Consider the following 288358-nt stretch of genomic DNA (forward strand, 5'->3'; position numbering starts at 1 on the left):
TGTGTCTTTCTGAGGTTACCTAACAGAGGCTGCTAAATATCCTTTTGCAAAGCCAAGGGAAGGTAGGTGAATCTTACCGGAAGTTTTCTTAAGTAAGGCATCTATTTGAAACCAAATTCAGGGTTGTCTTTGTTTTTCTGCCTCAAGTATCATAATATAGGGAAAATCATAGATTGTCTTGGTTCTTTCCCTCCTTCTTTCTCCTCTTCCTTTACTCCTCCTCTTTCCTTCTTTGTTGAAATCATTCATGGCATTAAATGAGATTCTAAATGTGGTAACACCTAGCATGCAAAATACTCTGAATGAATAATTAATAAAATGTCCTTAAAAAAGTCTCAACTCAAATATTGCTATGTACTCTGATCAATTAGTTCTCACTACAGAGATTGTCCTCAGTTTTACACATACATATTTTTTCCTTCTTTCTTTTCTTTTTTTTGTTAACTGCTTTTCCATATACAAAACAACACACGCTTATAGTGGAATGCCCAGAAAAATTCCATCACTTCCCTGAGGACATCAGCATATACTAAGTGGCTAAGTGGACTGGGCTGCTAATGTTGCTAAAAAAAAAAAAGAAAGTAAAAAAAAAATGAGGGCTCACATATTACTCATTTGCAAAATCACCGTACTCATAACGGAGTCCTTTGCCTTTTATAATCTCTCCTTGACTTTTTTTTTTTTAATTTTTTTGGGCCACACCCCACAGCATGTGGGATCTTAGTTCCCGACCAGAGATCAAACCCTCACCCCCTTGCAGTGGAAGCACAGTCTGAACCACTGGACCACCAAGGAAATCCATCTCCTTGACTTTAATATATCTTTTGCATTTCTGTATGGTTGTATAGTAAGAAAAGCATATACTTTGGGAATGAAACAACCTGGATTTGAATTCCAACCACATCTAGCATTTGCTAGATATGTAACGTTGAAAATATTAAACTCCCTTGCATATTTTTTTCATTTAGAACATGTAGATAATATATTCACCCCACAGGGTTATTGTGATATATTTTTGTGTGTATATATGTTCATATTTATGATGACTTTCATGAATACACACTGCTAGAGTTAGGCTCAGAGCCTCTATTTGCAATTAGATATCTAACTACCTAAAACATTTATGTCCCACAGAACATTCTGCTGCCTCAAAAAGGTACAAATAGAGGTAGAATGACAATGCTATTACTATGTTTTAGATACGCATTTATATATTTGTGTGCTTAATGTTTGCAAGTGTGTGCACATTTCCTCTGTGATAATGTGATATTCCACTTCTGGATCCTTAGAAAAAATACAAAAGATCATGTTGAACTCCATTCATTTATCAAAACTCTTTTGAAAGACTGTATTTTGAAGGAATATCACAATTCCAGTATTTCAGGGAAGAAAAATAAAATATCTAGAATTAATAATTTCCACATTTCTATATAATAATAAGTTTTCCCACTTGATTTATTTGTACAAGAAAGGAACACTGTTTTACTATGTAAGATCAATACCATACACTTCTAGTGGAGCCATACTATATGTTGGCCTGATTTCTTCAATATCAGTGAAGGTGCCAGATGTGGATGTGGAATAGACTGATACTTGGTTTGATCACCAGCTTAAGATAATTAAGCATTTGGTGGAGAATCAGCTTGAAAGAGCTGACTATGATGAGATAGAGAAGGAAGCAGAAATAAGAAGAGATGGAACAACTGGAAGAAACTGGGAGTGTAAAAGGTGCATATTATAAGTAGGTGAGCCGTCATGCAGTGCTTCCACATGTATGTCAGACACAAAACATCGCACTCCATTGCAGCCCAAAAGCAGCTCCCTAATTCTTCTCAACACAGCCTTCCAGGAAGCACAAGCAATCGACCCCCACTATGCCTCTAGATAAATCTTACCTAGCACCATGATTCTCCATCATGTGGCCTTTCTGTAAGTCACTGCATTGGTAAGAGAATGGAAAGAGAATTGTGTTTTGGGTAGGTGATCTGAAGATTTAGTCCCATATGATTTCCCTTGGGAAATTCACCTCAACCTTCTAAAATTACCACATTCCTTCCCACAAAGGGCTGTTGGAGAGATCATGTTAAGATGATGCATGTGAATGTGCTCTCTAAATTCTGAATACCAACAGGTTCTCCTGTAAGTATTAAAATCCGCATTTCGGGCTCTCATTTTCAGGAATTCTGGTTTGTTATGCCTGAGGTAGGGCTGTACAATCTTCATTTTAGGCGTTTCCTAGGTGATTCCGATGAGCAACCTGAGAATGCACTACCTCAACATTTTGCATGCAGATAGGAAAATAAACTATGATGATAGTAAACATCAGAATGACAGGATAGTGATGATGGACATGGCAAAAGTGGAAGACACCTTAATGTGAATTTGGACTAAAGTTTTCTAGGAATAAGTACACTTCTATCAAATTAACTTTTTAGAAAACCGTACCTGGATAAAAATAGCCATCCTTCTTCGAATTTGTTACATTCCCTTGCATAATTCACAGTTGTGTTTCATCTACTGTGAATGCCATTCTAATTATTTTCTTCCCAGTAAACATCTATTTAGTGGTGTCACATGTTCTGTCATTATCCCTGATTTGAAACATTTCAATTCCATTCAGATTCCATTGGTCATTAGATTTTTTGTGTGTTTGCACAGCACTTTGCCCCCATAGTTTTATCAGCATTTTACCTCTTAACACATCTGTGCTCCCCACCGTACTTTACACATATGGAGCTCTGGAGAGGTGTGTTACAACTCTGTATATCCCTTGAGTCTAGCTCTGTGCCTAACGCAGAGCAGATAATCAGCTAATGTTTGCTAAGTGAATGCATAGATGGGTGAAGACACGATCAAGCTAGTCTGAACCACAATGGGGCTTGAGGGAGTCTCTAGAACCCAGTGTGCAAATGGGTCTCTGACCCAGGACCATAAATAGAATTTGTTTTGATTTGCTTTTTTACAGGGAGCCTTTGTATTGCATTTAAGGTCCACTGGCTGCACGGCAGTTTGCACATCACTCTCTAGATGCTGTGGACCTTCTGAAGCCAAAGCCAGCAGCCTGGCTAAAGGACACCTCACAACTTTCTGTCAAGCAAACAGAAGTTACCTCTCTGCAACATTTTCAGGGAGGTCTTGATTATTCCTGCAAAACCAGTTTGTACATTCAAATCAAAAATGATAGTAAAATAATGTGACACAACACAATGAAAACCCGGAAGTTCATGTGGAGGGCTGAATTGCACCATATGGCTTCCAGTTCTGTACCTAGACCCAATGGGGTGCATTATGAAAGTCATTTAGGCAATGGCCTGTTGTGCCTGGTTATAGACGGGCATATGGTATATTATCCCACAATGGAGCAATTATGAATTTCCTTGTGTTGATCTTTGCCTCTCTCAAAGTTTTGTTTTTTGGCACAAAGGAGGCTTCAGCAGGGATTTGTTAGAATTCTGTTCTTTTGCTTTCTTTACTATTCACATCTGAAGAACTAAAGTTGAGGTGTGTGACTCTATTTCTTATGACAACTACAGTTTTAAAAAGGAAAAAAATAGTGGTTTTTGAGGACTTAGGGATTTGCAGTCATGACAGAACTGAGTGTTTCTGACAAGCATTCACCTCATATCTTGCCATTAGGGAAAGGGTATGGCAAATGGAAGGAGACCCTGGGTGTGCTGAGTAGGAAGAAAATAATCTAATCACACAGTGGATAATTCCTGTGTATTTAACCCGATTCTACGTATGCTGTATAATTAATCTAACTATAATTCACTCTCACAATGTGTTGAATTAGTGTGATTTTTTTCCCATGTCATTTATCACCTTCTATCAGACTAAATGATCTGCGTATCTATTGGACTTGTTATTTACTGCCTGTTTCTCCCACTTGTATATAAACTCCACAAGGGAAGGTATTTTTCTCAGTTTTGATCAATAAAGTATCTCATGCACCTAGGACATTGTCATATAACATAATCGATGCTCAATGAATGTTTGTTGAACGAATTATCTCCACTTTGCAAGCTGAAGAAACTGATGATCATCCATGTTACAGAGCAAGGTAGCCATGAAATTTTCACCTTTATGTACAATTGCCAGGAGTTATTCTTTATTCTAGCATGTTGTAGCATATGGAAAATATCTCTGTCTGCTCCCAAGCACATTACTTACTAGTTTTTAATCTAGGGGAACAACTTATTCTTATTCTTTTTCAATCTGTGAAATGGAGATATACAAACAGATAAAAATATAGTTATATAGCTATAGATTATATATAGATATGGGCACAATTACACAAACACACTAATAATTATTGTTTCTTCACTTAATAACAATGTTAAAATGTAGATAGGTTAGGTATTATTATGCCCATTTACATATATATCTATAAATCTATATCTAGTTCAACAACATAAACATGAATTAATGGATGTAAAACTCAATGTAGTGCTCGCTTCGGCAGCACATATACTAAAACTCAATGTACCTGATTACCATAGAGTTACAGAATCTGAATTGTTTACTGAATGAGACTGCCTTTTGGTGTCAGTCTGTCAAATCCCTGGCTCTGACACATTAAATTAAAAGTGTAGCCTTGAACTTACTCTGTAAATATCTCTGAACCTCAGTTCTTCCTATATTAAATAGGGATTATGGAGTCTCCTTCACAGGGTTGATAGGTTAATCAAATAAAAAAAAAAGATAAATTGCTTAGCACAGTACCTGAAACACAGTAAATATGCAATATTTATTCCCTTTCATTCTTACTATGTCAGTCAGCTGTTTTTTTAATAGCATTGCACTCATTTCAAAATTAGTACACCAGACTAAATACATATGGAGAGTCGTCTAATTCTATCTCTAGATTTATATTAACTCATAGTTACACATTTATGCTGCTGGTAGACAAATCTCTTCTGATACCCTGATTTTGACCAGTTGTTAGATTTGCATATTTTTTCCATTTGATTAGAATTCCAGGCAGTAAGGGCCTGTTTGGTAACTTTCCGGTCACCGAAGTAAAATCCAGTTTTGTACTGAAGCAATACTCAGAAAATGACAAATGGTAAGAATAGGTAATTTTCAAATATCAAGTATTCAGCCACAAAGTGAAGTAAAAACTTCAGAGACTGTGGTTTATGAACACGTTTTGCTGATGTATTTTTTTTCTTTTAAATGAAAATCTATATAATTTAGTGTGTGTGCATGTGCATGTATGTGTATAATTTTAAAATATTTTTATATAAACCTTTCACTTTCTTTTTCTTCAATCTAACAGAAGAAATGGTCAGCTTTGAAAAAAATTATCTGCCAAAGGCAAGCAAAAATGCTGAGCATGTTGAAATGCAGACGGTGTGAGCATGTTGAAATGCAGACGGTATTCTGTTGAATGCACTTTTCTCTGTCTTCTTTAACTTGAAAAAAAAGGTAATTTTTAATGAAAGCTGTATAAACCTAAATATGTCCCCAACATTAAGCTCTTGGTAGGTCTTAAATGTTCTAAAAATGGCCTCTAAGTGACATTTTTGCCCCACTTGTCAATTTTTTCTTTATATGGTTTCAGCGGTTTGAGAGTTGGGATACTGCTGCTAGGCACTTTTCAGCAAGTCTGAAGATTTTAACGTCTCTGCCCTGCTGTTTTATTTCATCCTCACGATTTCTAAAAGCATGAGACAGGAAAGATGTGGTTTGACCATTTGAATCTGGCAACACACTGATGGTGTTTGCGCCCAGAAAGAATCCTGTCCACTAATATCAACATATGATGTTTACAAAACAACCACAATGTATTAATATTTATCAAGTGATTAAATAGAAATTTGAATAGAGAAAAGTTAGCATCTTACAAATGGAAGGATAGTTTTTGTGACATTGGGACCCATTAGCCACCAAAACCCTTCATCACTGAAGGCAGAGAACCAAATGTTGGCTTCTCCATGGGTGAAATTTCGGCAATTAGTTGTAGCTGCAAATGCATAATTGCAGGTGCAACCCAGCTGGTTAGTCAACAATTTGTTAATGTTTGATGCATAGCACACTAAGTACTTTAGTAATTAGAGACCTAAAATAACAATTAATTAAGATCCTAAATTAAGTCAGGCAAGAAATGTCATTACATTCAAAGATTCAAAGACTAAATGTTGCTAAGAAAGACCCCAAGAAAAACAACTTCTCAATTGATACATAGAGAACTTTGTAAACAGGTGACCTATTTTGCAAACGTTATCGAGTTAAATATATGTTGTAAAAATTTTCTGAGTTAGCACCAATGTAAATCCTTGAAATAAACAGAAATTCTCAATCACCCAGAGGAATGTCAGGCTAACTCCTTACAATCTAGCTCCTTACAAATTAAGCACTTCTTCAGTTTCTCACACTTACCCCATCCAACAACCCAAAGCTGTAATTCTCTTTGGGTGGCATTAGCAAACACTGTTCTCTACATTTCTAAAGAGGAATAGTTATGAATACACTCTGAGTCCAGAGGAAAGTTTACTTCCCTTCAGGTTACCTTCTACACCATGCCAACTATGCCTTACAAGACTGCAAAACAACATCCCTTCATTGGGTTTCCTAATTCCTCAGTTGTCTGCCTGCTTTCAAACAGCATCTCTGCTTTCTCATTCTACCATCCAGTCAGAGAGGTACGCAGTGGTATTTGAATGAGCCTCCTCCTATATTCTGCACAGTCCAGCACTAGAGCAACACACCTCTCTCTTGCACACACTAACTGCCTCCCATAGCACAACCTCGTTGCCTTGCTGGGCTAAAACATATGCTCACTGCCAGGAGCATGAATGCAGGGGGACAAAGTTAACCGAGAGCAGGAAACACGCATGGAAAATCATGGTACATCTTTAGAAATAGTCTCTCTAACTAAACAGGCAAAAAAAAAATTGTTGTAGCTGGTAATATATTCCATTCCATATGCTGAACCATTATTAGGGAATAAAATGCTAAGATCATAGGGTCTTATTATCAAGGATCTCTTTTAAACACCAAGGATTTAGCAAAGATGTAGAATGAAACTGACTGACAATCAAGAAGAAAATAAAAAGGGAGATGGAGGAGGGACTAATCAGGAAATCACAGAGTAACAGATTGTTCTGGTCACCTCCCCTTCAACCTATTGCTGATGGAGGAATTCCCACCCTGGAGTTACGCATATGGCTGAACATACGGCACTTGACACTGGACACATGAAATCAACAGCAGTTTATTAGTCACATACACTCACAGCCCACAGGAAGAGGACACAGCAACATACAGCGCCATGTGGATGCTGCACTCAGGAACAGAGTGAGAAACCAGGGGCTGTGGGACGTAGCTCTGTAGTTACAAGAGGGTGAGGTGAAACCTGATTCTTGGGAGAGGACGTAATTGGCTTAAGTAATTCCATGGGCTGGCAGGCAACTGAAGCCCACTTGTCAGGGATGAGCAGGCACTGCTCCTGGTCCTCTGATAAGGACAGGTATAAAGACAGTTGTTTGGCTATGTGACATTCACAGGAGCACACTGGATGGGGGAGCTTGTGGTTAGGCCATTTGAGGCTGTCAGATTTTAAGATATCAAAGAAGCATCTTATGTTGAATCTTCATTTTAAGCCTTTCACTACACAGACGAGTGGTGTGTCAGTATGTAAGAATAATCATAAATGTTCTTCATGGCAGGGACTGTGACAATATCAGATGAGTTAGTTGGTCAGAGTGGGAGGTTTTGAACTCCTAGGACCACCTCTTAAGACTTGCAATTGACTACTCAGCCATAAAAATAAAAGAAATTGAGTTATCTATAGAGAGGTAGATGGACCTAGAGTGTGTCATACAGAGTGAAGTCACAAAAAGAAAAAAATACTGTATGCTAACACATATATATGGAATCTAAAAAAAAAAATGGTTCTGATGAACACAGGGGCAGGACAGGAATAAAGATGCAGATGTAGAGAATGGGCTTCAGGACACGGGGAGGGGGAAGGGTAAGCTGGGATGAAGTGAGAGAGTGGCATGGACATATATACACTACCAAATGTAAAATAGCTAGCTAGTGGGAAGCAGCTGCATAGCACAGGGAGATCAGCTTGGGGCTTTGTGACCACCTAGAGGGGTGGGATAGGGAGGGTGGGAGGGAGATGCAAGAGGGAGGAGACATGGGGATGTATGTATACATACAGCTGATTCACTTTGTTATACAGTGGCAACTAACACAACAATGTAAAGCAATTATACTATAATAAAGATGTTTAAAAAAAAAAGAAAAACACTTGCAATTGTTTTAAAGTATCCAAGTTTGGGACTTTGTGACTGAAAACTGCTGTGCTTACCATGTTCTAAGAGGACTGAGTAAACAATGGTTAAATACAAACTAGAGTCACTAGTAAGCCTTACTTAGCACTTTGGAGAGTTTGAGATTCCTTAACAGATAATAACCTGCTTTTGTGTGTGTTTTACCTCCTTTATTTTTATAATGGCAGTAGAACTTGTGTGGGGCCATTCTACTGACATTAAAATAGTGTCTCCATTGACACCATAATGGCTCAGGCAATGACACAGTAATGACTCCTGTGGGGCTGTTACTATGTCTGTGGAAGTATATGAGATACTTCATTGACATTGTAACAGCTCCAGTACTTGCGAAGAGATGGTAATGGCTCCTCTGGGGCTGCTGTTAGGGCACTGAAAGTATAGGTGCTACCTACATGGACACTGCAGCAAACCTTGCACTCATACTTCAAATAAACCCATGCTAAATACACACATACATATAAACATACACAAAATGTGTAAAAAAATGAGCTGTAGCTTTGACCACACTTTTAAATAATATTGATTAAATATGCTTTATCTAGGTATTTAATTGCAATATAAAAATAAGAGATTCTCAGGGCTTCCCTGGTGGTGCAGTAGTTGAGAGTCCGCCTACCGATGCAGGGGACACAGGTTCGTGCCCCAGTCCAGGAAGATCCCACATGCCGCGCAGCAGCTGGGCCCGTGAGTCTGCATGTCTGGAGACTGTGCTCCGCAGTGGGACAGGCCACAAAAATGAGAGGCCCACGTACCACAAAAAAAAAAAAAAAAAAAAAAAAGAAGAGATTCTCACTAGCACATTGTAAATCAACTATACTCCAATAAAAATTAAAAAAATAAGAGATTCTCTCTCTATATATACATATATATATGTAGACATACATGCAAACACACAAACATCAAAAGTTTCATGTTTATGGGCTTAAAAATTAACTTTACTTCTTTTAATGTTGGAAATTTTATAGAATTAATGGTGGAAATGTGGAAAACACCAAAAACTACTGTGGCAGGCAGAACTCTTAGATGGCCCCAAGAGTCCTGTCTCTTATGGTACACACCCTATCTAATTCCCACTCCTTGAGTACAGGCAGAATCTGTTAATATGACAGGGCATCAATCTTATGATTAGGTTAACTTATATGTAAAGGTGAAGGATTTTGCAGATATAATTAGGTCCCCAAATCAGTTGATTCTGAGTTAATCAAAGGGCAGATTATCCTGTATGGGCCTGACTTAATCAAATGAAAGCCCCGAAAAGAGATTCACAGACATTTACTGCAAAGATGCTCTTGCTGACTCTGAAAAGGGGCCATGTTGTGAGGGGGCCTGAGAGAGAGTCATGTAGTAAGGAATTCAGAGTGGCTTCAAGCAGCTCAGACTGGCCCTGGATCACAGTCAACAGGAAATAAGGACCTAAGTAAGACCTACAATAGAACTGAATTCTGCTTGGAAGAGGACTCCGAAAAGGAATGTGCCCCGCCAACCAAGCTCACCTTGATTGCAGCCTTGTGAGAGACCCTGAGCCAGAAAACCAAGGTAAGCTGTTCTGGGACTTTTGACCTGCAGAAACTGCAAGATGATTAATGGGTGTTGCTTTAGAAAGTTTTTAAATTTGTAGTAACTTGTTACACAGCAAGAGAAAACTAATACAGTTTTAAAAGATTAAATATTACCTATAACTCCTTAATACAATCATTTAGCATTTAAGGCATCCTCTCAGTTCTTAATTTCAGTTTGTCTGGGATTTTTGTTTTCAATGATTGAGGTCACCAAATATGTAGTTATTTATTCTTCATAATTAACCAGAGTGTCTGTGAACAGTATTTCAAAATCTTCTGAATTATGATTTTAAAGGCTTAATTTCCTTATGATAAAGTAACATCCATTCATTGCGAGAGACAGAGAAATCAGTAAAGACAAAATCATTCATAATTCTGTGGCCTAGGATAACCTTAATAATTAGGGTCATAATTTAATAATTTATAATTAAATTATGTAATATTTTCCATTATTATTAAATAATAATTGCATGTATTAATAATTTACATATATATTATTCTTTTTTGGATTGAAAAGTCATATATATTAATGATAATTTAGGATGTAAAGTAAAAAATTATAAAAATAAAGTTACCTGCTATCTTATCTATCAGCTCAGCTTTGTTAGTATGTTTACATTAGGTAGGAAAGAAGGCTAACTGGATTGATACAGGATTAGAGATCTGCCTGGCATATGCAACTGTACAGTCAAAAAAGAGTGGGGAAGGTGTGCTTTGGTTCCCAAAGGTGTGTACACAGAAGAATTATCTGGTGAGACTTTTTTTTTTTAAATGCTAGTGTCTAAGTCTTACCTCCAGATATTTTGATTTACTTGTTCTAAGGTTGAGCCAAGTTTGCTGCTGTTGTTTTGTTTAATTGTTTATTTTTGTAATAAAAATAGGCCCTAGACTTGAAGCTGGATGCAAAACAGACAGACAAGGGGCAGGAATGAGAGAAAATAGATATTGAATCATCCATGAAATCAAAGTTTCATGAAGATCTCAGTGAGGTTAAGATGGTGATAATAGAAACACTAAACAGTGCTACTCAAATTTAATATGCATACAAACTACCCAAGTATATTGTTAAAATGCAGATTCTGATTTATGACCTCTGGGTGTGACCTGATATTCTGACACATTTCAAATAGCAAGGCAGCAGAAAATATAAACTTGAAAGAAGAAAGTTGTGACTAGGAAACATAAGGTTTGATTTAGTAGCTTTAGAGGTAAAGTGGTTTCAGGTTATGGCAATTTTCAAATATGACCTTAAGTGAGATAAATGAGCAGGACTTAATACGACACAAAGATGCTTATTTCACTTCCAAAATTCCTAAATGAGAAGTTTTCAATACTGTAAAATAGAAGTATTTCCTCCCATTTGGTGTTTGCTTCTAGTCTCATGGGCAACTGAAGGTGGCTGGGGTGAATTAATGGGTTTAGAAACTTCTAGCCCATAAGTACAGTATTGGAGCCCAGACTGTGGTTTGCATACACGCTTGTCCATTCTTGCATTTGAACATGGACAATCCTAATTCTTGCCTCTTACAGTTCATGTTAAGAACAGACATTATGGAAAGCAACAGGTATATTGCTTAGCCAAAAATACATACTCAACAAACCTTTTCTTCCTCCAATTCCACTTCCCCCCTCTACTAATCTTTTTTATATATCTGGGAAGCAGAGGTCACCCAGACCTGAATTTCCATTCAGAACGGTGACTATATGTGAATGAGCCTAAGGGTCCAGATGTTGATATGAATTGGTATCTGCAGTTGCAGAACATATATTTACCATCTAAATTATAACAACAATTACTGCTGTTGACAGGCAGTTTGGTGAAATCATAATGTAATAATTTCCATTATTTACAGTTGAGTAGTCATTAGAAAATGATAAAGAGAAGAGCTATGTTTGTTAAACAAAGCAGGGCTTTATTTCATTTTCCATGTAAAATAGCAAGCTAAAATAAAATACCCTGCAAGATCTGGTTTTTAAATAAATCCTGATTGCAATGTATGCTGAATTTCTTCAATATATTTCCCAGTAATAAATAAATGATATGCTTGTTTAAAATTATGAAGATCCCTATATGTCGACCTAGTCCCTTCAAGAATTTTCATCTAAAGTTCAACATGCTTTTCCTTGTGAAAATGAACAAAAATGTTCATTTACTGATTAGACATATTGCAGGGTTGTTGATGTCTAGATACCAGGTATATTGTGGTCAGCTCTTCATGGGTCTTCTCTAGATAACACAGGCATATACATTAAAAGACTCAGTAAGAACTCTTTGGGAGTCAAATATGGGGGTTTCGTTAAGGATAACTGAAATGGAGACAAAGGACTTTCTCTAAACCATTTTATTCTAATAATTTTGAAGGACCCACAAGAGCTATATTTTTTTTAATCTTTAAATATGTGTTGTGTTTCCCTTACAGAAAATTCCTTTTAAAGTTATTACTGAATAGTGGGAAGTGAGACAGATGGGAATCTGAATAGTTGTTATGCTTCTTATTAACTATTTGGCCTTGAAAAATAAACTTTCTAAGACTCAGTTTCTTCATTGGTGGAATGGGAGTTACAGTACAAAGATTTGTTGTGATAGTGTTATCATATATACTGTGTTTAAATGACTACACATAGTAGGTGCTTTAACAGTTTTTTTGTTTTTGTTTTTTCCCATTCTCCAGACCCTACCTATGACCTGGGCTCATTTTTCTTTTGGAGTTTGGGTGTCCCAGAGGGATACTGAGAGCCATTGGTTGGCAGAAATGAGGCCCATGGTTCCACCATCTGTTACTGATACAATCACAAAGACAAGGGAGTCTTCCCTAGTAATGACACCCATGAAAACATATATTTGTAACAGATTAAAAGGAAATACCCCTAGGATATAAAAATATTTATGAAAGTAAAACAAAACAACCAGAATTCTTAAATTGTCAGTAGGGAAAAATGGCGGGGGGCAGGGAACACAGAGAATGTATAAAGGTGAAATAAGCCTGGCTAATTCACAATCAGAAAAAAAAAGTTTAATTTTACTTATTTATCCAAAATTATTGAGAAATACCTAGTATATACCATATACCTTTATAGGTATCTGGGGTCCAATGAAGAAATAAACATGTGATTATTGTCACCAAACATGACAACCTATTATGAAATATAAATACATAAGGAATAGTAATTACAAAGATTTTATGCAAGGGATACATTTATGAAGTTATGAATACAATTCAAACCTTGCTTGGCTGAAGCAGTGATTTCATAATAACTATAAGACCCGTAGTGTGCTCTAGAGCAGGTACTCTCCCAGGATGGGTCTTTGTTTCCTAAGCATCGTAAGACTGCTCAAGGTTTCACTCTGCCTTTTAGATGCTTCAGGTTACCTCCCGAGCCCCACCATGCTACTCCAGAACCCAGGAAATGTACCATCGGGGAAACAGTGACCATGTGCTTCAAGCTCTTCATTTTCAGATGTGTAATCCAGTCCTCCACACTTGCCAGAAGAACTGCGGGTTTCCCTGGTTTCTTTTCCCTCACGCTTCTACAGGCTTTTGATCCCTAAAAGTACAGATTTGTGTGTGTGTCTGTGTCTGTGTGTGTGTGTGTGTGTGTGTGTGATTTACCCAGCAGTTTCTAGTTGTGCAAAGGAAGTGCTGCTCTGCTACACACTAATACACCTGGATCTGGAAATAGAAGTCCTCCTCCACTTTTAATAATGGAAATATTCAGGGTGGGAAGCAACAGCAAATATATAAAATACAAGGCTGGAGAGAGAGAGACTATCAATATCCAAAGTAAGTATAGAGGGGTTGAAGTGTTTGTTACTTAAATAAGAATACTGGATATACTATTATTTTTCTTTCCATGATAAGTTCAACAAGCTGGAATTCTTGGAGTGAAGGCAAATGGACACTGAGTAACTGATATGCATGTGGCGTTAAGAAAGTCAGGGCTTCCCTGGTGGCGCAGTGGTTACAAATCCGCCTGCCAATGCAGGGGACACGGGTTCGAGTCCTGGTCCAGGAAGATCCCACATGCCGCAGAGCAACTAAGCCCGTGTGCCACAACTACTGAAGCCTGCGTTCTAGGGCCTGTGAGCCACAACTACTGAAGCCGGCGTGCCTAGAGCTCATGTCCCGCAACACGAGAAGCCACCGCAATGAGAAGCCCGTGCGCTGCAACGAAGAGTAGCCCCTGCTCACGGCAACTAGAGAAAGCCCGCACGCAGCCATGAAGACCCAACACAGCCAAAACTAAATAAATAAAAATAAATAGGAGGCGCCGGCGGCCCATAAAAATAAATAAATAAATAAATAAATAAATAGATTTTTTTAAAAAAGTCAAATATCTTTCCTGATACTCAGATTTCTCATTTGTAAAACAGGATAAATAATCTTATTCACATTTTTCCGTTGCAGAGACTACATGTCAAATCATGACAATGAGGCCCTGGAAGCAAATTAGATGGTGATCACTTCTCAAATTATTATGCCTTAATAAGCACGTACATCCTATGGGAGCATGTTTTAAGTTGCTCTGGGATTTGCACAGTTACAGTAAGTTAGAATAGATGTCTTTGCTGTTGGCACAAGCAGTATACGATAACTGACTAACATCCAAGTTGTACCATTTTCAGAGTTTCAGTTTCTAAGTCTTCACACAACTTTGTATCATGGTACCAAAACTGGCACATTTTTGCAGGAGAAAAATTTAACTCTAAGGGTTTGGGAAAGAAGCCCTTTTTAGTGAAAGAAATGTATTTCACAGGTAAAAATTAACTTCAAATGTAAGCAAAAAAAAATCTTAACACAAATAATCCTTAATAATCTGCTTTGTTTTCAAAATAGTTTCTTAGAATTATACAACCGTTACAAGATAAAAAACACTTTACTTCCCTGATTTCAGTTGACCTGTACCGTTCTTTGTGTTTATCCCCATTTTACAGAAAGAAAAAACCAAGATTATGACATGCCTAGAATGTGGCAGAAACATTCTGATCAAGACTTTAGTCTCTCTCACTCCACTTCTAATAAGTAAAATCTTCATACTTTAAGCAGGCATAAGAAGTGCAGGCCAAATATTTTGTATTTAAAAAAACTTTTTTTTGTATTTTGTATGTTGAAGCAGGTATTATATGCTTCAATAAAATATTAGAAAGTTTAAATAATATTTTTAAATCTTAAATGGTAATATATTAACTCAATTATATAATCAATTCCATTTGTACTTTCCCTCACGTTCCTATGACAAGTTTCCTGTAGTTGCAGCTAAAATGTACATACAATCTTATATCATGTGTTTTCCAACTAATGCAGTGCCTCTTGCATTTTCCCATGTACTTGCATAGTCTTCACTCCTATCATTAGAATTTATACAAGAAATCTTTCAAAAGATGTGCTTTAATTTGCTTAACGCATCCTCTCTTCTTGTACTTTAAAGTTGCTGTTCATGATTTCAAAGTAATTTAAATATACATATAACAAATAAAGCATAGGCTAGAATCTTGGAAAAGACAATAATAGATCAAAGGGAATGAAAATTGACATGGCTCCTGAGAATTTATTTTAAAATTTCATCCCAGATTGAACAAAGTAACTTATAATTTTGCCAGAAACATTTGCAAACCTCTTTTCAGGTTACAATAGTGGTGTAACAACTAACTTAGAGGCTTAACATAACAACAACCATGTTATTTCTCAAGGTTTCTGTCAGTGAGAATTTTGGAAAAAGCCTGACCGGAAAGTTTTGCCTCAACTTTCTTATACAGTTGAAGTCAGATTGCGGTTGGAACTGAGAGAGCAAAGAAGCTGGAGTAGCTGGACCTGACTGAGCATTTTTCTTTTTCTTCTTAGGCATCTTTATGGTTTGGGCTTCCTCATAGCATGGTAGCCTCAAGGCAGTCAGCTGAGTATTCCAGCAAGCAGTGAACAGACTTACAAGTCAAACAGGGTCATATGTGCACATTCTACAGTTAAAAAAGAGTCTCAAGCCTGCCCAAATACAGGGGAAGGAGAAGTAGATTCTACCTCTTGATGAGAGTGTGTCAAAGATCTAGATGAGCGGGCTTCCCTGGTGGCGCAGTGGTTGAGAGTCCGCCTGCCGATGCAGAGGACACGGGTTCGTGCCCCGGTCCGGGAAGATCCCACATGCCGTGGAGCGGCTAAGCCCGTGAGCCATGGCCGCTGAGCCTGCGCATCCGGAGCCTGTGCTCCGCAATGGGAGAGGCCGCAACAGTGAGAGGCCCGCGTACCACAAAAAAAAAAAAAAAAAAAAAAAAAGATCTAGACGAGCATGTGGAGTCCAAGGTATTATTAAAGCTTTGCCCCTAAAGGTCACTAGGATAAATCAGGAGAGAATACATTCTGTTTTAGATATAAAAATACTATTCACACGCTGGCTCTTAAGTGGTTTGGCCTTGAAATGATCAAACTAGCTCTGATTATGGTTTCATCACATGGCCCCTTTCCAGTGCCCTTCTAGGTATGCAGAAAGAGGGAAACTCAAAATATTGCTGAGTACTAGTCTACCACAGGCATGGCGGATTATTTTTCAATCTTGTGAAATAAAAGTATATAATCTTCTATAATAAAAGTATTCATAATCCAGTGTTACAATATTTTCTAATATTACTCTATGCTTTTTAATTTTTATAAAACTATGCTGCTTTGGATTATCACTCAACAAATATTCAATCCCCTTTTCCTTCTATAGTAAGCAGGGTTTACTACCCTGGCCCATTAATTTCAAACATATGAAAATGACTTACTTTGACCAGTGGCCATGACTCAAGTACAGGCCATAAATGCACTTATACAGTTTGGCTTGGCATTGGCTATGCCAGTGACTTGCCATAAGAGGAGAATGTATTGGGCAACCACTGCCCCTTCAACCTGGCCCAAGAATAAATACACGAGGAGCAGACTTCTAAAACCAGCCTGCAGTGTGAAGTAGTGCTACCCCACTGAGTCCATCCTAGAGAAGCCAAAACATCACTGACCTGAAGAATAATGAGTATAATGCAAATGTGTGTTTCGATAGGCCACGGAGTGTGGGGTGGTTTGTGATGGAGCTCTTTTATATCAATAGCCAATTAATATAACATCCAGACCTGTATATCATTTTTGTTACTGTCCACAGATGCCATTTTTTCCCTACTAACACAACTGACTCAGTTGATTACTTAAACAAACATCAGAGATATACAAGGCAGGCTCATATGTAGGGGAAGAAAAAGACCAACATGGATAGTGTTGCAATTTTTATGGCCACTTTTTGTATTTACCAAATTAAGGATGAAGATGGGCAATCTTCCCATTAAAAAGCTATGTCAGTGTGCCAGCTGGCTCAGGGCCATGATTTAAAGGAATAGTAATGAATGAGGCAGAAGTAAATGGTCACCATCTGGGGAAAGCTCAAGTGAGCTTGTTTGGACAAGGCTCCAGGGTCAAGTAAATGAAGCAGACTTTAATTTCAAGATGCAGCTGTGAGTGGATAATTCTCTACTGCTGCAAGACACTGCAGGTGTGGGAAGTCAGCAATATGTTTTCAAATGGGGTGGGATACGGTTGTCTTGAAGGCACTGGCAGTTGTCATGTCTGAAGAACCATATGCAGTGGCCCCTGAGCCAGCATCAAGAAATGGGGAGGTATTATTAGAGCTTGCCTGAGCCAAAAGAAACAGCATGGGGGTTACACTAGAAAAGGTATGTTTCTGCAGGGCTTATTAGAACATGCTGATTCCTTTTTCCTCTGCAACCTGGATTACAAGAATGATACTTTACTGAAACGCCTGAACTGCTAGGGTTTTGTTGCTAAGTGCTTAAATTGGTGGAGAAAACATAGCTAAACATAAGGATCCTGGTGATTAATGTTTCCCTCTTGGCAATTGGGCTCTATGCATTCTGAAACAACTTGGATTGCACTGAATAATTTTAAAAGGAAGACAGACATTGGATTAAAAAGAAAAAATCAAGAGGGCAAAATTGGGTCCAGGACCACCCTGTGCTAGGGTTCATATCTGGAGCGTTTGACTTTGAGATTTCTGATTGTGTCCTACTGTGTGGTTGAGCCAGTCTAATAATCTGCTCAGAATAACAGTTAACGGCTTAAAAGAAAACATCTGTGTCCCCTACACAGCCCGTGTATGTATACTATCGTGGCTGACTAGACTGCACACAGTGGCATAGATGATAAATGATTAATAAATGGCAGCTAATAATATGATTTACCACCCTCCAAATTTCAGGAAATTATTTCTAAAATTTGACACCATAAAAAAAAATAAGCACTCAGTGAGGAATAACGCATTTCTTTTTGTCTGAAGCCTTCTGGTGAGAGTAGGTGGGATGGGGGCTGTTGAGAAAAGGTAGCCACCTTAAAATCCCTGAGTGGGAGGGGTCAGGGAGCTGCTAGCTGAGTTACTAAGTTTGGAAGAAGTGAGAGCAAAGCAGCACAGTTTGCCTATAACCCAGGCACAAAAGTAAATGAGGCAGAAAGGAGGAGGGGTGACAGAGGTGTCCTAAAACATAAATATTTGATACAGGAATACATGAAAGGCCTGGACATACAATTTAAATAGAGATTACATTAAGTAATAAACTTGTCCAATAGCTCCAAGTATGTCTTTGTGGAACCTTTCTCCCTACCCTCCTGTATTGTCTGCCTCCCTCAGGGCATCTTTGAACTGGATTAGGATTTTGTGTGGAGCTATGTCTTTGACCTCTGGAATCAGAGTTCCTACAGGGCAGGAGTAATGTCTCATTCCCCTCTGCCTTCTCAACAATTTAGCACAATGCCTTGCTATACTGTATATACCTAGTGCATGCTTGTGAATCTGAAGGGAACAAAACATATTAGTTAGTACTTAGTGGAATTCAACAGGATTTATGGAGTTGTATTAGAAAAAAATAGTCATGGCAGCCAATGTGAGCGTGGATAAGGAGAAAGAGGTCCATGTTTGTAGTTAGTATCCGTGCAAATTGATTTAATCTCTTTTGGAAAAACTGGCAATGTATATTATGACATATGAAAATATGCAGATCCATTAGACTAGTAATACTGCTTCTTGGAACTTATCCTAAGGAAATCAACCAAAGAATAAAATAGGATTGTGCAAAGAAGTAGCCACTGAATATACTTTCCAAAAATAAAAGTATGAATTAATCATGTTACTTTTATCAGACAGGGTAAGAAGCATTAAAAACAAATAATGAAGTACGTACAAACCATGGGAAATGTTTGAATTATAATATTAAATGAAAAACCATGAGTTAAATAGTATGCATGCAAAATTTCTAATTATGTAAAATTGTAAAGTACAAAATGACTGCAGACAGTATGTTACAGGTAAAATGAGTGTGAGATGAAGCATTTTATTAGTAAAATTTTTATTATGATTTCCAAATTTCATGTAACCTACAGTTTCACTATGATAAAAATAACTGAATATAAACTAATTTAAAATGTATTTAGTATTTTCCACATAGTACAAAGCACTCTGCTAACTCTGGTGTTTCTGTCCTGAAGGAGCTTATTGTATAATAAGGGATAGATATATATCAAAATATTATAGTAGATTACTATGTACTAGAATTTTGCACAGGTGCAGCTTGGGGGGTGGTGGGGATGGATTCTAAAGGTAGGTGGAAGGATGGGGGTGATAAATAGGATGAAATCTCCAAAGAGATAGCAAATGAATTGAGTCTAAAAAGATGAATATTTTTTTGATGCAGACAGAGGTGAGAGGTTGTGTTCAAGGCAGAGGGACTAAAGTTCGGAGGCAGAAATATAATCATGAATTCAAGTAGAGTGTGGAAGATGCTATGACAAAGGTAGGTAGGTATAAATCTTGGGTTGTGGCGTTAATCTTAGGGACAATGTGAAGTCAGTGAAGTGCTCTGAAAGGGGGAATGCTCTGCATTCCTTTATGAGATGGTCATTCAGGTGTGGCCACAAGAGGAGAGGCTCAGGAACAAAGTTTATTATCCTCATAGGTTCTAGAGACAGGAGGCAACACCACACCATGCAGGGCCACATGGGGAAAACAGCTGAGTGTCTTTAGGAAGCAGAAAACAACACCTAGGAAAAAGCTTTAGATGAAAGCCTTTACTGGGGTTTCTGTGGGAAAGGCAAAAGAAGAGAAGGTAAACAGTTTAGGACTAGCTAAGTCTGAATACTCTCAGCAGGCTTTGGGCTACAGAGGTGGTCTCTAGCTGCCGGGTTCCTGGCTCTGGGATGACTAAGGCAGAAGACTATTGCCTCCTGGGGTGTGTGCACCAGATGGGAGGAGCAGGGCTCTGCACCGGTTAGTCTGCGTATCAAAGACATGGGCTAGAATGGGTCCTTTGCTCTAAGAATTGGCTTGCCCAGGGAGGGATAGTCTCTCCTCAGCCAAACAGTTGAGATGTCAAAACATCATAATATACAGAAAATTAAAAATATTTATAATACAGGGAATAGGTTTAAATATTAAAGGAGAAAAAAGACACATTCTTCTAATTTATTAATAAACAATGGATCTGAGTTCTTGTTCTCAGATTTCTTTGTATGACCTCATCATTGACTCTGTACCTAAGACTCATATGACACTGGCACTTGTTTAATGTCACCAAAAGCAAGAGTTTCCACCTTTTCTTTTAAAATATTTTTTTTCATGTTTTAAAACTAATCCTGGATGTTAAGGCAAATTGTTATTTTTAATAGAAAAGAAAGGGGGTAATATGTAGCTCCAATAGACTTTGTGTTTAACATCTGCCTTTGGATGTCAATTACATGGGCCAATTATTTAACAATCCAGTAATAATCAGTCTCAATAGATAAGGATGAAACATCGTGGACTCCAAGAGAAATGGTCTGAGCTTTGCTCCACTGAGTCAGAGCTCAAATAACAGTGACTATATGTTGAGAATTTATCCTCAGGGAATTAAACCAACATTGTTGTGGTCTACTGACACTATTTCATATCTTCTTCAAACAACACCCAGAGAGAGCGTTTTAAGTTCTCATTTTCCATACAAGAAAACTGCATTTCAGAGGGGGTAAACTTTCGGAACTGTACTGTAGTCTCCTTAAACTACAAAAAATACTCTAGTGCATCTGTGCCTTGAATATCAAGAGTGCATTTAATGGCACTGTCACAGGAGATGCCTACACAACTCAGTTCATTGAATAAGAAAAAATTCTGAGGTGTATGACATGCTCCAGAACCTGGGGAAAAGGAGATGGATCAAAACCTGTGCTTGTAGACTTCTTGGTCTAGTGGAGTGACTGATATGTAAATAAATGGTTGACATACCTTGATGAGGATAACTGAAGTAATGCCATGCCAGATTTGATATGATTATTTATAATGGACAGATATTGTCCAGGTAAGAGAGTCATGATTTCCACTTGAGAGATGGAGAGAGATAAGAACACATTTTAAAGATGCAGTGATACCCTACTAGACTCATCCACTAGTCTCTGCAATATCAATTAGCACTGCTGATATACAGCCTTAATGAGTACCATGCACTTAGCCTCTCTCTGTCAACATTAGTCTAGTGAAAAGGGAAAATGTCACCTTTTATGATGGAAATGTGGTACCTTTACTGAGTGAGAGTAGTTCATATGAGCTGACAATGTGTCACTCTGCATCCATTTTAGGAATGACTGGAAATTATTCTGTTGGGAGAAGCTTGGACGAAGAATTGGTTTTGGGATGCTGGTGCCTGCCCCTCACAACCAGGCATCACTTTTCAAATCTGGGTTGCCATAACAACCAGATAGCACTTTTGGTCCCAAACACAACAGACTCCTTTATGGTGATGATTATTATTAGTCAGTTTGCACTCCAGGCAGAAATCTGATTTACTTTCCCTGAGGAAACTCACCATATGACATGCAAAATGTCAGAGAGAGAATAATACAAACTGGAAGTATGGAAGTGCTATGAAATAAAGCATGTGTGGGAAAATATACCTTGTGAGCCATTTATTATTTTTAAATGAAAAGTTGTCAGATTATTCAGCCTGAAGTGTGATGTTAACCGTGTCATGCCTGTGAGCTACATAATAGTTATTGTGAAGGCAGTGCTTGTAGATTATCTATTATGGCGTGGTGGATAAAATGTGACACCTGAAAACTTTGAAGGTGCATGAATTTTTGACATTATTCTGTAGACCTACTGATTGAACCTGAAAATACATAAAAAACGAGGTGTTTTCCCTAGTACACCAGGCAAAATGAAACATATGTCTTCCTTCCTTTGCAAAAATTTAAGAATGCCAGAAAGCAATTTCACTCCTAGAATACAAGTGATCACAGTGACTATGAATAACGTATCCTGCCCCAAATGTGCTGCTTCCGAAAAGTAGAATTTAAGCAGTTTCCTTCCCACTCAAACTGAGCCAATCCGTTATTTTAACCTTTCCTGAGGTTTGACCTTCAGGCCAACCCAGAAGAAGAAAACTTTTGGGAATCTCTTGCATGGAAAAAAATTGCATCTGCTGTACAAGCCAACTATTTCTTTGTGGCATGTTTATCAGCAATGTGCCCCTGCCCAGCAAAATTGTGTCCTTGAACCAGGGATATAAAATGATCCTATTAAGGGAGCCAAGCCAAGTCTGGTCAAATAAAGCCATTTATTTTCACTGACCCAGCTGGTCAAGTGAATTTAGGTTCAGCAGCTTCACTCAGTTGAGAATCAAGCACTGCCATCATGCCTGTAATTACAGCAGGGAAGTGATTTCCAGCAATGAACATTGAAAAGGAAACAGACTTTCCCTGGCAATGTTACACTTCAGGACAGGAAAGTTGGCAAGGTGCATAGGAAACATATATTTTCATGTGATTTATATACTAAAAACACTTTCTATTTGTATACATCAGATTTTTACATAACAAACCACCCCACACATAATGGATTAACATGATGAACATTAATTATTTATCCAAAATTCTGTGAATTGGCTGGGCAGTTTTTCCACTCTGGCCCAGCTCATCTGGTCTGGGATGGCTGTGCTTAAACATATGGGGCTTCAGCTGGGACTGCTGGTGGGGCTAAGATGGATGGGGTCTTTCTCCATGTGGTTTATCATCCAGCAGGAAGCTAAACAGACTTCCTTCATATAGTCTTTGAAGGGTTCCCAGCATCAAGAGTGGGCAAGCTCCAATGAAGAGCAATTTCTAACTTCTCCCTAAATCATATTTACTACTGCTACATTGGCAAATACATGTCATATCACCAACTCAAAATTCAAAGGACAGAGAAACACACAACCCTCTGATGAGAGGTCCAGCAACGAATCTGTGGCATTTTTTTTAACATCTTTATTGGAGTATAATTGCTTTACAAAGGTGTGTTAGTTTCTGCTGTATAACAGAGTGAATCAGCTATAGATATACATATACCCCCATATCTCCTCCCGCTTGCATCTCACTCCCACTCTCCCTATCCCACCTCTCTAGGTGGTCACAAAGCACCAAGCTGATCTCCCTGTGCTATGTGGCTGCTTCCCACTAGCTATCTATTTTACATTTGGAAGTATATGCAGGTCCATTCCACTCCCTCACTTCGTCCCAGCTTACCCTTCCCCGTCCCTGTGTCCTCAAGTCCACTCTCTATGTCTGCGTCTTTATTCCTGTCCTGCCCCTAGGTTCTTCAGCACCACTTTTTTTGTTGTTTTTTAGAGTCCATATATATGTGTTAGCATACGGTGTTTGTTTTTCTTTCTGACTTAATTCATTCTGTAGGACACTCTCTAGGTCCATCCACCTCACTACAAATAACTCAATTTCATTTCTGAGTAAACTCTGGCTGAGTAATATTCCACTGTATGTATGTGCCACATCTTCTTTATCCATTCAACTGTCAATGGACACTTAGGTTGCTTCCATATCCTAGCTATTGGAAACTGAGCTGCAATGAACACTGTGGTACATGACTCTTTTTGAATTATGGTTTTCTCAGGGTATATGCCCAGTAGTGGGATTGCTGAGTCATACGGTAGTTCTAGTTTTATTTTTTTAAGAAACCTCCATACTGTTCTCCACAGTGGCTGTACCAATTTACATTCCCACCAACAGTGCAAGAGGGTACTCTTTTCTCCACACCCTCTCAAGCATTTACTGTTTATAGATTTTTTGATGATGGCTATTCTGACTGGCATGAGGTGATACCTCATTGTAGTTTTGATTTGCATTTCTCTAATGATTATTGATGTTGAGCATCCTTTTCATGTGTTTGTTGGCAATCTGTATATCTTCTTTGGAGAAATGTCTATTTAGGCCTTCTGCTCATTTTTGGATTGGGTTGTTTGTTTTTTTGATATAGAGCTGCAGGAGCTGCTTGTACATTTTGGAGATTAACCCTTTCTCAGTTGCTTCATTTGCAAATATTTTCTCCCATTCTGAAGGTAGTCTTTTCATCATGTTTAAGGTTTCCTTTGCTGTGCAAAAGCTTTTAAGGTTCATTAGGTCCCATTTGTTTATGTTTGTTTTTATTTCCATTTCTCTAGGAGGTGGGTCAAAAAGGATCTTGCTGTGATTTATCTCATAGAGTGTTCTGCCTATGTTTTCCTCTAAGAGTTTTATAGTGTCTGGCCTTACATTTAGGTCTTTAATCCATTTTGAGTTTACTTTTGTGTTTGGTGTTAGGGAGTGTTCTAATTTCATTCTTTTACATGAAGCTGTCCAAGTTTCCGAGCACCACTTATTGAAGAGGCTGTCTTTTCTCCATTGTATATTCTTGCCTCCTTTATCAAAGACAAGGTGACCACATGTGCATGGGTTTATCTCTGGGCTTTTTATTCCGTTTCATTGATCTATATTTCTGTTTTTGTGCCAGTACCATACTGTCTTGATTATTGTAGCTTTGTAGTATAGTCTGAAGTCAGGGAGCCTGATTGCTCCAGCTCTGTTTTTCTTTCTCAACATTGCTTTGGCTATTCAGGGTCTTTTGTGTTTCCATACAAATTGTGCAATTTTTTGTTCTAGTTCTGTTTAAAATGCCTTGGTAGTTTGATAGGGATTGCACTTAATCTGTAATTGCTTTGGGTAGTATAGTCATTTTCACAGTATTGATTCTTCCAATCCAAGAACATGGTATATCTCTCCATCTGTTTGTATCATCTTTAATTTCTTTCATCAGTGACTTACAGCTTTCTGAGTACAGGTCTTTTACCTCCTTAGGTAGGTTTATTCCTAGGTATTTTATTCTTTGTTGCAATGGTAAATGGGAATGTTTCCTTAATTTCTCCTTCAGATTTTTCATCATTAGTGTATAGGAATGAAACAGATTTCTATGCATTAATTTTGTATCCTGCTACTTTACCAAATTCATTGATTAGCTCTAGTAGTTTTCCGGTAGCATCTTTAGGATTCTCTATGCATAGTATCATGTCATCTGGAAACAGTGACAGTTTTACTTCTTTTCCAATTTGGATTCATTTCTTTTTCTTCTGATTGCTCTGGCTAAAACTTCCAAAACTATGTTGAATAACAGTGGTGAGAGTAGGCAACCTTGTCTTGTTCCCGATCTTAGTGGAAATGGTTTCAGTTTTTCACCACTGAGAATGATGTTGGCTGTGGGTTTGTCATATATGGCCTTTATTATGTTGAGGTAAGTTCCCTCTCTGCTTATTTCCTGGAGGGTTTTTATCATAAATGGGTGTTGAATTTTGTCAAAAGCTTTTTCTGCATCTATTGAGATGATCACATGGTTTTTCTCCTTCAATTTGTTAATATGGTTTATCACATTGATTGATTTGCATATACTGAAGAATCTTTGCATTGCTGGGATAAACCCCACTTGATCATGGTGTATGATCCTTTTAATGTGCTGTTGGATTCTGTTTGCTAGTATTTTGTTGAGGATTTTTGCATCTATGTTCATCAGTGATATTGGCCTGTAATTTTCTTTTTTTGTGATCTCTTTATCTGGTTTTCCTATCAGGGTGATGGTGGCCTCACAGAATGAATTTGGGAGTGTTCCTTCCTCTGCTGTATTTTGGAAGAGTTTGAGAAGGACAGGTGTTAGCTCTTCTCTAAATGTTTGATAGAATTCGCCTGTGAAGCAATCTGGTCCCGGGCTTTTGTTTGTTGGAAGATTTTTAAGCACAGTTTCAATTTCAGTGCTTGTGATTGGTCTGTTTATATTTTCTATTTCGTTCTGGTTCAGTCGCCAAAGGTTGTGCTCTTCTAAGATTCTGTCCATTTCTTCCATGTTGTCCATTTTATTGGCATATAGTTGCTTGTAGTAATCTCTCATGATCCGTTGTATTTCTGCAGTGTCAGTTGTTACCTCTCCTTTTTCTTTTCTAATTCTATTGATTTGAGTCTTCTCCCTTTTTTTTCTTGATGAGTCTGGCTAATGGTTTATCAATTTTGTTTATCTTCTCAAAGAACCAGCTTTTACTTTCACTGATCTTTGCTACTGTTTCCTTCATTTCTTTTTCATTTATTTCTGATACGATCTTTATGATTTCTTTCCTTTTGCTACCTTTGGGGATTTTTTTGTTCATCTTTCTCTAACTGCTTTAGGTATAAGGTTAGGTTGTTTATTTGAGATGTTTCTTGCTTCTTGAGGTAGGATTGTACTGCTATAAACTTCCCTCTTACAACTGCTTTCGCTGCATCCCACAGGTTTTGGGTTGTCGTGTTTTCATTGTCACTTGTTTCTAGGTATTTTCTGATTTCCTCTTTGATTTCTTCAGTGATCTCTTGGTTATAAAGTAGTGTATTGTTTAGCCTCCACGTGTTTGTATTTTTTACAGATTTTTTCTTGTAATTGATATCTAGTCCCACAGCATTGTGGTCGGAAAAGATACTTGATGCGATTTCAGTTTTCTTAAATTTACCAAGGCTTGATTTGTGACCCAAGATATGATCTATCCTGGAGAATGTTCCACGAGCACTTGAGAAGAAACTGTTTTCTGTTGTTTTTGGATGGAATGCCCCATAAATATCAATTAAGTCCACCTTGTTTAATGTGTTATTTAAAGATTGTATTTCCTTATTTATTTTCATTTTGGATGATGTGTCCATTGGTGAAAGTGGGGTGTTAAAGTTCCCTACTATGATTGTGTTACTGGCGATTTCCCCTTTTATGGCTGTTAGCATTTGCCTTATGTACTGAGGTGCTCCTATGTAGGGTGCATAAATATTTACAATTGTTATATTTTCTTCTTGGATTGATCCCTTCATCATTATGTAGTGTCCTTATTTGTCTCTTATAGTAGTCTTTATTTTAAAGTCTATTTTGTCTGTTATGAGAATTGCTACTCCAGCTTTCGATACGCATTTGCATGGAATATCTTTTTCCAACCTCTCACTTTCAGTGTGTATGTGTCCCTAGGTCTGAAGTGGGTCTCTTGTAGACAGCATATATACAGATATTGTTTTTGTATCCATTCAGCCAGTCTATGTCTTGGTTGGAGCATTTAATCCATTTACATTTAAGGTAATTATCGATATGTATGTTCCTATCACCATTTTGTTAATTGTTTTGGGTTTGTTATTGTAGGTCTTTTCCTTCTCTTGGTTTTCCTGCCTAGAGAAGTTTCTTTAGCATTTGTTGTAAAGCTGGTTTCATGGTGCTGAATTCTCTTACTTTTGCTTGTCTGTAAAGGTTTTAATTTCTCTGTGGAATCTGAATGAGATCCTTGCTGGGTAGAGTAATCTTGGTTGTAGCTTTTTCCCTTTTACCACTTTAAATATGTCCTGCCACTCCCTTCTGGCTTGCGGAGTTTCTGCTGAAAGATCAGCTGTTAACCATATGGGGATTCCCTTGTATATTATTTGTTGTTCTTCCCTTGCTGCTTTTAATACTTGTTCTTTGTATTTAAATTTTGATAGTTTGATTAATATGTGTCTTGGTATGTTTCTCCTTGGATTTACCCTGTATGGGACTCTCTGTATTTACTGGACTTGATTGTCTATTTCCTTTCTCATATTAGGGAAGTTTTCAACTATAATCTCTTCAAATATTTTCTCAGTCCCTTTTTCTCTTCTCCTTCTGCGACCCCTATAATTCGAATGTTGGTACTTTTAATGTTGTCTCAGAGGTCTCTGAGACTGTCCTCAATTCTTTTCATTCTTTTTTCTTTATTCTTCTCTGTGGTAGTTATTTCCACTATTTTATCTTCCAGGTCACTTATCCATTCTTCTACCTCAGTTATTCAGTTATTGATTCCTTCTAGAGAATTTTTCATTACATTTATTGTGTTGTTTATCATTGTTTGTTTGCTCTTTAGTTCTTCTAGGTCCTTGTTAAACGTTTCTTGTACTTTCTCCATTCTATTTCCAAGATTTTGGATCATCTTTACTGTCATTACTCTGAATTCTCTTTCAGGTAGACTGCCTATTTCCTCTTCATTTGTTTGGTCTGGTGGGTTTTTACCTTGCTCCTTCATCTGCTGCGTATTTCTCTGTCTTCTCATTTTGCTTACCTTACTGTGTTTGAGGTCTCCTTTTTGCAGGCTGCAGGTTCATTGTTGTTTTTAGTGTCTGCCCCCAGTGGGTGAGGCTGGTTCAGTGGCTTGTGTAGGCTTCCTGGTGGAGGGGACTGGTGCCTGTTTTCTGGTGGATGAGGCTGGATCTTGTCTTTCTGGTGGGCAGGACCACATCCGGTGGTGTGTTTTGTGGTGTCTGTGGCCTTATTATGACTTTAGGCAGCCTCTCTGCTAATGGGTGGGGTTGTGTTCCTGTCTTGCTAGTTGTTTGTCATAGGGTGGCCAGCACTGTAGCTTGCTGGTCTCTGAGTGGAGCTGGGTCTTAGCCTTGGGATGTAGATCTCTAGGAGGGCTTTGGCTGTTTGATATTACATGGGGCTGGGATATCTCTGGTGAACCAATGTCCTGAACTCGGCTCTCCCACCTCAGAGGCTCAGGTCTGACACCCAGCCAGTGCACCGAGACCCTGTCAGTCACACAGCTTCTGTCCTGAAGGAATAAGTCAGGGAGGCAGGGGAGCACTTGGCCCACAGAGTTTTCTCTTGCTGTCGCCTGACTCCTTATAAATGCATCTGGTTCTACAAGAATGAAGTCACTAGCCTCTGTAGTCACTGACCTTCAACACACTCTGAAAGAATTTCAGGGCAGAAATCAGGAATGAGACACTCTGTGCTCTGGGAAAACCTCACAGCTCAAAGGCACGACAGCTCTGGGAGTTTCTTCCCAGTGGAGCTTCACCATTAACTGTGTCCCACATTACCAAGGGGGTCCCAGAGGCCATGGGCACTGAGGTGGTGGAGGCAGGGCCTGTGGCAGAGGGCACTGCGGAGTCCGGCCCTGGGAGTTCCCTCCACCTGCACCTGGCTCCGCAGACACCCCTTGGACAATGTGCTTCGAAAACAAAAAAGAAAAGGGTTCTTGGCGCGGGAAGTGCTCTCAGCTGTCAGAAGGTTTTCACGAACTCTCTCATTGCGTAGCTCCCTACAACCTTCAGGACAATGAAAAGATGTGACACCTGGGTCATTCAGAGCTATGCAGGACCAACAACGGGGCGGAGGACGGGCCGCCGCCTGCTGCTGCCACCTCGCAAGCAAACTGGCCTTGAGAGCCAGTGCCACCAGCAGCAGTGTGGCGAACACCCCAGAGTGTGGCTTTTTATTTTTTAATGTACTTCAGCCTTGTTACCGTACTTGAGGATTACAAAATTACTGATGTGCTTTAGCATATTTTAGTTTAGATTTCCATTTGATTTTTTCTCTAATAAAGAATGTGAATGTTTCCAAATGCATCTAAAGGTGGAAACAGTAGCAGCAAGTTAACCAACGTTAAACACATAATTATAGATGCTTCTATAAAATCTCAATTGCGTGATTTGAAAACTGAGCAACTGAGTAAGTAGGATTAGTTAGGCTTATCTTCACTTTATTTTGTTTTACTGTTCTATGTGACATAAAATAATTCTATGGTTTGATATATGTCCACCACGATGGCTGTTTTGGCAGGATGTGAAAATATTTAGAATGAAACATTCTCTTGCCCCAATCTGAGAGTATCAACAAATACTATTATTTTCATCAGCCTATTGTATTCATAAGAGATTTAAGACCATATATTAGGAAGTTGTAGAATTTTAAAAAAGGTCACCTAATGTTCAAGTCATCTATTTTGTATTTAAAAATCAACCCAGGGACTTCCTGGTGGTACAGTGGTTAAGAATCCACCTGCTTATGCTGGGGACACGGGTTTGGGTCCTGGCCCGGGAAGATCCCATATGCTGCGGGGCAACTAAGCTTGTGCACCACAACTACCGAGCCTGCACTCTAGAGCCCACAGGCCACAACTACTGAGACCGTGTGCCACAACTACTGAAGCCCACGCACCTAGAGCCTATGCTCTGCAACAAGAAAAGCCACCACAATGAGAAGCCTGCACACTGCAACAAAGAGTAGCCCCGCTCGCTGCAACTAGAGAAAGCTTGTGCACAGCAACGAAGACCCAACACAGCCAATAAATAAGTAAATAATATTAAAATTACAAAAAAAGAAGAAATGCAGAATCCCAGGTTCCACCCCAGAACTACTGAATCAAAATCTGCATTAAAAAAAAAAAATCACCCCAAATTTACTAGTTCAAAACAGTAATCATTTACTCTGTTTCTGTGATTCAGGATATAGAAGTGACTCAACTGCAAGGTTGCAGCTCAGAGTCTTTAATGAGCTTGTGTTTAGAATATAGCCGAGGCTGGAGTCACTGCAAAAGGTACTCATCTGACAATGTCTGAAACCTGCACCGGGAAACTTCAGCAGCTGGGAGCTGAAACAACTTGGTGTCCTCCAGCATCTCTTTCTCTGTGTGGTTTCTTTATAGACTCTCTCCAGCATGGTAGCATTAGGGTGGCTAGATTTCTTATAGGGAAGTTCAGAGCTCCAAAGGGATGTGTTCCAATACAGAGACAGATGGAAAGTGCATCATCTCTTCTAATCTAACGTCACCATTGTCACAGCATCATTTCCTGTATATTCTATCAAGGCAGTCACAAAAGTCCAACCAGATTCAAGGGGCAAGGACATAGACCCCAACTCTTGATGGGGGAATGATAAGGTTCTGGAAGGGCATGTGAGATTGAAAATAATTTTTAGTCAATTTTGGAAAAGTATAATCTACCACTTCCAGGGAAACTTTAAAACTTGCAACATGGTTCTTTAGTATTATTCATCTTAACTCTTCCTGCACAAAGTTCTGGTAATATTGTTACACAGTATCACTTTTTCTAGAGCATTTCAAGGTTACCATTGACATTAGTTTTGTGAACTTTGGTTTATTTCACTTTCAGTCAAAATAACAACCTTAAAAGGGCCTGAGTACAGTACCTTATCTGGTAAATAATCCTAGAAAGCAGATGGGAGGGAATGAAGAGAAACAGGGAAAGAGATAAAACCAATGCAAAGATGCATGGCCACTTAGGTAGGTGACTAGTGCTTTCAAACTTGCCAGAACATTCTGAGAGGACTTATGAACTCTATGTCAGAGCTATGCAATTAGAGGACTAAAGGATGGAACATGTATTCATTGGGATTGATTAAATGTGGTCCCAGGGTCATTAATCCCTCTGCATTTCCAGCTTTCTCATATATGAGTGTCTAATGCATCCCACAAGCATGCCACAAAGGGCATTCAGAGAAGCACCAGAACGGAAAGTGAGAGGTATGTGAAGCCGGTTTGTGGTGAAATACCTTGAGCTGCACTCAAACCAAACTGGTAGAAGATTGCTCAGAACCGGTCACTGCAGGAAGACGTAACACGGAGATAGTTTATAGTGGTGCATGAGATATATATGATACACATTCATTCAAGCTAAAGAGAATCAAATACTGAGCACTTAGTGTGTGCTGGCTATTGTCCTGAGCACTAAAGTACAGAGGTAAAATGGTACAGAAAGTTGACCCTTTTTACACATTCTAGTTTGATAAATCTACAGGTAAACAGACCATCACCGCACAACAAAATAAGTGCTATGAAAGAAGGATACAATGTGTTACTGGAGCCCAGGAGAAGCAGAAAACAGTGTATCAAAGAAGAGCATGTATGACTAGAAAAGCCTTTATGAAGGGTTGATGATTGAGTAAATCTTCCATAAAGAGATTTTTTCTAAGTGGGAAATGGGGATAAAAGGGAGTAGACATTCCAAGCTAACATTAAAATAGGAAAAAAACAAGTCATGAAGTTTATGCATGAAAAAGCAATTTCTGAAACCTTGATAAACCTCTTGACACAAATTTTATGTATGAGTAAATTGAGACTCAATGGAATTAGTCATCTGGCCAGGGTCACACCCCTTTTCAGTTGACATTTCAGACAAAAGCCCAGAAATGCTATGCCCTCACCCAGCTTTTCTATTCTGTTACCAAATATTAATTTTTAATCATTTATTTAAAAACAAATATGTCAGAGCCCATGTCACTTATTTTTCTTTCTCATTAGTGCTTATTTCATTAACAAGCTGAATCAACCTTACTTGTTTTTGGCTTCCCTCTTACTGGAGGAATTAGAAAATTTAATCAAAAATTTACAGTGAACACTTTTTAAAGTGATCACTTAGAAAATCAATTCTCCCTAGGTAGAAGCATGGAACACAGTTCAATTTTTAATTTAGGCAGTTAGTGTAAACCATGTTTTAGAAACACTGGATAAAGTACCAAACTGAGACATCTCAGAATTGATGCCTCTGACACAGGGCTTGGAAGGTATCAAGATGACAAAACCAAGAGGGCTTGTTAGAAACCCAGAACTGGGTAATAGCAATTGGCATATAAGGAAAAAGGTGTGGGCAGGGTGAAATTGGTTTCTGATTCCTCCAGCAGTCAACACTTTAAGAAGCCACCGAGGATAGTTTACACAAGATTGCTCAAGTGTCTTAAGCAAATATGTCAGAGAAGGAACATGTTAAAGTTTTGGGAATGGATTCTTACCATTGTGTGGTATAGTTCAGCAAATTTCCAGGGAGACAGCTACTGCTGGGTCAGATATGTGCTGTCTCTAACCCTTCTTCCATTCTCCTTTTTTGGGTTAATGGATAGTTCACCTCTACAAGGGGCTCTGGAATGGACCTGGGGCAGATTTTTTTTTTCTGAGCTAAAAGGCTGGAGAGGCACTTCAAATCACTGGGGTCACTGTAACCAGAGTAAAGGCCCAGATGAATCATTGCTTTTCTGGGAGTGAGGCATAAGGGGGAGTCTTGTAGCAGTTTTAATCTTTTTAAAACATTTATGGATCCTTGGAAAACAAAAGGCTATGCCAAGAAGGGAAGGGCTATTACTCAGGTACTGCAGAAGTAGGACTTTGGAGGTTATTGGTGATTTTCTTGTATAACAGGAGGGAAGAAAGGGGGAACAAACTGAGCTATGTTAGTAAGTATAAAAGGGCATGCAATAATCCATGAGGGACTTCCCTGGCGGTCCAGTGGCTAAGACTCCACGCTTCCAATGCAGGAGGCGCAGGTTCAATCCCTGGTTGGGGAAGTAAGATCCCACATGCCACGGGGCGCAGCTAAAAAACAAAATCCATGAAGCACATGAGTGTAACTAGGGAATTACTGCTCTCTGGGGGGACTAGAGGAGAAAAGCCACCCTATACAATAGAAGAGCAACAATGAAGGCAGAATAAACATGAACATGTGCTTATCTGCTCTGGATATCCTTGGTAACCGTTTGTTTTCTGTCATAGTGAAGAAATAGAGGCAACTTAGTATCATATCAGCTGTCTCAATCCACAAAGCCATAAACTAACACCAAATTGGAGAATCAAAGCATGCTCAGATCTATGTAGTTCAGCACACCTGTTCTGAGCTTCTACAATGTCAACACATAAGTATGGAGTGACTAGTATATGCCTTCCAGGCATTTCACCTGAGACTAAGATTAAAAGAAAAAAATGAGGATGATATAGTCCCTACACTTGCATAACTGACCATCTTTTATATGAGGCTTGAATTTTCCATTCAAAACGGTAAGTGTCATGCGAAAGCCAGTCAGGCTTTTCCAGAAGAATTCAGAGAAAGGAGGATGATACTACTTCATATTGAAGGTGAGTTATATGCTTAAAGTGTGTGCTTAGTTTGTCCAGGCAAATAAAGTTAGGAAGGGCATCCAAGGCAGAGGAAAGAGCATGAGCTGATGCATGGGGCCAAGAAGGAGACTGGAATATATGCCATCGGTGAGTGACCTAACACTGAGACTTTAAAATATAAGGCAGGATACAGGAGGGGTGAAGAAGATTAAAGACTTGCTGGCTATGCCACAATGCTTGGATTTCAGGACTCTAGTCTATAAATGTTGTATATCCAAGTTTTGCATTTTGGATGTGCCAATTCAGAGTGTTCATGTTTGAAGGCAGGAAGAGTAATTAGAAATCTCCTATAATGATCCGGTGAACAATTAGGATCTGATATAAGGTAGTAAAAGTGAATGGATTTCAGAAGTATGTAAGATGATAACTTTTAGTTTAAAGGATGAAGGAGAGCTGAATGCCCAGGACTATGCCTGTGACTAGGAGATTAAGTGTATCGTAGAGTCTGCAGGGCTGGCAAGGCACGACAGCCAGACCAGAGGATCAATAATACAGCAGCAATGGTTGCCAGCATGGCAAAATGGCAACAGCTACGAAACAAATTTGATGATGTCAGTGAGTGCCTGCATGGAAAGATGGGAACTAAGGGCTAGACAGGCCATGTGATCCCTCCAGGCCATATTCACTTCCCATCCCAAACCCACAAAATATATCTAGCTACTCAGAGATGTTTGAGAGGATAAAACAATACATACAAATAAAACCCCAAACTGGCATTCTTTACCTAGAAATGACTTTAAGTGTCTGCTTCCTGATAGAAAAGGAGCAAAGATGTTTTCAACTAACTAAAAATTACAGAACAATTTTTTAGTACACCTGAGTGTCTTCTGCAGTGTCTAAAAAAGGAACAGATTATTAAGGTTAAGAAACTAAACAGTGAATCACTGGTATTTCAGAGCTCTGGGCTAGACATTACCAGGAGAGAGAGGGGGCATCAAGGTGCATCCTATGTGTGGTTCAGGTTTGACTGTCTTCAGTATTTGACTTTTTCTGACCCTCAGAATCAATGAGGGGAGTGTTCTAAAGTGCAGTTTTCCAGGCCCCAACCCATAGCTAAGAAATCATAATTTCTGACAATGGATCAGAGTTTCCTGCTTTGAAACTAGCTTCATTGTGAGTCTTAAACTCACCTGAGATTAGAATTACTGAAGCTACTCTTCACACATGCAAAACAGCACCTGCAGGCATCACTTAAAACCCACAGGATACTTGAACTTGAATCAAAGAATTGCTGCAGATTGTCCTTTCTTCATCTGCCTGAATGTCCTCATGAATCATTTCTCCCACCTCCCTAGACAAATCTCCTATTCTCCCTTTCTCCCCTCATCTAACTCAGTTTTAATTTGGTAACTAAACTTTATTTCCCTTGCCTCATTCTCACCTGGCGATCCCTGTACCTCAGTCCTGGAACAGCTCCACGAGTGAAAGGCAACGCATGCTGAGACTATGGCAGAGCACAGCCTCCTCACAGCCCCTCAATATAGCTTTCTTGCCTTTGCAAGTCAAAGGAGAAATTTTCCTTTAATATAAAGTTTTTATAACATGACTGGATACACAAGCATCCATTTAAAATGGATTACTACAGAGTTAGCATATGAATAGATGGCAATATTTGGCTTCCAGTCTGAAGACTGCAAAAGAACACAATGACCAGCTATGTGACCTTCAGCAATTAACTTAGGTTCTCTGGTACTTGGTTTACTCATCTTTAAAGATGGACTAAAGCAGGGTTTCTCAACTTTGACGCTGTTGGAATTTGGAGCCAGAAAAGTCTTTATAAAGTGAGGGGTGGGTAGAAGCTGTTCTGTTTATTGTAAGAAATTCTGATAACCAAAATTATCTCTAGGCACTGCCAAATATCCCCTGGGGAGAGGGGAGTCGTGAGCAAAACTGCCGCCAGTACAGAGCCAGACACTGATTAAAGGTACCCACTAAACAGTGTTCTTGAGATACTGAATGAGATAATGTATATTAAAGTGCTATTAAATTCTAACAGTTTTTACAAGCTAAGGAGTTGTTTTTATGATGTTCAAGAATTTGATCATGTTTAAAACTAGCTGTTAATATGGTTCAAGCTATTTAATCATTACAAGAGATATAGGCAATAATGATATTTCTAAGGATGCAGATCAAAAAGCTACCCAAATGTGAAATTTAAACACTGTGACCTTCATCAATGTTATGAACATAGAGGGCCAACAGATTTTAAATGAGCAGTCCTGTAATAATATTCAGTAAAACAAATGTTGGAAGTCTCTACTTTTAAATTGGTCATTCCCATCTTAAAATACTGCAGCCAAAATAGCTAAAGCCAAAATCCTATAAGGAGTTTATTTCAAGAGAAAATTATATTTTAGTTTCCTTCCATTACTATTCCCTTCTAAAAGCGCACTAAAGCTTCTCCCTCTCTCTTCTTCCTTTCTTCCTTCCATCCTTCCCTCTCTCTCTCTGTAGCCATTAACCCATGCTCATATTGCTCCTCTGCCTTTTTACAGCTGTGTGTCTGTGGAGACGCTACCATACGAAATCTCATATGTAAGTTTCTTTTCCTCTGCAAGTAGTTCTTTTTTTTTTTGAGATGGCCTCATGTCCTCTGCCTGATTCAGACTTTTGTGTGGTTTACTACAGTACTGCAAGCATCACTTCAGCCTAGGCCTGGGGACTCCTGTCCACAACTAGGAACCTTCTTCTGGGTGGTCGTTTATGATACTTTTGCATTGTGATCACTGCACCAGATGCTCACTTCTTGGCCGACCTGCTGCATCCTCACAGTGTGGTATGAACCTGGTCTTTTCTCTTTACCATCTGGCTGGAGGAACAGCTTCCTTGACTGTGCTGGTGACGAGACTGAGACTGTTCAACTACCTAGCCTCACCCTGTGCAGTCTCAATTACTTTTCAGAATTACTATGGTAATGTAAGCCAAAACTCACAGTGAATTTATTTTGAATTGCGCCTTTCATATGCCTTGTCTCATTTATTCTTTACAATTAAAATATGCCAGATGTGTACTATCATTTCCACTATTCTCTTGAGGAGTAAACTGACACAGATAAAATGACTAATCACTGGACACATGGCTGGAAACATGTGGGACTAGGATTTGACATTTGTTGTATTGACTCAAGGGCCGTATTGCCACTTCCATGGTATTTTACTCCTTGGGTGCCTGGTGGAATTATGTTTTAACATAGGACTGGGAACATTTTCCCCGAGTATGGAGCCATATTCTCTTTCTCCCTCTACAGTGTTGAAACAACCCCAAGAAGATTAAAATAATATTCTATCCTCTCCCACAAGTCCATCTCCTCATCTCCCCCAACCCCCATTTTGGTTTTCTCTCTAGTTTTGACCTAAAATTATAACTATTCCTCCTTGGGGATTTTACTTCATAATAATTAATTCCTTTCCATATATAATTTATAGGCTATTTAACTATAATGCTTCTTTGCATATGACCAAATGTGATGTTAGGAAAAATCATTGAAAACTTGGAAATGAAATAAAAGGTTGACTATGTGTTCTTTCAGGGTCATAGTAGGTATGGTTTAATAGGCCCATACAAGGATTGTTTGATTCCCTAGGAAAAATGTACCTTTATTTGACTTTTCTATTTGTTATTTGATTAGAGCTCAGATACTATAAAGTTACATGTTAACTTATAGATATCTGTGTAGTAGAAAAGACAACCCAAATGTAATGTTTTTCCCTAAAGGACAAGAAGTAGCTTTGTATCTAACTTAGCAAATTTATTCTAGCATACTTTTATTTTTCTTAAATGTTTTGGCTGGAGGCCTAGATAAAATTTTTCCTTAAATTCTGTGAGAACCTTCTTTAACATTTTACTAGTCCCTTCATTAATTAATGAGTTGAATAAAATCTTTGAAATGTGTTCATATTTGTATTGATATAATAATCATGTTTTTAACCTTTGGAAAATTCTACCTTAGCACTGGTTACTTTAGCACTCCTTATTCATCCATTTGTTTAGGCATACAATCATTCATTTTTACATCTGGTGCTGGGTACTGTAATACCAGACTTGAGTGCTTAGAATACAGCAGTGAACAAAACAGAGTAAGTTTCAGCTTCCATGGAGCCAAGAGGGCTCATATGACCTGGAAGACGATATAAAAAAAGTGAGGACATTCATTTAGAGCTATGGGTCTCAACAGTGACTAAATATCACCTTGGAAACATAATAAGCTTAATAATCATGTTATTTTTGGGGTGTCAACCATGGGTATTCTAATTCTGTAAGTCTTTTATAGGAGCCAGTTATCTTTAATATGCACCTTAGGCAATTCTGATGCACTTGGTCTTGGGAAATGTATTTTGAGAAAAAATCTGGAATTTTCACATATTTTGAACATTTGAATTCCTCTAGTTTGTTCTAATGCAAATGATCAAATCACAACGTGAAAGGAAAGGAAAGGAAAGAAAAGGTGGGAGGGAGGCAAGTCAGTCATGCCAGGGAACCTGAATTCAATGATTTTGGCTTTGTTTTTTTTCTTCCCCCAAATATTTAGAAATGCAACCTTGGGCAAGTTACATTCTGTCTCATCTCTGGGCTTCAGCTATGTCATTCTTAAATGAGTAGATTGGACAAGAGGACAGCTAATGTTTATGCCAATTCTGAATTCTTGAGACAAGGCAAAAAGTTAAACACAGAAATATCATTTCATGATCCAATATTCGTTATGCATAAGTTAATTTATTAATATTAGAGTTCATTAGTGAATAACAGAATTAATTAATGCATCAGAGATTATGAACTTGTACCAAATTTTGTTTGGTTTTGTTTTATAAGATATGCAATAAATCAGATTTTCTACCAGTTAACATTTTGTTGCTGATCTTTCTTGCAATACTGCCTAATGAAAAACAGCTAATTAATATGCTTCTAATAATTTACTGAACCATATCCTTGGCATTTAAAAACAACACTTACAAATAGCTGAAACCGTGAGGCATGGGCATGCCTGTGACTTCCAATCTTCAGAAAAGATTGTGAATTACATATAGCATCTAATGAATTATTTATAATTTTAAGAAATGAGCTGAAACATGCATACCAGCCATGGGGAAGAGTGATCTGTGATAGCACTTGAAGCAATGGGCAAAATTATTTTACTCTGAAGTTCTTTGTAAGCAATCTGTGGCTTATTCAGGCTTCAATCTTTTATCAAAAAAAATTAAGATCACCCTTCTCAATTTCCTCTGGGTCTGTGATGGTCGATATTTTGTGAAAAAGAATACCATCTTGCCCAATGTTCTCCACTTATTCTATCCATCATATTTCTTTATCTCAATATATTTGACATGATTCAGTCCTGCAATCGACAGATGGGAAACTAAAACATGTTTGTGTTGGAAATTTAGATGGACTTTTAAAAACATAATTATTTTTTACTCTATAAAGTGATATACAAAGCAAATCTAAAATAGAAAATATCATATCTACTGTAAACTCTTCCATTAGATCAAATGTACACTGAGGACAGAAACTAAGATTCACCTTTGTGTCCTCCCATAATACCTTGCACCTGCTCTTTTCCACAGTGCACATATTATCCAGCAAATTTACTGAACACATTGAGAAGACATACCTGGCACTTATCTAAACAATAATGATGCAGAAGCACATAGACAGAAAAGGTTACTCCTTTTATGCAGTTAACATTCTAGGGGCACAGAGTAAATGTTTGTTGAATAACGGGAAGCATTCTAACAATAGAGTTTAGTTGTATCCTGAGAATGAAAGGAAACTCCAAAGGTCCTATTCCTGTCTTCCACAATCCTTTCCCAGTGTCTTCCTTAGGATATGACTAAATATTTTTTTTTTCTTTTTGCTCATAATGAACACTTTTTTTTTAAATTCTTTTTAAAATTAATTAATTTATTTATTTTTGGCTGTGCTGGGTCTTCGTTGCTGCACGTGGGCTTCCTTTTTAGTTGCGGTGCGCGGGCCTCTCATTGCAGTGGCCTCTCTCGTCGCGGAGCACCGGCTCTAGGCGCACGGGCTGTACAGCGCAGGCTCAGTAGCTGTGGCACATGGGCCCAGCTGCTCTGCAGCATGTGGGATCTTCCTGAACCAGAGCTCGATCCCGTGTCCCCTGCATTGGCAGGCGGATTCTCAACCACTGCGCCACCAGGGAAGCCCATGAATGCTTTTTTTCTTAAGTGCATTTACCCATTCTCATACCTATTTAAAAAAATAAATCTAAAACATTCTTCAAATATACATGTGTGCATGTATCTATGTTTAAGTATGTATGTATTCTGCTGCCAGGGACCAGCCCACTATGCCATGAGGTGGGAATATAATTGAAAAATAAGTGAGATATAGCCCCTATCCTCAAAGTAGGGACATACATTTGGAAGATGTGATCCCAGAAGAGGAAATGGCAGTGTAACAGCCTAGGGGCAAAACCATAAGGAGCATATCCAGGAAATTAGATTTCACTTTGTAAGATTTCAATGTATCAGCCTTCAGGGGTCAGGGGAGATCCTAAAGAGCCTTGTGAACCATAAAAAGGCCATGTTAGAGTTCCCTGAGGGTACTGAAGAATTTGTATAAGGGAATGATGAAATTACATTTATGTTTTTGGAGAAACGCTGGTCTGTAAAATTTGACAGTGGGCAATAAGTGGGAAAGACTGGAGACAGAGTGACCAGTTAGAAACCCATTTTAATTGTACAGGTGAGAGATGATGGTGACCTGGACCAAGAAGGGTTCAGTGGAGAGAAATAGGGAGATGGAGCCAGAGATTATTTTTTAATATGGTAAAATATCCGTAATATAAAATCTACCATTTTAACCATGTTTAGGTATACAGTTCAGTGGCACTAAGAACATTCAAATTGTTATACAACCATCACCACCATTTATCTCCAGAAATGTTTCATCTTCCCAAACTGAAACTCTGTATCCATTGAACCATAATTCCCCATTCCTGCCTCCCTCAGCCCCTGGCAACCATCATTCTACTTTCTGTCTGTATGACTATTCTAGGAACCTCTCGTAAGAGGAATCATACAGTATTTCTCTCTTGTGTCTGGTTGATTTCATTTAGCATAATGTCTTCAAGGATGATCCATGTTGTAGCATGTGTCGGAACTTCATAAGCCAGAAAATATTTCCAAGTTAAAGTCAACAGGAATTGACTATTGATCCAATATGGAGATTGAAGAAGAAAAGAAAGAAAATAAAATAACCATTGCATGGCTTCAGAATCTACGAGTGTCATTCAAAGAGCTAGGAAACAAGGGAGAGAGAAAGAGGCTTGTTTCAGAGCTAGAAGAGCTGAATTCAAACATGTTAATTTCATAGACTGATTATTACTCTACCCTCATCACCTTATCTTATAGATGCACATATACTGTGACATTTATAAGAACTTGCTGGAATAAAAATACCTCCTTTGGTTATAGTTTCAGAGGACTTTCTGTATCTACCTCATTGAGAAGTAATGTCTTTGTTTGTCAAGAATTATTACTTACACATTTTTGGTAACTGACACGGACTCCTGATACATAACCTGAATGGGCTAGTCACTGCATTTCATATCTTGGCCCAGGAGGCTTAGGTGAAGACAAGCATGTGACCAGGACAAAGAAGTGAGATTTTTCTCTGGGACTTTTTTTTTTTTTTTTTTTTTTTTTTTACTATTGCTGAGTGAGAGAAGTTCTCTTGACACATGAGTTCTAGATCTGGTTGTATTCAGTCTTGGTCTGTGAGCTGTCATGTTACATGCTACCAGAAGGGCTGACCACAGTGAAACCTCAGAGTATCAGGCACAGAAGAAAAACAGAGGAAAAAGAGGAATACTAAAAATGACAAGACCTTAATGAAAGAAATTGAAAGCAAAAGAAAACACAAATAAATGGAATGATACTCCATGCTCATGAATGAGAAGAACTAATATTGTTAAAATGTCCATACTACCCAAAGCCATCTAGAGATTCAATGCAATCCCTATCAAAATTCCAATGGTATTTTTCACAGAAATAAAACAAACAATTCTAAAATTTGTACAGAACCATAAAAGAACCCAAATATCCAAAGCAGTTTGGGGAAAGAAGAACAAAGCTGGAGGCATCACAGTCCCTGATTTCAAACTATATTACAAAGCTATAGTAATTAAAACAGCGTGGTATTCACATTAAAAACAAATGCATAGATCAATGGAACAGAATAGAGAGACCAGATACAGACGCACACATATATGGCCAAGTAATTTACAACAAAGGAGCTAAGAATATACAATGGGGAGAGGATAGTCTTGTCAATAAATGGCACTGGGAAAATTGGACGTTCATGTGAAAAAGAATAAAACTGAACCACTGTATTATGCCATACACAAAAATTAACTCAAAGTGAATTAAAGACCTGAATATAAGACCTGAGAACATAAAACTCCTAGAAGAAAACATAGGCAGTAAGCTCCTTGACACAGGCCTTTGTGATAATATTTTTTTATCTGACACCAAAAGCAAAAGCCGCAACAAAAAATAAGTAGGTGGAACTGCATCAAACTAAAAAGCTTCTGCACTGCAAGGAAAACCGTCAACAAAATTTAAAAAGTCAACCTACTGAATGGGAGAAAAAAAATCAGATAATATATCTGATAAGAATCTAATATCCTAAGTATATAAGGAATACATACAACTCAAAAGCAAAGCAAAACAAAAGAAAATCCCCTTTTAAAAATGGGCAGAAAATCTGAAGTCATTTTTCCAAAGAAGACATACAGATAACCAACAGGCACATGAAAAGATGCTCCACATCATTAACCATCAGGGAAATGCAAATCAAAACTACAATGAGATAATCACCTCACAACTGTTGTAATAGCTATTAGCAAAAAGACCAGAAATAACAAGTGTTGGAGAGGATGTGGAGAAAAGGGATCCTCTGTGCACTATTGATGGGACTGTAAATTGACACAGTCACAAGGGAAGGTGGTATGAAAATTCCTTGAAGTATTATAAATAGAACTATCATATGTTCTATAAACAGAACAACATATGTTCTATCTTATGTTGATATCATATCAAACTGTTTTCTTTTGTTTTAGTTTAAATAAATGATCCAGCAATTCCACTTCCTGGCATCTATTCAAAGAAAATGAAAACATTAACTAAAAAAGATATATGTACCCTCATGTTCATTGCAGAATTACTTACAATTGCCAAGATATGGAAGCAACCTAAGGGCCCATCAAAGGATGAATGGATAAACAAATTGTACTGTGTTTGTGTGTATATATAGATATATCATATGCAATGGAATATTATTCCATCATAAAAAGAGTAAACTCTTGCCATTTGCAACAAAATGGATGGATATAGGGGGCTTAATGCTAGGTGAAATAAGTCAGACAAAGATAAATACCATATGATCTCTCTTACGTATGAAACAGATAGATAGATTTAAAAAAAAATAAGGTCACAGATACAGAGAACAGATTGGTAGTTGCCAGAGGTTGGGGGCTGAGAATGGGGGAACAGGTGATCTGTTTTCTTTTGTTTCAGTTTAAATAAACTGAATTAAAAAAAAAAAAGCAAAGGGAAGGGCTTCCCTGGTGGCACAGTGGTTAAGAATCTGCCTGCCAATGCAGGGGACACGGGTTCGAACTCTGGTCAGGGAAGATCCAACATGTTGCAAAGCAACGAAGCTCATGTGCCACAACTACTGAGCCTGTGCTCTACAGCCCGTGAGCCACAACCACTGAGCTTGTGTGCCACGACTACTGAACCCTGCGCGCCTAGAGTCTGTGCTCCGCAACAAGAGAAGCCACCACAATGAGAAGCCTGCGCACCACAACAAAGAGTAGCCCCCCTCGCCACAACTAGAGAAAGCCCACACACAGCAATGAAGACCCAACACAGCCAAAAATAAATAAGTAAAATAAATTAAAAAAAAAAAAAAGCAAAGGGAAAAAGAGACAACCGGTATTGCATGACATGTGACTTCCTGACTCTAGGCTTCCCCGAGGTAACTACTTTCCGACACTTATGGTGATTAGTTGTTGTTGTTTAAAGTCAATAACTGACATTTTTTTCACATCAACTGTTGGAAGGTAAATTACTATAGCTTTCATCCAATAGAGATCAAATCAACTTGGCCTCCCACTCTTTGTGGTTTGTGCAAGGTCCATGGCAACCCAGTCACTCTAATCTCTACTATTTTCCCAGATGCTTGCTCACCCTGAATCTCATTAAGAACTACTTGAAATTATCCAAAATCCCAATACTCTATCATGCCTCTGAAGTCTTGCTTTTTGCATTTGCTCTCCAGAAGGCACTTTACTTTTTTGCTTAAACATCTACTAGTTATTAAAGTCATAGCTCAAGTATCACCTTCCCCAGGAACTGCTTTCTTCTTCAAGGTGAGTTAAGTACTAGCCCTTTGACCTCCCATAGATCCCTGACCTCAGCTTGTTATACTCTAATGTAGATTAATAAGTTTTTGTTTTGTTTATCCTATTCCTAATTTGATTCTCTGAGAGCTTCCATTCACCTCTTAAGAGTCAGCTTCATAATGATCACATTTGTGACATATCTTTTGGCTGACTTTTAGAGAAGTTGATCTCACTCAACCTGGTGTAGGCTTAAGCTAGATTATCACATCTTGCTCTATTATATATTCAAAAATGCGCTTTATTTGTTTCTATATCCCCATGACTTAGCACAGGATCTGGTGCACAGTAGATACTTAAGGAATGCTGTCTAGACTGAATTTCACGGTCAACATGCCATATACATATGCAAGTGACTGATTAGGTTTATTCCCACCCCCCACCCCACCACATGTTTTTGAAATCTGCCTGTATTCACCATTCCACTTGGAAAAATGGTTCCTTAAACATGTAATAAAATCCCTGAGTCTCTCCTTCCAAGGTTTGCTTGCTATGACAGTGCAGAACTCAAACTCTCTATGACAACACTTCATGGCCATGATTCCACCTGGAATTTCTGCCTTCCTAAGAATGCAAACCAGGAGGGCCTGGCTTCTCTGTGACCCTGTGAATGGTAGAAGCAATCAGCATCTGGCAGTGTCTTGTGTCTGTGAGGGAAAGTTTTCTTTGTCCCTAGAGACTCAATGGCTGAACAGAGAACTGTAATCACAAAAGTCCTTCTACAAATATTTGAGTATAAAATACCCACTATACCAGGAATTTTTTTTCCCAGATAAACTGGACAGATTACATACAGCGGTGTTGGTGGCTCCAAAAAAAGTGTAAGAGGGTATTCTGCAGCCAAACTGGTACCCTTAAGATGGCTTCTACTATTTTTTTTTAAGTTCTCTCTGGGGTAGATTAGACCAATAAATAAATAACCTAATCAATAAATGTGTATTTATGACAATGTGAAGACAAGTCCTGGGAGGATCCAGGTATGCCATACTACTGAGACAGGAAGTAAGAAGTGCTCATGTGGTGTCACAGATTCTGGGGTCTACATCCTTTCTCAGTCGCAAATCTCAGAGTAATTTCTGTATCCATATAAATTGATCCCTCAGTTGTGTTTTTCAGTAAAGAATTCAAGGTGCAGAAGAGTGTGCCTAGTATACTACCATTTGTTAAAAAAAAAAAAAAAAAAGGAAGTATGTTTGCTAGTAGGTATTTAATTTTCTCTGAAGCGTACTCAAGAAATCAGTAAAGGTAAGAAAAAAAAAATGTCATGAAAAACCTAGGGGTGAAACAGGAATAAAGACACAGACTTACTAGAGAATGGACTTGAGGCTATGGGGAGGGGGAAGGGTAAACGGTGACAAAGCGATAAAGAGGCATGGACATATACACACTACCAAACGTAAGGTAGATAGCTAGTGGGAAGCAGCTGCATAGCACAGGGAGATCAGCTCGGTGCTTTGTGACCGCCTGGAGGGGTGGGATAGGGAGGGTGGGAGGGAGGGAGACGCAAGCGGGAAGAGATATGGGAACATATGTATATATATAACTGATTCATTTTGTTGTGAAGCTGAAACTAACATACCATTGTAAAGCAATTATACTCCAATAAAGATGTTTAAACAAAAAAAAAAAAAAAAAAAAAAAAAAGAAATCAGTAAAGGGGACTGCCTCCAGGTAGGGAAACTGGTTATCTGGAGTAGAGGGGTAGGAGGCAATTTTTTCCCTATATAACATTTGTGCTTTGTGGATTTTGATCCATGACAGTGTGTGTTACCCATTCAAAAATAAAATAACAATGTATCTGGCTAAAAGATTGACGTCTGACTCAAGTCATTTGGGAATGTGCTAGTTTTCAAAGTAGCCAGAACATCTACATCTCCCCTGGGGCCTATCATACGTCCTTTCTCTTCCTTTTAGATGTCATCTGTGAATTCTCTTGTACTGATTAATATTAGATGGGTTCATATGATGCCTGCTGCATTAGGGGTTTGTTTCTGTCATAAAGCTTTCCCCATACTAATATGGGCATAATCAAAACACCAGCACCAGAACTTTCCAGAGGCCAATTAGGCAAAGATTTCCTTCCAAAAATTTGAGCCCCACTGACAAAAAAATGAGAAAACCTACAACAGATCTCATGAGGCATCAAATATACACCGAGTGCCTACTGGGCATGACTGAGTAATTTACATTTACAGTGGGAGTTACATTATACTTACCTTGAAAACAGATCAGTAACAGATAGAAGGAAGAAAATGAGCATTTGTTAAACCACTACTAGATGTGAGACTTTTGAGACAGGTGCTTTCATATATTAATTCATTTAATCCCCTCAAACCCATGTGAGAGATATTTTTATTGTTTTATAATTGAGAAAACAGATAGGAGATATTAAATAACTCATCCATGCATGCAGTCCCTCTGACTCCAAGGCTCTTTCTACCAAACACCTGCAGAACTATAAAAATGGTGTAAAAATAGTAAAAATTGGAAAGGTCATTTCTTTGTTTCTGCCTTGTTGGATTAATCCTATGCAACAAAATGTCACCGCCAAATGCACGATATATTTTATAAAATGCCTTAATCTGTTTACTCATCACTTAAGGGTACATTCGAGAGACTGGTAACTTGATCTTTATTTTCCTACTAATAGATGTTGCTACTCAGAAACATGTAATTGAGCACTTCAGGGCAATTATTTAAAAATATAATGCTCACCTTTCCAATAACTTTCCATGTGGTTCCCTGAAATTAAGACATATTTCATGTTAACTCGTCAAAGGGCCCCATGCCCCTTCCTTTGAGACAATCCTACCTCAAAAAGTACAGTTTTAAATTGCCAACCCAGTACAAAGAGGAAGACGTCAGGCCTCCTACATATTGAGACCCGTCTGTCACCAGATCTGGAGCAGCTTTCTGAGGCTTTTTAAGCATCTCTCCCTTGTTTCCTTTCCTTGCATCCAGGTGATTATTGCATTCATAAAGCATTTTTCTCCTTTTCAGAAATTCCAGAATCCTAAAGTACATCTGTATCAGGCAAGATTTTAAAGGACAATTTAAATAGTCAGTGCAATTACTTTATTTCTGCAAATGTGCTATGCTCTAACACACCTTTCTGCCTGTCTACCTGCAATTTCTTCTACCAAGCATGCTGCTGCCTAGCCCACCCACCCCATCATCTCCTGCTAATCTTCATTTATTCTTCAAGATCCATTTCATCACTGCCTTTTCTCAGCAACATTCCTGATGTCACCCTACTCTCCAGGCACAGTTATGTATCTCCCCACGTGACCATGTTGAACATTATGAAAAACTCTCTTATAACAGCTATTTCCTGCATTTGTTTACCATCTCTCCACCTCTAGACTAATGCTACTCACAAATTGCTGTACATACTCACACAGGGCAAAAGCTATGCTGTTAAAAAAAACAAGCTGTGCCTAGGACAGTGTCTCATTCAGTGGTAGAATACATTTTTGATGAATGAATGAAAATGTATTATTTGTTTTTTATTAGAGCAACAGAAATTAATTGAGCCACTACTGCGTACAGACCACTATGCTGGGTGTAGTATGAGCCCCAGACACACACAGTCTCTGCCCAGAAGAAGGTACAGACCTACCGCACCACTTATACACTCTAAGATGTATGGCAAATTCATTAACTCCATTATACAGCAGTTCCTTATTAGGAAAGTGAGGAAAATAATAGTATTCTAACTTCATAAGGTTGTCCTGTGTGTTTAATGATAAATGTGTATTAGATATTAACTGATGGAGCTGGAACATAGTAAGCATTAAGGAACCTACCATCCATTTGGGAACGCAAGACAAGAACAAAGAGTTCAGAAAACAATTATTCTCCTTTGGATCATCTACATTCTCCAATTTATAGGTCAGAGTTCTCCTGGTGGTGGCAGTGGGAAAGGAATTAAAGGAGGGGACAAGGGTTGGGGGCTGATCCACCAAACCCTTTCTGCTACTATGCTGACCCATCGTCCTGATATACACAACTGCTCCTCACGCTCTTCTTAGATGGATGATCATGTTGTGTCTCTTTGCTCTTGAACGATCCTAGGTCTCTAGGTAAAAGTTACTACTATTTATTATTCATATAGCTTAAGTCCCCAGTGTAGCTCAGAAAGACAATTTAGGAAACTATACCCAAGGTCCTAGCTGAACATCATCTTTTCTTTCAATCTCCCTGGGAAAGAAATGGCACCTGGGTAATTGCAGCCCAAATCCACCCTGATTGGGTAACTCAACAGTTCAACTGGATATTCAGGGAGTCCATCCTAATCTTTTCTTATATACAAATCCATGACTACCTTGTTTCTTTAAAAAAAAAAAACAATTTTAGAAATAGCCAGCATTTTCTACATACACACCTGCCCTAAATCAGTTACACTACCACATATCTCTGCTCCAAAGATATCCATCTTTTAAAAGGGCACATTATATGCAACTTGAAAACCAGATACTTAATATTCCCTACCATGAAAATGTGCTTCAAAAGTAATATGATGGGGCTTCCCTGGTGGCGCAGTGGTTGGGAGTCTGCCTGCCGATGCAGGGGACACGGGTTCGTGCCCCGGTCTGGGAAGATCCCACATGCCGCAGAGCAGCTAGGCCCGTGAGCCATGGCCGCTGAGCCTGCGCGTCCAGAGCCTGTGCTCCGCAGCAGGAGAGGCCACAACAGTGAGAGGTCCGCGTACGGCAAAAAAAAAGTAATATGATGTTTATCCTATACTGGATCTCTTGCCTCACACTGTTGCATTCGAAAGCCCAGCAGCTCAGGGGTAAATGGAGGCTCAAAAGTTCTATGTTCTTACACTAAAGAAACTGAATAGTGAAACACAAAACACACAAAGATTATAAAGCAATGAATGTGACTTTTCACTTCCTCAATTAAAAAAATATTTTACTAAATCTACACAGCATTTGTTAATTTTATCATTTATTATTATTCTTTTAGCAAACTTCACTTTATTTATTGACTGACTGATTGACTGATGTGAATCATTTTTTAAAGTCTTTATTGAATTTGTTACAATACTGCTTCTCTTTTATGTTTTGGTTTTTCTGCCATGAGGCATGTGGGATCTCAGCTCGCCGACCAGGGATTGAACCTGCACCCACTGCATTGGCAGGCAAAGTCTTAACCACTGGACCGCCAGGGAAGTCCCCAGCAAACTTCACTTTAGATGCGGGATCTTATATGAACATATAGACAGCATGACAATCAAAAAGAAAGTATAAATGCAATATTATTTTTTTTAATTTAATATACCATGTTTTTAAGTTGATGCCACTTCCTTAAAAAAAAGACCAATTATCACGAGAACGTGCCCAGTTTGGTGAAAGGAATTCAACGTGGCGTAATTAATTCTAGTTTCCTTTTCCACTGGGGAGATATATTTTACTTATACAGACACTGTAAGTATAACTGCCAAAATGGTGATAAGAGTTTAGATGAATACCACCTCTAGCAAACACTATAACTCAAACTTTCCAGCAGCACAAAACTAACTGTCAGCTCAGGTAGGTGTATTAGCATTAAATTTTGGATCCTTTTTGGACATACATTTTCAGCTTTATAATGTATGAGTAATCAGTTAGAATAAAAAAATGTAGAAAAGTTTCTAAGCTATTTAGAGTCATGGACTATAGCCTGCATTTCATAATCTTTATAACTTCTTTTAGTTCACAGGACAATACGTTATGCTTCAACCACTCAGAGTGAAAATGTCAATACTTTTAATATGGTCTTCATCTTCTTCTAAAATAACTGTGCAATTCCTATGAAAAGCTCACCAAAAGTGAAGATACTACATGCAATAAGTTAGAATGAGGAAGCCTAAAGGAGTTGGATATTCTTAATTTATTAGTTTATTAATTATCCTAGGATAAGATTTTTCAAGCTTGTTCAAACACTAATTTAATTCACATTTAATTTGATTTAGCTTGGCCAGAAAAATATGTATATTTTAGATAATAATCAAGTAAAATTTTTATGTCAAAATTGACCATTAACAAATTTACTTTTGAAGATGTACCTGTTAGATGATTTTTTTAATAAAAAAAGACAATTGTAAAAATAAGCATAAATTTCTGTCAAAGATACACTGGAGGAGCCAACTATTTTGGGTTATACCTGCTATTTAATGCCATATTATAAATATTCAAGTTGAAATATGTTAAAATAAAAAAGTAAAAATAGCAACAATATATATTTTGTAATGTGTTTGACCGAATTCATTAAGTACTCCAAATATATTTTAAACTTTGATATAGTATTTATACTTCTGGGAATCTATTTTAAGAAATGAACATTAAAAACAGATAGCATTTTAAGTAATAAAAATTTCTGTTAAAAATATGTGAAATACAATAAATATCTAAATATATATGAATGTTGAAGTAAACCATTAACTATCAGTGCAAAATTCTATGTAGCTATTGACAATAGCAGCGGTATAATTATCTAACATTATGAAAAAATATTATATTAGATTGACCATATATTTGATTTACTCAAGGGAGTCCCAGTATAGCCTTTTGCAGGTAGGTTAAAAATTGTTAATTACTTTAGGTTCTTCCTTTCATTTTTATGGGTCAATTACATGTTCATTGTACTTGTTTTATATATATATATATATATATTTTAAGGAGGAAAAATACTCAAGAATATGTACAATTATAAAAGGCACAAATAAATAACAAGTTTACGAATAGGTTCAGAAAAAATATAAGTGGCTTTATTTTGTTAAATACAGTGGTTGTTAAAAATATCAACAGTGGTTGTTTACTGTTTTGGGGGCTACAGGTAATTTTACTTGATTCTATATTACACTGTTGGTCAAATGTTTTCCACAGTGAACATGAATTACAATGAAAATGGCATAAAATAAGTAATTTAATTTAAATTATATATATTTATTAACCTGTTTTAGATAACTTGTATTGAAAAGGGTTTATATTAACTTAGGATCTTAAAAAACATAACTGGAGTCATGGTTCAAGATGGCGGAATAGAAGGAGATGCGCTCACTCCCCCTCGTGAGAGCACCGGAATCACAACTAACTGCTGAACGATCATCGACAAGAAGACACTGGAACACACCAAAAAAGATACCACACATCCAAAGACAAAGGAGAAGCCACAATGAGACGGTAGGAGGGGCACAATCAAAATAAAATAAAATCCCGTAACTGCTGGGTGGGTGACTCACAAACTAGAGAACACTTATACCACTGAAGTCCACTCACTGGAGTAAAGGTTCTGAGCCCCATGTCAGGCTTCCCAACCTGGAGGTCCAGCAACAGGAGGAGGAATTCCTAGAGAATCAGACTTTGAAGGCTAGCGGGCTTTGATTTCAGGACTTCAACAGGACTGGGGGAAACAGACACTCCACTCTTGGAGGGCACAAGTAGTGTGCGCATCAGGACCCAGGGGAAGGAGCAGTGACCCCATACAAGACTGAACCAAACCTACTTGCTAGTGTCAGAGGGTCTCCTGCAGAGGCGGTGCGTGGCGGTGGCACACCATGAGGAAAAGGACACTGGCAGCATAAGTTCTGGGAAGTGCTCCTTGGCATGAGCGCTCCCAGAGTCCACCATTAGCCTTACCAAAGAGCCGGGTAGGCTCCAGTGTTGGGTCGCCTCAGGCCAAACAACCAACAGGGAGGGAACCTAGCCGCACCCATCAGCAGACAAGCAGATTAAAGTTTTACTGAGCTCTGCCCACCGGAGCAACACCCAGCTCTACCCACCACCTGTCCCTCCCATCAGGAAACTTGCACAAGCCTCTTAGATAGCCTCATCCACCAGAGGGCAGACAGCAGAAGCATGAAGAACTACAATCCTGCAGCCTCTGGAACAAAAACCACATTCACAGAAAGACAGACAAGAGGAAAAGGCAGAGGGCTATGTACCAGATGAAGAAACAAGACACAACCCCAGAAAAACAACTAAATGAAGTGGAGATAGGCAACCTTCCAGAAAAGGAATTCAGAATAACGATAGTGAAGATGATCCAGGACGTCGGAAAAAGAATGGAGGCACTGGGCTTCCCTGGTGGTGCAGTGGTTGAGAGTCCGCCTGCCAATGCAGGGGATACGGGTTCGTGCCCCAGTCCGGGAAGATCCCACATGCCGCGGAGCGGCTGGGCCTGTGAGCTGTGGCCGCTGAGCCTGCGCATCCGGAGCCTGTGCTCCACAACGGAAGAGGCCACAGCAGTGAGAGGCCCGCGTACCGCCAACAAAAAAAAAAAAAAGAAAAGAATGGAGGCACTGATCGAGAAGATGAAAGAAATGTTTAACAAAGACCTAGAAGAATTAAAGAATAAACAACTAGAAGAATTAAAGAACAAATAGAGATGAACAATACAATAACTGAAATGAAAAATACACTAGAAAGAATCAACAGCAGAATAACTGAGGCAGAAGAACGGATAAGTGACCTGGAAAACAGAATGGTGGAATTCACTGCCTCAGAACAGAATAAAGAAAACAGAATGAAAAGAAATGCAGACAGACTAAGAGACCTCTGGGATAACGTTAAACGCAACAACATTTGCATTACTGGGATCCCAGAAGGAGAAGAGAGAGACAAAGGACCCGAGAAAATATCTGAAGAGATTATAGTCGAAAACTTCCCTAACATGGGAAAGAAAATAGCCACCCAAGTCCTAGAAGTGCAGAGAGTCCCAGGCAGGAAAAACCCAAGGAGAAACACGCCAAGACACATAGTAATCAAATTGACAAAAATTAAAGACAAAGAAAAATTACTGAAAGCAACAAGGGAAAAATGACAACATACAAGGAACTCCCATAAGGTTAACAGCTGATTTCTCAGCAGAAACTCTACAAGCCAGAAGGGAGTGGCATGATATATTTAAAGTGATGAAAGGGAAGAACCTACAACCAACATTATTCTACCCCGCAAGGATCTCATTCATTCGATGGAGAAATCAAAAGCTTTACAGACAAGCAAAAGCTAGGAGAATTCAGCACCACCAAACCAGCTCTACGACAAATGCTAAAGGAACTTCTTTAAGTGGGAAACATAAGAGAAGAAAAGGACCTACAGAAACAAACCCATAACAATTAAGAAAACAGTAATAGGAACATACATATCGATAATTACCTTAAATGTGAATTGATTAAATGCTCGAAACAAAAGACAGAGTACTGCTGAATGGATACAAAAACAAGACCCATCTATATGCTGTCTACAAGAGACCCACTCCAGACCCAGGGACACATACAGACTGAAAGTGAGGGGATGGAAACAGATATTCCATGCAAATGGAAATCAAAAGAAAGCTGGAGTAGCAATACTCATATCAGATAAAATAGACTTTAAAATAAAGAATGTTACGAGAGACAAGGAAGGACACTACATAATGATCAAGGGATCAATCCAAGAAGAAGATATAACAATTATAAATATATATGCACCCAACATAGGAGTACCTCAGTACATAAGGCAACTGCTAACAGCTATAAAAGAGGAAATTGACAGTAACACAATAATAGTGGGGGACGTTAACACCTCACTTACACCAATGGACAGATCATCCAAACAGAAAATTAATAAGGAAACAGAGTTTTAAATGACACAACAGACCAAACAGATTTAAATGATATTTATAGGATATTCCATCCAAAAACCCCAGATTACACTTTCTTCTCAAATGCACACGGAACATTCTCCAGGATAGATCACATCTTGGGTCACAAATCAAGCCTCAATAAATTTAAGAAAATTGAAATCATATAAAGCATCTTTTCAGACCACAACACTATGAGATTAGAAATCAATTACAGGGAAAAAAACGTAAAAAAAAACAAACACATGGAGGGTAAACAATATGTTAGTAAATAACCAAGAGATCACTGAAGAAAATCAAAGAGCAAATCAAAAAATACCTAGAGACAAATGACAATGAAAACACAACAATCCAAAACCTATGGGATGCAGCAAAAGCACTTCTAAGAGGGAAGTTTATAGCAATACAAGCCTACCTCAAGAAAAAAGAAAAATCTCAAATAAACAATCTAACCTTACACCTAAAGGAAACAGAGAAAGAAGAACAAACAAAACCCAAAGTTAGTAGAAGAAATCATAAAGATCAGAGCAGAAATAAATGAAATAGAAACGAAGAAAACAATAGCAAAGATCAATAAAACTAAAAGCTCGTTTGTTGAGATGATAAACAAAATCGATAAACCATTAGCCAGACTCATCAAGAAAAAGAGGGAGAGGACTCAAATCAATAAAATTAGAAAAGAAAAAGGAGAAGTTACAACAGACACTGCAGAAATACAAAGCATCCTAAGAGACTACTGCAAGCAACTCCATGCCAATAAACTGGACAACCTGGAAGAAATGGACAAATTCTTAGAAAGATATAACCTTCCAAGTCTGAACTAGAAAGAAATAGAAAATACGAACACACCAATCACAGGTAGTGAAATCGAAACTGTGATTAAAAATCTTCCAACAAACAAACGTCCAGGACCAGATGGCTTCACAAGTGAATTCTATCAAACATTTAGAGAACAGCTAACAACCATCCTTCTCAAGCTTTTCCAAAAAACTGCAGAGGGAGGAACACTCCCAAACTCATTCTATGAGGCCACCATCACCCTGATAAAACCAGACAAAGATATGACAAAGAAAGAAAATTACAGACTAATATCACTGATAAATATAGATGAAAAAATCCTCAACAAAAGACTAGCAAACAGAATCCAACAGCACATTAAAAGGATCATACACCATGATCAAGTGGGATTTATCCCAGGGATGCAAGGATACTTCAATATAGGCAAAACAATCAATGTGATACAGCATATTAACAAACTGAAGAATAAAAACCATATGATCATCTCAATAGATGCAGAAATAGCTTTCAACAAAATTCAACACCCATTTATGATAAAAACTATCCAGAAAGTGGGCATAGAGGGAACCTACCTCAACATAATAAAGGCCATATACGACAAACCCACAGCAAACAACTTTCTCAATGGTGACAAAATGAAAGCATTTTCTCTAAGATCAGGAACAAGACAAGGATGTCCACTCTCACCATTATTATTCAACAGAGCTTTGGAATTCCTAGCCACAGCAATCAGAGAAGAAAAATAAAGGAATCCAAATTGGAAAAGAAGAAGTAAAACTGTCACTGTTTGCAGATGACATGGTACTACACATAGAGAATCCTAAAGATGCCAACAGAAAACTACTAGAGCTAATCAATGAATCTGGTAAAGTTGCAGGATACAAAATTAATGCACAGAAATCTCTTGCATTCCTATGCACTAATGATGAAAAATCTGAAAGATAAATTAAGGAAACACTCCCATTTACCACTGCAACAAAAAGAATAAAATACATAGGAATAAACCTACCTAGGGAGACAAAAAACCTGTATGCAGAAAACAAGAAGACACTACTGAAAGAAATTAAAGATGATACAAACAGATGGAGAGACATACCATGTCCTTGGATAGGAAGAATCAACACTGTGAAAATGACTATACTAGCCAAAGCAATCTACAGATTCAATGCAATTCCAACCAAATTACCAATGTCATTTTTTACAGAACTAGAACAACAAAATCTTAAAATTTGTATGGAGACACAAAAGACCCTGAATAGCCAAAGCACTCTTGAGGTAAAAAAAGGGGGCTTGAGGAATCAGACTCTCTGACTTCAGACTATACTACAAAGCTACAGTAATCAAGACAATATGGTACTGACACAAAAACAGAAATATAGATCAATGGAACAGGATAGAAAGCCCAGAGATAAACCCACACACCTATGGTCAACTAATCTATGACAAAAGAGGCAAGGATATACAATGGAAAAAAAACAGTCTCTTCAATAAGTGGTGCTGGGAAAACTGGACAGCTACATGTAAAAGAATGAAATTAGAACACTCCCTAACACCATACACAAAAATAAACTCAAAATGGATTAGAGACCTAAATGTAACACCGGACAGTATAAAACTCTTAGAGGAAAACATAGGAAGAATACTCTTTGACATAAAACACAGCAAGATCTTTTTTGATCCACCTCCTAGAGTAATGGAAATAAAAACAAAAATAAACAAATGGGACCTAATGGAACTTAAAAGCTTTTGCACAGCAAAGGAAACCATAAACAAGACGAAAAGACAACCCTCAGAATGGGAGAAAATATTTGCAAACGAATCAACGGACAAAGGATTAATCTCCAAAATATATAAACAGCTCATGCAGCTCAGTATCAAAAAAACAAACAACCCAGGGCTTCCCTGGTGGCGCAGTGGTTGAGAGTCCGCTTGCCGTTGCAAGGGACATGGGTTTGTGCCCCGGTCCGGGAAGACCCCACATGCCGTGGAGCGGCTGGGCCCGTGAGCCATGGCCGCTGAGCCTGCGCGTTCGGAGCCTGTGCTCTGCAACGGGAGAGGCCACAACAGTGCGCGGCTCGCGTACCACAAAAAAAAAAAAAAAAAAAAAAAATCAAAAAATGGGCAGAAGACCTAAATAGACATTTCTCCAAAGAAGACAGACACATGGCCAAGAAGCACATGAAAAGCTGGTCAACATCACTAATTATTACAGAAATGCAAATCAAAACTACAATGAGGTATCACCTCACACCAGTTAGAATGGGCATCATCACAAAATCTACAAACAATAAATGCTCGAGAGGGTGTGGAGAAAAGGGAACCCTCTTGCACTATTGGTGTGAATGTAAATTAATACAGCCACTATGGGGCTTCCCTGGTGGCGCAATGGTTGAGAGTCCGCCTGCCTATGCAGGGGACACAGGTTCATGCCCCAGTCCAGGAAGATCCAACATGCCACGGAGCGGCTGGGCCCATGAGCCATGGCCGCTGAGCCTGTGCGTCCGGAGCCTGTGCTCCGCAACGGGAGAGGCCACAACAGTGAGAGGCCCGCGTACCGTAAAAAAAAAAAAAATACAGCCACTATGGAGAAGAGTATGGAGGTTCCTTAAAAAACTAAAAATACAATTACCATATGACCCAGCAATCCCACTACTGGGCATATACCCAGAGAAAACCATAATGCAAAAAGACACATGCACTCCAATGTTCACTCCAGCACTATTTACAATAGCCAGGTCATGGAAGCAACCTAAATGCCCATCAAGAGACGAATGAATAAAGAAGTTGTGGTACATATATACAGTGGAATATTATTCAGCCTTAAAAAGGAACGAAACTGCGTTATTTGTAGAGACATGGATGGATTTAGAGACTGTCATATAGAGTGAAGTAAAATCAGAAAGAGAAAAACAAATATCGTATACTAACACATATATGTGGAACCTAGAAATATGGTACAGATGAACTGGTTTGCATGGCAGAAATAGAGACACAGATGTAGAGAACAAATGTATGGACACCAAGGGGGGAAAGCGGTGCGGGGGTGGTGGGGGGATGAATTGGGAGATTGGGATTGACATGTATACACTAATATGTATAAAATGTATAACTAATAAGAACCTGCTGTATAAAAAAATAAAATAAAATTCAAAAATTCAAAAGAAAACATAACTAGTATAGTGTATTTTTCTGAGTTTGTTTCATTTTTTTATACTTTTTTAAAAATAAATATTTATTTATTTTTGGCTGCATTTGGTGTTCATTGCTGCACGCGGGCTTTCTCTACTTGTGGCGAGGGGGGGCTACTCTTCGTTGCAGGCTTCTCATTGCGGTGGCTTTTCTTGTTGCAGAGCATGGACTCTAGGCGCATGGGCTTCAGTTGTTGTGCCTCGTGGGCTCTAGAGTACAGACTCAGTAGTTGTGGAGCACGGGCCCAGTTGCTCTGTGGCATGTGGGATCCTCCTCGCCCAGGGCTCAAACCTGTGTCCCCCGCAACGGCAGGCGGATTTTTATCCAGTGCGCCACCAGGGAAGCCCTTCTTTCATTTTTTAATAGATTTTATTTTTAGAGCAGTTTTAGGTTCATAGCAAAACTGAGGGGAAGGTACAGAGATTTCTCACCTACCTGCTGCCACCACACATGCATAACCTCCCCTGTTATCAACGTCTCCCACCAGAGTGGTTCATTTGTTACAAAGATGAACCTACACTGACACATCATTATCACCCAAAGACCATAGTTCACATAGTTCACATATTCTATGGGTTTGGATAAATTTATAATGTATGTACATATCCACCAATACAGAATCATACATGATAGCACCACTGCCCCCCAAATTCTCTGTGCTCTAGAAATTCATCCGTTCTTCTCCCCCAACCCCTGCCAACTATTGATCTTTTTATTAATCTCCACACTTTTGCCTTTTCCAAAATGTCTTATAATTGGAATCACAGTATGTAGCCTTTTCAGACTGGCTTCTTTCTCTGTGTAATATACACTTAACTGTTTTCCATGTCTTTTCATGGCTTGATAGCTCTTTTTAGTGCTGAATAATATTCCATTTTCTGGATGTACTAGTTTATCTATCCACTCACCTACTGAAGGACATCTTCGTTTCTTCCAAGTTTTGGCAATTATGAATAAAGGTGCTGTAAACATCCATGTGCAGGTTTTATATGGACATGAGTTTTCCACTCCTTTAGGTAATGTGATGGTTAATCGCATGTGTCAAGTTGAGTGAGCCACAGGGTGCCGAGAACAAACATTTCTTTTCTGACTATGTCTGTGAGGGTTTCTGGATGAGATTAGTAACTGAATAGTGGATTGCGTGTTCCAATGTGGCTGGGCATCTTCCAATCCACTGAGGGTCTGAATACAACAAAAGATGGAGGAAAGAGGAATCTGCTCCTTATTTTCTTGCCTGAGTTGTGACATCTTATCTTCTCTTACCCTGGGTCTGAGATTCACATCATCAGCTCCCCTGGTTCTGAGCCCTCTGGACTTGGACTGAGTTACAACACTGGCTTTCTTGGGACTCCTTTGTGTGTCTATTTGTGTACCCTATTCATTCTGCTTCTCTGGAAAACAATTACTAATTCGGGTAAATACCACAGCCCATCATTGCTGGATCAAAAGGTAAGAGTATTTTAGTTTTGTAAGAAATTGCCCAGGTGTCTTCCGGAGTGGCTGCACCATTTTGCATTCCCATCAGCAATGAATGAAAATTCCTGCTGCTCCACATCCTCACCAGAATTTGATGTAGTAAGTGTTTTGGATTTTTGCCATTCTAATAGGTGTATAGTAGATTCTTTCCTTTCCCTCATTTTTCTATTTTTAAACATAATTTTCTAAAAGTTACAAGATATGGACTGCCACAAGTAGATTTCATCTGTAACTTCCATTGTATGGAAAACAATAAAAGATCTATCCATTCATTCACTAAATAAACATCGGTGAGCATCATTTATGTTTTATGAGGGCTGGAAGGCATTAGAATACTCGATTAAACATCCCAGACATATCCCTGCAGTCACAGAAAGTTTTATTTAGGGAAGAGATACAGAAAATAAATGTATAAACAAGTGAATCAAGTATTTAGTTTCAGGGAGGTGAAAGTGATACGCAGATAATAAAACAGAGTAGTACAAGTACCTGGAATGGAGGGAGGGTTAAGGTGTCTCTGGAAAGGTCTCTCTGAGGACATATTTAGTCTGAGACTAATTTGAACATTTCTTAGTAAGAGCTTCCTATGCAGAGTGTAGAAGTGCAAGCACAATGGGATTGAAAGGACCAAAGGACCTTTGCTCTCTTCAGACCAGCACAAATGCCAGATAGCAACAAATAGCTTTAGTTTCTAATTAAAATAACGAGATTTGGAGTCATGGAGTCAAAATACATTCCGAAACTTTACTTTTGAAATCTCTAAACACCAAGAAGCAACAGTCTTTCACTATCAATATCAATCCAGCAATATAAGGAGATGCCTATAAATGCTCCCAGGCCAACATACACACAACGAGAGAAACATGTTTTAATGCTGGATGATGTCATAGGTGAAAATATCAAGCCATTTATTCACCTATGTACTGAACACATTTACTGGATGCCTACAATGTGAAAGGCACTTTTCTAGGCAGTGAGGCTGCAGGACTGGAAAGCTAAAAATTTAAATAGATAAAAAGTTTCTTATCCTCATGAAACTCAAAATCTGTTACGGTGGGGCAAACATTAAATAACAGCAACAACAGAGTGAACTAAAATACTTTGTATGGTAGTGATAGAAAAATAAAGCAGAAAAGGGGGATGAAAAGGGTGTAGGTTTTTAAATTTTAAATAGGAAAGACATTCTGAGAAGTTGTTATTTTCATAAGAGTCTGAATTAGGTGATATATGTGTAGAGCATTCTAGAAAAGGGGGACTGAAATCAAAAGGCCTTGAGGAAGAAGCAGGCCTGGTGCTAATGAACATACACATACATGACATACCTACATAAATACATGCATACAGACATACAAAAGGGAACAAGTATAAAATAAATACAGGCCTACTTTAAGAGATATTGTGGGTTCAGTTCCAGACCACCACAATAAAACAAGTCACAAAAATTTTTGTTTCCGCGGTGCAAATAAAAGTTACGTTTACACCATGCTGTAGTCTACTAAATGTGCAATAGCATTATGTCTTAAAAAGTAACAATGTATGTATCTTAATTTAAAAATACTGTATTGCTAAAAAAATGCTAACCATCACCTGAGCCTTCAGCTCACAGTAACACCAAAGATCACTGATTACAGATCATAACAAGTATAATAATAATCAAAAAGTTTGAAATGTCATGAGAATTACCAAAATGTGGCACAGAGACACGAAATGAGCAAATGTTGTTGGAAAAATGGCACTGATAGACTTGCTTTACATAGGATTGACCCAAGCCTTCAACATGTAAAGCACGCAATGTCTACGAAGCACAATAAAGCAAAGCACTATAAAACGGGGTGTGCTGTATCTCTATACACAGACACAAACATGCATACATACATATGCAGACATGTAAAAGGTGATCAGTCAAGCTGGAACAAAGAGAAAAAAAGGAGTATTTGTAGAGAATGTCAGATAGGAAATGAGTGGATGATAAGTTTTGGAGGACTTTTACAAGCTATTTAAGGAATTTAGCCTTTACTCTGAATGAGTTGGGAAATTAACGGAAGTCTTTGAGTACAGAATGACAAGTTCTGACTTGTGTTTTAAAAGTTCTCCTCTGGCCACTGATTACAGGTATACTTGAGAGCAGAGGCATCATAATTAAATGAATTAGATGCGATGTGACAGAAAGCGTGAAGTCCAGAATGACTCCTTGGCATCGGGCCTAAGGAACTAGAAGACAGTATTTGCCAATAACCAAATAGTCTATGGGAAGAACAGGTAGTATTAGGAGACCAAGAATTTAGTTTTATACATACCAAGTTTGAGACCTGACCAATAGACATCCACATCTACATGTCAAAAAGAAAACTGTAAAAACAAACAACAAGAGAGGCAGACATGGGGATATCCATTTGCCAGTGTGCTTGACTTCAATTATTTTTAAACTTTCTCTCAAAACAATTCCCAAATTAGAATTTCAAAATTAATGCTAAGCAAAATTCTTCTAAGTACACTTAGAAGAATATGTATAATCTAATTAAGCATTTACCTCAAACAGGAATCAACTCAGTTGGAAATATGAATTTTCTTTTGTTTGTTGAAAACATATTCTTGTTATTTATGTCAGAACACAGACATATCTTTTCTTTTGAAAGAGTTTTTGAAGAAAGAGTTAGGCATTTGGTGATGCTGATGTCAATTTTAATTGCTTCATCTCTGACGTATAATTCCAGGAACTGGCTTTGCATGTCAACTTCTTTCCTTTTGTTTTCATTCAAAGATTTTAGAGTAGGAAACATGAAATCCCTTGTAGTTCCAAATCAAGTCAACCGAAGTTATGTGGAAAACAAGTATCTGACATTTAAGTAAAATGTAACCAGTTTCTAAAAGCATGCTGCCCTACTGACTCACAAAGACCAACATTTAAATACTGAATAAAGGTGTAATACATTCCCATTACATTGTGATCCCTGTTTATTGCTGTCCGGACTGTCTAGGAGAAGGAGATATATACTACGTAACAGGGAGGCCCGCCCAATATCGATAAGGGTCCCAGAAGGAAACAGGTGGCACATGCAACGACATTAAGGTGGTTTTAAAAAGGTGGTGTTGGGCTTCCCTGGTGGCGCAGTGGTTGAGAGTCCGCCTGCCGATGCAGGGGACGCGGGTTCGTGCCCCGGTCCGGGAAGATCCCACACGCCGCGGAGTGGCTGGGCCCGCGAGCCAATGGCCGCTGAGCCTGCGCATCCGGAGCCTGTGCTCCGCAACGGGAGAGGCCATGACAGTGAGAGGCCCGCGTACCGCAAAAAAAAAAAAAAAAAAAAAAGGTGGTGTTTACGAATATGTAGGTAGGCTTCAGAAAAACAAAGAAGGACAGAACAGTATCCCAGGACTAGCAAAAAGAAGGAAGATGATTCTAGACTGAATGTTAAGGGAAGAGAGCATTTAATGGAAGCAGAAGAAACTAGGCTATGTAGAGGACCATCTACTAGGAGCATTAGTCTTTGACAAAGGGATACTGACAAGCCAAAGTGACTGATTAGTGCAGGAACAAAGAAAGCCAATATCCTGACACCATTTTTCTCCTTCCCTCTTTTTTTTTTTTTTTAAGTATTTAGTTAGTTAGTTAGTTGTGCTGGGTCTTAGTTGCAGCAGGCGGGCTCCTTACTTGCGGCTTGCTGGCTCCTTAGCTATGGCATGTGGGCTCCTTAGTTGAGGCAGGCAGGTTCCTTAGTTGCAGCTTGCTGGCTCCTTAGTTGTGGCATGCGAACTCTCAGTTGCAGCATGCATGCGGGATCTAGTTCCCTGACCAGGGATCGAACCCAGGCCCCCTGCATTGGCAGCACGGAGTCTTATCCACTGCACCACCAGGGAAGTCCCTTTCCTCCCTCCTCCTTATCTCCTCCTTGTGTCTTGAATTGCCCAACCCCAACATGAAGCCAGAGGGTAAGGGTGACCATGAAGCAGTGCATGTAGTTTAGCTTCTTGGGGCACAAAACTGGATGAAGAAGGGCAAAAATAGATTTGGAAGATCAAATGGGAACTATCCAAAGAAGCTTCCCCCTAAAGGAGCATCGGATATTTAATGATTAATGCAGAAGAAGCCACAAGCCCTGTGGCTTCTTCTGCATTATATAAGGCTGGAAAGATTCTCAATTCTTTTCTCCAGTCAGTGTACCCACCTGCCAATTCTATTACCCATACCATACTCTTCTTGCAGTGGTTCAGTCAACTGTGCACTTTCCTTCAAGGGTCAAATAATCAACAGAGGAAGACAGTTAAGGTATACGGAAAGAACATGTCTAAAATTCAGTTTGAACAGAGCAGGAGTTCTAGTTGCTAATGTCTAAGACAGTGAGTAACTTAAAAGTGGAAGTACCCTTTATGGTATGTCAATGAGTTTTGCCAACAAGATTCCTAAACTTGCAAGGATAAATTTTCACTTTCCATTGAAACATTTTGTACCATCGGATCTGTCTCTCTCCATGATGCCCTTCGATGATGTCATTTTCTGCTCCCTGCATGGTCCCTTCATTCACTAATTCTTGCACTTGTGATGTGTTACTAGTGAAAGAAAATGGTAATTTAGCAGTTTCTTGGCAGGTTGAGGAGTTTGGTGAGAAACACCATACATAATTTATTTTAATTGGCTTGCCTACACCCAAGGAGTATAACCACAAGGGCTTCTCCTTTTCCACAAAGCTCGATCAGTGAAGGAGAATGGGATTCTTTATTCTGCCATTTTTGGGAAAATGAGAGACTAAAGAGCAATCCAGATATATGGACTCTGCTCAAGCATCCTCTCAATACACTCCAAGGAAATGACACCATGCAAAACCTCTTTTAAGTCTGGACCACTCTTACAGTTTGGAGAGTTAGAAGGTGTCAGTCTCAAAAACTGGTCCAGTGCACGGAAGGAGAATGGTCAGGAGGGCTGGTGGCCATGCCTTACTTTTCCATGATTTGGCTGAGGTACATTCTCTATTCCCATAGCTTCTAGGCAATCTGGAAGGGGATTTCAAAATTTAAATACGGTCCTTTTGGGGTGTGGAAGTCAGCTTAGAGAGAATAGGGGAAAAAGTCAAGGTAAATGGAGGTGAATTGTGAAACTCTCTCTCTGGGATAAAAGGGAAGATGATGGTTTTGCAGAGCAATCAAAGGAAGTTTAGACAAGAGAAGGAGATTCTCTAGGTCAGAGGAATCTCTATATGTTGTTTGGACCAAGAGGGCACACTAGACAAGCTAATAGCAATGGATGGATGCAAACTTAAATCAAACCATAATCAAGACTATCCTACCTTCCACCTTCCCTTGAACTTAGTTAGAATCAACACAGACAGTAGTGGGATGAGGGAAGATTTTAGGCACAGTTTTAACTTTAATGTGAAGGAGATGTGGATCTGAATTGCTCTGCATTGAAGAGAATGGAGGAAAAAGAATCCAAAGTTTACTTTAGATGGATTAGATACATTTCTCTCTCATTTGGTAAACTGTAACTCAGGGCCAGAAATCCCAGAGAGTTCAAGAAAGAAGCAATGACATTTCTGATTTCGCACATGGAAGTTTGTGTCTATAGTTATACCTATTCACATGTTTGGCCCATCCTCTGAATGTAGAAAATAGTTATGGTGGCCAATAAGAATTAATGGATTTTCTTGTTAAAACCTTAGCCTCTGACTTTTCTATCCATTAGAAAATGGAATTGTAAGATTATATACATTGATACCCAGGAATGGTATCTGTTTTCCACTCATGTCTCAGAAACTTACTATTCTTGCCAAAGTTAGAAGAGAAAAATTAACTCCCAATGGTGACAGAATACAAAAGACTAAAATAGTTCATATTCGTATCACATAGACATAAGGATTACATACAAAGTGGCCACCCTCGTAGAGAGCCAGAAAAGCCATTTCCGAGTTGAAAAGTAATTAGGGATAGGGATTTCTTCCCTCTTGAAAGAAATCACTTTCCTCAAAATTACAACTGATTAAAAAAAAAAGCAGAAAAGAATACTCAACTATGAATTTGAGATTTTTTTTTTTTTTTTTTTTTTTTTTTTTTGCGGTACGCGGGCCTCTCACTGTTGTGGCCTCTCCCGTTGCGGAGCACAGGCTCCGGACGCGCAGGCTCAGCGGCCACAGCTCACGGGCCCAGCCGCTCTGAGGCATGTGGGATCTTCCCAGACCGGGGCACGAACCCGTGTCCCCTGCATCGGCAGGCGGACTCTCAACCACTGCGCCACCAGGGAAGCCCAGAATTTGAGAATTTTTAAGAGAAAACTAAGAATACGGATTATGATATGAGGAAGTATCTCAGATGGACTAATGAGGAACTGTATGGAACTATAGGGCATGCAATTGAGAAGGTGTTCACTGATGAATCAAAGAAATAAAAAGGAATGTAGACCAGACTAGAATATGAGGCAGTTCATTGAAAAGTATTTACCCAGCTACTTGATGAAGTGTAAATCTATTTTTATTATGTGTAATTATACTAGATTAAATGCATGTTATAATGTCTCATTCCATGGTGTGGATGCAGTGATTTATATATTGTTTTCATAATGTCTTAGTTAAGAAATTGATCACATATGTCAACACTTTATCCTGAAGAGGAATCCATAAAATTCTAAGTGCCTAACCTTTTCACAATTAATTTCTAAAGATTTGACTCTGAGGAGTCTCTCTGGGGCTGGTGGCAATGTTGTTTATGTTTTGATATGTCTATCTATTACCAATCAATCACTTCTTATCTCCTAGACATATCTCATTGGATTAGGAAAAATATGTTCGACCTGAGGAATTTTGGCTTGCAATGGTCCAAAATCTTCTCCTATTGGAAGGTGTTAAACCAGGCAAGTAAAATTCTCTCTGTTGAAAAAAATGTTATCTCAAGTGGATGCATAGAAGTATAGGTCACTTAAGTCTAGTGTTGGGAGTTGTACTGAGCTATTGAGCTGTCTATCCATGAGGTCTGCTGCTCACTTTAGTCTTATTACTTTTCCCAGAGTAAATGGATAACTGGGAAAATGACATCACACAAAACCCCCTTTTCCTGTGTCCCATTACAATTTATCCCCACTACCAAATATAATCTGAGCACCTGTCTTCCTTACTATGAGATCTACCTTGTCAATGTCTAGATTGGGTCAACACTACTTGATTATCAGTCTCTAACTCTGGTACCTAGAGAGTTAAAACTAAGTGAGGAGCCCACCTAACTGAGTAAGCAGAGCAAACTCTATACATTTACACAAGCACTGTTTCCGCCAATATGAATAAAACATAGTGCAACTGCAGGGATTACTAGGATGACACAATACTGGAATCAACAACCATGTAGATTCAAGGAGACCACCACCCAGTACACACAAACACATGCATACGTACACACACAAAACCACTCAAACACAAACCATTTCCATATCTGACATTATCTTTGAATCTCATTTGGAATATAAATAGCATAAACGAGTGGCTCTCCCCAAGAACTTTTTTTTTTTCAAAGTACTACCCACCTCATTCACTGTCAACTATATCTGTTTCATTTTATGTTATCTATAACTTTTTTTAATATAACAGTATCCCAATGTAGTATCTCCAAAGTGAGTGATGAACTTTTAAAATTTTATGACAACACCCAAATGACTTACAATTACTGTGGTGATGTGCATTTCAGGTACTGGTTTTCAATTTTTGGTGTGATACCTTCAGAATAACCTGTAGCTTTAACAAAACCCAGCTGTCTCGAATTTCCATGATAAAATGCATGGAATAACATCCAAATATATTTTACATATATAATTTATCAATAGTTTACTATTTATCAGATGTCTCCATGTGTCTGGCATAAGACTTTGCACTAAGCAAAGATGTGATTTAAGCTACCAAGTGGCTGATTTAGAAATAAGGCCTAGAATTTTCCCACATATGAGCATACCGACCCCTGTCCCTCAAATGATATGTAACCCCAATGTCAACAAGGATATGTCTGCCTTTCAGGTCTGGATAAGATTCCTTTGATTCTTTTTTCACAAACTCTGAATTCCAATATTCTCTTCAAGTCAAAATTTCTGTACATTACTCATGGCTGCACTGTGGCTCAGAGCTGTCCTTTTCTCTGAATTAGCTGTTTAGTAATTTCCCCACTACCTTACTCATACTGCCCCATTATGCCCCAAATGGCATAATCTTTGAACTTACCCTATTTTTTACAAGGCTTTGTAGAAGGCTTGGGGATTCACAGATAAACAATTTAGAAATTGATGTGATATATTTCCATTCCAAAAATTATTTGTCTCCTTTGGCAACTTGGAATTTAGCTTCCTGTTTTACTGCTCAGCCTTTTTCTCTTCTTGTTCCTCCTCTCTCTGAACCTTCTTGTCTTTTCCATACCTTCATCTAATGTCTTACATATTTCTAATGCAGAACAATTTAGCTATCATTTGGCAGGTCTTGGTTACTGCAGCCCTATGTTTCCAGGGCTGATGATTTATCAGATAATATTCCTACACAAATATAACTCCCTCCCTAGAAGGATATACCTAATCAGAAGTCATGGTAGATGTATATATATACACACACATACATATATATACATGCATGTATATTAGGGTAAAATATATATATTAAGGTAAAAAAAATATATATATATATATACACTTGGGTAAATATATATATAGGGGTAAAAATATAGCTCTGTGTGAATATATATTCACATACTGTATTTTATATATATATATATATACACACACCTACTGTGTATATATATGTTCACAAAGTTGCTATCTATAGAATGTCATAGGATATATCTAATCAGAAGTCATGGTTAAATGGTTGGGTAAAAACAAAAAAGTCTATTTTTTATTAATTGACTTTATTTTTCAGGGCAGATTTAGGCTCACAGAAAAATTGAACAGAAAGCACAGCGTTCCTATATAAGCTCCTACCCTCCCTCACATACCACCTCCCCCACTATCAGCATCTTATACCAAAGCAGTACCAATCAATTTGTACCAATCTGTATGATCAGTGAACCTATATTAACCTTGTCCTATTTACTTTCGCTGTAAGCATCTTTGTGGTAGACATCTTGCCCAAGCATTTTTGCCTCAAACATTTTCACTGCTTAACTAACTGGCCATAAGGCAATTTTGCCGTAAAAGATAAAATAATGAAACATAAAAGAGGGACATTAAAAAGGACATAATGAAACATAAAAAATAACAAAATTTAAAAGACTTTACATTTTTACCATAACCAACTGGCCGTAAGGCAATTTTGCCATAAAATAATGAAAAATAAAAGAGGGGCATTAAAAGAACATAATGAAACATGAGAAATATACAAAATTTAAAAGACTTTATTGAAAAACACAAAATCTTTGAATACATTTAAAACTTGTGTAGATTCATGGCAATACTGCACACGTATCTGACTTTATTTTGTGGGTTTTACCTAAGCACTTCTCTTTGAAGTTTTTTGTTCATAGTATTATACATTATTTTTGCTTGTTGCTTTGTCTCCTCATTCGGCATCATGCTTTTTCTTTTTCACTAAAATGTCTTCCTTCATTAAGAGAGGCATCAGTTTCCAATTACTAGGATGCTTATTTGTAACTGAGCTTTGTATGGTGTTGTGAAAGCCTTCTACACTGTTGTTTATTCTTGGCATCTTGTCACGTGCCCACTGATGGACATTCCAAAGTACTATGGGATATATGGGTTTGACTCTGTGCCTTCAAACACAATGTAGTGTGTTTCAAAAAAAGAAACCAAGTTTTGGGGGCAAATCATCATCATCAATAAAGTCGCAAAATGGAAGAAATGCTAACACTGTAATGCATTTAATTTTTGTGTTAAATTTGGCTTCTGCTTCATAGAAAAAATTTTCTCTGATATCAGTGATTTTGCGGTAAACATTCTCTTCCATATAAAACAAATAGCCAGTTATACTTGTATTCGGGTATATTTTAGAAAAAGCAATGACACTTCGTTTCTCAAATTCGATCATTAAAGATTCAGGATCTAATGTTGGACGTAAGTTATTTACAATATAAAAAATCTGCTGTGAGTCTCTTCAGATTTCCCTGGAATTAAAACAGATGAGGGATGCTGCTATTTCTTATCAACGTCAGTAACATACATAACTGGTAGTACATATCTGGGCTACCATTAAATGTTCCATCACATGTCCAGTCCTTATAGTTCATCAAATCATCTAAACAAGATTCTGTGCCAAATACCAAAATTCCATTTACATGTTCTCCACTATCAAATAGTTAAAAAAAAAAATTGCACCATTTTTAACAATGTATACTCATCAGGAATCACATAACCACTTCCTCTGTAGGGGATAGATGGAGCTTGATTCTTCTTTTGCATCCAACTTCTAACTTGCATGATAAATTTGGTAAAGACAGTATTAGAGAACAAGATGTTATATCTAAATTAGCTAAAGAATCAATAATTAATACTCTGGAAGACTGTTGTGAATTTCTAGCCTCCTCTTTTACATTTACTATAGCTTGGTAAACTTTTGGTTTTGATAGGTAAGAGGAATAACTGTGCTCACTGAAGGATTTGTAAACTGGTATGTTATTTTAAAGTATAGTATACCATCTGGCTTTACACATTCTTATTTGACACTTCCAGTAAGTTTTATCACCATATTTTCTAACAAGTCAACATATGTCATTGTTATTATCCACTATTTTCAGACCACCTTATCTACTTGTCACTGTATAGACCATTATGAGGACTAAGATTTATGTAATATAAAAATGGGAGTACTGTGTCAATGGAGAAATAAAGCCAAACTGTCAACCAGTTGAAACCAAACTGTCAAACCCAACTGTCAACCAGTTATTTTATCTTTTATTGCAAAATTGCCTTTCAGCCGATTAGTTATGTGATGAAAATGTTTGCAGCAAAGATGCTTGCAGCAAAGACGTCTATTGCAAAAATGCTTACAGTGAGAGTATCTACAACCTATATTAACACATCATTACCACCTAAGCTCCATAGTTTACACTGGTGTTCACTCTTGGTGTTGTATATTCTATGGGTTTTGATCAGAGTGCACAGATCTTCCTTGACTTGCTATGGAGTTAAGTCCAGATTAGGGGGAAACAAACAAAAAAGAGTACAGGAAAACATGACATTTAAGCAAGGCAGCTTGGAAAGTAGTACATATAAGGTTGGAATATATATTGTATGATAAAATTATCATGGTTAGTGAATGCCAAGTGGAACATTTTCGTGGATGACAGGGAAAAATATGTGTGGTCAGTTTTTAAATGCTCAGAGCCACCTATGGTAACTCATGCACGCTCAGAAGAATGTCACAGAAAGTAAGAATAAGAAATTAATTTATATTTACCTTTTTTTCCTACTGAGTGATTCACTTCCATCTCTTCTGATATATATTATTAAAGAGCATCAGAATTTTGCTATCTCCACTCATATCACACTATTAAAAACAAGTCTAGGGCTTCCCTGGTGGCGCAGTGGTTGAGAGTCTGCCTGCCGATGCAGGGGACACGGGTTCGTGCCCTGGTCCAGGAAGATCCCACATGCCGCGGAGCGGCTGGGCCCGTGAGCCATGGCTGCTGAGTCTGCGCGTCCGGAGCCTGTGCTCCGCAACGGGAGAGGCCACAACAGTGAGAGGCCCACGTACCGCGTACCGCAAAAATAAAAAACAAGTCTAATGCTTTCATATGTCTTTGCCTCTGTCTTAAATCAGATATGTTTACTCATAATAGAACCTACATGGAATTTATCAGTGTACAAGTCATCAAATATGATTTAATTTAATCTTCTATATATTGGGCATTTTCCTCAAGTCAAACCTGTGTTATTTTATCAAGAAATTTAACAGAAATGTGAAACTGTACTTAAACTGCATTTGGTTTCTACTTCTATTATACTCTCCATATGGCCTCAGATTAAATAGGTTTTTGTCAGATTTCATCATCTGAAATACACTCTTCAGGTAATTCTTTTTAAGAAAACTTGCCAAGATGTTTAATCAGCAAATGGACTAAGTCTGGAGAAGTAAATATTTTTTAAATGAATAAATCAGAAATAATATACTTGACATTATCCATTGATATACATGACATTAATATTTTTATCTTATATCAAGACACAATATATTATGGTGGGGCTTCCCTGGTGGCACAGGAGTTAAGAATCCGCCTGCCAACGCAGGGGACACGGGTTCGAGACCTGGTCCAGGAAGATCCCACATGCCGCGGAGCAACTAAGCCCGTGCGCCACAACTACTGAGCCTGCACTCCAGAGCCTGCGAGCCACAACTTCTGAAGCCTGACACCTACAGCCTGTGCTCTGCAACAAGAGAAGCCACTGCAATGCGAAGCCAGCGCACCACAACGAAGAGTAGCCCCTGCTCACTGCAACTAGAGAAAGCCTGCACACAGCAACAAAGACCCAAGGCAGCCAAAAATAAATAAATAAATAATAAAATTTAAAATATATATATATTATGGTGCTTTGAATTTTTATATTTTCAGACCTTATATCTGAAATACTATTTAAACAATCTTTAAGTATTTCAAACTTTCAATTTTTTAATTAAAAAAAAACATATTCCTGTGACTTGTCAATAATCTTTGACTTAAGAAACCTTGCAAAATAAATATCTTAGTTTCCATGTTTGCATTTTTATATTATCTGGGTACTCAAGTGTATTCAAAGAAAGCAAAACATAATTTTTAAAAATTCTGCAGTAGTTTTCTGTAGGGAGGGTGTAAAATGTTCTACATTCAAAATAAATCCTAGTGCATTGTTCAGAGCGCTCTTTTTATTTATCTAAGAATATGATATTGGTTATCAAATTGTACTTGCAGAGATAAAGCTATCTTTATTAAATATCAAAGTATTAAAAATGGCTGACTGCTTTCTGGGCAATTGCATTATTTTCTCTGGGATTTCAAAAATTGCCTTGAGATTGGATTGTGTCTCCATTAAACAATAACTACAGATGGTAATGTTTTCATTTATTTATTTATTTATTTATTAACATCTTTATCGGAGTATAATTGCTTTACAATGGTGTGTTAGTTTCTGCTTTATAACAAAGTGGATCAGCTATACATACACATATATCCCCATATCTCCTCCCTCTTTCATCTCCCTCCCACCCTCCCTATCCCACCCCTCTAGATGGTCACAAAGCACCAAGCTGATCTCCCTGTGCTATACAGCTGCTTCTCACTAGCTATCTAAGTGTCCATCAACAGATGAATGGCTAAAGAAGATGTGGCACATATATACAGTGGAATATTATTCATTTATTTTTGAAATAGAACTTTCTTACATTTCACTGTTTGGTTATTACATGAGGAAAAAAAATAGATTTTCTCCTCAACTGCAGCTTTCCTTTCACGCTTAAATAATAAACTTTAGATTTAAACCTATAAGCCTTTCTGTGGGGATATGATGATTCTGAATATAAACTACGTACTGCAGTCAAGTAAATAGTTTCTATTATTTCAGTTTTAAAAAAATTTATAAACTGATTAATGTGTTCTGGGGTACTAATTAATAAAACATAACAGTATTCTTAAGGAGAATATTGTAACAGAGAAGACAGAAAACCATAAAAAAATGAGATAAATACTAAAATACAGGTATACACATCTAATGTGGGACCATTTGGAGGGCTCACTTAAGTCTATTTGTTAGTAAGAGCTGTAAATAGACATGCTTTATTAAGCCTTAGGTAGAAAAATAGCAGAAGTGTTTGTCAGTGCTTCTCAAGAAGCCAGATAACTAGAAAGCCTGATGTGTTCCATAGAGCTCAGCATCCCAAGACATGAAGAGATGGAATAAAGAAGAACATCAATCTGGAGAGGTAAATGGAGAATATCCAGCACTGTAAATTCCTCTAAAATACTCTTAACTTTGCCTTCCCATTTGTGAATGTATTTTCTTCCATATAAAATTTAGAATCACGGTATCCAAGTTTTCTCAAAATTTATGCTAGCACTTTTTTTTATTAGAATTGTATTTAATGTACAATTTATTTTGGATGAATTCAAACCTTATATTAAGTTGAACCACCTATGAACATGGTATATCTCTTTATATATTTGATTCTTCTTTTATTATTATTTTTTATAATTAGGTCAATATGAATCCTATGTATTCCTTAGACTATAAATTCTTATGTAATATTTTATACTTTGTATGGTCTTCATACACCTCTACTTTCCTTAGCTGCTTATATTTCCTTGGAGTTATTCTCTATCTTGCTATAATGTATATAACTTCCTTTTTAATACGATACAGGAGCTCAGTCCAAAGGTTAACCAATTGCATTTCCTTTCATTGCTACTTCAAGAAAACTTCCCAGCATTGGTATGTTTCAAGAGTCACTTCTGCAGGATATTTTCTCAGTTAATTTTCTGCATGTTTAGAGATCTGTAGGGTCTGACAGGTAAAACGCTTGCCTTCACGTATAGTGAACAGCTCTCTTTCCCAGCTGGGTTCCGTAACTGCCATGGTATTAATATCTAACATCCTAATGTAACATCTGGAGCTACTGTTTTCTTGCTCAGTCATGCTGGAATACATCTTGCACTCCTGTCCTCTAGACAACTCTCTACTATATACACACTGAGAGCAAACTGCTCTTTGTATCCTTAATTTTTCTTAAATTCTGCACAAAAGTGTGGGATATGTAAACTTCTTGCTTCAGAATAGTATCTAGCATGGTGTTTTCATGGGAAGTGAGGAAGGAATGCAGTCATCCATACTAGTTTGTTATCTTGCCTAGTGAATATTTATGTATTTCTTGAGGAGGCTGTGTTCTAGAAAGAAGTGAAAACACTGCACTTCACTTGCCATTCTTTGAGCAAAATATCAAAGTAGGCTTAGTTTGCCTGAATGCTCAGATGAAAAAAAGTACAAAATACAGAAGCAGAGAGGAAAAAAGTTCATCAAGAAGAGCGTCCCAGAAACAGCCATTTGGGTAATATGAGTCTAATTATGCACCACCTCTCCCAGATCCGCCTCTAGGCTCCCCACAAGTAAACATATGCATATACCAAAGCACTAATAAGATGGTGAGCTTGCCTCTCATCAGAGGACTTCAAGTTTAACCCACTTGACACTGTAATGGGATCAAGCTTACTTTCTTAACTGAATGCACTTTCACTTTGCACTAATTAGCCCTTCACATATTCCAGTAAACTGTAAAAGCTTCAGTAAAGATATCTCAAATATTCATATAAGTAGAGTGTTCTTTTAATTGAATTTCATCAAGACTCTTGTGTTTATAGATGCATTTGGCAAAGCATAGGTTTTATTCTTGGACCTGTTTTCCCATTCTCATTCTCCTAATACTCACTGCGTGACTGTGAGTAAGGCATCGTTGTTCTAATTGCAAAATGATGATAATTTTCTCCATAATGAGTTTCTGTATATAAGACTCACTGGCATAGAGCTGACGCTCAGTACATCATGGCTTTTTGGTTTTGTTTTGTTCCTTCTATATTCTCCTGAGTTCTAACATAACATGCTTCAGTAAGATATAAAATATATGCATAGCTGGTAAAAAGGCACTTTACAGATATAGTTGTTTGGTTAACATATATCATTTCCACGTGTACAAGAAAAGACACACTTTAAGCTGTTGCAAAGGGCATGTGGTGGTGCTTATGAGTGGCAGTTCATCTAGTTGAAATACTGTTTTTACAGCATGTCTAGTAGTGTTTGCTCTAGCCCACCCACATAATCTGCTTAACTGGGGCTTAGCTGGGACAGCAGGATCTTTCCTGTCTCTCAGTATCATGAATATTGCAAAAATCCCCCCATATCCTGTATATTTGTTTTACTACCGTGATTCAGAAACCCCCTGTTTAGGGCTTCATTAGAGAGAGCTCAGTATTTCAAAACCTATCAGACTCAAAAATATCTCAGTTACATTTAGCCTGGCAACTCCATGATGATTCCTATATCCCAGTTTTGCTCATGGATATCAAAAACAAAAGACAACTTAAATGTCCAATATAAGGCAAATGATTGAAAAATTATATAACCACAAATCAATATAATGTTTTGACAACAAAGAGAAAAAGTCACTGTGCAATGTTACATGAAAAAAAAATGTAAATCCAAAATTTTAAATTTTAAGAATACTATTATTGAAATTAGGCAGACAAATGCTAGAGAGAGTATGCAGAAATAATTCATTACATTTCATCAGAATAGGGTTATACGAGTGGGTATTTGGTGTATGTATTTTGTTTTGTTTTCAAAATGCCTACATGTCACAATATAAAGTCAGCAAGTCTCTAACCCATTCTGTGAACTAGTACTACTATTTTTTCTTACCTATGCTCAAACCTTTGCAAACATGGTATCTCTTTCTGACATTAATTTTAACTGAAAATAGTTATGGGATTAAATAATTTTAACAGTAAGTAATTTAAATCACTTTTTTTTGGTATTATGATGGAGAATGCAGGTTTTACATAACTTTAAAATATAACAGAAAATTCTATTTGCTGTGGGCCAACTTAGTTTATTCTTCCAGACTCCTCCAAGCATTCACTCAGTTTCTTCTGCCATTAGGGATATTTTCATAAAATATTTTGAGAAGTTCTACCCCCTACTTCATGTAGCTTTAAAATCCAATCTAGTGGATAGATTGAGAGTTGATCATTTGTATTAGAACAAAATTGTTTGTAAATTAAGGCAAAGCCCTAAACTAAAGCATGAATACACAGCATACATGTGATTATACAGTCTAATAATTCTCAAGCCCACTTTTTTCTAGCTCAGTTCTTTCTCCTTAGCTCTAGATCCACTGAAATAATTACTCCCTAGTGTTCAACTAGGATAAATCACATAAATTTTAAGATAACACAATTAAGGTTATTTGTAATCTTTCTCCCAAATTGATGGCCCCTCTGGATTCCATGTTGAATAGAACCACCATTCACCCAGTCACCCGCACATAAAATCTTCATATTGTTCCAACCAAAGACAAAAACAATAATGAATAGGTGAATGAATTATTTCAAGTTTACCTCATTAGCCTTTGCAAACCTGTCCTCAACTTTTCATCACTATGACTACCAGGAGGTACCCTGGAATTCTTCACTTACTAAGGGGTCTTCTAAAATAGTCTTCTACCTGTCTCTCTGCTTCTTTGTGCCCCGAGCTAATTCTTTGCTGGTTTGCCATTCTAAGCATACGTTCCTTCAAATTGTGCTACTTGTAGCAGAACCAGACATAAATAAACTACATCAAAACATAATTATTTGACTTTCTGAGGAAAAAATATTGTCAGTGTTATATATGACAAAGTGGTTTCTTTTTATTTTTAAAAAAGACTGAACCTACACTTAGTCATGAGAATACCAAATAGCAATATGCATATTTATGTGAAATATAAAGGTCCTATTTTATTTGTTACAAATATTTGATACCACATATATTTTCTGAAAATAACAGGTGAAATATTTAAAACACTTTGCTTAAGGGAGAAGTGTCTATTCTGACCAGATCATCTTTGATATATTCCATCTTATTCTTGACTTGAGAGAGCTTGTTTGGGCTTGAATGTTTACTACTCTATTATTATTAAATGCATAACTTAATTATTATTCCCATTTTTATTACTACTGAGCTGTACTAAAAACTATAAGCATTTGCTAGTTTAATTTTCATATTAATACCTGATAAGTATAATTATTATTTACATCTAATAGAGAACAAAAATGAAACTTAGAAAGGTTGTGTAACTCAGTTTCAGAGTTAAAAGTAGAAAAATGAGGAATTCAATAGAGGTCTCTCTGACTCTAAAGTACAATTTATTAAAAGTTAATTACACTATCTCTCAGTACTTTTTCATGTGCGTTATTATAGTTTATTTTAGTCATAAGTTAGATAGGTCTTTCCTCCCAAATTCCATTTTAAACATGAAAAAGATGTTTTAGAAATGTCTGTCTTTAATTTTGCACGTTAAAGGAGTTGTTCTTAAGTCTCTTAGGTGTTTCAATTGAAATATGACAACAAAAATGAAACAAAATGAAAATATAACAAAATTCCTCAGTAACATTATGTTCTGAACTTTAAGAGATAAAAGGATAATGACTATTAATTTTTAACTCCACCTAGCATCCTAAATTACACTGCATTTTTTGAAAAGGTGGTGTCTTCAGTGTTTAGTACAAAGATTTTTTAGCTGTTGCTTTCTAGAGGTAAGAACTGGTCAGCTATATTAAATACAGTAGAAAGATCCGTTAGGATGTGACAAACCACAGGCTTCTGACTATTAAGACATGGAACAATTTCAACAGAGTCATGAGGGCAGATTCCAGATTGGTGAATGACTAGAACTGGGAAAGTAGTGACAATTAGTATAGATAATCATTTGACCCTGAAGGAAGAAGGGAGGTGATTTGTAGTGGCTTATGGTCACAGGCAAGTGATTGTAGTATCAGGGAAGGCTTGATTGTGCCAGTACGCAAAGAGGATGTTCCCTAGAAGCAATCAAAATCCAAATACATGGAGAAAAAAAAAGAAGCAGCAAAAAAGCATCTGGAAAAGGTCCTAACGAGGGAAACTGGATACAGTTTAGAGGCATAATGAAAGAAGTGTAAAAAGGCATTCCTAATCTCCACATTGAAAACAGCAGAAAAATCAGCCTGTGAGTATTGTAAGAAGTTCAAAGTGAGATGTCACAAATGAAGCACACGCATGGGTAAACATTCATGTAATTAACTACAATCACTTTACATGTGAACACTTTACACTGTTTTATATGGTTCACTTGATTCTTACAATATCCCTTTGAGATAGGTAGGGCAGAAACAATTACTGTTCCTACAACTGTTGAGAAACTAAGGTATTAAGGAACCACCTAAAGGACATAGAGGCAGAAGTAGAATAAAATCCCCAGTTTAGGGAAAACTCCTGATCCAGTGTCTATTTCATTAGACACTACCCCAACCTGCATGTCCCATTAGTGACATACTGACAGTAGACAAAGTCACAGCTAGACTTACGTCCTGCTCAGGCAAAGTAGTTAATGTTCTCTACACAGTTTACAAAAGTCACTTCCATAATAAATGTTATTTCAGTTTTCTCTCTGGCCATATAAATGAATAAGGGGTGATAATAACATTCTCATTATTTTAGGAACATATTTGCATTTGTAATGATAAAGCGCCTACACCAGGCACCAAAACCATAGAGACAACTGTCTGAATTAATTATATTTGTTTGGCTGATTAGATAAAAAATGCAAACATAAACTGCACATCAAACTACTTTAGGATTATTTAATCCTTCTCTTGAAAGGGAAATAGGCCTCTGAAGTTGTTCTTCTAATCTCAAAAAACATCATTCAATCAAGCAGCTGAAACAGTCCTTTAAAAATTATCCCCCCCACAAAAAAAAATTCTTGCATTTTCTCAAGTGTGTGAAATAAGCATATCTATCTACATAATATCAGGGTTTATTTATTAATTTGCAGTTATCCTAGATTAGCCTGCTCAATTTTCATGAGCCAAGCCCCACACCTCTATGGGAAGTGATGGCTTAAACGGTGTCCATTTAGCAGACATCAACTTTGAGGTGGGGATAAGTGCAGCTAAAATCATCCCCCTGAAGTTCTCAAAGTGTGCAATTAGCTTTGCAGATTTGCTCTGTCCACACCTACCCTTTAATGATCACTAAGTTCTTATTAAACGAAGTAGTACCACCACCCTCCTCCCTTTACACACCAGCTGCCAGCTCACCTTCAGTTTTCTAAGTACTGTAAAGGAGTCCAAATGGGACTGATAGCTTTTCAATGCTTTGAACCTTTTGTGTAAGTTGCCTCGCTTATCAGTGAAGAATAATTCCCAGAGTGGGTGCAGTGGTCCAAAGCCTTATCATGTCTCAATACCCTCCATTCCTTTACCCACCCTACTTTATTCTAAAGTAAAAGTGTCAAATTTATCTTTTTCCTGCTTAAAACCTTTCAAGGGCTCCTGTCACCTATAGGATAAAATCCAGACTTCTCAGCATGGCTCCAATCCATCTACCAAATCCATCTGCTATTTTCTCTTCTTATCTAGAATTACAAAAATGTCACCGATCTATCTGTTGGATATTAGATTGAATTTCTATATAGTTGTCAATTTCCATGACTATAGTATCATAGATATAGATTCCATCCCAGTTCTTAAAATGTATAATGGTCACTTTCCACTGGGCTTAAAGTAATTAAACAGAATCTTCCAAGACTGCAGTGGGCCAGGGAGGAGGGGTGGTGCTCATCAATGTGTGTGTGTAAGTATGTGTGCATATATTCTTGAGATATATTTGAATACTAATTAGCAATAATTAAATTCTGAGTAACTTTTTTTTAGTAAAAAGGGAAGCTCTAACTTGGGGCCTGAAGGATATACCATTTAACAATGCAAAGAGTCACCAGCATCCCTAAGAATTTCCCCTCTCTAAGCCAACATAGATCATAATAAACTCTACTGCAGAACTGGTTTGGTGATAACAAGGGGGTAGGATAGGGTAAGAAACCAGAAAAGTACTGCCTCAATTATTGTGGTGAGTAGCAAGGTTGATAAGACATCCAGAACTACCTCATTTACAGAGTCATAGACCTAGTTAATAGAACATGGTAGCCCTAGGGGCAATGTAGATGGAAGCCATCGTGGCTGTATAATATAAATAAATCTTTACCCAAAAAAAGTCAAGGAATGGAGAATCAAATGGGTAAGGGTAGTTGCTCCAATAAAAAGTTATGATTTGAGAAGTTCCCTGGCGGTCCAGTGGTTAAAAGGTTAAGATTCTGCCTTCCAATGCAGGGGGCATGGTTTTGATCCCTGGTCAGGGAACTAAGATCCCACATGCCATGCGGTGTAGCCAAAAAAAAAAAGTCATGATTCTTTGCCCAATTTTTCCAGCTGAACCACGTTTTGTAACTGGTATTAACTGAAAAAGAGGACATGTATGAGAGGAAGGATCCTACTACAAAAATGTATGGTAATAATTCAACATTCCTTCCCCAGAGGCAGAGTCAACATGGCAGTGTGGGAAGACGCGGAGTTAGTGTCTCCCCACAACTAGGGTACCTGCTGGCCATTGGTGGGAGACTCTGATGCCCAAGGAGATGGGAGGAACCCCACAGTGAACCAGTAGGAGAAGTGGATGCCAGACGGATCGGCGCCCCTGAGGCTGGGTAGATCAGGAGACGCAGGTGGAAGGGGCCTCCGGGAGGAGCGGGAGAGGAGCAGAGGGCGCTTGCCCTGCCCACTCAGGCACAGGGAGCCTGCTGAGCTCCCAGGCTGATCCCCCACCTTCTGAGACCTGGGGTGGGGTGCAAGCCTGGGCCCCCTCTGTTCCTTGAGCCTAAGCCCAAGCCCCCACAGCCCCCAGGGTTTTCCAGCCCTGTGGGTCCTGAGCATTGGCCCAGCCCACCGCCCAAACCTCGCCTTTGCTTAGGCTCTGCTCTCTAGAGCAAAGGACTCCCCCCTCCCCCCGCTTTTTTCTTTTCCCTCCTCCTCTTTTTTACTATTGTGGTACTGATGTACCTTCTGGTTGTTCATTCATCTATGTTTTTATTTTTACATTCTTTCTAACTTATCTGATAGTTCCCTAGTCTAATTTTGTTTTTTATTTTGTTATTGTCCTTTTTTTTCTTGCTGCCCCACACAGCTTGCAGGATCTTGGTTCTCGAGCCCAGGGTTGGGCTGAAGCTCCTGTGGTAGAGGCTCCGAGTCTGAACCGCTGGACTAACAGAGATCCTCAGACCCAAGGGAGTATTCACAGCAGTGAGGTCTCACAGAGTTCCTCATCTCAGCACCAATACCCAGCTCTACCCAACAGCCTACAAACTCGAGTGCTGCAAGCCTCAGCCCAAATAACCAGTAAGAGAGGAACACAATCCCACTCGTTTAAAAAAAAAAAAAAAAGGACGGCAAAAGAATGTGTCACAGGTGAAGGAGCAAGGTAAAAACCTACAAGACCAAATAAATGAAGAGGAAATAGGCAATCTACCTGAAAAAGAATTCAGAGTAATGATAATAAAGATGATCCAGAATCTAGGAAAAAGAAAGGAAGCACGGATTGAGAAAATACAAGAAATGTTTAACAAAGATCTAGAAGAACTAAAGAACAAACAGAGATAAACAAACAATAACTGAAATGAAAAATACACTAGAAAGAATCAATAAAAGAATAACTGAGGCAGAAGAACGAATAAGTGAGCTGGAAGACAAATTGCTAGAAATAACTGTCGAGGACCAGAATAAAGAAAAAAGAATGAAAAGAATTGAAGACAATCACAGAGACCTCTGGTACAACACTAAATGCACCAACATTTGAATTACAGGGGTCCCAGAAGAAGAAGAGAAAAAGAGAGGGTCTGAGAAAATATTTGAAGAAATTAGAGTTGAAAACTTCCCTAACATGGGAAAGGAAACAGTCACCCAAGTCCAAGAAGCACAGAGAGTCCTATACAGGATAAACCCTAGAAAAAACACATCAAGACACATATTAATCAAACTAACAAAAAATAAATTCAAAGAAAAGAATATTAAAAGTAGTAAGGGAAAAACAAAAACTAACATACAAAGGAATCCCCATAAGTTTATCAGCTGATTTTTCAGCAGAAACTCTGCAGGCCAGAAGGGAGTGGCAGGATATATTTAAAGCGATGAAAAAGAAAAACCTATAACCAAGATTACTCTACCCAGCAAGGATCTCATTCAGATTCGATGGAGAAGTCAAAAGCTTTTCAGACAAGCAAAAGCTAAGAGAATTCAGCACCACCAAACCAGCTTTACAACAAATGCTAAAGAAACTTCTCTAAGCAGGAAACACGAGAGAAGAAAAAGACCCACAAAAACAAACCCAAAACAATAAAAAAAAAATGGTAATAGGAACATACATATCAATACTAACCTTGAATGTAAATGGATGAAATGCCCCAACCAAAAGACACAGACTGGCCTAATGAATACAAAAACAAGACCCATATATATGCTGTCTACAAGAGACCCACTTCAAACCTAGGGACACATACAGACTGAAAGTGGATGGAACAAGATATTCCAGGCAAATGGAAATCAAAAGAAAGCTGGCATAGCAATACTCATAGCAGATAAAATAGACTTTAAAATAAAGACTGTTACAAGACATAAGGAGGGACACTACATAATGATCAAAGGATCAATCGAAGAAGATATAACAATTATAAATGATTATGCACCCAACAAAGGAGCACCTCAATACATAAGGCAAATGCAAACAACCAAGAGAGGAGAAATCGACAGTAACACAATAATATGAGGGGACTTTAACACTCCACTTACACCAATGGACAGATCATCCAGACAGAAAATAAATAAGGAAACACAAGCTTTAAATGACACAATAGACCAGATAGATGTAATTGATATTTATAGAACATTCCACCCAAAAGTGGCAGAATACACTTTCTTCTCAAGTGCACTTGGAACATTCTCCAGGATAGATGACATCTTGGGTCAAAAATCAAGCCTCGGAAAATTTAAGAAAACTGAAATCGTATCAAGCATCTTTTCTGACCACAACACTATGAGACTGGAAATCAATCTACAGGAAAAAAAACTGTAAAAACACAAATACATGGAGGATAAACAGGGTGTTACTAAATAACCAAGAGATCACTGAAGAAATCAAAGAAGAAATAAACAAATACATAGAAACAAATGACAACGAAAACACGATGACCCAAAACCTATGGGACGCAGCAAAAGCAGTACTAAAAGGGAAGTTTACATCAATTCAATCTCACCTCAAGAAACAATAAAAATCTCAAAAAAACAATCTAACCCTACACTTAACACAACTAGACAAAGAAGAACAAAGAAACCCCAAAGTCAGTAGAAGGAAAGAAATCATAAAGATCAGAGCAGGAATAAATGAAATAAAAAAGAAGAATATACCAAAGATCGATAAAACTAAAAGTTGGTTCTTTGAGAAGATAAAAAAAAATTGATAAACCCTCAGCCAGACTCATCAAGAAAAAAAGGGAGAGGACGCAAATCAATAAAATTAGAAACAAAAAAGGAGAAATAACAACTGACATTGCAGAAATACAGAGGATTATGAGAGACTACTACAAACAACTATATGCCAATAAAATGGACAACCACAAAGAAATGGACAAATTCTTGGAAAGGTACAATTTTCCAAGACTGAACCAGGAAGAATTAGAAAATGTGAACAGACCTATCACAAGTAATGAAATTGAAACTATAATTAAAATTCTTCCAAAAAACCAAAGTCCAGGACCAGATGGCTTCACAGGCGAATTCTAAAAATCATTTAGAGAAGAGCTAACACTGATCCTTAAACTCTTCCAAAAAACTGCAGAGGCAGAAACACTCCCAAATTCATTCTACGAAGCCACCATCACCCTGATACCAAAACCAGAAAAAGATATTACAAAAAAGAAAGTTATAGACCAATATCACTGATGAACACAGATGCAAAAATCCTGAACAAAATACTAGCAAACAGAATCTAGCAGCATGTTAAGAGGATCATACACCATGATCAAGTTGGATTTATCCCAGGGATGCAAGGATTCTTCAATATAAGCAAATCAATCAATGTGATACACCATATTAACAAATTAAGGAATAAAAACCGTATGATTATCTCAATAGATGTAGAAAAAGCTTCTGACAAAATTCAACACACGTTTATGATAAAAAAAACTCTCCAGAAAATGGGCATAGAGGGAACCTACCTCAACATAATAAAGGCCATGTATGACAAACCCACAGCAAGCATCATACTCAAAGGTGAAAAACTGAAAGCATTTCCACTAAGATCAGGAACAAGACAAAGATGTACACTCTCACTACTCTTATTCAACATAGTTTTGGAAGTTCTAGCCACAGCAATCAGAGAAGAAAAAAAAACAAAAGGAATACAAATTGGAAAAGAAGAAGTAAAACTGTTTAAAACAGAAGTCACTGTTTGTCGATGACATGATACTATACATAGAAAATCCTAAACATGCTACCAGAAAACTATTAGAACTAATCAATGATTTGGTGAGGTTGCAGGATACAAAATTAATGCACAGAAATCTCTGGCATTCCTATACACCAACAATGAAAAATCAGAAAGGAAACACTTTCAATTACCATTGCAACAAAAAGAATAAAATACGTAGGAATAAACCTGCCTAAGGAAGTGAAAAACTTGTACTCAGAAAACTATAAAACACTGATGAAAGAAATCAAAGATGACATAAACAGATGGAGAAATATACCATGTTCTTGGATTGGAAGAATCAATATTGTGAAAATGACTATGCTACCCAAAGCAATCTACAGATTCAATGCAATCCCTATCAAACTACCAATGGCATTCTTCACAGAAATAGAACAAAAAATCTTACAATTCATTATGGAAACACAAAAGACCCCAAACAGCCAAAGCAATCTTGAGAAAGAAAAACAGGGTTGGAAGAATCAGGCTCCCCGACTTCAACCTATACCACAAAGCTACAGTAATCAAGACAGTATGGTACTGGCACAAAAACAGAAATATAAATCAATGGTACAGGATAGAATGCCCAGAGATAAACCACACATATGGGCACCTAATTTATGACAAAGGAGGCAAGAACACACAATGGAGAAAAGACAGCCTTCAATAAGTGGCACTGGGAAAACTGGACAGCTACATGTAAAAGAATGAAATTAGAACACTCCCTAACATCATACACAAAAATAAACTCCAAATGGATTAAAGACTTAAATGTAAGATCAGATACTATAAAACTCTTAGAGGAAAACATAGGAAAAACACTCTTTGACATAAACCACAGCAAGATCTTTTCTGACCCACCTCCTAGGGTAACAGAAATAAAAACAAAAATAAACAAATGGGACTTAATTAAACTTAAAAGCTTTTGCACAGCAAAGGAAACCATAAACAAGACAAAAAAAACAACCCTCAGAACGGGAGAAAATATGTGCAAATGAAACAACAGACCAAGGATTAATCTCCAAAATATACAAACAGCTCATGTAGCTCAATATCAAAAAAAAAAAAATCCAGTTAAAAAATGGGAGGGAGACCTAAATAGACATTTCACCAAGGAAGACATACAGATGGCCAAGAGGCACATGAAAAGATGTTCCACATCACCAATTATTAGAGAAATACAAATCAAAACTATAATGAGGTATCACCTCACGCCAGTCAGAATGGCCATTATCAAAAAATCTAGAAACAATAAATGCTGGAAAGGGTGTGGTGAAAAGGGAACCCTCCTGCACTGTTGGTGGGAATGTAAATTGATACAACCACTATGGAGAACAGTATGGAGGTTCCGTAAAAAACTAAAAATAGAACTACCATATGACCCAGCAATCCCACTACTGGGAGAAACCATAATTCAAAAAGAGATATGTACCCCAATGTTCACTGCAGCACTATTCATAACAGCCAAGACATGAAAGCAACCTAAATGTCCATCGACAGATGAATGATGAAGAATATGTGGCACATATACACAATGGAATATTACTCAGCCATAAAAGAAACGAAACTGAGTTATTTGTAGTGAGGTGGATGGACCTAGAGTCTGTCATACAGAGTGAAGTAAGTCAGAAAAGGAAAAACAAATGCCATATGCTAACTCATATATGTGGAATCTAAAAAAAAAAATGGTACTGATGAGCCTGTTGCAGGGCAGGGGGCAGGAATAAGTAGGTAGACACAGAAAATGGACTTGAGGACATGGGGTAGGAGGGCAAAGCTGGGGTGAAGTATGAGTAGCATCAACATATATACACTACCAAATGTAAAATATTTGGCTGGTGGGAAGCAGCGGCATAGCACTGGGAGATCAGCTCGGTGCTTTGTGACCACCTAGAGGGGTGGGATAGGGAGGAGGGAAGGGAGGCTCAAGAAGGAGGGTATAGGGGGACATGTGTATGCATATGGCTGATTCATTTTGTTATGCAACAGAAACTAACGCAGTATTGTGAAGCAATTATACTCCAAAAAAGATCTATTAAAAAAAACCAAAAACATTCCTTCCCCAAAGGAAATCTGTTGCCATTTTCCTAGGTAATTATACACTAGGAAAAGGCGAATACCTAAATATTTTGAGGATTACTGAACACAGGGTCCAAAATGACACTGATATGTGGCTACCTGAAGCAGCACCATGTCTTACCAGTTTGATTTGGGCATATGAGGACCAGACAACAAATGGAGTCCTAGCCAAGTTGGTCTGGTTACAGTGCATATAGTGGATCCATGTACCCACTTGGTGGATATTTCTCTGGTTCTTTTGGGTATAATTAGAATAAACATTGCTTTTCATTAGTACAGCAACCCCATTGCTTCCTTGGAGGGTGTGGTGAGAGCTATGATCATAGTGAGAAAGCCCAATTAGAAGCCTCTAAAACCACCTCCCCTTCCCAGTCAGGAATGAAGATTGAAACAATATCATATGCTAGGGGCAGAGACAGAAATTCAGGCTACCATTGAGAACCTAATGGATGCAGGAGATGTGGGTTTTATTATATCTCCATTTAAATCACCAGCCTGGCCTCTTCAAATCATTAGGAGAAGACAGTGGACTAACACAATATGTTGATCATGTCATGATAATCAGACCAAAGAGCAAGAAATGGTGAGCACATTGGAGGCTTTATTACAACATATACAATCTGGTTGGCAAGATATAAACCCTATGATGATTCAGGTACTCCCACATTCTTTTAAAAATTAGGTATCCTATAGTCTGGAGCATGCCTGGACATCCTCTCCAAAATAAAAGAAAAAATATTGCATCTTGCTTCTCCCATCAAGAAGGAAGCCAAGTGTTTAAAAGCCTTTTTTTTTTTTCTACGTAGCTTATTTCATACCCAAAAAAACTACTTCAAACCATACACTGGGTCCAGGAAAGGCTAACAGATTTGAGTTGGGTCTAGACCAGGAAAAAGCTCTTCAGCAGGTTAAAGCTGTGGCTCTGTACCTTAGACTCTTTCTTCTCTCAGGCCTTATGTTATTAGAGGTATCAGTGGTGGCATAAGATGCTAAAAGGAACTTACTGGATAGACCCATTGAGAGAATCATAATACAGATGCCTAGGATTCTGCAGCAAATCCATCCCATCTGCAGTGCAAAAGTATACACATTTTTAAATAAGCTCTAAGTATTCATTACTTGCTCTGGAAGAGATAGAACACCAGATCACAGAACATCAATTACCACAAAACTAGAAGTACCCATCACTAGCTGGGTAATGTCAAATCTACCAAGTAATACAGTCTGGCTGGTCCAGCAGCAAATCATCATGTGATAGAAGCAGTAATCTGAGATAAAGGCCAAACAGGACCAAGGCACAAGTGAGCAATATATATGTATGTGTATGTACACACACACACACACACACACACACACACACACACACACACAAGCAGGTAGCCTAGGTCCCATCCCCCATGATACGTCCTCCATCATTGTGATAGTTCCCTCAATTCATACCTATGCCCATATGGGATATGCCTTATGAATGACTGATGAATGTCCACTCAATATGTAGGCACAGGTCAAAAATGGATGACTGCTGGCCTATACAGCCCTAGGGAAACCTAGAAATAGAGTGTTAAGCAGGAATCCTCTCAAGGGCTTGGAAATTTGTGTGGGGCAACTGATTCACTTTGTGTGAATTGAGAGGTAGTCTGGGATTAGAATACATATAGACTCATGGGCAGTGGTGAATGACTTGGTAGACTGCTTAGAAGCCTGGAAGGAAAAAAGTAGGGAAAGAATGAAGAGGACTTGTGTAGAGGGATGGGAATAGACATATGTGAATGAGCATAAGATGAGCTACTGTGGTATTATATGTTATTACCTATCAGAGCATCCACTACAAAGAGACCACAGTTTGCATTATGGTTCACTGTTGGTGTTGTATATTCTATGGGTTTTTGGCAAATGTATAATGATATGTATCCATATTTTAACCACCCTAAAAGTACTCTGTGTTCTACCTATTCATTCTTCTACCTCCACCCCTTCAACTCCTGGCAACCCTTTCAATGTCTCCATAGCTTTGCCTTTTCCATAATGCCATACTTTTAGAATCACCAAGTATTTAGCCATTTCAGATTGGCTTCTTTCAGTTAGTATATGCATTTAAGGTTTCTCCATGTCTTTTAATGGCTTGATAGCTCATTTCTTTTCAGAGCTGAATAACATTTCACCATCTGGATTATGAGTTTTAAATTCCCTGTCTGATAATTCTAACATCCCTGTCATGTCTTGTTCTGATACTTATTCTGTCTCTTCAAATTGTTTTTTTTTTTGCCTTTTGGTATGGCTTGTAATTTTTTTTCTTGATAGCTGGTCATAAAGTGCCAGGTAAAAGGGATTGCTGCAAATAGGCCTTTAGTAACATTATAGTGAGGTATGAGGGGTGGGAAGGGTTCTATACTCCTATGGTTAGGTCAGTCTTTTAGTGAGATTATTCTTCTGGACTATGAACTTCACCAGTGGTTTTTCTTTTTTTACTTTTTTTTTTCCCTCCCCCTTAGGGAGAAAGGATGGCTGGAGTGGGCTGCAGTTGGGTATTTATGTTCCTTCTCCCAGGTCAGTTAGGCTCTGATAATACCTAACATTAGGCTCTAGTTAACTAGTTTCCCCTCAGGGCAGGCCTCAGTAAGAACAGAGAACTGCAGTGTATTTCAAAATGGTTCCTTTTCCCTTCCATGCTGCCAGATGCCCAAGGGGATTTTTCTCTGATATTTACTAGGGGAATCTTTTCCAGAGCTCCTGGATGAATATCTCACAGTATTGTGGGGCCTCCCCTATGACTGGGTCCCCCTGGAGCTTTTATCTCTCAGACTTGTCTGAGCCTCCAGCAATTCATCAATTATAGCTCAGGTTTTCCTACCAGGCTCTGATTGCTGCAGTGGTTTACGCTCTTGGCTCTCTGCTCTATAAGCTAGGACTCTGTATTTTCCTGCCTGCCAATCTTGGAGCCTGCAGTTTGCCCTGTGTCTTCTTCTCCCTTACAGTTCCAAGAAGAGCTGTTGATTTTTTTCGTCTGTTCAGCTTTCTGCTTGTTGGGATGGAGTGGCAACTGCTAAGCTCTTTACGTGCAAGACTGGAAGACTCCTTTATATTTTGAAAGGGGCAGTGATTCATTTTGGCACATATTTTAGGCATGGGTTTACCTTTCTGCTTTAAGGGCGTCAGCCAATACCACTAACTGAGGGCCATATAGAGTATCTGATCCACTGTTATAGCCCCCAGTATATCACTGGGTCAAAAAGGATCCACTTTATAGTAAAGGAGGTAAGAGAGTGGGCATATGACCATTATTAGATCCACTGATCATTTCTCATACCACATAGGCTGAAGTTGCTAGCCTGACAGAGTGATGAAATAGTCTATGAAAGGCTCAGCTGAAGGGCCAGCTCAGGGGTGATACTTTTATAGGATTTTCTAGGTATCAGAGTATACTTTAAATCAATAACATTTATAACCTGGTATGCATGTCACCTTCCTCAAAAACAAGAATGCACAAGTCTGGGAACTGAGGGGTGAAAGCAGGAGTGGCCCCATTTACCAACACTTCCAATGCCCTACTCGGAGAATGTGTGCCTCTCATCTCCACAACCCTGGGCTCAGTAGTTTTAGATGTCCTTGCTCCCAAAATGAGAATGTTTCTGCCAGGAGACACAGCAAGAGTCCTGATGGACTATAAGCTACCTGGACACTTCTGGACCCTTCTGTCAAGGAAACAACAGGAATGATTGACCCTGATCATCAGGAGGAAGTAGGGCTGTTGTTACACAATGGGAACAGAAACTTTATACCCAGGCTATCCACTTTGGTATCCGAGTCCTCCCTTGACATAAAAATTATGATGTTAGGTAGACAAGTACAGCAAAACCTGTCAGAGAAGAAGCACAGACTCCTCAAGAAAGAGGGTCTTCGTCACAACAGTAGGTAAATTACCAGGACCTGCAGAGGTAATAACTGAGGGTAAGAGAAATACAAAATAGATGGAGGAGGGAGACAAGTATCAGTTGTGGTCTTTAGATGAGCTATCGCAGAACAGCTGTTCACCTAGCAAACCTCCTTCTCTAAAGGTCCCTGGGAGAGAGGGCCATCAGAATCCTGAACGAGTTCCTCCCAGAAATAGATTCTCTCAGAAGTGGATCCAAGTAACACAACGGTGGATCGTGGTGAATCCCTTAGGTCTACCTTCACATGTCAGTTTAAATAGTTTCCTAAGTGAAACAATCACAGATCACTGCATCTAAACCAAGTCTCCTGGAAATTCTATGTTAGACCCCTGGGTCTTTCATTCACAGTAGTTTTCATAGTCTGTGTTTCTTGTTTATTTATTTATATCATCCATCTATTGCACTATACTGTAAGCTCCAGAAATTAGACAGCAGAAATATTTCCATCTATTGCACTATACTGTAAGCTCCAGAAATTAGACAGCAGAAATATTTCTTGTTTATTTATTTATATCATCCATCTATTGCACTACACTGTAAGCTCCAGAAATTAGACAGCAGAAATATTTGTAGTGACTATGTGTATTTATATTGCATTCCAGCACAGTCCTTTTTTCCAGTATTTAGAAATGCATGTATAAGATCATCATCATAGGACACAGTTACATCCACCCCTGCTCCAAGAAAGATTTCTTGTTGGCAATACAGCCTTCCTTGACTAATTCCTATACAAAATGGTCATGCGAATGTGGCCCGTATTAGGATTTGACCTAATCCTTTCACATAAGCCATGTGGGTAGACATATCCCCTCCACTTGTGTTGCTGCACAGTTGCTAATGCCGTAACAATTTGCTAATGCCATAACATACATGCTCACCAGGCACACAACAAAATGGATCTGAGGATATGGATCTCTGATGGTGACAACTCCATCAGGACTTTAGTTTGATTATATGATTGCTCCAGACCTGCAAGCCTGCTACTCAGTATGGCCCCTAGTCATTCTTTTATTTTGTGGTTCCTTTGCTAGTGTAAATGGTAGTAATACAATTCCTGGTTGGCTGCTGCAACATTATTGCAACATTATTTGATGTTCAAGTACACAGGACATAAAGTGGTGACTTAATATTGTACAGGAATATAAGGTTAAAGAAAATACCTGTCTTTCTGTTCCTGTGTTTTTAAAACATTTCTCCAACATCTCCTTCAGCTGAAAACCAAAGTTAAGTCCTGAAAATAAGATCTTTCTTGGGCAAATAGTAAAATGAATCATCTCAGGTTTACAAAGCTAGACCCAATTGTGTGTGTGTTTGTATTGCACACACACTGAGTACTTGAAATAAATCTCTCAGCCTGCTCCAGCGTGCCACTGTGGGACAGAAAACAGGATCAAGAAACGGTGCAGAGCCCTGTGCTTGAGATGGGAAGATCAAGGTGAACAACTGGAACAGGTGCTCCCATGGAAGCAGAACCAATGGAAGAGACAGAAGAGAAAAAGACAAAAAATGTATTAAGAACTTTTGTACAATTAGAGCACAAAGAGAAGTTTCTGGAATTAAAAATCTGGGTGGAATTTAAGCTCTTCCATAGAATTGTAAATTTCCTAAGCGACAAAGGGTAAGCTGTTACATTATGTTTGTAAGCCCAGTTCTCAACACAGTATCTGACATAGGAAATGCTCAAGAAACAAACTGAATGGAAATGATTTCTTGAGTAGGTCCAGCAACCCCCAGAGCAGCCCCCAACCCAGAGAAGCACTTGAATAGAGTCTGTTCCTATTGCACCTGAAAAGAATCAGGCATATGGCTTTGAACAGCTTACTTTACAATGACTCCTTCTTTTATAAGGTACTTGGCCTTTTGTGAGTGGAGCTACAGCTGTCTGTGAAAATGGCAACATCTGATCCTGAGACCTAGAATATAAAGCACTTGAAAATGTCATCCATTTAAGGTTACCCTCTGATGTTAAGAGCTTAGGGGGAAAAAAAAAGGCAGATCTGGAGAAAGAAAAGAACAATCAACCATTTTTATGAATCATGAAGAACAGGAATGCATGCTTTATGCTAGAGACTTTCCTGGGGGTAAATTCTAAATAGGTTTATCATTTTAGAAAATATACGGTCAGCTGAAGAACACTACAAATGATAGAACTGTTTATCTCTTTCTAAAAGAAAAGTAACCAGGGGACTGTATGACAGATGACTGTTTATGGCTCTAAAAAATTGTAAGACCAGGATAATTAAAGGTTGTATTCGAGGTGATTTCATAGATGGAAATATTAGGGTGATGGTCCCTTATCAGACAACCTGGGAAGGTTCAAATCCCCACTCCACTCTTTTTTAATAATATAATCTCACTTGTAAAATGGAGGTTGCAGTGGCACCTACCTCACTGAGTCATTTGGTGAATTAATGTTACACATAAAGTCTAGATATATGGTAAAAAATAAATATCCCTACCAAGTTAAAACTTCATTTTACTGATTGGCACCTTGAAGCCCACCCATTAGGACATTTATGAAGCATCTCAAATGCTTCATGTATTATATGCCTGGGTAGGGGAAGGGAGGTGGGGGAGAGCAGAGTATGATCTCTGCCTTGATCAGAATCACAGAGTTTTGAGGTTAAGCCTGATTACAAAGACTTAAGAGATATTTGCTCTAAAGGGAAGGAAAAGCAAATAGTAAGGAGCATCCAGAAGTAAATGCTTAATTCTGCCTGGAGTGTCCAGGAAGAATTTTTCTGAGGCAGGAGGAATATGATCTGAGGCCTGATAAATGAGTAGAGGTTTGCTTCATTGTAATGATGGGGAGGAAATTCTGGCCAGAAAGAAAAGCCTGGCATAAAGGATGCACAGTCATCTCTCGGTATCCGATGGGGGAATGGTTCCAAGACCTGAAGATACCAAAATCTATGGATGCTCAAGTCCCTTACAGAAAATGACACAGTCTAGTCGGCAATCCACATATGCAGATTCAGGACCTGCAGATATGGAGAGCCAATGGTAAGACATATGCTGGCAACCTCAAGTTGCAGATTGTGTGAGGATGGACCAGAAAGTTCTGCAGAGCCTCCTGCATTGGGTCGTCTGTGCCAGGATGGATTCCTTACATTTTGTTGTATAAGGGAGATCACAAAGAAGCATACTTTTTTTTTTTAACTTTTCATATTGAAATGACCTCAGACTACCAAAATCAGTGCAGAAATAGTACAAAGCTTTTTGATATACCCTTCAACCATTTTTCCCAAATGTTAACATTTGTGCCCATAGTCATTATGAAAAAAGAAAGTTAATATTGATTGAGCAAAATTGAGACTCTTGGCTCTGCATTTTAGGTGTGTGACCCAACTAACATTATAGTCTCATTATCTTTATAAACTTGAGAATAACTACTTTGGACGTCTAAATTATATGTTGTTTGGGTAACAAATATAATACATTTTCTGGAATACAAAAAGCTTTCAGCCAATTGTTGAATTAGTATTATAAAGAATGGTGCCCCTGTGACGAATTAATCATAGTGAAGATGCCTCCTTGTTGCCTCAGTAGTAGATACATGAATAACAAACATGTCTGACTCACAGGAAGATAAAACTTGCTCAGATGGAAACAACCTAAGTGTCCATCATCGGATGAATGGATAAAGAAGATGTGGCACATATATACAATGGAATATTATTCAGCCATAAAAAGAAACGAAATTGAGCTATTTGTAATGAGGTAGATAGACCTAGAGTCTGTCATACAGAGTGAAGTAAGTCAGAAAGAGAGAGACAAATACCGTATGCTAACACATATATATGGAATTTAAGAAAAAAAAATGTCATGAAGAACCTAGGGGTAAAACAGGAATAAAGACACACACTTACTAGAGAATGGACTTGAGGATATGGAGAGGGGGAAGGGTAAACTGTGACAAAGCGCGAGAGAGGCATGGACATATATACACTACCAAACGTAAAATAGCTAGCTAGTGGGAAGCAGCCGCATAGCACAGGGAGATCAGATCGGTGTTTTGTGACCGCCTGGAGGGGTGGGATAAGGAGGGTGGGAGGGAGGGGAGACGCAAGCGGGAAGAGATATGGGAACATATGTATATATATAACTGATTAATTTTGTTGTGAAGCAGAAACTAACACACCATTGTAAAGCAATTATACTCTAATAAAGATGTTAAAAAAAAAACTTGCTCAATGTCAACATGAAAGGACACAGGACTTTTTGACAGATATCTGGTCCTCAAACCAGCTCATTGGGAATAACAGATTTAGGCTTCACAGGCATAGTATTTCCTTCTCTAGGAATTCTTGGCGTTCCTATTTGGCTACTATCTCGTGAGTACAAACTGATTCAGGCTTTTTTTTTTTTTTTTTTTTTTTTTTTACATTAAGGGCATGATAGGCAACTTCTGACATGGTTCCTAGCAATGCCTGCCTCCTGGCATTCAATTTATGTATCCCTTCTCCTCCTCCTAGTATTTGCTGGACCTAGCACATGTCTTCAATCAAATAGAATATGACCAAAGTAATGAGCCATCTCTTGCTGTGATTACATTAAAAAAGACTGACTTTGGTTTTGCTAGAACACTCACTCTCTCTGGCTCTTCTTCATGCTTGCTCTAATGAAATAACCTGCCCAATTATGAGCAGATCTGTGGGGTGGCCCCCATGGCAAGAACTGAGAGAAGTCCTTAATCAATAGCTGGTGAGGAACTGATACCCTCAGTTCAACAATCCACAGGGAAATCAATCCTACCAATGGCCAATTGGGTGAGCTTAGAAAAACCCTTCCCAGGTGAGCCTTCAGATGAGACATCTGATTTCATCACTGTGAAACACCCTGAAGCAGAGGACCCAGGAAAACTGTGCCTGGATTTCTGACCCACAAAAACTTTTAAAATAAATGGCGTTTTAGGCCACCTAATTTTAAGGTAATCTGTTATACAGCAATAAATATCTAATGTAAGTGATAAATCAGTTATATAAAGTTCCTGTTATTATGTAGCTGCTATATTAATGGAAAGGGACATATGGTAAATACATATATTATCCACAAGATAATTTCAGGCAAAGGTAAGTACAATGAATAAAACAAATCAGGGCATCTGTGATGGGGAAAGACTACTTTAAACTGGGTATCCAGGAAGACAACACTTGAGCTGAACACTGCATACCAAAAACAGAATCACGTAAGTACCTAGGAGAGATTTCCAGTAAGAGAAACCAGTGCAGGTACTTCTGACTACACATGAAGAAACTGAGTTTCAGAAAAAGTAATTTGAACCAGATAACAGAGCACTATGAGTAAAAGTGGCATTTGTACCCAAAATTAATGACTTTATATCTTCTTTTTCTAGTAGTTTCATCAGAATAAATAGTAAACTCATAAACAGATAATCCCAAAGTTCATAAAGAATTGCTTAAAAGATAAAATTCAATATTATGTGTCTGGAAGAGAAAAGTGAAGGGAGACTCAAGGTGAAACATGAAAAGAGAAAAAAAGAAACAGAAGGAAAACCCAAGAATGGAAAGGAGATGAACAACTCCATTTTGGGGTAAACTCAGAAGTAATACTAGACTCTCAGTCCTGAGCGGCTTAGTATTTTTTAATCCATGTACAGAAAAGTTCTTTGCAGGAGGAGGGAGAAAGAGAAAAAGAGAATCTCCTTTTCCCTCCCCACCCCACCTCTTTTTTTCTCTTTTTATTTTATAGAAATATTGTGATGGTTAATTTTACATGTCAACTTTACTGGCCCAAGGGACACCCAAGTATCTGGTAAAACATTTCTGAGGATGTCCCTGGAAGAGATTAGCATTTGATTCTGAGTAGACTGAGTAAAGAAATCCACCTTCATCATTGTGGATGGGCATCATCCAATCCTTGGGGGCCTGAATGAAACATAAAGGCAAAGGAAGGGCAAAGTTCTCTCTCTCTTTTAGGATGGCCATGTTCTCCTGCCCTCAGACTTGAAACTTCTGGTTCTCAGGTCTTTGGACTCTGGGAATTACACCATTAGTTCCCTAGGTTCTCAGGCCTTTGGACTTAGACTGAATTATACCACTGGCTTTCCTGGTTCTCCAGCAGACAGTGGACTTCTCAGCCTCAATTTCTATAATGAATTTCTTCTTATCTGTATCTATCCATCCATCCATCCATCTCCTATTGGTTCTGTTTCTCTGAACCCCCATAAAGGTATTGTTTATGCAATGCTCATGGGATTTGAAACCTCACAAAACCTGCAATCCAAAATAGGAGACCAAGTGACAATCTGACATCATTTTTAGTTTGGTAAATTTAAAATGCTGTTTTGTTTCCAGCCACAGAACCTTAATCTAATTGGCAACATATGCACATAACTAGTCACTGAAGCCAAAAACACGGAACTGCAGGGTAACGCTGAGGAGAAAGGAGCAGAGGCCTTCTTAGTCTCCTCTGTCCCCAAAGGGCTCCAAACAGCAGTCTGCAGTGACTGACCTACCTGAATACCAAACCCCTTGATACTTTCTCAAAACCAAGAGAAATCTTGATTTCAATTATTTGTACAGTGAAATACTCTCCAGGATGTACTAACCACTTTGGGAAAATGCAGAGATTCTGAAATTTTGAAGATTAGCTTTATTTTCCACTTGGCACAATATGATTTAAGGAGTAGTCAGTATCATCCAAGGTGCCTAGGATCTCAAAGTTCCTGTAGGATGACTTGTTCCCTCCCTAGGCTGTGTTCTTGCTAACCACACACCGATCTCCATCTCTCCTGCAGAGCGGGAACCACTACCTCGAGGAAAAATTGGAATACAGTGTATTTCGATGAATCTTGGACAATGGCACACTATTTCTGGGAGAGAGAATTCCCAAGATTCTTGGAATGTGAGCATGACTTATGTTCCCATTTAAGTTTTGTGTTCAATAGATGGGCTATTTGCCCTTTTGGGGAGATAGTACATTCCCCTTTTCTAATCAGCATTTGTGACTTTTGCCTTATCTACTTTGTAAAGAAATATTTTTCTCCTTCCATTTGCTCTTTCAACCAATGACCAATGGCATTTGGGATGAATGGCTTGCCCGGAGATGAAAAATATTAATCCAAAATTATTCCAGAAATTCTGACTTGCAAATAAGAATATCCATAGTGGATGCCTTATTCTTTTTCTTCTTAAGATATGGGACTCTAAATATCCAGGTCCCCTCTTCCAAGTTGTAGCATGAAAAGTTTGAGTTTATAACAAATACATTTTTCTTGAGGATAAGGTGGTATTTTCACTAACAGCTTCTGTTAGTTCAGGAATGGTCCACATTTTCAAGATCTCCCAAAGACAGTGGTAATAGAAATTCTGTATTTCTAAGTCCATTGTTAAAATCACCAATGGATCTGAAGAATCAGATACTTAAGATGAATTTAATTTATTTGATAGCTGCTACTAGAATTTAAATATCAGTTTCAAAACACTTTTAGAAGTAGTAAATTAGCACATTAGGTGAGCTGATTCCTTTCAGTAACTTTTAAATAAGAATAAAAAGAATCTCAGTATCTTATGGTCTGTGGCTTTGAAAAATGCTTACATCTCATTATTGTACTATTCACTCTCCTTTGCATTTATGAATATTCTAGGAGAAACAGGGCAGAAGTTGGACTTTTAAAAATGTTGATCTCTATTTACATTCAATCTGAATAAGCTTCTATTTAAACAGAGAAAGTAGGTTTCCAATTTTAAAACACTAATGAATAAGAAAAAGGAAGATAATGCTATGTTTATTCTATTTGGTGCTAATGTGGAATGATATTGGAGGTGTTTCTTTGTCATTGTAACCCCAGGAGGCATTTTTTTTTTTATAAACAATCTCTGCCACCAGTATTCTGTTTGAGATATAATCATTCAATGTCTACAAACAAGTGATAACATTATTATGCATTTCTGTCCCCTTTCATTCTTTGTAAGAGTGACAAATATCCTTTTTCTTAGATCCAACAGCTCAGGCTGGGCACCAGTGGACTCATTACCATGCCATTAATAAGCAGAGGCCTCTTGAGAGTCTAGCTTTTTCAAGCCCCTGTCTTTTACATCTCCTATTGGATTTTCCCAACAAAAGCCTCGCTGGTTGGTATCTCTCTCATTTTACCATTCCCTTTAAAAAATGAAATGATGGAAACAAAGTCCTGAGATTAGACTGGTGATACTGAAATGCTTCTGACAGCCAGGGACAATGCTGCCAAACTGAAATGAAATGCTTACATTATTTATGAACATTAAATGTCACCAATTTCCCCTTCATCAGATAATTTCAGGAGACAGAGCCATTTCTGTGGAGCGTGAGGGAGTATTTGTACATGTGCATTTCCCTCCTCCATTCCCCTCCCCACACCAGCCCTTCCATCTATCACTCCGGCTTTGTGTCAAATTCTCCTCCCTGGGAAGAAAACAGGTTCAACTGATCATGTTTCAAGTTTCACTACAAGTCTCAGATCAGGTCACCTGACAGGGATGTCAAGTGTGTTCTAAACCAAATGGGACCCTCTGTAATGTGAAATCATTAGGAAGTCAACTGATTTTTTTTCTTTTTTAATTGTTTCCCAGGCTTCCTTAGGAAGTCAATTATCAGATGGAAATTAGCAGGAGTTGAAAGGAAAAGACACTATCCCTCTGGCTCCCTGACCTATTTATTGATTGCTGGCTGGAAAGGAGGGACTCAATGAGGGGAATGAACACGATCCATGTCACTGGGATTATCAGTGTGAGAAGGAGATGGAAGCTGGCTACACAAGAGTATTTAATTAACATTTACCAGGGAGTCTGAGTCTATTCAAAGTTCCAGTAGCTACCAGTGGCTATGTAGTGATGTATGGATTCATTTTATATTATCCAGGCTTTTGTACTCTCATCCACTCAAGTTATTTAATAACCAAACATCCTATAACAGGGATCTTTTAGGGCAAGTTGTATGTATCATTTGATGTTCTGTCCTTAGGGTTTGAAAGGAATCCTAGAGTTTTAGTTAAACCTTCTAATTATAGATCAGGTGTCTGAGGACCAAAGAGGTTTCCCTAAGGCTGATGTTCTCACACTTCTGGAGAGTAGAAATGGGGCTGTCAACAAAACCTGTCTCTGGTCTCACAATCTTTCAATTCAACTAGAACTTAAAACATCAACAGTTACTCCTTCACCTATTGCACAGGAGGAGAGCTGTGTTTCTACCATCACTGAGAATTATAGACATGTTCCACAGATAGTCATCAAATGCTAGTCTGAATAGGAAGGCCCAAAAACCAGGGAAGCCAATGGTGTAAATCCCAGTCCAAAGGCAGGAGAAGACCTATGTCCCAGTTCCAGCAAGCAGGCAAAAGGTAACCCTTTCTCTGCTTTTTGTTCTACTCAGGACCTCAGTGAATTAGATGATGCCCACCCACATTAGGGAGGCCAATCTACTTTACTGAATCCAATTAAAATGCTAATCTCATCTAGAAACATCCTCACAGACACATTCAGAAATAATGTTTAATCTGGGGACCCTGTGGCCCAATCAAATTGATACATAAGCCATCACAGCTTTTCAACCTAGTCCTAATACCTCCTCTAGGTCCTAGGCCTCATCTTAGGAAGGCAGTGCCCACATCCTTCATCTTATGTGCCATAGAAATTAAAACATCATAAAGACTATTATGAACAATTATATTGAACAACATATTCAACAATTTAGAAGCAGATAAACTCCTAGAAACATGCAACCTACCAGTATTGAATCAAGAAATAGAAGACCAATAACAAATAAGGATAATGAAACAGTAATCAAAAGCTCCCAACAAAAGAGGCCCAGAACTATATCGTTTCAAAGATGAACTCTACCAAATATTCAAAGAAGAATATCAATCTTTCTTAAGCTCTTCCAAAATACAGAATAAGAGGGAATACTTCCAAACTCATTTTGAGGCCAGCATTACCCTGACACCAAGGACAGACAGACACTACAAGAAAAGAAAAATATGTAACAATATCCCTGATAAACATGGATGCAGAAATCCTCAACAAGGCATTAAAAAACAAATTAAACAGTACATTAAAAGAACTATACACTGTGATCAAGGGGGATTTATCCCTGGAATACAAGGACAGTTCATTATACATATCAAATCAGTGTGTTCCACTGATGAAATGAAGGATAAAAAAATCACATGATTATATCAACAGGTGCAGAAAAGCATTTGGTCAAATTCAATTCAATACCCTTTCATGATAAAAATGCAACAAACTGGTATAGAAGTAACTTACCTCAATACAATAAAGACCATATATGAAAAGCCCAAAGCTAACATACTCAACGGTAAAAAAACTGAAAGCTTTTCTCTAAGATCTGGAACAAGGCAAGGATGCTCACTCTTGCTGCTTCTATTCAACATAGTACTGAAATTATTCCATTTAATCCTCATAAAACTCCTAGAGGTAGGTAATATTATTACGTCTGTTTTTACAAATAAGTAGAGGAAACAGATAACTAGAATGCCTTTCTTTAGTACATATATCTGGTAGATGTTAGAGGTAGGATTCAATCTCAGGAAATTTTAACTTTTGCACATACAACTTCTCTTCCTACCAAATGAGATAATACTTTTTCAAAAAATCATGACGCCTGGACACAGTAAGTGCTTGATAATTATCAATAATTCAGAAATCACTATCTGTGAGACTGTGCAATTCTTCCTATGACGAAGCATTTCAATGAGCCAGCATCTTATCTCTGAAAAAGGCTTTTTTTTCCATATAGCAAAACATGTGGGCACTGAGATAACTATATATAATGCCTGTGTGTGTGTGTGAGAGAGAGTTATTTGCCAACAACTAAACCCATCAAGTCTTAAGCTGTGATCTTATCAGTTCTTATAAGCTAAACACCATCAGGCCAGGTCAAGACAAGTGTCTGTCTTGATTCAACTCCAGAGATGAGGCAGGGATAGGTATGAAACTGACCTGATGTTTCCACAGATATAATTCTTCTATGTGTTCTAGGGGTGAACAGGCTAGCAGTAATATGTTCTGCCTCAGATTGTTTGAATACTACATTCTTCAGCCCTTAGTGGCTTCCTCTACCCCTATACTCAGTGTTGGGCAATGACAAATAATTAAATTGCCTTTGGGCCGTCCTCACTACCTCTTGTATCTCACCTCTCTACAGCTGAGCAGAGAGTGAGAGTGATCACACATGGGCATTACAGGCGATACAGCACTAAGCCTCAGAACTAGACTGGAGGTCAATGCCTCATGAACCATGCACTGCTGAGATTTCTTTGTGAGCTGTGAAGAGCTGCAAGACAGATACCTGATTTAGCTCATTTGTACTCATTAATCACAAGAGATGAATGCCTTCTGCCTTGCTGAGTTTTCACATGTATTTGGGAATTAATTAGTGGGTGGTTCACTTAAAATACTAATTTTTATACATTTTTTAATGTCTCCTATATCTTCGGTTTACTGCATGCACTTTGCAATAAGAGATATAGTTCATGCCTAGCCAGTCAGGACTGTTTGTTCATGGATAGGTAAAATGTCCCAAAATGACTAGTGAGATACATTTCTGGGAATTTCGTTAAAGTCGGAAGAAAGAAAACTTTTTTCCCCCACTGAACTGGATGATGTAAAAAGGGAGCAACTGGTGACTGCCTTGCCACCCCATTTGAGAGCCTTATTTGAAAGGGAAGACAAAATAGTGGAAAGTGTGCCCAAAAGATGAGTTCTGAATGGTTCGATTATCTTTATTTTTTCTTTGTTAATCAAACAGTATGAATTTAGGTTTTCTGTTACTTTTAACTAGAAAAATACTGAGTCATATAATCACTATTTCCATAAGAAATATTTTACTTTGCATATCACCTGTCTTTCTTATACAGTGAGCCACAATCAATTGGAAAATAAATCACAGATATTTAGCACACCTTGTTCCTGATGCTATTTGTTGTCGGGCAGTTTTTTGGACTTTGGAAATGATTTTTTGAGAGCTTCAAATGAGAGGGAATAAAATATTTTTAGTTCCCAACCCAAGGTAGATGTCCATTTGGGGAAAAAAAAAGAAAAAGTACTACTATTAACTATTCTCTCCTCCTATCTGATACTCGTTCAAATGAAGAGACGTACCAAGCAAAGACTACTGGTTTAATGAACTTGATTGGCACCAACCCCTCATACACCATCATTTTTACTACCAATGGTTATATTTTAATCACTTGCTATATTCCAGACACTATGAAAAGCACCTTACATATTTTCTCATTGAATCTCCAAAATAACAGATGTGACAAATTCTATTAATATCCATTAGTATTCTACTTTAATGAAAAAAATCTCAGAGCAGCTAAAGACTTTTCCAAAAATCACAAGCTAACAAGTGGTAGGCTGTGAATCTAATTCACCTCTGATTTTACAATACAGAATGCATGCTTATAGCCATCCTTATACAGAGTATACAGAGCTTTTTGACTTGTATTAACTCATTTAAATTACATAAAACCCTTAAGTTGATTCATAGAGAAGAAAGTTATTCATAGCATATTCTCATACAGAATTATTTTCCCCTAATTCTGTGGCCATGTTTTTTATTCTTTTCCCCACTTCATTCACCTCTTCCTATTCTCTTTAGGTCTAGAAAGGTGAATTTCCCAGGGACATCGAGCTACTTTTCCTCAGGATGCCCAATTCATACTTTATATGTATTACCTACATAAGAGGAGAATTCTTCCCTCCTCTTATTAATAAGTAGATAACTTATGAACCAATGCAAACCATAATAGAACACATTAAATGTAAAACCCATATCCCATGTTCTACTGACAGACACAAACTAAAAAAAAGGAAGGTATACAAACAAGGTCTATCATCATCATTTTATCAATACACACACTGAAGCAAAGAAGGTAAAATGATTGTGATGATTATAGTAAAAACAGTTGTAAAACTCACGCAAAAAGTAGCTTACATGAAACAAGAAAGTTAACTAACCCTGTTTTACTATCAGTTGTATCCCTTTTCCTTTCTATAAGGAAAATAGTCCCTTTGACCACCTCTACTAATATGCTTCATTCCAATCTCTTACCTTCCTTCAGCATATAAAAGAAGGGTAGATCCACAGCTGGGGTGTTCATCAAGACTTTTGCCCAGCACTGGCATCTGTTATGGAAAAGTATATGCATTAGAACCAAATAAATTTGGGTTTTGCTTCCACTTTTATTTTTTATCTTATCCCAAGCATCAAGGACTGCTTTCTAATATGAGAAGAAAATCAATTATATCCCGTTTGTTTAAAAATTATCTAAATTTTACAGTGAGTAGAATAAAAAGATGAGAGATTGATTTCATTATTACCACCAAAACTTCTGCTTTCAATACTAATACACTGTTTTGTTTTAAATTTTTATTGTGCTACATCAGGTACAAACTAGTTTCATTTTTTATTAAAACTGGACACATTCTGACTGCTTAATAGGTGTTAACAGAGGACTTACGCAGTAGGAACTCAATAAATAATTACGAAATAAATAGAGCATTCATGTTGTCATACAACTTTTACAAAATTCATATATAGTAAGAAGATTAACTGAAGGGAATTCCCTGGTGGTCCAGTGGTTAGGACCTGGCACTGTCACTGCTGGGGCCCAGGTTCAATCCCTGGTCTGGGTGCTAAGATCCCACAATCCACACTGCATGGCAAAAAAAAAATTAACTGAAAAGGTTTATTCACATGGGTGGTGAACTTAGTATTGTATTAACAAACGACAGAAGAAAATTACTTAACCCTTTTGGAAATTACTTAACTATTTGTTTCCATTTATCTTGTTAAACAGGCAGGGTAAAATTGGAGACGCAAATAAGTTCCAGTCAACAGTCATTAAATTCATTGTACCTAAAAATAATAATTATTATAATAGTAACTAAACATGTCTGTTAGTAATAAAGTGGTCTCCATTTGTGAATTATGTTGTTAGATTTTCTTTCTCAATCTCTGAGATAGGAATGATGAACCAGGTTCTAAGAAGAGATTTGGTGTTTTACACATAATACTGTGAAAACTGTTGGCATTAGACTTTGACCTAATCTTTTGATTTTAGATTCTCTTGTTTCTTATAACTCTTCAAATGAAGAGAATAGCTACAATGAGGGAAATTCTGTTAATAGACAATTACTGTATAAAAAGTGTTCCACAATGGGATACCATACAACGAGGACAAGGAACTACCACTACACACCATATGGATGAATCTACCAAATTAAGTATTAAGCGAAGGAAAGGAAACAACAAAGAGTTTTACCGAACCAGACTCGTTTTGCCCGCTGCGCGGCAAGCCAAAACACGGAGAGGCCGAGGTGTGCGGCAAAAAGAGGGCTTATTCACAAAGCAGCCAAAACAAGCCAGGAGACGAAACGAAAGAAGAAGAAATCTCAAATTCACCGTCTGGAAGGTAAAAGGCTAGGGATATTTATGGGCTGAAGAAGCAGCGTGGCCTGACGGATGAAGAACGCGGGGAACGAGAAAGGTGACTGGATGTAAGGAGAAGGCGCGTTCGTTGTCATTCTGCGCAGGCGTAACTAAGCTACGGGTCGCTGCAGGTTCAAAAAGCGGAGACTCGAGCATGCCCAGTTGGGGGATTGGCGGTCCTATCCAGTCTAAACTGGCTCCACTCAAATTAGACAGACCTGACACCAAGCAGCTGGCAAACGGCTCCGGCGTTCGTCACGTTTAGGCTGAGTGCGGCTTGGAGGGCGTGTGCGTTTTTGCTAGCAACAATTAAAACGACCTTGACTAGTGAAGGCAGGTTACAGGTATAATGAATTTAACTGATGATTACCCATGGTTTTAAGAGTATGTTTAATATCCTTTAATCTTTATAATGTTCAACAGTAATCTATGTTATTAGAAGTCAGGTATCTTTGGGACTAAGGGGTAGTGACTGAGGTACTGGGAATGGGTTTCTTGATTGGGGTGCTGCTTACATTGGTGTTTCCATTTTACGAAGCCAGCTGTTCATCTGGCTGTTCACTTAAGATTTGCAGGGCTTTTTGTGTGTAGGTTATAGTTAAATAAAATCTTATTAAAATTTAAAACAAAATAGTAAAGAAAACAAGATGGATAATAGCCCAACAGTTTTCCATTTTCAAAATATGGGAAAAATAGATTCTAGGAAAAAAATGAACACAAGTTTTTTGTGCAAACTTAAGTTTTTGAGTCCTTAAAGAAATACAGCATACTTATTTTGAATAACCTTTTTTTCCCCAACAAATGCAAGTGACATTTATTTGAAGAAGGAAAATACCATATTTTAATGGAGTTTATTTATTAGAATTTTGGTGCTACCCGGTAATGTGTAATTCAAAAAAGAGATATTTTATATAATAATTATTATTTTCGTCCATAGTACTAACTAAAAAAGAACAGGAAAAGGTGGCAATGTATGATAGCTAGGTCAAAATTAATTAGCTATTTTAATTTTTTAAAATCCTCTAAATGTTCTTTTAGGTCAAAACTTCTGTTTATTAATTTCACCTGAGTTCACGGTTGTTTTCATTTTTACTTTTCTTACGGTATTTAAATCTGAACATTGAGGAAGGAGGCTAATGCAAAGTTATCAGAGCTAAAAATAGTTAAATGTGTTAAGAACTGCTTTAAATAATATATATTGTTAAATAAAACTATTTATAAATATATATAAACTTATAATTCATTTTATCTCTAAATATACTTTGGTTATATGATGTTTTATTTTGTCATTCTTCTTATGTATAATTTTGAAATTCCCAGGAATGTCAAAAAGGAAGCAGATGTTGATGTGTGCAGACTGATTCATTGACCTGTGTGCTGGATAGGTGTCCTGTTTCTATCCCACCATTTGAAGGAAACCCCAAAGTTGAATAATCTAGTGACTAGTATGAGAGTTCCAGAAAAAGGAGGATTTCACGTCTAACTAGGACAGTGCTTCTCAAAGTAAGTCCTGGGAAACGTTCATACTAAGGGAAGTTCATTGGAGCTCTAGGGAGAGAAAAATGATTTTGTGCCAAAAATAAATTTGGGAGGTATTGGGGTAAATGATCTTTTCTTTCTCTAAGTAATTGATATATATGGGAAATTACGTCAACAAATGTAGAATACACTTTATATTCAAGTGTGACGTGAAATATTCACCATGTGTAAGGTGGACCATGAAGAATGCTCAAAAAAGTCCAAGTGTTCTTTTTCTGACTAATTAATTACATTAGAATTAAATGTCTATAAAAGCTCCTATTTATTTCAAAATTAAGCAACTCATTTCTAAATATTCCAAAGGTCAAACAAGAAATACAAGGGAAATCAGAAAATAATTCAGAATGATGACAATGAAAACACTTCAGTATTTGTGAGGTGGAGCTAGGGCAGAGATTATAGGGATATTTAGACCTTTCGATGTTTATATAATAAAAGGAAAATTAAATTTCCTTTTAAAAAAAATCAGAAAATTAAATCAGTAAACATAAGATGTGTCTTAATAAGATATGTCTTATTAATGAAACACAGACAAGACGATAGAGAAAAGCTGCAATCCACATACAAAGCTTAATAAAATTAATAAACCCCTATCAAGACTGATCAAGAACAGAAAGAGAGAGAGCCAATTACTTATAATAGGTTTTAAAGAGTTGATATCACTACAGATCCTGCAGAGTATAAGGATAATAAGAAAATATTATAAATATTATAAATATTTTATATAGTAATTGAACAGCTTGGATAAAATGAGAGAATTCCTTAAAAAGCAAAACTTACCAAAAGTGATTCAAAAATAAAGAGGATATTTTAATGGCTCTCTATACAATAAAATTTTTGAAGTAATTATTAAAAAGATGCACACAAACAAAACATCCAGTCCAGAATGGTTTTACTGGCAAATTATACCAAACATTTAAGGAACAAATGATGCCAAACTTAGACAAAATAGTTTTAAAAAAAAATAGTTTTAAAAAACATATTAGGGGTCTAATACCACCAAATTGTTTCATGAAGTGAACATAACTCTGAAATTAAAACCTGACAAATATATGCAAGAAAATACAATTATAGAAAAAGATGCCTTAAAATCCTAGAAACATATATTCTTAAAAGTTATTAGCAATTCATGTAAAAGGGTAATAAATTATGACTGTGGGAGGCAGAGTAATGGCTTCCCAAAGATGTCCACTGCTGATTCCTAGAAACTGCAGAGTTAGGTTACGTGGCAAAGAGAAATTAAGGTAATGGAATTGTTTGCTAATCTGATAACCTTAAAACAGGGAGATTATGTTGATTACCTGCCTGAGCTCGAAGTAATCACATAGGTCTTACAAGTGGAAGAGGGAGGCAGAAGAGAGAGAAGAAAGATGGCACCATGAAAAGGATTTGGTCCAACATTGATGCCCTGACGGTGACTAGATCACGGAAGAGAATCAAACAAATTTTTTTAAAAAATGAACTAATTGGTTACTGTATAAAATTCATGGTCAGCATTATCTGAAAGTCAGTTTCAGAGTTTACAGAAGCATTGGATCATTTTTAAGCTTAAAAATTGTTTACTTTAAAATTTAATGCAATGTATGCTATCCAGTTTTAAATAAATGTGAACTCATGCAGGTTTTTAAAAATCTGATTCCTTGGCTGAATTGAAACCCTAATAAAATTATATACATCTGTATATAACACTTTCATTCAAGGCCATTTATATGTAAATCTAATGGCTCTTAATTCCAGAGAATATCATTTAAAATGATGGTATAAAAAATGAATGTTACCAAAAAAAAAAAGAATGGTAAATTTAATAACATTGACAAGTTGAGATCTTTAACCAGATGTATTCATTTTAAGATTAAAATAATTAATTTGGGAAAATACTTTTTTGAAATGAAGAAACCAAAGGCTAAAAGTGGGATTCCTTTTGCTGAATATGAATAAACATAGATACAATAAAATAGGACAGAAGGGAGAATCATGAGGTGTCCTAAATTCCATTTCTTACTGAAAATAGGACAATGAAACAAGAATCCTTACTTGCCCTAAATTTCATCTGTTTCTGCTAAGTCAGCTTTTACTAAGACAGAAGGTGGCATTTTTGACATATACTTCTGATTGGCATTGATAACATTTACTGCCCACCAATGTGTGATTGAACTTATCTCTTGGAGAGTGTTTCCCTCTCTCAGACTATAAATATGTAGAGAGTTATCTGTGAATGTGGCAGGGAAAAGTGGGTGCAGGGGAAGGGATCAAGAGAACCATTCCAAAATGTCCTCAGATTTTTGTGACCCAGCTTTATCTTGGGTAACAGAATGTGACAAAGACATAACTCTATGCCCTGCTTTTTTTTTTTTTTTTTAAACAAAAGGACTGGCTTTCTAAACTTTCTTTGACCAAAATCAATCTGGGCCCACCATTTTTATGTTTACTAATAAGCCAAATTTTAATTTAAATGAAATAGATATATGTGTACCTATTTTCAACAGATTATTTCATGCAGCATTCATTGATTAAAATAATTGATAGCAAATAAGATCAACTTATAAAATCACGACAAGCTCATATAAATATTTTTTAATCTAAGGGATATCTTTATTCTGCATACTGTGAAAAGGATAGTCATAAAAGACCCCTTTAAATTGATCAAGTTTGATATGGATAGCTGGAAAACTTTGGAATACCAAATCAAGAGTAATTTTACTAAACACACACTAACAGGTTCATTGTTGCAAAGAAATGTAACACTACTCTGACTATTTTCTGTAAACTAAAACCTTAGTTCATTAAAAAAAAAAATGACAAGAACAACACAAAATCCACATTACTGATATTTTTACCGTGTGTGTTGTACTGTGGTTCTAAGGATATAGAATGTATAATCTCATACTGGTACCTTACCATGACTTTTTGAGGTAGAAACTCATTTTGTGAAAAGTGGAACAAAGGTTTGGAAAAATGAACATAGTAAGTGGCAAGGTGTATCATAGCCCTCAAATCTATTGTACATAGAAAAAAATGGTTTATTGTATATAGAAAAATGTCTAAAATAATTGTAGCTAAATGACTACCTTGGAAATGTATGTATTGACTTTTATTCTCTGTTTAGAAACTTGGCCAATTATATGTAACAGTATCTATGTTAGGAAAATGGATTGGGTGTAACAACTAAGATAAAGAAATGAATCTCTAAGCATTAGCCCTTTGGTGAAACTAATTCTATTTTCTCAAGTAATATCAGATAAGATACCTTACTCATTCAGTTGGTCATTAGAAAAATCCAATAGTAATATTCCTCCAAAAACCCACCTTGCACATGCAAAATAACATAACGTAAAAAGCCATGTATTTTTCCTTTTTTCCTAAATAATTGATATACAGTGATTACTAGAATTAGAAGCATTCTTATGAGGTATTTTGTTTCTCAGTAATGTTTATTTAGTGCATTAAGAAAGAAAATGTTAAATCCTCCATCTTAAGGAGAAATACACTCTATAATCTGCAACACTCTGAGAAGTTGATTAATAGATATCTCCCTTACTGGACTGTAAGAGCCAAATGGGAGGGATGATTCATCATCATCATATTTTCACATAACACAGTGCTTGAACATTATTAGACCCTAATAAACTTGAATGAGTGGACAGCTTGGTGTTCATGTCAGAGTTACTCCTCGCAGTGGGGAGTGTGGAGTAAAAAAAGAATTGAAAAGCTCCTCCTTACATAAAACAGTCATCTCCTTGTGCTACCTAATCTTTGGGTTTATTTATTTATTTATTTGCGGTACGCGGGCCTCTCACTGTTGTGGCCTCTCCTGTTGCGGAGCACAGGCTCTGGACGCGCAGGCTCAGCAGCCATGGCTCACGGGCCGCTCTGCGGCATATGGGATCTTCCCGGACCAGGGCACGAACCTGTGTCCTCTGCATCGGCAGGCGGACTCTCAATCACTGCACCACCAGGGAAGCCCTTTGGGTTTATTTCTGAACACTGAAGCCAACTGTAAGTTTGTATCAAGCAGGTTCAGACGATAAAAATACCAGCCAGTTCCATCAAATAGTATTTGTGACCAATTATCATAAAATAAGTGACCGAATTAATAGAGTTGGTGAAGATGGATTACTATTGAATGAAGGGAGCAGAAAAATTACTTCACAAAAGAACATTTATTTCTTTATAATAAATTTTAAATATATAAATTCCTCTGTATCAACCACTTTTCTGAACAACATTATAGCCTGAGTTATAGTCAAGTGGTGGATAAACATTTAAAATGAGGTTATTGTCTTGCATTAGCAGAATATGCAAACCTTGCTCCAAGATGCCTAAAATATTTGAAGGTAAAATTATCAAAATTTTTCCTTTGATTATCTTTCTCAAAATCTGTCTTCTACTTGTGAGATATAATAATTCAGAGGTGTTTGAATCATTTTCTGTGCTTTAAGAAATTATTATAAAAATAACAAGACCCTCTCCTCCCATTTGATTTGATTTGATTTGATTTGAAGCGTTCTGTCTTTCATGGGTTTGCTTAGACTTTTGCATCACAAAGTTGTGCGTGGGGGATTCATCCTGCTCGACGTAGTTACTTGCCCATCTTCACTTAATGATGGTCATAAAAATCTCTGAATCAGAGCAAATGGACTATGTCCCTCTCCTGCCACCGTCCTTACAACACTTGTTAGGGGCTCATTAATTACTGTGGGAACATTTGCTAAGGGTCTGTGGCTTGGGTTTTCAGCAAAAACTTCTCCAAGGAGTTTTGTTTCTCTTTGTTTTCACAGTTAAAATGGTATTAAAAAATGCTTCAGACATGATCTTCCCTTTGAAATAGAATCCTCTGAAGTTGTGTTTAATATCTCACTATGTGGCTTTTAGAAGCTTTCAGACCCTATGTCTTTAAACATCCTTTGTTCATTTTCGCAGGTATTGGCCTTGTAATATTGAAAGGAAGGTAGGTCTGCTACTTTTGTAATGGAAATGCACACCGAGGCTTATTCATTAAGGACAATAGATTAAGTACACATTGGACATAAGTGTCTCTGACTGAGTTCCTGTTCAGGTGCCAGCTAAGAATTTGGTACTCATTTGCGTTGTAATTCATTGGCCATAGGGGTCTGTCACACACAGAGATGATAAAATATTAGAGCGAGAAGGAACTGTAGAGGGGTAGAAATTTGCACATTAGTATTTAGCAAAGTAAATGCATCTTTACTTTTTGTAACAACCTCTTTTGCTTTTTTTTTTTTTTTTGGTGCCTCCATTCCTGCTGTGTTGTTGGAGATGGAAAAGGAGATTTTATCTTGCTAATTGAAAGAGCTCCAGTTGCTTCTGATTTTAAAATGTGTTTTTTCAAGTAACTCACTTTCTTATGGATAAATGCTAAAATTTTCAGTTTTCTTCTCCTTTCTCATGCTCCTTCTGAAGATAATGCCTGGGTCTGTAAAGGCTGGAGAGCTTCAGTAGTGTTTAAAAGGGCATTTGGAGGGACTTCCCTGGTGGTCCAGTGGTAAAGAATCTGCCTTACAATGCAGCGGACACGGGTTCCATCGCTGGTCAGGGAACTAAAATCCCACATGCTGCGCACTACTGAGCTCATGCTCCTTAACTAGAGAAGAGAAAACCGGTACGCCACAACTAGAGAGAAGCCCGTGTGCTGCAACAAAATGCAGCAACTAAGACGCCGCCGCCAAAAATAAATAATAAATAAATAAATCTCAAAAAAAAAACCCAAGGCATTTGGAGGCAATGCAGAAATTAAATTGGAACATAAACAGACATAAGCTGATTCTGTGACATAAGCTGATTCTGCGACTGAACTTGGCTGGGACAGTCCCTGTTAAGGCCTGTTGTCTGGGTATATATATTTTTTTTTAACCTGTTTATTGGAGTATAATTGCTTTACAATGTTGGGCTGGTTTCTGCTGTATAACAAAGTGAATCAGCTATATGTATACGTATATCCCCATATCCCCTCCCTCTTGCGCCTCCCTCCCACCCTCCCTATCCCATCCCTCTAGGTGGTCACAAAGCACCGAGCTGATCTCCCTGTGCTATGAGGCTGTTCCCCACTAGCTTTCTGTTTTACATTTGGTAGTGTATATATGTCACTGCTACTCTCTCACGTCGTCCCAGCTTCCCCCTCCCCATGTCCTCAAGTCCATTCTCTACGTGTGTCTTTATTCCTGTATGCCTCTGCTTAGACCATATAGATGAAAATACCAGAAGCCAGTTATACAGACGACCTTCCATGTCAGAGCAGCTACTTTGTGTCAGGCCCTACATTCGAAACCTAATACATATATTAATATTTAATTTAGCTTATTAATTAGTTCAACCATTATCTGAGCACTTTTCACCTGCTAGCCACTATTCTGGGCTCCAGGAGATTTGGCACTGAAGAAAACAGACCAATCTCCGTCATGAAACCTATGTATCAGTGTCACTGGTTCATCATTCACATTTGTTGACTAAAAAAAATGCACAATGTGGAAGTTTTGAGTTAAGTTTTACTGGGGGCAAAATGAGGACGATAGCTCTGGAGACAGCATTTCAGATAGCTCTGAGGAACTGCTCCAAAGAGGTAGGGGCTGTAAGGTCGGATCTTAACGAACGGCACCGCGAAACAGGAAAGCTTCAAGTGAGCTTTACTAGGGAGCGCTCCCGGGCGAGGTTCACTGGTCCGAGAGAAAGGGGCCAGAGAAGTCGCGCCCAGTCCTGGGCGTGGGAGATTTTTACTGGGGTGTAAGGGAAGGGTGGTTTGCAGGGGGGCGGGGGTGATTTGCTTCATGGGGTAATTCCTTATTTGGTGAGGATACAGTAGGGCCGGGTGTTGGTTGGTCTGTTGTGGGGCATAAGCCCATTTTCCCTTCCCGTCAGCCCCATTGTTTTCTGGGCAGGAAGTTAGAGTCTCTTGTTGATTCCCAGAACAGGTGAGGTCGTTATGTCCCAATGCCTCTCCTTCCTCATACTGGTCGATGTTTTCTCTTACCCCCCAGCCCCCCCCCGGGCCTCCTTTCACCCGGGCCAGCGGACCTTACAGGGGCCAGGTCAGTCTACATATGATTTTAGCAAAAGGGGATGATGTCATCAAGCACACATGTAGGCAAAGGCTTGCTGCTAGTTGCTGGGAACATACGTCACCGTTCATGATTTTAGTGCTTTTCTGGATATGAGAAGATTTAAGAAATTAGGCTCTTAAAATCTGAAAATATCTCTCTGAAGGCCTGTTCTGCCAGTTTTTTCCCAGAGCACAGAGTGCCTCATTCCTGATCTCCACCCTGAACTCCTTTCAGGTTGTGTTGAAGGTCAGCGGCTGCAGTGGCTAGTGACCTGATCCTTGTAGAGGCAAATGGCAAGTGCCAAGTTTTAGCTGGCACATTAAATGATTTAATTTATTTTAGAGACAATGAAACAAGGCCTTCAAAAAAAGTGACTTATCCAAAAAGTCAAGTAATAGGTTAGTGATAAATCCATTATCAAAACCCCAGTTGCCTGAAAAACACCTTAATTATCTATAACAGGGGTGAGCCTGAGAGCCAAATCTGCCCACTGCCTGCTTTTGTAAATAAAGTTTTGTAGGAACATGGCCAAGCCTATTTATTTCTATATTGTCTACAGCTGTTTTTGCCCTACAATAGCAGAGTTGGGTAGTTGCAGCAGATCCCATATGGCATGCAAAGCCTAATATATTTACCATCCAGCCCTTTACAGAAAACATTTGCCAACCTCTGTTCTATAATATAGGTACTCATATTCCTGACGATCTCATTCACGAAGGTAAAACCTGACAATGTGGGCTTAGCCATTTACCACCTGTGCCGCCTTGAACAAGTCAATTAACCTCTGAGATGCAATTTCCTTACCCATAAAACAGGGATAATAATTAGTGCATTGTTAGCAGTGAAGATTAAATTAGCTAACGTATGTAAAACAGAGCTGGTAAGAGAAAAGAAAGTAGTTATTAACATTTCTAGCTGGATAGCTGCTCTGTGAGCTCTCTGCTGTGAAGGGTGAAGGTACAGGATGAGATTTTGTTTCTCCTTTTTTTGTGCCCTAACAACCAATGGCTTCCTGGGAGTTTTTGCACAGAATTTTCTAATGTGAGGGATACTTACAGCACTCAGGAGTAAACACTGAGTCTGGGCTTTAGTGGCCTCTCAGCTCAGCAAGAGACATCTTTTCTTATAAATTTGTGGATCACTGCTATGAGATGTCCAAGTTGTGGATTGACTTAGTGAAAAGAGGAATGAGGAGCAGTTACATTTCCATTAAGTGGACAACATTACCCTTGATGAGGCTGCTGGAATTGAAGCATCCTCTTCTCCCTCAGGTGTAGTCTTAGAAGCACAGAACTGATTGATTCATTAAAGATGTGTTTGTTTTTGCCTCTGAAATTAGCTGTCTCAAAAGATTATTCTGTGGTCACGAAGGACTAAATTCCAATTTATAGTGGAATTGTTACGCCAGCACAGAGGCTGTGAGAAGTTTCTAGAGAGGTTGGCTCTTGGCACCCATGAAATATGAGCAGATTCCAAAATATTTGGAAATTTCCAGTGGGACCCATAGGCCATTTGTAATGCAGGAATTGAAAGAATCAAAGCCACAGACTGCTAAAATTTGGTGCAGTTCCACCTTAATCATCACAATCATCAAATTAGCTCATACCTGTCTAACACTTTCTATGTATGAATGTCTATGCTAAGGATTTTATTAACTTTATCATATTTAGTACTCTCAGCCATCTTAAGATATAGGCATTACCTTTATATCACAGATCATGAAATTGAATCATGAAAGGTTAACTAGTTTGTAGTGACTTGCACAGCTGCTGAACTACAGAAGTGGAACTAGGTGCACACCAGGTCTTCTTGTTCACAGAGAGAAGTCTTTGTCCGTACTTGCCCTTCATTTCCAGAGTTGTATTTATGCCTACTTAAGGTTTCTCTGTGGAGCCTTCTCTGACAATATTAGGATTTTTACTTCTACTTCATCCAGAAATCTTCTGACATTATACCTAATGATTCTCTCACCCACTTTAACTAAGTGAACACAGATTTACTCAGGCTTACAAAGAAACAAAAATCAAAAACAAACTCGCTTTCTGTTGAGGTAATCTTCTCTGGTTTACTCTTTTCCTTCTTTCTGTCAGTCATCTTTGCTAATATAACTTTTTTCCCCAAACCTGTTAGTTATTTGCATAAAATTCCTAGTGTTTGCTAGGCTGTTAGTAGAAATATGAATAACAGCAAATATTTATTGTACACTATTCCTGTTTTAGGCACATGGCAAAAAGTCTGACATGCAGTATACCATTTAACCTTCACAACAATCCTTTCAATTAGTTATTATCATTTCCATTTTCCACCCAAAGAAACACTCAGAAAGATTAATTTGATCAAATTCAAATTGCTTCTAAAAGTGGAATTAATATTCATACTAAAATCTGTATAATTCCAAAAGCTATATTCTTTTAAACACTTCTCTGTAGTTCACTTTAAGAGCTTATTTTTCATCAATTATTTAAGGATACTCCATCTTACATTAATATGCTCTGAAAAATGCTGCTAATCACTTATTTCTAAGGGAATGTCTTGTCTCTCTGGTGCCCTTCCAGTTTTCTGTCTGCTGTCGTTGTCACTCTGAGTGTGTCATCTTTAGCTAATCCTCTTCTCCATTTCTATGTATCATTCTCTCTAGGTGTAGTAAACTGGAGCCTTTTGATTTAGCTCCCTTTAGAGGTGGAAATACTAATTTCCACAGTAAGTCTACATCTAAAAATCTTTTATCAGACTCAAATAAATACTTCTGTGTAACATCACTTACTGTCCATCCTAGCTGCTATTAAGATTTTTTCCTTTTAACTTTCCCTGTGTTCACTGATTTCTCAAGCAAGTTCTCCCCAAAGTAGAGAAGCACTGAAAGACACTCAAACTTACTTGTCCACCACTGCAATGCCAAGGAACTGTTTTAAGTAAAGAATAAGAAACAGAAGCAGCTCAGGGATGACAGAGTTGGTGTAACACCTTGGTATAGACATAGGGATTGGAATAGAAAAAGATCTGGATTTGGATCCTGACTCTCTTATTTAGGGACCATTTGGTCTTGAGGAATCAGTCATCATTTCTGAGTCCTAATTCTACTATCTTGAGAATATAACACCTGCACACTTCACTGAGGTGTTTATCCAGTCTGGACTTGCTGAATACCTACTAAGGGCCACAGTTCTTGTGAAGATTGATTGGGACAGCTGGCATAAGGGTTGGGGTTGAACACATGAATCACCTAAACCAACACAAAAGCTAAATGCCATCCACCAATCTTGTGAAGGACTGGGGAATTCCATTCAAATTTTTATTATTAGTGCCATTTGTTTTAAAGGAACCTCTCCAAGTAAGAATTCTCGTGGACTCTTTTAGAGCCCAGGTAGGCTAGAGAGCCAAAGAGGATTTCTGAGAATATAGTCACAATACCTGGTCTGATAAAATCTTATTTTTGTGAATTAATGTAAAAGTTAAATGCCAGAAGGCATGATTTATTCATCGCAGCTGGTTAAACATGTAACAAATTACCTTAATTACGGATTAGAATGCAAACAATCAGAAACTGCTAAAAAAATATGGAATATACGGTCACAAAATGAGAAGTCCAATCAATTGGGAGTTTGTGAAATGTTCCATGAGAGGATTAGGCTGCTAACAGAGATGTGGAAAATATATTTTAAACTCTCATTGTGATTTTCATGCAAAATGATGCCATGATACCGACATTGCCTTGGGGAGAATTGATCTCCGCTCACATATCCCTCTAAGGCAATCTTTGGGGAGGCTGATTTCCCAGCCTTAACATTTGGCTGCTATGTTCAGTGCACTTCCAGGTAAGCTGCTTTGAAACCAGCACAAAAAACACGTGTTTTGAATGGTTTTGTTTTCAAGTACTTCTTGACTTCTTACTTACTCCATGTAGTTCTAAAAAATCAGAGCAAGAGGGGCACTTAGACACCACTGAATCCAAAGCTTTTATTTGACAATAAAGAAACAGAGGTTAAAGTATTTTAAGCGACACACAGCTTGTACAGGAGGAGAGTTTAGAAAAGCCATGAATGTGTAATGGAAAGTGGTAGCTACTATTTCTTGAACACCTATTATGTTGCAAGCACAGGGCTGGGTGTTACACATTGTCTCATTTGGTTAGCACAATGAGTCTAGGAGTAGATATTGCTACTTTGATTTACCAGAGGCGGGAATTAAATCTTGGAGAATTTTAAAGCTTGGAGAATTGAAGTAACTTCCTCGAATAACAAGTAATTTATCTATAGTCTAAATATATATGCTTTCCATCCAAACCCATCTTCTTTCAATTCTACAGATTACTTCCTTATTCACATTTATTTTGTAAAAAAACAATAGCAACAACAAAAAAACTAAACAAAAACATGGCGTGAGAACGATAGTCTTTAAGAGTTCAATATCAAAAACCACCAGAAACAAATATACTGATGTCTTTCTTCCTCCTTATTAACTAGTTATTTTGATAATGGCATGCAGTTTTGATAGAATAACTTGATAACCACAGGAAGGAAAACACCCTTTTGGCATCTTGTTTTGTTTTATTTTTCATTAAGAAGAAACAGCATAAGTGTATTAAGAAAATTTAACCCTCATTTCAGCAACCTAATTGATGCTTTCTGGAAATACACTTGACTATATACCTTAGCAAGTTACTGGAAGTTTTACTCTATTATACAAGACACTGGGGGAAAGAAAAAGAGTTGTGCTATTCCATATTTATTCAGCCATGATTAACATTGTGTTGAATAATAATTTTTAATTTCCATTTCTTGAATATATTTATTAATTTACCTCCTGCCAATATATGGCTCTGGTTGCCACTATTTAGAATTTATTCCTGTTCTTCCTAAGTATCATTTGCATAATGGAATGACAAGGTCCATTCACTAGCAGTTGGTTGTGGGGTGTTGGACAGAGTGACTGGGTTGTAATTAGTGGCATCTGGCCTCTTGTTTCATTAGCATGCAAATGGCACTACCAGAGGCCCTGACAGCCTGGCAGTTTCACAACAGTCACTATAATGCATATCTGCTTTTATAAGCATATCAGTGGGATTGCTTTTTATAAAAAAATAAAATATGTATGTGTGAATGAATTTGATGGTCTATCTTTGCATCCTGGAATCTTAAAAAAAATCTTTTTCATCAAAGAAGAAAACAGGACAGCAACACATCAGTCTCAACCTTTCCTTTCCATTTTTAGGTTATTGAAAATGTAATCCAAGCTCTTGTTTCTGCCTGGCCTGCCTCCATTTCCCCAGTGAAATCTTTACTCGTTGCTTTGTCTTATTTTCCCTAATTAAACTACCCAGTTTCGTCTTTATAAAATGTGGCACTTTTTTTTCTTCTCAAAGGCAGTACTTTACTCAAGGAATAACAAGGCTCTCTAGTCTCTATTTCACTGTGTCCAGACACTTCTCCTTGGTCTTCATGGTTCTGTTATTACTTGGGAATCATTGGTGCTGCTGCTGACGGATGTATTGTAATTGGAGCTAACCCTGTTGGAAGCTTGTTATGTACAGAGGATTGTTTTAGCCTTGTTTGATCTTCTCAGCAATTCAATAAATTGGAACTATTGTACTAAGGTGTCTATTTTCAGATTAAAAAGAAAAAAGAAACAGAAGAGAAATCAATAAAAATTAGGCTCTGAAAGGTGCTGTAACTTTCCTAAAGCCATTCAGCAAGTGTTACACTCAGGATTTGAATCCAAGCCTCTCTGACTGTGGAATCCCATTCTCTAAGCCACTTTTCTCTACCACTTCCTATAACAGATGAACATTCGGTCTGGAAAGTAATTTTGGGCTCTGAAGATTCTTCAAACAACAGAATTTTATCATTATAAAAACATTCTAAGGTTCTTAATTTGAAAATTTTGTCACAGTGACAATGTTGAATATTTTACTTACGTGTAACTAGATGTTTATTTGCATGTCAATGTGATTTTACTCCTTGTCATCTCATGGATTGAGATCACTATTTTCCAAAGTGTGAAGTGAAGAATCTCTGTTTCATGGATTGTCTATGGGCATTATATGACAATGGTGTTTCTTGGTCTATTAAGTTTGGAAATACTTGGGTTAAACTACATAAGCAAGTTTTCCCTAGAGCAGAATTTCTAAAAGCCTTTTAATGTGCTAATGTGAATATACCTAACTTTAAGGGAGTCTGAGAATGTTGAGGATCTTTTATTTTTTTACCTCGAATGTGTGAATTCTATTTGCCAGCAAGGAAACTGTTGCAGAGGTTTCAGGTTAAGGACTATCAGGTAAGTGATACCCTGTTTCTAGTATGAGACCCTGGGCAATAAATTAAAACGTAGCCCTGTATTTCTCAAAGGTTTTAGGGATCGCTTCTTGAATCATATATAATATAGAAGTCCTGAAATGCAGGAGAGTGAAACATGTCCCAGATTGTTAGTGTAAAGATTAAGGAAGATAAGCAAAGTACATAGCCCAGTACCTAACATAAAGTGAATACTCCATAAAGGTTTACTTTAAATATAAGTCAATTTCCAGAACTTTATATTGTGTTCTCTTCCTTATCTAATATAAGTAATTTTGAAATACTAAAGTTTGATTGACAAGGAGAAAAATATCCACTACCGTCATCCTTAATAATCATCTGTAATCAGCAGTGAATTAACACCAGTGGCCTCTCTCTGTTGCTATCAATTACACACATTATTAATGGATTGACAAAAATCTGCCAAGGCATAGATTGTTAACAGGAATTGACACTTTGGTTATTGCTAGTGTCAGACATTAATTTTGGAGGGTGCAATCATGCCACACTAAAATGCATGTTATGATGGTTTATGTTGTGGGAGAGAAGACTGTTTCTGGAAAGTGGTTTGGAATGTAAGTTGAAGGAAAGATATTAGCAGATGTCTGACATAAGAGACATGGAGAGGAGATAGTGCCCACACAATGGTTATTGACGCATGCCAACAACTGTCTTATACAGCAAAAATTCTGCGTCATTAATCTGGAAACTCCTAAGTTGGTTAAATAAAATCTAGAACAATCTTGAATATTGTAGCTATTTTAAAATTTACTTTGAAAGTATTAAATCTTGGAAAAAATAAAATAAGCTGTTCTTCGTTTAATTCTCAGAGTAACATTCTGGGGAAATTGAAGATGAGAAAATTGAGATTGTGTATTTTAAATTACCCTAGTTAAGTTGCATTTGGTTGGAAAAGAGCTAACAGTTGAACACACCTTTCAGAAGTGCAGATATTTTTCACTGTACTGTATTATCTCCCTAGAGCTTCTAAGATTTGGGAGGAATTGGTGGTGATAAGGGGTGGCAGAAAGAATAGTAATGGAACCTTTCAAACGGTGCAAAGGAAATGGCTTAAACATGCCTCCCTAGCGCCCCCTGGAGGCTAAATGCAAGTCTAGTTTCATCCCCCATAATGGGATGCCAACTCCATTTCCCTTCCCAGGGAGGTCAATGATGCTGCTATTCTGGCCTGCTAACTGTGTTGTGATTACAATCATCACTGATGAAGAGTTGGCCTGTGGTGACTGTTCTCACCAGCTGTGGCTGGATTCTTGCTCTAGTCTCAATCTCTACCACTATCAAATAGGATCCTCTTGGAGCTAGAGATTGCCTTTAGTTTCACACTGGGCTGAGTTCATAGATGTGACGAGGTGAGAGCATACGTTTCACTTGTGGAGATTTAGGAATGCCTCCAAGGTTATAAATACTCATAGTCGTCATAAATATCTTAAAGGAAGTAATCTTTCATCCCCAGGGAGTAATAAAACAACATAAAAAAGCAGGGGTAGTGAAATATTTATTTTACGTTGAAAAGATGAAAAGGCACCCAAATACTTATTCTATCTATAAGTGGGCAAGGCCAGGGAATACTCTGCCCCCTCATCCAATTTTTATACTTTAATATACAAGATTCCTTAGATCCTCAGTTATTATCCTAGATTCTCATCTTTGACCTATTTAAACGCATCTCCTTGAATATAATCCTTGGATCTTTGCAGCCTTCTTTCATAATTTGTCTGCTTTTTCTACAAATTATCTATGTGGAACATTAGGTTTCTTGTTTGTTTTTCACCATTTGCAAGTGTAAAATTCCTTTGCACAACACTGATAAAATGTATTATTTCAAGCACAGTGTTATATATGCATTACCTCCTTGATTCTTATTTTCATCTGTATTAGTCTGCCAGGGCTGCCATAATAAAGTACCACAGACTGGATGACTTAAATAACATAAATTTAATTTCTCACAGTTTTGTAAGCTGGAAGTCCAAGATTGAACTGTCGGCAGGTTTCGTTTCTCCTGAGGCCTCTCTCCTTGGCTTGCAGGTGGCTACCTGCTCACTGTGTCTTCAAATGGCTTTTTCTCTGTGCACATGTATCTCTGGTATCCCCTCCCCTTCTGATAAGGAGACCAGTCATATTGGATTCGTGCCCTACTCTTATGACCTCATTTAACCTTAATAATACCTCTCTAAAGGCCCTATGTCCAATATGCGGTCATACTGGAGGTTAGGACTTCAACATATGAATTCTAGGGGGACACAATTTAGTCTATAACATCATCCAATGAGATAAGAGTTTATCCCTGTCTTACAGGTGGATAATAGTTTATCCACATCTTCAAGATGAGGAAACAGAGGTTTGGATAGAATGTCTTGCCAAATTGGAAGCTAGATTCTTGGCTGTACTATGTTGGGCTGGAAAACCAAGCACATATTCTCTGCGAGAATCTGTGCATCAGAATCACCTATAGAGGTACTTCCCACCACTGGTGGCGCAGTGGTTGAGAATCCGCCTGCCAATGCAGGGGACATGGGTTTGATCCCTGGTCTGGGAAGATCCCACATGCCTCAGAGCAACTAAGCCTGTGAGCCACGACTACTGAGCCTGCGCTCCAGAGCCCGTGAACCACAACTACTGAGCCCACGTGCTGCAACTACTGAAGCCCGCATGCTTAGAGCCCATGCTCTGCAACAACAGAAGCTGCCACAAAGGGAAGCCTGCGCACTGCAACGAAGAGTAGCCCCCACTCACCACAACTAGAGAAAGCCCATGCACAGCAACGAAGACCCAACACAGCCAAAGAAAGAGAGAGATTTAAAAAAAAAGAATCAGCTAGAGAACTACACCATTGTAGGTCATCAGAACAAGGGCTTAGGGGCTGAGTTGAATCTGCAGAGGCCACTGATAGAACTAAAGTAATTTCGAGTAAGGGTTTTGAGAGCTCCAAGTGCTAAAACTATACCTATCTGGAGCTACAGTCATGATTTTTATGATAGACATTTATTGAATATTGCAGGCCAAGCAATGAGTTAAGTGCTGTGGCTTGTTGCATACACACACACACACACACACACACACACACACACACACACACACAGTGAGAGATAAGCCCTATTATTGTTCTCATTTCCCTGATGAGGTTCTGGAGGTTCAGAGAGACATAACAGCTTGCCAAAGAACATAGTGGGAGAACTAGTATTGACTCACTGGCTGTTTATCTTTTAGTTCACAAACCTTGACTCACTAAACAAAGCTGCATCTTGAGCTTGCAGCTTCCACATCCCATCTCAAATTCTCTCACTTTCAGGAAACTAGCCAGAGCTCCTGATAAGGAAACCTGCCATGGGCCCCTCTTTAAGAATAAGATGAGATTCTTCAAAAGGAACAGTACAGCAAATGTCAGTTTATTCTGCACTCTAACTCTATTTGCATGCACAGCTTCACAAGATGAGGTTATCCATTAACATTCCAGATGATTTGTATGCTCATGACATTTGTAGCCTTCTCTACCACATACTATTCCATTAGCCCATCACAGACATAACAGTGACCGTCTCTCATATACTTTAACATTCTTAAGTCTTTTGCTAATCCAATGCTATCAACCTTTCTGATTTACGTATTCTAAGACTTTCAAGACCAAGTCCATTTCTTTTTGTCTACCACGTTGGATGAAAAAGGATACATTAGGATGTAAATGTATGATGATGATAGCCAAAGTAACATGTATTTATTATGTGCCAGGAACTGAGGTAACCACTGTAATTGTGTGTGTGCATGTGTCTATAATTAGAGTTAATCCTCAGAATTCTATGAGTAGATATGATTTACTATTACTCTTATTTTACATAAGGAATCTGTGTTGCATAGATTCATCACTCACTTTTTCCATAAGCAAATGGTGATGACAGTATTATGATTAAAGTTCTATGACTCTACAGACTGTGACATATGTATATGTCACATATATATCTATATATCTTGTCCATACATTATTTCCCTCTGGAAAATGTCTACATGGAACCAAAGTACATCTCAATGATTTCCTTAAATCATAGTACCTTCTTATGTGCTTCTATGAAATTTTTCTATTCTTTTGAAATATTTTGAGTCTATACTATGATAAAGGTATAGGAAATGTTTCTATTTCACAAGAGAGTAAACTTGCAACTTTCTAGTTTTTAATCTAACTCAAGAAATCACTTTCACTCTTTTGCCTTCAATTTAGAAGGTATTAAATACTTGTAAATACCAGTAAAATTCAGTAAAAATTGACAATGTAGGTATATATAAAACTGATAATTACAAAATGTATATAAATAAAAAGTAAAAGGTTTTAATATATTAGCTCATGATATAGTAGCCCCAGTGCTGAACCCTTTATATGACTTAACTCATTTAATTCTTACACAAATTAAATGTTAAGACAATAAGCATTTTCACATTACCGATGAGGAAATTGAAGAACACAGAAATTAAGGAATTTATCCCACTGGTCTTGCTGGAGGTTGGAATCAAACCCAAACCCAAACGTCAGCACTCATGTTGCTAAGCACTGCACTACATTAACCCTCAGTGATGCAGAGAGCCCAGGTATTAAAGTTATAAGGATTAGTATATGGACATTATTTATTTACTTTTAAACTCTTGTGAGAGGTTTTTTGCACTGTTGATCCTGATTAATAGTCCCCTGTTCACTTGCAGTTCCTCCCACTATTGACAGTCTTTGGCCATCCATTGAATCTGGGCCAGCCTTCTTTCTTTGACTAATATAATACAGTGGAAACAATGAAATACCTGAGGACTTGAGTACTCTTTCTCTTGGAATGCTGCCCGTGCTGTGATGCTTTTTAATGGAATATAAGACATCACATGGAGAAGGTCCCAGGTGCAGAAACTAATACCATCTTAGTCTACAGACCTACCAAACAGGTGAGAAAATGCAGATCACAACAACAACCTATAGCTGACCATAAACACGTAAGTGTGCCCTGATGAGGAAAGAACCACTCCGCTGACCCTTAGACTTGGGAGCAATAATAAATGACGATTTTTTAAGCCATTGAGTTTTGGAATAGTTTGTTATGCTTCAATAGCTAACTAATGAAGAAATTGACAACAGAAGTGAGTCAGTGCTATAATAAAAACCTACAATGTGCGATATCAGCTTAGTTGAGTAATAATGGGAACCTATAAAAAAATGAGCAAACAATTGGAAAAGGCTAAGAAAATAGAAAAATTTTATTACAGGCTAATAAATATCATGACCCATTTTATGTAGTAGCAAAGCAATTCACAAAACTGTAGCCAGCTGTTAATAAGAAAATGGAAAAAATAATAATATGGCTATGGATAAGGAGTTCCCGAGGCAGAGTGTTGAAAATGTCAGCAGAATGCCATCAGTTGTGTATGATAGGTGTGGAAAGAAAGGCATGAACACCCAAAAGAACTAACCAGTTTTCAAGTAACACTCAAAAGGAACGTAGAGGTGCCAGGATTTACTGGGTTAGAAATAAGACAGTAGGTCATCTTCAATTTTGCCAGCTAGCAAAAGATTCTCAAAAGGTTTGGGGTATAGATAAAATTAAGGATGTATCTGCAAGAAACTCTGTTAAAATCTCTGAAAGAATTAAGTTGGTACCTGCTAGACCCCCTTAGCTAGGAAAATAGGTCATCTAGGAATCTTAAGGGTGTTGTTGACCTGAAATGCTTAAGTATTTGTGATGTTTTAAAATCTTTAGTGATTATTGTTTTGGCAAATTGAGTTGAATGAGATTAATAGAAGGCTCACAGAATTTTAACAGAGTTGCACTGGAAAAAAAAAGAACCCAGTTTGGATTAAAAGGTGCCAAGATGACTGAGACATCCTGAAGTCCTCTGGGGTTCCAAATTTGTATGGAAGGGTAGAATCTTGTTCAATTGTCACTGCAGATTACTACTTCAGAAGGATCCAAAGAGGATGAGGAAAAAGGTAAGATATCTCAGAGGGTAGCATCAAGGACCAAAAGAGTGGGGCCAGGAGCCATGGTGGATAATACAAGGAGATCCAGTCCTCGGGAGAAGAGCCCAGAGAAAATTCTCCACTCTTAGAGTGTGTGCTTGGGAGCGAGGCTGGGGGGGTGCATGGTGATGGACAATATTTTACAAGTTTTCAGAAATGGTATGGATTAGTGATGCTGTGTGTCTCCTAACCCTTCCTCTCACTTTAAGAATGGGACTGTGCATTGTGGTTATCCTGTCTCTGTGTGCCCCTTGTACATTGGGCGTGTATGAGGCAGATAACCAGAGTTTTTATTAATTCATAGGTGTCTGAATCAAAAGGAGCCACCACCTCCAGGGAACTACATCCAGACCTGATGTATATCCTAAGATCTTGTGCTTGCAGCCTGGTATTGTAATTACAAGACACATCGGGGTGTTTATGGAGGGGTAAACATATTTTGTGTGTCAAAGAGATACAAATAATTCGGGCCTAAGATCAGATCATAGTAAATTGATTGCACTGACGGGCTAAATAAATAACAATACCCCTATTTTAACATCCTTTTCCCTGAAGGTTTCTGGTTTTCACTCACTCTGACTCTTGGCTGGCCTTACGTTAACACTTTGGAGACTAAGCCTGGAGAAGTTTGCATGCTCTGCTTTCTCTCAGTCAGGATTGGCTGTCTTGCTTTTGGTGTCTTGCCTCCACCATAAGAACAAGGCCAAGTCACTCTTGGAGGAGGAGCGACCACATGCAGAGAGCTGGGGGGTTCCAGTCCCCAGCCAGTCAACCATTGGGCAGTTTTGCCTAATCAACCCAGAGCTGAACACCAATCTGTGAGGTAACTTAGCCAAGATTGGGAAACCATATTCCTGAACGCATCCTAAACTGCTGATGCACAGATTGTTGTTATTTTAATACTCTATATTTTAGGGTGGTTTATTTCACAGCAATAGTAACTGATTCAACTCAGCAACTGTGGACTTCTTATCAAAACTCACATAATTTCAGTCTTTTCATCTGTGATCTGTAGATAGAAAAATCGACTTTAGATTGTACCCATATTAATAAATTAATAAAAAATGTATAGACCATAGTAGGAGGCCAATAAACATTTTAAGTGAATGAATAAATGGTTATTATTCAATACAGTTTTTACAGAAATTGCACTGCAAATGCCATGTAGTTAGGGTCATTGTGAGGTTTTTCTCCACTCCCCTACATTGGAGAACAAGAAAATACCTATGGGTTCTTTCAAAATAGATTATTCTGCCTCTGTAATGGGTACCTGTGGGGCTGATTGAAGAACAATGCCATATTAGGAGTCACAATGGTTTGGGAAAAGCCAGAAAGCATTTCCTATTGAGATAAAGATAAAAGAGACTTTTTTAGCGAAAGGTAGCAGCTAAGTGCTTTGTAAAAATAACAAAGCAGAATCATTAGTCTAAAGAAAAAATAGCACTGTCAGAAATTATATATTACACCTTTTAAAGAAAAGTAAGAAGTCAAAGTCATTGTCCTAACCTCATGATGCACTTTATTTTTCTAGATAGGTTTACACTAATAACACTATAATTTGTGCCAGCTAACTCTTCCTTTGAAAATCTCTCTTTTTGCATTTTTTTTTGCATTCAAGTATTGTAATATGTTGAGGTATAGAGATTAAGCTTTAACTTTGGTCTTATTTTGGACTAATGACATTAATCCTCCACCAGGTACGTATGGTATATGACATAATACGAAGAAAACAGGGCTTACATTTTTCCTCATGGTCAAAAGTAAATTAGAGTACAGAGGAACCAGGGGTTACTGAGAGCTCTATAAAATTCTGTATTGCTGGTGAATAATACAAAGGAGGGTTGGGGTGGTAGAGGTTTGGCAGAGATCCAGGATAAGGAATTAAGACAACTGTAGAAATGAATTGGGGATATAATGTCTCAGATATTACTCCTATTATAAAAGTAATTTAACTACATTATTCTCAGTTTTCTCATTTGTACCATGGTGAGAGGCAAAGTAAGTGATTTCTAAAGTCACTAAAATTCCAAATCTTGAGCGTAACTCTCCCTTCCCTCTTCTATTCAAACCTCTCATTCAGCAGCTGTTAAGGCCTTGGGTGAGGACATTTCCAGGCTTCCTAGTGTTGAAATATGAGAGCCAAGGGCAAGGATACAGCGAGGGATTTTATGCAAGGTAGTTTTCACAGGTACTAGCGAGTCTGGAGGCTCACACTTACACCCACTTGTAATCTGGCTTATACACTTTGATCCTGACACCTGATCATATTTTGTTTTTGTTTTTGTTTTTCCCCAAACGTTGGCTCAGCACAGAGTATGACAGTTGCAAGCCTTTCTTAAGTGTGTGATGAAGAAACTCAATGTCTGTTGAAAGATGCATAAGCAAAAAACTAGTGTGTGTCTTGGGAGAATAGAATGGTATGGTGTGGGAACACAGAGCAGAGCCTGACAAACCTTCTCTGGGGTCTGAGAAACCTTCGTAGACAAGGGCATCTGAGGAGGGTATTTAAGCATAAATAAAAGTGTGAAGTGCAGAGGGAAGAAAGATAAGGAAGCAAGAGAAAGAGAACTGTAGTAGTCGATTCACAGTGTGGGGCTTAATCATCTGAGATGTCTATATCATCTGAGATGTCTATACTCGTGACTGAGGTGTAGTCCATTCAACATACGTTAAACTGAATGGAATTGAAAGACCTCCCTCTCTCCCTGGATTTGAAGAAGGCTCAGTTTATCGGAAGTGGATGAAAGAAAGTTGGGATCTCCATTCTGACAATGTTCTAAAGACTGACTACATTATTTTGCCTCACCTTTATTTCTCTTCAGATTGAGACATTAAACATGTAACCACTGTGCCATAAAGGATGTTTCATTAATACTGTGTATAGTAGTTTGCCTGTTTGGGGGTATGACTACATGTTTTACAGTGTAAATATGTATGTTTAGGGGTGCATGTATGAGTATTGTGAAGGCAATTTTTGAATTTTTTGCTTTTTTAGTGGCTGTCTCTCCAAAATCCACGTCTCCAAACTGTGCAGGCATTACACTTCCTCACAGCCTGATGGCCTGATGGCAATCTTTGGAATATTGCAGATGTGAGTTCAAATCCCTCCTGAGTCTGAGTTTCAGCAGGACAAAATGACAGTAGCTGCAAATAATATATGCAAATTGAATTCAAAAACTAGTTGAATATTAATTGAGAAGGGTTCTGTAGCCCAGTAGGTGAGCCTAGCATGATCAGTTACAATGCCTATCATGAGCCAACCAAGGGAAGTGGAGGCCCAGGTGCTGCTGCTTGTCCATCTGTTTTGGATGCCCATAGGGCTACTGAACTGTCACGTGCTGTATTTTCTGCTTCATTCTCTGGCTTTTCCCTTGACCCCCTCCCTGCTCTCCTACTTCTAATCTCTTCTTGTTTTACTCCATTTCTTAATGTATCTTTCTTTCTCTTTTTTCTTTTTCCTAATAGTCATTTCATCCCATTCTACCAAATAGTCTCTGCTCAGACCTAAAGGAAAACAAATACAGAGAAGTCCATGATAATGGAATAGCATACTACCCAAAATGTTGAAATATATGCTCATAAATCTCAGATGAATCCAGTGTCTTGGGAGACTATGATAACATCCACTTCGACTTTAATCAAAGAACAGAAATAGCTCTTTAGGCCTGCACCAACTATTCCAGAATCAAGAATTTCCTAAAATCCAACAGTCTCTTCCCTTTCCTCTGTGATTCTGTTGGACTATCCTGAAGAAGCTAAAATATAACATTCTTGGTGTTCTGGTTCCTAAAGCATATGAAATGCCTTTTTGTTCCCCTCCTACTCTGAGAACTAACAAATTATATGGAATTTTAATGCTACTATCTCATAAAAATTTCAACGGAAATGATTATAATAACTTGGGTTCTTATTTTGAACTAGCTATATGGCCCTGCACATTGGAAACCATGAGATCTGTTTTATCTACACCACTGGGATGCTGTAAGGTTTATGGAGATAATGGATGTGAAACTGTTTGGTATGCAATTCTGATAGAAGGAGTTGTTGTGCATATATGTATTAATTTTATATTTATACCTCCCTTCCAAAAATGATTTTATGTAGCTAATGTATATTCAATAAAAAAGAAAGTGCTCTATTTAAATCAAAACAAAAAAGTGCAAATTTTAAAAAATAGTTTTTTTATTTTGCTTCTTTCTAACCCTTTAGTCCTCTAGGTATTCTGAAATTAGCCATATGAAGACTTGACTTAACCTCTAAGAATTTTGTGTCTACTGCATTCTGAGCTATGGTTTTCAAAAGAATTGATCTAGGATATCCAGTAACTAGAATATATTGTCATTCAATGAACGCTTTTTTCCTCGCTAATTATTTAGTTTATTATATGTTCTTTGTGGATATGAAGATAAAAGAGAAGTATTCCCTAACAATGATAAAGGGAAATTAAAGGGTTATTTAATTTTCTACTGTTTTCAGGAAAAATCTCATGTTTTCGATATTTTGATCCAAGTTAAGTCTCCCATCACTTCTCCCTCTTCTCTGTGCAACTCTCCCAGTGTATCAAACCAAGCAGACTGCTTTCCATGATCCCTAAATCCCTATCACAATTTCAAGTCTATTGCAAGACGTGCTGTTTCTTCTGCCCTAAATGTCTTTTCCAGTTCTCTAAATAAGGAAAGTTTCTTCATTCTTCAAGAATCAGCCCTTATCAAATCTCCTGCTTTGATTAAGTCTTCCTCATCACTTCAGAATTATTGTTTGGAACACAGAGAACAGATAATAAGCTAATTGAGGACAAAGAGTATATTGCTATATGCCTTCATCTCCATTTCCTAGCACAAGGTTGGGACGAGTAGTCATAGGGAATGTCTGTAAAGATGAGAATTTGCTCCTATTCCTTTGAGGCGATGCTAATGCAAATGGCTTTGTTAGGGAGAAATCCCCTGCCTATTTAACAACCTCACAGAATCCTGCAGCATCTGCTAGCACACTAGTTCAGAAAAGCTGCCAACATGATCCTAACAGTACCTCGTCATTTGCAACCACTGATTCCAAGATCAGAAGTGATTGTTGTGGCTTCATTTAAACCCACTGTCAATGAAGTCTTGAATGCATCTTTTGAATTTAGGACTTCCTCTCAGCAGCCACTCTAATCATTGAAGTGGTCATTTGCACTGGAGTGTCATCAACTCTATATTGTTGTTGGAGTGGTACATTTAATTCCGCGTTACAGAGTTGAGGGGAGTGAGCAGAATTCATCTTTTGTCACACTGCTGCCCTCAACAGATATTATTGCTGAAAAAACTACAGTGAAAAGAATCAGGGACTTGTGAAACTATTGATCCCTAAATCTAACACCCCTGTTCCTGTTCCCCACTCTCCTACCCTCATGAATTTCCCAAGGTGCTCTGGGTCCTGTTCATGGGAAGATACTTGAACAAAGGCAGTTTTGTTGTGATTAGATCATCTCCACACAGAACACCTAAAAGGTCATTCAGTCTTGTATCTCTGAAACAATTAACCTTCTTTGGAAGTAAATGGAATATGTCTCTTGTGCTGCTGATTTGTTTCAAAAATAGGAAAAGGTAGAACAATAGGTACATTATGCAGAGTGTTTTTGAAAGAGAACTTTTATAAATTGGTAATTTAGAAAATCAGTGGGTTGCAGACGAGACACAGCATCCTCTGTTGAGCTTTCCGCTACAACAGAAGTGTCATTTGAGTACACTCTTTAATCAAACTTTTTTACAATTTATACCCGGTCTATGCAGAATTGAGTACTTGGGCTGAATGATATATTCCAGTGCCTCCTATTTCCATGAAATCTAAGATGCTACTTTATCAAACTCACTTTTCACAGGAGGGAGTTCAAGCAGAGAGAGGGGTTAAGCACTATATCCAAGGTCGTGCTGAAAGTGAACATTAGAAATCGATGTTCTCATCCTTTCCTTTGGACTCAGTGCTCCTGTTGCTTACAAAGAATGATATGACTGATACCATTTTTCACCAGGCTATCCCCACACCCTTTCTCACCTGCTAACAACCACACTTATTTTGGCCAGGTAGTCAGCCAAGTGCTCTTACTCTCAGTAAAGGCAAGACTCTTAGCACTAGAGAATGAATCCTAATTGATCTGAATGAGCACTGATAATTTCAGTCCCCAAATGCTGATGGTTGCTGTAGGGGTAATCATGTAATCCCTTGGAGATTATGAGAATTAAATGTAAATGAATTAGAGGACTTCTCTCCCTGAGTTCTTAAATCTACCTTGTATGGTGGTATGAGGATGCTTAGAGCTGTAATAATTATCTTTGCCTATGAGGTAACCAACAGAGACTTGAAAATGGCTTGGGGTCCTTGAGTATACTGATGAGTTAATATAACAAACCTGGAAACATCCACCTCCAGACTTCTTGTTAAATAAGTTAATTAAAAGTCTTTACAGCTGAAGCCACTATATTCCCTTATATGCAGTCAAAAGCAATTCTGACAGATAGATGAGGTCAGAGTACCTATCACAAGTAGAATGCCTTTAATGCTTACATCGAAAGTGGGGTCTGGAGGGGGATGGGGGTAACTAAGACTTGAGTGAAAGGAGTCTGTTAAGTCCATATAATGAAGGGTAAATAGTGTAGGGTTGATGTCCTCCTTCAGTCACAATTAAGAACGAGTTTGAATAGAAGTACAATAGATTCAGTGCTGGTTCAGGCTAGTTGGAGGTCCGTGAGAAGATGAGATTAGGGAAACAGTCATAAGTAGCACAGACCATAAAGATATTAGACAGAACTGAACTTGTTCCAATAATTTGGTATAAACCAAAGCAAGTGGAAACAACACAAGAATCTAGCCCCAGAAAGTTTGGATATGAACCAGAATTGGCAAACTGACTCAGATAAATCTGGTCTGCTCCCTACTTTTTGTAAGTAAAGTTTTATTAGAACAGATACATACCCACTTGTTTATTTATTACATATTTCAATGGCAGAATTGAGTCATTGAGACAGACACCATATGGCCCACAAAGACTACAATATTTGCTATCTGGCCTCTTCTAGACAACATTTCCCAAACCCTGGGATTGAGTGTCCTATGAGGATTTCATAGTCTGGAGACATAGAGCTCCATAGGTACATAATAGATATAGGAAGGTGAGAAGAAAAGAACCAAGAAAAATGGAGCTTTCCCTTTGAAGTATAATATTTGAATGGGGAAAAGAAATAGCTACTACCCCATAACATCACAACAAATGCTTTGTATCTATGCCGGGGACTAGCTACAGTAAATGCTGTGTTTGCATAACCAAATAAAAGGAGAGACAAATCCGTAGCTCTGCTAGTATTTTATGAAAGGGACTTTTGATATTTTGAGCATCTGACTACCCGTTGGCTCTGGTATTTAGGCAGGTAGCCTAAGTAAGTTAGTGCACATGCAGAACAGCTCAAGATGAGAATGTATGTGGATAGGGAGGTGTGAGCTTTGGGTGCTGAGGAAGAGGAAAGGGAGAGAGTGGTGCTGACATACAAAGCTTCAGCTTTCTATTTCATCTCATAGATTGCTTTTGGCTCCAAGTCTGACTGATGTTTCACCACTACCCATCAATATGATTACACATACTTTGGATCTAAACTTGCATTCCCAAAACTAAGCATCATCAAAAATGCAACAAAGGAAGAGATGGCTCATGGCAATCCAAATGCCTCTACACAGAAAGAAAAATAAACATTCCATTTTCCTAAAACTTGCTCTGAAAGCTGAAATTCACATAATGAATTCATAAAGAGACTTTGCTATGATAGGAGTAATTTGGCCCTGAAATATGAGCTGCTTTTATTCACATTAATATATGCCTGGCTATAATGAAGGTGTTCTCCCCCTTCTTTCTGCCCTTGTTTATAATGTCGCCAAGAAGTAGGAAGCCTAAAAGATGCCTCATCGCCGAAATTTTACCCTAAAATGTTTGATCCAGGAGACAACACCAATGCCAGTGTCCAGCCACGTCTCTCTCTCTCTTTTTTTTTTTTTTTTCAGCCGTGTCTCTTCACAAGTAACTGCAGCCAGGAGTAGAATCCTGCACTTACTTGCACCATCATGTAAATGCAGTAATGGAAACATTGAATAAAAGAAAAAAAACCAGGACCGCAATAAAAGCCTTATGTCTAGGGTGAAATCTTTCAAATATAGGGTGATTTTACAAAATTGTTCCTGTGTATCCCTCTGTCTGGACTTCCTGCTTCTCCTGTGGTCTGGATAATGCCTACTGACCTTACAGTTCAAGTGTCACCTCCTGAAGTAAGTCCTTCTTCACTGACCTCTCCTAGTCCCAATGAGCCCCATACTCTTGTACTTTCTCAGTGCCCTCTACCTGGCAAAACTACATATTTAAACCATTGGTTCATGTTTTCATCTCTCCTGAGATGAAGGGACAATTTTTTTTTTCATATCTCTATCCCCAACGTCCATTGCAATGCCTAGACCAGTCTGTTGAAGAAAATTCATACAGAACACTGAAGGAATATCATGATGAGAGGAAAAGTGATTATTAACCTACTTTCAAAAAAAGTGAGTCATGTGGCTTTGTGGAACACGATCTGGGCTAATCTGGGTTCTAGTTTGCGATCTTCCAATAACTAGCTATGTTATTTTGTACAAAAACACTTGACCTCTATGTTTCATCGTCATTCTCAGTGCAAAAATAAAAAAGCATTGGATAGAACTGGATAATATCTATGATGCCTTCTTTATTTAATCTTCTCTGAAACTGCAAATGTGTATTTGTAACAAAATTAGATTTTTCTTCTTACTCTAGAAATCATTTTTTTTAAAAATTCGAGTGCCATATTTATTCTGATATTATATATACCTATGACCAGAAATGATAAATCATCTATTACTCAGATTATTCTAAAAGAGAAAGATTGAATTGAATGTTATTGCCATTGTAAACTTATATTTGTAAGTTGAACAGTGTAGTGCCCAGAGATGTGACAATTTTATATGTGTGTATATATCATATGTGTGTATATATCAATACATATATGCATATACATACATGTACACACATATATACAATATAAATATGTGTACCACACACTATATATATTACTTTATAAAAATCCTAATGCTAATACTATGCAAAATAGGTGTTACTTGAATTATGTTCTATTAAATCTATAAATTAGACATAGACTTTCATTTTCTTTTTAGAGAAACAGATTAAAAACATAGATCTGATATTCTACCACCATTAACACAATTGAATGGCCTTAATTTCTCAATAGGATCATTCAATATTCATTTTTTAATTTCTGCATTTACACATAATATCTCTCTGGGGGCCTCTAACAGATTCTACTGCTACAGTTTTAATGAGAACTATCAAAGGTTACTGTGAGATGATGATCTATACTTAATTCATAGATTTCCCCAGACATCTGTGCAATTCAGTGCTGTTTAGAATCTTTTTTAGTTTTATTGTCTTGAAACATTTACCCCAATTTAAACTGCATCTTTAATCATTATTAGCATAATTCTTCCATTCTTAAAGTTAGTATTTTGAGAATTAATATGGAAAAATTATGGCCTCTTTAGGGAATTTAATAACTTTGCTTATGAGGAAACACTGAAAAATCATTTTGTGTCTGTGTAATGTTTCAAAATGGGTTCTGATCAAACACTCTTATCTGATCAAGCAATATTAATGTTTATTTCTCTAAAATTTTATAATTATGATTTATTATACTGACACAAATGCATTGATCAGAATAAAACATATCAAGTACACATTTACTGATTTTGATGATTGGTACACATTTACTGATTTCACAGAATGTGTGGGTCAAAAAACCCAAAAAACAAAAACACTGATATAATAGATAAAACCTAAATTAAAATCTAAACAAAAATCTGAATTATGAGTTTTCAGATGAGTTTGTGATCGTGATGAAGTGGTTTTACCTTATTAAAAAGACGATTTTTCTCATCTATAGCTAATATTATGAACTCATATTCATTGAAAATCAAATAAAATAGTGAGTTCAAGTATGATAAATGAACTCGAAGGGTTTTTATTGCTGTTGTTGCTCTTATAGTAGGCATTCAAATGAATCATACCACATATTTTCAAATGAAATAGTTTAGAGTGATTTACTACGAGTACAATCTTATTTAATACAGGATTGTAAATTAAATGAAACTGTAGATTTCAGGATTACTGGCCTACCTGAGAGGAAACTTCTTGGACCAAATCCTAGCATCCGTTTTAAAGGACCCTCATTTGGACAATCCTTCTCACTGAGCTTCAGAACAAACCTCATTCCTCATTTGGACAATCCTTCTCACTGAGCTTCAGAACAAACCTTGTAATGGGAGAGAAGCCATGTACAATTCTTGTCTTGTGGACAGGTATGGAAACTGAGGCTCACAGAGATTGTGTCTTTGGTTGTTCTCCTGATACGCAGTAGGAAGTTGTAGAATGTATGTGAAGGTGTGATTTACGTGAAAAGAAATGGAGTAAATAAAGTGAGGGCATGTAGGAGAAGAGAAAAGAATATTTTGACTTCCAAATCAATCACTCAAGCTTCTGCTTTCTTGTCCTGTGCATTTTATATATCCCATCTGTAGTTTTATCTTGTTTCCATAATTCACTTTTACCTGAATTCTACTCAAAACTGACTTCTCGTGAGAAAACTTGTCTCAACCTGGAAGCCTTAAGTATTAAAAGATTTGTATTTGAGTTTTTATTTTCTCACAGTTCTTTCCTAGATATCTGGTGAACTGTTTACATTCTATAACTTTTTGTCAGTGTCCTCAGAAAAAGATGAAAGGAATTCTAGGTCTAGTGATCTTATTTGTCTTGTTTATTTAAGTCTAGCTGGCTTGTCTTGGAGAAGTCATTTCCCTCTCTTCATCTGAAAAACGAAAGGCTTAAACAAGATATCTCCAGGGTATCATTTGACTCCAACAATCTGAAAATTTTATAAGTTATATCCCAAGTACACAACTCCTCAAATTTACAAAGCAATTCTGACATTCTAAATGCATTAAAAAAGAAATTTGATCTTTTAGTTTGTCCCAGCAGCCCTATCTTATTAAAAACAACTCCTTTCCAGGAGGCATATCAGCAGCATCTTTATACTTATTTTCTAGGTGACTTTGGACATCCTGAATGCAGCCTAATCACTGAACTAACTTGGAAGATGAATCCACAAAACAGAGAGTATTCAGAGCAGGAATATCAATTCTGGCCTCTCAAGTTACATATGTTCTTGTCTGGATGTCTTCACTTCTGTCCTGGACTTGGTCAATAGCACAATTTAAGGGAGACACTAGATTGCTCCTTCATACTTCTTAGTATGAAGCTATATTCTACCAGACCCAAGCGACTGACTGCCTGACACTCCTCTCAAGGAAGAGGCTATAGAACCACACCACTCCCTTTGAACGCCCCCCCATATATTCTCTGAAATCAATCCCATATTGTTGTACATCTCTGTAAGCTTCAGTCACCACTAGCTTCCCAGCCTCTTCCCGCATCTGTATATCATCTTATTGTTTCAGTCTATCCTGTTTTTCTACACCTAAAGTATTTGCCCATCCCTCTGGATGTCAAAACACGCTATCAATGAAGTACCCTATGTTCTCAACATTATTTCTGAAAATTGCCTTTATGTCCCTGCTCTAACTGAAATTTGTCTATCTTCTGTGGGCACTGTTTCACCTATAATTTCTCAAGTGGTGTCTGCTTATACCCTGTACCAAAGGGTTTGCAGGTTGTTGCATCTATACTTCTGTCTCCACCTGGAAATTCCCAGAACTTTTCTACTCCCTCCTACCTAAACAAAACAAACAAGACACAGCTTCTCTGAATCCCACACTATTTTGTATATTATTCTTTATTACTGGCCTCTGATAATCCTCCGGTTACTCCTCTTTATTCACTCACAATCTGAGCAACTGGATCACTGGGTTTTTTTTCACCACTTTTCTTATCATATTTTGGGTGCTATTATCATCTCCACAGAAGTTTCATTCAACCCCTTTACCCTAGAGTTCCTTAAGCTTCTTATGTCCCTGACATTTCCTCAACTTTCAATACCTTAGCCATCATACCTTTAATATTACACTACAGGTTTTCCCCACTGTCTGAAACCAGCGTATTCCTATGAAACCTTTCATAAACTGAAATGGCATAAACCAGAGAAGCAATGACCTTAGGACACATCGCATTAACAGATGCACAAGATAAATGGAGATAAAGCACAGATGCTCATAGACACAGTTAAAACCATGTTGGCTTGAAACTGAGATGCTGAGTGTAGTTCCCGGGGAAGGAGCTTGGTGGTGCTACTCTAACTGCTCAGGGGGTAAGCTGCCTCACTGCAAAACAAATGCTAAACACTATTTTCCCTTTTCATCTTTTTTCCATAAAGGTGAAAATCCTCTTCAAAATTCTTACAGTTAGGGAAAACTGGTACTAATGTAGGTCTTTTATAAAAGCAAGCTGACATAAAGCAAACTTTCAAAAATGGAGGGGATACTGGTACCTTTAGTTGCACGACCTCCTAAAACTCTATTTCACTCATCTTTCTTTTTGAACATGGGCTCCTGTATTTCCCTTTAGTACTCTTACCTTTTCCATTTGAACTCTCTCTTCAATTCTTCCACCCTCCAGCAATCTTACATTCTTACATGTATTGGATTTGTCAATTCAAATTTTACCAATTTTTCCACCAACATCGTTTTTGTTTTTTTTTTCTGTTTGACAATTCAATCTAGGATTCCACGTGACATTTAGTCATTGTGTCTCCTTCATCTCCTCCAGTTTGTGTCAATATTGCCTTGTCTTTCATGTTCTCGACAATTTAAAGAGTACTAGTCATTTTAGCATTTTAGAATGTCCTAACTGGGTCTCTCAGATGTTTATTCATGATTAGACTGAGGTTATAGACTTGGGGGAAGATTATCACAGAAGTAATGTGCCCTTATTATCGCACTGTATTAACGGGTGCAGAGTACTGACATGATTTATTATAGGTTGTATTAATCCTGATCTCTTAGTTAAGGGGGCTACTCTTAGGTTTCTTGTGAAGTTACTATATTTCCCTTCCCATAATCTATTCATTAGAATCTGGTCACTAAGTCTGGTCCACATTCAAGGGGAAGTGAACTAATCTTCACTTCCACCAGAGAGAATTATCAAATAATTTTTGAACATATGTTTAAACTACCACAGTGAATAAATACTTCAGGGGAGATACTCTGAAGCTATTTAAATATCCTGCTTCGACTTAAAGTTTCTTCCCCTACTTTTAGCATCCATCAGTGGATCTTGCCTGCAGCAATTATTACTATGATATTCAAATAGTGGTTTTATGTTACTCTTATTTCCTCTTGTTTTATTAATTGGAATTTTCTATAAGACATATTTCTTCACATTTACTTATGCATGTATTTATTATGTATTTATTCAATCATGTTTTTATCACAATATGGAACTATTGATACTCCTTCCTTTGGATTAGAGTCCAGTAATATCATTTATTTTGTTGTTCAAATTGTCCCTGCTCTGTCTTTTTGGAGCTCTTTCAGATTGGTTCCTCTAGTCCTTTTGACATAACCTAGTATCGTTTGAGCACTCCCTTATGTCTGACTCTAAAACATGATGCAGGTTCATTTGTAGGTATGGCCTCCCACTCCTCAAAGGAACCTTGATTCCTTTCATTGTTTATGGGAGTGTTTGGACTGTTTACATTTCATGTAATAATCAATATAATTTGACTTAAGAACCATGTTTCTATTTTTTCTACTTGTCTAATCTGTTTTTTTTCTTCTTTTACCCCTTTTTCTCGTCTTTTTTTTTTTTTTTTTCCATCTAATTGTGTGGGTTTTGTATTCCATTTTTTCTCTACTACTGGTATTAGCAACACCTCTTAATTACTCTGGGATTTACAATACATATCTTTTTTAAAAAAATAATAATAACAGTTCCTTTTATTAAGTAGTTAGGGCCAACAACTTAATAATACATTTTTATATCCTAACAAAACCATTGTTATTTAGAAAAGTAACGGAAAAAATGTGAAAGAAAAAATTTTAATTTTACCTTTAAGTAGCTACAGTTACTTATTAATGAGATGTGTATGCCTGTTGAGTACTGTACAATTTCTCAAACTGTGCATTCAGATTGGATATGGCCAGTCACCCCCTTTTCTGTTCCATATTGACTTTTTCATAGTGCATGCTTTTTATCACAGCAACTGATGAAAACCCAACTTTGCCAAGATATGATTTTCCTTTTTTTTTTTTTGCTTTCAGGAACAATACATAACTTTAACTTGCCTCATTTTACCTTTAAATAATATCTCAGCACTCACGGTTACTGTTGTAAGGATACTTGAATTCTCCTCTCCAATCTCCGATATTATTGTCATACATTTTATATATATATAATATATATAATATATATAATATATATATAATATATATATACACACACATGTGTATGTATATATATATTATATATGTATATATAGTGCATGTATATTGATACATTGCATATATGCATATAATGTATATATATTTATAACAGGCATATATATACATGTTACATACATAAATACATACACATTATAAGCCACATTGTTACTGTTTTTATTTTTATAGTTTTAAGAATTTTTAAAATTTTTAAAGAAGTTTTAAAATTAAAAAAACCTTTATATTTACTCACATATTTATTTCCATTGTTCTTTATTCCTGTATAGAATTATATTTCCATTTATCATTTTTTGTCTGCCTTTGGAACTATTTTTAACATTTCAGTTTATGTAATTTTTGTAGCAATAAATTCACCTTTTTTTTTTTTTTTTTTGCAGTACGCGGGCCTCTCACTGTTGTGGCCTATCCCGTTGCGGAGCACAGGCTCTGGATGCGCAGGCTCAGCGGCCATGGCTCACGGGCCTAGCCGCTCCGCGGCACGTGGGATCTTCCCGGACCGGGGCACGAGCCCATGTCCCCTGCATCGGCAGGCGGACTCTCAACCACTGCGCCACCAGGGAAGCCCAATAAATTCACCTTTGATTTGACTCAATCTTTTTCTGTATTTTCTCTTCTTATAGAATTCTAGGTTGAGCATTTCATTTACATTATTTCCTCAGTATCTTAAAGCTGTTGTTTCACTCTATTCTGGCTTTTCTAGTTTATGAAAAAGAAATATACAGTTATTTTTCTATTTGTTCCCCTGTATATAATATGCCTTTTTTCTAACTATTCTTAAGAATTTTTGTTGCTGTTCTTTGCTGTTTGTTCATTTGTTTTTCTTTTAAAGCAGGCTATCAGCAATTTGAATATGATGTGCCTGAGTCTGGTTTTCTTTTTCTTTTCTCCTTATTCTGCTTGGGTTTATTATGTTTTTGTGTCTGTGATGGTACTAGTTTCCTATTGCTGCTGTAACAAATTACCAAAAACTTAGTGGCTGAAAACCACACAAATTTATTATTTTACCCTTCTGGAGGTAAGAAATGTGAAAGGAGTCTTATGGTCTGAAGTTAAGGTGTCAGTAGAATTGTGTTCCTTCTCGAAGCTCTAGGGGAAAATCCATTTCCTTGCCCTTTCAGCTTTTCCAGTAGTTGCTCACAAAGGCTTTCATTATCTTCAAAGCACATCACATCAAACTCTGCTTCCATTATTGACTTTCTCTCTCTCTCTCTCTCTCTCTCTCTCTCTCTGTTGCTCACTTTGACTCCCTTGCCTCACTTTTATAAGGACCTTTGTTCTTATAATGGGCCCACCTGGGTCATCCAGGCTACTCTCCCTGTGTAAATTCTTAAGTTAATCACATCTCCAAAATCTCTTTGCCATGTAAGGTAACATATTCACAGGCAGGTTCCAAGGATTTGGATGTATATATTATGGGAGGTCATTATTCTCTCTATCATAGCCATTTGGAAAGAAAATTACTTCTTCAAATATTTTGACGTTCCCTCCCTTTCCTTTCTGAGACTACAGCACACATGTGTTAGACTGTGATGCTGTAACAGAGATCACTGTACCCATGCACAATTTTTTTTTAGTTTGTTCTTTCTGTGCCCTGTTTTGGATAGTTTCTGTTGCTATACCTTCTAACCCACTGATATTTTCTTCTCCAGTGTTGACCGTGCTGTTAATACCATTTTTACATTTTAATTTCAAAACTTTTCATCTCTAGAATTCTTTTACTTCCTTTGACATCTTTCATTTCCTCTTAATTATGTTCATGTTTTCCTTCAAATCCTTGAACATATTTAACAGCTGTTTTAAAGTTCTTGTACACTAATATCATCATCTCTTTCATTTCTGAGTCTATTTCTATTGATTTTTTCCTAGTTATAGGTCATTTTTATCCTGCTTCTTTGTATGTCTAGAAATTTTTTATTTGATTATAAACATTATGAATTTTATATTGCAGAATGCTGAATTTTGTTGCACTACCTTAAGAATGTGACATTTGTTCTAGAAGGTAGTTACTTCATGTGTGGATCAATGTAATTCTCTCATGGCTTTTAAAATTATTCTAGACTATCTCTAGCAGTCATTTCATGGAGTTAGTTCATCCCCCACTATAAGGTGTGGCCTTTCTCAGATTTCTACTGAGTGTCCCTTGCATTTCCAGAGGTCTCTCCATCCTAGTTGATGGCAAACTGAACACTTTTTGGCCCTGTCTTTTATCTGAAAGCTCCATGGCAACTGTTCTCTCCTAAAACATGTTTTATCCCAGACCTATAAAGTTTCACTCTATGCACCTACAGATTGCACTCAGCCAAAGACAGAGGGGACTCCTTTATAAATATCTGATACTTTTTCTCCGCATAGTTTCCTGTTTTATAACATTGTTCTGCATATTCCACCCATCTTGATGTCTAAAACACCAGTTTTTCTCTCTGAAGACTGCCGGCTTTTGCTTGGGTTCCCCATCCCTCCATTGAAGTTGTCTGGAAATTGTCTCCAGGCATAAAGCTCAGGGTGATTAGACCTTGCCTCATTTGTTCCCCTTGCCTCATTAATTACAGTTCTGTGATGAGTCTTATGTAGTACCTGAAAAGAGTTGCTTCTTATAGTTCAGTTATGTAGTAGTGACATAAGAGGGTAAGTCCAAACCCTGACACTTCCAGATGGTCAGAAGCAGAATGTCCTCATAGTTGTTTGTTGTCGTCTTTTCAGGTAGTGCCTTTTTAAAGAATCATTCTAAAATGACTTAGATTAAGAAGTTTTTATTTCCCATTGAAATGAAGACTTTATAAACAAAAAAAATACTTCGTTTTATGTTGCTAATCCTTTTCCTTCCCCTCCCTCCTCGTCCGTTCTTTATTATTATTATTTTGCATGCCTGGGTCTATTAAGTGTTATTTATAGCTGCTACATGTAAGCAGAAATTAGTAACTAAATGACTTATTTCAGTATGTTCTTATCAAATGTTCACCTACTCCCTTTCATCTTTTATACATGCAATTAGAAAAATCACAAATGCACTTGATTCTCATACTTAGTGAATGTTGATATGAATCCAAGTGGACATATTTTGGAGGATACTTTTTATACAAAAAGATGGTGCTGTGTTATATTTTTGGCCCGATATTATATGCTGCTGTTATGGAAATGGTAGGGCATAGTGTTGTCTTCAGTTTAGCTGGGTAACAAGATATTTGAAGAAATTACTATAATACAGTGTGGCAAATACTACACGTGAAAGTACATGCAAAGTACAACGAAAATACAGAAGAGGCAACATCTCACTTTTTTGAAAGACTAGGGAGGTTTCCCAAGTTAGGTGACTATGATGTATAATGAAAACAATATATAGGGGCTTTCTAGACTGATATGATAGGTATGTGCATTTCCAGGCAGACAGTGAAATGAAATCAAACGCATTGTGGGAGATGAAACAGGACAGGCCCAACAAACTGTTAGCAAATTAATATGACCGAAGTGCATGGGGGTACTTGGAAGTGAGTGATGGGAGACAGAGGTGGAGTCAAACAAGAGACCACGCAATGCAAGTCTTTTGTTCACTGTTACAGATTTTGGATTTCATTGCCTAGGTACAGAGCAAACCATGGAGGATTTAAAGCAACAGAAGAAAAACCCTTAGATTTGTACCCCAGTGTTTTCAAGTCAGTTATGATTTCCATTTTCTCGTAAATGGACAAATATGTTTGAGATGACATGAATATTCTGATATTGCATTATTCTAACTCTACCTACCAGACCACCCTTCACATTTCAAGTTCCCATTTGGTTTAGGAGTAAAGTCTAGCAGACTTCTACATAAAAAAGCAGACTTACATTCATTTTCAGCTTCATGGTCCTGAAATACTGATGGACACTGTGCTGGGGAATAACATATTTTGATGACAGAGGTCCTAGAATATAGACGACTAGAGCACTGGGGTAAGAAATTAATCTGGGGCCACGATGATTTAGACCAATGTTCAGGTATTGCTTAAATCCTCTTGACCTATTCCATTGATAAAATGACTAGTGTCTGATAGTAGATTATTTTTATTATAATTGAAATATTTTAGTCTCTTTGTTACAATTTTGGGCCAAACTTTCTCGTGTTAGATGTCTGATTAGTAGTTATTGTGGCATAACAAACCACCAATCGACTTAGCGGCTTACTATGGTAACTATTAGCTCAGAGTCTGCAGGTCAACCAGGCAGTTCTTTGGTCTCAGGCAGTATCATCAGTGGGTCTCAATGCACTACAATATCTAAATGGTTATCTGGGGATTGGCTCTAACCAGCTTTGCTGATTTGGGCTGAGCATTCTCACCCATTCCAAAGTGCAAACTGAACTCTTCCTTAGTCTCTCAACTTCTGACTAGTCTAGTCAAGGACTCATTCCACTGGCATATTGGGGATACAAGAGAGCGAGCATAAGTTTGCAAAGCCTCATGAGGTCAACGAAGTGATGTCAGTTCTACCACATTGTTTCGAACAAATCAAGATATAAACACCCCAGATTCAAATGGTGGAGAAATAAGACACTCATAATTGATGGGAAAAACTGCAAGCTCGCATTGTAAAGGGGTTGGGTATAGAAAGTAAAATAAGTGTGGCTATTTTTGCAAACAACCTATCACAGATGTTATTTTTTTAAGGAAACAAATATACGGCTTTACATCTATTATGGGTATCTAGTATAACAAATTGGATTTATAGTCTTCTTTAATATATCGCTTTTTTCTCAACTGATGACAACAGCAATAATGTTTTGCAGACTCTGAGCACCTCATAAAAAATAAAGTTATACTGACTATTTCTTGCTCCCTGCAGGCAATGAGATAGACCCTGTTTTTTTCTCATAATTATAATGCAATTTACTGAGATTGTTTTCCATCTCAAACCTTCCCACTCTTTAAACATGGTCAGATGCCAATTAATTATCTTAATATTCTCTTTCCCTTTACCTCAAACTGAGTTTGAAATTGACATCCTTTCTAGCTGGATGGTTGAAGTTATTCCCTCAGAAAATAAGGCTCGGGTTAATCTCAGTTACTTGAATGCTCTTTTCTCCAATAATCCAGATGGCTTTATTCTGTATTCCTCTGGTAAAATGGAGATTTTTCTAACTGGCTATGGAGGGACAGCAATATTAAGATCAACTCATTTTGAGTTTTATAGGTTTTATGTGATAATTATGCTTCTATCTATTAGCGTTTCTAGCCGACCAGATCTGTCTCTCCATAGTTATAAACTCAGTTAACCACAGCACCATATTCTATCACATTCATCTGGCGAACCTATCATTTTGCCCATTATTTATTCAAGTAAGGTTTAAAAGAGGTTTTAACTGATGCCATAGTATCATTTATCTACATTGAAACGAACTCGGTGGCTGTACAAGAGTCATGATTTTATTAAAGAATCAACAGGAAACTTAAGGTTTATATATGCAGCTTTACTCCAGAAAGAATTCTGTCTAAAAATCTTTAAAAAAAAGTGTGTCTTCCTTTCCAAGATCAGAAAACATTAGCTTAGAAGAATTAGTGACTTAAGGATTAAAGCACAGGGTTCTTTAATCAGTAGTCTCAGAAAAATAAACTCCAACTCAACAACCATAAACTCCAACTTTAGCAACCATAAAATAAAAAGAGTCAGAGTTTACTAAAATCCTTTCTTCTCAGTCTCTTCGGTAGACTTGATGAGTATATGGGTAGATGTTACTGAGCAAATCACACAGAGATTCTGCTTCCTGTCTAAAATATAGGAAAAACTGATTCACATTGAAAACGGCTATGAAATTAGAATCTGTGACCCACCCAAGGCTCTGCCCATTAGGAGATTTTCTTCTCATCACTGTCTTTCAGAACCCCAGCCACCACCAGCAGGGCTATAGTGCAGTATTAGTCAATTTTCAAGTCACAGCCAGATACCCAGCCAAGCCAATTGTGAACTAAGCTCATGACTTGTCTTACCCTTTCAGCTAGTACAAGGTAACACCATACAAGGCCACAGGTGTGGATTTAGGTAAAGGTGTCAGTGTAACCAGGGTGGGTGACATGAAAGACTAGGCTACTATTTTTCACAGCTCACTCGAACCCTCAGGGGCTGTTCAAGCCTAACTGTTAAGATTTATCACTTTCATTTTATGATGAATTTCTGCTCAGCCTGCTATTATGATTTTATGGTTCTGACAGCACCCAGCTCAAGAGAGGGAGTTCTGGCTACATGGTCTCTTGATGTCCCCTGCTAAGACTTGCTCTCTAACTGGAGATGCTTTTGAATGGTATATAGTTCTCTGCTGTAAATGGCATGGCTTTGCTCTAAACTCCGTGTCATAGTAAACTGAATGGTGTCTCCCCAAAATTCATATGTTCAAACCCAAAGCCCCAGTGTCATTGTATTTGGTTATAGGGCCCTTAGGGAGGTAATTAAGGTTAAATGAGGTCATAAGGGTGGAGCCCTAATCCAATAGAAGTGGTATCCTTATAAGAGGAGGGGAAAACACCAGAGCTATTTCTCTCTGTGGATACAGAAAAAAAGGCCCTGTGAAGACACATCTACAAGCCAAGAAGAAAGGCTTCCCCAGAAACCAACCCTGCTGCCATCTTGATCTTGGACTTCCAGCCTCCAGACTGTGAGAAAATTAGTTTCTGTTGTTTAAGCCACCCAGTCTATAGTATTTTGTTATGGCAGCTGGATCAGACTAACACATGTAACTTACCTATTAAAGCTTGTCAAGAACTACTCTTACTGAACTTACTCTTACAAGTACTACCATACTTGTAATCCAGAAGTTCTGGCTTAATAGAGTGATGAAATGACCTTTAGAAGACACAGCTGAGGGCTTCCCTGGTGGTGCAGTGGTTGAGAGTCCGCCTACCGATGCAGGGGACACGGGTTCGTGCCCCGGTCCGGGAAGATCCCACATGCCGCGGAGCGGCTGGGCCCGTGAGCCATGGCCGCTGGGCCTGCGCGTCCGGAGCCTGGGCTCCGCAACGGGAGAGGCCACAACAGTGAGAGGCCCGCATACCGCAAGAAAAAAAAAAAAAAAAGAAGACACAGCTGAGGCATCATATTGGAGAGGATACCCTGTAAGGATAGGGTGCATATTCACAGTGCAATATGCAACATATGCCAATGGCCATTATATGGTACTAGGTACCCAACTGTTAAAATAAATGGGCCCATGAACTAAGAAATGGAAGTAGGAAAGACTCTGCTCACTATCACTTCCAGTGACCTAGTTTAGTCATTTGTTCTTGTCCTGACAACACTAGTTTCTATGGGTCTAGAAGTCCTGGTTCTCAGAGGAAGATATAGAATCTCACCAAACTTAAAGCTATAACAACTACCTGGTCACTTCAGACTTTTCAGGCCAGTAAACCCAAAAGCAATGACAGTAATTACTACTTGGTAGATGTAAGTGGTTCTGATTTTCACAAGAAGACAGAACTGTGGCTACTTATAGCAGGAGCAACTGCAGCATCAAAACTGTACGTTTACAGAGAAATTCTAACTATTCACAATCCTGGAAAAGCTGTGATCTAATGGAGGGGATTGGGTATGATAAGCAAGTGAATTTGAGAAATGCAAGGGAGGAGTTACAGTAGAGGCTGTGAGTCCTGCCTAGATCTCCTTTACTGGCCCTGTGCACCCATCTCTCACTTCTGTGCATGATGTTTGCTCTTGGCTCATGATTGGACTTTTCTCTGGAGAGCTGCCACAAATGATCAAGACACCTAGCCCAATATATCTGGACAAAACTATAACTTGAAAAGATACATGCACCCCTATGTTCATAGCAGCACTGTTTACAATAGCCAAGACATGGAAGCAACCTAAATATCCATTGACAGAAGAATGGATAAAGATGTCTCACACACACACACACACACACACACACACACACACACACACACTCACAACCCATATGGGGTATCGGTTCATGCCCCAGAGCCCCCAGTGGGGCCATTGGCTTCTTCTCAGTAGCAAGACTGCAGCTAAACCTACATCTCTGCTTAGCTTCTTCCCTGTCTGTTCTGCTCCTTTTACCTCCTTGGAATTCTCCTGAGAGAATTCCCTAAAAAAAAGCACTTACACAAAAATCTCTATCTCAGACTCTGCTTCTATGGAAGCTGTCCTAAGATAGGTTGTTATGAGTATAGAATGATGTGTGTGAGAGTATCTTTCACTAAGTTGAACTTTTATGCAAATTTACTTCGGCAAGCTTTTTGCACAATTAGATTGTTGATATCATTTTGTGAGTTTAGGAATAAAACAAATTAAGAGAAGTACTACTCTACCCACACTGAGAGAACTTAAAGAAATATGTGACTAACAATAATGCAAGCTTGGGTTAAAAATGCTCCCCTCTGAATCAGTTTAAAAATTATCACAGAATTATCCTTCTTTAGAAGGTTCAAACTTACAGAACTGACTGCTGAAAATCTTTCTACTTCTGCATGCAAATTTGTGGATTGGACAGAACACTTTATGGAAGAGGCAGTAAATACATTCAAATTTGGACATACAGTTAATCAAATTCAGCCAAACTGCTGTTTAGTTGAATATACTGCTGTACCCAAATCGTCATGGCATTAGGCCTGCCCTGCAATAGCTCAAACTAAATCCTATTTCTATATGTCATTTTGCAGACTGTGAAGGTACACGTCAAAAATGTCTGCGTTTGAAATTGCACCTAGGGTGTGTAAGATGTGCTATATCTATTGTTTTGCACTGACTTCTGATAAGACCCCTGAATTTTCAAGATGAGGAAATGAAGGAACTTGTCTTGATCCCAAGGTAGGTTCCAAGCCAGACCTTTCTGATTCCAAAGTCCACGCTCATTCCATGCACCATCATATCCTGTAAGAATCGGGCAGACAATATCCTTTCTTAAAACCTGCAGCTAGCTAGGTGAGGTTTTCCTTTGAGCTTTTGGCAGAGGGCAGGATCACTTTTACTTTCTATCTTTCTTCTTTGAATGTCACTCTCTTACTCTGGAAAACTTTTTTCCCCCCTGAATTGTTCTTTTGAATAATAATATTCATAACAAAATAGTAAGTTATAGAATGTAACCATTATTCTATTCCAAACCTGAGCAAAGTTGTAACCATCCTCTCTTGCAAGTGTCACAATAGTGCTTTAAACTGCTTGTTACAATTATTTACAGATAAGGAAACTATACCTCTTAGAGAGGTTAGGCTAATTGCTGAGGTAACCGTCATCAAACATTTCAGTGAGATTTGATCCTATGCAATTTGATATCAGACTCTTCCCTTTTAAACTATTCACTAGCTAGCATCTCCTTGGTTATTTCTGAAGTAGCTCAAAATAACTCATAAGTTGTAGCCCTTACAAATCTCAGCATCTTTAAAGGTTTCCTTTGGACTCTATCCCTTTATTGGTTTGAATGACGCTCACTATTTAATGGACCTCATTTTCCCTTTCTTATCCACTTTTCTAACCATCCTTTCCAGCACTTTTAGCATCTATTTATGTTAGGGGTTAGGCGTCTTGCTTTGATTTTGTCATTTGGCAGACTAGAATAGACTTAATTGGCAAAAATTTTCATACCGTATGAGGTGATAAGCACCCTTTTGAGTTTTTGTTACTTATAAAGAATTAGCAATTTTCACAGGTCAACTATCTCAAAATTGTCAATGTTACCTCAAAATTGTCAATGTTAATGAAAAAGAACCTAGCCTGAAATCAGGGTTTCTCTCCTGATGGCTTCTTCCAGAAACTGTGTTCAAGACATGTGATATCACTTGCCAATATTCATGGGTACTGTTTCTTTATCACTCTAAGATTTTGTTCATAATATTATCTATACTTATAAAAACTTCAATCCACCCCTATCTAAAGGGACAGTGTTCAGTTATGTGTTCTACTAGTACTATTAATATTATAAATTATGATTATTATATATAAAATAATAATAATATTACTATTATTTGGTCCTACTATAAGCCAGGCATTTTGATAGGCACTGGGTTGGGATAATACAAGGGTGGGGGAGTGGGAGGTACAAACTATTTGGTGTGAGAGGCTACAGTAATGTATTGCACGACATGGGGAATATAGCCAATATTTTGTAATAACTGTAAGTGGAGTGCAATCTTTCAAAATTGTATAAAAAGTTTTTTTTTAAGTTTTCACCCTTTTAGAGTTAATGTTCTAATTGGCCAGATAGATAATAAAATAGTGTGTGTGTGTGTGTGTGTGTGTGTGTGTGTGTGTGTGTGTGTAGCAAAGAAAGAGGAATTGAAGATAGAGAATGGCAAGGACATTTTAAATGGGGTGATCAGGGAAGGCTCTATGAGCATACTTGAACAGATACTTGAAGGAATTCATTGTAGCTGGGCAAACTCATGCTCTCCCCAGGAAACAGCCAAGTATCACCCTTTAGAAACTTCTCTGGCATTGGGCTCTTAGGGCATAATCTATGGCACCCCCTTTGCTCTCGCTGCCACTTCCTTGCTTTGCCCCATTCGGCGCCTGTTGGGAACACGGTATCATTCAACGTCATTGTCTTGATGCAGATCTATATAATGAGGAAAGGTGAAATGAAATTGCCTTTTGTGTTTGTGCTCCGCTGACAAGGCGTGACATTGTGAGTTTGCAGCTGCCCACAGATGAGTTTGGATGTTCTGCCCTGTTACTCTTTAAAAGCTTCTATAAGGGGTCACATCCCAAGTCACAGCAATGTTCTTCCTCTTTTCATATTTTGCTCAAACTTGATTTTATTTCCTTTCTTTCTATATCTTGAACACAAACTCGGTTCTTTTCCTCCAGTGTACTGTTTTCATTTCACACAGTAGTTTCTCCTTCCTTGCCTAAATCAGGAAGGAGAACAGACGAGGAATCAGATTCCGTGTCACGGTGTGGTCTGCTTTCTGTTAGTGCTGTCTCAACAAGTCTGTAAAAAGAAGAGTCCAGGTCCACAGCCTCACTATTCATAGGAAACTGATAGCAGTTTCTCACCACCCCAGTTATTTTTGCAAAGTTGTGTCTGGCTTTGCCTATTTTCACTGTGATCATTCAATTCCTCCCTGAGTGGCAAAGCCTTCAGCACACTCAGAGGGCCTGAGACTTTGGTGCTCAGGAAGCATCACATGTTTGCAAAGTCGTCCCACCGAAAGGCTTAACGATTCATTATCAGCATGGCCTCCGGGAGTTCTGCCCTCTCCCCTTGGCTTCCCACAGATCCCGTTCTAACCCACTGGATGGAACTGCTTCAAGCTGGCTCTCTCAGGAATGAGAGCTTTTCTTTATAAATCCACTTGTTTGGTTGTCATTTTGTTTATTTCTAAAGCAACAGGCTGGAGGTGTTTGAGAACCATCCTTGACAGTAATTTTTTGCAGTGTTGTTGTTAGCAATTCTTTTACAGCAGGGTATGGTTTCACACAATTAAAGTAAGAGTACTGCTTTTTTTACGAGGATACTTTTCCAGAAAATTATAGCAATAATAGCCTAATTTTATGACCCTAACTTTACACATCATTCCACACTTTTCAGTGTGCCAGTTACTGTGCTAAGTGTTTAAAAGCTTTATCTACCTTATGAGAACACTAGAAGTTAGAGGCTTGTGTGATCCCTATTTTATACATGAAATTCAAACAGGTTAAATGGTTTTCCAAAGTTGCACAGCTACCAAATAGCAGAACAAGTGCTCTGTTGAATTAGCAAGTTAATCTCAGGGCGTGACGTTTTGGTTCACACCTGGTTATCAATTTAAAGCCAGCTTTTATGTAGAATGTGGTGCCTTGATGTCTCTATCCTGTTGTGGCTAAATAGAAGGGAAAACTCATAGTTTTCATGCTCACTGTGCATTTGTATACTCTTTAGACACTATGGACTCAGCTTTAAGGTTGAGATTTTATTGTGTCCTTTTGGACAATCTCAGTATTATGACAAGTGCAGTCTACGTGAAAGTGTATATGAAATGGCTAAGTTGAAAAAAAGTTCTGTATAGAAGGATCTTTAATAGTGCTGTACAAAAAGTACCCATGGTATCAAGTTAATATATAATGAGGGATCCCTCTTCTACTCTGATGGTAGGAGGCAAATGCTTATATAAGAGAGTAACAGAAATCATCCCCAACCCCAAGTAGGAGAACAATGATGTTGTAGATCAGAGACGGCTCTGATTAGAAAACACCCAAAAACTAGAAAGAAATTTTCTTAAAAAGTAGCATGCTGGGCTTCCCTGGTGGTGCAGTGGTTGAGAGTCCGCCTGCCAATGCAGGGGAAATGGGTTTGAGCCCTGGTCTGGGAAGATCCCACGTGCCACGGAGCAACTGGGCCTGTGAGCCACAACTACTGAGCCTGCGCATCTGGAGCCTGTGCTCCGCAACAAGGGAGACCACGATAGTGAGAAGCCCGCGCACCGCGATGAAGACTGGACCCCGCTTGCCACAACTAGAGAAAGCCCTCGCACAGAAACGAAGACCCAACGCAGCAAAAATAAATAAATAAATAAATTTAAAAAGAATAACAACCCAAGCCAAGCTGTAGGATGTTAAAAAACAAAACAAAACAAAACAAAAAGTAGCATACTGCACAGTATTTTGAAGAAGGCAAACCTCTGAGTATAGAAATAATATTTCTAAAATGTCTAATACAATGGGAGCATTTGAGGTGAGTATTGAGCAGGTTCATAAGCAAACCTTAAATGTTTCCTGCATGTAATAAAAATAACTTTGAATTAAAAATGGGACATCCTGGGCTTCCCTGGTGGCGCAGTGGTTGAGAGTCCGCCTGCCGATGCAGGGGACACAGGTTTGTGCCTCGGTCTGGGAAGATCCCACATGCCGTGGAGCGGCTGGGCCCCTGAGCCATGGCCGCTGAGCCTGCGCGTCCGGAGCCTGTGCTCTGCAACGGGAGAGGCCACAATGGTGAGAGGCCCACATACCGCAAAAAAAAAAAAAAAAAGGGACATCCCACTCCAAAATGTATTGTGTATTATTAATGTAACATAAAGAGTTTTAGTGATAGAGTGAATGATTAATAGAATTTTCAAAGTACAAGAAAAATTAAATTTTTTCACTTAGTCATCACATTAAATAATTTTCACCAATCATTTTTATGAAGGAATTTGAAGTTTACATTAGATCCACAGTGAATATTATTTCTACTTTTTTTCTAAAGTTTTAAAAGTTTATTATAAAATATTTATAATTTTCATTTTATAGCATAGAGTTGTCAATTTCAATCAGTTTTTTTTTTTTTTTCTTTTTTTTTTTTTTTTTTGCGGTACACAGGCCTCTCACTGTTGTGGCCTCTCCCGTTGCAGAGCACAGGCTCCGGACGCGCAACCTCAGCGGCCATGGCTCACGGGCCTAGTCGCTCTGCGGCATGTGGGATCTTCCCAGACTGGGCACGAACCCATGTCCCCTGCATCGGCAGGCGGACTCTCAACCACTGCGCCACCAGGGAAGCCCCTCAATCAGTTTTTATCCTTATAAAATCTTATCCAAGAATTGCAATCATTGATAACTGACAGTGTAGGCTCATCCTTTCTAAGTAATGTAATCGAGATTCTAACAACCAGAGTGGGCAAAACCAGGGATATATTTGCAATGTAAGTAATCTATATATTTGATGTCTATCATTCCTATTTGGTTATAATATGAATTATGAAAAAAATACTGTCCCTTGTGTCCCTTTATCAGCTTACAATAACAACGCTTACTTGGAATACAATGATAATTCATTTTGCTATCATTCCTGTATTGGAAACTCTTCATTATGATTACCACGTTATAAATAATCCTCCCAGAAGCCACAGCATGGACAATGGCTGTCATCAGTGTGTGAAAATGGAAACAACCTATGATTTACTCTTTAAATTCAGAGATTTATCTATATAAAGCTTTCCTCACAACCCATTCCAATCCTGTTTTGAAAATGCTCAGACCTTGAGATTCTTTTTCTATGTATTTTTTATGCTCACCACCATGTGGTGCTTTACAAATTCTGAATCTTTTTTTTTTTTTTTTTTTTTTTGCGGTACGCGGGCCTCCCACTGTGTGGCCTCTCCAGTTGCGGAGCACAGGCTCCAGATGCGCAGGCTCAGCGGCCATGGCTCATGGGCCTAGCTGCTCCGCAGCATGTGGGATCTTCCCGGACCGGGGCACTAACCCGTGTCCCCTGCATTGGCAGGTGGACTCAACCACTGCGCCACCAGGGAAGCCCAATTCTGAATCTTTATTAACAATCTCCCTTATTCTACTCTGCATAAGCACAATTTCTAAACACTGTTGGAGCAACTAACAAAAGTGTTAAAAATGCCTCAGTAAGTTTTAGTCAATGTCATTTTTAAAAATAAAGGCAATTATTGCTTGATTTATATGCTTTATCTACTGCCATCTCATTACTAGGAATTTTCCAGGGTAATTGGTTTAACGTGCTTATTTTTAAATACATTTATCCATCAAGCAAAAAGGTTCGTGGGTAATATTGTATATTATCCAATGGAAGAGTTTTCTCTCTATTTCCTAAGCAGATATGTGCTAGAATCTGATGATATAGGCACACACCAACCTTTGAGTTGCCCTTCATATTTCCTGAGAGCCATTGCTTAACTCAACCTTTCATAGAGCCTTTTTTAGTACTATTGAGAGTACCTTCTTCAATTTTCTTTCTCTTATGCTATACATGGTGCCATCTATTTAATAATATAGCTTCTTTTTAATCTTTACTTTTTGCTTAGAATGATTTTAAGATGGAGCTTGTTAAATAGACATTTCTCTAAAGAAGACATACAGATGGCCAACAAACACATGAAAAGATGTTCAACATCACTAATTATTAGAGAAATGCAAATCAAAACTACAATGAAGTATCACCTCACACAGGTCAGAATGGCCATCATCAAAAAATCTACGACCAATAAATGCTGGACAGGATGTGGAGAAAAGGGAGCTCTCCTACAGTGTTTGTGGGAATGTAAATTGGTACAGCCATTATGGAGAACAGTATGGAGGTTCCTCAAAAAACTAAAAACAGAACTACCATATGACCCAGCAATCCCACTCCTGGGCACATACCCAGAGAAAACCATAATTCAAAAAGATACATGCACCCCAGTGTTCATTGCAACACTATTTACAATAGCCAGGACATGGAAGCAACTTAAATGTCCATCACAGAGGAATGGATAAAGAAGATGTGGTCTGTATATACAATGGAATATTACTCAGCTGTAAAAAGGAACAAAATAGTGCCATTTGCAGAGACGTGGATAGACCTAGAGACTGTTATACAGGGTGAATTAAGTCAGAAAGAGAAAAACAAATATCGTATAGTATTGCTTATATGTGGAATCTAGAATAATGTTACAAATGAACTTATTTGCAAAGCAGAAATAGAGACACAGATGTAAAGAACAAACTTATGGATACCAAGGGAGAAGGGGGGAGTGGGATGAACTGGGAGATTGGGATTGACATATATACACTACTATGTATAAAATAGATAAATAATGAGAACGTACTGTATAGCACAGGGAACTCTACTCAGTGCTCTGTGGTGACCTAAATGGGAAGGAAATCTAAAAAAGAGGGGATATATGTATAAGTATAACTGATTCACTTTGCTGTACAGCAGAAAGCAACACAACATTGTAAAGCAGATATACTCCAGTAAAAAAAAAAAAAAAAAAGACTCTTTGAGTAAGTAAGAAAAAAACATTCTGAAATTGTTAAGTGGGCAGGTAAGCCTTTTATGACAATATTCCCCACATGAGGAGTTATGGTACTAGTTATTTCTGCAATTTAGAAAGTTAGTTAGTAGACAACTACAGTTTTGCTCTAATTAAACTAACAAGTGACACCTTAATACACAAATGTCTGTGTTATGCTGTATTCTCTTGTACGATTTTCCTTTTTTTTTTTTAAACAAACCTGTTGTTAGGTTTAAATTAGCTTTCTTGGTTGCAATTGAAATCCATCCAATTAAACAATAGATTGTCTGGAATTAATGGTAATTGAACAATCTAAATTAAATGGGAGAAATTGTGGACAAGTGAAGGGGAAAATAAACATGGCACAATTTAAGCTTGGAAAGTCACATACATTAATGGGATCATGGAACCATGTTTCTTGAGATGCCATTTGCCTTCATACACATCTGTAGAAAAACCTTTATGGAACCCTACACTGACTAAAAAATGAATACCTTGGCGGACATTGAGGCCACTTGAATTGAAGTAGCAATAAGTCCCTATCTTTGCAATGGATTTACTTTCTCTTGGTTAATAGGACATAGCCAAATATCCCTATGTTGACATCAACCACATAAATGTGACAAGAAAGGGATTGTCCACTGCGTATATTGTAATATAACTCCATCAAAGGGTCTAAGTCTCCTTGCTCAGGCAGAATGCAATAGCTAAGACTCTAGAAAATAAGTACCATGGTGAAACTTATATTGATTTGTTGCCAGAAAGAGAGAATTATAGAAATGTAATCTAGTTCTTGCATAGTCACTGCTAGGTCTTTGGAGAGCTAACTCAAAAAACTTGGTTTTTCAAAAAGGGGTCCCTGACTGGTGTTCCAAGCAAAGCAAGCAGCCTCTACCTAAAGAAACTGCTACAATCACTGGCAGAGGCAGATGGATCCCTCACCCGAAGTTTGGTTCAGAGACACTGATGATGCCACAAGTGCACCAAGAAGGTATAAAAGAGTTCATTAATTACATAATTGAGGTCTTTCAGTTATGAGATGAGCAGGCAGGCCTCTCAAGCAGGTCAGAAATGGCTTGAGAGAGCAAAGAGAAGACTGGCATGACTTTTCTTGTGGCTAGGAGGTGGGGCTGGGGTGAGGGCCCTCTGGTATAGGTTGGGACTTTCATGGTTTGAACTTCCTGCTTGTACCAAGGGAGCACCCAGGTTTCCTTCTTAGCTTGTCCAGTTATGGGACACAAGGCAAAGAGGCTTAACAGCTGCATGCAGTCAAAAATAATTATTTTTAGATGGAGTCATACTCTTCATTACAGAGACTGGGTGTTGAGGATGAGCAACGTCTGAATGGGTATGCCTCCAATTCCACTGTTGCTCCTTCAAACTGAGCTACCTAGTGACACGTGGTGCTCTAGCTGATCCCTTACTGCACTAAATCAAATGCTATTATTTGTTCTCAGTGTTCAGGTGGTCCTCAACTATCTCTGCTTCTCCTCGCCCTGAACCAATGGCATCATTTGCTTCTAACTCCCAATTTTCTCTGAATCCAGACTGTTGGCACAGTATCCATATTAGAAACATACTATGGGAAACAAAGTTTGGCAGCATCCCAGAATCGATGCCTGCTGCTTAGACGTCTGTCTTCTTTCAGAATCCTCAACTGTGCTTATCAATTCAACTTTAGTATTTCTGCACTCTCCCCACAACCTTTCCCTTTGGTGAAGACTTCTCACTCTATCCAGGTGACAGGTGGAACTTCCCAGCCAGTGCACCTCTATCCTTAATTGCTAAGTGATGAATTTGAATATTGAGGCTCCTTATGTTTTGACTATTTCACCATCTCAGTCTTCTCTCTACCTGTGGCTATATTGTCCTTTCCAAGGGCTTAAGTTGCCTTCTATATGCTGAGTATTCCCAAATAAGTGTTTCACTTCCAAATTTACTGAAAATACAACTACCCAACATGTTTCCTCGTCTAGGCATCTCACAAATGGGGATCACAAAAACTCTAAGTTCAAAACTGAACTCACTCATAATCTGCTCCAAAACTACTGCTTGTCCTTAAACCCATCTCCACATCCTCATAATTTCCTAAGCCATAGGTTTATCTGGTTTGCCCTTATCTTTATCCTATATCTAAAGAAATTCCAATTATGTGGAGTCTGGCTCCTAAAATTTTTTGGATCTATCCAATTATCTCAAAATACATGATCATTTAATCAGTTTAGGCCTCCAGCATTCTTTTCCTGGATTATTTGAACAGCCTACTAAATGATACATCTATTTCAATTCTTTTTCAGTCCAAGCCATTTGATCTATAACTGCCAGGATTATCATTATAAAATGATCATCTGATAATGTCTCTCCACTGAGTAAAATTCTTGGGAGTTTTCTCATTATCCTAGGAATAGTCTCAACTTCTTGTGATTGTTTACACTTTCTGTTCTGAGTTGAATGATGTTCCTCAAAAAGATATGTTGAAGTCCTAATCCCTGGAACCAGGGAATATGACCTTATTTGGAAAAACGGTCTTTGCAGATGCATTCAAGTTGGATGAAGTCATACTGGGTTAGGACGGGCCCTACATCCTATGACTGCTGTCTTTATAAGAAAAGGAAGGTTTAGAGACACAGACACACACACAGAGGGAAGACGGGTATGTGAACACAGAGGCAAAAATTCATGTGATAAAGCTACAAAGTCAGGAGCACCAATGGTTGCAGGCAACCACCTGAAGCTAGGAAGAGGCAAGGAAGGATTCTACCCTAGAATTTTCAGAGTAAATACGGCCCTCCTGACACCTTTATTTCATATTTCTAGTCCCCAGAACTGTGCTAAAATTTTTTTCTGTTATTTTAAGCCACCCAGTTTGTGGCAATTTATTACAGCAGCCCTACAAACAAATACATTGACTCAGCACACTCTGGTTCTTTCTTATTTCCATAGCTATAATTGTCACCATTCTTTTACACACACTTTCCTGTCCTGCCTCATACGTACACACACACTTTATTATTCATATTTAATACCCTCTGTTATTGATATATTCTCATTTTATATTTTATTTTATCTGCCTATCATCACCTATGTACTAGTTTTGTGTGGTTTTGTTGTAACAAAGTAGCACAAATTTGGTGACTGAAACAAACAGAAATTTACTGTATCATCGTTCTGGAGACGAGAAGTTTATCAGCTTCAATGGGCTGTAATCAAGGTGTCCACAGAGCTGCGCTCCCTCCAGGGTCTCGAAAGGAGACTTTTTTCTTTTCCTCTTCCACCTTTTGGTGACTGTTGGCATTCACGTGCTTGTGGCTGCATCCTACCAATCTCTGCCACCATGTTCACATCACCTTTTCTTCTTCTGCACGTGGGGAATCTTCCCCTGCATCTCTCATATAAGGACACTTGCCATGGCATTTATGGCCCACCTGTACAGTCCAGGATAATCTCATCCCACTATCTTTAACTTAATCCCACCTGCAAAACTTTGCCTAATAAGGTAACATTCACACAAGTTCCAGGAATTAGAACTGGAATCTTGGGTGGCCATTATTTAGACAGTGCATTCTATATCAATCTTGACCCTCTGTCTCTTCCTTTAGTGGTTCTCTGTGGAGCATTTTGACCCCCAAAGAACATTTGACAGTATCTGGAGAAATTTTTGATTGTTACACGTGGTAATACTACTGGCATCTGGTGTGAAAAGGCCAGAGATACTGCTAAATGTACTGCAAGGCATAGGGCAGAATCCCACCCTACCCCCACCAACTGTGAGTTATGGTCCAGACTGCAATAGTGCTGAGGTTGAGAAACCCTACAGCTAATTCAAATCTCATTTCATGCTGTTTACTCATAATATCCCCCTGTGATCCTCCTTTGTCCCAAGATTGATTTAGATGTCTATGATTATTTCTATAGCATCTTGTGATTCATTTGTAATAACACTTATAAAGTTATATTGTGATTGCCTTTTTTATTTTTTGTTTAGTTTTTTTATTTTTTTGTGATTGCCTTTTTAAATGTCTATTTTCCCAACTAGGCTGTCACCTCCACAAGGCTGTATGAGTGAATATCTTTTTTGCCCTTGTATTAATTGTGCCTACCAGGGTCCCCACATAGAATAGATAATCAATATTTAAGTAGATGAATGATGACTTAATTAACAGAGTAATGAATTCACAGTTGGAAAAATGGGAAGTATGGATCTCATTTGTCTCCAATTTATTGGATAGTTTAGACTTTAATTTGTTGACCACAAAAGAACAACTTGATGAATCGGACTTTATCAAAATTAAAAACTTCTGCTCTGTTTTCAAAATACTGCTAAGGACTGTTCAAAGCACTGTTAATGAGAACAAAAAGATAAGCCACAAAATGTGAGAAATTATTTGCAAAATATAATTGTATTTGTATAATATAGAACTTTTGTTCAAAAAATATAAGTAACTCTCAAAACTCAGTAATAAAATTTTTTAAATGCAGTTAAAATTTGGTAAACTACTTGGACATAAATTTCATCAAAGTTTTAAGCTTTGGGTGCTTTCTTAGTAATTTTTTTTTTTTTAACCATGTGGGGAAGGAGAGTACTCTGACTTCTCCCTCTCTTCTTCTCTCCCCCCAATTCCTGTCCTGAGAGCTACTGTTTCCTGCCCTGTTCTCCACCCCAGAACTTAAGAAACTGGGGGTGACACCAGGACCCTGAGTCCAACTGCTAGATATGGTTTCACCTAGGAGGTGGCACCTCCTGGCCCCCATCTGTATAATGGGCATGTGTGTAGAGTTTTTAAATTTTATTTTCTAACTAACAAAGCCAATCTCCATTCCTGAATGCCCTTCCGCTCTGGCTCTGTGGAAGCTCCCACACAGAGAATTCCCTTCCCATCTCTGGTGGCCCAGGTCAGCCTGGCCTCTCCTGTTTCAGATCAGCAGTCCCAGGACCCAGCAGGAGAAGGGGAGAGGCAAGGAAGACAGGAGGCTGTGTTTTGTTTCAAACAAAAAACACAATCTTGTTTTCTTTACAAAATCAAAGAAGGAAACCAAAAAAGGATGCCAACCTTTGAACTCTGAAATCTGTTATATTATATTGTTCACATTAAATCTATGTTATATAGCTCAAGTGTTAAAATAAGTTCAAAGGAAAGGCTGATACCCATGACAACCAACAGAAGACAAACACTCAAATACCATACTGCATCACAAAAAAAGAAAAGAGATGGTGTAACATCCAAACATGCACATCTCTCTCACCTACAAAGTAGGTGAGATGTAGCACACTTGAATACACAATCTGAAAAGCCCAAAGCAAATTGAATAGCTTTCATGAAGTCTAATATTCAAAAACAATTGCCAGACAGTTCACCTTCTAACAAAGCTTATTTAGGGGGACAAATTACTTTGGGAAGATAAACATAAGAAGTAATAGAAAGAAGTTAAGGGCAATTACCACTATATACTGCAGAAACATACTGGAAGACAAACTTGACCCATAGACAAAGCTCCATTGGGAGGAAAAAATGATTGAAAGTGGATTATAAAACTAGTGCCCTGCTCCAAGTTCAACAACTTGAACAGCCAAATCAATGAAAAATTCCTGGCCCCATCCTGGGGTCAATGAGATATGATGTATGATGGTAAGTTAGATAAGAGGTATGATGACAAAGAAGCCCATGGAAAAATAATTAACATCATTAGTCATTAGGGAAATACAAATTAAAACTATAATGTGACACTCCTACATACCGATTAGAATGGCTAAAATGAAGAAGACTCACCATACCAAGTGCTGGAGGGGATGTAGAAAATTTGGAAATACCACACACTGTGATTCCCACTTAATTTTTGACACAATTATACCTATTAGTTAATGACATTTAATAGTTTAAAATATTATTTGAAAGGATAAAAATAATGTCAGCTATCACCTGCCTCTTAACCCCTACTTTCCTCATCTGTAAAATAAAGCACTCTACAGGACAATATATTTTAAAAGTCTTAAGAAACCATAGTGCAGATAGATGAGTAACTTGCCCAGGGTTATACAACTAACTAAATGTAAAGTATACAACTATTCTAAATATTAAATTAATTATACAGCTAATTAGATGTGAATTTAGGGTTTCAGAGTCATCCAACTTAAGCTTGTGCTATTTCCACTATTCCTGTTTCCTCACTTGAGTTTGTCTTTGCAGTAATAAGCAGATGATTATGTCACAACTTTATTGGGCATAAATAATACACATTAAAATATAAATTTCAAAAGTATAATTTGATTATCTTAACATAGGTATACACCCATGAAATCATCATCACAATCAAGATAATAAATATATCTATCACTCCCAAAAGTTTCTTTATGCCCATGTATAATCCCTTTTTTGTCACTGTAGATTACAGTTCCTGGATTGTTACCCACATAGAATCATATAGAATGCATTCCTTCTTTTTGTCTAGTATCATCCACTTGGCATAATTATTTTGAGATTAATTCATGTTGTAGTGTTTATCAATCATCCAATCACACAGTCAAGGCAGTCCTATGCATACATTACTATTTTGTGTTTATAAAATAGTTCCTCTCTGATAGACTCAGGTGGTTGTCTCGCATATGGCTCTTGTTTTTTAATTTAATTGGATTATAGCACTGTTAAACTGCACTGTTGTGTTAGTTTCAGGTGTACAGCAAAGTGGTTCGGTTATACATATACATATATTCATTCTTTTTCAGATTCTTTTCTCATATAGGTTATCACAGAATACTGAGTAGAATTCCCTTGCTCTACAGTGGGTCCTTGTTGGTTATCTATCTTATATACAGTAGTGTGTGTATGTTAATCCCAAGCTCCTGATTTATCTTTCTTTTCTCACGTGTGTGTGTTTGTATGAGAGAGGAAGAAAGCTCTGATATGAAGAGAGATGTAATGAACTATATAGGGAATGAGACTTATGAAAAGTAATTCATTTGTGGTAATGAAAAGATGTCTTTCTTAGAGCTTATGGCAAAGCACTTTGAGATATTAAGTACATTGTTAGAGGGAACATAAACAAAATTAAAACACAGACATAAAACAGATTACAACAGTGGGCTAAATGGAATTAGAATAGAAAAAAAAGGATCTTAAATTTTGAAATGTGCTGTGCTGTGTATATCACATGATTCTAAGATAAGTAGAATTGCATATTACACTGGAGGTATCTGTTTTCTATAAAACTGTCTGCAATAGATCATTTCAAACATTATGAACCATATATTTCCTTTCCAAACCTGCCTATCTATTACAAGCCCACAAGTAGTGAAATTGAAAATCTACACATGAGGAAACCTTTTAATTATACAAAGTGCTACAAACAGTAAACCAGAGAATGGATTTAAAAAATCCATTTAGAAATAATGTGTGCTACCTTTTTAAAGTGAACCCTGAGCCTATGTATTTTCCTGGTAGAATTCCTCTCTCAATGGTTTGGTGTCAATGGTATTTTACTTTTTCCTCTCTTAAGCCTGATTTTCTTTTGATGAAAAGAATTCTTTCCAAATACTCTCCTATCTATAGGATATATGTAATGCTGTCACTTATCTACCCTGTATGAGGTAGGCACTTCAGAGTGGAAATAATATATCATTTTCCAGTTTTACTACTGATATCTACTTTCTTTGAAAGAAGCTTGGTGGTTATTTGCTGCAAATTGGCTATTGTAAATAGAAAATATAAAAAAATATATTTTGAGGAATTAAACAGGGCTCCCAGCAACTTGAGAAAAATATATGCAATGGGCATTCTACATACAAGAAAATTTTTGTGGCTATACATTAGTGACATAACACATGCATATTTATTTTTAAAAGTATGGACACTTAAACATAGACACATTTTTTCCCCAAAATATTTGCTTCACAGACATAGTTCTGTGTACCTGTTCCACTGCATTTAAAATACACTGAAATTTTCTTCTCCCTTGAAACTAACTTAGAAAATATGTATAAATAAACCCATCACCTGAGAAACAAATAAATAGCTCCAACTGTAAAACATATATAATATATATTTTAACAAAAGCACTTAAATGTACAATTTATAACAAAGCAATATGAAGATGGAAGAGAGGATGGGATTAATGACAACTAAGAAGCAGAGATCCTGAGACCTGGTTCAGACACAGATTTCTCTAAAGTAAGTGTTAACATCTTGAAATATCTATTTAACAATGTTCTGATTAAATATTCGAGATCTAAGGCTATGGGTGGGCCATGAAAAAAGAATACTATATTTTTTAATGGTAATTGAGTCCCATATTATAGAATGAAAGGAGAGTGATGTTTAGAAAAGGAGGGGACTCACAAATATGTGATATTACTCTTTTAATACTTATCTTCTCTTCATAAGATGCCTTCTTATATTAAGATAAAGAAGGAAAGATAAGCTTCAAGGTACATCTATGAACCACATGAAGCAAATTTATTAAGATATTGATCAATAGGCAGCACAGGATAATGATAAATAGGAGAAGATAATAAAAATAAAAGTGAGACCTACAATAGCCTCAGTTTACTGATTAAAGAAAGTTTCAGGCTTCAGCACAGGGACGAGAACTCAAACAGAGCCCACTGTCCTTGCTGAGTTGAAGAGACAGAGTTTAGAATTTGGAGAGGCCAAGTTAGCTCAAAGTTGAGCAAATACTAGACAGGAACTTCACAGATTGTTCTAGAGATCTACAGAATGGTCCCCTTGGATTCTAAACTAAACTAAGCAGTTTTCTGCACATGCATCTGAGGCACTTAAGACTTGAGAAGGGAACACCAGAAAAGAATAAACAGAACAATCCAGATAGCTCACATAAGGACCAAAAGTTCATGTTTCTACTAACCAGAGTAGAAAGACCACCTAATGCAGGGAGCAATGTGTATAGTCCTCAGAATACTATTGTACTATTAGTAGAAGAGTACTTCTATTCTACTATTATATTATTAATACTTTTTACTATTGTATACAATAGTAGAATAGTAATACTATTCTACTAATACAATACTTCAGTAGAGGAGTCATATTAGCTGCTCTGGACTACTTTAACAAAATTAAAAATAAAAGGGTTAGGGCTTCCCAGGTGGCGCAGTGGTTGAGAGTCCGACTGCCGATGCAGGGGACACGGGTTTGTGCCCCGGTCTGGGAAGATCCCACATGCTGTGGAGTGGCTGGGCCCATGAGCCATGGCTGCTGAGCCTGCACGTCTGGAGCCTGTGCTCCTCAACGGGAGAGACCACAACAGTGAGAGGCCCGCGTACAGCAAAAAAAAAAAAAAAAAAAAAAAAAAAAGAGGGTTAAACAGAATCCAAATAATATAATGCACGTTCATGAACAAAGAACAGTAACATTTAAAGAAATATGATTAAATTCAGAAAAAAAAAATCTAAGAAACAGAAAAATATAACCAAGGAGAAATAATAGTCAATAGAAACAGACCTAAACTGACAAAGAAAGAGAAAACTGCAGACCAACATATTAAAACACTTATTATAAATATTTTCCATATGTCAATAGAGATAGAGGAAAGCATGGGCAACAATTTAAATAGAACTTCTAGAAATGGAAAGTACAGTTTCTTAAATAAAATTTACATTGTATGAAATTAACAGCAGATTAGATACTGCAGAAAAAAAATTTAGAGGACTTAAAGACATAACAATGGGAGCTATCAAAATGAAACAATGAGAGAAAAAAAGGTCTCAGTGAGTTGCTGGAAAACTTGACATGGATGAATGTATATGCAACTGGAGTTCCAAGAGGAGAGGAAGTGGAGCAGAAAAAATATTTGAAGATATATAATGACTTTTCCAAATTCATTAAGAAATATAATATTAACCTCCAGGCCCAAAATGTTCAACAAACCCCAAGCAGCAGAAACATGAAGAAAACCACAACAAAATACACCATGTCAATTTGAATAAACCCCAAAACAAAAACAACAGTAAAACATTTATAAGTAATAGTCTTAAAAGTATCCAGAAGGAAAAAAATAAATATTACATATACAAGAAGATAAAGAAATGACAGCAGACTTGTCTCCAGGAACCATGCAAGCCAGAACACAATGGAATGACATCTTCAACATAGTGAAAGATGACATTTGTAAATTTAGATTTCTGTATGCAAAAAAAAAATCTGCAAAAAATAAAGGTGAAATACTTTAGTTTTTTTTTTTTTCTCCAACATAAAAAGGGGGAGAGAATTCACCATTATAAGACTACTATTACAAGAACCATTACAGGCAGTGTTGTCCTTCAAAATTAAGGAAAATGATACCAGATGTAAATTTAAATATATCATAATTAACCAAGTAACCATGAATAAAAGTAAAGAAACTATAGGTTTTCCTCAGGAGAGGAATTGGGGTGGATGTTGTGAGGTGTTTGTGTAGTAGTAAATGCTGTGATGACATGAGAAAGGTTTGAACTGTGAACAACTTAAACATGTAATCAATAAACTTTTGGACAAGATACACAAGTTTTGTTTTTTCTCTCCCATGGACATGTTGCAACTCACATATAAATCAAGTATTCCTGAATTCATATTGTCTTACCTATAGTTAATATCAGAATTGTTGCCAAAAGAAACTATGTATTGAGAGACAGATGGGCAAGTTTATCCACCTTCAAACATTCTTCCATATTCTTTCTGCTAATTTATGTCATGAAAAATAATCTTTTCTACTCAGCTTGTGTAGCAGAAGGGGGGATCAGTAGAATTATAGGACACAATGTAAGTAATGTAAACGTTGGCAGTATAACTAACAATCAAGAGATGGAGAGGAAGGGCAGTGAGAGGAATTGTAGTATAAGCTAAATTCCTTACTTTTCATAGCAGAGCCTCACAATAATGAAATTGATAACATATTAACATTTCTTCTGCAATATTTTTGCTTGTGTTTTTTGTTTTGTTTTGTTTTAATTTAGAAGTCTGTTTCATAGAGTGATTACATGATATAATGAGAACATACTTCCTATTATGTCCTTTTCTTTTTTGTCTCATTTTGCTAAATGCCAATAAAATTATTTTAAATGAAATGGTGTACCTAATAAAACCACTTTAAATACACAGGCATATATATAAATGGAAACATCTCTCGATCCATTTAACCCTTCTCCTGTCTTCATATCTACATACAAAAATATTTAGCTCAGCCTCATCAATATTAACTATGGTTATTTCTGGATGTTGAAAGTTGTGGAAGTTGTTTTTATGATCCTTTTTAAAAAAATCTTACTTTATTGTTTAATTTTTCAAGATAATCAGCATACATCATTATTATTTGAAAACAGTTTATGGCTTAAAATGTCATTTAAGGTTTATCCAAATTTTCTGGGAATAAACTGGGGCTTAAATTCAGAAAGATTTTGTACTTCTATAGTAAAAATAAAGAAATCAAATTATATCTAAAGAACATTGAAACCTCTTGACTTAATTTATTTGATTTTAAACATATTAAAGAAAATATATGAAACAAAAAATAAACATTTCAATGCACAAACGTTTATTTTTAAAAGTGAAAGCTTAGAAAATAAATTACCTAACAATAAGATAATAGGTAAACAAATGATGAAACATTAACTGAATGGAATATAATCCAATCATAATATTTATGAATTATATAAACCAATTTGAAAATGCTTAATATAATTTTAGAGAGAAACTAGGAAATAAAATTGTATATACCGCATGTTCACAACTCTATAAACGTGCCTGAATTGCAAGATGAGAACACGTCAAATCAGTCACCTTCTTGGGATGATTTGGGATTTGTTTGTTTGTTTTTAATTTTTCTACTTTAACTCCTTTGTATTTTATAAATTTGCTCTTGTGGCCATTTTTTGTTTGGGCCATAAGAGTGAATATAAATTATTTTTTTTAAAGTATGCATGCATAAAAATGAGGAGTGGGTAATATATTTTTTCTGTAAATATCTACTGATCATTCATTTTACAAGTTAGCTTGTTATCTCTTTGGAAAACAGAGAACAGAACTAGGGAATGTGGGGAATAAGGCAGGTCCATTTTAATAGAAGGCACGAAGGGAGAAAGAACACTTTACAAAAGAGGCCAAATACCCCATCAGGAGGTTTAGCTCTGCTCCCCTTATGACTTGGTTAGCAGATTTCAGTAGATCAAGCCCAATCTTTAGAAACTCAGCATAACATTCTCCTTTGTCACTGGTGTCTTTGGCATGGTAAGCCTCTTACAATATCTGGACTGCAGACTCATTATAAGTCCCTTTTAGAACTGAGTCCCATCCCTGTCTTTTGATTCCACAATTTTTTCTTAGGGATCTGGGTAATTTCACCACAATGGATCCTCATTTCTCGTTGACAGACCAATGCAGTGCTTCCCACACTGGGGAGATCTAGAATATCTCATTTTCCATTCGGTTTCCTTCCATCAGTATCCAGTCCTACGTTATTGAAGACAGTACTTCTGACCACTGTTGGACTATATCCTGCTATTCTCTTGGAAAATATGCTCCATCAAGATACAGGTATCTATTCAAAATTGACATCTAAAGAGATGATGAAACTAACCAGGAAATGGTCAGTCAGGCTCTAGGTAACTTAATGCTCTTACAATTAATTAATCAGAGACCTGTAGCAACTAATAGTGTTACTACTAAAGTAAGTATGCAAAAGTCAGAGTGTGTGTGTGTGTGTGTGTGTGTGTGTGTGTGTGAGAGAGAGAGAGAGAGACAGAGAGAGAGAGAGAGAGAGAGAGAGAGAGAGTTTTTAACACCATAAGAAATACCTGTGAAATTACCCAACCCAGTGGTCCTCAACAGCCCTTTTGCTTATTTATTTTTTATAATTGAAGTATAGTTGATTTACAATGTTGTGTTAATTTCTGCTGTACAGCAAAGTGACTCAGTGATATACATATATACATTCTTTTTTATATTCTTTCCATTATGGTTTGTCACAGGATATTGAATATAGTTCCCTGTGCTATACAGTAGGACCTTGTTGTCTATCCATTCTATATGTAATAGTCTCTATCTACTAACCCCAAACTCCCAGTCCATCCCTCCCCGATTTCCCCCTTCCCCTTGGCAACCACAAGTCTATTCTCTATGTCTCAACAGCCCCTGTTGTGATAGATTAGTTGGTCATAATCGGTTTATAGGGTGTTGCATGTAACATCATTTTGCATGATATAACTTCATGTTAATTAGAGCAGATAATTAAAGTACATTGTTGTCATTTTCATTCTTCTGAATTCCGCTATGGTCCCTTATCTGACAGAGAAGGAGAAAAGCTTTCAGCACCCGAATTTTAGCACTCAAGAGTAGTATGTTATGGAGAGCATACAAATGGCTTTGATTAGGAGAGTTGCTGATAAATTAACATTGAGAACTGCTGATCTATCCAAAGCTTCTTTTTTTCTACTGAGGATAAAATTAACTCTCCAAAAGGGATAGTGACTTTTCCAAGGTCACATAGCAAGTTAATTTCTGATTTATTTTTCACCCAGCTCTTTGAATTCTCTCTACTCCATCTCCATGCAGCATTATTGGGATCTGATCCAGAACATTCAGGATAGTCATGGGAGATTCAAACCTATGGCAATGTCCTATGCAAGGGGCATGGGTCTGTTTCTGTACACTAATTATGGATACAACTAAACTGCTTTCAAAGAGGAAAATAATTGCTCTCCTCTAATGTCCTTCATTTATTCTTTACCTGTCATTTGCAGCTTCCATTAACTTTTCCAGATGCTGAAAAAATGAGAAAAAAAATGTGCAAAATAGCTCACATTAATGATGTGTCATGGATATATTTCAACTACTTTTAAGTATAATATACTTTAGAAACAGAGACTTCATCTTCAGACAGGGAGCAGTAGGAAGTTATGAAACCCCTAAGTTAATATTATAATATATTTTTCACAAATCACATAAAAAATTCTCAACATCTGATTAGTCTAAATATTTAATTAGTACTGAAAATGAGATAGAGAAAAATAGTTAACACATGGAATTTTCTGACAGATAATCTGTTATCTACAGAATTTTTTGTTGCTGTCTCTGAAGCTACTGGGATGATGAACCATTTACCAAATCTAAAGTCTATATGGCTTCTTAGGAGCAGATGGTAAGGGAGTGTATCAATTGAGACAATCCCTGGTATCCCAGTGACATTTATTTTTAAAATAGTAATTGTTTATGAGGCTGCTGCAGCATTTTAGATTTTAAACAAGATTAAGAAATATTTTAATTTTAGTAGACCGTAAATGTGGCTTGCTATTTCAAGCACAGTGTTTTTTAAAAAATATTTAATACTAAATATAAAATAATATAGTTTTAAAAAGAAAAACTGGACTTCCCTGGTGGCGCAGTGGTTAAGAATCTGCCTGCCAATGCAGGGGACACAGGTTCGAGCCCTGGTCTGGGAAGATCCCACATGCTGCGGAGCAAATAAGCCCGTGAGCCACAACTACTGAGCTCGTATGCCACAACTACTGAAGCCTGCACACCTAGAGCCCATGCTCCACAACAAAAGAAGCCCCCACTCGCCACAACTAGAGAAAGCCCGTGTGCAGCAACAAAGACCCAACACAGACCAAAATAAATAAATAAATAAATAAAATTATTTTTTTAAAAAAAGAAAAACGAAGGTGATTTCTATAGATTAGCATCTTGTCAGTTAGTAGCTGTTAAGCAAGCTAGTTAACCTGTCTGAGCTTCTGTTTATGCATCTCTACATGGATAGGATTTAGGTGAAATTTATATTGGAAATCTTTCCAATATAAAAAAGTGTATATCACTGAAAAGAGGGCTATATGTTTTTCTTATGTGGGGAAATAAGAGCACTGTTTAGTATAAATAAAAGGATAAGACAGAGAATCTACATGGTTTCTATAAATGTGTTTATGAAACATATTTAACTGTGTTAGGTAAAATGAGTCCCTTGTTGAGGGCAATGGCTTAATGTGAACCATTGTGTCAATAGGTTTCTGCTAAGAATGGTTTCATATAGAAATTGAGTTTTAACCACTACTGTATAGGCCTTAAATAGTCTGATTAATTCAAGGGTGAGAAAGTTCATTCTTGGCACTTAGGGGAGGGCTAGTTATGACAGTTGGTAGGAAGATTTCCTATGAGGAATATGGCTGTTAGAAAAATAGTAGGAGGCCAGTGAGATTTCCTGCAGGGAATGACACATAGAAGAGTCCACTTTGACATTTTTTGGCATGAAAACAGGAGATGAAATACCATTGCTCCATCTTTATTATGTCCTACAATCTATGCTTGACACACTACAAGCCTACATCATTTCATTTTTCAAACCACCCTTGATGTAATGACAACAACACAAACACTAATAATGAACAGTTTTTAACCACGTCTTTCCAGGCGCTATTATAAGAAATTATGCATTCAGTACTCAGAACTGCTTTACAGGATAATCTAATTTAGAGATGAGGAAAAGGCACAGTTAAAAAACCTTTACCAAGAATGTAGATCTTATAAGTGATGGGAACAGAATTTGAACCTGGGAAGTTTACTTCCAGAGTATGTGCTCTTAGCCACAAGCTATAATGCCTCTTCAGTAGGCAATATTACCTTCCTTTCATATCAGCGGTACTGAAGTTCATGGAAGTTAAGTAACATACCCCATCTCACAACTCAGATGTGGAAGAGTTGGAATTTAAACTCAAAATGTCAGCCATCAAGCCCATTCCCTTTCCCTTGTGAACTTTGAAGGAGAGTCTCCCCAGCAAGCTTTATATGGAGAAAGCCACTTCAGGGGTATTGTTTTGTTTTGTTTTTTTAATGTTTTGACCTACCTTTCTAAACGTATGACCTCATTGCTACCTCAGATACCATACCCTGACCACTGACTTATCACTCATATTCCAACAAACCAGATCTTCTCCATCCATGACATGTCTTCCCTATAAAGCCCTTCTTGCTTTCATTTTAAGGCCTGACTCTTCTTGCATGTCTTTTCTAACCACATCAGTTATTATCTAATCTTTCTCTTAATCTTTAACACTTGCTATTTACTGAAGACCATTATCTAGCAGGCTAACTAACCATATATGTATGAAGTCTTCCCACCTTACCATCATATGTTTATGCCTTTCCTTTCTTTTTAATTTTTTAAATATATATTTTAAATTTGGTTGCATCGGATCTTAGTTGTGGCATGTGGGATCTTCATTGCAGCATGCAGGATCTTTAGTTGTGGCATGCGAACTTCTTAGTTGCGCATGGGGGATCTAGTTCCCTGACCAGGTATCAAACCCAGGTCCCCTGCATTGGGAGCGTGGAGTCTTAGTCACTGGACCACCAGGGAAGTCCCTCTGCCTTTCCTTTCTAATTTAATTCAACTATGAATAAAATCCAGATATTCTTTTAGCTACATTAAAATGAAAGATATTCCAAGTACTCTAGCTGGCAGAATCAAAGGCTTTATTCAGTCTTTTGGATGTTCTCTTTTAGCATGGTCATAGCGCTTGGTAAGCCAATGCTCTTTCTGGGGACCATAAATGCCGATGAAACTCAAACAGTCTTCTCATTTTCAGTCATCAGCGTCCCTGAACAGGGCCATTTATCTCACCTTCAGAAGAAGTCTTTTTGCCTCTTAGATGCCTTTGGTAGCATGTAATTAAGGAAGAATCAGATCTGACTTACACATACACATGCACAACAATACACACACATCTGAAATAATTCATTTAAGAATATATAAAGTACTCATATTTCTCATGACGGTCTTTAACAGCCAAAAAGTATCTGCCTTCATTTTTCAAAAAAAATTTATAAATATTGGGACATCAGGACCAGTTTATATTCTGAAGTCAGAAGCATGAAACTAATGTGAGCTTTAACTTTTCTTTTATAGTAAAGTTTGTATAGCTGTGAGCCACTGTTTGTGTTCCCAGTAAGCTATACGTGTGATTGTGATTGCTTTGTCAATGATCAAAATCCAAAATGTACACGCACACACATTTCACCTATTTATTAGTTGAATCTACCAGGGTCAAAATCACCCCCAAGATACCCATTTTGACTATTGCTTTCCCCAAGAATACTCATGGGAATTAAGAATATGGGTCTAACCACCCAGCTCTGCTCATTCGGTTTTCTTTGGGTCACATCAGTTCTTTTGACATTTTTAATGGGGTAGCATTAATGGATTTTTATATAGTTAGAACCGTTCAATACGTTTCTACAAAGACAAGGTGCTGCTGTCTGAAAAGGTGACTACTCTAGTTGTGCTATCTATTCTTTGAGAGGACAATGCCACTTTTTCCATTTAGATTGAGCTGACATGGGTCAAGAAGCAACAGTCAACTTCCACATAAATGGCCCTAGAGAAGTAAAATTGGTATGACAAATGAAACGCTTTAGAGATATCCAAAAACATTCGTATTGTGGAAACTGTTGTTTTCACAAGATCTTGACATCATATTACTTATGAGTGTAATGTATGTGTTTGTGTGAATGTGAAGATAAAAGGGATTAGAGGGCTAATCAAGTCCTTTATTCATTTTCACACTTATAAAGAAATGATAAAGAAAATTAATTACATGTTTCCTTGGACCATTCTATTCTTGGTCTCCCAGCTATGAAGTGCACTGGGGAAATAGAGGCAGTTTAATAAATATGCTTTTGCCAAGACTTGCAGAAGAAACTAACAAAGAAAATATCTGGAGGAAAAGACCAAAGCCATGTGATTTCTGTAACCACAGGAGATCTTTTCATTAGCCTCCCCTTTGGCTCTTAATAGCTTTTCAGATGCATCTGGAGACTGGCATGATGATTATCTCTGTACAACTGCTCTCTTTATTGATACACAGAACTTCAGTCTGAGTGAAGAGAAAAATTCTATCCAATATGCTTTATGTTATGATAAAGTTATTGCTGAGATAATGTTATGTTAAAGTAAAATTGGATCCAATTCCCTTTTAAGTATTTAAGTTGAGACATTTCAAACACCACCGAAACCCTAATAATTAGCTCCAAGCAACTCTTGCTTACCTGCAAGGATTGGTAAATGCCTAGGAAGACCGAGGATCTCCTTCTACTATCAGTGCTAAAAAGTATGAAATAAACTAACTTTATCTTATTTCTTTGCCAGTTTTTTTCCTGCCATAGAGTGCCAGACATACACAAATTGTGCCCCACCCCCGCAAAAAAATAATAAATTAGGCAATCTTCTCCCTATCATTTCTTCTTTCCAAATCTCTCATAAGGAAACACAACCACAAGCAGCAACACCAGCAGCAGCAGCCGCAGAATCAGCACCAGCCTCATTATATCTCCACACTTACTGAGACTGGATTAATCCAATTTTCTCTTTCTCCAATCTGCTCCCCACACTGAAGTCTGCCTGAGCTTTTTGCCTAAAGCTCGTAAGGAGTTTTTCTTTGTTCTAGAGATGAAAACCAAACCTCTCCACAGCATGCAAGTCCCCTGTATAGCCTGACTCAAATATTTTCAGCACCACGTGCAGCATAATCATCTTCAAACTCTGCTGCAACCACAGTGCTTTTTTGCATTTCCACCCCTCCAGGCTCGCTTCTCTTTGGGGGCTTTGTCGCATACTGTCTCCTCTGTCTAAAGCAATCTTACATACATTATTCACCTAAATAACATGTCCTATTTTTATTTACATCTATGTCCAATCTCACTTTCACAGGGATACTTACCCTTCTTATGAACATTAATATGAACTGGAGGTCGGCCAGTTGAACACTCTTGTATTATTACAGGTAAGCTATCATCAATTTTATATTTGCGTATGTTATTCCTACCACCAGACCAAGTTATCTTATTACACATTCTTAAGTCATCATAAACAACTCAATATCAATTATTTCATTAGAATTTTCATGTATTTATTTGATACTTGATTAATGTGTATCTTCATGATTAGACCCATGAACAGGAGTAATTCTGCTCTCACAGTGCAGTATTTGACATATAATACACATATAGCAAACTATTAAATGCTATAGAGTGTTACTATATGTCCAGCAATATCTAAGGTGGTGCATATATTATTTTCTTTAATCTCCACAAAAAACTAGTGGCTTTTGGTATCATTACCATTTTACAGTTGATTAATAAAATAGCTTGCCCAAAGACAGAGCAAGTAATATAACCCATCTTTTATCCATGTCTACTACTCTAAGATATATCCAAGTTGCCACAATCTCTTGCCTGTGTTTCTGCAACTGACCCTCTCTATCTAATCTTACAAATCAAAACAACAAAACAAAAAAAACCAAAAAAACTCTCCACACATTAACACACAGAGTACAGTATATAAAGGTTAAATTCAGTAACATCACACTCCTAGTTAAAACCCTCTAAAGGTTTCCTCTTCCTTACATTACAATCCAAAATCCTTGGAATTCTGCTTCAAGAAATGTTATCAGAGCTTGTAGCCAACTATTCATATTTCAAATGATTTTTATAAACTCTGAACCAAATTTGAACTTACATACTCACACATATATACATACAAACACCGATAGAATTATTTGAAGGCAATAGAGAATGAGAAAAACAAAGAAGAAAAAAATAGGAGGCTTGTCAAATTTTGAAAAAGAGCAAATGTACTAGCTGATAATTCCATTTACATGGTTTTTACCTAAGGGTTATCAATATTGTTCTGGATGCCTAAAAGGGAAATGGAAAAATCACATTACTGGATTGGGGACTAAGAATAAAGTTTGGAGCTTCCTGAGCAACTGGAAAGTCAAGAGGGGGATAGCTTGGAAAGTAGAAGTCCACAGATGTGGGATTCCAAAATCTGAATATAAATACTGCTCAAACTCTTGCAACATACCTGAATTGCACTAGAGAGATGCCGAAGAACCAGTAGAAAACAACTGAAAAGATGAAAGACCTGAGCAGAGATCTCACCTACTGCTCAGTACAGGAAATATAGATTTTGGAGTTTTGAGTCCAGCCAAATTAACTGCCTGAAAGAAAAAAAAAATCAATAGTTGTCTGAAGGAAGGTGACAGAATCCAGATTCTCTAAAACATTCCATCTACAACTTCCACAATATAGCTAAAGTCACTATGCTTGTGAAAAAGTAGCAAAATATTTTCCCTAATCAAGAGAAAAAAAAAAGTCAATAAAAATGACACCAAAATGATCTAGATGTTGGAATTTGCAGAAAAGATTTTTAAAACAGTTAACATAAATATGTTCAAAATACATAAAGAAAAGCATAGTTGTAATGAATGAGTTAGTGGGAAATACCATCAGAGAAAAATAAACCACAAAAAAAGAACAAAATAGAATTTCTTGGACTAAAACTACAATACCTAAAAAAAATAAAAATAAAAAAGCACAGGCTTACAGGCAAAATAGATATGTCATAAGATAGTGTCAGTTAATTTGAAGATATAACAATAGAAATTATTCAATATAAAGAAATAAGAGACAATAATGAAGATAAATGAGCAGAATCTCCTAGATATGTGGGACAATATTAAGTAATTTAAAATATTTTAAATTGAATTCACAGAAGGAGAGGAAAAAGTAAGTGGGGAGGTAAAAATATTAGAAGAAATAAAGGACCCCAATTTTTAAAATTTAAATAAAAAATAAAATTTTAAATTAAAAAAAAGCTTAGAAAACACTAAACAGGATAAATATGAGGAAAATAAATAAGATTTAGACACATCATAGTCAAAATGATGAAATCCAAGATAAACATAGATTTTAGGAAATAGTGTCTTTTCAAAAAACTGTATAGGAAAAATTGAATATCAGTACCCATAAATTAACTTCAACCTAAACCTTATACCTTATATACACATTAACTCAAAATGGATTATAAATATCACTGCAAATTTTTTAACTATAAAACTTTTAGGACAGATTATAAGAGAAAATATTAAACCTGGGCCTAGGCTAAGACTTCTTAGATATAACAGTAAAACGTGACCCATGAAAGAAAAAAAAATGGGCCTTTGCTCTCTGAAAGACTCTGTTAAGAAGATGAAAAAGTAGACTACTGACTGGGAGGAAGTATTTGTAAATCATGTTTCCAACAAAAGACTTGTTTTCAGGCTACTTAAAGAACTCTTTAGACTCAATAGTGAGAAAAAAAATAAAAAATAAGCAAGCAAAGAAGAACATTCAGAAAATGGACCAATGACTAGCTAGACACTTTACCAAAGAAAACATCGAAATGGCAAATAAACACATGAAAATATGCCCAACATTTTTGGCCAACAAGAATATTCAAATTAAAGCCACAGTGAGATGTCACTATAAACTTACTAAAATCTTAAAGTTAAAAAAAATACGGATAATACTGAATGATGGTGAGGATGCAGAGATACCAGATCTCTCATTAATTGCTACGGTGAATGTAAAATGGTATATCCACTCTGGAAACCTGATTGGAAGTTTCTTTAAAAGAAACTTGCACTAGAGAGATGCCGAAGAACCTGATTGGAAGTTTCTTTAAAAGCTGGACAAACACCACATGTTTCAGCAGTTTCACTCCTGAGTTACATCCTAGATAAATTAAGACTTAAATTCACAAAGAAACCTGGACACGACTATTCACAGAAACTTTATTTGAAATAGCCCAAAGAGGAAACAACCTAAACGTCCTTCAACAGGTAAGTGTGTAAACAAACTCTGGTACATCCATACAGTAGACTACTAGTCAGCAATAAAAAAGCAGACTCTTGATATATGAAACAAATTAGATGGATCTCAAGGGCATTATTAGAAAAACCCAACCCCCAAAAGTTATATACTGTATATAGTCTTGTACCTAACATTTTCTCTCTAACAAAATTATAAAAATGGGAAGTTATACATAAAGATTTGTATTGGTTTCCTGAGGCTGCTTTAAAAAACTACCACAAATTTGTAGCTTAAAACAAAGAAAACTTATTCCCTTAGAGCAAGTTCTGGAGGCCAGAATTCTGAAATCAGTATGACTGAGCCAAAATCAAGATGTTGGTAGGGCATTTAGTGTCCATTGGGATAATCAAGGATAACCTCACCATCTCAAGATCTTTAAGTTAACCACAACTGCAAAGACCATATAAGATACTATTCACAAGTCACAGAGATTAGGATGTAGTTCTTTTATTTTTTTGGAGGGCCATTAGTCATTCTATCAAAACATAGCACAAAAATGAAAGTGCATGTAAAATCTCATGAAACCTGAGTGAGATCAGATTGTATTCCATGCCAATCAACCTCCTGGTTTTGAGGATGCATTATAATTATGTAAGATTCTGCATGACAATTTAAAAAGCTGGGTAATAGGCACATGGAAACTCTCTGTAAAATTTTTCAGCTCTCTGTGAGTCTGTAATTATTGTAAAACAAAATGTTACCCCAAAAAGAGAGCTAAAATAAGCACACATTACATGCAAGGGACACAATACAAATGATGGCTGACGTGGGTCAGCAGATGCCAGAACACTGGAATCACATTTTCAAAAGAGGGAAAGAAAAAAAAGTACAAATTCAGTAGTCTATATGTAGCTACATATCCTTCAAGGGTAAAAGCAGAATAATGATTTTTTTTTTTTTTTTTTTTTTTTGCAGTACGCGGATCTCTCACTGCTGTGGCCTCTCCAGTTGCGGAGCACAGGCTCTAGACGCACAGGCTCAGCAGCCATGGCTCACGGGCCCAGCCGCTCCACGGCATGTGGGATCTTCCCGGACTAGGGCACAAACCCGTGTCCCCTGAATCGGCAGGCGGACTCTCAACCACTGCGCCACCAGGGAAGCCCCAGAATAATGATGTTTTTAGAACAGATAAAAACTAAAGTAAATAAAACTCTTGCCAACAGACATGCACTAAATGGCAGCTGAAAGAGAAAGAATATGGAAACTCAGATTTGCAGGAAGGAAAAAGAGCACCACGAACGTTACATATGTGAGCAAGTGTCAAATATTACATATTTCTATATACTTTATTATCTTAATCACTTGAATAATATAGAATTATTTTAAACAAGATTGTGTCTCTGCACTGTAAGATTTATAATATAGTTAGTGTAATAGATATGACAACAAGAGCATAAATGATGGATAGAAGAGAAGAAGTAGAATTATACAAAAGTATACAAGACTCTTTCATTTTATGTGAGGTAATACAATGTAAAATACATTTTCATGTGATACAGGATACCTATTGCAATTCCCAGGGCAACCACTATAAAAATAACAAATTAGAGCTAAATAGCTAACAGAGGAATTAAAAGGGAAAAATTGGAAACACACACACACACAAATTAATAAAACATGTTAAATGGTCCATCGAAAAGGCAGAGATCATCAGATTGGATTTTTAAATCAAGGCTCAACTATGTAACAGTATGCTATTTATGAGACATACACTTTATACATAAGGATAGAAAACCTGAAAGTAAATGAATGGGGAAATATATATATTTCAAATAGTAAGCATTAGGAACCAGGGAAACCTATATTAATTTCAGGGAAAATAGACTTCAAGACAAGTTGTGTACCCAGAGATAATGGGGACTGTTTCTTTATGATAAATGGATCAATTCACCAGGAAAACTTAACAGGCAAAAATGTGTAGGTGCAGACTAACAGAGCTTAACAGTACATGAAGAAAAGCTGACAGAACTCAATGGTTCAATACATAAATCTATAATCAGATGTGGAGATGTTAACATCCCTTTCTCAATAATTGATTGGAAAACTAGACAAAAAAAATCTGTAAAAATGAACAATAACAACCATGTTTACCTAATCAAAATGCCACCCAAGTAACGCAAAATTTATATTCTTTTTAAATGCAATGGAATGATAACTAAATAATCCTTATGTCAAGCCATATGGTAAGTCTCAGTAAATTTCAATATATTGTAATCTTACAGAGCATGCTTTCTGACAAAAAATGAATTAAATTAGAAATCTATAATAAAAAGGTAAACAGAAAATAGTTGGAAAGTGAAGAAAATCCTTCTAAATAAATCATTGTACAAAGAAGTAATAAGAAAAGCTAGCAACTATTTTGAACAGAATGATAATGAAAACAGAATGTATTTTCAGTTCGTAGAATGCAGCTAAGGAGTGAGTGCTTAGAGGGAAATTTAGAGCTTTAAATGCTCACAATAGAAAAGAAAAAATGCTTAAAATCAATGATCTAAATTTCTATTTTATGAAGCTATAAAAATGAGCAAATTAAATTTACAGTGAGTAGAAGGAAGAAAATTAATTGCAAGAAGTGGAATTAATAGACAACGAAAGATAGAGAAAATTAACAACACCATATGTTGGATATTTTAAATAATAAAGTTGATTAAGCTCATAGGAATAGCGATCAAGTAAAAATAAAAACTATATAACCATCATGTAAGGAGCTTGAAAGTTGCCACTCCAGCCTATCAATAAGTAAAAAGATTAATTAATTGGAAAAATCAAAAACTGTTCTTAGATCTGTCAGAGAAGTGAGTTACAGAGCACCTAGCTGTCCCCAGAATTGGAGAGGAAGACGGAGGGATACAGAAAATCACAAGTCACCAAGAGCAGAAACACACAAACAGAAGCTTCCACAGGAACCAACACTGGGTAAATCATGTCTGGATTTCAACAAAAAAGTATAAGGCATACTAAAAGACAAAAAGCACAGTTTGCAAAGACTGAACAAACATCAAGACCAGAGTCAGATATGGCAGGAATGTTGAAATTATCAAACTAGGAATGAAAACAAACTATGATTAATATGCTAATGACTCTAATGGTAAAAGTAGACAACAAGCAAGAAGAGAGGGATTATGTAAGCAGAGAGGTGGGAATTCCAAGAGAGAATCAAAATGAAATGGTAGAGTTCAAAAATACCGTAACAGAAGTGAAGAATGCCTTTGATAAGCTTATTCTTGGACTAGACACAGCAGAGGAAAGGATCTCTGAGCTCGAACATATGACAATTGAAACTTCTAAAACAAAAAAGCAAAGATGAAAAAGACTAAAATAACACAGCAGAATATCCAAGAACTGTAGAACAACTACACAGGGTGTGACATATGCAAAAGGGTAATACCAGAAGAAAAGAAGAGAAGCAATATCTCAAGCAATGATGACAGAGAATTTCCCCAAATTAATATCAGATACCAAAGCAAATATCCATGAAGCTCAGAGTATGTTAGGCAAGATAAATGCCAAAAAAAAAATTAAAAAAAAAACTACATGTAGGTATATCATATTCAAACTTTAGAAAATCAAATATAAAGGAAAAATCTTGAAAGAAGCCAGAGTGGGGGAACACGTAACCTATAGAGGAGCAAAGATAAGAAGTACATCTGACTACTCCTCAGAAACCATTCAAACAAGAAGAGTGAAGATTGAATATTTGAAGTGTTGAGAGAGAGGAAAAAAAAAAAAAAAAAACATCGGCCTAGAATTCTGTATCCTGCAAAATTATCCTTCAAAAGTGAAGGAAACAAAGTCTTTCTCAGGCAAATAAAAATTGGTGGAATGTGTTGCCGGTAGATCTGCCTTGAAAGAAATGCTAGAAGAAGTTATTTAGGGAGAAGGAAAATAATAAGCTCAGATCTACAGACAGAAAGAAAAAGCGTTCAAGAAGGAATAAGTAAAGGGAAATAAAAACTTTTTTTTATTCTTAATTAATTTGACAAATAACAGTTTCTTGAAAAATAAAAGCAAGTATTACATTACATATGCTTATATATATCTCTTATGTATATGCTTATATATAAGTGAAATGAATGATAGCAATGATACAGGAGAAAGGAAGAAAGAATTAGAATTATTTTGTTACTATAAAGTACTTACACTACCCATGAAGTGGTATCATGTTATTTGAAAGTGGACTTGGACTAACTCTAATTAGCTATAAATGTATATATTGCAAACTCTAGGCCAACCAATTAAAAAAGTTTAAAAAAAGAAGTATAACTGACATATAAGGAAGTAAGAGAAAATGGGATCATATTAAATGCTCAGTTAAAACAATAAAAGGCAGAAATAGGGTGGAAGACAAAAGTAAGAACAAAGAACAAGGGCAAGAAATAGAAACCAATAATAATTGTGGTAGATATTACTTCAACTGTATCAATAATCACTTTTGAATGTCAATGTTCTAAATGCACAAATTAAAAGACAGAAACTGCAAAGTGTATGAAAAGACATGATCCCACTAGTATTTTCAAGAAACCCACTTTAAATACAAAGACACGTGTAGATTAAAAGTATGAGTGGAGAAAATTATACCATGCTGACAGTAATCAGAAAAAGGCAAAGGTAGCTATTGATATATCAATTTTAGACAGAACAGACTTCAAAGTAAGGAAAGAAATAATTTTCTTTCTTTTTTATTTTTTTGGGTGCTCTTCACTTGATTGTGATTGTCTGCATTCTCTTGGTCCTTGATTTGTTCTTTTTTCCAAGAAAATTAAAATTTATTTCTCTCTGATTTAGCAGTTTAGTATAGGCACATGGTTCAGGGCAGTAAGCAACACCATAGCAACCACAGAGGCCGCTGGAGATGCAAGGGCAAATCAGAAGCATTAATAATAGGAAGGAGATTTACATATCTCTCAAGCCAAAATAAGTTCCCTCTTTTCCCCCAAAACAGTATGGTTATAGAAACAGTAAGATTGTGTGTGTGTTGTGTATGTGTGTGATTGAAGTAATATAAATACTATGACCTTATTACAATTAAAACCAAAAAAAAACAAACCCCAAATTATAAAACAGAAAGCCTCGTCCACCTGGAATGAATTATATATATATATATATATATATATATATATATATATATATATATATATATATACACACACACGTACATATGACTTATTATAAGGAATAGGTTGGATCGTGCAATGATGGAGGCTGACAAGTCCCAAGATCTGAAGGGTGAGTTGGCAAGCAGGACACCCAGGAGCCGATGTGTAGTTTCTGTCCCAAGTCCAAAGGCCTGAGAACCAGGAGGGCTAATGATGTAATTTCCAGTCTGAAAGCCAGGCAGTCTTGAGACCCAAGAAGAGCAGGTATCTCCGTCTGAATCCAGGGGCCAGTTTACAGCTCAAACAGTCAGCAGCAGGAGTCCCCTTTTATTTGCTGGAAGGTCAGCTTTTTTATTCATTTCACACTTCCTTTTCTTTTTTTTTTTTTTTTTTAGATTTGAGATGCTCTTTTATTACAGATTAGAACTGTACATTTTGAAGATCTGTGTAACACTCTCTTCTCTATTTTTTTAATTTTTAAATTTTATTTTTTTATACAGCAGGTTCTTATTAGTCATCAATTTTATACACATTAGTGTATACATGTCAATCCCAATCTCCCAATTCATCACACCACCACCACCCCCCCCCACCACTTTCCCCCCTTGGTTTTAATCCTCTGATTTATTGTCTGGAGCAGCCATACTACATTAGCAAATAATCATCTTTATCAATCTACATTGAAAATACGAAGTATGTATGTGCAAAAATACATACAAACACACACACACAACTGCACATATGCGCATTGGCAGTAACCAACAGAGGAAACTTGATCTCTCCAAGGTCCTACATAGCTCCATTTTGAATGGATGAAGCTAGTTGCTGCTTATTTGCTGAAAAATTATAAAAAAGCAATCATTAATTTTACGTCGAAAAAACTCTGTAACCTATTTTGTTCTGTCTTCTGCCTCAAAAGGACATCTCTGGGCTTTCCTGGTGGCGCAGTGGTTGAGAGTCCGCCTGCCGATGCAGGGGACACGGGTTTGTGCCCTGGTCCGGGAAGACCCCACATGCCGCGGAGCGGCTGGGCCCGTGAGCCATGGCCGCTGAGCCTGTGCGTCCGGAGCCTGTGCTCTGCAACGGGAGAGGCCACAACAGTGAAAGGCCTGCGTACCGGAAAAAAAAAAAAAAAGAAAAAAGGACATCTCTGCTCTGGGTATCATGTCAGTGGGTCTTGAAGCACTGGATTGTGGTGGTGAAATGATCTGGTAGTCTCTACTCCCCTTCCTTTCTCACTTCAACTCACAATCTGCCTTCTCAGTTCACAGGGGCCTGGGTCGCAGAAAATCTTGGTTGTTGACTTGCAGAGTCTTAACCTCAGCTGGTGCTATCTCTGGTGCCATTCTGTGGTATTGATTTCTTTCATGCCATGGTATCTTGATATCACTAGGTTTTACCTTTGTAAATAATTCTGGATCTTGATACTTATTTCAGGGAAATTTCCATCTTGCTTCTGAACTGAGGTATTCTAAGTCAACTCTCAAGTTCCCTCCATTTTTCTTGTGGCCCAAATTTCTCTATGTTTCAAAGACTATTTTTCTTAATGGCTGATAGCCATGGATTTCTCCTTCCCTAATTCCATTAATAATAGAGCATTCACAGCAATCAGAGAAGAAAAGGAAATAAAAGGAATCCAAATCGGAAAAGAAGAAGTAAAGCTGTCACTGTTTGCTGATGACATGATACTATACATACAAAATCCTAAAGATACTACCAGAAACTACTAGAGCTAATCAATGAATTTGGTAAAGTAGCAGGATACAAAATTAATGCACAGAAATCTCTGGCATTCCTATACACTAATGATGAAAATCTGAAAGTGAAACCAAGAAAACACTCCCATTTACCACTGCAACAAAAAGAATAAAATATCTAGGAATAAACCTACCTAAGGAGACAAAAGACCTGTATGCAGAAAATTATAAGACACTGATGAAAGAAATTAAAGATGATACGAATAGATGGAGAGATATACCATGTTTTTGGATTGGAAGAATCAACATTGTGAAAATGACTATACTACCCAAAGCAATCTACAGATTCAATGCAATCCCTACCAAACTACCACTGGCATTTTTCACAGAACTAGAACAAAAAATTGTACAATTTGTATGGAAACACAAAAGACCCCGAATAGCCAAAGCAATCTTGAGAATGAAAAATGGAGCTGGAGGAATCAGGCTCCCTGACTTCAGACTATACTACAAAGCTACAGTAATCAAGACAGTATGGTACTGGCACAAAAACAGAAATATAGATCAATGGAACAGGATAGAAAGCCCAGAGATAAACCCACGCACATATGGTCACCTTATCTTTGATGAAGGAGGCAGGAATGTACAGTGCAGAAAGGACAGCCTCTTCAATAAGTGGTGCTGAGAAAACTGGGCAGGTACATGTAAAAGTATGAGATTAGATCACTCCCTAACACCATACATAAAAATAAGCTCAAAATGGATTAAAGACCGAAATGTAAGGCCAGACACTATAAAACTCTTAGAGGAAAACATAGGCAGGACACTCTATGACATAAATCACAGCAAGATCCTTTTTGACCCACCTCCTAGAGAAATGGAAATAAAAACAAAAATAAACAAATGGGACCTAATGAAACTTAAGCTTTTGCACAGCAAAGGAAACCATAAACAAGACAAAAAGACAACCCTCAGAATGGGAGAAAATATTTGCAAATGAAGCAACTGACAAAGGATTAATCTCCAAAATTTACAAGCAGCTCATGCAGCTTAATAACAAAAAAACAAACAACCCAATCCAAAAATGGGCAGAAGACCTAAATAGATATTTCTCCAAAGAAGATATACAGACTGCCAACAAACACATGAAAGAATGCTCAACATCACTAATCATTAGAGAAATGCAAATCAAAACTACAATGAGATATCATCTCACACCAGTCAGAATGGCCATCATCAAAAGATCTAGAAACAATAAATGCTGGAGAGAGTGTGGAGAAAAGGGAACCCTCTTGCACTGTTGGTGGGAATGTAAATTGATACAGCCACTGTGGAGAACAGTATGGAGGTTCCTTAAAAAACTACAAATAGAACTACCATATGACCCAGCAATCCCACTACTGGGCATATACCCTGAGAAAACCATAATTCAAAAAGAGTCATGTACCAAAATGTTCATTGCAGCTCTATTTACAATAGCCCGGAGATGGACTCAACCTAAGTGTCCATCATCGGATGAATGGATAAAGAAGATGTGGCACATATATACAATGGAATATTACTCGGCCATAAAAAGAAACGAAATTTAGCTATTTGTAATGAGGTGGATAGACCTAGAGTCTGTCATACAGAGTGAAGTAAGTCAGAAAGAGAGAGACAAATACCATATGCTAACACATATATATGGAATTTAAGAAAAAAAAAAAAACTGTCATGAAGAACCTAGGGGTAAGACAGGAATAAAGACTGTGTCCTACTAGACCTACTAGAGAATGGACTTCAGGATATGGGGAGGGGGAAGGGGAAGGTGTGACAAAGCGAGAGAGAGGCATGGACATATATACACTACCAAACGTAAGGTAGATAGCTAGTGGGAAGCAGCCGCATAGCACAGGGAGATCAGCTCGGTGCTTTTGACCGCCTGGAGGGGTGGGATAGGGAGGGTGGGAGGGAGGGAGACACAAGAGGGAAGAGATATGGGAACATATGTATATGTATAACTGATTCACTTTGTTATAAAGCAGAAATTAACACACCATTGTAAAGCAATTATACTCCAATAAAGATGTTAAAAAATAATAATAATAGAGCATTACTTTCCATTCTGTTTTGCTATTGATATTATATATTCTGATGGTAGTATTATTATTGTTCTTGACTTGGATGTATCATAAATGAGAGAGAAATAAAAAAGTCCTTATACTGTCATTTTTAACTAAAAAATCAGTGCTAAGTGTTTTATAAAATGTACTACTGTAGTCTATCCTCAAAGCAACCTTAAGCAATAGGTATACTTAATTTCATTTTGCATGCGAGAAAGCTGGGTTTCAGAGTCAAGATAACGTGCCAAAGGCATATAATTAGGAAATGGTAGAGTTGGGGTTTGGTGCTAGGAGCTATCTGATTGTGAAGCCATAAAAGCATATTATGCTAAATAATAATTAGAAAGGATAGATTACAATAATATACGAAAAGGGTTTTCTCTGTTTTTCTGGTAGTAATATAATTGCAATATATTACTTATCCTGATGATATGGATATTTGTAGTCAAGAAAAGGAAATAATTGATTTTTCACTCTTAAGGTGAAACAATGATTTAAGTCCTCCTCCCATTACAGCATAACTGTGAAATAACATTGATTTTCAGGATACTTAAAGATTTGTGATGTGTTCTAATTATCATGAACACCAAAGTAGCATGTGTGCTTTAAGCTCTTTTGACGGCACTTAAACATTCTGTAATGAAATCTACCTTTTAACAAAAAAGTTTTGGTGGAATGAATCTCATTTGTCCGTAGTTTAATTTTGCCTCTCGATAAATTAGAAACAATATGCCATTGTTTAGCAAGTAAATTATTCATTGTAAGTTTAAGAAAATATAACTTTAAAGAAGTTTTTTTCCTCTTCAAATATGTAGATATTTTTATTTTAGTATGAGGAGAGTTAGTTCAAATCATATGTTAAGATGTTCAGGTTTGAAATTAGAACCTTATATGAAATTATTTCCGGTACAATGGTATACTTGAAAATCTTGGTGAATTAAATATGATTGACATATTTTAACACTCTGTTATGCTTATGGTGTTTGCAAAAGGATTTAAACATTAGCTGTTACAATTTTTTTTTAATCCTGTTCTCTTTTCTCTAGTTTCAAAGGAATTCTTCAAATGAGTAAACCTATTGGAAGTTGAATATGATATAGAAGCAAGTACATAGTTTTAAAACATAAGCTGTGAACTTTAAAATTATCCAAAGTGTTTAACTATATAGATATCATGTTTATGTTTTGCATCACCCTTATTTAACATTTTGTTGGAGTGAGTGTAATAAAAATCTCTTCATAATCAAGAGTATAAACTTCATTAGACTCCAGTTCAGCATGGCAGTGTTTTTTCTTTGACATCCAGACAAATTTGGCCTGGGGTGAATTTTCCTGGAAAAACCATACTTCCTGTATTGTTGCATTATTACACAACTTTAGGGGTTACATTGTGCTCCAGGAACTTGAGTTTGCATGCTCTGTAGTATATGTATTTAAATAGTACCACCAGGAGGTGTGCACTGGGCAGACCTATGTCCAGGCATACAAGTTTATGACCGTCTAATGCCATAGTTATACTAATGTGACACCAAGTATGTCATATATAGACAGCATGAGCTGAACTAGTCAAAAAACCTGGGAATCCCATATTCAGCATATGGGCAATGAACATTTGTGACAGATTGCTGCATGGTATTCACACAACCTCCTCAGCCAGAATATAAAATTCATAGAGTGAGAATACTTAATCTTGGACCCCTGGGTTCACAGTTCTTTGGGGGAACTGTTATTCCCATGAAATTGTGTAAGACATTCAATCATAGGTTTGAATGTGTAAAGCTTTTATTACCTGATTCTTCAATCTTATGACTCAAAAGCGATGAAAAAAAAACCCACCATAGGAAAAAACCCAACAAAGGAAACAAAGACATGGAGACAGGCAGCAAAATAAATCAAGCCAACCAGGAAATAGAATTTTGATCTCACTTTCTTTCCTTTTCCCTCTTTTCTTTGGCTTACTGATATGTGTGATGGAATAGCATGTCAAAGATAAAGGAGTGACCTCTTGGCTTTCTAGCCATAATATCCACAATGGAAAAGTTATATATATGTGAACAATATTTTAATTATGTAGGTAAAGTGAGCCATGACCATAAATTGCGATTCTGACAGCATAATGGGGCCTTTTGTATGCAATGTCTCTTCTCATCATGAAACAGAGTCTGGATCAGCATTGAACAAAGGAAAGATCAGATTTCACCCAACTGAATAACTGTGTAAAATGGGTCCTGTTTTATAAATTTGTTGAGTCTTAAGGTACCTATATGAAGTTAAGTGAGTTTGGTAACTACCCAATTTCTGGGACACATCTCAGGCAATGCTACATTACTGCACATGTTTAGAGGTGACATTGTTTTCCACAGACTTTCATTTGCATTAAATGTAGATGTAAATAGTACCCCCAAGAGGTATTCACCAACAGACCTACATCCAGGCATAAAAGTTTATGATGGTTTAATACCATAATTATGCCAATATAATAACAAACAAGACTGGTTCTACAAAGAAACATGATATTCTATAAAATTAAAAATATACATATTTTAATTTGCTCCTATGTATATATCCCCACTTGCCTAATCTGTGATTTACTAAGAAGTATCTAGTAATAATAATAATAACAATAGAAACAACAAGAGTAGAAAAAACCAACAGCTTGACAAATAGTACTTGAGTCTTTGAGCTGGATATGGGAAGGGTGAGGTCAAGAAAGGTTTTCCGTTGAGGAAGATATAGCAACAAAATGACAAAAGCAGATGATTACTGAACAACTACTATGCCTCGAGCTATGAAATAAACCCCCAAATACTCTGTAAGTAAATAATGCTAATATACTTAACCACTCACAGGAATCTTCACGGAAGAAAGAAAAATTAGCAAAGAAGAGTAAGACATCATAGGAGAAAGGAACATAATTAATAAAGGCAAGGAAACATGAAGTAACATGCTGCATTTGGGCCCTGCAACTTGTTTAGTATAATTGGGAAAAACTTTCTGATATATCAGCTAGGGGGTTCCAAATCTAGGTTAGTATAACTCAAACCATTTATAAAGTGAACGTCACAACATCTTAGGTTTGGGAAAAAGCTTTATAATCACTTATCCATACCATTCTCTGCTTCAGGCATCCTCTAGTATCCTGACCATGAACACTTTAATGGATCGGCAACATAGGGACTCTTTGGCATGGTTGTTATATTTTTAGAGATTCGTCTAAGTAAAAAACAGCAACAACAGTTCTCATAACATCACAAAATCAATCTCCCTGAATTCCACACATGCTCTAAGTTTTAGATTCTCAAAAGATCCAATGACTGGTCCTTATGTAACACTTAAGGTACCTGAAGAAACCTCTTCTCAGGCCTCTACTCTGACATTTTTTCAACTGGGAACACAAAGATAGTACAGTGACATTTGGATAGTGAATATTAGACCTAGATATTTATTTTTCCTCCTCTTGGAAAGCTCTACTCCAGGGTTCATTAATTGTACTTTCTGCCCTTTATCAGTTTTTCTCCACATGTTGTCAGTGTATTGTATACCATCAAAGTTCTTAAAAGCAAATAATCTTTAGAATACTAATTCCTTAAATAGGACAAAATATTAGAATCATTTACCATTTTAATAACTGGTTATCAACTTAGCTGTGTTAGGTTTGGAGGTCAGACCCCACGTTGAGCTACAAGAAAATTGAAGGTGAAATTGATAGGATTTGTCTTTGTGTCTTCTTTTGGTTGAACCTCACTGTTAACGTTTCACATAAATTATAAGTTGGGCCACATATAAACCACTTGTCAAAGCTTTCAACCATATGGGGAGTTTGAAGACAGCTCATAGAACTAGTATTCCTAAACATGGTTTGTCTGAAAGAGTAGAACCAGTAGTATGGTGAACCCAAAACGATGATGAAGACTAGGTGCTTATAGCGGTGGTGAGACCTTGCTGAGAAGTTGTTGGCTCATTGCAGTCTGCAACAGCAGAGGATATTGGGAAATTCTGAAAGCAAACCCTAAAAACCTGATACCTCAAGAGGGCAGAATTAGATGTAGGAACATCTAGAGACTAAAGGAGAATGGACAATGGGAAGGCAGATAGCTAAAGTTGAAATGAGGAGATGGCGCTTTTGAAGAGGTCATCTCAAAACTATTGAACACTTTCCTAGGCTTATCTCCAGGGAATTCTTAAAAGGCAGGACTGATCACATTATATAGGATAATCTTGGGTAATTTTATGTCCTATCTGGCTCATCCAGTATTACTTACTACTAATAAAAGCATCAAGAGTTATTGGTGAATGCTCAAGTTCAAGTCATAGAATAAGTAAAGAATAATAGTTTATTCTCAGTACAGCCTAAATGTTTTCTTTAAATTTTATTGGTAAAATACATCATACATGATGGGGTTTTCGAAAGCACGGTATCATTTAGATTCAGCTTTTAAACAGTGTATAGTTTGATGTATCATAGAGTCTAATAAAAATGCTAAACCAGGCCATTAAATATTTATGTGCCATTTGTATATTGTGCAGGAAAAGGACATTAATTAGTTCGCTTCACAAGAGAGAATCTGCATTTCCATAAGGAGAAGAGATGTTAAGATGAATGTTTTAGCCATAACTTCCTACATAGAATGCTTTTGGGTCCAATCTGGAAACTATTCAAACAATATTATAGAAATAAGAACAAGATGGACTAAGGGCAAAAAAATATAAAATGAAGATTACTCAACCAATGTCAACATGTTACACTGTAATTAAGGCTGATGTGATGAAATGTAAATTACAGAGCTTTCTGTTTATCTGAGGGTACTTCAAAAACCCCATTTTATAGCCTTACTCATGCCAGTTTGGGCACATTCTTAAGATTTTAATTAAGCTAATACCTTTCAATGCCTCAGGAGGGATGCCTGGAGAATTGGAAATAACTTTAGATTTTGAGGTGATTGGGCTCAAGAAAATCCAACTCTCCCATATCTGAGCTGTATAAACTTGTGCAGGGTATTCTCTGAGCCATATTAGTTTTGATATATTCATTGGCAATACTCATGGTTTTCATGGAGACTTTGTGAGAAGCTTGAAGAAGTTACAACTTAATTAATAATTACAGTTGTTGGCTTATAATAGATGTTCAGCCAGTGTTCTTCTTCTCACCCTTATCTGAGTCATTATCCTGTATACATTTTTATTCCTCTGTTTGCATTTTCAATGAGTGTGTTTCTTCCAAGTCTTCCTGACTGCCATGACTATGATTTCCTATCAGTCCTCAATGCCACGATTTAAAATTAGATACTTAACAGAATCAGCTTTCTAATGAATCAGTCACCGACCACTCAAACTCTGCCAACTCATGGTTGTATTAATTGTTCTAAAGTACTGATTCCAGATTAAATTTTAATCCCTTGCCTATCTATCAATCAAAGTCCTCATCAGTGCATCTCTAAACGTAGATTCCATGACTCCCAACATCAAGTTTTTGCTCTAGATGGTGGAGAGTAACTATGAAAAAAATGATGCACACTAAGAACATCACCTGCACACCACTTTCTTAATTGTTTTCCCCGAATAAAATAACTCTCATCTCACTCTCTCTGAGCCAGTTATTTTATCTATGACTCAATATCCTCATCAATAAAATTTATATAATAAATATTGTCTAGCACATAGAGGAATGCTCAATACATATCTGTTGTCACTGTTAGAGTTGTTATTAAACTCTGCACATCCTTAGAACACCAGTCCCCCAGGGGAATTTTCCAATCCCCCCCAGGAATTTTCATCCTTAGAACACCAATCCCCCAAGAATTTTCCTGTGACCATGTAACTTCACAATGATCTTGCTCCTTTGAACTCTATGACATTTGATGCTGATCACATTATCGTTAATTCACTTGGCTTTTGTTTAAGCCTTGACCTCCAAGTAAAAAATAATTATTTGAGGGCATGACCTATGAGTTATAATTATTTTGCATCTCCAGTAGAATTGTGGGTAGAGTGAAGTGGAGAATGAAGAAAAACTAGCTATCATAGGGACCTCACAATAAATATGTGTATGTAACACAGACTTAGTTGTTTATTTTTATTGTTGTTATAATTAATTTTATAATAATGTGTTTTAGAGGTTTTTCTACATTAAAATTATATAATTTACTTCAGTATCCTGACCACTTCCCAAGGAAGTCTTCTGTTTTCCATCTCCTCTCCAAAACTTAAGTGCTTATAAGAAAGGGAACCATTAATTAGAAAAGTCATTTATTTGCTCACTTAGAATTTGAATTAAATTCTAACACTTTGATCAAGTTTTGCCATATCTATACAATAACTCAGAAATGGCAGTGGAGCAATAAGTGTTTCTCAATTCATTTTTTTCTTTCTTGTTTTTGCTTCTTTCTAATCACACTTTTCTACAAAGCTTTCTATGATTTTATTCATCCATACTTCCATCTATATTATGCTGTTTCCTTGAGCTCAGAAGTCAATAACTCATCACTATTACTAAAACTTTAATTAATGGTAACAAATTAGAGAAGTATAACTGAAATCACCAAGGTGATAAATATTCTATGTGGAACTTGGTGTTGAAAACAGGTGGGATTAATTACCAACACTGTGGAGTGATTCAGGTCTTTTTATTCCCATTATCAGGGGATAAAATCAGAAGCACAGAGTTCACATTCTAATAAAGAATAGAACACATTTAAAATAAGAATATAACCAATGGAAAAAAAAATACCAATCAGTAAAAGTGCTGTGCGGTAATATTTCTAAAAAAATCAGTAATATTTGGTGAAGAAATTCACACTGGATATTTAGGACATAGATAATAGAAGACAGAAAAAAAGCAGTCAAAGTACTATGACCTTGGAGAATTCTCAAATGTGAAAATATGAGCAATGCTAGGAAATATGATAAGAAATTCTACATTAAAAGGAAATGCACATTCCAAGAAAAAAACTTCATATTCTCTTTGAAATCATCCGTCCTTTTCTGAGGACTTACCCATTTGGCATGGTGAAAAAGTAACTGGATTAACCATTTAAGAAATGCAGACGAAAACAACAAATAATAGGAGCATTTTTAAAATTCTGAATCATTTCTAATCTATAATTTTATGACAACAGTATTGTCTGGCACATAGTAGGTACTAAATAAAATTTACTTTATTTCTTTGTTTCTTCAAATGTCTAATATTTTTCTGCTGCATCTCTTTCTACTGCAGTTACTTATACAATGCTTTGTAATATTAAAATAAAAGTCAAGTAGCATTACGGCAAATGTGTTATCAGTCTTTCTTAACTACATGATAGCAGTTTCCTATAGTTATATTTTAAAAGGTTTCAAAGACTAAAATAGCATGAATATGATGTCATGATTGAATGGAGAGATAAACAAAAGATTGACAATTTTCCAAGCTTTATTTACTCTATTTCATAATGTGGGTTTAATATTTCCCATAATTCTTAATTATGGAATACTCATTCATACTTGATGGCAGAAAATTATCCTTAAGAGTTAACATTCACTAGTCTTTTTAGGAGAAATGGAGAGTCCTACATGACAGATGAATGTGTAGTGAGCCGAAAGAGGGTTATGCACATTAGTGTTGTCATAGTGGATAATATATGATGTGCCAGGAACATAAATAACTTCTAATATGAGGACTGAGCATAGGCAGAAAGGCAGTGGGCTATGAAACCTTATGAGCAGGATGGAACACATGCACCTATATCTTTAGTGAAACCTGAATTAGATTGGACATAATACCTTGCTTATTTTTCAAAAAATATGAATAACTGACCAAAGGATCGGAACACAGTCAACTACATCATAAGGAAAATATTATGACCTGCTTAAAACCCATGACATTGTCTCTATCCACAACCATAGTTTACCCCCACTTTCTGAGTACCGCCAAATTATCTATCTTTGTTGCCTGACACAAAGGGAAGTATTTTTATAATAGGAATTTGAACATGGACTTTGGAACCAGATATGATTGTAGCATTTATTTGCTCTCAGATCTTAGATAAGTTACTTAACTGATATCAGTTTCATTTAACTCATTTGTAAAATGTCAATAAAAATAGCACCTTTATAGATAGTGGTGAGGATTATGTGAAACGATATTTGTAAAATATTAAGTCCTTCTCTTCTTCCCATAGCATCGTGTGTGTGTGTGTTTTACATACGCTTCTCACGAGGTACTGTAATCATTGATGTACTTGTCCTTTTTATCTGTACTCACAGCTCTCTGAAGAAATAAATAGCCTTTTGAGCAAGGCCAAACTCATAGTGGATATTCAATATATATCCATGAATAAATGGAAGTGTTGTGAATGCCACTGGTTATCTGACAAAATTTTCCCAATATTCCCCTACGTCAACTTTCTTTACTCATGTTTTATCATATTTGTCCCATATGACTTTCATGTATATAACTTTGAAAAAAAACATTTTGCTAAAGATATGAGTATGAAGGTGCTATGGAGGAATGTAAAAGTGATGAAAGAGAGTTCTTCATCAGCCCCATCTCTTTCAGCTTAGCCTCACCCTCAGTCAGTTGAACACCTTACCTTCCTCTGAATGTGTGCTCTTCTCCACTCTTTTGGTTATGTACCAATTACCCTGCCTCATATATACTCCCAGCCAATCTCTACCTTTCTTAGGACTACATAATTATCCCTTGACCTCTGGCTTGCAGGTGGTTTTAGCCATGGAGGCACCAACAGTAGTTCTTAGCCAAGGAAGAGAGATGTTGGGATATTTATGCCCCTGGCTCCTTTCCTCCTGGGTACTGTGGTACCCCCTACCAAATGCAACAGCTTTTATCATATAGATCTCTTTATCCAGTTACATCTCTCCAGGTTCCTTTAACTCCTTCCGCTCCTGACTCTATATACAGGTGGGTGGCAAAACTGCATACTCCCTACTCTAGGTAGCCCAGTGGTACACTACTACCCCTTGTTCTCCTAAATTTACCCAAACTTTATAGATAACTCCTTTATTAAACTCCCATCAAATTACCCTGTTTCACTGTGTGATCTACCTTGTGACCTTAGACAACTAAATCCCTCTAAAGCTTTCTGCCTTCATGTGTAAAATAAGATTAATTATTGTACAAGTGCAGTAAATATTTGTGGATTAAGGGGCTTTCCCTGGTGGTGCAGTGGTTAAGAATCAGCCTGCCAATGCAGGGGACACGGGTTCAAGCCCTGGTCCGAGAAGATCCCACATGCCGCAGAGCAACTGAACCCTTGCGCCACAACTACTGAGCCAGTGCTGTAGAGCCCGCAAGCCACAACTACTGAAGCCCGCATGCCTAGAGCCTGTGCTCCACAACAAGAGAAGCCACCGCAATGAGAAGCCTGTGCACCACATGAAGAGCAGCCCCTGCTCGACGCAACTAGAGAAAGCCCAAGTGCAGCAACGAAAACCCAATGCAGCCAAAAATAAAAATAAATAAATTTATTTTAAAAAATTGTGGATTAAAAAAGATTATTTAGGTAAAGTACCCATCACAGGATTTCAAATTGGAATAAATGAGATAAGTCAAAGAAAACATTTAAAACTCTGGCATATATTACTAGCTCAATAAATGTTAAAATACATTGCTGTGATCACTATTGCAAATATTGTTTCCTCCTTTGGTATTATATAGTTTCATTTATCTCTTATCTCAATGTGTTATAAATCATCTTTTCAAAGTGTGTCTACCTTAATAGTTTGCAAGTTCCTTGAAGGATGGGTTTTTGCTTCATTCATCCTTCTATCACTACTGCTTATCACAGGGTGAGGCCAGACACTCATAAAATTTCTGGGAAGCCTGAATAAATCTATTACTCACAATTCCTTTGTCAAGAATGTTCAACATGTACAGTTACTACATTAAATATAGTATCAAAAATCACTTCCTTTAATTTATTGTCTATGTTTCTACAGAAATAAGACACATCTTTTGAGAACATGAGTACAGTTACAGTCAAGCATCTGGAGTCTTCCTGAAAAATGAAATGATTAGAGAGATTATGTCCCTAACAGGCTTATACAACATCTGCTAAAGTGAACTTGAGCTATGGAGTAGATAAAACCTCACATAATATTTCATTACCAGTCACAAGACATCTTTCAAGTTTAAATATTTATAGGTGTTTTTCCCTTAGCTAAATTTATTGTTTGTGAAATTGTATTTGAAACTGATTATTTTAATATTTCTTGCAGGTCACAATTTAACAATCTAAGAAATCTTCAAAACTTATTGTGAACTTCAAATAGAAACAAACCATAGAATTACAGTGCATTACTAAGGTGTCTCCAGGATAAATGCATAAAGGGAGATTTCCCAAACATTTTAAAAATGTAAGTAAAGACCCTTAAATCACTTTTCAATCGTCAGACCACATTTTTTTTTTAGAATTCCAACTGCTCTGAATGTGGACTATGTAAGTCATAGCTTCAATAATTGTCCTTATTAATTGGGACTAATGCAACTAAATTCAATGTTACTATGAGGAATTGATAGAAAAGATATATGAAAATAGCCAGCATAATTCCCATCACATGGAAGGCACTTATTTAATTTATATTAAATTTTATTTAATCTAAATTTTAAAAGCATAAGCCAACTTAATGGCAGGGATGAAAAACAAATCAAAATAAACACAAGCAAAGCAAAATAGAGACCAGATTACAGACAATTATGAATTTTGTGGATCAAAATCTGTTTACCTGAAAACATAGTATCATTTGATTTTTCTCTCAGAAGGGATGCCATCAAGCTTACTATGAAGGAAAATAGGTCAGGAAGCAGAACTTGTTTCTGTCTCTACATCAGTCCTTATCTTCCTGAGTGACTATGGCCAAATTACTTCTATAGCCTTCAGTTTCCTCATTTACCCTATATAGACTTGGAATTTATACCCTCATAACATTGTATAAATCTCTCAGATTTGAGTGGATCCCTTGGCCTAACAACTGATTCATTTTTGCCCCATTAAACAAACCAGTGTTTTGGAAAAAAATGACCAAATGCATCCAAGGCCATGATGGGTAAGTAACTGACCTGGACTCAGAAACCTCGGTTTTTGGTAATCATTCTGTAATCATCTTCCTTTATGGCCTTAGAAATTTTGCTTGGTCTCTGTGAACTTAGATTTTCTCATCTGTAATAGGGAAGTATATGAAAACCAAGACGCCTATCCAGTACTCTTATTTTTTTCCTACAAAAAACTATACCATTTTATAATGTAGAATTTCCTCAGCTTAAAGTATATTATTTATAGTGTAAAAAATAAACAATTTTCCTTAATTTTCCTCAGTAGTCTGCAATGTTAAAAATACATATTTTAAATTCATACATGTTGTCAATAATATCAATGATATAAAGTCTGAGGGGGGGCGCCTTCAAGATGGCGGAGGAGTAAGATGTGGAGATCACCTTCCTCCCCACAAATACATCAAAACTACATCTACATGTGGAACAACTCCTACAGAACACCTACTGAATGCTGGCAGAAGGCCTCAGACTTCCCAAAAGGCAAGAAAATCCCCACATACCTGGGTAGGGCAAAAGGAAAAAAGAAAAAATAGACAAAAGAATAGGGATGGGACCTGCACCAGTGGGAGGGAGCTGTGAAGGAGGAAAGGTTTCCACACACTAGGAAGCCCCTTCGTGGGCGGAGACTGCGGGCGGAGACTGCGGGTGGTGGAGCGGGGGAAGCTTCAGAGCCGCCGAGGAGAGTGCAGCCACAGGGGTGTGGAGGGCAAAGTGGAGAGATTCCCGCACAGAGGAGCGATGCTGACCAGCACTCACCAGCCCGAGAGGCTTGTCTGCTCACCCGCTGGGACGGGCGGGGGCTGGGAACTGAGGCTTGGGCTTTGGTCAGATCCAGGGAGAGGACTGGGGTTGGCTGTGTGAACACAGCCTGAAGGGGGCTAGTGCGTCACAGTAGAGTGTGTCCGGGAAAAAGTATGGAACTGCCAAAGAGGCAAGAGATTTTTCCTTGCCTCTTTGTTTCATGGTGCGCGAGGAGAGGGGATTCCGAGCACCGCCTAAACAAGCTCCAGAGATGGGTTCGAGCTGCGTCGAGCTGCGGCTATCAGAACGGACACCAGAGACGGGCATGAGATGCTAAGGCTGCTGCTGCCGCCAACAAAAAGCCTGTGTGCGAGCACAGGTCACTATCCACACCTCCCCTCCAGGGAGCCTGTGCAGCCCGCCACTGCCAGGGTCCCATGATCCAGGGACAATTTCCGAGGGAGAACCCACGGTGTGCCTCAGGCTATTGCAACGTCACACTGGCCTCTGCCGCTAAAGGCTCGCCCCGCATTCCGTACTCCTCCCCTCGCCCTGGCCTGAGTGAACCAGAGCCGCCTAATCAGCTGCTACTTTAACCCCATCCTGTCTGGGCATGGAACAGATGCCCTCAGGCGACCTACACACATAGGCAGGGCCAAATCCAAAGCTGAAGCACAGGAGCTGGGCGAACAGAGAAGAGAAAGGGAAATCTCTCCATGAAGCCTCAGGAGCAGCAGATTAAATCTCCTCAGTCAGCTTGATGTACCCTGCATCTTGGAACACCTGAATAGACAATGAATCATCCCAAATTGAGGCGGTGGACTTTGGGAGCAACTGTAGATGTGGGGTTTGCTTTCTGCATCTATTTGTTTCTGGTTTTATGTTTATCTTACTTTAGTATTTAGAGTTTATTATCATTGGTAGATTTGTTTATTGATTTGGTTGCTCTCTTCCTTTTTTGTTATATATATATATATATATATATTTTTTTTTCCTTTTTCTCTTTTTGTGAGTGTGTATGTGTATGCTTCTTTGTGTGATTTTGTCGGTATAGCTTTGCTTTTGCCATTTGTCCTAGGGTTCTGACTGTCCGTTTTTTGTTTGTTTTTTAGTATAGTTTTTTAGTGCTTGTTATCATTGGTGGATTTGTTCTTTGGTTTGGTTGCTCTGTTCTTTCTTTCTCTTTTTAAATTACTTTTTAATTTTTTTTTATTTTTAAGATTTTTTTCTATTTTAATAACTTTATTTTACTTTATTTATTTTTTTTTCCTTCTTTCTTTTTTTCTCCGTTATCTTCTGAGCCATGTGGCTGACAGGGTCTTGGTGCTCTGGCCGGGTGGCAGGCCTGTGCCTCTGAGGTGGGAGAGCCAAGTTCAGGACATTGGTTCACCAGAGAATTTCCAACCCCACGTAATATCAAACAGCGAAAGCTCTCTCAGAGATCTCCATCTCAACGCTAAGACTCAGCTCCACTCAATGACCAGCAAGTTACAGTGCTGGACACCCTATGCCAAACAACTAGCAAGACAGGAACACAGCCCCACCCATTAGCAGAGAGGCTGCCTAAAATCATAATAAGTTCACAGACACCCCAAAACACACCACCGGATGTGGTCCTGCCCACCAGAAAGACAAGATCCAGTCTCATCCACCAGAACACAGGCACCAGTCCCCTCCACCAGGAAACCTACACAAGCCACTGAATCAACCTTACCCACTGGGGGCAGACACGAAAAACAACAGGAACTACGAACCTGCAGACTGTGATAAGTAGACCCGAAACACAGTAATTTAAGCAAAACAAGAAGACAGAGAAACACACAGCAGATGAAGGAGCAAGGTAAAAACTCACCAGACAAAACAAATGAAGAGGAAATAGGCAGCCTACCTGAAAAAGAATTCACAGTAATGGTAGTAAAGATGATCCAAAATCTTGGAAATAGAATAGGGAAAATATAAGAAATGTTTAACAAGGACCTAGAAGAACTAAAGAGCAAACAAACAATGATGAACAACACAATAAATGAAATTAAATTCTCTAGAAGGAATCAATAGCAGAATAACTGAGGGAGAAGAATGGATAAGTGACCTGGAAGATAAGAGAGTGGAAATAACTACTGCAGAGCAGAATAAAGAAAAGAGAATGAAAAGAATTGAGGACTATTACAGAGACCTCTGGGACAACATTAAACACAACAACATTCAAATTATAGGAGTCCCAGAAGAAAAAGAGGGAAAAAAATGGGACTGAGGAAATATTTGAAGAGATTATAGTTGAAAACTTCCCTAATATGGGTAAGGAAACAGTCAATCAAGTTCAGGAAGTGCAGAGAGTCCCATACAGGATAAATCCAAGGAGAAACACTCCAAGACATGTATTAATCAAACTATCAAAAATTAAATACAAAGAAAAATATTAAAAGCAGCAAGGGAAAAGCAACAACTAACATACAAGGGAATCCCCATAAGGATAATAGCTGATCCTTCAGCAGAAACTCTGCAAGCCAGAAGGGAGTGGCAGGACATATTTAAAGCGATGAAAGGGAAAAACCTACAACCAAATTACACTACCCAGCAAGGATCTCATTCAGATTCCACAGAGAAATTAAAAACTTTACAGACAAGTGAAAGCTAAGAGAATTCAGCACCACCAAACCAGCTCTACAACAAATGCTAAAGGAACTTCTCCAGGCAGGAAACACAGGAGAAGGAAAAGACTTACAATAAAAAACCCAAAACAATTAAGAAAATGGTAATAGGAACATACATACCAATAAGTACCTTAAATGTAAATGGATTAAATGCTCCAACCAAACAACATAGACTGGCTGAATGGATAAAAAAACAAGACCCATATATATGCTGTCGACAAGAGATCCACTTCAGACCTAGGGACACATACAGCCTGAAAGTGAGGAGATGGAAACAGATATTCCATGCAAATGGAAATCAAAAGAAAGCTGGAGTAGCAGTTCTCATATCAGATAAAATAGACTTTCAAATAAAGACTATTACAAGAGACAAAGAAGGACACTACATAATGACCAAGGGATCGAATGAAGAAGAAGATATAACAACTGTAAATATTTATGCACCCAACATAGGAGCACCTCAATACATAAGGCAAATGCTAACAGGCATAAAAGGGGAAATAGACGGTAACACAATCACAGTAGGGGATTTAAGAGCCCACTTTCCCCAATGGACAGACCATCCAACATGAAAATAAATAAGAAAACACAAGCTTTAAATGATATATTAAACAAGATGGACTTAATTGATATTTATAGGACATTCCATCCAAGAACAGCAGATTATACTTTCTTCTCAAGTGCTCATGGAACATTCTCCAGGATAGATCATATGTTGTGTCACAAATCAAACCTTGGTAAATTTAAGAAAATTGAAATCATATCAAGTATCTTTTCTGACCACACGCTATGAGACTAGATATCAAATACAGGAAAAAAATCTGTAAAAAATACAAACACATGGAGGCTAAACAATATGCTACTAAATAACCAAGAGATCACTGAAGAAATCAAAGAGGAAATCAAAAAATACCTAGAAGTAAATGGCAATGAAAACACAATGACCCAAAACTTATGGGATGCAGCAAAAGCAGTTCTAAGAGGGAAGTTTAGAGCAATACAGTCCTACCTTAGGAAACAAGATACATCTTAAATAAACAACCTAACCTTACACCTAAAGCAATTAGAGAAAGAAGAACAAAAAAAACCCCAAAGTTAGCAGAAGGAAAGAAATCATAAAGATAAGATCAGAAGTAAAAATAAATGAAGGAAACGAGAGCAAAGATCAATAAAACTAAAAGCTGGTTCTTTGAGAAGATAAACAGAATTGATACACCATTAGCCAGACTCATCAAGAAAAAAAGGGAGAAGACTCAAGTCAATAGATTTAGAAATGAAAAAGGAGAAGTAACAACTGACACTGCAGAAATAGAAAGGATCATGAGAGGTTACTACCAGCAAGCATATGCCAATAAAATGGACAGTCTGGAAGAAATGGACAAATTCTTAGAAATGCACAACCTGCCAAGACTGAATCAGGAAGAAATACAAAATATGAACAGACCAATCACAAGCACTGAAACTGAAACTGTGATTAAAAATCTTCCAACAAACAAAAGTCCAGGACCAGATGGCTTCACAGGTGAAGTCTATCAAACATTTAGAAAAGAGCTAACACCTGTCCTTCTCAAACTCTTCCAAAATATAGCAGAGGGAGAAACACTCCCAAACTCATTCTACAAGGCCACCATCACTGTGATACCAAAACCAGACAAAGATGTCACAAAAAAAGAAAACTACAGGCCAATATCACTGATGAACATAGATGCAAAAATACTCAACAAAATGCTAGCAAACAGAATCCAACAGCACATTAAAAGGATCATACACCATGATCAAGTGGGGTTTATCCCAGGAATGCAAGGATTCTTCAGTATATGCAAATCAATGTGATAAACCATACTAACAAATTGAAGGAGAAAAACCATATGATCAACTCAATAGATGCAGAAAAAGCTTTTGACAAAATTCAACACCCATTTATGACAAAAACCCTCCACCAAGTAGGCATAGAGGGAACTTACCTCAACGTAATAAAGGCCATATATGACAAACCCACAGCCAATATCTTTCTCAATGGTGAAAAACTGAAACCATTTCCACAAGATCAGGAACAAGACAAGGTTACCCACTCTCACCACTAGTATTCAACATAGTTTTGGAAGTTTTAGCCACAGCAATCAGAGACGAAAAAGAAATAAAAGGAATCCAAATTGGAAAAGAAGAAGTAAAACTCTCATTGTTTGCAGATGACATGATAGTATACACAGAGAATCCTAAGGATGCTACCAGAAAACTACCAAAGCTAATCAATGAATATGGTAAAATAGCAGGATACAAAATTAATGCTCAGAAATCTCTTGCATTCCTATACACTAATGATGAAAACTGTGAAAGAGAAATTAAGGAAACACTCCTATTTACCATTGCAACAAAAAGAATAAAATACTTAGGAATAAACCTACATAAGGAGACAAAAGACCTGTATGCAGATAACTATAAGACACTGATGAAAGAAATTAAAGCTGATACAAAGAGATGGAGAGATAAACCATGTTCTTGGATTGGAAGAAGCAACATTGTGAAAATGGCTATACTACCCAAAGCAATCTAGAGATTCAATGCAATCCCTATCAAACTACCAATGGCATTTTTCACAGAACTAGAACAAAAAATCGCACAATTTGTGTGGAAACACAAAAACCCCGAATAGTCAAAACAATCTTGAGAAAGAAAAACGGAGCTGGAGGAATCAGGCTCCCTGACTTCAAACTATACTACAAAGCTACAGTAATCAAGACAGTATGGTACTGGCACAAAAACAGAAATATGGATCAATGGAACAGGATAGAAAGCCCAGAGATAAACCCACACACATATGGTCACCTTATCTTTGATAAAGGAGGCAAGAATATACAATGGAGAAAAGAAAGCCTCTTCAATAAGTGGTGCTGGAAAAACTGGACAGCTTCATGTAAAAGAATGAAATTAGAACACTCCCTAACACCATACACAAAAATAAACTCAATATGGATTAAAGACCTAAATGTAAGGCCAGACACTATAAAACTCTTAGAGGAAAACATAGGCAGAAAACTCTATGACATAAATCACAGCAAGATCCTTTTTGACCCACCTCCTAGAGAAATGGAAATAAAAACAAAAATAAACAAATGGACCTAATGAAACTTCAAAGCTTTTGCACAGCAAAGGAAACCATAAACAAGACCAAAAGACAACCCTCAGAATGGGAGAATATATTTGCAAATGAAACAACTGACAAAGGATTAATCTCCAGAATTTACAAGCAGCACATGCAGGTCAATATCAAAAAAGCAGCAACCCCATCCAAAAATGGGCAGAAGACCTAAATAGACGTTTCTCCAAGAAGGTATACAGATTGCATGAAAGGATGCTCAACATCTCTAATCATTAGAGAAATGCAAATCAAAACTACAATGAGTTATCTCCTCACACAGGTCAGAATGGCCATTACCAAAAAATCTACAAACAATAATTGCTGGAGAGAGTGTGGAGAAAAGGGAACCCTCTTGCACTGTTGGTGGGAATGTAAATTGATACAGCCACTATGGAGAGCAGTATGGAGTTTCCTTAAAAAAACTAAAAATAGAACTACCATATGACCCAACAATCCCACTACTGGGCATATACCCTGAGAAAACCATAATTCAAAAAGTGTCATGTACCACAATGTTCATTGCAGCAGTAGTTACAATAGGCAGGACATGGAAGCAACCTAAGTGTCCATCAACAGATGAATGGATAAAGAAGATGTGGCACATATATATAATAGACTATTTCTCAGCCATAAAAAGAAATGAAATTGAGTTATTTGTAGTGAGGTGGATGGACCTAGAGTCTGTCATACAGAGTGAAGTCAGAAAGAGAAAGACAAATACTGTATGCTAAGACATATATACGGAATCTTAAAAAAAAAAAAAAAAAAAACACACAAAAACCAAGTGGTTCTGGAGAACCTAGGGGCTTTGTGTCCACCTAGAGGGGTGGGATAGGGAGGGTGGGAGGGAGATGTGAGAGGGAGGAGCTATGGGGTTATATGTATATGTATAGCTGATTCACTTTGTTATACAGCAGAAACTAACACACCATTGTAAAGCAATTATACTCCAATAGAGATGTTAATAAATAAATAAATAAAGTCTGTGGGTTCTGACACTTGGTCACCTCAACTCTTTCTTTCAAAACTCAATTCAGTTTTGACTCCAAGACACAGGACAAGAGGAAGCCTGACTATCTAGGAAAGTTTCTAACAGATTCAGTAACTCGCAGAGGCCATTTCTGAGTAAATGGGACATTTCTTCTCCTCGGTTCTCAGCTACAACCCAACCCAATAATAGTGAATATCCACAATGACAATGTGAATGCATTTTTAATATACTCATAGATTCAACTTTGAACATTTACTAAAAAGCTAAACATTGAGTTTGAGATAAATTATTTTTCCTTCTCAGATGACCAAAGTAAACTGAGACATCATTTGTTATATAGTAAAGATTAAAGACATTTCCCTCCTAGAAACTGAAACAGATAAAATATCCATTAAAATCTCTATGGAGTTATAAAAATGAAATATATTTGTTCCACTTAGGCAATAATAGAGCTACTGAACTAATGTGTTCTTAATTATCACATATGGTTGTGAAGAGAATTTTCTATTATTTCTGAATAACCTTTGCATTTTAATATCTTTTTTATAATCCTAAATGCATACAATTGTCTCCTTTACAGTATCTATGCCACATCTGGCTGAACACTAAACCAGTAGGAAGTGTTTGTAGAGGGGCCAATCAGAGACAAGTTATAGGCACCTATGGAAAGTAGACATGACTTTATGTCAATAATATGGTCTAAAGATAAATAAATGCTATTTATCTCTAGACCACAAAAAAAAGTGTCTAGAACCCAAAGTGTTAGGCAAATCTAGAATTCAGGCGTTGTGGCAGATAAAGAGATTTGGGGGAATGTGATGGTAAAGGGGGCTTTACTTTATCCCTAAACTGAAATAAGTTTCCTGAACCTCTCTCTTACTGTCAATTTCTAATGCCTGTTTGGTTTCATGAATATGGCAAGTGGTTTGGGCCTTCCAGCTCTTAGGAAAAACAAATGAATCTAAATGTTTCACACTTAATGGTATTTGTAAAGGAAAGAAACAATAAAAGGTATTAATAGGCTCTGGGCTGAGTCAGCAATTCTAACATTTCTGTATTAAACATGGAAGTCAGCCAGAACAGAGTTTTAAATAACTTTTTTGTTTTTAAAGTATGACATAGAATAAAAATAATGAATTAAAATTGATTCTTTCCTAGCATGACTGTTTATGATGTTTGTAAAAGAAATTTATGAGACGGTCTCTCTTCCCAGTAAAATTTACTGATTGGTTTATTCTTTGACAAAAGATGTGAACAGAACAATTTTGCAATTGCCTAAAAATAATGCTGGATTTATGGCCTTGTCAGAATGTAAGGGAAATTTAATCATCCAGAACAGATGGAAATGATGTAGTCAGCAAAACCTGCTTCCCGAGTACAAATGGACCAGCAAAAGCTATCCTACTACAGAGGCATCCTGGTAAGAGATGGCAGAGACTTGGAAGTAAGGAAGGAGAGATAAAACAAAAGACAGCTGGAAGACACCTTCCCAGAACCTTCACTCTTGAATAATTGCAAAAGGAAGCTACCAATAAAAATCCCTAATATATCCAAAACCCCCACTCCATTTCAAGGTCAACAAGAAAAACCTCTTCAAGAAGTCTAACCTTACTAAGAACTCTTTATTCCACTGCATTCTGAGGGTACTGATACATATTCCACAGTGAATTCTACAGCTGCTGATTTCAAGCATCGTAATTGCATTGTAGTTAGTTGTCCAGTACGTGATCTCCCTATATACATATTAAGTTATTTGAAAACAGAAGGTTTTCTCCTTCTAGCAACTAGGCAAGAGCCAAAAATGGAAATGTGCCTAATCAAAAATAAATAAATAAATAAAATCAAAGTAGCCTAAAGTGGTAGGCTTTAGAGCTAAACACTTTGGAATCTAAAATCTGACTCTCACATTCAACACATACCTACTCAGCCTTAGGACAATTACAACAATTAGATATTACAGATACAGTATTTGCTACACTGCCAACATACAGAAGACAATTAATAGCAGCTGGTAAATGGTAAATGGCAAAGTGTAGGAGAAGGGTTATGTAAAGAATGTGTAGTTACAGAGGTATATCAAATCTTGAATTTTCTGACCACGGGAAGAGGCTTCAATATCTTGAGCTTTGGTTTATTTATCTGGATAAGTAAGATGATAATGGATAACTTGGTAATTAAATGAAAGAGACCTTTGTCTGCTAAGTTATATGAACTCAACAAGTTCTATAAACTCATTGAGTATTAGTTATCTCTCCTTTAATATATGGAATAATTAGAGAATTGCAGATATGTATACAAGTTGCATACTATTTCCTTTTGATATGTCATTTTATAAGCATCCCTCTCTCACTGATTTGCTGAACTGTGCCCTCACTAGGCGTCTTATTTTTTTTGTTCTTAGAGAGAAAGACTTTTAGACACTTAAGCCTCTATATTAAGCCCCAGATCCAGAATTAGGTGGTCCATGAACAAAATTGTCTTGAATCAGTGTTCTTTATCACCAGACCAGATTTAGATCCTAGACGTACCCTCTCATTTCCTTGGTCAAATGGCAAGCCCAACATTAACTCCAGTCAACAAAATTGATGAATTGAGATCCATCCTAGTCCTCTCGGATCTCTCTCTCTCTCTCACGTGTATAAGGTAAGACTCATTTTCTGCACCTAATAGATTTTTCTTAAGTTAACAAATGGTGTAAGCTATATTATAAGAAACCATGATGTTCCACAGAATCCAGACTTTTGTGTCACAAAGTAAACCAGAATCAGAGGTTCTGATGCCATGAGGGACCCTTCTCCATTGTCCCTCCTTGCTTCCCGCATGACTGCTTTGTTCGTTTCTGGTCAGACTGACATTTTTTGTTTCTTTGTTTCATAATGCACAATTTAGGGCCATGCATAGTCTCTAGATTACATGGTAAATATCCAACCACTTAAAGAGAGAAAATAACTTCACCCAGGTTTTTCAAATTACTAATGAAAAAATTCTGACTATACCAGCTAGGATTATGTTCCTAACTTCAGTCCAATTCACTGAGCATATGGGGTTGAAATTCTGTTTTAATAAGAGGCTCTAGTGTCCCACTGAACTACATGAATGGAGGGTGGCAAGATCGAAGATTTCCTGAAATAAGGTCTGGGAAGGCAATCAAAAAGATATCAGATATTCCTAGTCCCTTTCTATGTCAGGGACCCTGTGTTTAATCACAAAAGATTTGGAGAAACAGTTTCCATGGCAACTCCTCCTCATAATGAGTTTAATGATTGATTTGTCCCACTTTCTGGTCATTCTGTAACTTCCTTGTTTGTGTAGATCTCTGAGAGCCATGACTAATGTCTAGTTAGCTTCTGGGTGTCCAAAGGACACTTGAATTGACTGTTGGCATGCATTTTCCTCCTAAAATCACCTTCTGAGTTCTGATGCTTGGAAGCTCTTATTATGGCTTTTGGCATATCAAGATATACCTTGGACCACCAAGATCAACTTGTATTGTTGCATTCATTTTCCTTTCACTATTGTCTTTCTCTAACATCTGTTATCTAATTTGTACTACAGTCTGACCTTATGGAGATACTAGAGAGTCCTTCACATTTTGACAGCACTCTCCTCCAAGTAGCCTTTAGGAACACTTTTGTCTTCCTTGACACAATGTACTGATATAAAGAGGGGACATGATTCTACCATATCCTGGAACACCAATATGCTGGAATGGCCCTCCTGCTTGACAAACCTTATGACAGAGATCAAATTGCATGCTGATTAGTTGGCATGGCTATTAACCTTCTTGCTCAGCTCCTACGCCAGAAGGAAAGACAAACAGGACTTTACTGGGGCAGTAAATATTCCATACAGACTTGGATAAAAGTAGTTACATCTGTGAAAGATTTACATTTATAGTCAACATAAATTAACTGTCCAAAGAAAATGAAAAATATAGATGTCTACATAATTTACTAGTGGATTACCTTGCATAGCTTCAAAGTATATTTAAGTGATTACCAGTAGAGCCCTAGTGATGACAAGCAGTTTAGATTCACTGTGAGGATATTATTGTTTCCTACACAAATGAATGAAAGTATAAATAATGCAGCTTCAGGAGGACACTCTTCTTTTCTTTGTATCAAATACTTGGCCGTCATAAGACAGGGTGGCAGAAGCTTTGGGAGGATGCTAATCTCACACACTGTACCAACTTGAAATTATGGAGGGAAGACGCATGTGCTCTGATTCCTTGTGATAAAAATGTATTTTATGAGTTAAATGAACATATGCTTCTGAAAGGATAATGACCTCTAGGAAACACTACCCTAAGTGAAATTTGCCTGATCTAAGAACAAATGTATAAATTATTAGCACAAGAAATATATAACAATCTAATTATTTAATACATGTTATTCTAACAATAGAATGTTAGCATTCAAATGAATCTAATATATCCTTTTGGGTTACCCTTCTACTCCAGTAAGCACAGCAGATGAACAGAAAAGTGAACGCTGCATTTTGAGATCACAAAGTGAAGACACAACCTACTCAAAACTAAAACCTTAGTATTATGACTCTTACTAGAATATTCATTAACTTTTACCATTCTCTTTAAGAAAAACCATTCAGAAACTCTAGCACATTTCCTAACACATAAGTGGTACTCAGTAAATATTTGTGGAATGGATTAATCAATGACTCAATATTTATTATCTTCAGTGGAAAAATCAAGGTTCAGAGAAGTAGAAGACAGAGTCCTCTTACCTAATTACTCTATAATTCAGTAAGGAAATACAACTCAATATATTTAAAGCTCTTAGTTTAAGCCAATTATTCCAGACACAATGTCATTTTTTTTTTTTTTTTTGCGGTATGCGGACCTCTCACTGTTGTGGCCTCTCCCACTGCGGAGCACAGACTCCGGATGCGCAGGCTCAGCGGCCATGGCTCACGGGCCCAGCCGCTCCACGGCATGTGGGATCTTCCCGGTCCGGGGCACGAACCCGTGTCCCTTGCATTGGCAGGCGGACTCTCAACCACTGCGCCACCAGGGAAGCCCCACAATGTCATTTTTGACAAAAGTTTTCCTGGAGAATATTTTATTACTGCCACTTAAATGAACACCAACTATAATTTGGGAATGTGAAGTTATGAATACTTGGGTCTTTCTCAGCCTAAACGGTGCTTCCAAAACATGAACAAATTTTGGAATTTGACCTTTTCAGCCTACTTTGTTGAGCTGTTTCACTGACTTTGCATGTTTTCGTCTTCTGAACTGTGAAGTTAGGTTGAAAATAAATGAAGATGTTCCTCTTGATAAATATATGAAGTGAAAAGGACTGTCTCTAATCTATACTGAAATACAATATTCATTCTATTCTCAGAATCAGAAAAGATACCATTAGGATTCCACCACTTTTGTATCTTTGACAATGTTTTAGTACTATATCATATTATATCATTGGTACAAACTTCCATTAAAAGCTGCAAGAGGGCTTCCCTGGTGGCGCAGTGGTTGAGAGTCCGCCTGCCGATGCAGGGGACACGGGTTCGTGCCCAGGTCCGGGAGGATCCCACATGCCGCGGAGCGGCTGGGCCCGTGAGCCATGGCCGCTGAGCCTGCGCGTCCCGAGCCTGTTGCTCTGCAACGGGAGGGGCCACAACAGTGAGAGGCCCGCGTACCACAAAAAAAAAAAAAAAAAAAAAAAAAAAGACTGATATTTGAAAGGGAAACCATGGACAACAGTACTATATGACAAAATGTGAGAGAGAATCAATCATCCCAACATTTGGTCTGCACTGTTTCACTGCAGTATAGCCACTGTTTTCACATGGACCAGAGCTGCCAAAAATACAGACTCATTTTCACCTAGATGACACTACATCAGTAATCTCCAATGAGGGAGAGTCAAACAAAAATGTCCAGTAGCAGATTTTTGTAACTTTAGCTTAAAAGACAGTTACTACTCACCTTGGCCCTTTTCCTCCTTTTGGGTTGGACTGTGAACATGATGGCGAGATTTGGATCAGCCATACTGAATTATGAATTCATATTGGAAATAGCATCCAGGCAAGGAGGAAAAACAAAGTCAGAAGGATCTTGGTTCCATGAGGAAACTCATGCAGCATATTCCCCAAACTGTCTTTGGACTACCTGTCTCTGTACTCTACTTTGAGAATAGAACAAATTACTTATTGAATTTAATATTTTGTTACACCATGGCTCTCTAACTAATTAACAAATTCAATTGTTAATTATAAAGGTAATTTGTATCCAGGAAAAGTTTTTGTTGGTTACCACACTCAAGTGGGGGGAAATATACATATTCATAAATAGAAAGAAAATGTGCTTAAATGGTACCTTCAGAAGACCTAAGAATTTTTTATTGTTATTTGGCACCTCAATTATTCTACCTTGCTAGAGTAATATGTACATAGGGAATAATAACAGAGTATATCTTATTCATTTTAAAGGGCATTGACTACAGAAGTGAGTACTTCATTACAGTGAACAATTTTAGAAAAAGAATAATCCCCCCTGCGATCCAAACTTCAGTATCTAATGATACAGATTTTAGAAATGACTGACACAAATGAGAAGAAAAGTTTTTTGAAACACAGAGAAAAAATATTTGTCTCCAGAGCTTAGGGCCGTAGTGCCCTGTATTCAATATGCAGGTCTTCTCAAAGTCAGGAGGCCTCTGGACCCAATAACCAACGGGAAAAAGAGACGAGTGAGAGACAGAGAGACAGAGAAAAAAGGAGGGAGGGAGAGAGAGAGAAGAGAGGAAGGAAATAATCAATTGTCTGTTTTTTCTCCTTCAATTCACTGATAGAAAATAGTAGCCTCATATTTAAGCAAAACCCCTCTTTTTTTTTTTTTAACATCTTTATTGGAGTATAACTGCTTTACAATGGTGTGTTAGTTTCTGCTGTATAACAAAGTGAATTAGCTATACATATACATATATCCCCATATCTCCTCCCTCTTGCATCTCCCTCCCACCCTCCCTATCCCACCCCTTTAGGTGGATGCAAAGCACCAAGCTAATCTCCCTGTGCTATATGGCTGCTTCCCACTATCTATTTTACATTTGGTAGTGTATATATGTCCATGCCATTTCTCACTTCGTCCCAGCTTACCCTTCCACCTCCCTGTGTCCTCAAATCCATTCTCTATCTCTGTGTCTTTATTCCTGTCCTGTCCCTAGGTTCTTCAGAACCACTTGTTTTTTGTTTTTAGATTCCGTATATATGTGTCAGCATACAGTATTTGTTTTTCTCCTTCTGACTTACTTCACCCTGTATGACAGACTCTAGGTCCATCCACCTCACTACAAATAACTCAATTTCGTTTCTTTTTATGGCTGAGTAATATTCCATTGTATATATGTGCCACATCTTCTTTATCCATTCATCTGTTGATGGACACTTATAGGTGGAATTTCTGTCTTTCAAACAACTTGTCCTTGAGGAAGAAAAGGGGAAAGGAGAAAGTAGGAGGTTTAAAGTCACTCTGTGATAAAGTTGGGACCCAAGAAATACTTGTTGAATGGAGGCATGGATGAATGAATCAATAAATAAATGAACAACTGGGTAAGTGATGTCAACAAGTTGCACTACTTTTTAAAAATTGTGTTCTGTGTGTATGTATAAACACATATACATATTTACATATGGTCTTTCCTCAAATATAATAATATAAATTAAAATAAATATGTTTAAATTTACATTTGGTAAAAAAATCACTTTTTCGTATGTAACTGTATGATTTTTAACATACATGTAAATTTGTGTAGCCATCACTGCAAACCAGATACAGAATAATTCCACAACCCCCAAAATTTCTCTTGTGCTGCCCCATGCTAGTCAAGCACTCCCAAAACTCCTAACCCCAGCCAATAAGAAACCTATTCTTCATCCCTGTAATTTTGTCTTTTCTAGAATGTAATATATTTAGAATCAGATAATATGTAATATTTGGTTTCTTTCACTTAGCATAATGCTTTTGAGATTCAATTGTGCTATTGTGTTTATCAATAATTTGTTCCTTTTTAACTGCTGGATAGCAATCCATTATACCACAATTTGTTTATTCAAATGTTAAAGAAAATTTAGGTTGTTTCCACATTTGGGTGACTATGGATAATACTGCTAGAACTATCCATGTACAGATTTTTGGTTGAATATATAGGCATTTCTCTAGGGTACGTGCCTAGGAGTGGGATTGCTGGGTCTCATGGTAGGTGTATGCTTACTTCAACCACCAGGCTGTATTCCAATGTGGCTGTAACATTTTGCATTGTTACCATCAGTGGGTGAGAATTCCAAATGTTCCATATCCTTGTCAATTTGGTATTGTCATATTGTTATCTTTATAAATTTTATTTTAGCCATCCTAATAGGTACGTATTAGTACATCAGTCCAGCTTTAATTTGAAATTCCTTAATGACTAATTATATTTTTCGTGTGTATAGTTGCTTTCAAGTATCTTCTTCAGTGAAGTATCTGTTCACATATATTGCCTGTTTAAATTGGTTTGTTTTTTCACTGTCAAGATTGCAGAATTCTTTATACATCCTGAATAAAGCGTTTTGTTAGGTATGTGATTTGAAACTGTTTTTATTTTTGGTGTGTGTGAAATCTACAGATTGTCTTTTCACGTCCATAACAGGGTCTTTTACAGAGCAAAGGTTTTTAATTTTGATAAAGTTCAGTTAATCATTTTTTATTAATCATTATTTTATTGTCATAAATAAGAACACTTAGCATAACTCTAGGTCACAGAGTCTTCCTATGTTTTCTTTTTAAAATGTTTAATAGGCTTATGTTTTACATTTAAATAAATCTATGATTCACTTGTTTTTTATATATAGTATAAAGTTTAAACTTCATTTTTTTGCATATGGATGTCTGATTATTCCAGCAATATTTGTTGAAAAGGCTATGCTTTCTCTATTGAATTGCATTTGCAACTTTTTCAAAAATTAATTGACCATATTTGTTTCCATTTCTGCACTCTTTATTCAATTCCATTGTTCCCTGTGTCTACACCACATAGCCTTGATTAATGAAGCTTTTTTTAGGTCTTAAAATCAAGAGTCTTCTAACTTTGTAGTTCTTTCTCAAAATTATTTTAGCTCTTCTATTTCACGTCTCTTTCCAAATAAATTTTAGAATCAGCTTGTTTATATTTATAAAATACCTTCTGAGGTATTTAGAACTGGAAAACACAATAATGTAAATGTTTAAATCACCAAAAAGACTCAATAATAGAGATGACATATTAAAAGATCAGTGGGGGGCTTCCCTGGTGGCGCAGTGGTTGAGAGTCCGCCTGCCAATGCAGGGTACACGGGTTCGTGCCCCAGTCCGGGAAGATCCCACATGCCGCGGAGCGGCTGGGCCCGTGAGCCATGGCCGCTGAGCCTGCACGTCCAGAGCCTGTGTTCCGCAATGGGAGAAGCCACAACAGTGAGAGGCCCGCGTACCCACCCCCCCCAAAAAAAAAAAAGATCAGTGGAATTGAAGGTAGATTAGTAGAAATCATAGTCTAAACAACAGAGAAAAAAGATTGAAACCTTCTGAGATTTTAATGGAGATTGCATTAACTCTAAAGATCAGTTTGTGAAGAATTGGCATCTAAATTATACTGAGTTTTCCTCTCCAAGAACACTGAGATAAAATAAAAAGCTGCAAAGTCACTCGAAGTAAAATATCCCATAGGGATCTCTAATTTATGTGGTAGTTGTCATATGTATTATATATACATAATTTGAAAAAAAATCAATGTAATAATTTTTGCTTTCAATAGTCATACATATTTTAAAAATTGTAAAAGGCAAAATGTAATCTATTACACTTACACAGATAGCTGCCGTCTTTGTTGTTCTTAATTCATCCCTAAGGTTCCAGATTTCCCTCTTTTGTAGTATCTTTTCCATTGAATAAGCTCCTTTGCATCCTTTTAAAGCATGTTTATGGATAACAAATTGTCTTAATGTTCTTTCATCAGAGAACATATTTCACTTTCATTTCAGAGAGATCGTTTTGCTGAATAGAGAATTCTAAGTTGACATTTGTTTTTCCTCTAAGAACTTTAAGAAACGCTGTTCTACTCTCTTGTTGCCACCACTGATTTCGATTAGAAATCTGGAGCCATTTGAACCATTTTCTTCTATGTGCAATGTATTGTTTTTCTCTGTCTGCTTTTAATTGTTTTCTCTTTATCCTTGGTTTTCAGAAGTTTGATTGTAATGTGTCTGGCATGATTTACTTTAAGTTAATTCTGCTTGGAGTTTGCTGAGTTTCTGGGATCTACAAGTTTATGGGCTTTACCAAATTTGGAAAGTTTTCAGCTATTGTCAATTCAAATATTTTGCCACAACCTATCTCTTGTGTCTTCCTGTTGAGTCTGCAATGACACAAAAGTTAGAACTTTTGATATTGTCACACAGGTCCCTGAAGTTCTGTTCATTTGGATTCAATCTTTTTTCTCTGTTGTTTAGAACTATGATTTCTACTAATCTACCTTCAATTCCACTGATCTTTTCATACGTCATCTCTTTTATTGAGTCTTTCTGGTGATTCAAACATTTACATTTTTATGTTTTTCAGTACTAAAATTTCCACTTTTAAAGATTCTTCTTCACTGACAAATCTTCTATATTTCCATTCATTTGAAGACTGTATTCATGGTACATGATTATAATGCATAATTTAAAGCTATTATGAGACTTTGGGTCCTGTAAAAATCTCTTAAATAACTTTTTTTAAAGCAACCAATCAAACTGGTTTGATTCAAATCACAAGTCCTGACTTACTTTTTTTTGAATTGTGATTCTAGTGACAGTTTAGTTTTCAAAGCCTTTGCTGGCCAATTTTGGTTGGTCCAGTATGTGAAACAACCAAGTTTCACACTGGGGTTGGCAGTGATCCACACATTTGTTCAATCTTCAAAAGTTTTGCGTTGTTGATTCTGATCAGTTCTACACATGGGTAGTTCAAGGAAGAGCCCAAGACTTACACATATGTATTCAAAGCATCTCTTCTGTCTGTCTGTCTGTGGTCTTCTCCATACTCCTGAATTCCCAGTGTCCTCCTTCCTGCTGCTCTGGTTAAAAACCTGAGGATTTAGTATCCCCATTGTATTGCACATTTCCCATGACTGGGTCAGTGTTGAAGCAAAACAGCAAGAGCAAAGAGTGTGGAACTGTTCCTGCTGCCACCACCCACCGTCTCCCGTCTCTGTTGCTCTCAGGTTTTCACCAGGGTTTGCCGAGCACAGTGCCGGAGGAGCCAGAAGAGTTTCATCCTGCTACCTCCTAGGCCACCATCTCATTCCTTTGTTGAGAACCACTGCTTTTTCTTATAACATTTCTGTCTATACCCATGTACAAATCTTGGAGTTACGAGAGTCTAATCAAGAAGATACAGGAGAAAAATGAGCATAATATAACAACAAAAGCACAGAGCAAAACATAACAACAAAAAGAGCAAACACAAGCAGGTAATTTATCACCATATGGCCCTTTTTTGTTTTAATTTCCCTACTCTATCTGCCTGCTCTCATTTACTGCACACCATCCTCTAGCAGCTGCTTGATTTCCTTCCATGATTTTTACTAATAATCAGTGAGCAACAGTAGCTAAATGTGCATACTCCATCTTAACTGAAACTAAAAACTTCTTGCACCAACAATATATAAGAACCGCTGAGTCCAATAGACTATCATGAATGGCAGAAGAGAGATGCATGTCAAGAGAGGTGAGAGAAGAAAGCATTATTGTCAGCATCTGGGAAAGGATACTCTGTAGTCCTGATTAGAGTTCCAGATTTTGATTACTGAAATAAAGATGGAAAGTCATTTCCTTAGAGATGGCATTTGATACTTTCTTGACAGTCAAGGTTACAGAATGCACTAATTAAAAGGGAGAAAGAAAGCGATTGAAAAAGAGGGAGAGAAGGAATTCTTCTACATGAGAGGTTTGAAGAGGTAGAGAGGATTATTATATATGGGAGATTCGAAGAGGTTGTCAAAGATATTTCTCACATCAATATTTTTTCTTGTAAGTCTTATTTTCCTTGATGTATTATATCTTATGTTCTTTTTTCAAAGCAGGTTTAAATGTATATATATATATATATTTATACATATGTATAAAACATATACACGTATTTTGTTTAATTTGTGGAACTATATTAAAGCAAATATTGGAAAATTGATTTAGGACAGTAACTAGGGAAGACTAAGAAGAGACCACAATATAAAAAGTAAATAGTTAAAAGAAATTATGAGTGTATGATTAAATTTAAAGTCATAATCAACAGTTTCAGTTGCTTGTTTAAGCAAGTGTTGACTCAGAAGATGGTGGTAATATGAGATGAGGGTTAGATGCTGTAATAGGTAAATCAAGGGAAAGCCATTTTGGTGTCAGTCTTGTCAGGGAGAAAGTTATTGTCATGTTCACTAAACATGCACAACCCTAAGAGTCAAAATACCCCAATATCTCATACTCAGGAACCGTCAGAAGACAACTGATCCGAAATAATGTAGACATCTGAATTCTATTGGCAAGGGATGAGCCCAAGGACAAGAGGCCATTAAGTTGATTAAAGCAGGAGGATGTTTTTAACTTCATTTTAGGTTGACCATTTTGACAAGAGTGTTAGGAATGCCCCAATTGAAAGGGTCAATACTGAAAGGAGGATAGGCAGTCGGGATGCATGGCAACAGTCTTTGACAGAAGGGAAAGAACTGTTATCTAATGCAGTTTCTGTGACTATGAAAGTTGGGCAAAATGTTAATAGATGTTTAGGCATCCTTAGAGTGGATAGGACATGGTCCTTTATTGTACGCTGGTTATTGGTGGTTATGGAGACGGAGGAGTTAGGGTGAATTTCAGATTTCCAGTTTGTGAAATTAGCAGATAGCAACTGTTGAGACATAAGTGGGAGTCAACATCTACCAAAAAAAAGTAGGCACTGAGAGAACCAAAAGTAAGTGGTGGGGTAAAAGAAGGAAAAAATTGTGATTTTATTTATGGATATTTCAAGATATTTTTCAGCCATAAATTTTTGATGTCCAGTAGGTAGATGGAATTGCAGGATGAGATTTTCTACCATGGAATCTGGGAGTTCAGTTCCAGAATCAGGAGTTTATAGTTATAGGAGAGTCACATTCTAGAAACGTGAGTTACAGAAATGGCTCTGAGAATAGGGCAATTGTTATCCCAGATAGTGGTGGCAGCATAATTCTCCATTAACCTGGCTTCTTTGAGGTACCAAGGTTAGATGACACTGAAGGTGCTTTAAGTAGAAGTGCTGAGGAGAGGTAGACAGAATTGGGTGCTATGAGTCTCATTGTGGTGTTATGAATTATAATAAACAAAATCTGATTTTGTTCATACTGCACAGAACATAAATCTCTCCACAAATGTGGAAGTATTTTAAAGCATTTGGAATTATTTCTGGTGAACTATTGTCAATTCATTTTTTATCATCCACAACCAAGGGCACAAATAGAATGATTTTGACAATTTTTTTCCTTCTGAAAAAATAATGGTTCAAAAAATTTGAGGATTCATTTCAAAAAGAAAGAAAGAAAAATGGGGAAAAAATTTGTCTTTAACTTTTTACCTGAGTTTTCTACTTTCAACAACTTTAATGACAGTTTCTATCATTTCCTCACAAAACGCTGATTTTGAGCTCTTATCTGGGCAAATTAGATATAACATTAAAATTTGAGCCATGAAAGCACTCGGAATTATTTCTCCCCAAAATGATGCAGCTGCTCAAATTTGAATTCAATATTACATGTAAACTAAGTCCCATTCAAATATAATATGGATTTTAAGCAAAGAAAATTTTCATCACTGAATCAGGATTCTGCTTCTCCATTTTGGAAATAAACATTGGATGGAGAACAGAAAATTGTCTATGAATGAGCTCATTCTTGACAAACTTCTAATAAAAGGCCTTACAATAAGATTTTCTTTAATACCTGAAGTAAATCTCAAGTATAAATATCTAGCCAATTATTGCTGCTGGAGGATTTTGTCAACAAAATAGTTTAGGAGGAAGTAATATGACAATTTCCACTATACACTGGGGGAGATGAGGAGTAATTTAAGATACAATATTGTTTTATTATCTCAGAAGCCTCATGACTTTGGACTCCTCAGATTGAAGCCCTGAAAGGAAATGTAGAAATGATTAATACCATCAGCTGGTCTTACGGAGCTTGATGATAAGAAGTCATTTTTTCAGGAATAAAGGCAATTGATTATCTTTTAGTCAGAAAAAAAAAAAGTGACTATGGTATTTCATATATTTACGTTTTATCTTCTTAGAGGAAATGCAAAGTTACTGTGTACTAATGTTTATCAATAACGTGTAGATACATTTGATATTGGTATTATGCCTATCTACTTTCTAAATTAAATAGCTCATTTCTTCTGAATAGTGGGATCATGGAATTAGTTTTGTCGTTTTCGTGCCATTCTGCATTTGCTTAATTTCTATCAGTCAGAATGTACTCCTTTGCAATTAAAAATATATATATAAATTTAAAGATTACTGGCAGCATCATAAGAGATGCCAGCCACAGAGAAACTTTAAAATATGTGAAATACTTTGAAGGGAAGCCTAACCCACAGAAAATAAACTGTTCAATTATAGAACTATATTCCCACAGTGAGCTTATTTAGGTAAGAATGGTCTCATTTATCTTTTCTGGCCCATCAAACAAACTTGACAAATGTACGATGACTAAACAAATACCTATGAACTTTTAAGAAAAAGTCCTATTTCAATAGTTTTTGTTTAGGTGAACAGAGGAATTTTAACACAGTTCATCAAAATTTAAATCAAAGTACCTTCTTTTATAGAAAAGATAACTGATATCTAGGTAGATTCACTTACCTTCACAGAAACATAGTGGGAAAGATGGAGCAGATTATTCCAACTTCAAACCCAATGGTCTACCCACTTCCCCACAACACATTACTTAATTAATAAGCATTTACTTTGCTTAATTAATAAGCATTTTACTTACTTAATACACATCTGAGAATCTGATGTGTACAAAGTTCTATATGGGACAGTATTTACAGGCAAGAAAGTGCTCTAGACTTTAGAACTCCCAATTACAAGAATTTACATTTAGGGGTTGACCACAGAATTGGTGCTTTATGAAAGGATAAAGAAGAAAATTGGCAAGTCAACCCACATATATCTCAAGCCCTTTCAGAGAGTCTCCCGTAGCTGAAACTGCTAAAGCTTCTGGAATAGCATCAGTGTCATCCCTGTTTCTTACAAGCATAAGGGTAGTTGCTGCAGTTTGAGAAAAAATATTTATTCTACCTAGTTTCTATACTGAATATAAGTCATTCTTAAAGACTGTGAAGAAAACTATGTACTTTCTTTCATATAGCTCCACTGATGAAACTGATCTAGAATAAAATGGACCTCCAATCCAAGGCGCACCCAGTATGAGAAGACAAGCAAATGGCTGTGTCTCGTTTATCTGAACTCAGACTTTATGAAGGCAGATGCTAATTCATCTCTGCCAAAGAAAAACCTCTAACAAAAACACAAACTACGTCAATTGCTAAGTGTTTTTCTCAAAGGTCAGGTAAAAACGACAGGGCTCTCAGAAGTGTTTTAAAGTATTCTTTGCTGGAGAGAGTTGATTTAATTATCTGTAACCTGTCCTCTGGGGACAATTAAAATTTGACAGCACTCTGCAGAGACATATTTTCAGGAAAGGAAATGCTAAAGATACCTTCTTTAAAACTCCTAACACAAAACTGCAAACTTCCATAGTCCCTCAATTTAATTCACATAGTAAGAACACAAGTAGATTTATTACTTTGTTCTTGTTTGTTTGTTTGATAAATATACTCTTTTTCCCCCCCAGTAACGCTACCAGAAATCCAAAGGATTCAACAGAAAGAAACATTTCAAAGCTAAGAAAAAAAGCAGCCATAAAGAATTGAGCTTAATTGTCTTCACAAATCTAATCTGACTGTTCTCATAATGCCTTCTTCCGTGGGTGCCTCTGCCTCAGACCTTTTGTGTCAAGAAAGAAATAATTGGGCTTCCGTGGTGGCGCAGTGGTTGAGAATCCGCCTGCCAATGCAGGAGACACGGGTTCGAGCCCTGAGTCCAGGAAGATCCCACATGCCGCAGAGCAACTAAGCCGTTGTGCCACAACTACTGAGCCTGCGCTCTAGAACCCACGAGCCACAACTACTGAAGCCCGCGCGCCTAGAGCCCGTGCTCCACAACAAGAGAAGCCACCACAATGAGAAGCCCGTGCACCTCAACAAAGAGTAGCCCCCGCAACTAGAGAAAGACCACGCGCAGTGTAAGGCCAACTGGCCCGAGGCAGGGGAACGCAATCAGACTCACAGGTTGCATCAGACCGAGACTTTCCGGACCACCCAGTTCCAGGAACTGACCTGAGGACTTTCCACCCGGCCCAGCCTTCCCGCCTTTCGAGGGGCGGGACTAACGGTCCCGAGACTGATGCAATCGGCACCGGATATTGCCAGGATACCTGAAGAGACCACCATATAAGGAATAACCTGTGCCCTCCCGGATTCACCACACCCCTTTCCCGTCTTCCCCTATAAATTCTGCCCAAACCGTAGCCCGGGCGGGACTTCTCTGGCCCCTTTTTCTCGGACCGGTGAACCTCGCCCGGGAGCGTTCCCAAATAAAGCTTGTTTAAGCTCTCCTCCGTCTTTGGTGCCGTTCCTTACACGCAGCAACGAAGACCCAAGGGCAGCCAAAAATAAATAAAATTAAAAAAGTAAAGGAGCCCTCTTTAAAAGTCATGAGGGACACAAAATTTTTTTTTTTTTTTTAAGAGAAAGTAACAATTAACACAGACTTAAGAGTTCAGGTTAGGTTTTGGAAATGATACTTTCACATTCTTGGAGGAGTTCAGATAAAACTATATATCGGTAGTGATTTCAGCAATAACTAGGTGTCATCAGATATGATGAGCTCATTTGAAGGCTGATGTTTAGCTCTTGAGGTTTAATCACTAGAAATTGACGCCAAGATCATGACCCTGGGAGAAAAAAAAGGAAGTGATTTCTTTGCTATTTGGCTTTCAGGAATGGCTCAAATGAGTTTTAATTAGCTTTTAAGGAAGGGCTGAGATTAACTGGGAGAAAGTAGATTGGGCAGATTTTCTCCATGGACTTTGAAATTAGCATTTACTAAAGTGTATTCTATGCAATACTGTCTTTGAAATGTTTGTAATCAAAAAAAAAAAAAGATTCTATGATCCACTATATTGGTGGAAAGGTGCATTTAAATAAAATTAATATCTTACCTTGCTTTATATTTCTCATAACTTTTTTTCTAGCTAAGTAGGCATTATCACTTTCCAAGAAAGATATAAAATGGGCAATTCTCCAAAATTTATTTGGTCCCATACCCTGTTTATTGCTAACCATTTATGGAGAAGTGTTCTTCAATGTCAACTCTCTGGAAGGACACCTTTCTAGTTCCAACATCTCCCATATCTTGCTATTGACTCCTGATTGATGTACAATACGATGTTTTTTTGGTTGGAAAGGAGGTATGAGCCAAGTTATTTAGAATGCAGACTTCTCAGGATTTTGGCAGCCTAGTATCAAGGCATCTGTCTAACAGAGTAAACTACTTTTTGCACATATCCATGGTATCAGATATTGGGGTAAGTACTCTTCAAACTGTGAGAGGAATTCAATATGGCCACACGGGTAAGGAAAATGAGGTTCAGGGAGTTAAAGTAATTTGTGCAGCTAACTGTGACAAATCTGGAAATTAAACCTAACTCTGATGTGCCCTCCACCCAGCACTAAAGATGAATATTTTTGGTGCGTGTTTGCATGGTACTTAAACATGTCTCAGACCAGAAGCCCATGTAGATTCCAAGAGAGCAAACCAAGTCAACCTGGCCACCATCATTTTGCTATCAACAGTACAGGCTCATCTGTGGACTTCAGAACACAGCTAAAAAACCTATTTCCAATCCATTGCTAACCTCACATTACTTATGATTTTGCAGGATATTGAGCTAGATGGTATAGAATAGGCTTCTCGTGCTTGTCTGCAAGAACCAGATACTGTCTCCCCAAGATTCGTATTTACAGTCTAGTAATCTGTATATTTAACTAACTTCCCAAGTAATGCTTTTGCAGGTGATCTTAGGACTGCATTTTAATTAGCTCTGATATGGACAATATGAAGACTGCCAGGTACAGCTAATCTAGAAAACAAAACTGGTTTTCCAAGATAATCATTCTGCAGCGCAAAGATTCTGTTGGACACTCAAGAAAACGAGGTAAAAGTCAGAATTTACTAGATTTTCCCACTGTTCTTAAAAGGCTCATGTTGTATCCCTTTCTCTTTAAAAACCTAGCTCAGATTAGGGGAGAAATAATCTGCTACTATTGTTTCTAATTTAATAATTCATTCTTTACAGACTTTGCCCATGTGCTTATTTTCAAATCCATGTTCAATTCAGACTACAAACATTTAGGGGAGTAGTAAGAAATGGGCTCCATGAGGAGAACAAAAGTAAATCAAACACTGATCTTGCATTCTGACATCTTAGGTTGTAATTGGAAGTAGGAGGGCAAGTCACATAAGAAAATAAAGTATGGCAATCTCATTTTTCTAGAACAAGAGTTGCATTTGATTAAGGGTTTTTTTATTGTTCTGCTTCATGCTTTAAGAAGCAGAAGTATGTACACAAAATGTTGGATTTTTGCACACTTAAATAGAAGGGAACATTCTAAATGAGCAGAGCTGTATACAACCCAGAACTTTTGGATATTAGGACTATTATACCAAACAGAACTTAAAATAACACAATTAAAAATAAATAAATAAATAAAACCAGTTTCTGAATCTCAGAGGTCCCGGTCCATCTACTGAAACTTAGCAAATGTAGGCTTTCCAACAGTAAGAATACCACTTTCTTATTTATCCAGTGAACTTATACCCATGTTTTGATTGTAATCTTATTCTACTGTCCCCATTTTTTCCTAGTTCCTTTCTGTTTATTTGAAGAAACAAAGGAAATAGTAACAGAAAATCACTGGGGGAAAGTAAGATGTTTTTGAATAGACCAAGGAGAAGCCCTGGTTTAGGGTTAAACTAGTCCTTTTCAGCACATGTCATACTGACAGTTCTCTTATTCAGTGTCTTGCAGGGAGACAGATCATATCACAGCATGCCATGGAGGCAAAGAACTGAAGGGCCAAAACAGAGCCCTCCGAAAGGGGTTGAGTTATTGATTTTTTTTCTTAAGTCACATTTCTCTGAAAATGGAGATGTTAGGTTTCTAAGAGGAAAGATGCTTTCAGTTTTATTCCTCCCTGATTTCTCAACACTAGAAAAGAACTAGGGAATGTGATAAGTATTTCAAAGAAAATTTATGCAGATATGCAACCTAGTGGTAGCAATGGGACTAGAACCCACTTTTTCTGAATCAAGTCTGATGTTCTTTATGATTTTGCTTGTCTGTTTGTTTTTAAGAATGCATTCAGTGGGATTCCAATATGTGGTGGGTAAAATGGCTTCCACAGGAAAATAACTATTTTTACTCGTCACACCTTCATTTGGGGGTAATCTCTGAGAACTGCTGTGGAATAGAGCAGTACTTGACAAGACATTAGATAGGAAGTAGAACGCAGAAGTGGAGCATTTTCCAAGCTAGAACATCTTCCTTCCCTGCCAGCTAGAATGGAAGCAACTACAGCTACCTAGGAAGTGTCCTAGGTAATCAGAGAGGGTTGGTCTAGGATCCCTGCTTACCCTGAGATGTCCTTCCTGTCTCCATAGTGATCTCAGAATGAACAACCTTTACAAAAATAGAACAATTCCACTATCCAATTAATACTTGAAGAAAAGCTAAACACTGCATGTTTTCTGTTCATGTCCGTATATGGTAAGCAGTTCCAACCAGGTAACTAGTATGATTGGCAGGAAAAAAAAATGCATTCCTAAGTTCTTATCTAGAGATAATCATGATTGTGAGCATTTTTCTATTTCCTCTAGGATTTAGAACTAAATTATGAAATTGGTAGTATTATACTTCATATATATACACGTACACATATGCATACAAACACACACACACACACACACATACACATGTGTGTATACATACAGAGGCTCAGAGATTATCTTATACAGCTAATTAGGACAGAACCAGAATTCCAACTCAAGTTTTTCTGCCTCCAAATCTGTTTTTTCTTCTCTATACCATGATGTTTTCTCTTCAGAAATAGATTGTATTTTGCAGTTTCAAAATGGTGATACACCTGTATTCTGTGCTATATGGCATTCTAATATATTCTAATAATTACCTTTTTATTTTGCTCATTGCTCATCTCTGACTCATGCTCAAAGATTCAGTTTTCACCTGAGAGTTTTGAGTGGGAAAATTATGGTGAAAAGAAAAAAAATGACCACGATTTAACAACAGGCTTGAGGGACTTCCTTGGCTGTCCAGTGGTTAAAACTTCATCTTCCAACGCAGGGGGTATGGGTTTGACCCCTGGTCGGGGAGCTAAGATTCCCACATAACTTGCGGTCAAAAAACCAAAACAAAAAACAGAAGCAATATTGTAACAAATTCAATAAAGACTTTAAAAATGGTCCACATCAAAAAAAAAAACTTTAATAAATAAATGAATATAGGCTTAAACCCTGGCTACACCAGAAAGTCATAATATAAACATGGATTAATTACTCAAAATATCTTGGGGTCTCAATTTTCTTCTCTTGAAGATAAGAACAGAGTTTCTCTCTTACACAATTTTAATGATTAATATTAATGAGAACTGAAATCACCTAGTATATATCAGGAATTTGAATTCATATGCCTACTCGTTTTATCCCTCATCTATTTTTTCATCTTCTGTATTTCCACTTCTACTCCTCATCCTGTTAGTTTTACATTGGTTTGTACAATTGCATTGTACAATTTCTCATATGCAGATAATCATATCATGCATGAGATATGAGATATCATGCAAGTCCTCTTCTGACCCTTCCTCCTTCATGTTTGACTTGATGGAATTAGTTGTATTTTATTTGTAATTCTGTTGCAACTTTTGTCTTGTTTTAGGGGTGAGCATGTTTACTTGAACTTATTAGACTAAATGTAGAAAATATTGGCTCCAGTTTAGTCATTACTATCACAAGCATGTGAATGACAGATCTTAGACACCAGAATCAATAATTCCCTTCTCATGTAATTTTCCTTCCAGTACTTCCCTTAGTGGGTATCAAAGGCCTGATAATAATTGTTAAATCAAATCCTTTCATATAGGACAGAACAGGAGAAGAAACATTGATAAGGATGAAGAGAGAAGTCTCCCCATTAGAAGTGCACATATATTTTGATTGACAGAGAAGGAACCTGCTAATTGAATGAAAAGACGGGTTTTGTTCCAGGCAAGTGTAATTTTTAAGAAGTATTGTGGAGTCATAAGAGGAGATGATGTGTTTGAGAAATATTGTTCAATGACATTGGAACATATGTTAGGAGTTAGGGGGTGAAGCTTGTGGCAGCATTTTGGGTAGATACAACACAGACAGTAAGAAGCTCAGACAGTCTGGAAACCACAGCTCACCAGTGTTGGCTCATCATTGGAATAACCTGCAACATTTTGAAAAACACAGATTTCTAGTATTTACTCTTTGAATTTATGATTTTGCAGATGCAGATGAGGCCAAACATATACACATACATATATACATGTATGTATATATGTATGTGTATAACATATATATATCATGTAATATCTACATATATATCAAGTATATACACATACTCTTTTTCAAGTAGCCAGGGATCACTATTATCAGCCAGGTTTCTGTACTGTTAATGTACATGCTAGAGAATCTCAAAGAATTTTGTGTCAGTGGGAGAACTGGTGATCTAGCAGCACTGTGCATGATACATTGGTATTTCAGGGATATCAGTTAGTTCAGAAAGGAGATTGTAAGAGAATAGTGATTTAAAAAGCAAGCTCTGGAGTCCAAAGGCTGAGGATTTAACAGTAAGTATCATGGGGCGAAGACTATATATGTATAACTTGTAAAGTATATGGCATAGAACTTAATATCCATTCAGCACCCAAAAGGGAGTGCATTACTGGGGTCTTCACAGTGGAGCTGGAGAAAGGAAATATGCTTACGAGATATTTTGGTGGTATATCAGTAGGAGTAAATCAGTTGTCTCAAATTAAATGATACAGCCCCGTTTTATAGCTCTAGAAGTACTTTATTCTATGGAGCACTGAACTAATGACCAGATAAAGAATTTTCTGCTAGCTTTAACTTAGCTCTGAAAAGTCATATCAAATGCAATAAAATTATATTGCATCTTGTATTATTGATATTTGTGTTACTTCCTCTCTTTGAGTTATTTCTATTTTTATGTTCTCACTAAGGCGAGATATTAAAAAAAATATATCAGGCAACCCTCTTTGGAAAGTGCATCTAATGAGAATGAATCAGTGAGAAAAGAAATATTTTCTTAAATAGCTTTGAACAAGATCTCAGGTGTGAGCAGGTACTTTAGTTAGTCCAACCACTTCATTTAATATGAATGTAAAGTTAAACCCAAGGAGTTGAAATTTCCTCTCCAAAGTTATATGTTAGTGAAGGGTGATGCTAAATTAGAACTCAAGTCATCAGATGAAAGTACTCCACTATATTATGTAGTGCCTTGGAAATGGCCATACTAGGAGAGATTAGTCTAATATTTTTCTTGTGTTTAATGGGCATTTCTTTAAGGAAGGGAGCAAGTTAAGCAGCAGTCTCACATACTCATGCTTCAGTATTCATCTGCAGCCCAATAGGCCAATAAATTTAATACTTCAGGGAAATAAAAAAGAGCTCCCTGTCAGGAGAGTGTTCTGATACATCCATATTGTAAGTAATATATCCAACTGATATCCCCATTCCTATGGAAGATGGTACAGTTATTCATCATTTATTCATCAATGATTCACTCAGTGTTTAGTGAAAATCTACTGTGTGTAAGACATTTTTTAAAGCAATTTACAGATGAAAATTTAAATAAAGAACAAAGCAGCTTTGGGCAAAGTAGAATGCATTTGAAGCTAGAGAAATTAAGTAAATGGTCACATTTTCAACTACGTAATTTTTAACTATAAATTTTTTTCTTTACTAATATAGATTTAGATAGGAAGGACACATCTACTCATACCCAAACCCAAGAAAAATGTCCTGCTATAGGCTTGCCCTACTGCCATGAGCAGCTAGATAATTAAAGAAAATACATTGCATACAAATGTTTAGATACTAGACAAAAGTCACAGAAATGCTACAAGCCTTGGGACTTCCCTGCTGGCGAAGTGGATAACACTCTGCGCTCCCAATGCAGGGGGCCTGAGTTCTATCCCTGATCAGGGAACTAGATCCCACATGCATGCTGCAACTAAGAGTTCCCATGCCATACTAAGGAGCCCACATGACACAACTAAGGAGCCCGCCTGCCACAACTAAGACCCAGTGCAAACAAATAAATAAATTTTTTTTTAAAAAAGAAATGCTGCAAGCCTAAACACAAATAAAATTTAGGTAAGTCTTATGATTTCTCAATTTATAGCTCAGAAACAATTTTCAGGCTACAGAGAGAGGGAGGATGCAGAGTCTGATAAGCTTACTTTGTAGAGAATACAGAGATTAGAGTTTGGGGGGACTGAAACAATTAGAATTTTCAGGTGACAATACCAGAAAAGAAGGAATTACATAGGCAAAGATCTCCTAAGATTTGAAATTTTGGCTGAATACTGATCTCCATACATGCATAAGATGAAACTACCCAAGGCCAAAGAAAGAACCACTGGAAAGCAAAAGACCATATATTATCAGAACTCACATAAGTTTGGCAAGAGCTGGTGATCCTAGCAGCCAGAGTGGAATGACCTCCTAGGAAATGAGGCATCTGTTAGATTCTTCAGAATGATATTCCATAGTAGTGGGGATAAAAAAAATCCCAAAATAAAGGCTCTCTGGAACTGCCATAACAAAGGCCAAAGCAAGACTTGAAAGCCTCAAATTGATCTAAAGTTAGCTGACTGTGTGTCAGAACAAAAGCCAATACTCATTAAAGGAATATAACAAAATCCTGTAGGCAATAACATAAAATTCACAATACTTGATATCAAACAAAAAATTATCACGCATAGAAATTAGGAGGAAAATATGGCCAATTACCACGTATATTGGTCAATAAAAACACCAATTCACAATTTAACTCTGCAAATTAGGAATTACAACAGAACTTCTTCAACCTGATAAAAATAAATCGATGAAAAACCTACATAACTGATCAATATTCAATAAAATCCCAACAAAAATCACAGCAAGTTATTTTATGGATACTAATAAAGTTCTTCTAAAATTTATATGTGGAAGGCAAAAGGCCCAGAATAGTCAACACAGTGTTGAAGGAGAACAAAGTTGGAGGACTGACACTATCTGACCTCAAGATTTACTATAAAGCTACAGTAATCAAGGCAGTGCGGTATTGGCAAAAGAATACACAAATAGATCAATGAGACAAAATAGAGAGCACAGAAGTAGACCCTCATAAATATAGTCAGTTGATCTTTGACAAAGAAGCAAAGGTAATACAGTGGAGCAAAGACTGTCTCTTCAAAGACAGTACTGGAAAAACTGATATCCGTGTGCAAAAAAAAAAAAAAAGAAATCACAGACCTTACACCCTTCACAAAAATTAATTCAAAATGGATCTTAGATCTAAATGTAGAATGCAAAAATATAAAATTCTTAGAAGATAACATAGGAGAAAACCTAGATGACCTTGGGTGTAGTGATAACTTTTTAGATAAAACACCAAAGTTGTCATATATTAGAGCAATAATGTATAGGCTGGACTTCATTAGAATTAAAAATGAGTGTTTGCTCTTTGAAAGATAATGTCAAGAGAATTAGAAGACATGACACAAACTGGGAGAAAATACTTTCAAAAGACATATGATAAAGAACATTTGATAACAATCCAAAATATACAAAGAACTCTTAAAACTCAACAATAGGAAAACAAACAACCTGATTAAAAAAAAAAAAAAGGGCCAAAGACCTTAACAGAAACTTCATCAAAGAAGATATACAGATGGCAAATAAACTTATGAAAAGAACTCCACATCACATGTCAGTAGGGAAATGCAATTGAAAACATTAAGACACCCCTACACACCTATTAGAATGGCCAAAATCCAAAATGCTACAACACCAAGTGCTGGAGATGATGTAGAGCAACAGAAACACTCATACATCGCTGGTGGGAATGTAAAATGGTACAGCTACTTTGGAAAACAGTTTGGTGATTTCTAACAACACTAAACTTACCCGTAACATATGATCCATCATTCATGTTCCTGGTATTTACCCAAAGGTTTTGAAAACTCTTGTCCACATAAAAACCTGCAAATAGATGTTTAGAGTAGCATTATTCACAAATGCCTTAACTTGGAGGCAACTGAGATGTCCTTCAGTAGTGAAAGGATAAATTAAAAAGTGGCCTATCCAGACAATGGGATATTAGTCTATGCTGAAAAGAAATGAGCAGTAGAGTAATTAGTGGAGTCTGCCAGCTGGGTTGATCAGGAAAAGAGACAGTCAAAGAGAGGCTTGAACAAAACCACTGTCATCCCAGACTGATTATAAATATGCCCCAGGAAGCACCCTCTAAGGAGCAACATCATAAGTTTTCCACCTCAGGGGAAACATGTTACTAAAATGGTCCAGTTAGTGACTAAACAAGCAAAAACAACAACAAGCCTTGGAGTGGAAGGCACTGAAATCATATCCAGATTTGGTGAATAAATTATCTAAAATGTCCAGTTTTCAACACAAACTTTTTTTTTTTTAAAGAGTTAATTTTATTTATTTTTGGCTGTGTTGGGTCTTCATTGCTGTGTGCGGGCTTTCTCTAGTTGCAGTGAGTGGGGGCTACTCTTCCTCATGGTGTGCAGCCTTCTCATTGTGGTAGCTTCTCTTGTTGTGGAGCATGGGCTCTTGGCACGTGGGCTTCAGTAGCTGTGGCATGCGGGCTCAGTAGTTGTGGCTTGCAGGCTCTAGAGCACAGAATCAGTAGTTGTGGCCCACGGGCTTAGTTGCTCCGTGGCATGTGGGATCTTCCCAGACCAGGGATTGAACCCGTGTCCTCTGCATTGGCAGGCGGATTCTTATCCACTGTGCCACCATGGAAGTCCCTCAACAGAAACTTTTAAAGCATGCAAAACAACAAGAAAATGTGACGTATACTCAAGAAAAAATTCTATGGGAGAACCCAGATGTCAGATTTAACAAAAAAGTCAAAGTAGCCATTATAAATATGTTCAAATTACTTAAGGAAACCATCTTTAAAGAAGTAAAGGAAGGCAAAATGAAATGTTTCTTCAATAGAGAATATGAAAGAAAAGGTAGAAAAAAAATTTTTTTAAAGCACTAAATGGAAAGTATGGAGGTGTAAAGTAAGATAACTAAAGTAAAAATCCACTGTAGGGGCTCAAGAGTAGACTTGAACCGGCGTAAGAACAGGAAAACGAATTTAGACTGGTAGAGATTATGGAATCTGAAAAACAGAGAAAAATAAATGCCAAGAAACTAGTTTGAGAAAAATGTGAGATACATTTAAGAATACCAACGTATGCATAATGGGAGTACAAGAAAGGAGAAGAGAGAGAAAGAAACAGAGGAACTATTTGAAAACTAATAGCTAAAAATTTGTCAAAATTGAAAAACAATTTTTTATCTACATACCCAGGAAAGTCAACAAACTCCAAGTCAGTTGTATACAAAGAGATTAACACACAAAGAGATCAATAAAAATGCTGAAATATAAAGACAAAGAGAAAAATCTTGAAAGTAGAAAGAGAAAAATGATTTACCACATACAAAAGGACTCCAGTAAGATTAAGAGCTGACATCTCAATAGAAACAATGGAGGTCAGAAGGCAGTGTGTTGATGTTGAAAGAATAAATATTGTCAAGACTCATATCCAGCAAAACTATTTTTTAAAGATGAAGGCAAAATAAAGCTTCCCCAGATAAATATGAACAGATACTTTTTTTTTTTTTTGCTAGCAAATCTGCCTTAAAAGAAATATTAAAAGGTATTTTTCAGGCTGAAAGCAAGTGCCCCCAAACAATAACGCAAATCCTCACTGACAAAGGAAAGCATCAGTAAAGGTGACTCTGTAACTATACCAAACACTATAAATGTATATTTCATCTCTTTTCTTCACTGTTTAAAAAGCAATTATATGAAATAATATACCACACTTTCAATAATAGATAAAACAACTAGACAGAAGATCAACAAGTTATTAGAAGACTTGAACATAATACAAACCAACTAGACCAAACAGACATCTATAGAATGCTCCACACGACAACAGATTTTACAATTTCCCAAGTTCACACCGGACATTCTCCATGATAGACTATATGCTAGGCCATAAAATCAACCTCAGTCCATTTAAATAATACAAACTATGTTCTTGGGCTATAATGGAATGCAATTAGAAATCAATATCAAGAAAAAATTTGGAGAAACTGACAAGTAAGTGGAAATTAAAGAAATACTCCAAATTAACCAATGGGTGAAGAAAAAGAATTTAAAAGATAAATCAAAAAAAAACCTTGAAGTGAATGAAAATAAAGAAACAGTATACCAAAACTTATGCAATGTAACTAACGCATTGCTTAGAGTGAAATGTATAAAGTGTGTATATTAAAAAAGAAGAAAGATCTCAAATCAATACTTTAAACTTCTAAATTAAGACATGCAAAAAAGAGAAAACTAAATCTAAACAATAAATGAAATAATAAATATTAGAGGGGAAATTAATTGAAGAGAGAATAGAAATCTAATAAAGAAAATCAAGGAAACAAAAAGCTTTATCAGAAAAATAGTTGATGGTAAGTAAGGACATATGATGTTGAACATCATTGCCACCAGGGAATTATACATCAAAACTACAATGAGATGTAATTATATATACCCACTATAAAGGGCAAAATTAAAATGTTTTATAGTTGCTGAAATTAAAAATATACATATCTGAGAATATCAAATACTGGCAAAGATGGAGAACAACTGAAACACATTTCTTTCTGGTACAAATTCACAATAATATACCCATTCTGAAAAAAACATTTTGGTACCTTCTTATAAAATTAAAATATACTTCCCATATGACTCAGCAACCCCAGTTTTAGGTCTTTACCCAAGAAATATAAATATATGTCGCACAAAGACATATGGTTTTGTTTGAGTGACATATATAAATGAATGCTCATAGAAGCTTAATTCAAAATAGCTGCAAATCACACAGAATTCACATCCCATCAATTGGTGAATGTATAAAAGATTTATGTTATCGATTCATATAATAGAATATATTACTCAGCAATAAAATAAAGAATGGACCACTAATACATGAAACAACATGGATGGATTTTAAATTTGGTATGCTAAATGAAATTAGTCAAACACAAAAGACTACAAAGTGGCTCCATTCATATGAAATTCTAGACATGATAGAAAGAAGTTCAGTGTTTGCCAAGGGCAGAATGCTAGAGTAGGAAAATGACTGCAAATTGGTATGAGGGATCTTTTGAGGTGCTAGAAATGTTTAACGTAATGATTGTGATGGTGATTACATGGGTAAAAACTCATTCAACTCTACACTTATATTTGGTGAACTTTATTTTATGTAAACTATATCTCATTAAAGCTAATTAAAATAGAGAGATAAATTATGTATACTTAACACAGCTGTACAATCTGAGTCCGTTTTCTTTTCCTTTTCCTTTATTTTCTGAATATATAGGAGAGTAAGTCTTCCTTCTTCCAAACCAATGCCTACTCACTATGGAATAGACTTACTTTGTTTTACATTTCAGAGCAGGCTTCCGCATTTCATATTCTGTAACAGTCTACTGACTGGGATATTTCTTACAACTGTTTTTCAAAAACAAGGTAAGCTTTATTTTTTTATTTTTTACTTTTTTTGCAGTACGCGGGCCTCTCACTGTTGTGGCCTCTCCCACTGTGGAGCACAGGCTCCGGACGCGCAGGCTCAGCAGCCATGGCTCACCAGCCTAGCCGCTCCGCGGCATGTGGGATCTTCCCGGACCAGGGCACGAACCTGTGTCCCCTACATCGGCAGGCGGACTCTCAACCACTGCGCCACCAGGGAAGCCCGGTAAGCTTTATTTTTCAAAGCATTCAAAGCATGTAAATGATCACATCACGTTAAAACATGACTATGCAGTGGTTTACACATGAGTAAAAACATAACCCCATGGTATACTGCCATAATTTGACTGTGAAGTTGCTCATTATTTTGGTCAAGAGAAAACAGTGTGAAGAGTTTTAGCTCATATACTACCACCAAGCATATATTTAGCTCACATCAATAACTCATATTAATTTATTCATACATTTATTTTAAAAATATAACATTCAAACGAGTAGAACACACACCTACTGAATATATTTTTTTCAGAAGAGTGTAAGGTTGAACATCACAGATAGAGAATACCATATTTGAGATGACAATTTAAAAAGAGATAGAGTTGTTATTTGAAAAAATTTGAGGATCACTCAAGTAAAAGTTAATAGTGCATATTAAGTTATTTTGTAAAGAAATCAAAGTCCCAATATGAATCCTAAATTTTATCCTAGCTTCTGGCCAGAAATATCTATTACTGAAAACCCAATATACTTTGTTGCTAAGAAAAAAATAAAAGATTTCTTTCTATTCTTAAAATCTGTGGACTCATTTGACAATACTAAAGATGTCTAAACAAATCTGTTACAGCTTTATAAACAAGGTATTAAAAATTGCAGTGGGACATCTTAGATACAAGCTGCAATTGGTGCTAAGGTCTGCTTTCAGAATCTACTTCTGTAAGAAGTAAGGAGGTAATAATCTGACACTGTCTATGTGTTCTCCCACTGTATAAAGATGGGAGGTCTAAATTGGCTCTAAGATACCCCTTAAGAGTGCCAACTTATCCATAAAGCACAGGAGGCACAGTGCTCAGGGCCCATGTTACCTTTAGAGACCATGGATATATTTTAATTTATTTTATATTTGTTTATTTATTTGGCTGTGCCGGGTCTTAGTCGCTGCACACGAGATTTTTGTTGCAGCATGTGGGATCTTTAGTTGCAGCATGTGGGCTCTTAGTTGCAGCATGTGGGATCTAGTTCCCTGACCAGGGATCAAACCCGGGCCCCCTGCATTGGGAGTGCGGAGTCTTAACCACTGGACCACCAGGGAAGTCCCTATTTTAATTTATTTTAAAATGAAAATTTTACAAAATGAATATATCTGGCTGCATTATAGTTGTCTTTATGCAACACACATATAATTTTATTTATTTATCATCTGATTCCATCTCGATGGTCAACATTTGAGCAAAGTTCACGGATCAGTGAATATTTGTACAAATAACGAATGGGTGCTCTGTAATAATACTGAATCTTCTTAAAGAGCAGGCTTAGAGAATGTCTGCATTCACATGCATACCAGCCACCGGATGGCAAGCAGACATGGGAGAGGGATAGTGGCAGGAACTGGCCTTGTGATACCTAAAACTGAGTTTCATGACCTCCTGGGTTTTACGTGCCAGAAGATGACAATTACTGACTTTGTCCTTGAACTAGACTATATTTTTTTAAAACATAAATTGAAAATAAATGGCCGTTATTGGGCCACTCTTCTTGGTAGTGGAAAAGAATCTTACTCAGGTTGTTAATTATGATTATCTATCCCACCACTGTTTGTTTTGCTCTGAGTGATGCCTCATACAGTGTCCTTTTTGTTCAGACACTCTTACAGGGCTTCCCACTGTGCAGCTCTTAGCTCCTCACCCCACATTGAAACCCAGCCTGTGTGAAGCTGAGATATTATTTCTTCACTATTATGCATAATAAGAATTACAATTTGTTTGTCAATGATTAATTACTGCTTTTCCCAAGAGACAAAATGCTGAGTGTTTTCATATGCTAATATGTGCCAAGCTGCCAGTGCTAACTCATCTCTCTAATCCTAAAACTCACCTTAAGTAAAGGAGTACCAGTGTTTATTGCCAACGTTGTCATTTGCCTGGAAATGAAATAAATAACTAAGAAGGATTTCAATGATAGACCTGCTTTTCAGCTGACAGATGACTCCTTGTTATCAAAAGGGAAATATATGTCAATGTGTGCATTACTTAAGACTCATGAGATAATTGCTTCAATTTGCCTGACAATCTGATAATGTCATTTGCACAGTTGTGAATGGTGTCAACACTGAATGAATGTTCTCAAACGACATTAAAGGTGTGAAGCACGGTTGGAAAAAAAAAAGACTCATTGAAGTGTCTTCTGTCAGATGAAATCCTAGATAGTTGCTTGCCTCTTTGAATGTCTATGTCCCTGACTTAAATTTGATACTGGATTTATCAGCAAATGAGACAAGAGATCCAAGACTCCAGCTGGTCTAAGACCATGTGTAAGTTTTCAATCACTGCTTTAAATTCAAAGTCCTATTAATTGATATTTTTTTAAATGTCCATATAGTGAGTAGGCAAGTACATGTAACAAGCTAGGTGATGCTTGTAGGAAAAAACATGTTTTGAAATCAGACTCTTCTCATCTGGAACCCCAGTTCTACCACTAAGTTTCATGATATTAGGCATGTTTTATTTTGCTTTTTATAACGTTTATAATTATAGTTTTCTCATTTGCTTAAATGAATTTAATACTACCTATTGCTATGGAATTTTATCGAGATTACATGTGCTAAATAGGTGAAGAGCAATTGTTACTATGACTGGCCCAGGTTAAACATTTATTAACATTATTACATGTGCATTTAATCAAATTCTTAACTTTTCTAAGCCTCAATTAGTTCATCTATCAAATGGCTCCAATAATAAATCAGACGGAATGCTAATTTCTTTAAAGTGGTGTGATGGTCACATTAAAAACATATAAATATCTTAGCATATTATATAGCACAAACATGATTTTGGAAATTTAAAAAAAAAATTCTGTAACCAGCAATTAATATAGAAAAATGTTATATTTTTCTCATATGAAGGCATTGACAGGCTTCAAAATTAACTGCAGTATATTTTGCTTTTATTATTCACCTGAGCCGGTGCTAGCAGCAGATTCTGCCTGGAGTAATTGTTCAGATCAGTGGTCTATGGCCAAGGACAGAAGATATGAGACTTTTAATTAATACAGAGCAGAAACCAGAGAGATATAATAGTTGAGGCATCTGCTAAACTATAAATCTCTGAACAGAAATGACTCCTTATTTGACTGCAATTCAATATTTGGAAATTATAGATGCAACATGAAGTTTATCTCAAATAATACATTCTTATTTAACTTGGAATGCAAGCCTACAGTGTATTAATGCATATACAAATGAATTATTATCATAGAATAAAAAAATAGAGGCTTAACATTTTATTGAATTCATGCATTCATCACTCAGACATCTACTAAAATGATAGTAGTTGACTCATTTCTTTTTCTTTTTAATTAAAACACCTAAGTGCAAAAAGAGTGAGAAAGAAGACATTTGCACATGAGAACAGTAAACATGTATTTGGAAGGTTTATAGCAGCTATATCAATGTAATTTTCTTAACAGAAGTTAGAGAATCAGAAGTAAAAAGTGAAATGCTATAAGGAAAAAAAGGGAGATTCACTTATTATCCAGTGGAGTCTCAGGAAATACAGACAAGGATACGTGATCATTGAAGACTAAATGAACCACAGCCAGACTCCTGCTTCTTCTATTCCTCCCCATGTTGGTTTTGATTCAAAGACAAGACACAAAGGAAGATTGAGAGAGGCATAATCAAAAATAAAGGAAGTGCTTAAGTCCATTTCTACTCACTGAAACATGAGATTCCTCTTACCCAGAATCTTCCCCTGCTATTTAGCTCCCAAGTTTCTGAATGCCAGATTTATTGAGCACATTTTGGAGATTTTGAGGGGTTTTTTGTTTTGCTTCATTTTTGGTTTTTTTTAGAAATTGAATACTTCCATGGGAAAACATTTTAGTATTCTTCCTTCACCCTTCAGTGAATTGTACCAGTTGACAAACAACCACCACCACTGAACCAGAGCTAATTAGAAAGCATTCAGTGATTTTTCAATATAAATCATAATTTAAATATTACCACATAATTAGACATTTGAGGAGTGTCTCCACTATAAAGCTGGAGCTCAAGACAAAGAAGACATAGGCAAGAAATTAGAGGAAATGAACAGTCTTTAAGAAGAAAATCAAAACCTCACATCTATACCGATACGTAATATTTTTAGAGAAAGTAAAAGATATATTTCAACCAAGAAACATGAAGATGACACTATATTAAAGAAATAGAAAATAAGAAAGAGCTCTGGGAAATTAAAAATTAAAAAAAAAACTATGATGTGTTGGATGATAATGTCAGGAAAATCACTCAGAAAGTGGCAGAAAAATGATCAGGGAAGAATATCAATAATCTTACATAGAGACCTTCACTGTAGTGCATTTTACAACAGAAGATATTAGAAACAATTCAAATGGTTAAATATAGGTTAGAGTCACACACACATTATGTATGGATAACAAATATTTCTAATGGCATGTGACAACTCTCATACAGAAGAATGAAAAATCTAAAAAATATATCTAACTGTGTTTTCACTGGGTTTTTAGGTTATAAGGTAAAAATGCTGTTTTTTTAATCTAAATTGGAGATAATATATTGAATTTACTTTGACAATCTTATCTATAAAATAACAATAAAAACTATTTTTTCAGTTCCAGGTCCTTCATGCCCTTTACTCATTCTGATAAATTAATTCCTTCTTTGTCTAAGAAGGCAATGCAAAGATGCCATCTCTTCATTTGTAACGTAACATTTATTGAGCACTTACTGTATGTCAGATATTGTGCTAAGCATTGAGAGTAACAGTGTTCACTAAATAAGCCAGCTTCTGCTATCACGAAACTTATATTCTAAAAGGGAAAATAGCTAAGAAACAAACACAAAAAGCATAAGCACAAAAAGAAAATTATGGCTTGTAAAATGCGCCTTAAGGGAAAATATAGGTTAATAAAAAAGAATATCAATTTGATGGTCAGGAAAGTCCTCTAAAGAAAAGTTGAGTTTTGACCTGAGAAACTAGATTGTGGAGCCATATTTTATAAAATGCTGAACAAAAAAAGGAACTATAGACATTAACCTCAGGAAAGTCCCCATATATTCTAGAAACAAAATAAGTTCAAAACATAGTTAATTAGCAAACAAGAAAGAGGCATGTGATAATTTTCGAAGAATCGAGAGAAGAGGCAGGAAAGATGTGAACTGTGATCCTAATCAATGAGGCTCTGTTGGTTTAACCAGAGATTGATATGATAAATTTTATGTATTTTGAAGGCCATTATGGTTGTCTGGTGATAAATGAAGAAGATGTGAGAGTGAAAGTAGGAAATGTTGAGAAACTATTGCATGACCCATGGAAATAGGATGGCACAATAAACTCCAGCTAATCCCTCACAGGTTAATGGCTTCTTTCTGTTCCTGGGAAAAGTGCTTCATTACAAGAGTCAGAATGCAATACCCCAACATGTCAGAATGAGTCAGAATGCAATACCCCAAATCTCCTGCTTCAGGTTCCGTTTTGCCAAGAGCAGAGAACACAGACCACTTTGAAAGAGATTCCACGTGACAGGGCTCACTACCTGAAAACACATCACTTCCTCTAGTTAGGCACTGATTTTGGTAATGGTGTTAATCAGCAAAGCTATAGGGGACTGAGAGAAAACACTGAACACAGAGAACTTTGTTTTTTCTTCCCCATCCAAGCCAGGCTTCTAATTGTGTTATTATTGTTGTTATTATTATTGACTATAGAAAACAGTGCTATCTATGAGAATCATCTAGGCTGCTGTGTTGTAATAGAGGTTTGAAGGTCCCATGCTTAGACCTATTGAACCAGATTCGCAAGGGCTAAAGCTCTGGGAGCTGCATTCTAACACACTCAACACACTACTCCCAAGGTAGTTCATTTCACTGGAATATATGGGAACAATTCTTCCAAGCTACATAAGTAGCAAGCTGTCCTGACACAAAGCACTCACGCACCTTCGATTTTTTTGAAAAGTTCCAACATAGAGAGCTGCTACCAAACAATGCCACATAACAAGTAAAAAAGAATTTTAGTCACTGAAAGTACTGTTCTTTCCTCATGCTTTTGAATTCCATTTTATTCAGAATTAATTTAGATAACAATCGACAGTATAAGATAGGTAAGACTTTCCTCATCCAAATGGTAATGCAAGCCCTTAAGAACAAATGTAGTTTCTTTTGAAGTTTGCCTATCTGATCCTTAAGTAAAACTCAGAAACTTGAAGTAAGTGTTTTATTAAAGAGGACACTTTGTAAAGAGAAACAAATGTAGCACTCTTGAAGTCAACGTAAGCTAGGTCAGGACACTCTAGAAATCAAATTATTTATTTTGTGTTTGATATGCCTTTTGCTTTTAGTCTAAGTAGTAAGGATTTGAATAGATATTCAGACGTTCAAGTAGATAAACTATCACTTTAACACAAGCATTAAAGATGACAAAGAGATTAATAATTCCTGGTCCCAGTTATCAAGGGGAAGACAGTGTAGCATAATCAAAAGACTGTTCCTACCTTTACTTTCTCTGATTCTAAAATTTGAATACTGTTGCATGTCCTGGGAAAAATCACACTCTCTCTTTCAGTCATTTCAACATATAAAATGAAAGTGAAAGAGAACAAATGTTCATTTAGTGCATTCTATACACAAGCACCGAGCTTGGCACTTTATATGTGATATATCACTTAACCTCTGCGAAAATGCAATATGATAGTATTATTCTAACAATATTTCATATGTGGAAATTGTCTTAGTATCGTTAACTTATTTGGCCAAGGTTATGCAAAACAGAAAAAAAAATCCACTTTGATCTAATCGCAATGGCTTATGCTTTTCTCTGCTCTGTCAAATTGTCTTCCAAAATGAGTTCTTTTTAATTTTCTTTTCTGTAAAATTAACTAGAAGCCTTTTTATTAAATTCTAATGTTCCTCAGGGTACAGAAAAGACAAAGTCCCATGTGTTGTTTATGATTTCTGTTTTGGTGCAGACCCACAATGGAACTACACACTGGCCAGAGGAAAGAAGGGATTTCCTTTACAGAAGTTGTCCTGATTCACTTTACGTAATGAAGAATCACGGAATGTCGACTATTAGGGTTAATCTATTCATGAAAGAATAAATAATTTTTATCCCTTGTGGCAACTCAAATCCATCAGTAGAGATTCCCAGGAGCACTGTGTTGAGAAGGAATCTAGGTTGTTGATGAGATTTAGCAGAAAGGATCCCAGGATTAATTAGCAAATTCTAATATAGTTGGAGTAGGTGGGAGGACTGACACGTATTATGATAATTTCTAGTTCTTTCCTTTAACAGTTCCAAAATGGAGTTGCTTTATGCTAAGCCCCACATCACCAAACCGAGACTTAATTACAGTTTCAGCTCCCCCAGAAATGGAATCTTAAACCAGTCAGTCAGGAATCACCTGATTAGCACTAGCTAGGCAATCTGCCTGATAGACCCCCGCCATGCCCTAAAGGAAAGTGACCTTGCAATAACCAACTGGCTTTTTTGCCTAGAATAAGTTTCTTGTTCCCACTCCCTTCTTCCTACAAAAGTCTTTCATTTTGTATAGCTCCTCAGAGCTCCTTTCTTCTAGATTGGATGCTGCCCAATTCAAGAATCATTGAATAAACCCAAGGAGATTTACTCCATTGAATTTTTTTTTAATGCCAGTGATATAACTTGGACCAAGTATAATTCTTTCATTCCTCATTCTAGCATCATTAAAATGGTGTTAATATCTACTTCTCAGGGTTTTGAGAACCATTAAAGCAGTTATAGCTGATATAAATGGCCTACCCCAGTGCCCAATTTCTTTGCCACTGTATTATGTAGGTGCAGGGTTCAGCCCAGCTTGGATGAGCTGCAGATGCTATGTCTGTCATCTGGTCTACTATCTGCCTTCACTAATGCAGGCATCCCTTTTGGATTGCCCCTCTCTCCACCTCTTCTGGGAAGCACTGGTTATATACATGCCTTGAAGCACAACAATGCTGGATTTACTTCTGTCTCTGTCATGCAGTGCTCTGTGTGTTTGGGCATTTTATTTTTACCTCTGTGAGCCTCCATTTCCTTATATATCAAAGGTGGTTTCTAGTAAAATGGCACACACTTTTCAGGGTAGTTGTGAAGATCAGATCACTTGAGGAATTTTCTATCTAGAATGTTCCAAATGCCTAATTTAAAACTGGCTATATAATAATTTTATCATAATGACTGATTATAATACTTTTTATGTTTGTTATTATCTCTAGGCACTGCAATCTTCAAAGCACAACCAACAAAATCATTTCTCTTCCAGCCCACACACTTTTTCTTCCCCAAAATAAAATAAAGCCAGTTTTAGTTTTAGATTTAGAAAGGTATTTCTCAGTGGGTCTTAGCTTACTAATTACATCCAAAATGCCAGCCTATTTTTTTATTGTATTCTCAGACCTGGCTTATAAGAATGCTAAATTAGTTTTATGTCAATAAATGAGTTAACTGGAAACATTATTTTCTCCTTCCAAAAATCCAAATATTTTGTCTCAAATGTCACCTTTGAAGAGTTGCCCTTCCTGAGCCCATCCATTAAACTCTACCTCCTTATATTGTTTTTGCTTCATACAATCATTGCTCAACATAGTATTACACATTTTTTTCTCTTGTTTACTGTTTAATTCTGCTAGAATGCAAGCTCCATAAGGGCAAGGAATCCATCTAGTATATTCTACCTCTTGAATCTTCAGCAATTATGATAGTGCCTGACCCTTATGTTCAATTTTTTTAACTTTAAATTTTGAAATAAGTACAGACTCACAAGAAGCTGGAAAGAACACTATAAAGATGTTCTGGGTACCTGTAACTCAGCTTTCCCTAACACTAACATCTTAAGAGAACTATAGTACATTATCAAAATGGGAAACTGACAGTGGTAACACTAAACTATTCAGCGTTAACTAGTTGCAGATCTTAAGGTTCACCAGTTTATGGTGAACTAAATTTTTGAATCCTTTCTGTATAGTTCTATGATGTTTAATCACATTTATAGATTTTTTTTTTAATCACTACCACCACAATCAAGATACAGGACTATTCTCTTACCTCTCTCTCTCCCCTTGCCTTAGCCCTGACACCCTCTGATTAGTTTCCATTTGTACTGGGGTCCTCCAGAGAAACAGATACAACAGGAGATAGATAGATAGATAGATAGATAGATAGATAGATAGATAGATAGATAAAGGAATGAGGAATCGGTTCAAGTGATCATTATGGCTAAGTTCTATGATCTGCTATTTGCAAACTGGAGACCCAGAAAAGCTAGTGATGTAATTCCAGTCTGAGTCCAAAGACCTGAGAAGCAGGGTAGCTGATGGTGTGAATCCCAGTCCACGGCCAGGAGAAGATCAATGTCTCAGCTCTCACATACAGCCAGGAAACAAAAGAGGCAAATTCCTCCTTCCTTCTCCTTTTTGTTCTATTCAGGCCCTCAACAGATTGGATGATTCTGAACCACATAGGGTAGGGTGATCCACTTTACTGATTCCACTGATTCAAATGTTCATTTCACCCGGAAACATCCTCACAGAGACACCCAGAAACAATGTTTAATCTGGGCACCCCTTGGCTCTATCAAATTGACACACATAAAATTAACCATCATACCAGCTCTATAATTTTGAGAATGTTAGGTAGGTTTAATCTCTTGATAGATACATAGATAGATAGGTAGGTAGGTAGACAGATAGACATACACATGTGCACGCACGAGACACATACACTCTTTTGAGAATGGTTATATTTACTTAGCATAATATCCTTGAATTTCATCCAAGTAATGTGTGCTAATAGACTATTGCTTTCAATTGCTAAGTACTTTTCCATGTTTGTATAAATTGTGTCATTAAATAAATCCCACTTTCTATAATTTATGGCACGTGTTTTAAAAACATGTAAAAATATTTACATTGTAATCACTTTATTTTAAAATATTAACCTGCCACTTTTCTTGATAAGGGTACTGTGTATCCTTTAGCAAGCGGTGGAAATTCCTAAAAAAAAATTTGATTGACTTTGATCTCCACAACCAGCCAAAGGAGGGTCTCCATCTTTATGGCTGTGATGTTTCAGTGTATGTGGTTTTTTCAATGCTTCCCAGAGTTGACATAAATCAGTGTCAAACACATTGGAACGCCTTCTCTATTTATATCTTCCTGTTTTCTTTTCCCTTCCTGTTTCCAGAATAGGCTACCTTCTAAGTGGAATCAAGAGGAAAGAAAAGTCTCACTAAGCTGGTAATGAATTATTTTCTTCTCTCTCTTTAAAACGTTCCTCTAAAAATATTTAATAAAGGAGACTATCCCTATAAGTTCAGATTGAGCAGATATGAAGTGAGACCCTGGAATATGAAATTCAATTGTGCTCTCCCCAAAACCCTGATATACTTTGAGAAATTATAGAACTATTTAAGGAAAGCAAGCAAACAAATAAATAAATGACAATTAAAAACTCAAAACTGTATGATATTGACAAAACTATGCAGGTTAAATACTTTTGTGTGTGTGTGTGTGTGTGTGTGTGTGTGTGTGTGTGTGTGTGTGTGTGGTACACGGGCCTCTCACCGCCGTGGCCTCTCCTGCTGCGGAGCACAAGCTCCGGGCGCGCAGGCTCAGCGGCCATGGCTCACGGGCCCAGCCGCTCCGCTGCATGTGGGATCTTCCCAGACCGGGGCACGAACCCGTGTACCCTGCATCAGCAGGTGGACCCTCAACCACTGCACCACCAGGGAAGCCCCCAAAATTTTTTTAAAAGGAGAAAAAGAAAGAAAACAACCATATCTGATCATCAAAAACAAACCAAAAAACTACATAAAATTGTCAAAAGACAGATAGAATTTTTGTTTTAAGGTCTAAATTGGGACACAAGAGATTTAACTTTCGAAAAACATCATTCTCCGATAAAAGGAATTAAGACTCCTGGATTGGATGTTAGAACAGAAAAAGGATATTAATGGAAACACGGATAAAATCTGAACAAAGTTTATAGTTACTTAACAGTATCATTCCAGTATTATTATTTTTGATAGTTCTCATATGGTTATTTAAGATTTTTCACACTAGGAGAAACTGTGTGAAAGGTATAAAGGAACTCTGTGTAGTATTTTGCAACTTTTCTGTAAGTTTTAAAATATTCCAAAATAAGACATTTTAAAATTTACAGAGAGAAGTTTTTTAATAGAGGTATGTAAGGGAAGAGTGGTTGGATTTGAAGGCAAAAAATAAATGAGAAGATGTGCCTTGATAATGGTGTGATGATAATAGTATACTGTAGACTGAGGATATGATGAATCCAGTCTCGTGAAGCTCAAATCTAAGAAAATGAAATAAAACAAAATACCCAAGCCAAGTTCAAGGCTTATGAATTTAAATGCCTACTGGATCTAAGCAAGTGTGGAAAACATATACAATGGATTAGTTGTGCCCAAAAAAACCGTTGAGAGTGTTGGTTATTTCTAACAGAGGGTAATAGACAGCGAATGCTTATTGAGCACTTACTCTGAACAAGGCACCCTCTAAAGTGCTTTGCATGCAGTGGCAAATTTACTCTTTGGGTTAGATGATACAACCGAATCCATTTTACAGAGAAGGAAGCTGAGATAGAAAGTGTATAAATAACTTGCCCAAGGTTACAGTATACAATGGCAAACTTGAACTCAGGCAAAGCAATTCCAAGACACATCCTCTTAGCCACAACATTCTGCCAGCGCTGAGCCCTTACTAGCCCTAATAATATTTCCTAAGAAAGAAAATCACACTTCTGTGCCCAACTTTTAAGTTTTCTTAAAAAAAAAAAAAAACTTGATGTGCATATTTTATGTTTAAAAGCTTGATTAAAAGACATTGGAAAATAACACAAATTTAATTTCAAAATATTCTAACAGCAAACAAACAAATGACAGTTCTCCAGACAGTAGGTTGTCAGAAGAATCACAAACTACTGGCAAACTAAACCATAAATTGAACTCAGGGTATATCTTAATGACTTTAAAACTCCTAGAACATTTCATAAAAATTCAGCAACACTTTTAATCATCATAGAGCAATACATATAATAAAAGAAACACCAAATGCTATGTATGAAATAGAGCTCTCGCTTGAACTGGTAGAGCTCTCACTTGAATTTGAGCTTTCACAGATGTTGACCATAGACTCTAGGACTTTCACCTGAAACAGCAATATAGAAGCAGAAGTGGGGAAAAAGAAATGGAACCTCACTGCTCACTTTTCACGAAGCAGGTTCATGAGTTTCCGTAGTAAATTAAACTTTCTGCATCACTGAATTATGCACCACCCCTCCAAAGACTATTACATGCTTATTCACTCATTTAATTAATGTCGAGTGTCTACAGTATGCCAGGCATTGCATTTATTGATACAATTAAGAGAGGAAAAAAAAAACTAAATATTCTGTAATAACCTATATGGGAAAAGAATCTGAAAAAGAATGGATATATGTATATGTATAAGTGAATCACCTTACTGCACAGCAGAAAGTAACACAATATTGTAAATCAACAATACTCCAATAAAAATGTTAAAAAAAGTAACTAACTTTTTTTTTCCTATTTGAAAATACAGATCTGGAACAGAAGAAAGTAGCATAAACACTTTTTACCAAATACTTAGCAGGCACCAATCACTTTGTTTACTGTGAAAGGGTGAAAAGAGCATAGGCTCTGAAATAATTTTTTAAAAAATAGTTTTTGTGGGGCTTCCCTGGTGGCTCAGTGGTTGAGAGTCCGCCTGCCTATGCTGGGGACACGGGTTCGTGCCCCGGTCCGGGAGGATCCCACATACCGCGGAGCGGCCGGGCCCATGGGCCATGGCCGCTGAGCCAGCGCATCCGGAGCCTGTGCTCCGCAACGGGAGAGGCTACAGCAGTGAGAGGCCCGCGTACTGCAAAAAAAAAAAAAATAAAATAGTTTTTGCCACTTACTGCCTATGTGATATCAAAATTTTTAAACATTCCTCATGAACATAACTTTGTTACCCTGTAAACAGGGGACAATAATTCAAAGAAAAAAAAGTACAAGAATTAGTAAAGTACTAGAGACATCCTAAGTGGAAGACATATTATATAGAAGGCCATCAATGGATGTTAGTTACCCTTTTAAAAAAATTACTGACTGCGGGACTTCCCTTATGGTCCAGTGGTAGAGAATCCACCTTACAATGCAGGGGACGTGGGTTCGACCCCTGGTCAGGGAACTAAGATCCCACATGCCGTGGGGCAACTAAGCCCGCGTGCCACAACTACTGAGCTTGTGCGCCTCAACTAGAGGCCACATACCGCAAAGTACAGAGCCCACGTGCCCTGGAGCCTGTGTGCCACAACTAGAGAGAGAAAACCTGCAGGCCACAGCTAGAGAGAAGCCCGCACACCTCAGTGAAGGTCCCACATGCCGCAACTAAGACCTAATGCAGCCAAAAATAAATTAAATAAATAATAAATCTTAAAAAAAAAATTATTGACTGGAATGAGACTCATTGAGCTCTGATCTGGGTATATATTACCTAGCGGCCATTCATTCTTTATCAGTTGAATAGGAATGGCAAATGTACCTATTGATAATTTATAGACTTGTGATTTTTTATTAAGATAACTCATATATAGCACTTAGCATAATACCTGGAGCATCACATGTCCTGATCAAAGTTTAGCTAATACTTATATTTTGGGGTCAGTATTTCTTATGCCAGACCTAATTGAATTCATCCTAAAAAATGAGATATGTCAAGCTCTGTTATCCACACTTTAGTGATGAAAATAAATAAGTTATCTGAAATATGAATCAATTTGGATTATGAAAATTATTAGATTTATGGTCTATGCTAGACACATGAAATTTTGGAGTACTGCTCTTGAATCCCGATGCTTAAGTTCATAATGTAGTGTTCTGCTTTATTTCATTGGCCTAGAGACCTGAGCTGAGGTGTTTCATGCCCCCGAGTATCTGCATATTCTTCCTAATATTACTTGGACCTCTCACTTCTATCTGCTTTGTGGCATTCTCTTGTCACCTTTATATCAGAGCAAAGAGAAGTTAGCTGTATCTGAAGAGATAGATTTCTACCACAGAGGACTCCAATTTGTCCTGTGTCACCGCACACATCTCGTCATCTTATATTGGAATCAGGCCTTGACTTTTAGAAGCTCCTGTCTATGTTGATGCATTTGTGGGTTTACCTTTAGCAAAAGCTACTTGCAGCCAGGGATCCATGACCAGATAATGGGATCATTCATGCTTGCTGATTTATGCAGTAACTCTTGAACTGTGTCATCCTGAAGCTCTTTCATTTCTTCTGCCAAGAACCACTCAGACAGAAGTGACTCAAGCTATTTGAAGGAAGCCTTGGGAAATGATCATTTAAGACAAGGGGAAAAGACCTTATTCACTAGCCCTTATTCAAGCCTCCTCATAAATATATCTAATTGAAATTTTCAAAGGTGTTTTTTTTTTTACAAGGGTCAACTCCTTTCTCTTGAATTTACTTTTCTTAAAATAACAGTGAGGGCTTTTATAACTGGGAAGCAATGTGATGTTTTGTTAAAGAATAAGGTTCAGAGTTAGGCAAACCTAGTCTTAAAATTCTATCCCAATTAATAATTGCAGATTCTTAGAAATTCATCTATCCTATCATACAGTTGTTTTCTTTACCTAAATGTAGGAATTTTAATAAATCTTTTTTGAGGTTACTGGGAATATTAAATGTGAGCATGCTTTAAAATGTCTTATTTGGTGGCGCAGTGGTTAAGAATCCGCCTGCCAATGCAGGGGACATGGGTTTGAGCCCTGGTCTGGGAAGATCTCACACGCCGCAGAGCAAATAAGCCCGTGCACCACAACTACTGAGCCTGTGCTCTACAGCCCATGAGCCACAACTACTGAGCTGACATGCCACAACAACTGAAGCCTGCGTGCCTAGAGCCTGTGCTCCGCAACAAGAGAAGCCACCACAATGAGAAGCCCGTGCAACGCAACGAAGAGTAGGCCTCACTCTCCACAACTAGAGAAAGCCCGTGGGCAACAACGAAGACCCAACACAGCCAAAAATAAATATAAAAAAATATATATAAATTTATAAAAAAAAAATGTCTTGCCTGGAACTTAGAACACATTCCACAAATGGTGATTGAATTCCTTTTGGGTAAATTTTGTTTACTTCAAGGGAAAGGACATTCTAATTATTAACTTGTTATATCTTTTGTATGAGTCACATACTCTTGCACTTTTTGTATGGGTAGCATACCTTTATTCTTTTTGTCCCAGGATGGCATTACTGATACTGAGTATGTAACTCCTTTTGTGTCCAGATAAACACAACTCAGTATAAGGGAGCTGGTGCCACAGGGACTTAACTTTTGACAAATGAGAGGTGAAGTCAGCTCAAATATTCTTTCTCTTTCCTTAACTTAAATGCAGCCTCTCAGAAGGCCTTCCCTTGATCTTGGCTCTCCCTTCTTTTCTGCTTTATTACTTTTTATTAGTCTTTTCCTTTATTTTTGCTTCTTGAATTGTAGTCCCTATTCCTCCAGCTCCAGTTTCTGGCTAATTAAGCTAAAATAGGAGTTATTATAATTACAATTTCACAACAAATGATTATACAGTGGTTACCAGGTACCAGAAACTGTTCTAACTGCTTTATATATACATATCTACATACATACCTATTTAATCCCCCCCACAAATCCTGTGAGATTTTATTTCTTATCCCAATTTTACAAATTGAAAAATTGAATCCCAGGGAGACTATGGAACATGTTTGAGTTCATGTATCTAGCAACTAATAGGTCTAGGATTCAGATTTAGGCCTCAAGGCCAGAACCCATGCTCTCAACTACAACGTCATTCTGGCTTAGGCTGGGGAGAACTATTAAGGAATGATAAGGGAGACAAAACAAAAAAGGAAACAAAAAGGAAAAACTAGGTTTACTGCTAAGATGGATGGATGAAAGGAAATATCTTGGTGTAACTAGCAGAATGTACGCACCACGCTGGTTTCAGGCATCATTAAGGTCATAGATGTGAGAACCTTAAATTGCATTTAGTACATCCTTATTAAATATGCTGGAAAACTGAGATATAGATAAAGATTTGCCCAATTTGATCTACATATTATAAAATGATGACAGTTATAAATTTGTTACAATTAATGCTGCTTCTTTCTTCTGGATTCATCACCATATATGCGTCTACATATGTCATGAGTCTACATGAGTCATACATAATATATGATTTGCTATATTGTCCATGAGTTCAAATAATTTAAGGACACAAAGATCATTTGATACCTAATTAAATATTTCTGAATGCTAGTTGTCCACACTAATAGAAAGATACAAGGTTTTAAAGTTTTCTCGAGACTTTAATTCTTAACAAATTCAAGAAAATAAGAAATTGAGAAAAGCAAAAAGACTATGTCCATTATGAATTACATAGATATTTATCATCAGCTAAATTTTCTTTTGTCCATAATCATGAAAGAAAGGAGTAATTGAAGGAGTGGGGCTCAATGTCTGGCTTTTGAACTAACATATTTTATTTATTCAAATATATAATTAGAATTTATTGACCACCTGATATAAATTGAATACTGGACAAATCTTTGAGAAATACAAGATGTAAAATAAATCCCTTCTCTCCTAGAGGATGTCATAGTGGGATACACACAAAAACATATAAACAACAATTATCCTGGTTAATTGCAATAAGTTCTGAAACAGTTTACTAAAGTGATGTAGAAATACTGATGAAATATCACACAATAACATGTGGAGAGAGATATTTTGAGAGAATACTGCAGAGAGTAGAAATATATCCGCAAAGTCAGTGATTTTTTGTTATGTTTATTAATCTTTAGATATTTTAATTTATTCAGGAAAGAAACAAATATAATAGCATTCCTTCACTGAATTCATTGCCAATAAGTGGCTTCATCTGAATTGTCAAAAAAATGAAGAGGAATAGTCTTATGGAAAATATTTTTATCACAAAGGTTTTGTCAAACCTGTCAAGGCTCTTGAGTATATCACTTCTATTTTTTGATAGGGTCTGCTAATGATATGTATTTTGTGATAGTGACATTTACTTTTCCTAAATTTTTTGAATTTTTATATTTTAGTGATAATGATATTTATCTTTTCTTTATATAGCCTCCCATTAAAATAATGTCTACACTATTATATTACCTGCACTCTGTTTAATAAAATATTAAAACGATGAATCAATATGTCAACATTAATTTAATGAAACTGGGGTTCTATTTTATTCAGAATTCTTCTTATTATAAGTGACAAAATTAAAAAAACTAGCTCAGGGTAAGGGAAAACTTACCACATACTGAATTACATTATTGGGAAGTCTGACGGCAGATTTGAGTATACATAAATAGAACATTTCAGAATTCCCTCTCCTCTTCTCTCCTCTCCTCCTTCTCCCTCTCTCTCTCTCAGCTCTTGTTGTTTTTTTTTTTTTTTTGCGGTACGCGGGCCTCTCACTGTTGTGGCCTCTCCCGCTGTGGAGCACAGCCTCCAGACGCGCAGGCTCAGCGGCCATGGCTCATGGGCCCAGCTGCTCCGCGGCATGTGGGATCTTCCCGGACCGGGGCACAAACCCGTGTCCCCTGAATCGGCAGGTGGACTCTCAACCACTGCGCCACCGGGGAAGCCTTCTCGTTTCTTTTTATTGGCTTTATTTCCTATTAGGCAAGCACCCATGACAGGGAAAAGAGCCCTCAGAAACTTGATGCCAAACTGGTCCTCAGAGCTGGAAAATTCCTCATTAAGAACATAGTATAATCCATCTTGTTAAATCTATGTTCTAACTCCTTGGAAAGAGAGTTTGGCCCAGAATCATCAGGTGGTAGGTGGGCACAGGACAGCGATACATAGTCTTATCAGAACACAGGATGGGGAGCAGTTCCTTAATGGAAGGATGATTGCCTTCAATCATTTTTTTAAACAAGATTCATTACTTGAGAGATACAGTGGGGTCTGATTATATGATCTCTGTTGTCACAGGAACATTTATTACCCATCTTACTAACATGCGTCAAGAAAAAGAAACTACTGATTCCTGGGAAACAGCTAACTAATAATCATTTGCACCCTCATCAACTAAGGATGACCTCCTCCAGATTGTAGCAAAGACAATAGGGATTATTTTTATTTTTGCCTTAGCACATCTAACTATCTGTAGACAGAGCCCCTAATTCTTCCCTAATGGTCTCTGGTTGTGGAATATTAAACATCAGCAGTTGGAGTTGCTCAGGTGTAATAAGTCTTCTGAAATGGAACTGTGAATTTTATGGAGTTCCAGACATCACAAACATGGTCAGTATTTCTGCATAACCTTGGATTCCAAGGGAGTATGAGTATGCAGCTGAAAACATCTCCAGAAAATGTGCATTCCTGCCATCATCAAAAAATCTAGAAACAATAAATGCTGGAGATGGTGTGGAGAAAAGGGAACCCTCTGGCACTGTTGGTGGGAATGAAAATTGATACAGCCACTGTGGAGGACAGTATGGAGGTTCCTTAAAAATCTACAAATAGAACTACCATATGACCCAGCAATCCCACTACTGGGCATATACCCTGAGAAAACCAAAATTCAAAAAGAGTCATGTGGGCTCCCCTGGTGGCGCAGTGGTTGGGAGCCCGCCTGCTGATGCGGGGGATGCGGGTTTGTGCCCCGGTCCGGGAGGATCCCACGTGCCGCGGAGCGGCTGGGCCCGTGAGCCATGGTCGCTGAGCCTGCGCGTCCGGAGCCTGTGCTCCGCGACGGGAGAGGCCGCAGCAGGGAGAGGCCCGCGTACCGCAAAAAAAAAAAAAAAAAAAAGAGTCATGTACCAAAATGTCCATTGCAGCTCTATTTACAATAGCCAGGACATGGAAACAACCTAAGTGTCCATTATCGGATGAATGGATAAAGAAGATGTGGCACATATATACAATAGAATATTACTCAGCCATAAAAAGAAACAAAATTGAGCTATTTGTAATGAGGTGGATGGACCTAGAGTCTGTCATACAGAATGAAGTAAGTTAGAAGGAGAGAGACAAATACCGTATACTAACACATATATATGGAATTTAAGGAAAAAAAAAGGCCACGAAGAACCTAGGGGTAAGACAGGAATAAAGACACAGACCTACTAGAGAATGGACTTGAGGATATGGGGAGGTGAAGGGTAAGCTGTGACAAAGCGAGAGAGAGGCATGGACATATATACACTATCGAAGGTAAGGTAGATAGCTAGTGGGAAGCAGCCGCATAGCACAGGGATATCAGCTCTGTGCTTTGTGATCGCCTGGAGGGGTGGGATAGGGAGTGTGGGAGGGAGGGAGACGCAAGAGGGAAGAGATATGGGATCATATGTATATATATAACTGATTCATTTTGTTGTAAAGCAGAAACTAACACACATTGTAAAGCAATTATACTCCAATAAAGATGTTAAAAAAAAAAGAAAATGTGCATTCCTGTGCATTGGCTATTAATTTAGTCGTGCAAACCGTCAGTCAGACCATCACCTAACCAGCCTCTGAGCCAGTGCATCAGGCAGCTGTGTAATTGGTCATCCCTTTAATCAGATACTTAACTAGTCAGCTGACCATCCGTGAAGATAGTCAACCAGTCAGCTAGCAAGTTAACTAGTCTGTCTGCCGGTCAACCAGCCAGTAAACCTTTGAGCCAGGCAGTGAGTGAGCAAGTCAATGAGTGTCTCACTTCAGCTTGGCAGCCAAGCATCCAAGCCTTGTGCCAATCAATCAGCCATTCTGTCCGCCAGTCAGTCCTCAAATCTAGAAATAAAGGGGGATTGCCCAACTTTTTTTGGTTTTTCGTTTTGTTTTAAGATTGCTATGGTTTACTGACTATATCAATATTTTGCTCAGTCATGAGTGAACTGAATCATTCCATTATAGATTTTCCAACTAGACAGGATATTTAAGACAGCACAGTGTTGTGATTTCTGATAATCAGTACAGACACTGTACCGAAAATTGTAGAGTCAGTATGTTTGCAGAGGCCATCTCAGTATACTTAGAAGAATACTCACCTTAGGAAGATATATTTACTAAGAAAATAAAGGAGTAATAGCTACAGGATTATCAGGTTTTAAATGCTACAATTAATAACATGTCTCCGATATTCCATTTATATAGTATTTCTTAAATAACTTCTTTAAAAAATAAAACAGAGAGTTACCTTTTAGAGATTATAAAGTTAAGAATTTCAGGTAATCCAGACGTATCTTCCTCAGTTATTTCAAATGAATCTACTTGTCTCTATTGAAAAAGAAAAGTCGATTCAATGTTTGTTTCTTCTTAAATTCATTCATTCTACAATCATTTATGCACTATATAATAGATAATGTGTAAAAGCTCAAAGTTTAAAAGCAAAAAAAAAAAAAATATCTGCTCTTAAGGAATTAATGGACTTTGACGCTGGTGAAAACAAACATTTAACTCAATAAGGGTTCTAATCCTGACAAAAGTATAAATCTTTATGTGATTGCCCAGGGCTGTTTCCAGAGGAGGAAATGATGCTGAGGCCTGAGTTCTGAGGAGTAGGAGTTGTTTGCCTGTCCATTAAGAGTGGAGACAGAAATAACAAGCCCTCTGGGAAATGTGCAGGGTCCTTTCAGAGAAGTACCAAACATCCTATTTTCGTGGATCAATCTACATGACTGGAAAATATCACTCAGGAAATGAGGCTGCTGAAGCCAGTGAGGTCATATGCCTATTATGTTCTTATGTGAATTTCATCCTCAAAGGGGCAGAGCAACCCTGGAAGGACAGTGTCTGAGAGCAGGGACTCTGTGCTGTCCAAAGTCTACATACTGACAGTTTCTACATGCTGCTCTTATGTTCTTGGACACTGCTCTTCAGACTTTTTTTGTTCATGCATTCCCAAATGAATTTTGAAAACCTCAACCTCTCGCAAATATTTAAACTGACACAAAACATTTAACTTTAAGTGTAGGCAATTATAAATGTTGGAATTCCTGGCATATTTTAATGCTGAAATTTAAAAAAGACATGTAGATTAATCTTAAATATATATTCAATGAAATGAAAACCTTACAGCAAGTTGATAACCATTTTTTTTGGGTTCCTGGACCCAATTCCAGCGTGTGGAAAGGGGGGTTTCCACATCACCAATAAGCAATTCTCGGACACCAGCTGGGGGTCCTACAATTCAACCCAACTATGACACTATCTGCCCAGAGACAGTGTCAGATCTGATAGGTAAAAGGCTCAGTCCCACTAGATTGCCCTTCCTCGCCATACTCCCCCGCACAACACACGCACACTTCAGATACCAGTCAAAAGCCCAGGTAGTCACCTGTATTTTTGACTCACCAGCTATAAATCACAGGTTCCCATGACCCCCTCCTCGGGTTCCATTCATTTGCTTGAGCGGCTCACAGAACTCAGAGAAACATTTTACTTACTAGATTACCAGTTTATTATAAAAGGATATATTTCAGGAACAGCCAGATGGAAGAGATGCACAGGACCAAGTACGGGGAAAGGGTGAGGAGAGTCCTTGCTCTCTCGGAAGGCACCACTCTCCCTGAATGTCTACAAAAAGCTCTCCGAACCCTGTCTTTCGGGCTTTTTATGGAAGCGTTATTACATACGCATGATTGATTAAATGATTGGCGCTGGCAGCTGATTCAACTTCCAGCCCCTTTCCGCTCCTTCGAGGTCAGGGGGTGAACTAAAAGTTTCAACCTCTAACCACAGAGTTGGTTCCCCTGGCAACTGCCATCCATCCTTAAGTGAGTTCCAAAAGTCAACTCACGAATATAACGAAAGCCAGTTTTATTAAATTCCAAGCGCTTAGGAGATCTGTGCCAGAAATGGGGATGAAAACCAAGTATATATTTCTTATTACAAATCACAATATCACACCACTATCAATCATTTTATAATGATTGCCAGGCAGTGAGTGAGCACTGAAACCCTGTGAACAGGCAGTGAACAAGAAAACTTTTCTTGAACAGAGTTTTATTTTTTTCTACTTGAACTTATTTTTTTTCACTGTTTTAAAAAAGTTTATCCTAATGTAATTGTTTATCCTGTAAAGTATTTTATTTTTCATCATACCATACTTTATAATAAAATGCATTTGTAAAATATTTATAAATTACGCACATGAAATATTTTTATATTATAACAACCTACAGCTAAAAGGTTCTAAGTCTTTCAACTAAATTAGATTAATATTATATTGCAATTAATATAAAAATATTAGTATAAATTTTTTCCAACCTTAATCACATAAAAATATTTTTGCTAAGTTGGATTCTTACTGTGAAAGGAACTTTTTATCAAGTAAATCATTTATTCACAGAAGAATATTTTTTCTCAGTAGAATGGGACAAAGACCAACACCAGTTAAACTTTTTTTATTAAACAGAGATAAATGCTGAGTACGCATGTACACAGATAAACAGAAGGAATAAAAGGAGTTTTGCCATATAAAATCACTCAATTTGGCAAGCCCCTTTCAAGTTGCAATTAAAAAATTTCATAATCCTCTATCACCAATGTTCAACGATCTGTCAGTAGATACCTCCATTATGTACACCTATACTATTTTTGGAGAAAAGTACTGAAAATCATCTGATTTGCAAGAAAATTAATTTTCTAGTCAATGGAGTCATTACTTTCCTCAATGTCTGGAACGTGCATCAAAAAAGTTTTACTAAACTTAACAAATTGTTATTAACCTGTTTTTCATCCATATAGAAGCACCTTGTTTAACCTTACCTAACCTGAAAGAGTTGAAAGACGTAATATCATTAACTTAAAACATCTTTGCCAATATTATATGAATATCAATGTACATAACAATAATTTCTGTATTGAAGTATAACTTACAAGTAGTAACTTGTACTAACATTTGGTTCATGGCTCAATGGAGTTTTACTTTATCTAGATGAAGTCATATATCTATGTATACACTATCTATATAAAGTTAATATCCTTCTGGCCTCTTTTAGCATTCTCTAAAAACAATACTGAAGTGCAAGGGAGGAAAACCTTTTCAATAAATGCTGCTGAGTCACTTGGACAATCAAAAGAGAAAGAAAAAGTATATTGTACCCCAGCCACTGTTGGAGGAGGTTACTGACAGGGCATGACCTCCGTGAACCTGCCCCCGGGCTCAGGCAATCAGGAATGTAGTTCCGCCCACTGTTTCCACAGCTGTAGCCAGTTTAAGAATATAGCTTTTAGAGAGTAATGTGTCATTGAGATCATCTGCACTGAATACCTGACTGAACCCAGTTAAAGCCTCCATGCAAACTTTTAAGATTCTTGTAGGTGGGTGCGGAGATCTCCTCTCAAAAGGTGGCCCAGGACAAGTCTTGCATGTAAGTTCCTTTGCTTATTATAAACAAATATTTAATTCTAGATATATTGTAGAACTAAATATGAAGGGAGAATAATAAAGCTTTCAGAGGAAACATAAGACAACATCATGATTTCTTTGGAGAGGATTAAAGAATTTCTGAATGGGACAGTAAAATTGTTGAACGTTAAAGAAAAAAGTGAATATATCAGATTATACGAAAATTGAGAACTTCAGTGTATTCAAAGGATCCATTAACAGAGTTGTCAACTGAAAGAAAAGCCCTGACGGGCAACTTTACTGTTAGGCAAAGTAACACCAGGGTCTTAACGGGTGTGCAACCCAGGGAGACCCAGTCAGGCCAGATACCGCAAAGTGAGTCCCACCATTGGGGCTGCGACTATAAAGGTAAAAACCACAAACAAGGTGAAAAAGCCGTTCAGTTCTAATTGGTTGGTGGGTAGCTGTAACGGTTATTTTGGTTCAGTACTTTTCAAATGTCAAACTGTTACCGAATTGTCATAAGCACCTTGCTCTTGCCCTAGCCTGTCCAAGGCTCTCTTGCCTTGGTGGGGACGGGTTCTTTTTCCCATCAGGTTCAAGCAGTCGAACAACAAAACCTAAGCTGAGAGCAACACAGCACAAGCTTTATTCAGCAGCCAAAGAACAGAGAAGCAGGAACTAAGTTCATAGATCAACATCTTGCCCACGTGGCAAGACGGATTCAATTTTAAAAAGTAAAGACAGGGCTTCCCTGGTGGCGCAGTGTTTGAGGGTCCGCCTGCCGATGCAGGGGACACGGGTTCGTGCCCCGGTCCGGGAGGGTCCCGCGTGCCGCGGAGCGGCTGGGCCCGTGAGCCATGGCCGCCGGGCCTGCGCGTCCGGAGCCTGTCCTCCGCAGTGGGAGAGGCCGCGGCAGTGAGAGGCCCGCGTACCGCAAAAAAATAAAAAAAGTAAAGACAAAGGGGAGAGGCATGAGGCTAATGATGGGGAGGCATATGCATTAGTGTACAGGGAAGAGGCAAAGTTTTTCCAGGGAGGGCGGTGCCACCCCCTTTTTATCCTTTTTGGGTCCTTTTTTTTTTTTTTTTTTCCTGCGGTACGCGGGCCTCTCATTGTTGTGGCCCCTCCCATTGCGGAGCACAGGCTCCGGACGCGCAGGCTCAGCGGCCACGGTTCACGGGCCCAGCCGCTCCGCGGCACGTGAGATCTTCCCCGACCGGAGCACGAACCCGCGTCCCCCGCATCGGCAGGCGGACCCCCAACCACTGCGCCACCAGGGAAGCCCCTTTGCGTCTTTTTTGGGTCTGGTCATGGCTGCTGGTAGGTGTGCCTTTTAGTATGCTAGTGGAGTAAAATCAACATATAATGAGACTCAGGGTCTGTTGGAGGTCAGATTCATTGCTATCTTCATCTCAGCTGGTTTTATTGTTATTGTTTGTAGCTTCCCTTATCTCTGGACCCTTTGGCTTAAAGATTTACGTTCACTCTAGCTAAAGGTGGGGTTGGAGGGTTCTGAGCAAAGACCTGAAGCAGCTCTGACAACAAAACTGCAAGCAGGTACTTCTGCAAAGGGAGACAATCAGGCAGCCATTTGTTCTTCTTAATTCTGTTTTTGCTTTTCCATTGCTCTGAGGATTATCAGTCATCGTGGCATTTCTTGTGCTAGCCTTGGCCTCTTTTTTTTTTTTTTTCTATTGCCAGAGTGACCAAACAATCCAATAGAATGAGGGAAGATGGTCACAGCACATATTTTATTTTCAGAATATATAAAATAACTGATGAATCCTTAAGGAAAAGATGAACGACCCAATAGAAGAGGGGGTATACTACTTGAAGGCATTTCACACAAGTGGAGATTCAAAGGGCTAATGAGCCCAGGGAAGGTGATCAGCCTCATGAGAAAAAGCTTGTGAAAATCACAACGTGGTAGCACTTGCCAACTACCCCAAAGGCCCAAAAGGCCGGAAGAGATAGGCAGACAATACCAAATGTTGGCAATAATGAGGGAGACATTAGGAATTCTCCTGATATTATCAGCTGGTCAGACTCTTCGGCAGTTTCTTATAAAGTTAAGCATATTTTATGACCCAGAAGTTTCGCGCTTAGTTATCTACTCAACAGCAGTTTAGTATCATTTATTGAAAAGACTTTGCTTTCCACTTGGAAACTTTGCTACAAATCAGGTGACCCTTGTTGTATATTCCTAAGCGAGTACCGTACTTTTTTGCAGTTGGGCGGGGCGCCCAGCGTGCTCACTGAGCGCTGTGGAGAGGGGTCAGGCTCAGAGGACCCGGACCGGGGCAGGCGGTGCTCCCGGCGGGAGCGGAGAGAAACCACGGAGGGAAGAGCTGGCTGGCGCGCAGCGCCTCTGCCGCCACCGCCCATGCTCTCTGAATTACCGTGCGGTTAGGGAAGGTCTTAAAATCAGGTACTGGGCTCTTGAATTTGTTCTTCAAGATTGTCTTGGCTGTTCTTAGAGTGTTTGCATTCCCAGATGAGTTGAGAATCATCTTGTCAGCATCTACAAATAAAAAGCCTGCATGTTTTTTTCTTTTTTTTTGATTGGAGCAGTCGTGAATCTGTGGGAGAATTGAGATATTAACAATTTGAGTCTTCCAAAAGAATTAGGTGCGTTTTAAGGTTTCTTGTATCTTTAAAATGTTACAGTTCTGGATGCTGTTTTCTACAACTTTGTTAATAACTCTGAATTATAGATTATTTTACACCCTCCTCCTAGCTCCCTGTGAAGCCTATGAATACAAAACTAACTAATGACCATAGAGAACTGGAACTTAATCTTTCCATTTTTCATTCCGGGTGTTTATGTTTGCTTGTTTTTTGTTTTTTGTTCTTTCAGCTGCATTCATTTTGCCCATCTAAATTCCTTAAGTGTTTTGGTACTAATTTCATCCCAAGTAATAGTGACCCAAGGCTAGCCATTCGCATTCTTTCCAGTTCTAAGATACAACCCATATATGTGTTTACAGTAGAGAGTTATAAATTACATTGAAATGCCATTCAGTTAGAGTCGTTCTCCAAGATTGTAAAGAGATGGATGGTCTCCAGGGGAGGGTTGTCATAAAAAGGAAAATCAAACCAGCTGAATAATACAATAAGTCCCTGTAAAAAGCTAGCTCAGCCAAGCAGGGATATGAAAGGTGGCAGCCTTTGAGGAGATGGCTGACAGATTTCATTTGTTGAGGATCAGATCTTGCCCTGGTGTCGCATGTCATATTTTCCCACCACCCTTTTGGTGTTCTACAGGCACCCTCTCCAGGTGCTGTCAGGGGAATATGCAGAGACTGCTAGTGAAATGGCAGGCGTGGTTAAGTCAAGTGTATAAAAAACAGCCATTTTCTCCCCTCCTCTCCTGCTGAAAGGTTCAAACAGAATCTCTAGTTGATTTACTAATCATATAGGAAGAAAGTGAAGCTAGACTAAATAAGTTTGACTCCCCCCCTTCTTTCCTTCTCTTTCTCCCTCCCTCCCTCTCTCCCTTCCTTCCTTTCTCACCTCCTTTCCTTCCTTCCTTCCTTCTTTTCTCTCTCTCTTTTTCTTTTTCTCTTCCTTCCTTTCTCTTTCTTCCCCTCCCCTTCCCAGCCTCCCTCTCTGCCTTTCTTCATTATTCTTTTTCCTATTTTCTTTCTCTTAATTCTTCTTTAGTCCCTTTTTAAATTTTCAATGTAATTTGCCTTCCCTACCCCAGCCAACTTACCTGATTTCTACTTCTCCCTTGTACCTTGTGATTACAGAGTTTTATAATAATTCTTTTATGATTATTTTCTGACTGTGTTGTCTTTTGATAGTCTGAGAGTAATCCATCCAAGGGATGTCTAAGGCTCATGCTTGCTTCATCGGTTATCTTAAAGAAGAGTCTTCTTGACCTCTTCATTCAATTTTACTACTCTCACTCTTTCCTTTCTCTTTTTATATCGTGTGTGTGTGTGTGTGTGTGTGTGTGTGTGTGTGTGTACGTGTACCTTCTCTTTGTCAAGGCACTGTGCTAGGCACCAAGACCTGAAAGATTAGCAAATGTTCACCTCTGACCGAGACACCAACTTATTCCTTCAATTGTCTCTTAGTTTGACAATTGAGGATTCCAATCTGTGTATCAAGAAGGAAGTCAGGGCCTTCACAATAAAGATCATACAGAATTTACACATAAACTTGAAACATGGTATTCAGAGCTTTACGATTTATGTAGGAATATTATTTATATATGCACTTTAAATAAATGTTGTGATTTTCTCTCACAAGGTAGCAGAGGAATCTGAGGTTTGATTCAGACTGAGATTCTGATACCGGGGTCTCTATAAGAGTTCATGATTCTCAGCTAACTCCATTCCTGACCCTACCTTGTTCTCTTTTCTATCCCCAACTAAGACACTGACAATGTAGTTAAAGTTCCCAAAATTATTTCAATAAATATGTTTGAGTCTAATAACCAAAAATTAATATGGTAATACTATAAAAGGGAACCAGACATTTTAACCAATTGTCCTCATCCTACCTGTGTATTGTACTGTGTGCAATTGCTTATTCTCTCTCTCTCTTATAGACATGCATACACACAATATATACTGTATAAGTCATGCAGTGTTTGAAGAAATATTTTGAACGAATGACTAAATAAATCATCTTGAAATAATTTTTTTCAGTGTACTATATTTTGAATGATATTTTGAACAATATAGAATGGACAATTTCAAATTATAAGTATAGGTTTTAAACATTACAGTTATTTGAAAAAATTACACAAACCTTTTCATTTATATTTGGAGTAATAATATACTCCATACAGGCCTCAAAGTTTGAGAATCAAAAGCAAGCTTTAAAAAAGTGTTGTGTAAACTATAAAGCTATTATCATTTATGTCATTAACAATGATGTTATTTCATAAGTATTTGGGGAAATGTCATTAGCATAAAATAGTATATTTTCACGATGATGAATTTTAATAAGGGAATAAAGCTAAACAGACATATGTATTTGTGTGTGCGTGTGTGTATATATGTATATATAAAATTATAAATAGTTTCCCTCTTTTTGTGTATATAATTAGAAGTATTCAATATGGAATATCTATGCACAATATAAAACTTAAAGCATTTTTCCGAGGACTGGGATTTGATTATACCCTATTTAAAATCTAGTAAGTTGAGCCTGATACTTTTTTTTAGTAGATGCTGGCAGAAGACATGAAACTGCTTGGTCAGAGACAAAGGACTTCATCACTCATGACACGGTAAGTCGCATGAATATCTACATGTTTGTATCAGTTCTGCTTGCCCCACAAATGCCACGCAGACGGTCTAGACAGATGCCTGCTACACAGAGGGTTCTAAATGCAAAAGGGAAACACTGGGCTTACAAAGCCTACCATTTTACAGCAAGCAGGAGACAAGTAAACCTTTGTCCCCAGGGGAGATGTTGCCTCACCCCTTGCTGCAAACACAACTCTGAGTAATGACCCAGGTAATGTGTTCAAGCATGAACTGTGGCACCAGCATCACATGTGGAAACATGAGAGATGCAGGGAGAAATGTCTCATGTAGTTTTGAATTTCCCTGTGAAGAAAAATAATGTTGAATCTATATAACTTGGTATTTACTGTAATTCTGGACTTTGCTCTAGTATTTTAAACCCAGACTTAATATAAAAATGACTTTGTTTCAACCAAGTGAGATTGAGTCCGCTAACGTTTTCTTAAGGCCTACTGTGTGTATGTCACTGAGCTGGGTGCTTTGTTACAGAAGAGACCATTAGTGCATAAGAAAGCATTCCAGTAAAAAAGGCTTTCAAAAATAGTATTTCAAACAGCAGACCCTCTGAGAAGAAGCAAGGGAAAAAGGAAGCTATTGTCTAGCAGTAATCAATTTCAGACAGTTTCCAAATGCCTCTGGTGATATCATTCTCACCATCTCATAATGTTTTGCAAGTTGTTCGGAAGAAAACATTAAATCACCCGGTCAGTAGAGCTGTTCTGTTCCCTATAACTCATATAAATCCACTGTGTACAGGAAATCATTTAATCACTCCAATGCCATTCTCATAGATAAAGCTCTTCCTCTTTCTTTTGAATTATGTTACAGATGTTGCAGAATCTGTTTATTCATAGAAAGGAAAATGTCAAAAAGTGTACAGTTTCTGTCCTGATGGAGGGTTTAATGCATTTGTGTGCACACACACGAACACACACAGACTGACCTCTTTCCGTCTCTGTCACCCTTCTAACCATCATCCTTCTAGCAAAATCTCTCAACTGCAATAACCAACAAATTATTCTATAGTTTGCACTCTGATTTACTCCATTTTCTTATACATTACTACAATCTTAGGTAGAGTGATCTTCAAAATGTAAACCTAACAATTTATCTCCATGCTAAAGCCATCCAATGGTATCCTATTTTTGTTGGGTTAAAGCAAAAACTGCTTAGTATCTACAACCCCCTAGATTTTCTACATTGGGAGTCTGAAAACAGTGGCCCATGAGCTAAATAAACTTTCAACATTATTTGTAAATAAAAATTTATTGGTATATAGCCATACATACTTACTTATGTATTGTCTGTGGCTGATTTTGCACTACTACCAAAGAGCTGAATAGTTGCAATAGGACTGTAAGGCTTGAAAAATTAAAAAATAGCTATCTTGCTTGAATTTGTATTCTTTTCTTAATGGAAGTATAGTTGATTTGCAATATTGTGTTAGTTTCAGGAGTACAGCAAAGTTACAAGATTCGGTTATACATATATATGTATATATTTATATTCTTTTTTATATTCTTCTCTATTATATTTTATTACAAGATATTGAATATAGTTCCCTGTGCTATGCAGTAAATCTCTGTTATTTTCTATGTGTTTGTGTGCATGTGTTAATCTCATACTCCCAGTTTAGCCCTCCTCCCCTTCCCCTTGGTAACCATAAGTTTGTTTTCTATGTCTGTGAGTCTGTTTCTATTTTGTAAATAAGTTCATTTGTACTAGTTCTTAGATTTTACATATAAGTGATATCATATATTCATCTTTTTCTGTCTGACTGACTTCACTTAGTATGATAATCTCTAGGTCCATCCAGATTGCTGCAAATGGCATTATTTCATTCTTTTTTATGGCTGTGTAATATTCCATTGTATGTATATACTACCTCTTCTTTATCCATTCATCTTTTTTAAAATTAATTAATTAATTAATTTTTGGCTGTGTTGGGTCTACATTGCTGTATGCAGGCTTTCTCTGTTTGCAGCGAGCGGGCGCTACTCTTCGTTGTGGTGCGTGGGCTTCTCATTGCACTGGCTTCTCTTGTTGTGGAGCATGGGCTCTAGGTGTGTGAACTTCAGTAGTTGTGGCACACAGGCTCAGTAGTTGTGGCTCACAGGTTTAGTTGTTCCTCAGCGTGTGGGATCTTCCTGAACCAGGACTCGAACCTGTGTCCCCTGCATTGGCAGGCGAATTCTTAACCACCACACCACTGGGGAGGTCCCATATCCCTTCATCTGTTGATGGACACTTAGGTTGCTTACATATCTTGGCTATTGTTAATAGTGCCACTGTGAACATTGGGGTGTGTGTATCTTTTCGAATTAGAGCTCTTGTAATTTCTGGATATATGCACAGGAATGGAATTACTGGATCATATGGTAACTCTGTTTTTAGTTTTTTAGGGAACCTTCATACTGTTCTCCACAGTGGCTGCACCAATTTACATTCCCACTAACAGTGTAGGAGAGTTCCCTTTTCTCCACACCCTCTCTAGCATTTATTATTTGTAGACTTTTTGATGGTGGCCATTCTAACTGGTGTGAGGTGATATCTCATTATAGTTTTGATTTGCATTTCTCTAATAATTAACGATTTTGAGCACCTTTTCTTGTGCTTGCTGGCCATCTCTGTCTTCTTTGGAAAAATGTCTATTTAGATCTTCTGGCCCATTTTTTGATTGGGTTGTTTGTTTCTTTTTATTGAGTTATATAAGCTGTTTGTGTATTTTGAAAATTAAGCACTTCTTGGTTGCGTCATTTGGAAATACTTTCTCCCAGTCTATAGGTTGTCTTTTCACTTTGTTCATGGTTTTGCTGTGCAAAAGCTTGTAAGTTTGACTAGGTGCCATTTGTTTATTTTTGCTTTTATTTCTACCAAGTTTGTGTTTTATTGCTGCATAACTAACTACAACAAAATTATCAGTTTAAAACAGCAAAAATGTATTACCTGCCACTTCCAAACCCCACACCAAGGTACCCCATGAACATCTGGAACAGTGTTCAATGAAACATGAAATTTAAACTCTAAAAGAAAGTCTACTTAAATATTTGAAGTGAAGCGTTTGACAGTCAATGAAGGCAATATTGCCAATGTGTCTTTTTTGATTTTATTCAAGTAGTTTGTTCCATTACTGCAGTCAAATAGGTACGATTTAAAATGCTGATTCCTAGAAGGAAAACAACCTGTTAATAATGGGTAGAAGACTTGAATGCATATCTAGCCAAAGAACGTATTACAAAAGCAAATAAGCACATAAAAAGATGCTCAAAATCAATAGTAATAAGGGAATGGCAAATTAAAACCACAGTGAGCTACGAGTGTCTACCTAGTAGTATTACTAGACCTAAAGACCAGAATTTTCAAGTATTACAGAGCAGGGGTTGCCTGGAGTGAGGAGTGCTTGTGAGGACTGAGTGCAAAGGGATAATAAGGAACATTTTGGAATAATGGAAGTGTTCTAAGTCTAGATTGTGGTGCTTATTTCACGATTACACACATTTGTCAAAATCCATCCAACTATACATTTATGTTGTACACTTTAATTATAGAATTTACATGGAAATTATAATTAAAGAAAGATGTTTAAAATGTTTATGGCTCATAATCTCCCAAATTTTCCTATAGAATTTTTATTTGAAAAATATATTTTAGCGCTTCCTTGGTGGCGCAGTGGTTGAGAGTCCGCCTGCCGATGCAGGGGACACGGGTTCGTGCCCTGGTCCGGGAAGACCCCACATGCCGTGGAGTGGCTGAGCCCGTGAGCCATGGCCGCTGAGCCTGCGCGTCCAGAGCCTGTGCTCCGCAACGGGAGAGGCCACAATAGTTAGAGGCCCGCGTACCGCAAAAAAAAAAAAAAAAAAAAAAAAAAAATATATATATATATATATATATATATATATATATTAGTTTCCAGAGAATCCTTTAAATACATACTACATGCACACACGTATACACACTCACACATATATACACACACGCATCCCCCTCCACAGGTAGTTGTGAAAAGGTAGGCTGACGAGGCTGGTAGAATCTACATGCAAGGTAAAGTATGAGGGTAAACAAACTAAAATAAGCAAAAAAAGTTATCTATAGAGAGGAGAATTGAGGAGACACCTGGCCAGTAAGAAGAGAACTCTGCATGTGTGTGTGTGTGTGTGTGTGTGTGCGTGCGTGCATGTGTGCGTGTACACATGTTTGTGTGTGAGAGAGAAAGAAGGATGCAACCGTGTATGATTTTATACTTTTCGACCCTTCAGTCAGACATTTACTATTTGAACGAATTTGTATGTATTTTTTCCTTACAAATAAATAGACTTGATTAAAATGGAATGGAATAGAGAAGGTTTTTAATACTGAATTTTAAATTGTGAGAAAAATCGTATGTATGAATATGTATATGTGTATGAGAGTGTGATGTTTTAGGATCTGGATATAATGTGGTGAAGCTTAAGTGTTCATTAAGCCATAATTTTTGTGGTCCTAGTGTGAATCAGGGCTGTTCTGAGAGCATTTTTATATTCTCCTACAATTAATTCTCATAATTCTTACGTGAGAATGTGGTGTTTACAGCGGGTTGTGTGAAACTCTCCTCTATCTTATACTTAGAACCAGTATTGGAATAAGACACAGGAGAGCTGGAGATGGACATAAAAATGTCAGCTTAGCAAACAAGTTAATTGAAGAATGTGCAAAAGATTTTTACTAATCCTTTATAAAACATGTCACCGTCTCAAGTATATACTTTGAAACAGCTCACTGGAGAGAAATTTGGGATCTCAAGCAAATCAGTGTCCCAAGACATCTGTCTTGCACTGCAGAAAACAAGAGAAAGAAAGTGTTCTTAATCCCAACAGTCTTTAGGTTAGCACAACAAAACCAAGGTACATGAACTAAGTAAAGGAAGTCACCCACACTGAGATTCAATCTGCCTCTTTTCTCTCCTTCTACACAATTAAAGACTTAATTTTCCCATTTTACAGATGGGGAATCTGCATCAATATAGGTAAGATACAGAGAGTTACACAACATATCCAAAGTCATACAGTTTTGAGGGGTATATTTGAATACCAGCCGATTTGCATAAGGATTATACACATAACAGTTATACTGTTTTTTTCTTCTCACTGTATTTTATCTGGAGACTTCAGTTTCAAAAGATAGGGTCTGATTATATAGACCTGCAGTGCTAAGGAATTAAGTTTGCATACTGAAATTATGGAAAACAATATATTTCTAGTATAGCAAATGACATATTTGTTTTTTAGAAGGAAAAAAAAGTCACACTTAATAATGTCATACCTTAAATCCAAACTGCTTTCAATTCTTTATATTTTCAGTGTCTAACTTCTCCTGTGGTTATGCATTGTACATTCTTTCTCCCTTCTGTGGGCATATTTAAGTTTTCTTGTGTTTTCACCTTCTCTTGGCTCTCAGGCATACTGGGAAAACAAGGTGATAAATTGTGTGACTGGGAAAAGGGAATCTGTGAAGAGAAACAGACATTCTTTTACCAATTCTTTTCAATGTTTTGTGAGATTCTTAGTCAACACCATGTGGATTTTATGTGTAAATAGGACAGAGACAAAGAAGTTGACCTCTGAAATGAATAAGGCATGTGGTATGCTAGGAACTTGGGTGGTAGCAATAAGAAGTGTGTATGTATGCATTATATATATATACATATATATATACACACACATATATATGTATGTATGTATGTATATTTTTAAGCAGCTCCTGTTTTACCCTTGGTACCACAATCCTTTTCCAATTCTGAATCCCCGCCAGATTCCTCAACTCCACCAATGTGTCTCTCACTGAAAAATAAATGTCATGTTGAATCCATCTCCAACATCTTGTTTCTCTAAGGGGATTAATTGAATATTAACTACATCTTGATTGAGTAGATACCCAATACCAAAAAAAAAAAAAGAATATCATCTAGAAAAGCTTGGCAATTAGCTAGACCAACTTCTTCATTATTCAGATGATGAAACTGAGTCCTCTTTCTGACCAGACCCTAAACTTGGGGCTCTGTCTGTGACTCAATTATTACAGTTTAGCAAGGATCCTGCAGAGTCAGTTTATCAGAAATCCCCTACTCTTTGTCTGACCACCTGATCACCCTGGCCTGCTCTCAGGAAAAACCCTTTTGGAGCAAAGAATCACCCTACCTCTTAGTAGTTTTCCATCTGCCACCCCCCTCCTTACCTGGACCCTGCAACCCCTGCCCTTGACTATAAATCCCCAGTTTTCCTTATTGTGTCCAGAATTGCACTCATCTCTCTTGCCTACTAAAAAGGGAGGGAGTACTACTTCATTATAGTACTCCCTCCCTTGAATATATTCTTTGATATTGTCTTTAACAAATGTCATGGATAATTTTTCTTGTTTTTTTTCCCTAAGCACAAGGTGTGCTTACTGCTCCTGGCGTATCATTGATCCTAGACCTTCTCAGCCAACTGAGATGGATCATATATATGCATGTATAAAGACACATATATTTACATTCTGTGTACTCTATTTAGATATGTTGGAAACTAGTAAAATAGTGGAGGCTTTGTATATTCATGATATATATGTGTGTATGTGTGTGCCTATATGTATATATACACATACATATAAATATATACATTCATATGTTGCATTTATTCTATAAATCATTATTTCTTACAGGATGTTTTTCCATTTAAAATTGGATTTTCAACCTATACATGTGGCTCTATGCAAATAAAATGGATCAATTCTGTATTCAAATCCAATATATGTAAATACAACATAAAGCTTCAAAATATTACTGTTCACTATTTAGTCAAATGCACAAGCCACAGTTATATATGAATTCTGCTAGTGATAGAAACCAACTCCTATCACACACATGCCTAAGACGAGAATGTGGGTGATGAAAGAGAAGGCATCACACACATGCCTAAGATGAGAATGTGGGTGATGAAAGAGAAGGCATCACAGCTATCTTCAGTTGTTTATAGATAGTATGAGAGAACTGTCTCCTGGTACTGGGAAATATCTAGGTTGGAATCCTACCTTGTATCATTTGTAGAAACAGCTCCCTTGGAATATCCTCCCAGAGCAATCCTTAGGATCATTTCTGACAATATCTTGCAGGGATGACACATCTAGGGTTGTGATTTTTAGTCTAGGGAATATACATACTAATGACCATTGCTCTTTGAAACGGCTAGGTTGGTTTACAATCCAGGCAGCACCCAGAGGTGCTTTCTGTTCCCTCACTTTCTCAAGCATTATCCAGCTTTCTAGTCTATGGGAAATGACAATGCAAAGTGATCTCCTTTTGTTCTGTAAATTTTTATTTTGTTGATTGTACTTTTTGGTCATATACTTGTCATACATTTGCATCCCCTATGTGACTTTCCTATTCATTTAATGTACCTATTGTTCTTGATTTCCTCTCATTTTCTTGTTTTGCAGCCAAACCTTGTCAATTCAAATTATTATTTATCCTCAGTTTTAAATTTTGCAAATAACTTGCCTCAACTTGACTTATGTCTGTTGTATTTGTCTATGTTTTCATTTCTTGAATGGAAGTCCTTAAATTTGATGGATTTTAACCCAGCAAATTTTTCTTATATAGTTTATTTTTTCCATGACAGGCATAAATCCTCTCTCTCCCATTGAGCAATGGTAGTCTATCATTTCCTCTTTTCCCTTTATAATTCTAAATTTCATATTTAAATACATAAACCCTTAAAGGTTTATCTTTGTATGTTGTGAAGTATTTACATTATTATTTTCATGTAATGAGAACTTGCACAGTGTATCCATAAACTAATCAGTTGTTTCCTAAGTAAGTTTTGATCTCCTGTATCTGTCATAAACTGAGTTCTCATACATAGAATGTTCTGTTTCTGGTTTCTGTGTTCCATTTCATTTTTTGTCTATTTCAGCCCAAGTAACTATTTTTAATAATATTTTGGAGAATATTTTAAATCTGCTAGTGCAAATTTTCTATTTGCTCAAAATTTTCATGATTGTCTTGAGCTTCCATGATTTTTTCCTACATAAATTTTCCAAAAAGTGCAGCTGAAATTTCATTAGACTTCCAAATATGTTTAAATTCATTTGAGGGTGAATTGGCACATTTATAATATATTAAGTAATCCTGTTCATCAACATGTTATCTCTTTTTTCATTAAGATACTTTTTCACTTGTTATCCAATCCTTCCCATTATCTCAATCTTAAAAGCTTCTCAACAATACTTATCATAACCTCTCCTAATTGTATTCCCTAGATAGTACAGATCCCTCTCCTAAATTCATGAATGATGTAACATAATCATATTCAGTTCAAAGAATAATGTTATGTTCATTCATTAATTTCATTATGTTCATTAAGACTAGAGTTTAAGTTATACCTTTTTTATCAACTAATTGTGACTTTAGAGCTAAAGTCATTGTACATCTATATCTCCATTTTCTTCTTTGTATAATAAATTAATAGATTAAATATCTGATTTAAAATGTCTAGAATGTAGTAGACTCATCAATGCCTAGTAATAAATAATCATATTAATAATACGTATTATTCTTAGTATTCTCAGTATTCTTACTTAGTTACTATTTAGTAAACAAACTAAATTCTTCATGTGCATGAACACTGACATGGATGTTACCATACATATCAATTTTTATGTGTACTGTGATGCCATTGTTACCTCTGACTGTTTGAAATGAGTATCCACTACTTTTAGAGGATGATATATTTATAATATTGTTTTTAAAGAGTTTTTATAGGCCAGATCTTTGGTAAATGTATTACACAAAAAATTTTGATCAAAATGAACAAATACCCTATGTGTTAGATGTAAATATTGCCCCTGTTTTATAGATGATTAAACCTTGCTCCAGTAATTTTTCTGAAAGTGCTCAATTTTACATAGCTTGATCTGAGATGTAAACTCAGGTCTGCCTAAATCCAGAACTTCTGTGCTTAAATACTAGGCAGACCTATTACACAAGATTAGACAAGAGCATTTCCCTTTTGCTGTCATTATTGTAGAATGAAAGGACATTTACACAAACTTTTCAACAATTAGTAGAGATGAAAGGGACATTTGTAGTTTACTCTCAGGGAGCAGAACATTATAAAGAACAATGTTGTCTGAAGGTTCTATTTAAATGAAGATTTTTCTCTCCTTTGTTCTGTGTAAGAGGCTTAGCTTGCCATTACAATTCTCTTCAGAAACTAAAGGGGAAAACAGGTTATTGAATGGAATTTGTTTATGGAAAAGCATTCTATAGTGCTGTCAGCTCAGCCACATGAATTGAAGAACTTACTATGTGAGTGGGAATTTAACGTTAACACCTTGGGACCCATTGCCCAACCATGGGTTTTGTCAGGCCAACATATGCAGCCACTGGGAAAATGCATGTACTTCAGCAAGAACTTTTTAGTCAGAGTTTGAAACTTTCACAGGTCTGAACGTATTGTATTGCCTTCTCCTGTATTATGTGGATAGCAGACATAATCCGTCCTTATTCACTGTGGCCCTCATTCATGATTTGTGTTACATTTGGTCATAAACTTTCTGACATACTTTTATTAGATTTAATATAAATTACTCACTAAAGATTACACTCAGATTGCAAAATGGTAAGCATATTTTTTTTTAACATCTTTATTGGGGTATAATTGCTTTACAATGGTGTGTTAGTTTCTGCTTTATAACAAAGTGAATCAGTCATACATAAACATATGTTCCCATATGTCTTCCCTCTTGCGTCTCCCTCCCTCCCACCCTCCCTATCCCACCCCTCCAGGCTGTCACAAAGCACCAAGCCAATATCCCTATGCCATGCGGCTGCTTCCCACTAGCTATCTACCTTACTACGTTTGTTAGTGTGTATATGTCCATGACTCTCTCTCGCCCTGTCACAGCTCACCGTTCCCCCTCCCCATAACCTCAAGTCCGTTCTTTAGGAGGTCTGCGTCTTTATTCCTGCCTTACCCCTAGGTTCTTCATGACATTTTTTTTTCTTAAATTCCATATATATGTGTTAGCATACGGTATTTGTCTTTTTCTTTCTGACTTACTTCACTCTGTATGACAGACTCCAGGTCTATCCACCTCATTACAACTAGCTCAATTTCGTTTCTTTTTATGGCTGAGTAATATTCCATTGTATATATGTGCCACATCTTCTTTATCCATTCATCCGATGATGGGCACTTAGGTTGTTTCCATCTCCGGGCTATTGTAAATAGAGCTGCAATGAACATTTTGGTACATGACTCTTTTTGAATTTTGGTTTTCTCAGGGTATATGCCCAGTAGTGTGATTGCTGGGTCATATGGTAGTTCTATTTGTAGTTTTTTAAGGAACCTCCATACTGTTCTCCATAGTGGCTGAACCAATTCACATTCCCACCAGCAGTGCAAGAGTGTTCCCTTTTCTGCACACCCTCTCCAGCATTTATTGTTTCTAGATCTTTTGATGATGGCCATTCTGACTGGTGTGAGATGATATCTCATTGTAGTTTTGATTTGCATTTCTCTAATGATTAGTGATGTTGAGCATTCTTTCATGTGTTTGTTGGCAGTCTGTATATCTTCTTTGGAGAAATGTCTATTTAGGTCTTCTGCCCATTTTTGGATTGGGTTGTTTGTTTTTTTGTTATTGAGCTGCATGAGCTGCTTGTAAATTTTGGAGATTAATCCTTTGTCGGTTGCTTCATTTGCAAATATTTTCTCCCATTCTGAGGGTTGTCTTTTTGTCTTGTTTATGGTTTCCTTTGCTGTGCAAAAGCTTTGAAGTTTCATTAGGTCCCATTTGTTTGTTTTTGTTTTTATTTCCATTACTCTAGGAGGTGGGTCAAAAAGGATCTTGCTGTGATTTATGTAAGCATATTTTGATCAAGATGCCCATTTATCCTTTTTGCTTTCAGTGCCTGTGTTTAGTATATTATTTTCTCCTGCCTGCTCAGAATAATTTTGCTAAGGAATTTTATGTTATGCCACATGACTACATATACTTGGAAGACAGAGACCAGGTTGGGATCTTGTATGCACAATGACCAGGGAGAGTTCAATAAAAGCTCAATGGAAAGCAAATCAGTCTTGGGTCCAGGTGACATAAGTTTTCGTTTTAGCTCAGCCAGTAAGTAGATGGGTTATGCTATGGAAGTCACTTTCTCTTTGTACCTTAGTCAATAGAGACACTAATGGAGGTCAGACTTCCCTAAAAAATATTGACAAAAAGTGCTTCTAGATCCTGTACCTCTGATACCCTCCCCAAGATGTCTGTGTGTCCCTGGCAATCTTATGTTCTCCTGGTTAAGAGGGTCTCTTATTTCCTAACTTGACTGAATTCTTAGGGTTGGCTTTGTGTCTTGAGGCTCTCCTTTATTGCCATCTTGGTATTGATCCAAAGGTAGAACTCATGCCCCTTCCATGATTTTCACGGTAAAAGAACAAAAGAAGCAGTAACAACAAGGAAATCGTCAGCAACAAAGCAAATACTTTTGCAGTGCTCAAGTATGGATTATATTATAAAGATTTTTCTGGAGAAGACAGCAAAATCACATCCTCAAAACCCAAAAACAAAATAAATTAAGGTAAAATATTATCCTAATAATATGTTAGTATTAGCATACTAAATCGTATTTGTGATCTTAGAAATCTGTATGAAACACATGGCACCAATCATCACGTAATCTGTCTACCTGTCTTTTCTCCTCTACTTTCTCCACCCACCTCAATTACTTTCCCTACCTTTCCTTGCCCCATCCCTCACGTGCACACCTCTTGTTGCTCTGTTCCTCTTTCCTTTTTTTCCCCCATAGCATGACTTATGTCTAAGGAACACACAATTTATTCATTTTTTTTATTATGTGTATTGTTTTTCTGTCTTCACCCACATTCCTAGTAGAATTTAAGCCAAAAGAGGACAATAATTTCTGTCTTTATTTTTCACTGATGGATCCAAGCACCTATGACAGTTCTTTGCTCACTGTGGTTACTCAATAAAGGTTTGCTCAATGAATGAAGAAACATCACTACTGGAAAAGTCTAAATTCTTCTCCTTCTATGGAGAGCAACTCAGGACACATCACTGTATACCATTAAAATTGAAATCCTTGTTTTCTTTTTTATTTCCTCTTTTAAAATTTTTATTGTTTTGGTTTTTCTTTCTCTTAAATAAAAACACCATTCTTCAAATGCAGTTTTGTCTTGGATAATTTTATTTATCTGTTTAAAAAAAAATTTTTGTTTGGTTAGTACTTGTGTATTATCTACCTTGGTTTATGATTTTCTTTTCTGGATGCAGCCACTAATCTTATGTGTGACTGGTTTTTATTTACACATGAGCAGTTTCTGCCAGAGGCTTTTCCATAGATGAGTGACCACCTCCTAAACAACACACTAGTAAGAGTTGGTTTTGCTTTTCTTGCTTTATTTTGTTTCTTCAGCCTCACATGAGGTATTGAAACTCTTAAAAGTGAAGAGCAAATGTTTCAGAGCCACAATATGTAGGAAAAGCCACATTTATTGATCAGCTGTGCTGGAAAATTGACTTCCAACAAGAACTTCTTCCCTCCATACCCAGTGTCCATCATGCCTCTTCTGTACCACCAGAACATTTCAAAAACCACCCTCTACTACCTTCATATATCTGTGGGCATTAATAGAATTGCTTGTCTTGCATTTTTATATTCTCTAGTTTCAAGGAATCTCTAGTATAGTGCTTAAGGTATTATTCTCAGTGAAATGTCAGAGAAAGACAAATAATGTATGTTTTTACTTATATGTGATATCTAAAAATAAAAACCGAACAAATGTAACAAAATGGAAACAGGCTGACAGATTCAGAGAACAAATTAGTGGTTACTATAGGGGAGAGGGGTCACAGGAGGGGCAGGATAGGTAATGGGAATTAAGCGGTTCAAACTACTGGTATAAAATAAGTTACAATGATGTAATGTGTAGCACAAGGAATATAGCCAATATTTTATAATAACTTTATAGGGAGTATAATCTATAAAAATATCAAATCACTGTGTTCTATAACTGAAACTAATATAATATTGAAAGTCAACTATACTGACCTCTGCCTACCAGAGCAACAGCCAGCTCTACCCACCACCTGTCCCTCCCATCAGGAAACTTGCACAAGCCTCATAAATAGCCTCATCCAACAGAGGGCAGAGAGCAGAAGCACAAAGAACTACAATCCTGCAGCCTCTGGAACAAAAACCACATTCACAGAAAGACAGACAAGAGGAAAAGGCAGAGGGCTATGTACCAGATGAAGGAACAAGATAAAACCTAAGAAAAACAACTAAATGAAGTGGAGATAGGCAACCTTCCAGAAAAAGGATTCAGAATGATAGTAAAGATGATCCAGGACCTCGGAAAAAGAATGGAGGCAGAGATCAAGAAGATGCTTGAAGAAGAAATGTTTAACAAAGAAAAAACAAACAGAGATGAAAAATATAATAACTGAAGTGAAAAATACACTAGAAGGAATCAATAGCAGAATAACTGAGGCAGAAGAATGGATAAGTGACCTGGAAGACAGAACGGTGGAATTCACTGCTGCAGAACAGAATAAAGAAAAAAAGAATGAAAAGAAATGAAAACAAGCCTAAGAGGCCTCTGGGACAACATTAAACGCAACAACATTCGCATTATAGGGGTCCCAGAAGGAGAAAGAGAGAAAGGACCCAAGAAAATATTTGAAGAGACGACAGTCAAAAACTTCCCTAACATGGGAAAGGAAATAACCACCCAAGTCCAGGAAGCTCAGAGAGTCCCATACAGGATAAACCCAAAGAAAAACAGACCGAGACACATAACAATCAAATTGGCAAAAATTAAAGACAAAAAAAAAATTACTGAAAGCAACAAGGGAAAAATGACAAATAACATACAAGGGAACTCCCATAAGGTTAACAGCTGATTTCTCAGCAGAAACTCTACAAGCCAGAAGGGAGTGGCATGATATACTTACAGTGATGAAACGGAAGAATCTACAACCAAGATTACTCTACCCAACAAGGATCTGATTCAGATTCAATGGAGAAATCAAAAACTTTACAGACAAGCAAAAGCTAAGAGAATTCAGCACCACCAAACCAGCTCTACAACAAATGCTAAAGGAAATTCTCTAATTGGGAAACACAAGAGAAGAAAAGGACCTACAAAACAAACCCAAAACAATTAAGAAAATGGTTATAGGGACATACATATCGGTAATTACCTTAAACGTGAATGGATTAAATGCTCCAACAAAAAGACACAGGCTTGCAGAATGGATACAAAAACAAGACCCATATATATGCTGTCTACAAGAGACCCACTTCAGACCTAGGGACACATACAGACTGAAAGTGAGGGGATGGAAAAAGATATTCCACGCAAATGGAAATCAAAAGAAAGCTGGAGTAACAATACTCATATCAGATAAAATAAACTTATTATTAATAATAATTGTGGGGGACTTTAACACCTCACACCAATTGACAGATCATGAAAACAGAAAATTATTAAGGAAACACAAGCTTTAAATGACACAATAGACCAGATAGATTTGATTGATATTTATAGGACATTTCATCCAAAAACAGCAGATTACACTTTCTTCTCAAGTGTGCATGGAACATTCTCCAGGATAGATCACATCTTAGGTCACAAATCAAGCCTCAGTAAATATAAGAAAATTGAAAAAAAGAAAAAAGAAAAAAAAAGAAAATTGAAATCATATCAAGCATCTTTTCTGGCCACAATGCTATGAGATTAGAAATGAATTACTGGGAAAAATATGTAAAAAAGACAAACACATGGAGGCTAAATAATATGTTACTAAATAATCAAGAGATCACTGAAGAAATCAAGGAGGAAATCAAAAAATACCTAGAGACAAATGAAAATGAAAACACGACAATCCAAAACCTAATGAGGTGCAGCAAAAGCAGTTCTAAGAGGGAAGTTTATAGCTATACAAGCCTACCTCAAGAAACAAGAAAAATTTCAAATAAACAATCTAACCTTACAACTGTTGGAACTAGAGAAAGAAGAACAAACAAAATCCAAAGTTAGCAGAAGGAAAGAAATCATAAAGATCAGAGCAGAAATAAATGAAATAGAAAGAAAACAATAGCAAAGATCAGTAAAACTAAAAGCTGGTTCTTTGAGAATATAAACAAAATTGATAAACCATTAGCCAGACTCATCAGGAAAAAGAGCGAGAGGACTCAAATCAATAAAATTAGAAAAGAAAAAGCAGAAGTTACAACAGACACCACAGAAATACAAAGCATCATAAGAGACTACTACAAAAAACTCCATGCCAATAAACTGGACAACCTGGAAGAAATAGACAAATTCTTAGAAAGGTATAACCATCCAAGACTGAACCAGGAAGAAATAGAAAGTATGAACAGACCAATCACAAGTAATAAAACTGAACTGTGATTAAAAATCTTCCAATAAACAAAAGTCCAGGACCAGATGGCTTCACAGGTGAATTCTATCAAACATTTAGAGAAGAGGTAACACCCATCCTTCTCAAACTCTTCCAAAAAATTGCAGAGGGAGGAACACTCCCAAACATGAAAGTGATTTTGCTAATTCTAAGATGAAATCAATGATGCTTAATGTGATAATGCACTGAAAATAAATGCCAGGATGTAGAGAATTACAATGAGTTGTTTTGGTCCCTTAGAAATTTAGAGACCTGAAGTTCCATTTTAGTGATATCACTCACTGATGCATATGTGATTTTTAATGTATTGTGTTCTGTCTGATTTAACTCCTATCCTTTTTTCACTGTATCTGTTTATTGGTCTACCTCACTACCTCAGTCTGTTTCTAGCTCTCAGTATACCACAGACGTCAGTGGCACAAATTCTGATGTCATTTGATCTAGGTTCTAATCATCTGTAAGCAACCTACTTTTTGGGTATATTATGGCACATTACGTATTTCTCCTTTGCATTAGTTTCTTCATTTACAAACTGAACATACCTTTCAGGGTTTGTGCTAAAGAAAAAATGAATTAGCATACATAGAGCTCCTTGAAGAGGACCAGCCTTACAGAGAACAATGAATAATATAAACTATTAATGTGGTATATTTTAATACCTGGCATGGCAAGCTTTACTTTACCAATATCACACTATTTTTAAAAAATCAAGTGTTCTGTTTTGTTTCTTATTCTACATGAAATGTAGACTATTAAAGTTGCTTCTAGGGCTTCCCTGGTGGTGCAGTGGTTGAGAGTCCGCCTGCCGATGCAGGGGACACGGGTTCGTGTCCCGGTCCGGGGGGATCCCACATGCTGTGGAGCGGCTGGGCCCGTGAGCCATGGCCGCTGAGCCTGTGCATCCGGAGCCTGTGCTCCACAACGGGAGAGGCCACAACAGTGAGAGGCCTGCATACAGCAAAAAAAAAAAAAAAAAAAAAAAAGTTGCTTCTAAATCCCATTAACCCCACTGTGATTATAATTGGAATTATATTAAATCCATTTATCAATTTGTGAAGAATCAAAATTTTATTGGTATTAATTACCCCTGAATCTAGCAAGGAATATAGTATGTCTTTCAATTTATTAAAATCTTTTTAAGGTCCCTAAACACATTTAATATGTACTTTATATGTGCTCAACATATTGTTATTTTTAATCTGCATTTTACTTTTGTAGATGAAATGTTTGTTATGATTTCTAATTGGCTCTTGTGAATATATAAGGAAGCATCCTTTATCATTATGCATATTCCCTAAACTCTCTGAATTTCATTTTTTAATATAATTGGTTTCCAGTTGTTTAAGTTGAATCTTCTGAAAAGATTATCATACCAACTACAAATATTGATATTTGTCTTCTTCCTCCATGTTTATACTTCACATCCTTTTCACATAATTTACAGTGTTAGAATAATGTAAGTTAAATTATGTTAGCCATCTTTCATTTTATCCTGATTCTAATATGATTATCCTAAGTTTTCTTTTCTCCTCCATTAGCTGAAATATGGAATTTCACCACTCAGTGTAGCTTAGAAATAATCTGTTCTTAGTTTTTATTTTATAGGGGAGAAAATAAAAGATCACAAAGTGTAGCAAATAGTTCAAAGGTTGCCAGCAAGCTAGAGGTGTAAGTTTACTATAGCCCAGTTTTCCTTAGTGGAGGCAGTCCTGTTTGGGATATTTTATTCTGAATCAATCAGATAAATAATTAAGTGATTTTTTTTCTCACCTTTCTCATTCTGCTTAATTTAGTGTTTCATTAAACCAAGGTTAGTTCTATTAACCATTGCTGAAGCAGCAGCAGGAGAGCTTGTATCACTTTCTGACCTGGGAGGAGACATTATTGGGTTTTCCCAAGTTATAAAGAGAATGAATTTTATACATTTATTGTCACAAAGCATCTAATAATTAATGAGATCTTAGGAATTCTCAAAGTCTCAGTTTTCAAGTTACCGGAGTTCAAAATCTAAGCATCTGAAATTTCCTTTCTCCCTGAGAGATGGACCAAGTTACCATGTGATGTGGTTTCCTACAAAATCCAGGTGGATGGATCCTGTGTGCAGGTAGAGACAAACTTTTATATTTCAAAGAATAATTTGGTATCCCCTTGACTTCAGTAAGGTGCATTGTTATGGAACACAAGACAGGCACACTCTTTTCATAAGGATTGTATATTATGGGCATTGGGCCGTCTCTGCAGGCCAGCCTCACTGTCTGTTATGTTCCTAGTTGGGTAGTTTGTTTCCAATTCCGGTGCAGAACCTGGAGGATCTGTGCTGAAATTTCACTCCTGGGTGCATGGTCCTCCTAACGCCTCTCCTAAAGGACCTAAGAAATTACCAACCTTTGATTCCAGAGCCCCAGAGAGTGAATGGAAATAGGCATTTGAGGGTGATTACTACAGGTATGAGAATGGGTAGGGCTAATGGAGAACAACTTACAGTGCTGTGAAGTTTTGATTTCAGGGGTATCTATGTAGTTAATAGCTTTTCTGAGTGAAGAGTGTAGTTCCTACTTATTCTCTATGGATCAGGAATTTAGTGAACTGATGGAGGGCCAAGAGCTGATTCTATCTTCATGTGCTTAATTGAAGGCAGACTCAGGAACAGTGGCTTGAAATGTATATCTCCCACTGGAAAAGGAAACATGGAGTTTGCAGATCGTCTGTTCCCAGAGGACAGTGTGGTTTACTTTGAGCATTCCGGGGCCTTTTCTCCAGTGGAGGGACTGTGATGATTGCAGACACTATTTAAAAGGCAATGGGTAGACAGAAAGCTCGTCCATTCCTGAGATGGGATGTTTGTTATGTGGAGGACGCCTCTTGCAAATGGAATCTCTGCAAAGCAAGTGGCTGTTCTTAAGTGTCATGAATCCTGGGCAGGCAAGTGTGGCATACTTCAATACTTGGTATAGCTTCTACAAGAATCATTCTTAAACTCAAGTTATGCACTCTTTGAAAGGTAGGAAGATTCAGATTGTCAGTGTTGTTGATTTTTTTATTATTGCAGTGTAGTTGATTTACAATGTGGTGTTAGTTTCAGGTGTACAGCAAAGTGATTCAGTTATGCATATACATACATTCATTCTTTTTTAAATTATTTTCTAATGTAGGTTATCCCAGAATATTGATTAGAGTTCCCTGTGCTATACAGTAGGTCCTTGTTGGTTATATATCTTGTATAAAGTAATGTGTGTGTTCATCCCAAGCTCCTGATTTATCCCTCCACCTTGAGATTGTCAATGTTAATGTACATATTCTGTGAAAGAATGCTTTCATAATAAGGTCCTTAAGAATCAGAAAAAGTGTGTGTGTGTATATATATATATCTGAGTCACTCTGCTGTACACCAGAAACTAACACAACACTGTAAATCAACTATATTTCAATAAAAAAAAGTGTATTAGGAGAAGCCAGAGTTGTAGATGAGGCATCAGGAGGTGGAGTTAATGTGTCATCTTTTAAGTGTGTGGGGCTCCAGAGACTCATGAATAAAGAAGAGTCTTCCAAAAATGTGGATATCCCATGCATGAGGCAATATATCTCATTAGATGTATCCAATTATCCTAGCTCTTTGATACTAGCCATTATAATTAACAATTCCAACCTTGATCTACAGAGAAGGGGATAATATAGGATTAAACAATTAAACAGTCTCTTTTTTCTTTAATTAAGAATAGCTTTTGCTAAATAAAAACATTCTCTCTTTCCACTCACTGCTTTTTCACATAATTTCCAACTTTGTGATGTGGTATACACGTTTCTGAACTCTGAGAGAGAACGGTGCTCTGTGAGAGAGAGATACTCACTCCAGCAATGAACTTGAAAGTATTCCAAGTATATGTGAGATAGAAGGGTTCCAGACAGAATGATGTTCAAGTCTTTCTTTTGCATGTGCTTTCTGTCTTTATCTAGTTAAAAATGCTTGCACTTAGCAGTCATTTGCATGTTATATAGACATTTCCCCTGATATTTTTAATCTTTGACATCTTGTATCATTATTAAACCAATCACCAGTAACACCTACTTCAAAAGTGATACATTTTATCCCTTGAGTTTATCCATCATAGAACAATCTCAGTCCATCATCACATGAATTATTACAAAACTCTTTTGATATGTGTACCAAAAAGGGAAAAGTAGTCTCTTGTCTTTGAACTTTTTAAGACAATCGCATTAGGGCTGAACTGTACAGCACTCTCATGTCAATTATAAAGACATTATTCAATGGCTGTACTCAATCCATTTGACTTACAGTTAACCCCACAACTTTCACTATTAACTTTCCACTTTTTAATATTTGACACTTACACATCCTAAAAGATTGGTAGGATCTTTGAAATAGAATTAGAAATCAAGTATTACAGGGTTTTTCAGAGTGGGGAATGTGAAACTGGGGTATAAATCAGAATGATTTTTAGTGGAACACAAGATGGTTTTAGATAGCATGCTAGCAAGGCAGTAATTAACCTTGAATCTTATAGTGAGAAAGTTATTCTCATCTCAGCCTTCTTTCACTCCCCCTGGATACATCATGGAGAATGAATCACTATGTTGCTAATGTGTCTTTAACACATCTTCAGCATTTGCCATTATAACCAAGATAGAGTGGACCTTAGGCTCAAAGCCTGGAACTAGAGCATGATAAGGTGTATATTTGTCATTTAAAAAATTTTGTAATCTTATATTTAAGGTAAGTAAATATGATGATTTTCCATTTTTAATTTATTGTAATGATAAAAAGTTTCCTTTTAAATATATTTACAATTTAAACAGCAATTTAATTTTTAAAGTATCAGCAAATAATAGTAAAAATACTATGTGAAAAGGGTCCAAGTCATAATGACAGTATGCCAATGACTAAAGTTTGGAAAATACTGACCTAGTATAACACAGTTATTTTATAGTTGGAGGACTGAATTTTTGAGTAGACAAAGTTGTGAGGGACTGAATCGTGTCCCCTCCAAATTATTTGGTGAAGCCCTAGCCCCCAGTTCCTAAGAATATGATGGCTATATTTGGAAATAAGACCTTTAAAGAGGTAGTTAAGGTTAAATGGGGTGGTAAGAGTGAGGATTATGGATTTCTAATCCATTCTTGCTGGGATTCATACAAGAAGAGGGAATGTGTACACACAAAAGAGACACTGGGGATGTGGACACAGATGAAAGGCCATGTGAGGGCAGAGTGAAAAGGTGGCCATCCGCAAGCCAAGGAGGGAGGCCTCAGGAGAAAGTAAACCTGCTAACACCTTGATTTTGGATTTTCAACATCCAGAATTGTGATAAAAGAAATATCTGTTTTTAAGCCACCTGGTGTGTGTTATTTTTATTATGGCAGCCTGAGCTGGCTGATACAGTGGCCAAAAATTTAATCAGAGCAGGAGAGTCACAATTTGAACTGATGTTTTCTTACTCCTTTCTAATCCCTCATTGAGAGTTACTGTGTATTCTTCATTTATAGAAGCTAGAGTGTCTTGGGACTTAAGCAAAGTAAATAAGGCAATCTCTGGCCTTGAATTTTTTTCTTTTTAATAAATTTATTTATTTATTTATTTATTTTTGGCTGCGTTGGGTCTTTGTTGCTGCATGTGGGCTTTCTCTAGTTGTGGCGAGCGGGGGTACTCTTCGTTGCAGTGTGCAGGGTTCTCATTGCGGTGGCTTCTGTTGTTGCGGAGCACGGGCTCTAGGCGTGTGGGCTTCAGAAGTTGTGGCACATGGGCTCCGTAGTTGTGGCTCGCGGGCTCTAGTGCGCAGGCTCAGTAGTTGTGGCACATGGACTGAGTTGCCCCATGGCATGTGGGATCTTCCCGGACCAGGGCTGGAACCTGCGTCCTCTGCATTGGCAGGTGGATTCTTAACCACTGCGCCACCAGGGAAGTCCTATGTACAGTCTTAATAGATCTAATGGGAATACACCTGCTTTTATCACTATCTTCTTTACTGTGGATGGAAATTATAGTATCTCAGTATTATAGACCAGCGATTCTCAACTGGAAGTGATTTTGTCCCCCTGGTAATATCAGGAGACATTTTTGGTTGTCACGACTAGAGGTGGATAGTTGTGCTAATGGCATCTCATGGGTTGAGGCCATAGAGACAGCTAAACAACCTGTGATGCACAGAACCACCCTCCAAGACAAAGAATTATCTGGTCCAGAATTTCAGTAGTGCTGAGGTTGAGAAACTGATGTAGAGAGAACAGAATGGTGGAAAACAATTAGACCCAAGTTTGTATGAATTTGAAATCCATCCTCTGTGCCATGTAACAAAACGTCAGTACAGAATTGAAGACATTAAAGACATGGTCACTTGATTAAAATGTGCTCAGGTTTCTTCTTTTATAAAATAGGATGATAACCTGTTTCTTTGTGCATCAGAGGAATTGAGATGAGATGATACATGTGCTAGACAGGTATAGCCTGATGTACATTATTATTATTTCAATTACATTAGACATCATAAACTGAGAACTAGGACATATTTTTCTGTTTGTCCCAAGTCCTAGGTATGAAGATGGAATAAATTATGCAATTAGTGAGTGAGTTAATACATGAAGTAATGCTTAGGCTAAGCTCCCTCACTTATTTCCTCTGTAATACCAAGATTTAACATATATGTGTTGGAGATGGTAAAAGGGTAGCCCAGAATCTGACATAGGTTGAGACAAATTATACAATATAAAACTATCATACTTTTAATTTATTTAATTGATGTTCACTTACATCGAAGTGGTGCCTTGGAATACTTGCTTTTGTGAATAAAGATACATACAAATTTGGGGTATGTTTTGCATACTTAATTCATGAATTAACTCAGATCGTTGGAGAAAATGTCGTTGAACTAGTGGTCAGCTCCTTTCCTTTCATCCGTTTTTCTATCACTCTTGAACAGATGGTTGGTTTGCGGTCCCATTGGGTGCTCCGGTGGTGCTCATTAAAATTCTCTTGTTTTACAGGCTGTGTGCCTTCCATATGTCTCTTAATTAAAGAGAAGGTATTTTTTAATACTTGGATACATTCCTTAGGACCTGCCATCCAATAATGCCACTGAATGACTTCTACTTATTGGTAATACTAGCACAAATAAGGAATAAATGTATCCAAAACTCTTTGCAAATGTATAACGAAAATCATCTGGAAGTCAACAGACTAGTTAGTTTTTTCTGTTGTTCTTAATGAATAATTTAAATGTACTAACTAGCAATATGGAATTATTTATATATACATATGTGATTTTGAATATATATATATATATAAAATATTGTTTTAAAAAATTCTAGTTCACTTTTATTGGGCACTTATTATTTGCCCAGCACTGCTGAGCATGTTGTATAAAATATTTCACTTCATTTCCACAACTCTCTATGAAGTATAATTATTTTCCATTTTACAAATGAGAAAACTAAGCTCAGAATTAAATATCTCGCATGCAGTTACACAGACATTAAGATATAAAACTTAGATTCAAATTGAGAAAAACATAGGCTTTCCTTAAACACAGGAAAAGCAACAAATATGTATTAACATTCCTATGTCAGTATCATTTGGACAATAAAAGAATAACAAAAGGAAATTCTGAAGCATATAGGCACTAATGTTAAAACATTTTGTCAGAGTTCTAAAATGATCCCATATCCTGAGATATCAGAGCTGTATTTTCAGGGACACTCAATTTTCTCAGTCTGTATGTTGTTGTATTACTGTTTTCTACTCTATATGGCAACTTAAAAAAATTAAGCAGGTAAATGAATGCATCAGTCTTCAGTTAGAAGCTTATTAAAGGGGAGAAGTTAATAGAGAATTGAGTGCACCATATGGGATTATTGAAACCCTGAGTTTAAATTCTGAAACATCATTTGTGGTTTTTGTGTCTTTGGAGAGCGACCTTCAGTTTTCTCATATTGAAAACTACCAGTAATTGCCAATGAAATATTTATGTGAAGAATTAATGAATGGCTATTTGCATTATGTGAAAACAAAGAAAAACCAAACCAGACAACAACAACAAACGTAATGTCTGACGTATACAGCAAGTGCTCTCTAACAGGTGTCGGCCTTTCTATCACCCCATACATGTAACTTTCAGTTACTTCATAGTCACCTCATTTAAATCCTGCATATGTGTTTGGCAAGATGAATTGTCTCTTAATGCAGAAATGCTGCCAACATGAAGGTAACAAATCTAAAATACGATAAACCTGAAACTAAAAATCACCTTTATTCCAACAGGAGTTGTTCAGCGGCTACTTTTGTATGGATTTTGGACAGATTTCTGTTGTCCTGAGGGAGACACGTAGCATTTAAAAGCCTCACCAACATTTGCTGGCTATATATCTTCCTTTTGCTTTTCTAATTTATGTGTATAACTATACCTATAAAATAGGTTAATGTTTTTCAAATCCACCATAACAGTCAGTGTGTATTTCTTAAAGCAGTTACCTTGGGATATCAATGAATTAAGAGATGGATTTAAAGAAATTGGTTAACTGTTGTTGCCAGAGGTGTTAGAATTTATTCTTTGACGAAGAAGTGAAAAAATTCTGTGGCATAAGACATGGCAATAACTTTGATGATGTTTTACTTGAGGAAGCATGATAGACCAGAAAGAGTCTGGTCTATCCTGAGAGTCAAGAGCCCTGGGTTCTTAACCTAACATAGTTCACTGAGTGATGAAGACAAAAGAGAAAAATGGAGTTGCACATATTGGTTAAAAGTATAGGCTCTGAAATCAGGCTGCTTAGGTAAAAATACAGCCTTACTCTTTTATTATTTCTATGACCTTGAGCAAATTTCTTGATATGTCTGAGTTCAGTTTCCTCATCTACAAAATGAGGATAGCAGTAGTATCCTCCTCATTGGTTTTTTGTGACGACAGAAGCAATAGTGGATATAAAAACCTGCAGACAGTCCTTGGGACAATGGAATCACTCCATGAGTAATAGTTCATGTTATTGTTGATGTCATTATCATCTTCAGCTCTACTTTCTTTCATGAAATATGAGAGAACTGGGATAATTATCTCTAATTGCATTTTCAACAGTCACATACTATGAGTTTTTGTTTATGTTTTGGGTTTTTTTTTAGTTGTTCTTAAAAGCCCACTTTTAGTTGTCAGAGTCATTGAAAGTACATAAGAATTTGTCCTGTTTAATACTGATTTTTAGCACTGAAAATAGCATTTTGTGATATGTACAATAAATATTGAATGTGTATAAATTCATGGACACCAGGTAGACCTGATTAAATCAGCATCTCTGAGACTGATACTTAGGGATTTGATTTCTAACCAACCTCCTCAGGCTATGTAGATGTGGTTAAGCTGTGGCCTAGGATGTGAAAGTCATTGTTTTAGGGGATCTAATATGTGAAGGTGGTTGAAGTGACAATATAATGTATTGTCAAAATGGGGACAATTTTAGTTGTAAACTGGGATCTTGATAAGTATGACTACAAAGCAGGCATAAGTCTAGACTTGATCGATCATGCGGAAATGTAGACACTCTGACAGTGTGGCAGTGAATCAGGAGGAGGAATGATGCACAGCTCTTGACTGATCCCAAGAAGACACTTATATGCAAGATCTCTAGAAGTTGACTTATTTGGGCTGAGCTTTTTGGAAGCCAGTTGAGCTGGCAAAGTTATAAGACCCCAGTGTGACCCAGAGTCAGGAATTTACGTCACTATTACATTCTTATTCAGGAAAGCAACAAGTAATGCAAGGGAATTCAATCAGTGTTGCAAATTCGAACACATACGAAAAATACACGTTTTTAAAATTCCAAAGTATGTTTAAAGATCAAGATTTACAAAACCCAAGAATGACCGATATAGATCAGCACTTCCAAAAGCCTACCTAGTATTTCTGGGAATGCAGTCTCCT

Source organism: Delphinus delphis, chromosome 20, assembly GCF_949987515.2.
Source record: "Delphinus delphis chromosome 20, mDelDel1.2, whole genome shotgun sequence".
Taxonomy (NCBI): domain Eukaryota; kingdom Metazoa; phylum Chordata; class Mammalia; order Artiodactyla; family Delphinidae; genus Delphinus; species Delphinus delphis.